General features: G+C 45.5%; 4 protein-coding genes across 9 annotated transcripts in view; 1 reads left to right on the top strand and 3 right to left on the bottom strand.

Moving 5' to 3' along the window:
- Window positions 1–18,025: 18,025 nt before the first annotated feature.
- Window positions 18,026–22,860, bottom strand: HMGB3 (high mobility group box 3). The gene is made up of 5 exons (XM_082609687.1): window positions 22,680–22,860; window positions 20,538–20,692; window positions 20,120–20,259; window positions 19,468–19,642; window positions 18,026–19,032 (listed from the first exon to the last, which is right to left on the bottom strand). Exons 2-5 carry the CDS (start codon window positions 20,685–20,687, stop codon window positions 18,898–18,900), a joined length of 600 nt encoding a protein of 199 aa, XP_082465813.1. The 5' UTR covers window positions 20,688–20,692; window positions 22,680–22,860; the 3' UTR covers window positions 18,026–18,897.
- Window positions 22,861–72,311: 49,451 nt separating this feature from the next.
- On the top strand, window positions 72,312–181,975 carry CD99L2 (CD99 molecule like 2). Of its 2 annotated transcripts, XM_082609186.1 has the most exons (11): window positions 72,315–72,484; window positions 125,800–125,859; window positions 135,631–135,699; window positions 136,771–136,845; window positions 155,767–155,835; window positions 155,955–156,050; window positions 158,147–158,212; window positions 172,365–172,403; window positions 172,888–173,007; window positions 178,205–178,270; window positions 179,393–181,975. In XM_082609186.1, exons 1-11 carry the CDS (start codon window positions 72,418–72,420, stop codon window positions 179,455–179,457), a joined length of 792 nt encoding a protein of 263 aa, XP_082465312.1. In that variant the 5' UTR covers window positions 72,315–72,417; the 3' UTR covers window positions 179,458–181,975. The 2 variants fall into 2 exon arrangements, with proteins under 2 accessions (XP_082465313.1, XP_082465312.1); XM_082609187.1 differs by lacking the exon at window positions 178,205–178,270 and having other exon boundaries at window positions 72,312–72,484.
- A 1,150-nt stretch (window positions 181,976–183,125) lies between these two features.
- Window positions 183,126–255,563, bottom strand: MTMR1 (myotubularin related protein 1). 3 transcript variants are annotated; one of them, XM_082609183.1, is made up of 16 exons: window positions 255,270–255,563; window positions 249,460–249,565; window positions 237,116–237,139; window positions 231,087–231,162; window positions 228,650–228,744; window positions 228,149–228,256; window positions 222,280–222,381; window positions 221,879–221,962; window positions 220,727–220,876; window positions 219,728–219,916; window positions 210,421–210,606; window positions 209,751–209,957; window positions 198,973–199,065; window positions 194,191–194,304; window positions 190,327–190,503; window positions 183,126–185,229 (listed from the first exon to the last, which is right to left on the bottom strand). In XM_082609183.1, exons 1-16 carry the CDS (start codon window positions 255,419–255,421, stop codon window positions 185,068–185,070), a joined length of 2,025 nt encoding a protein of 674 aa, XP_082465309.1. In that variant the 5' UTR covers window positions 255,422–255,563; the 3' UTR covers window positions 183,126–185,067. The 3 variants fall into 3 exon arrangements, with proteins under 3 accessions (XP_082465309.1, XP_082465310.1, XP_082465311.1); XM_082609184.1 differs by lacking the exon at window positions 237,116–237,139; XM_082609185.1 differs by lacking the exons at window positions 237,116–237,139; window positions 249,460–249,565 and having other exon boundaries at window positions 255,270–255,363.
- Window positions 255,564–261,349: 5,786 nt separating this feature from the next.
- MTM1 (myotubularin 1) overlaps window positions 261,350–273,146 on the bottom strand; it is a 98,848-nt gene continuing 87,051 nt past the window's right edge. For 2 of the 3 annotated variants that reach the window (XM_082609684.1, XM_082609686.1), the window contains exons 14-15: window positions 270,453–270,629; window positions 261,350–262,411 (exon numbers count right to left, since the gene is read on the bottom strand). In XM_082609684.1, the coding sequence (XP_082465810.1) occupies window positions 262,244–262,411; window positions 270,453–270,629 (345 nt within the window). In that variant the 3' untranslated portion in view covers window positions 261,350–262,243. The remainder of the gene's footprint in view (window positions 262,412–270,452; window positions 270,630–273,146) is intronic. The other variant, XM_082609685.1, reaches the window with a different exon arrangement.

Below are 273,146 nucleotides of genomic sequence, written 5' to 3'. Positions count from 1 at the left end.
ACTGGGTTCCCCCTTTACTGCACAACTCTAATCTTCCGGTACTGGAGGATACCACGGTGGTCTGAGGATTCCAAGGGTGAAAATGGAAACTGCAAGGCTTCTTAAGACCTAGCCTTGGAAGTCACGCAGTACCACTTCTGGTGTACTGTATTGTCCGGAGCAAGTCACAAGTCTAGCCCAGAGCCAAATGGGTGGGAAAATCCACTCTTCCTCTTGATGGAAGGAGTAGTGGGGTTACATTGCAAAGGAGGATGGACACGGGGAGGTGTAGTTCACAGAGGGCATTATTATAACCACATACTAAGTAAAAATTCTTCTACATTTTTTACCATTATAAGCAAGGCCATGGCAATCAACCTTATTCGATAATTTTTCGTTGATGATGCGTTTTCTTTTTTTAAATGTACTGTGAAGTATTCCATACATACGATAAGTATGAAAATAACATAAAAAGCAGTAGGGGTACCAGGTTTAAGAATGTGTAGTCTTAAACCTGTGTAGACTTCTCCTTTGCAATCGTAGGTTTTACATCTGTAGGACATCGGGCACATGCGTCCACTTCCAAATGGGGTGTCAGTTTCTGCCACTTAAATATATTTAATATGTAATTTGGGAATTTGGGGATTCTACAATAAAGGAATACAAATGAAAAATCTGTCCGTTTTCTGAAATTTTTAACTTAGATAAGTAGTTGGAAGAGAAATTAGAATGAAAATGTTTTTTACCTTAATACAAATATGCTTGTGAATGGGCTATATATATATTTTTGAATGGGCTATATTTTTAAAGTACTCTAGAAGTTTGCTTTCAATAAAAATTTGAATTATTCAAAAAATTTTAAAAGAATAATATGATGGTATGTACTTACGTTTTTGATGTATCTGAGTTGTTCTTAGGGTACCCCAAGAGTAAAGCATGTGCACTTTTCAAATATGTTATACATGTTGCTAAATTCTTTTCATAACTTTTTTCCAGTTTCAAATGTGGGATTAGTCTTTTATCTCTGGCTATTAGTGGCTCTTTTTAGATAAAGGGTATTAACTGGTTATCTGTTCATTCAGGGCTTAAAAAGTATGTCAACATGCACGGTCTGATTTTATCTTCATAAGGCTCCTGCAAGGAAGGTATGATAGGGTGGTTCTTAACTCCATTGTATAGATGAGGAAACTGAGGCTCAGAAAAGTGTGTGCCTGTTGTGACACAGTGAGCTCCTGGAGTGGCTGAGGGTGGAATCCGGGCTTCTGTCTCCCAGGCCAGGGCACTTTCTCAAGACCCTGGGGTTCTTCAGCACTGACATTCCAGAAGGAAAGATGACCTCCATGGGACTTTGACCTGAAGCTTGAATCTTAGCCCCAGTAGCCCACTCCTCTAAGGAGACCGTGAACAACACCACTGGCGGACTGGGGACTCGTGTCCCAACAGACACAAGGCTTTCCACTCCCAGTGGCCACAGTGAGACTGCAGGTTTGAGGAAACAAGTGAACTGGCTAAAGGTCAAAGCTTGTAAAACTGAAAAAGAAAAGACCTATTATTCCCTCCCTCCCCCTGGAAGTTAAGCTCCGCTGGGGCTAAGCATACTTTGCACCTGGTTTGCAGAGGTCAGAGGGTTTGGAGGAGAAATCCATTTATCTTTACTTTTCTCAAGTGACTGTGGTTAACCTGTCACCAGGACAGAAGACCTTGCTCTACCAGATCAGGGCACCCGCTAGTGCAGGTCAAATCCAGCTTTCGGCGGCTGCCCCGTTTGTCCATCAACACGAAGCTCTGGCTTCGTTTCTAGGCTGAGAGGCAACCAGCAGGCGCGTGCCCTTCCCCCTCCAGACAGCCCTGCTGCGTGCTCCCTTGCTGGAGAAGAGGGTAAAGGGAAGAATGTTCTTCTAATTCTTCCATCATGTGCACATCAGAAAGAGTTCTGCCCTGTCCACAGCTCCACCACCTGCATTCTGTGAGACCTCAGACAGTTCCCCACCTTCTCAGCCCCTCGGTCTCCCCCTCTGAATGATAACGGTTTGAACTTGATGCCCTCGCAGGGTCCTGCCAGCCCTGGCTTCCTGGAACTCTCTGTTTGCTAAGCTGGGATGCTTGAGTACCTGATTCTGGCAAAGCCACCATTCCCTCTGTAGGAAAGTCCTGGGCAACAAGGGGACCCAGTAAGATTTCAGGGGGTTGGTGGCAGCAGCAGAAACTGACCCAGACAAACCAAAGGTCCCAGCGTGGGGCTGACCTGCTGAGAGAACCCTGCCTTCCATGGACATGGCAGGGGTGTGTACTGGAAGGAAAAAGGAGCCTTGGACTGCATGATGTGGGATGATTCACTTAACCGCTCTGGGTCTCGATTTCCTCATCAGGGAAGATGGAGTTAACAGTCCCTGCCAGTAAGTACATGAAAAGAAGTTCAATATCATTAGTCATTAGGGAAATGCAAAACAAAACCACAAAGAGGGACTTCCCTGGTGGTCCAGTGGTTAAGACTCCGTGCTTCCAAAGGCAGGGGGCACAGGTTCCATCCCTGGTGGGGGAACTTAAGATCCCACATGCGGAGTGGCGTGGCCAAAAAAAAAAAAATTGTTTATAAAACCACAAAGTGATGCCACTTCCCACCTACTAGGATGAATTGGAACTCTCATACACTGCTGATGGGGACGTAAAATGGTGCAGCGTCTGGGGAAAACAGTTTGGTGGTTCCTCAGCAAGTTAAACATAGAATCACCATATGACTCAGCAATTCACTCCTAGGTATATACCCAAGAGAATTGAAAACATATATCTGCACAAAAACTTGTATACAAATATTCATAGTAGTGTTATTGATAATAGCCAAAAAGTGGAAACAGCCCAAATATCCACCAACTGATGAGTGGATAAACATGATGTGGTCTATCTATACAGTCATAAAAAGGAATGAAGTGCTGATACTCATTACAACGTGGATGAACCCTGAAAACTAAGTGAAAGAAGCCAGACAGGAAGACCACATACTACACGATTCAATTTGTATGAAATGTCCAGAATAGGCCTGTAGAGACAGAAAGTTGATTAGTGGTTGTCAGGGGCTGGTATGGATGGGGAATGATAGCTAAAAGGTCCAGGGTTTATTTTTGAGATGATGTAGATATTCCAAAATTGACTATGGTGATGGCTGCTAACACTGTACGTATACTAAAAACCACTGAATTATTAAATTTAAATAAATGAATTGTGTAGTATGTGAATTATATCTCAATAAAGCTCTTTACTAAATAGAGTCTTTTCCAAGTCTTTCGGATAGGATTGGTGTGAAGATCCAATGAGATCTTTTTTCCCTGTCCAGGCCAAGCCATTCTTTTTTGGTTTACTCTTTTATCGCGAAATATAACACATGTACAAAGAAGCAAATAAAGCTTAAATATACAACCTAACAATCTATGGTCAAGCAAATGCCTGTGCAATTATCACCCTAGTCCAGAAATAGAAATTTGGAAGTATCCAGAAGTCCTCCCAGATGTCCCCTTGTATTAGTCTGCTCAGGCTGCCATAACAAAGTACTACAGACTGAGAGGCTTAAACAATAGAAATTGATCCCTCCCAGTTCTGGAGGCCAGAAGTCAAAGATCAAGGTGTCAGTGGGGTTGATTTCTTCTGAGAACTCTCTCCTTGGCTTGGAGATGGCCATCTTCTCCCTGTGTCCTCATATGGTCTTCCATCTACATGTCTGTGTCCTCATCTCCTCTTCTCATAAGGACACCAGTCACATTGGGTTAGAGCTCATCCTAAGGACCTCACTTTAACTTAATCACCTCCTAAAGACCCTAGCTCCAACTATGGTCACATTCTGAGGTCCTGGGGCTAAGGACTGCAACATGTGAACTTGGGGGACACAACTCGGCCCCTGACACCCCTCTTGGTAACAATCGTCTTCATCCCCCACCAGGGGTAAACACCATTATGACTTTTAGATTATCCACTACTTGCTTTTCTTTATAATTGAGCCATCTCTGTGTACGTCTCTAAACAACAGGGTTTCATTTTGCCTGCTATGAATATGAATATGAATTTTGAATACAATATGAATTTTGCCTGCTATGAATATGAATACAATATGAATTTTGTATAAGTGGAATCATCTGGCTTCTTTTCCTCAGGCACAATGCCTGTGAGATTCATCCACGTTGCTGAGGGTATCTGAAGTTCATTCATTTCCATTGTGGGAATATACCACGGATTATTGATCCAACATGCTGTAGATGGACATTAGGGTTGTTTCCACTTCGTGCACGTTACAGACTGTGCTGCTGTGAATGCATCTCCCAGCCCTCGCAGGCCTGCCCTTCTGTCAAGTGCACACCTAATTTGTTAAATGAAGCTAAACCATGCTTCAAAGTGGTGGTACCAACATAAAGTCCCATGAGCAGTGCAAGAGTTCCCCTTGTTCCACATCTTCCTCAATACTTAGAATTGTAAGACTTGTCCACTTTAGCCAGTCTGATGAGTATCTGAAGGTACCTCATTGTGATCTAAACATTTCATTTTCGTTATTACTAACAAGATTGAGCACCTTTTCATATGCTTGTTGGCCGATAAATAGCTCCTTTTGTGAAGTAACTGTTCAAATCTTTTGCCCATTTTTCTACAGGGTTGTCTGACTTTTCTGTATTAACTTGTAAGTGTTCTTCGTATATTCTGGAGGCAAGCCTTTTGCAGTTATATGTACTGCAAATATCCTCTCCCCCTCTGTGGCTTGCCTATTCATGCCTTTTGATGCTGATGTCTTTTGATGAACAGAAGTTCTGGGACACATGAAAATTACATTAAATTCAAATTTTAATGCCCATCAATAAAGTTTTATTGGGACACACACACACACACACAAAAAGAAGTTCTGGATTTTATTGTAGTGCAACTGATCAGTCTTCTATGGTTAATGTTTGTTTTGTGAGTGTTGATTACAATGTCTTTCCCTACCTTATTTTATGAAGACATTCTCCCAATGTTACCTTCTAAAATTGTTATTGTTTCACCTTTTAGCCGTAGGTCTACAACCCACCCAGGATTTGCTTTTGTGTGTGGTGCCAGGCAGGGCTTTAATTTCATCTTTTCGTATGGATATCTCATTGTCTTAGCACTGTTTCACATTTGCCCTAGCACAGTGACACATTTGTCACGGGTCAAGTGTCCATGTATGCTCTTGGTGGAGTCTGGACTGTGACTCTTTGTCCTAAGCCCCCAGCTGCTTCTTCTAGGTCAGCAAACCCCAAACATCTCAGGGTAAAAACAGTTCTAAGTGCCAGGCTCACCTCTCTCCAGTCCCTGGTCTCCTGGATCTTGGCTCAGTCATTTTTTACACTCTGTAGTTAGCTCACTGATGCTTTTAAAGTGATGTTTTCAAAGATTTTGTCCAGTTTTTTCAACAGGAGGGTTGGTTCACATTACCTCGTCTTCCATGATCAGAAATGAAAATCCAGAATATGTACATCATTTTTCCTTTAAAAAATGTGTGTAACTTTTTTATTAAGGGATAATGAATATACAGTAAAGTGTATAAAGTCTACTAATCTTAACTGTACATCCAGATACATTTATATATACATACACACACACACACACCCATATATCTATCATTCAGATCAAGACACAGAGTGTTTCTAGCACCCCAAAAGGTTTCTTCTTTCCCTTTCCCAGTGAGTACCCTGCTCCCAGGAATATCCACTGCCACTATCCATTACTTTTGCTTGTTCTGAGCTTCATACAACTGGAATCACTCAATAAGTACTCTTTTTTTCATTCATCATTATGTCTGCAAGATTCACTCATGTTGTTGTATGTACATATATTTCATTACCTTGCATTATTGCACAGTATTCCACTGCATGAGTATTCCACAGTTGATTTTTCCTTTCTACTGTTGCTGAGCATTTGTGTTGTTTCCGGTTTCACCTACTACACATAGTGCCCTAACGAACATCTTGCTCATGGCTTCTGATATGGAGCCATTTCTATTGGTATACACACCTAGAAATGGAATTTCTGCTTTGTAAGATATGCAAATGTGTATACGATTTTTGTATAAGAAGGTCAGTTGCTCTACATCCTCACCAACACCTGGTCGTATCTTTTTTTTTTTTTTTTTGATTTTAGCCACTCTGGTGGGTGTGCAGTAATACTTCATTGTAGGGTTTTTTTTCTTTTCCATTATGGTTTACCACAGGATATTGAATAGAGTTCCCCAGGCTACACAGTAGGACCTTGTTGCTTATCCATCTTATATATACTAGTTTGCATCTGCTTATCCCAGACTCCCAATCCAGCCCTCCCCCACCTCCCCTCCCCCTTGGCGACCACAAGGCTGTTCTCTGTGCCTGTGAGTCTGTTTCTGTTTTGTAGACAAGTTCATTTGTGTCATATTTTAGATTTCTCATTGTAGTTCTAACTTGCATTTCCCTATTAGGTGATGAGCATCTTTTCATGTGCTGGTTGGCCACTCTGATTTTTTTATGGTAGACCTTTAATTTCCTTTCAGTTTGTGAATGATTATTTATATCTTTAATTTTTCCAGTTTTTCTTGGGTCAATGTTGGTATTTTATATTCTGCTAGGAAATCATCAGTTTTTTTCCTCTACATTTTCAAATTCATGGCCATAGAGTTTTAACAACAGCTTTACTGAGATATAATGCACATGCCATGCAATTCACCCATTTAAAGTGCACAATTTGATGGGTTTTAGCATGCAAAGTTGTGCAACCATTACTGCCATGTAATTGTAGAACATTTTAATTACCCTTCCCCCCAAAAAAACCCTTAGCAGTAACTCCCCATTTTCCCCCAACTCGCCTTCCTCAGCCCCAGGCAACTCAAATGTCCATCATGGGAGAAAACGAATAATCTATTTTTATATATATACACACACACACACACACACACACACACACACACACACACACACAGTGGAATACATATATATAGATATACAATGGAATACATGTATATATGTATATATATACACACAGTGGAATACAGCCGTCGAAATGAATGAACTAAAGCAACAAAACAATATGCAAGAATCCTTGTTGTAATTTTATGTGAAAAACAAGCCTTAAAAGAGTGCATATAGAATGGTACCTTTTTGTAAAGTTAAATACAACTGAAATTTTCTGATTTGGTTTCCAATGAGCCCCACCACCTGGTATCCATGCCCTCATGTAATTTGCTCCCCTTGAGTGGGGACTGGGTCTAGTCACTTGTTTCTAATAGATAGAATATGGCAAAGGTGATGGGATTTCCCTTCTGAGATTAGGTTCCAAAGAAACGGACTTCCGTCTTGCTCCTGCACTCTGTCTGACTCTTCTCACTTGTTTTCCCTGAATGAATCAAGCTGCCACGTTGTGAGCTGCCCTATGGGGAGGCCCAAGTGACAAGGGACTGAGGTCAGCTTCTAACCACCAGGCAATGAGAAACTAAACACTCCCTAGTACCATGTGAGTGAGCTTGGAAGCAATCCTCCTCCAGACAAGACTGGAGATGTCTGTAACCCTGGCCAAGACCTTGAACCACAGGATCCAGCTAAGTGGTCTGGATTTCTGACCCAAAGAGCTGTGAGCTAATAAATTTTGTTATATTTTAAGCCACTAGAGTTTAGGGTGATTTGTTCTGCAGCCACAAATAACTAAGACAGTTCTCACTAAAGGAAACTGCTTGCAAATTCCCAGGACTCACCAGGCTGCTTCTCCCCCTATGATTTTGTGTGTGCTATCCCCTCGGCCCATCCCTCTTCATTTAGCTAACTCCTCTGCCTTTAACAAATAGCCCAAGCATCTCTTCCTCCAGGAAGACCTCCCTAATTGAGCACCATATAAATGGCTCCTCCTCCTTATTCCCTAGGAACTCCCTGCTGACTTCTATTAGCACAGTTACTGTATTTTAATTACCAGTTTACTTAACTCTGCAACCGTCTATGAGCAACTCGAGGACCAGGATCATGCTCTAGTGCCACGATGTCCATATTCCCAGCTTTTAGTGGGATACTTGGCACAGAGTATGTGTTCCCTATAGGCAGGGTGGGTAATAGCACAGACTTTGAAGTCCATGGACATTAATTTGAATCCTGGCTCCACCACCCACTATCTGTGTAACCTAAGATGAGTCACTTAGACTCTCTAGAACCCAGACCTCCTCCTTCCTGGAGTGGGGATGGGAGTGAGCAGCATCAGGGAGGGAAATTCATATTTGTACTCTTCCTGCATCCAGACACCGAGCTAGGTATTTGATGTTCCCTCTACAATCCCGTGTGGCCTCTTAGTCTTAGGATGATCTTCCCTGTCTAAGTCAAGGTAGAAATTTGGGGAATTATGCTCCTCAATCAGCTGCTTTCATTTGATCAATTACATATATGCAGAAGAGTGTTTCTTGATAGAGGAGTTAAAAGCAGCTCCAGCACAAGAGGATTAAAAAAAAAAAATCACGGCTAACCCAATATTTTTAAGTGACATATTTCAGCCTTCTGTGAATGTTTCATCACAGAAATAGGAGCCCTTTTTCATGTAAATGACTGAGGGTTTGGACAGAGGACAGAAGCATCATATGTTCTACACATCTTGCAATGGGAGCTGTCAAATGTCGCAAACAACATTGCCACAGTATCAGAGCTGACATGCATGCAAAAAGCCACCACAAACCCGGAACAAAATACACAGCCTAGGAAAGTGTGCATCTCATATTTCCTATGCAGATTGAAAAAAACCAACTGTGGCCTGAGGCTAACAGCAGGAAGGTTCTGTGAGCTTTTCCTCAAATACTCCCGGTTTAGAAACAGATTGAGAAGTGTGAGTATGGAAAGGGGGAAGCCCTCTTCTAGCCCAAGGGATTTTGTTTCCCTCCAGGGACATTTCCAGCTCTGACATTCTGGTAAGATCCTACCAGAGCAGACAGATCCTACCAGGGGTTGGAGCTAGAGATCTCCCTAGAGGGAAACTTATGAAAAAAAAGCCTGAAAAATGCAACTTCCAGACTAGTCCTAAGAGGGAAAGAGTGAGGCTGACAGCATGAATGGTCTGTGATTCTAAGTTCCAAATTCTCCCTAGTCTGGAAACATGAGCTTGGACCTGTTACCCTTTTTGAACACTGCTAATCCTGGAGATGATTCACTCTCAAACCTGCTTCTCCTCAGGGACTCTATCTTGCTGAAAGACTCTGCCACCCCTCCAGAGGCTCACCCTCAATACCTCCTTCTTCCTCATCCCCCACATCCAACCCCCCACCAAGTCCTAGGGATCCTAAGTATCTCTTGAATCCAACTACTCTTTTCTACCCCCATCAGCACCATTCTGTACAAGCCCCCAGTATCCCTCACCTAGATAGACTCCCACAACCACCCCTACTCCATCTCCCTGAATAGAATGGAAAATGCTATATGTTCACGAATCCATTTCATATTCTCCGTGGGCACACAGAGTGACCACATCTCCCAGCTGCCCTTGCAGTTCATTTGGGAGCCCTGGAATGTGGGTGAAAGTTAAGTAATGTCACTTCCGGGACTCATTCTAAAGCCTATTCTGTCCAGCTCCTAGCGTAATGAAAATGAAAATAAAAACAAAATTAAACAAATGGGACCTAATGAAACTTAAAAGCTTTTGCACAGCAAAGGAAACCATGAACAAAGTGAAAAGACAACCCAGAGAATGGGATAAAATATTTGCAAAAGAAGCAACCGACAAGGAATTAATCTCCAAAATATACAAACAGTTCACGCAGATCAATATCAAAAAAACCCAAACAATCCAATCAGAAAATGGGCAGAAGATCTAAATAGACATTTCTCCAAAGATGACATACAGATGGCCAACAGGCACATGAAAAGATGCTCAACATCACTAATTATTGGAGAAATGCAAATCAAAACTACAATGAGGTATCACCTCACACCGGTCGGAATGGCCATCATCAAAAAGTCTACAAACAATAAATGCTGGAGAGGGTGCGGAGAAAAGGGAACCCTCTTACACTGTTGGTGGGAATGTAAATTGGTGTACCCACTGTGGAGAACAGTATGGAGGGTCCTCAAAAAACTAAAAATAGAGTTGCCATATGAGCCAGCAATCCCACTCCCGGGCGTATATCCAGAAAAAACCTCAAATTCGAAAAGATACGTGCACCCCAATGTTCATTGCAGCACTATTTACAATAGCCAAGACATGGAAGCAACTTAAATGTCCATCAACAGACGAACGGATAAAGAAGATGTGGTATATATCTACAATGAATATTACTCAGCCATAAAAAAGAATGAAATAATACCATTTGCAGCAACATGGATGGACCTAGAGATTATCATACTAAGTGAAGTTAAGTCAGACAGAGAAAGACAAATATCATATGATACCACTTATATGTGAAATCTAAAAAATGACACAAATGATCTACAAAACAGAAACAGACTCACAGACATAGAAAACAAACCTATGGTTACCAAAGGGGAAAGGTGTTCTGCAGTGACACAGAGGCCGTGGATTGAAGATGGTCCCACCACCAAATGGAAGGAGATGTGATCCCTAAATCACAGTATGGAGGGCTACCCACCAAATATTTGACTGGACTGTAATGTCAGTGAGATGTAACTCTTCTGTTGTGTTAAGTCACTAAGAGTTGAGGGTTGCTTTCACTCTTGCCCTTCCCTGTGTCTTCTAATCCATCCTCCTCACAGATGCCATCGTAATTTAACTACAATACCTATCTGATCATGTCATCATCCACCACACCCCAAACACCAACAGATGAAAATTCTTCAACGCTCACCCTTGACCTTAGGAAAGCTCAGATTTTTAAGATGGCCTATGAGGTCCAGCTCTGCTGAATTTTCCCCTTATCTGTCCCTCTTCATTCATTTATTTAGGCAATGAATACATATTTAGCACCAAGTATGCATCAGTGGCTCTACTAGGTCTGGGGATGTAGGAGGGGTAAGAGGGGATGCACGGAAATCATTTGGGAAGCTGTTACATTCATCCAGACAAAAGATAGTAAGGGCCCGAGCTACAGCTTGTCTCCGGCTCTGACGGTACCATACCAGACAGATACAACCAGGGCATCAGAGTTGGAGATTTCCCTGGTGGGAAACTGGTGAGCAAAAGCCTGAAAAATTTAAGTTCTAGGCTAGCTCTACGAGGGTATGAGAGAATTTGGAGACAAGAGATTTACCTACACCGACAGCATGAATGAGAGGAGGGGTGAGAAAAGGAGCCCAGGATAACTGCTTAGATTTTATTGGTGACATTAAATTAGTGGTTGCATTAAATAACTAAGTTCCCATTGTGATTACTATTATTGTTTTTTTTTTTTTTTGCGGTACGCGGGCCTCTCACTGCTGTGGCCTCTCCGGTCGTGGAGCACAGGCTCACGATGCGCAGGCTCAGCGGCCATGTCTTACGAGCCCAGCCGCTCCACGGCATGTGGGATCTTCCCGGACCGGGGCACGAACCCGTGTCCCCTGCATCGGCAGGCAGATTCTCAACCACTGCGCCACCAGGGAAGCCCCCCATTGTGATTATTAATTGAAATTTCTCTTTAAGTGAATAGTTATTTGTAAATATAAGCTGGGATGGAGTTCCAGATTGCAGGCTGAGATGAAGAACAGATTTGGGAGAAGATGAGGAGCTTAAGTTTGAACATGTGGAGTTCAAGGTGCCTGTGGGTCATCCAAGTGGCTTGTCAAAGAGACGATTTGATCTAGAGGTCTGGAGCTTGGGGGAGAGGCTTTGCCTGGCGATATACAGGTAGTGTCATCATGGATCACAACCTCTCATGTCTATCTTATCTCAAAAATAAGAACAGCAACAAACAAAACCACCTACCCTGGTTCTGCTCCCCACCCCACACCCCCCACTGTCTCCACTCTGTCCTTAAGGACCACCCAGTTCCCCACACTGTCAAGTGCAAAAAACACCTTTCTGCCACTGCATCGCCCATTTAGAGTATACACTTTTTACTATATGCACAGTTGTACAACTATCACTGCTATCTAATTTTAGAACATTTTCATTTTCCCAAAAAGAATCCCCCTACCTATTAGCAGTCAGTCCTCATTTCCCACCAGAAACCCAGAGCCCCGGGCAACCACTAATCTACTTTCCAACTCTATGCATTTGCCTTATTCTGGGCATTTCATATAAATGGAATCATACAATATGTGGCCTTTTGTGACTGGTTTCTTTCCCTTTGCACAGTGTTTCCAAGGTCCATCTATGTGGCCTCTGTGTCAGTACTTCCTTCCTTTTTATGGCTCAATGATATTGCATTGTATGGATAGACCACATTTTGTTTATCCATTCATTACTTGATGGACATTTGGATTGCTTCCATTTTTTAACTATTATGAATGATGCTGCTACAAATATTCACGTACAAGTATTTGTTTGACGATCTGGTTTCAATTCATTGGGTGTATACCTAGGAATGGAATTGCTGGGTCAAAGTCTATGTTCATATTCTATGTATAACTCTGATTCAGGGACCAAACTATTTTCCACAGTGACTGCACCATTTTACATTCCCACCAGCAATGTACAAGGGTTCCAATTTCTCCACATCCTCACCAATTCTAGTTATTTTCTTTTTTATATTATTATTAAATGCATGCTAGTAAGAGTGAAGTGGGATCTCATCATGGTTCTGATTTGCATTTTCCTGATGGCTAATGATGCTGAGCAGCTTTTCATGGGCATATTGTCATTTGTACATCTGATTTGCAGAAATGTCTATTCAGATCTTTTGCCCACATTTTAATTTGGTTGTCCTTTTATTATTGAGTTATAATGGTCCTTTATATGTTTTGGATACTAGATTCTTATCAGATATATGATTTGTAAATATTTTCTCCTATTCTGTAGATTGTTTTTTCACTTTCCTGATGATATTGTTTGAAGCATGGAAGTTTTTTTTTTTTGATGTTCAATTTATCTGTTTTCTTTAGTTGCTTTGTGCTTTCAGTGTCCTAGGAAACCAAAGATTGCCAAAGATTTACACCTATGTCTCCTAGGAAGAGTTTTATAGTTTAGCTCTTACATTTAGATCTTTGATCCATTTTTAATTTTTTGTATGTGGCGTTGAGTTATGGGTCGAAATTTATTTCTTTGCATGTGAATACCCAGTTGGCCCAACACCATTTGCTTAAAAGAATACCCTCAGGGCTTCCCTGGTGGTGCAGTGGTTGAGGGTCCGCCTGCAGATGCAGGGGACGCTGGTTTGTGCCCTGGTCTGGGAGGATCCCACGTGCCGCAGAGCAGCTGGGCCCTTGGGCCATGGCCACTGGGCCTGCGCGTCCGGAGCCTGTGCTCCGCAACGGGAGAGGCCACAACAGTGAGAGGCCCGTGTACCGCAAAAAAAAAAAAAAAAAGACTATCCTCTTCCCCATAAAATTGTATTGGTACCCTCGTTGAAAGTCTATTGGCTATATATATATGGGTATATTTCTGGACTCTCAATTTTAATCTATTGGTATATATGTCTGTCTTTATGCCATTACCACACTGTCTTGATTACTGCAGCTTTGTAGTAAGTCTTGAAATTGGGAAGTCCGAGTCCTCCAACTTTGTTCTTTTTCAAGATTCTTCTGGCTATCCTGGGTCCCTTGAATTTCCATATGAAATTCAGGATCACCTCGTCAATTTCTACAAAGGAGCCAGCTGGGATTCTGATAGGGATTTCATTGAATCTATAGATCAGTTTCAGGAGTATTGCCATCTTAACAATCTTTTCTGCCTACCCATGAACATGGCATGTCTTTCCATTTCTTTAGGTACTTAAGGTCTTTCAGTAATGTTTTGTAGTTCTCCCCATATACATTTTACACTTATTTTGTTCAGTTTGTTACTAAGTTTTGTTTTGTTTTGTTTTTTGTTTTTTTTTGTGGTACGCGGGCCTCTCACTGTTGTGGCCTCTCCCATTGCAGAGCACAGGCTCTGGACACGCAGGCTCAGTGGCCACGACTCATGGGCCCAGCCGCTCCGTGGCATGTGGGATCTTCCGGGACCGGGGCACGAACCCGTGTCCCCTGCATCGGCAGGCAGACTCTCAACCACTGCGCCACCAGGGAAGCCCATGGTTATCCATTTTAAATATAGTGGTGTGTACATGTCAATCCCAAACTCCCTAACTATCCCTCCCCCACACCCGGCCCTAAGGACTTCTTTTTGATGCTATTATAAATGGAATTGTTTACTTAGTTTCATTTTCAAATTGTTCATTGCTAATATATAGAAATATAACAATTTTTATATATTGACCTTGTGTCCTGCAATTTTGCTGAACTCATTTGTTCTGACAGTTTTATTTGGGAATTCCTTAGGATTGTCTATATACAAGATTATCTCACCTGCAGATAAACATAGCTTTATTCCTTCATTTCCAGGCTGGACGCTTTTGCTTTGTCTTGCCTAATTGCTCTGGCTAGAACTTCCAGTACAAAGATGAAGAGAAGTGGCACAAGTGGGCATCCCTGTCTTCTTGTTCCTAAACCTAGGGGGAAAGTTTTCAGTCTTTCATTGAGTAGGATATTAGCTGTGGTTTTCCTAAGTGTTCAATCTGAGGAAGTTCCATTCTATTCCCAGCTTTCAGAGTGTTTGTTTGTTTGTTTTTATCACAGAAGGGTGTTGGATTTTATCAAACCCTTTTAATGTATCTACTGAGATGATGTTTCCCTTATTTTATCAATATGGTGTCCCAGCTTCTTTTTTTAAAAATAAATTTATTTATTTATTTAATTTTTGGCTGCGTTGGGTCTTCGTTGGTGGGTGCATGGGCTTTCTCTAGTTGCGGCGAGTGGGGGCTACTCTCCGTTGCGGTGTGCGGGCTTCTCATTGCGGTGGCTTCTCTTTGTTGTGGAGCACGGGCTCTAGGCACGCGGGCTGCAGTAGTTGTGGCTCGCAGGCTCTAGAGTGCAGGCTCGGTCGTTGTGGCGCACGGGCTCAGTTGCTCCGCAGTATGTGGGATCTTCCCGGATCAGGGCTCAAACCCGTGTCGCCTGCATTGGCAGGCAGATTCTTAACCACTGCGCCACCATGGAAGTCCCCCAGTTTATTTTTTAAGCTAACATCTTAGGAGGATGCTCAAGATACAAAACAAGGAGGGGGTTGCTCTGTTTGAAGCAGGAAGGGAAGGCTGGGGCTGCAGAGTTGGCCCACAGATCACCTCCTCCTAAATAGCTTTGGGCTCCACATGAAACTAAGCCAGGGGCCAAGTACAGCAAGTGGCCCTGTGGCTCTCATCCAAAACTCCTTGTTGGGCCTGGCTCTGCCAGCCAACTGAGCCCGGACCCTCGGCTTCAGGGAGTCCTCGTTGGCAGGGCTGGCCGATTACAAGTACTCAGACACTTTATCAACAGCAGCTCCTCTAAATTGCATATTTGCCCTGGCATAGGGCTCCAGAGCCAACGCTCCCCCTACCCCTCTGGCTGAAGGGTTGATCTAGTTAGGGGCTTTGGAGTCCTTAACACTTGCTCTTTTTGATGGCATCTTTCCATTAAACGTTAGTTTAGATCTATAGTTACAGTGAAGCTTGTACTTTTAAAACCTTGATTATAGTCAACCCAAAATACAGAGGCTCAGTATCTCAAACAGATTGCAAACAGCCTACTGATTACTTTTGGTGAAGACTGATTAAGAAACTTTATTACAGAAAATGAATGTATTCAACGTCCCCCCTTGTCACAAGATACATTTGTGACAAGAACACATACACAGGAGACACAGACAATAGTTGGTACATCACAGCCTTGTTCTTTCAAGGATAAAACATCATTCGAGAATGGGGTGAGGGTGTTAGAAGATAAAGAAAGCACATACTGTCCTTTTGATTAAAAAATAATAACATGTTGGCACTGTAGGGACACATACCTGGGCCCAGAAATCAGGCTAAGCTGAAGCCTTAGGTGGTGACACCATGCCACTTGTAGCATCACAGAGAAGCCACGAGGCATCATTCCATCAAGAGGAGCAATGATAATGGGTGAAAATCTTACAGTAGTCCTCTTGTTGCAAGCAGCTAATGGGCCAAGCTGCCCTGAGTCTCTTTAGAAGTAAATGTCTGCTTAATCAAAGACCACTGGGCTTCCCTGGTGGCGCAGTGGTTGAGAGTCTGCCTGACGATGCAGGGGACAGGGGACGCGGGTTCGTGCCCCGGTCCGGGAAGATCCCACCTGCTGCGGAGCGGCTGGGCCCGTGAGCCATGGCCGCTGAGCCTGCGCGTCCGGAGCCTGTGCTCCGCAACGGGAGAGGCCACAACAGTGAGAGGCCTGCGTACCGCAAAAACAACAACAGGAACAACAAACGACCACTTGACAGGTCCCCCACTTAGGTTTAACTACTGTAGGAACACAAAAGAAAGTCACCCCTTTCCCTTCCATAGTTGACTTGCCTAGTTTCCACCAGATAGAGGGGCACCTCTTAGCGAGAAATCTGTCCTTCGTGACTACCAGTTGAGCTTCTCTCCCGTATTTGACAAGGTTGGTCACAGCTCCCACGTCTTAGGCTGGTCGGTTGTGTGTCAGGTGACAGAGGCTTTACCCAACAATGCCAAACAATGGCTGGAGGGAAGTGACCAGGCAGAGCTGAGGCACGGAGGGGCGATCTTGGACAAGTACCTCTGGGCAAACCTTAGGACCAAGGGTTTTTTAATTAGTGGTCATTTTCTAGAACTAGAAAAACACATTTAGGACAAACAGTTGTGATGTGAGAAGGAATGGCTATGAATACAGATTAGATATCGGGCCGGTGACCATGACCATGTCCCTGACAGCATGTGGAGGATGCTGCCTGCAGACATGCAAGCTTCTAAATAGTGAATTTTAAATAAACTGCTTTATCCTCAGTGTCATTAAAACACCCGAGCGCTTCAGTCTCCAATACACACATCCGCAGACTAACGCTGGGCAATACCAACACTCACCTACAATATAGTCCCCTTCATTACGGCCAACAGTTACAATGTACGTACACAGCAGCGCTCAAAATAATATTTAAGATCACCATCTGCCACTATGGCCATCACCCCTCAGCCCAATTTGGGACAAAATGCTACATCTTCCAACAGGAAATAACCACTTACACCAGGCTTCTTCCAGCTTAACAATTTAACATTTTAACAATCTACGTTCCAGAGGTCAAATCACTGGTAGATGGGTCTTTTCTTCTGATGCATTTAGTGCTTGGAAGCAGTTGATTCCATCAGCCTGCCCTGCAGGTACCCCCTGATGGAAACTGCAACAGGAGCCCAGCCATCTTCCTTGGAGTGTTTGGTTTCTTGAAGTCAGGGGACAAAAAGGACACTGCTCCCTCCTCCACACATCCCTCACTAGGGTCCAGGAGAGGTTGCTACAGCTCAAGACCACCTTGATTGTTGAGCAGAACAAATAATGTTCTACTCTGAGTACTGGGGAGTACCGGCGGGGGTGAAAGGAAAAATACAAGCCCAAAACGTTTTTTTAAATATTTCCTGTTTAGCAATGAATTTCACGCCCACAACGTGGGGGGTAGAGTGGGAGACCAAAAACAAAAAAACAAAAACACCCTACACAGTAGCCAGCCTTAATCCTAACCACCCACCTTCCCGAACCTCTGAAGCGTGCTGAATCTTGCCTGTGCCATCTTAGGTCCTATATTCAACAGCTCAGACTTTTTTTTTTTTTTTGCAGTACACGGGCCTCTCACTGTTGTGGCCCCTCCCGTCGTGGAGCACAGGCTCAGCGGCCATGGCTCACGGGTCCAGCCACTCCACGGCATGTGGGATCTTCCCGGACCGGGGCATCCCCTGCCATCAGCAGGCGGACTCTCAACCACTGCGCCACCAGGGAAGCCCCAGACTTCATCTTAATGCCTCTCAGACACACACAAAATCATGCAGCAGCTTCAAGTAGCCCTCTTCCATCTCTGTCCTCAGGAGGCTGGCCACAGCAAGTCAGTCATTTACCAGATTCACCAGGAGGCTAGTCACCAGATACCATGGAGTAGTTTGTCCTCCTGCTAAGACTGCTGTGAGTCAGACATTTAGACTATCAGAGCACGATTTTACAAATGTAATACTGTTTATTTAACTTCAAAAACATTTCAACGTTTTAAACATACAAAAAAAATAACAGAACATTGCAGATCGTGTTTAGTACAGAAGGTTCTTGAACTTTTATCAATACAGTGGCTCTTGGCTTTGCTGACAATGAAGACTCCTATGGTTTGTTTAAAAAACAGTTAAAACTACCACTTCAACTAAAAAGGATCAAAACACTTCTCATGCCAGGTGACCCCCCCCTTTTCCACAGCTAAGAATGGCAGCGGGATGCTATGTCTCTATATACAGAAACAAGACAACCTGAAGCTAAATGGATGCCCACTGCAGTGTCCACAGGTCCAGCCCCACAGTGCACGCCCTGAGCTACGGCCCCTCCGGAAGGCATTGCTCCCTACAGCCTCCACACCAAGCAAGGAGCGTCAAGAGTGTGTCTCGGTTGCTTTGTTCTTTTTACAAACTATAGATATGTACAGCTGAGAACTCGGGATTCCTAGCCAATGACCATAGAGTTAACACACCACCTCACAAATTAAAAAAAGAAAGAAAAGCCAGAAACATCTTTAAATGCTTTGTCACACCAACAGCAAAGTGCACAGAGTGAGGAGAACACGAGAGCCTTTTCATTTTAAAAATGTTTGGAAATATGTACAACTTTGATACAGTTTCCGGGTGCTCCAGACACCCATGGCCACTCTATGTAAACCACTGACAATTAATTGCTAGAGCACTTTGAGAGACTACAATATGATCATGATCCAACTGGGTAATTAAACCTAACAAGGGCAACAGACACGTCCCGTGTGAGACGTGTGTCAATCACGGTGCCTCCCTACTCTAAGGTATTCACAAGGAGACACATCAACAGGTTTTCTTTATTCATCCTCCTCCTCCTCCTCCTCTTCTTCGTCCTCGTCTTCTTCCTCTTCCTCTTCCACCTTTTTCCCGGCAACTTTAGCAGGACCCTTGGCGCCATCAAACTTCCCTTTAGACTTATACTCTGCGACATCCTGGAAGGAACAGGGACACATTCCAAATGAACCAAGGGTAGAAGCAAGCCATCCACGCCCCAGAATAAGAAAACAAGGGAGGAAGACAGGGCTGCTCTTTCAAGTATTTGTTTCCAGATTCAAGTTGGGTTCTCAGCCATTCCAAATGCAGAGTGAATGGGTGTTCAAGTGCTCTCAAAGGCCCGTGAATAGCACTATCAGACCCTCTACCTGGGGCACCCCACATGATCCAAGTTCGAAGCCTGCCTGAAAAGTTGCCCCAGATACAAACATCTGTCAGAAGCCAGACCACCAGCACACCAGGCTGATCTGGAGTGGAGACGGGTCCTGCAGCCTTCCACCCCCAGCCCAGCCGCAGCCAGGGCAGCTGACTGCTCACCCATCCAGGCTCCCAGGGGCCCCAGCCCGTGCAAGGCACACCCTGATCCCTGTCACCTTCTCGTATTTCTCCTTCAGCTTTGCTGCCTTGTTGATGTATGGCTGCTTCTCGCTGTCACTCAGGTTATTCCACATCTCGCCCAGCTTCTTTGCCACATCTCCAATAGAGATGCCAGGGTTTGTAGATTTGATCTTGGGGCGGAATTCAGAACAGAACAGGAAAAATCCAGACCTTGGAGGAGAGAATGGTATACATTAGATGAGAACCCACCAAAATGGGAGCTGAAGTCGAAACCCCGTGTTCCTGATACACAAATTCCTACCACTATGACTCCTGCCACGTGAAGAAATGTGTGATGCCATGCACAATGTTACAAAGTTGTAGGCACCAGAATGCTTAAGACGCTTTAGAAATATATGGTGCTTCCTCAGTTCCTGGGAAGAGGGGAGAGAACACGCCTACGGACCCTGACACCCAGAACTGGGCTGTCTGCCTCCTTCCCAGTGGAAAGGCCGACAGCCAACCAGGCGCACAGCTCACAAGCACAGCTGTAACTCCAGACTTCGCTGGCCCTGCATTTTAAAGCTCAAAGTACAGAATGTTTTGCAGAAGTATCTCAACATTTTTTTAGGTAAAGTTATCTTTTAAAAAATCTTTCAAGCAGAAGGAAAGCTCTTAACTGTTATCCTGAATCCTATCGTCACTTACGGTGGCCTCTTGGGGGCATTCGGGTCCTTCTTCTTCTTGCCTCCCTTAGCTGGTCCGTAATCCTTCATTTCCCGATCATAGCGCACTTTATCTGCCTTTGCCATTTCATCAAATTTAGACTTCTCTTTCCCAGACATTGTCTGCAAAGAATAGGACCTGTTAAATTCCTCAATGCAGTGAGCACATACCTGTTCAGCTGTCCTGTAATTAAAGTGGCAGCTGCTATAATTACTTGCAAAAGGGGACTTAAACCCTGGTAGAGTCTTTGAAAATAAAAGCACACATGCAAAGTTCTAAAGACAGGCAAGATGAGTCTAAGAGGAAGAAAACAGCCACCTGGGGCTACACTGAAGGTACAAGTAAGCACAAAGTGTGAAATCCAACTAGGACTGGCTTGAAAGACACAAAAGAGAAATACCTTCCACCTCTCAGAGCATTTCTTGGAAAATTCTGCAAAATTGACAGGGACCTCGGGGTTTTTCTTCTTATGTTCCTCTCTGCACGTCTGCACAAAGAAGGCATAAGCAGACATCTTGCCCTTTGGTTTCTTGGGATCACCTTTAGCCATCTTGACTGATGAAAGGAAGAGAGACAAAGAAAAACAAATACAATGAATATATACAAGATATACCAAAGGTGGCCATTTAGGAAGAACCCTCCTCCCCCCAGCTGCCACTAGCAGCTGAAGGCAGAGTGGGGGAGGAAATCAGTTTCACTGTCACATGTCATTTAACTTTTGACCAGCATGAAGTGCGCTGGTTTGCGAGTTACTTCTCTGAGAGAGATCAAGTTCTCCAAATGGAACCAATCCAAGTGGGGTGGCTCAGAGGTATTTTCCGACTCAGAACTACTATGTTTTGAAAACTACAATCACATAATGGGAAGGACACTGGGGAGGACACATTTGTAGAGGGCGCAGGTGGATGGCTGAAGCTTGAAACCAACGACTTAAGGCTAGCTGGTCATCTGTTTTACTATGTTGGAGATGAAAATACTGTCACCACTGCCAAACACAAGATCCAAGCAGGAGAACTGCAAACAGGTAACATTTGAAATTTCACTATTTTTGAAGTGTTCTGGCTTATAAAAATGGCTTTTACGAGAAGGGTGAGCTGGCAAGTGAGCAGATATCCCTTGTACTACTAGTTCAAGTCTGTCACTTCATCGTTACCTAAAGGGGGAGGGGAGACCAAAAGGGGTAGTGTTGCTCGTCGGTAAAGCGGAACGCATGTCCAGCCAGGAACACTTTCTCCAAAGTTTCCAAATAAAAATGCAGCTGTGGCGTGTCATCGTCCCTGTCCCACCCCCCCTGCTTCCCGCCATCTTTTCCTTTTCCCACACCCAAGGTCATCACGCAAAACTGAAGCGCTCCCCTTCGCAGGGACAGACCGAAGGGCTGAATTAGGGCCCCGCGGCGGCGGCATGGGTGCGGCGGGATGGGTCGCGGGGGAGCCCCGGGCCGGCCACGGGCAGCCGGGCTCGGCCCCGCGCTGGGTCACCGGGACACACATAATTCACCTTCCATTTTGTCAAAAGCTTCCTGATGAAAGAAACTGCCCCTGAAATCCGCCGCTGCCACCCCCGGGGTGCGCACGGGGCCGGGGGCGGCGGCGGCGGCAGCGCGCCGGGGGCGCGGAGCCGGGCGAGCAACGGCGGCGGCGACGGTGGCGCCAGCCGTGCCTCCGAGCCCCGTTCGCTAAAATGGCTGATCCGCGCGCGGCCGGCGCAGGCGGCGGCGAACAAAGCGGTCCGGGCCCCGCCGCCGCCGCCGCCGCCGCCTGCTCGCCAGCCCCCACCGCGCCCCGCCCCGCCCGGGGCTGCGGGGGCCGCGGGCCGGAGCCGCCCCCTCGCCGGCGCGGGGCGCACTGCTCCGGATAACAAAGGCGCCCGTGCGGCCATGACGCTCGGCCGCGCCAGGGCCCGCGGCGGCGACCCCGGCTCTCCACGCCTCCGGCCGCAGGCCGCGAGCACCGCGGCCGAGCCCGGAGCCCGCCCGGGAGCCGCCGCCGCCCACCCCGCCCACCCGCCCGCCTGTCCTCCGCTCGCCCGAGCCCAGCGCCGTGCCAGCCATGTTCGCGGCGCCGGCGGTGCCCGGCGGGCAGGAGAGGAGCGGGGGGCGGCTGGCCCGCGCCCCCCCACCATGGGCCGCCGGGCGCTCCCACGACGGCCATGTTAATGCAGAAGCAGCAGTGCAGCCCGCGGGTCTGCGCGGCGCCCGCCGAGCCCGGGAGTGAAGTTTGCCTGCGCCATAGCCCCCGGCGGGCAGCGGTCGCCCGCCCCCCGCGGAGTCCGTCCCGGGCCGGGGAGCACCGGCCCCCTTCCCCGGGCCGCCGCCCCGCGCCGGGACGCGCGCCGCCCGAACCCGCAGCCGCCCCTCGGCTCGCGCCGCCGCAGCTGCCCGAACATCTGGCTTCAGGGGGCCTCGGTCCTTGGGCCGCTGCCCCGGGGGCGTCGGCCGAGGGTGACTCCGCGGAGGGAGCCCAGCCCCGACAGCGGGGAGCTCAGCTTGAAGCACTGAAAAGTTGAAACACCTGAATTGCTCCTTCCTCCCCGCACCTACCAAGAAAGGAGGCGAAGGGGGAGGGAAGGACGCAGGGAGGAGAGGCAGGGGACGGCGACGGAGAGCGCTCGCAGCGCGGGCCGGAAAGTTGTGCGGGCGCTGCTTCTGCGGCGGCAGCGGCGACAGCGGCGACAGCGACGGCGGCAGCAGCGTCGGGCGGTGCAAAACGTACCTGTATTGTTCGCTAGTCTGGGCAGCGCAGGGCACGACGCGCGGCTTAGCTCTCCACAACCTCGCGCTAGCTGCCTCCACGAGAGCTGCCTGATTGGCCAGCGGGCTCCGCCGTTTAAAACAGCCTCCTCGCCTGGCCATTGGCTGCGGGCCTCATGAATATTAAACAGGCGCGGGCGCCCATTGGGCGCGGCCGCTGGGATCATTCATTCAAACAGAACAACCCGCCGGCGCTATCTGCGGAGGCAAAACAGAGGAATAATAATAATCTCGCTTTCCCCCCCCGCACCCCCATCTTCGAACAGAGCTGGGATCTCAAAGGACTTTGGAGAGGTGGCCCCGCCATTCCCAGCGGCCTCGGCCTCTGGTGTCTGGAGGGCGAGGTCGAGCCCTGCTGCGCTGCTCTCTTCTCCCTTTGCGCCGCGGCCTGTGAGCCCCCAGCCCCGACCCCTGGCCCCCAGACAGTCCCCCCCCCCACGCCCCGGGACACCTCCAGGGATCAACCGCTAGGGTCGACGGTCCTCCACCTCCACCGAGTTCCGGCATGACTCTGCCGCAGGTGCCTGGCGGCAGCTCACTCTCGAATGCCCGGCGGAAGGCGGCTGCTCGCTCCGGAGACCTCTGGGTTTCGGCACTCGCACTCCCCTGCCCTGCCTGAAAAGCACCCGATTCTCCTCCCGCGGATCGCGCTCGACTAGACTCTTTCCGCTAATTGCCAGAAAGTCAATTTGTGCTGCAGTTGCGGAAACGGCGAGCTAGGTGGGCTAGAGGAGGAAACCGGAGTTTGGCAAAAGGAGAGAAATCGTGGGAAGTAGTGGTTTTGTGGGCGGGGAGTCCCCTCTTCACTGCCTCAGTTAGGCCCGCGTTCCCTTTGCTCTTCTGACACACACCCTGTTGAAGAATAAAAGTTCTTGGAATAAATGAATGAGAGTTGACTTGGTCTTGGTTTTGTCACTGAGTGGTATGGCCTTGAGCCAGTCAATTGTTTTGGGGGGATTCAGGCAATGGTTTTCAAAATGCGTGTGTTGTTGGGGGGACAGTGTCACCTCTAAGGGATGTTGGGAAATGCTCCATGACTGGGATTTGCTGCTGAAATTTAATATGAGGACGGGATGGCCAGGGATGCCAAATGTCCTGCCTTGTGCAGGAGAGTCACACAGGAGGAAGAAATGTCCCTTTCCAGATGCTAGTATCAGCCCTGTTGAAAAATATCTGAGAGCCCCCTTCCCTCTTGGAGATACCATGAGCATCCTGGAAAGAATGGAAGAAAAAAGGAAGGGGGAGGAAAAGGAGCACATTTCAAAGGTTGAAATTTAGAGAAAATAGTAGAAGAGGCATCATGAGTTTCTATCGAAGTTCCCTTTCTAAAGCACTTTGGAAGGCCAAGATAGCCAGCTATTTATAATTCCCATAGTTAGAGATGAGACCCACCAGAAGATGAGTTTTCCAAATGCTCTTTCCAGAAACTGTAGCTGAGTTTGAGGTATGCGTGGGAGCTGACCTCACAAGACACCTACCTCCCCACCCCCACCCAGCTCTTGCCAACTCCTCTGAATGTCCTGGGCAAGCCTGAGCCCCTGAAGCTGGCACTGCTGGGCTTCCAACATTAGGGATCCAATTGAGACCAAAAGGCAAAGATAGTGCTCTTTTGACAAGAGCCACAGGTAACAAGTCAGTTTCCTAGGTCTCCAATTTACAGACTCTCAGGAATGCAGACATATTAAGGCTCCCTCATCTAATCCCCTGCCCTGTTAGAGCTAGCTGAGTGGTTACCTACCTTCTGCTTGCCTACCTCCATTCACGGTGAGCTTACCACCTCCCTTCTGGGGTCACCATCCTACACACAGTCCAATCCCTTAACCTTCAGAGATTTCACAGCAGGCCAAGTCTCCTCCAGGCGGACAGCTCCAGCTTCTTCCACGATCAGGTTCTCAGGGTCTGATCTGCCCAAGCCACTGCCCCCTCTTCTGTTTCTACCCTTCCCAGAGGGGAGCAGGGCCTCCACTTATGGTCTAACCAGTCTACAGAGTGCCCTAGCCTCTCAATGTTGTCAGGCCTTTCTAGGCCAGAGGTGGGAGTCAGGGTCTCAGGCAGGACAGGGGCCTCCTTCTGGTCCAGCCACCTCCCAGTCTCCTGGCCACAGTGGGAAGCTGCCCTTAGAAGTTGGCAAGCACCAAGCTGGGGGAACCGGAGTGGTCAGCCTCAGAGCCCACGGGCACTACTTGGCAAGCCCTCGAGTGGTTGGTGAGGGTCACACTTACAAGCACAGGAAAGTCACAAGCAGCACGTGTGTACACACTCACACCCAGGGCATTCCCAGGGGCAGGAATTTGAAAGCCAAGCCAGAGAAATAAGAGCCTCTCCCAGCCAGAAGAGAGCTTACAGTAAGTGGTGTCCAGACATCAACGTCAAGACCCCCTCTTCCCTACCCGCCGCCTCCGATGATTTCTGTGTATGTACTTTGAATGACGAAAGGCTTCCTCCCATTCTTCAAAGGAAGAATTTTCACATCTGCTCCCGAGAAAGCCGCTCCTCTTATCAAGTTGAAGCACTTGGCCTGAAGCTTCGACCTGTGGTCACCGACATCAGAACTTCACAGAAAGTGTCAATGACACCGCTGACCCGTGCCAGAGATCTGAAGGCTGTTGCCATGGTTCCCTGACCTGCCCCCAACAAACACACATATCACCCCAAGTCTCCATGTCTCCTTCAGGCCCAGTCTCCCCAGTTCCTCCGTCTATTCCACATGAGCCTCAGTTGGGAGGCCCCTCGCAGCCTAGGTTTCTCCTCTGCACGGCCTGTCTGTGGCAGCAGCTGGAGCACAGACGGTGCCCGGCAGGTCCCTGCCTCAGCAGAAACTCTGTCATAATTCAATCCCAGGTACACATCTTGAATGTCTACTAATAAATAAATAACAGAAGGGAGATGGGGTGAAGCAGGGGTGGGACTGGAGGGCAGGGGCGAGGCAGTGGCTTTGGACTCTGTCACTGACTTCATGGTGGGCCTTCTGCCATGTCACCTCAGCTCTGCCAGCCTCAGTGTCATGTGTCAAAGGTGATTCGACCTGCCTTATCCACCCCAGCCACTGTCCAGTCTGCTTGTGAGGGTGTGTGTGAAAGTGATCTGATTGTCACCTGTAAAAGGCCACCCAGGGCATGGCTAAGAAACAGCCTGGAAGGTGAAAAAAGTGACAGAAAGTCAGGGATGCCCAGGCATGGCCTGGACTCAGGGCTTCCAAGGCAAGTTGCCTCTTCTGTCTGCAGCAAAGTTCGGTGCCCAGTGGCTTGGGGTCGCTCCAGCTGGTCAAGGCGCTGGAAAGCGCTTTAGCCATATCAGTCCCCTTTGAGGTCAGGCCCATCCACGCAGGGGAATCTCAAACCAGAATCCTGTAAGCCACTTCGCTGCCTGGAGACGTTAGGAAAATATTCAAAGGCAATAGGAAATATGACAGAGTGTGGTAAAGAGGTTTTCGATGCCTGTCAGTTCAAGACCTCCTTCCCCCAAAACTAAGGGGAATCTTCATCATTCAACAGAAATGAAACCCTGGTTCCTTAGACCTCACCCTCCCCCAACTCCACCGGAGGTCTCCATCTGAGCACCCAGGGCTTAAAGGTGACATCCCCAAAGCCCAACCAGGCCAGCCTCCTTTGAAGAATCAACGGAAACGTGCCAGGGTGGATTTCGGGGGCAGAGGTGGGGTCAGATTGTTGAATCACTTAAAATATGTCAAGGGCACTTGCTGTGAAGATTCCACAATGAGCACAGCCTTTCACTAGCGATCTGGGAGCCTTTGTAAATTCCAGTCTTCACAGGTAGGGAGTCTTTAACTGCTGGCTTCTAGGCCTTCCCAGGGCCCTTGCCCCACTCTGCTCACTCCCAGGGGATCTGGGGCCTCCCCTGGCGCCTCTACCTTACCTTCCCTCTGCTCTTGGGGGGGAGTTGCATTCCAACTGGACTCTTTTCCCAAAGGGAGGAAAGTGTTTTCCTAGCGAAGCTCTCCGGCTCTCTTCTAATAGGATTGTAGAGCAGTGGAGGCACTGGCATCTCGGAAGCCCACCAGCCCAGCCTCCTCCTGCCACAGAGGGCCCCCCAGGAGTCAGTGGCTGAGCAGGGGCTGGAAGACTGGTCTCTTGACCCTTAGTGTCATGCTTGTGTTACTCTTTTTTTTTTGGCCGCGCCGTGGGGCTTGTGGGATCTCAGTTCCCTGATCAGGGAGCAGAGATTGAACCTGGGCCCTTGGCAGTGGGAGCGTGGAATCCTAACCACTGGACCACCAGGGAAGTCCCACGCTTGTCTTACTCTTAATAGCTCAGCTCCACTGTGGATGCAATAGCCATTGGCGAGGTGGCAGGGGCAGCCAGCGCCCTCGAGAGGAAGAGGTTCCAGGTGGGGAACAGATGGGAGGGCGGGGCCGGCCTGCGCCACCTCGCCTGCTCCCAAGGCCATGGGTGAGGCCACCGGGAAGGGAGTGCGGAGCCAGTGCTCATAAACATGACGCCGCCATGCCAGCGCCTCCAGGCCGGCGGGCCCCCCATTCACATTGACAGAAGGTGAGCAGTGGGGCAACGACCAAAGGATTTCCTCCACGATACCGCCCACACTGCTGCCCTGGGGGCACACAGTCCTCATCCATGCAAGCCCGTCCCGAGTCAAGGATGTGCCAGGCAGGCCAGAGTTCCTGGGGAAGATGAAGATGAAATGAAGGGTCCCTGCTCTCCCAGGCACCCAGTCCTGGGAGAGCTGTGATGGGGGAAGGGTGGGGAGGGGAGGAGACACTCAGTGGGGTCACCTCTGCTGACCCAGACCTTTCCGGGAACAGCCCTGCCCTGTCAGGCCTTGAAAACTTTACCCACTGCTGGGTGCCTGGGTCTAGACCGCCTCACCCCAGACCCCCTCCCACCTAGAGCGCAGCGCCAGATTCTCAGAGCGGCCCTGGGTTTCTGACCACCTGATACTGCAGGCCTTTCTGTGACCACCCAAGTGATGCAAAGGCCCAGCCATGACTCACTGAGCAGCCAATGGGCCAGCATCCCCCTATCTGGGAAACGGTGCAACGTGTTTCTCCTCACTTGAAACAAAGGGATTCCTGCAGTGGGGCGGGGGAGAGCTGAAGATTGCCACTTTCGAAAACGGGATAGGAGTTGCTGCTTTTAAAATGCTCCCCGTGCCCTCTTTCTGGGCCTAAGTTTCCTGTCATGAGGAGGAGGGGCAGCGGCTGGTCCCTGGCATCTCTTTGGGCATCATCGTTCTTAGGATGGCTGATGGGGCTTCACAAAGAGAATGATTCTCCTATCTTCACCCACCCTGCCCCTCCCCCAAAACCAAAACGAACCTGAAATGTGGCCTTGCAAAGGCCCTCCACGTGCCCAGTCCTCTGGGGAAAGGGCTTTAGAAACAGGCCAAGTGGCCAGTGATAGAACCTGACTCTGCCAAGGATGACACTTGTCATCAGCATACATGTCATCTGCCCCAGCAGCTTCAGTCTGTCTCTGCACAGTGGCCGGAGGCAACTTGCTAAGTCAAACCCTGTCCTTCCACTGTTCAGGATCCTCAGACCTTTACCCTGTCCCCTCAGGGTACAGCCCAAGTCACTGCCCCTCACCGCACTCACCTCTGATTCTATCTCTCAAGTCTCTCCTCACCCTGCCCCCACCTCACTCGGGAATAGCCACCCCAGGCCCTTGGCACATGCTCTTCCCCCAACCTGGGACGATCTTCCCCCCTATATCTGCGAGGCTCTTGCCCTCACCTCCTTTAGATCTTTGCTCCAATGTCACCTTCCCTGACTACCCTATTGAAAACTGAAAGCCGCAATTCTGCATCCCCTGCCTTCCTTCCCCCTGCTTTATTTATCCACATACACTTAACACGAGCTCATGAGCTCACTCACTATACCTTTACATTTGTCTTGCTGATTGTCAGTCTCCCCACTGGACAGTGAGCCCCATGAGAGCAGAGACTTCTGTCCGCTCTGTTCTCTGCCATCTCCCCAGCGCGTAGCACAGAGCAGGGACTCCATTCAGATTTGTTAACAATGAGTTTTCCACAGACCTTGAGCACTTACATTCTCAAGGCAGAGTCCCCACTCTCAGGCAACTTGCAGTCTCCAGAGAGCAGACACAGCAACAGCAGTAAACGGGTCGAGGATGAAATAAATGCCAGCAAAATAGAACAAGCAAAGGCCAGAGGAAGGTGGAGCGGGTCTGGGAAGGCTTTCTGAGTACAGGAGGTCACTCTGAGCCTGGCATCCACGGTTAGTGAGGGTTCCAAGGGCTGAGAAGAAGCAAATTACCGCAGGCCGTGGGGAAAGCAAGACCCGTGAACGGAGGTGAGAAAGTGTGCCCTGAACTGGCGTGAGGACTCGAAAGCTACAGTGGCCAGGGAACGGGGCAGTAAGAGCTGCTCTGGAGACACAGAGGTTGTCCTGGCAGACACAGTAGGTTTTCAGAGGCTCCGGAAAATGGGCAGCCATGGCAGAATTCTGAGCAGGTGGTGACCCAATCAGAGCTCCATCTGAGAAAGCTGCAGGGGGATGGGCCAGAGGGGGCCAGAGGCTGGTGTGGGCCTGGATTTGGGACCTTGGCAGTGAGGGTGGGGAAAGTAGCTGGATTTGTGACCTGCCCACCTCCCGGCCAGAGCCAGCGTGATCTTCTTTCAAATTGTAAATCTGGCTGTCACGTCAGCCCTCCATGGCCTCTCCTCCCCACTTCTGCAGACCAGAGCACACCCTGCGTGCTTCTGCAACCTCTTCCCCACCTTCTGCCCCCTAACCCCAACTCCCCTTCACTCTTTTTAAAAAAATATTTATTGATTTGGCTGCAGGATCTCCGTTGTGGCCCGCAGGCTCTCTACTGCGCAGGCTCTGGAGCACACGGGCCGCGGGATCTTAGTTCCCCGACCAGGAATTGGACCTGCGTCCCCTGCACTGGAAGGTGGATTCTTAACCACTGGACCACCGGGGAAGGCCGCCTTCACTCTTAATGCCGGTTCCCTGCACAGGCCATCCTCTCTCCCATCCCTGGGAGTGTGTGCTTCCTTGCTGTTCCTGCTGCCTTGGACCCACTCCCCCTCCTGCTCCTAAGCAAGTGCTGCCACCCTTGAGACCTCAGCCCAGTCCCCAGCCAGTGAGGGGACATCCCCTGCCCACACTTTCCTTGCTTCCCTCTGGTCTCCTTTGTGGCATGCCTCACAAATGTCATTTGGCCACTCTTTAGGCGATTGCTTGTTGAATGTCTGTCTCAATTGGGCTTCTGCCCAACGAGCACATGGCTGGGGACCCAGGAGACACTCAGAGAAATACTAGATGAATGAGCAAAGGCCTGAGAAAGCAAAGGCATGCCTGCGTTATCTGATGCTGGTGTGGAGGGCACACCCTCTCAGAAGGAGGCGGCGGCCCTCTCTGACTGGGGGGACAGGTGATGAGAAAACTAGAGGACCAGTGCCAATTCCACAAAGGACTTCACTCAGCCAAGCAGGGGAGTTGCATGTATCTACCCCACTCATAGAAGACAGCGCAAGGCAGGCCCCTTTGGCTGCCTGGTACCCAGGGCAGTGCTGTGGGACCGCAGGGAGGGTGGGGACTCCCATTCTTTGTTTCTCAGCCCTGGAGTCCTGCGGTGGATTTGCAGCATTCACTAGGGCTCTGGCTCACAAAGGGAGCTCCCAAGTCCCAGTAGCACCGCGGAGCATTTAGGTCAGGTGTGCGGGAAAGAGCAGGGGCCACATGCCAGCCGTGCAGCTCGGGCCAGCAACCTCGGCTCTCCGGCCCTCAGTGTCTCCATTTGCAAAATTGAGAGTAGTAATAGTACCCACATCATAAGTTGTTGTGGGATCCTATGAAACACTCAGTGCAATGTCTCACTCGAGAAGTGTCCACAGTTCTAATGGTCACCTTGGATCTCACTCTGAGCTCTTCAGACAATGCAGAGGAGTAGCAGTCAGAGGACAACCCAAACATAGGCGGCACAAGCCTGAACCATATTTGTCCACAGCCAAGAAACAGTTGTCTATGCTGGGAATTGCATCTTCCTTAGCAAATCAACTCTCTCTGTTCTGTCTGCGACCTGAACTATAGGATCAAGACAAGCTGGACCGGTGCATCTGAATGCACGCCCTCACGCCTACACCAGTCCTACACAATGACATTTGTACTCTAAATACCTAGCGGGTTCCTGGTCCTGAGTTCCTGGCACCTGAGCAGGAAGTGGGGAGGGGCCAGAACCCTAGCAAGGGGGCAGGTAGGACATGGTACTGTAATCGCCAGGTTCAGAGCAAGGACTGAGCTCTTCATCTCCCAATGGCACCGCCTCCACGGCCTGCAACAGAGTCTAGGCTCAGCCCGCCAGTGTTTGCTGTGAGGGGGTGTTTTGTCCAAGGTAGAACTAATGTGCATTTGTGAAATGGACATTCTGAGTATTTGACAAGGGCCAACCTCACTGTTGCATTCTGAGGCGACAAGGAATATCGCTTGATGAAGTACTGGGCAAATAACTCTGCATTTCCAAATCCAAACGCACAGAGGTATCTTAGAAGGACTATCAACCTAAGATCACAGGCAGGGGCTCTGCCCTCTGCTCCTCCACAGCTGCAAGAGGCCTTGGAAAATCCCTAGACAAACCCCTGACCCTCACTGGTGCTCAGTCTCCCCTTCTAGACAGTCCGGGAATTGCACTAGATACTAGATGATCTCCAGGGCGCTGGAGCGTAAACTCCTCATGGGCAGCCATCCTCCCACCCGCTTTCTCAAATGCCTAGAAGAAAGCACGCTGTAAATGCCCAGTGAATATTGGTCGAATGAATAAATGGGTGGAGATGCTCGGATTCCATGGTCTTGCAGTGAGGTGGATGTTTATCTTCATACAAAAGTATGTTTATATTCATAAACGGATCTCCTTTGCTTGGTAATCTTTGCAAATGATTCTAGACATATTTTTCAATATGATGTGACTCTCAGATCAGCCTGCCTTGAGACGTTTCAAGTAAAAGCCTTCTTTTTTAACACCATATATGTAGATTATCATCTTAACTTTCCACTTACTTTTGGATATGCTCGTACCTGACCTGCACATTCACTGGTTATCAGAGAAAAGGACAACCAGGTAAAATGATAAGGGTAAGGAACTGTAAACATAAACTACAAATGGCCCAAGTCAGATCAGAGAACATGATAATGATGATGGTCTAATGCTACCTTGTATTTTGTCTCTTAACAGTTTACAAAGTGCTTGCATATCTACTGTCTAACTGCACCCCACAAAGTTCCTGTGCGATATGTAGGCATATTTTGAAAAACAATTGAAACGATTGAAAGCAAGTGTTTTGCCAAGGGCACCAGGCCATCAGGAGAAGAATCAGGTGTCAATCACTGTCTCCCGCCTCCCTGTCTTTTTAACAGGCTTCAATGTTGGAATGTTTCCCAGTGGGCAAACAATGACCACCCAGGAGACTTCTGCCTGCCTACAGCCCCAGAAAGAAGGGCAGCAAAAGTCAAAGGAACTGAGGGCAATTGTTGCAGAGTCATCAGATGAGTGACCTCCCAGGACCTCAGTCCAGTGTGTCCCAAACCAAGCTCCCCAGTCTCAGCCCTTCCCCCAACCCCGTCCTGCCTGGCTCCCATCACTGCTTCATCTTCTGCATGCATGCTGTGCCCAAACCCTGGCAATTCACTCTTCGAAATATCTCCCAAATCCAGCAGCTTCTCCGCATCCCACTACTGAGCCGTGATCACCTCTCCCTTGGGCCGCCACGACGGACCCCTAACTGGTCTTCCTGCTCAGCCTCACATATGATTCGGTCTCCACGCCAGCGACCCAAGGGATGTTTTATAAATGTACATTTGTCTTGTTACTGCTTAGTTTAAAATCCTTTCGTGAGTCCCTGGAACCTTGAGATAAAGCCACAGAAAGACTCCCTCAAGATCTGCTTCCAGGGAGATCAGCTCGGTACTTTGTGACCGCCTGGAGGGGTGGGATAGGGAGGGTGGGAGGGAGACGCAAAAGGGAGGGGATATGGAAACATATGTATATGTATAACTGATTAAATTTGTTATAAAGCAAAAAAAAAAAAAAAAAGATCTGCTTCCAGCCAGGTTCCTGCCGCCCTACCCCCAATCACATGCGGAGGTCCTGCGATCATCCTCAGCACTGCTCACACTTCCCACCAGGGAAGTCCCAAGAACACAGGCTTTGGAATCAGGAGTACCTGGGTTCAAGTCTCACCTCCATCCCTTGCTCATGCCCTTGGGCTGGTTGTTGAATCTCCCTGTGCCTCAGTTTCCTCATAGATAAAATGGGTCTGATAAGACCCACCTCACGGGGTAGTTGTGAGGATGGCAGAGGATAAAGGATGGAGTTTGCTTAGCCTGTGTCTGGGCAGATAAGAAGCATTCAGTACATGTGGTTGTCTTGGAAAGGTGAAATTCTGGGCCATCTTTTATGCTGTTTCTTTATACTTTTTGACCCTAAGCAGGGATTACTTTATGACGAGAAAAAAAATAGAAGGGGGAGAAAACTATCCTTGCAAAAAATTTTTTTTCAAACAGATTCTAGAAGGTACCGCTGCAAGGCCTTGCAGGTGTTCTCCCTATTGTCAGAGGGCAGACAGACGCTGCCGGGTCGCAGGGCAGAGGAAAGAGGCCAAGCTGGGAGACAGGTGCCGGGACTGTGGTCTCGAGCCCTGGGACTGGCACCGGTGCTTCCCTTTATGCTGCCCGGTGGCCATGCGTGGAGCACAGCATCTTCCGGCAGCCAGGCCTACCGATGGAAAACCAGCTCATAATTCCCATGAGACTTTCATAGAAATAAAAGCACCCAGGTTGGGTGGGGCACTCAAATCTACATGCATTCATGATGAAAGAATGAAGTCTGAGTTCCCTACTTCTGAGCTGAATGAAAAAATAATGCTGTATTTTTAGGTCCTTTAAGGCATGGGAATATAGAGAAGGCTACTAAAATGGGAATTTGGGGGAGAGGAGATGATTCTTAGAGTCTTATTGTTGGAAAGGTCTGTGGTCGGCTGCAAAATGGCCCCTCAATAGATATCCTTGCCCTAACCATCAGAACCTCTGAATGTTAACTTATATGGGGGGGGGAGAAGCTTATGGAGATGCAGATTTGAAGTTGAGGATACTGAGATCGGGAGATTATCTTGGATTACCTTGATGGGCCCTAATGCAATCGCATGTTGCCTTATAAGAAGAGGCAGAGGGAGACTAGACCTACAGAGGAGAAGGAGCTGTAAAGACAGAGAAGAGAGAGATTTGAAGACACAGGTCTTGATGATTGGATAGATTCAGCCACAAGACAAGGAATGCCAGCAGCCACCAGAGGCTGGAAGAGATGAGGAATGAATTCTCCCTGAGGCACCTTGACTTCAGTCCCATGATACTGATTTTGGACTTCTGGCCTTCAGAACCAGAACAGAGTAAATTTCTGTTTTTTCAAACCACTCAATTTATGATCATTTGTTATGGCGTCCACAGGAGACAAGTACAGGGCCCTTAGAGTTTATCTAGTCCAGTGGTTTCCATACCTTTTCAGCAGCAAAGTCAAGGACTTTTGGAATGAAATCATATGCCGCAGGCTTTTGAGATAACAGATGAAAGTACAGGGGCAGTGGTTGACAAAGGGGGCAAGATCCCTACCTGCCAGGTCTCCTTCCTCCATGGTGGCTCCTGAAGCACCTCCCAGAACTTTCCACCAACAGACTGTAAAAACGCATACCTAGTTCCAAGCACCTCATTTACAGATGGGAGCCTGAGGTTCTGGGGGGCTGGGTGATTGGCCGAAGGCCTCTGTCTGCTCTTTGTCTTCCCTTTCCTGTTGGACTACAACCGTGTCTCCCAGGCAAATAGCTAAGGATACATTGGCGTCTCTAGATGAGTTTCTGTTTTGAACAAGGACTGCCAACTGTGTGAAACGTGGCAAGGCTCAAATGAAATATTTGTTCACGGAGAGCACAGACCTTCAGCAGGCTGTTAAGGCATCTACAGAGGTGAAAAACCACTGCTTGATTCCTCACCTGTGTTTGGAAATTTAGTCTTCCGGGTATGTCTGTAACAGGAGGGATGTAACAGGAGGTGGACAGGAATGAATAGCAAAATTAAGCAGCTGTTAGTGTATCCGAAAATATGAATCCTTAACTGGATCAAAGACAGCCCAGACAAGAACGCTGCTGAATGTCACAATGAGATTATTCTTGTTGCTACATTCAGAAACACTGAAGGTCAGTTCTGCTAAAAGGCCTTTGTAGGGGATAAAGTAAAGATTACAGTAAAATGTAACCCGCCCCCCTTTCCCGCTGGCCTTGGTACTAACAGATAAAACATTCTCTTTTCTTCCCAAGCATAGCCAAGAAGGATGGCGTTTTCAAAGGGAACCTTACAGGGAACTAAGAGAAACCCAATGGGAAAGAAGCAAACACGATCCACCACCCCATCCCCACAGGTTAAAACGGCAGACCAAGTACCAAACTGATTCGGAATCCATGGTGATTTATATGACTGTTTCCAGGGCCACTGGCCTTGTTCTATTTTGCACTCCTGCTTCTTTTTTTTTTGTTTGTTTGTTTTTTTTTTGCACTCCTGCTTCTTGATCAAATGGCATTGGGAGGAGTATTGTATCTGGAAAAAGGGAGGCAGGGTGTGTTCTGCGTGTTCCAAGAACGAACAAAACCATGGGAGGGCTGAACCAAGACCAGTGGGTGAGCCAACGACGATGTCGGGCAATGGCACATGGCACTCGTGTGGCTTTCTTTGTTCCTTGGAGTTGCTGGGGGCGGTCCTCCCTCCACTCTGGAGGCCACGTGGTTCCTCCCTTCCCAAAAGGAAAGGAAAGGTAAAGCTCACTGGCATAAAGATACCTTTATGCAAAACAAGCCAAGGCGCTTCCAGAGTGGGACAGCCTTCATGAAATGACTCATCTGGGACTTTCCTCGGTTTATTTTGGCCTTCAGGTAATGACGGTCCTCAATTCGTGGCATCACCATCACTGGTGTGTGAGGTCCCACTCTGGCTGGATCAATCCATCCACCCATCTGGTCCCTGTAATTCCTGTTTGCCACCCCAATTTCCCTCCCCTCAGCAGCGAACACTTGAGTGTGTGCTCTGGCAAACGTGTAGGGTAGTGTGTCCATGTGTTTTCAATAAACACAAGTGAGCGTGTCCTGGAGAACTTGTTCAGTGCCTTCCTGGGGCCCTTTTCCACTCAGCCCTGTGTATGTTACCACTCCACATTACTGCGTGTTTCAGTCTATTGCTTGTAACTGCTCGTTTACTTCTCCTTTTCCCCAGTGGCAAACACCTAGGTTGCCTCTGACCCTCTGTTAGCACAGCAATGCATGATGATCTCCTTCCTTGTGTGGGTCCGTGGAGACTGCACACTGCGTAATGGCCTCTGAAGATATCAGGTCCTCATCCCTGGAACCTGTGATGTGACCTTAGATAGAAAAAGGGACTATGCAGATGTGATTAAATCAAGACTCGGGGGCTATAGAGGTGTTCCACCTACCAGGGTGGGCCTGAAGGGCAATTGCAGAAACCAGGGGGCTTAAAACAACAGACATTTACTCTTCCATGGTTCTGGAGGCTAGAAGTCCAAAATCAAGCTGTCAGCAGGACAAACGGCCTCTAAAGGCTCTAGGGCAGGATCCTTCCTGCTTCTTCCAGCTTCTGATGGCCCCAGGCCTTCGTTGCTGGGCTTGTGGCAGCATCCCTTCTGTATCTGTCTCCGTCTTCACAGGGCCTTCCTTATGTCTCCATGTGTCTTTTCCTCCTTTTATAAGGGCACCAGTCATTGGATGAAGGGTCCGTCCTGATCCAGGATGACCTCACCTTAACTAATTACATCTGTAAAGACCTGATTTCCTAAGGTCACTTTCTGAGGTTCTGGGGGAACATGAATTTTGGGGAGACACTATTCGACCGGTACACATGTATTCTTATAAAAGGGAGGGCAGGTAGATACCAAACACACACACACACACACACACACACACACAGAGGAGGAGGCGATGTGAAGACGGAACAGAGACAGATGTGAAGATGCTGGCCTTGAAGACTGAAGTGATGTGGCCACAAGCCAACGAATGCCTGCAGGCACCAGAAACTGGAAGAGGCAAGGAAGCATCCTGTCCTAGAGTGTTTCGAGGGAGTGTGATCCTGCTGACAGCTTGATTTCAGCCCAGTGATACCGACTTTGGACTTCTGGCCTTCAGAACTATACATTTCTATTGTTTCAAGCCACTAAGTTTATGATAATTTGTTACAGCAACCATGGGGAACTAATAGCCCCTTTGTGGGCCCACAGGAGAATTTCTTGGGGTTGTACCCAGAAGGCGGATTGCTGGGTCAGTGTGGACATGTCCACTTGACCTGAGTAGGTGCCACCAGGTGGCTTTCCAAAGCAGCTGCACCAATCTAGCTGGACTCCCTCTAGGAGCACACAGTGGTTCCCCTTTCTCCTTATCCTAGCCAACGCTTGGCATCGTATAGCTGCTTTTTGCCAATCCGACATGTGTGTATCCTGTCTCATTGTTTTAATTTGCATTTCTCTGATTACTAATGAATCCAAGCATCTCTTCACAGACTTACTTTCTAGCCTTTTGGGTCTCTTTTTCTGGGAATTGCCTATTCATATGCTTTGCTCATTTTCCTGTTGGGTCTTTTTCTTGTTAGTTTGCAGAATTTTCATGTATGTTTTACCCATTAATCCCTTGTCAGCTCTAAACAGCAAATATCTTCTCCCCATCTGTTGCCTGTCTGTTAACGACCTGTGCTGTCCTTCATGGAAAGAAATCCTGAAATTTGCTGTAATCAAATCTATCTAAAGCAAACCTGTCAACAGAGTGGGGGGCAGAGCTTGGCAGGGACTGTTGTGCAAACAAAGTAAGTGCATGTGTGTGCGTGCATGTGTGCACACGTGCACACACATACATGTACAACATGGGCCATGCATGAGCAAGCATCTCCAACTGCATGTCAACCCCCAGGGTTCAGTGCCTCACCCACTGTTTGCGATGAACTGCTCCCCTGCTCTTTCTGCTGAGACTAACTGTCCGGCACCATGCTTCTCGGACTTGGGTGTACATTAGAATCACCCAGAGGGCTTGCTAAAACCCAGATTCCTGGGCCCACCCCCAGAGTTGCTGAGTCAACGAGTCTGGAGGAGGGCCTGTGGTTTTGCCTTTCTGATCAGCTTCCAGGGGACACTGCTGCTGGCCCAGGGACCACACTTGGAGAGCCGCTTGGGAGAGTCCCCAAAAGGTCAGTGACTTGCCCACGGTCACACTGGTGGCCAAGTCCAGACGGCCTGCTCAGTGCTCTCTTTTAGGACACACGCGTGCCCCTCCACAGCGTGGGGACTTGCTGGCGAATGGTCAAAGGGCCTCCTGGCAGCCACCCTGTAGCGTATTCCACTAGCACCGCTGTCATCACGGCTGGTCCAGCGGAAAGAAGCCAAGAGGTGCCCGGAAAGCATCCAGGGGACACAGCAGCCCTGCCTTCAGTCATCAGTTCCTTCCCGACCGGGGCCACCGGCTGTGTGCGGGAGGAGAGCACCCAGGAGGAGGTGTAGATAGGACTCACCTGTCCCACCCCACAGCCCGCACCAGGCTCGTCCCTGCCCTACCTCCCCCCATCCTTCCTCTCCTGTCCCCCCTGCCCCTGGAGAAGGCATGGAGACTGGGTCCAGCCTCCTGCTCCACCTGGTATGTTCCCCGAGCAGGGGGCAAAGATTGGGGAAGGCGGGGGAGAGAGTGCTGGATGGGGGGAAGGCACTGGGGGAGAGGGGGAGGGGAAGAAAGGGAAATAGAGGAGGGAGAGGAAAGGTGGGAAAGGAGAACAAAAGAGAAGGAGAAGGGGGGAGGTTAGGAGGGAAACGGACAGAGAGGGAGGAGTACAGAGGTGGGAGGGGAAAGGGGAGGGAAAATGGGGAGGGGGGCGAGGAAAGGGAAAAGAGGAGGATGAAGGGACAGGAAAAGGGAACAGCCTTGGCAAGGCGTCTGCAGCGAGGCCGCTGGATGGGGGGAAAGGCCCCTGGTGTCCCAGCCAGAATGGGCGCTAGGAGGCTGGCCTAGCCTCCGGAGTAGGGGGAAGGCTTTGGAAAGGGTGACATGCTGTCTGGAAAACAAGCAGCACACCAGGATGGTCCCCACCCCCTTGCTGGCCCTCCCCCGCCAGTCCTTGCCAGCTCTCCCCATCTTGCATTCCAGGTCTTACTTTCAGTTCTAAAAGTCCAGCCTGCCCAGGTTCCAGTAAAAAAGCTGACCAGCCTGGGGAGATGGGCAGGCCATTCAGAGAGTCCAGGGCCCTGGGATTCCCCCACCAGGCCAGTCCAAGCCTCCACCACTCACTGGGCCCCCGCCTGCACCAGGCGCCACAGAATGAGGTCAGGCGCAGGCCCTGCCAGCTGGGCTCAGGACTGGGTGCCCTTACATCAGGTGGTGGGGAGCAGGCCAAGGAAAAGAGAGCAGGGGGACGTGGCCTGGAATGACCCTTAGGCTGCTTGGCCTGCCAGCCTCTTGTCTCCTGAGCCCCCAGCTGCCCCCAGCTGCAGCAGCTGTCACCACCGCCTGCCCCCTGAGCCCTGCGGGTCACCCCAGGAACCTCACAGGATCTCATGCAAATGGACTCCTGGGAAGACTCTCTCCTCTCTCTCTCTCTCCCTGTCTCTCTCTCTCTCTCTCTCTCTCTGTCTCTCTCCTCATTCACCCAAACACATGATTGAGTTCCACCATTTCCCAGGCCCTGAGCCAGGCCCTGGGGCTTTCTCCCCTCGGAGAGAGGGACCTGTCGTTTCAATGGTGGGGATGGTTCCAGCAGGGCCCCAACTTTCCAGACTTTCCCCAGATCCTGTCTTCCCTGGCTCCCTTAGTACCGCTTCGGCCAGATTTCCTGGCTGCTGGGTCCTGACAGTCTCTCTTCCAACAAACTGTCAAGCCAGCCGGGCCTCGGCTTCAGCACTTGCTCCAGCTGGGGAGCCAGATCAAAAGATACTGTGCAAGTCCCACGGCCCTGACCAAAGCGCTCCCGTGAACCCCATTCCTCCTCTGCACGCCCCACCCCACTCTCCGCACCATGTTGACCATGCACGTTTACACACACACACTCTCTCCTCTTCCTCATCTCCTGCCAGACCTCAAGCCCCTGCCCCAGCTTTATCTTCCTCCCTTCCCAGCTGCTCCTCCGGGCTCATTCAGATTCCTCCTCCTTCACCTGTCCCTTACAATTCAGCGTCTCGATAACAAGTGTTGGTGAAGATGTGGAGAAATCGGACCCCTCATTCACTGCTGGTGGGAATGTATCAATAAACTAGTGCAACCACTTTGGAAACAGCCTGTTAGTTCCTCAGCAAGTGAAACAGAGAGCTCCTATATGACCCAGCAATTCCACTCCTAGGTATAGACCCCAAAGATCTCAAACAGGAACCAGGATCGTCCACCCAAACAGGGATTATACATGAACATTCATAGCAGCATTATTCATCGTAGCCCCAAAGTGGAAATAACTCAAATGTCCAGCAATGATGAATGATAAACAAACTGTGGTCTCTCTATACAATGGAATATTTTTCAGCCATACAAAGGCACAAAGTACTGACACAGCTGCAACATGGATGAACCCTGAAAACATTACACTGAGTGAAAGGAGCCAGACACAAAAGCCCACATATTGTATGATTCCATTTATAAAAAGTGTCCAAAAAAAAAAAAAAGTGTCCAGAGTAGGCGAATCCACAGAGACAGAAAGCAGAGGAGTGTTCACCAGGGGCTGGGGGTAGGGAGGAATGGGTTTCTTTTTGGCATATGATGAAAAAGTTTTGGAATTCGATAGCAGTAATGTTTACATGACACTGTGAATGAATGAAATATTGCTGAATTGTACACTTTAAAATGGTACGTTGTATGTTTTGTGTATTTTGCCACTGAAGAAACATGTCGACATCCAGCTCCTTCTGTCCTTGGCCCTTTTCTCTCACTCCACACCCTTACTCTGCCTGCAGCATTCAGCTCAGGTGCTGGATCCTTGGGACGCTGTGCAAACTTGCCTCCCCATCCACCTGTCCAACGATAAAATTCTCTTTCTTCTCTGCTCCCCCAGCATCCTCTGCTCCAAGAGCCTAGAATAAGCCCGGAATACAAGAGGTGCTCAAGGCATATCTGGCCAACCAGTCAATAAGCCACTGAATCCAGTCCCACCCCCTCGTTGACAGATGGGGAAACTGAGGACCAGCGAGGGGAAGTGATTTGCCCAAGGTCCCAGGGCCCGTCAGTGACCGAGTGGAGACCACAAACCTTGGCTCCAGCCCCTGAGGTGGGTGCCTCTTCTGTCCTAGACCCTCCCTTCCCACTTCTTAGCGTCTTTTCTGGCCCACCTGCCCTCACTGGTTCCTGTTTCTCATCCGTGGCTGCTCCTGGGGGCTTGAATTAGATGGCCTCTGGGGTCTTTGCAGCCCTGAGGCTCTGGAGTTGGCGCCAGAGGTGACGAGCCCTCCCTCTCACTCACTGCAGGACCCAAAGGCCACTGATAAATGGCCCCTGGCAGCACAATAGCCAAGCCACGCCTGAGTCAGCGCTTCCTGGATGAAAAACCCGCTGTGTACAGGTGGGACAGGAAGACTGAGGGTGGCTCTTAATGACTCAGTTGCTTCTCCGGCGTGCTTCTGCCCTGGTTTGCAGAAGGGGCCCACGTGTTGGGGCTCACAGAGAAGCCTCAGGAGTGAAACTATCTGACTTAACTTCACTGCTGTGTTTCTTCTTCTCCAGGGCCCAGTCCACTCAGGTGTCCTCAGTCCCCAAGGAAAGCGCCCTGGCCTGGGAGCTGGGTTCCTGGGCTCCTGGGGCAGCCCTTCCCCATCTCTGGGCCACAAGGGGTGGCGTGGCTTTCTGAGCTTCAGCTCATACACTGGGGGAAGCAGAGGGAAGGCTAGCAACAGATCAGCCCTCAGGGCAGCCTTCCACTCCAGCCCTGTACCCAGGGCAGCAGAATAGCATGAAAAGGCTGTAGCTGAACAACTGGGACCACTTTAATGGTAGCTAGAGGAGGCCACAGGGTTTGGAATGCTCCTACAGGCCTCCCACAGACCTAAATTCCACAATTAGAGATGCAATCCTTTGAGTGGAACGTTGACCTCTTCCCTCTACCCCCTTTTAAACTCTATAACAATATTTCTAACAAGCTTGAAATTCATATAACACACAACATTCCTACTTCACATAGCCATTGCGCTAATGCCTGGAAGCATTAGTGTAAGACAGGACAAGAACTGCAAATCTGATTTTACCACTGCAGAAACCAAGGCTCAGAGAGGGTGATCAGCCTGGACTCCTCTGTCTCTATTCCCTACAGCCCATAACTAACTATAACAGCTTCTTCCTCCAGTACAGGGCCAAGTAAACAATTAACTCCAAAATAAACCTTTGCTTGGGGGCCCAGAATCCACATCGAAGCCACTGGGTTTAGAGTTTAGAGTTCAAACTACAATTCATTCAGCCAGCCCGCAAACATCTTTCTGTGAGCCGGGCTCCAGGCTAGGGACTTGCGGGCTGTGGGAGAGTAAATAATGCCCCCAAAGATATCCAGGTCCTAATCCCTGGAACCTGTTAATGCTACTTTATATAGCAAGTGGGATTTTGCATATGTGATTAGGTGAAGGATCTGGAGATGGGGAGCTTGGCCTATGTTATTCAGGTGGGCTCTAAATGCCATCCCATGTAGCTTTATAAGAGGGAGATTTTATGACACACATGCAGAAGAAGAGGAGGCCGTGTGAAGATGAAGGCAGGCACTGGAGTGATGGGGCCACAAGCCAAGGAATTCTGGCAGCTACCAGAAGCTGCAGGAGGGCAAGGAACAGATTCTCCCATAGAACCTCCAGAGGAACTGTGACTCTGCAACAACTTGATTTCGGCTCAGTGAGACCCATTTTGGACTTCTAGCCTCCAAAACTGAGAGAGACTCCATTTCTGTAATTTTAAGCCACTAACTTTGTGATAATTTCTTATGACAGCTACAAGAACAAGGTTCAAGCTCTGCCCTGGAGGCACACCTGTAGGGTTAAACTGATAAATTCTGCAAGACAGGGATAAGTACCCAGATGCAGATGCCTCTCCCATGATCTTAGGATGCTGTCCTGGGACTAGGGGGCTTCTGGGAGGTCACCATCCACTTTTAACACATAATAAACCTAAAGCTGACCATTTCCCCTTGCTGGGTCCCAGGTTGAGATCTGGATTTCCTGTAACAGCTTCCTGGTCCTCCCCCCACACCAACCACATGGGTTTCAAGATCACTTCACCTCTCTAAGTTTAGTTCCTCAGCCATAAAACGGGGGTCCCATTGGATCTACTTTATGGGGCTGCAGTGAAAATTCAAGATGGCGGGTGTGAAACCATTAGGGCAGCGCCTGTCCTGTAGTAGGTGCTCTCTTAGGATTAGCTGTCATTACTCTTTGGTTCTAACCTCCATTGCTGTAGTCGACTGAATAGTGCCCCCGCCCCCGATACGTTCATGCCCTAATACCTATGAATATGTCACCATACAAGGCAAAAGGGACTTTGCTGATGTGATTCAAATAAGGATGCTGAAATGGGGAGATTGTCCTGGATTATCCAGGTGTGCCCAATCTAATCACAAGAGTCCTATATAGGGAATAGGGAGGCAGGAGGGTCAGAGAGAAGATGTGATGATCCAAGCAAAGGTTGGGGTGATACGGTCATGACCCAAGGAACTCAGGTGGCCTCTACAAGCTGGAAAGGGGGAGGAATGGATTCCCCCCTAGAGCCTCCAGAAGGAACATGGCTCTACTGACACCTTGATCTTAGCCCAGTGAGACCCTTGTCAGGCTTCCAACATCCAGAATGATAAGGCAATATATCTGTATTATTTAAAGCCACTCAGTTTGTCGTGATCTGTTCCAGTAGCACTAGGAAACAAATATAGTTGTCTTTGTATAACGATGAACCTTTCCTGGCGGAGCCCATTGCTCCCCTAAGCTAGATGTGCTCCTGCTCCTCCCCACACAGACGGCCACGGCAGGGCCTGAGCTGGTGCAGTTGTTCTCCAGTGTGATCCCCAGACCAGTGGCATCAGCGTCACCGGGGAACGTGTAAGAAATGCACGTGCTCAGGCCCCACCCCAGACCTACAGACTCTGAAACTCTAGGCTGGGGCCCAGGAATCTGTGTTGTAACAAGCCCTCCAGGGGATGCTGATGTGCCCCCCAGTTTGCCGACCACAGAGCTCGTTTATTTGCACGTATGCCTCCCCCATCTCCCAAGCACAGAGCAAGCAGGGACTTCTGTTACGCAGTCACCCTGGTCAGGGAGGGCCCTTTCCTTGATGTGCCCAAAGAGCAGCCCTTGGGCCACACTGCCATCCACTTTGCACCAGAAAGTGGAATGTGGATGTATGCCTTTCCACTAGACCGTGAGCTCTGCCAGCCTGGGACTGTGTCTTCTTCTTCAAGGTTGCACGTATTCTTGACATCTGGGTTCTCAGTAGACACGTGTGTCTAGCCCCTGTGTTTCCTGTCACCTGGCAAGGGGCTCTCGAGGCTTGGTCAAAGCAGTGTGTTTCTGCACTGTGTACTGTATTGTCTATCATGCTCTGCATTGTCAACTGCCACAAATGACAGTGCAGAGACCGACCTGGAAGGAGGGAGTGGGAAGGTGGATGGGTGTGTGCTTGTGTGACAGTGTGTGAGCCTGAGGGTGTGGCTGTGTGAAGGGACATGGATGTGTATGTGTGTAAGTGCAGACATGTATGTGAGTGAGAGTTTGCATGAGCCTGTGTGAGCGTGTGTGTGTGAGCGTGTGTGTGTGTGTGGCAGATCCGGGGTGTGTGACAGGGTATATGTGTATGAGCGTGTGAGTGTGTGTGTACGTGAGGGCATCTGTGTGTGAGTGAGAAGGTGTGAGCATGGCTCTGGGAGGGCTGGTGTTGGCCACGTGTGGTGTGAGAGTGTCTGGGTGTGAGTGCGGGAAAGGGTAGGGGGAGGGAGGGAGGCGCCGGAGTTATGGAGCCCCCGGCCCCCAGCAGAGCGCCCCAGTCCCAGCAGGCCTGTGGGCTTTGGGTCCCTGGTCGCGTGCCCCCTGGCCCGGCCCCAGCAGTGCTGAGCAGGTCAGCACCGGAGCTGCCACCTCACCTTGGATTCCCGTAGAACCTGCCCTGGGTCTGTCACCAGGGGGAGCGGCGGAACCGTGGCTGGAATTGAAGGGATGTTAATTACCACCGGCTTCGGGGCAGGCTCCGTGAGCCGGCCTGGCCGCCTGCTGGGCCCTTCCCTGCTCCTCTCTCCTGGCCTGCGATCGCCCTGAGCTCCGTGCCTGCCCATCAATGAATCGACCTCCGCAAGTCGCTAAGTGAGATATGACATGGCTTTGGAAGTCAGCAACAAATAATCACTGACAGATGACAGTCTATAAAGCATACGCTTGTGAGAAGCTGGATGCCTCCAACACGGCCTAAGGCGGCTTGTGGCTTACAAGAAGCCACCTGCAAGCCGGCCTGTGAGCTCTGTGGAGGTGGGTCCCCCGCTGCGGGCTGGGGGGCTGGCACCTGCTTGTGGCAGCACGGGCTTGGTGCTCCTGGAAAGGATGGGGAGCAGCTCTGCGCAGGCAGCAGAGGGAGAACCGGGCCCTGGGGGCCTTGCCCTCCACTCTGGCTCCAGCCCCTGCTGTCATGATCCCCTGGGAACGTGACCTCTTAGAGAGTTTTGGACCTTCCCAGGAGGGTGGAGGCAGCAGAGGAGTTAGAGGTGGGCTGGTGGCTTTACACAGGACAAGGAGTGGGTGAGAAGAGAAGTCTTGGTGCCACTTTCTGCTCAACAAAGGGACAGGAGATAGACAGAAAGCGAAGGCGCTGAGCAGCCCTGGGGCCGAGCGAGTGATGCCGAAGCAGGATAACCCCTCTGAAACTGACCACGGGGAATACAAGGTTTGAGACTGGATTTACATGTGACTCTTCAAGATCATCTGAATCCTCAGAGCCTCCTGCAAATCGTGGTCACCTGCAGGGAGGAGAGGGCGCTTAAAGACTGCAGAATCCATGGGGTTGAATGGGGCCCATATGGATGAGCCTTCCTTCAGGTGGGAGAGGGTTGGGATCTTCCTGCTGGATGATCTCCCGGTGGGGAGGGGGGGATTGGAATGTTCACTGGACTTAAAGGACAAGGGCCACTCTAGAGGCCCAGGATGGCTGAGACAGCCTCCTCTCTCGGGGATGGTGGGTCAAGGCTCCAAATGGGGAGCTCAGCCTGGGCGAGTTGCTGTTCAGGGCATGTCACACTCTCTCCTGTCCCCCCTCCTTCCCTCCCCAGGCTCTTCTTTTCATGTCTGCCCCATGCTCCAACCACCCCAAAGTGCAGGCGTTGACCTTGGGCCTCACACTACCTGGTCCTCAAAGAGCTCACCCCTTCCCATAGCCTTGATGAGCTAACCCGGTAGAGTGCCTCTTCTGCGTTCTGTATCCTCATCTGCCTGGTGCAGAGGCTTTACTTTGAAGTCCTGCTGTTGTCTCCAAATCAAAAGAGTCCTTCCTTTTCCCTCCCTCTGCCCTTCCCCTCCCCATAGCACTCCCTCCCAGTCCCAGTCTCTGACTGAGGCCTCACCGTTCAGGTTGGCCTCTAAGAGCCACAGAAAGGAAAGGGTTTCCCTGAACTTGGCCATCCCTCTTGTTTGCTCCTCTTCTGCCATGCCACTACCTTAGTTTCTATTTCCGTGCCCTCTCCCTGGCCTCTTGCAGCAAACTTCTAACCGGTCTCTCTGCCTTCTGTCTTATCCCTCTCTCCCATCCGCTTGCCCCTTCCCCTCCGGCCTTCCCAGGACTGCCAGAGCCTCCAAAGAAAATACACATTTGACCTCCTCCCTCCAGCGCACACTTTTCCTTACTCCTCCAGAGCTGTCCAGCCCTCCCTTGCAGTCAGCAGCCGCCCTGGGGACTCTGTGAGGCCCACTTTGAGAAGCGTTAACTCACATCTCTCATGCCCCAGGCTTTCCCTAAGTTCTAGCCCCACACATTGCTTGGAAGAGGCACAGATTTCTACCTGCCACACCTGTTGCCTGGGTGAGAGGAAGAGAGCGAAGAGAGGGGGCTAAGGTTCCACAGCACGTTGGTGTCAGGTCCAGCGGCATTGGGCAGGGCCAGGGCAGGGCCTCAGCAGGTCCAGCTGGCAGGCCCAGTGGACCACAGCTGAGATGGCCTTTGTGACCAGGAGATTAGTGTCATATGGGGGAACTGAGTGAACAAGTTAATATGCTGAGAATAATAAGAACGAGCTTTTTCATTATTGGAAAAGGGAAATGCAAATATGGAAAAGTAGAGGGCAAGAATAAACTCTGGGTTGTTGGATTCGAAAGGCAGGAATTGGCGTGTATTCCCGGTTTGAGATACAGAGATATGGGTGTAGATGTGTGTGTGTGTGTACACGTGTGCAATTATAGACACATATAAATATAAATTCCTTGCTCTGTCCGTTGACAGGGCCTAGACACCATGACATCCCAGTAACAATGAGCACACCTAGCCCCTAGATCTTGGCTTCTAAATAATTTTAAATGAACCAGAGTTAGAGAAATTGTTGACTCCCTGGTGGCAGTAAAGTTGCCAGATGAGCCTAGAACATCTTGTATTGCCAAGAGTGTAAGGATGGACTCAAAGAATGATGGGGGCAGGTTAAAAGGATGCAGAAGCCAGTTTGAAGGGGCTCCAATGGACCAAGTCTGGGACAATATGAGTGTCAAAATGATAGTAATACATGATATATTACCTGTTGAATAAAATAGGAATTGCTGAGCCCATACTGATATAAACAAACAAACAAACAAGTGGGAGAGGAGGGAAAGCCTTTTCTAGAGTAGAATGCCAATTAGTAAATGGAGAAAGAATGATGGGATTGGGAAAACCTCGCTTGGCAACCATGAAAGTAATAATTGATTCTTCAGGCAAGAATTATGAATGGATGCTAAAACCAGTGGGTGAAAGTTTAATGAGGAAAAGATATCTAATAATCTCAAAGTATTTCCCCCAATACTTATTAATTACTTATAAATTAATAACTAGAAAATCCTTGCTAATTCAGCTTACAGGGGAAAAACCGGGCAAACAACACGTTCATCAAGTGATCAAAGTTAATTTTTTCAGTGATGTTACAAACCAAGATCCTATACCTCCTGATATGATGTCCTGACGACACATCATTCCTCAGATGTTCCTGAGGAGACATCAGCCAAACCCAAATGGACAGACAATCTACAAACTAACTGGTCTGTGCTCTTCAAAAGTGGTCAAGGTCATGAAAAACAAGGAAAGACTGAGAAAGTATTCCAGATTGAAGGAGACTAAAGAGAAATGTCAACTAAATACAACATATGGTTGAGGATTGGATCTTAGACCAGAAAGGAAAGGGGAAAAACGAAAGGGTTTTTTGTCGGGGGTTGTTATTGTTGGTGGCCAAGGTGGGGTTTTGTTGTTGTTGTTGTTGGAAGACCCATTTAATGTGGACACTCAAGGCCTGGGGAGCGTGGGGAGTGTCCAGGAGTTGGGCGGGCAGGCAAGGTGGGTGGGTCGCTGGCCTACACCTGGCCCCAGGAGAGGATGCCCGGAGGAGGGGTGGGCCCAGGCACGCCAAGGGAAGTAGCAGAAGGGTGGCCTAGGCAGGCAGACCCCCCAGGAGATCTGTAGGCCAGCCCCTGTGAAGGTATCTAAGCCAGGTGATGAGCACTCAGGCCAGAGCCTGGCCCAGCGAGGCAGGGTTGGGGCTTGGCTGCGGGCTCCCAGAGCCGAGGGGATTGCATCGCGGGGGGCCTCCCCAAGCTGCTGCTGGAACTGAAGGTGCGTCTGCCTGTTGGATTCAAGCAGATCCTGGAGGCGGGCGTGGAGGTGCTTGTCCTTCTCCTCTAGGTCGTCCAGACAAGAGTTGATCAGGTCCAACATGGAGTTGATGGCAGCGTATCCTGCTTTCCCCAAGCCGTCGTCCTCGCCTTCTGTGCCCGCCTCGCCTCCACCGCCATGGCCAAGTCCCCGGGGGGGCCCGTGCGGGCTCAGGCACCGCCGCAAGGCCCGCGCGACGATGGAAGGTGGCGACAGTCGTGCTGACAACCGGCGCGGGGCAGAAGGTGGAGGCGGTGGATGGAACTCGGGGCTGGAAGGGTGGACCGCCGCGGCGGAATGCGCCCGGGAAGCCAGGACCCAAGTAGGTTTTTATTTGTTCGTTTGTTCTTTTGCTACAAAAAACATTGATGACTGGACAATCAGAGAAATTTCAATGGGGTCTATGGATCAGGTAGTAGTGTTAAATGTTAATTACCCACTTCGGATGTGTATACTGTGATTATATAGGAGAGTGTCCTGGGTTTTAGAAAATACACATGGAAGTGTTTAGGGGTAATGGAGCATCACATCAGCAACTTACTTTCCAATGGTTTGGGAAAAAATGACAACGAGCATGTGTGTGTGTGTGTGTGTGTGTGTGTGTGTGTGTGTGAACATGTCCTGTAAGGCTGGGTCTCCCTGTCTGGAGGGTTCTCACCTGGCCTACTTGGGTGGCACCCAAAGGGGCTGCTCAATTGAAGCCTTGTAGGGTGGACAGAATAATGACTCTCAAAGATGTCCACATACTAACTCTGGGAACGTTTGGATATCATACCTTACCCGGCAAAAGAAACTTAGCAGAGATGATAAGGATCTTGAGATATCCTGAATTATTTGCGTGAGCCCAATGTCCTTATAAGAGGGAGGCAGGAGGCTCAGAGTCAGAGAAGGAGATGTGACGACAGAAATGGAGGTCGAGCAATGCGGTCCCAAGACAAAAAATGGGAGCAGCCTCTAGAAGCCGGAAAAGGCAAGGAATTTGACCCTCCCCTAGAGAGAAGGACTCTCTCTTCTGGAAAGAAGGAGCATAGCCCTGCCAACACCTTGCCTTTACTCCAGGGAGACCCATTTCGGATTTTTGCCCTCCAGAACTGTAAGGTTGTAAATCTGTGTTGTCTTAAGCCACTAAATTGTGACAGTTGGTTACAGCAGCAATAGGAATCTTATATACCCCGCTTCCTTTGCTGTGCAGAACGTGGGGCTCTCCAAGGCCTGAAATGTCTTGCTCACGTCCACATCCCTTGCGGGGCCTCCCTACCTGAGCCCTGGCCCTTAGTAGATGTTCAGGAAACATTTATTTGAATTCACTCAGCCAGGGGAGGCAGTGAGGGCCACAGGGGCAGGACAAATGTGTAAGGCCGCCCAGGGGCTCCTCTGAAGGAATCAGGGTTCCTAAAGATGCTTACATTCTGCTCTGCTTGCCCAAGATGGGCCACACCTCCAGCTGCAGGGACGGTAAGTGTGCCTGCGGTTGGGGGGGATCATTTTACTGCCTGGGGAAGGAGTTCCACACCCAAGCACTGTGCCCAGGAAGCCTCTGGAGCCTTCCATGCCCCCACTCTGACCTGTGCAGGTGCCAGCTGGGCCCAGGTGATAGGCTCTAGACCTGCAGGGTTCTTCAGCTCCCTCATGCCAGGGCAGAGATCCTCACATGGTGCCGGAGCTGGAAAGCCCTCCGAGAAACAGCCATGTCCCCTCCCCAGTGCCATCTTTGCCACTTTCCAGGAGGGAAAACTGGCCGGAAAGGGGAACGGCTTCTCCATGGTCACACAACCACTCAGTAGCAGAGCTGTGGGGAAGACCCGGGGGGCTGGGCCCCAGGTCACCGAGCATTCACTTCCAAGAGCTGAGAAGGGGAAGAAAGGGGACATTTTGCACCTCTGGGTTTATCAGAATACGGGGGCAACGTGGACTTTAAAAGATATATTCAGTGATGGAAATGTTCTAAGAAGTGATTGTAGTGATGGTTGGACAACTATACAAACTTCCTAAAAAATCACTGAATTGTACACCTCAGTTTACATTATCTATATTAAACCTCAATGAATCTGGGAAAAAAAACAAAGACATTATAACACCTTTTTGGAAAACCTGTAAAGAAACCTATTATTTTCCCAGCACAGACGACTGGAAGTAAAGGCTTGTGTTAGTACTTTTGTCTAGTGTGGGGTGGGCTTAAAAAAATTGGGCCCCTCGGCAGCCCTCCAGGGCCTCTCTGGGAAAGACACAAGTGATCATCTGTCTGCAGCTGCCCCTCTCTGCCCTCCAGGAGCTCACGGTGGGCAGGGAGATAAGGTGCAAACAGCAGCATCAGGAATGCCAGGGAGAGCCGGGGCGACAGGGATCAGTGTGGCCTGGGGGAAGGGACCAGGTGCCAGGGCCTCCAGAGTGGGAGTGCGGGGAGCCAGACGTCCCGGACTTAGGCCCCAGTCTAGCACAGAGCGTGCCAGTCACCACATCAGCGCCCCACCCCCCAGCCCCCAGCTAGCTGCCTTGGGGGCTGTGTTTCAGGGCCTCCCACGCTGCCTTCCTGCTAGCCCTCCTTCAACTCAATCCATTACCTTCTGTTTACAACCTCTTCAGACAGTTTTCCTTGGCCCGTTGCCAAGCCAATTTGAATTCATTTTCCAAGCATGACCCTGTGAGTAACTATATTAAATGCCTTCCAGAGAGTTCTCACCCCTGCCTGCACACAGTGCACTTGGCCAGCCATCTGCAATCAGAGTGCAGCCCCCGGCCCCGTGGTGCAGCCCCTAGCGCCAGCGACAACAGGCCCAAGAACGATGCCCATGCAGGCCAGGCACAGACATACAGAACCACGGCATGCATTCCTCTGACAGTTCTTGGAAATTTCAAGAGAGGTAAGTCAGCTAACAAAGGACTGCCTTTAAAAAAGGCTTTCTTTAAAAGAAACACCCCAGCTTTACTGACATATGCCACATACCATACAATTCACCCACTCAAGGTGGACAATTCAATGATTTTTAGTAAATTCACAGATATGTGTAACCATCACCAGAGTCAATTTTGGAACATTCCTCTAACCCCTAAAGGTACCTCATACCCTCTTCATCCTGCCAGCCCCCGGCAGCCACTCATCCACTTTCTGTCTCTATAGACTCCCCTAGTCTGGACTTTCCTATGAATCTAATATGTGAACTTTATATTTTTTAACATCTTTATTGGAGTATAATTGCTTTACAATGGTGTGTTAGCTGCTGCTGTATAACAAAGTGAACCAGCTATACATATACATATATCCCCATATCCCCACCCTCTTGCGTCTCCCTCCCACCCTCCCTATCCCACCCCTCTAGGTGGTCACAAAGCACCGAGCTGATCTCCCTGTGCAATGCGGCTGCTTCCCCCTAACTATCTATTTTACGTTTGGTAGGGTATATACGTCCATGCCACTCTCTCACTTTGTCACAGCTTACCCTTCCCCCTCCCCATGTCCTCAAGTCCATTCTCTATGTCTGTGTCTATATCCCTGTCCTACCCCTAGGTTCATCAGAACCATTTTATTTTCTTTTAGATTCCATATATATGTGGTAGCATACAGTATTTGTTTTTCTCTTTCTGACTTACTTCACTCTGTATGACAGACTCTAGGTCCATCCACATCTCTACAAATGACCCAATTTTGTTCCTTTTTATGGCTGAGTAATATTCTATTGTACATATGTGCCACATCTTTATCCGTTTGTATGTCGTTGGACACTTAGGTTGCTTCCATGTCCTGGCTATTGTAATTGGAGCTGCAATGAACATTGTGGTACATGACTCTTTTTGAATTATGGTTTTCTCAGGGTATATGCCCAGTAGTGGGATTGCTGCGTCTTATGGTAGTTCTATGCCTTAGGTTTTTAAGGAACCTCCATACTGTTCTCCACAGTGGCTGTATCAATTTACATTCCCACCAACAGTGCAAGAGGGTTCCCTTTTCTCCACACCCTCTCCAGCATTTATTGTTTGTAGATTTTTTGATGATGGCCATTCTGACCATGTGAGCTGATACCTCATTGTAGTTTTGACTTGCATTTCTCTAATGATTAGTGATGTTGAGCATCTTTTCATGTGTTTGTTGGCAACCTGTATATCTTCTTTGGAGAAATGTCTGTTTAGGTCTTCCGCCCATTATTGGATTGGGTTGTTTTTGTCTTTGTTTTTCTGCATCTTGGTGGTCACATTTATCGAAAGGGTTGGAGAAAAATAAAATTGTTTTTTTGATATTGAGCTGCATGAGCTGCTTGTATAGGCAGAACACTCTATGACACAAATCACAGCAACATCTTTTGTGACCCACCTCCTAGAGTAATGGAAATAAAATCAAAAATGAACAAACAGGACCTAATGAAACTTAAAAGCTTTTGCACAGCAAAGGAAACCATGAACAAGATGAAAAGACAACCCTCAGAATGGGAGAAAATATTTGTTAATGAAGCAACTAATGTGTGAACTTTAATAGTCAACTTTTCAAAAGGAAAATTGCCCAAGGATTGAGGTGCAGGATTTGGGGAATGGGGCTGGGTTCCTTGGTACTGAGGCGAGAACATAACTCCATCATTGGAGGTGCATTCAAAGGTAAGGCGTGAAGGCGACCCACCTTCACTCGGCGGCGTGGACCAGCCCCACTCCGCCCCAGCCTCTCCCCCGGGGGAGGGGCCTATCCCCGCAGAGACCTACCCTTCCCTGAGTCTTCACCTGGCACCCCCCGGGCTGGCCTTCCCTGGAGCTGCCTCCCAAGAGAAGAGGAGAAGGAGGGCTACCTGTTTAATTCTCAGGAGGAGGCTGGAGCGAGCAGGGTTTTCTTTGTACCCCAGGAGGAGGGCCACACACACGCACGCATGCAGGCAGCCACCTCCTTACAGAGTCTGTTTCCTGATCGGGGCCTGTCACTGCATTATTTACTGTCATTCTCCTCCAGTTCACTAGACAGCACCATCCCCTGACTCACTGCAGAATCCCTAACATTGAGCTGCCCAAGGATGTCTGGCTCAGACCGGCCCAGGACCCGTCCAGGCTCTGCTTGCACACCTCCAGCAACCCGCTCCTCACTACCTCTCAAGGCAGCCCATTGCCTCCTGGGTAAATCCCTGTAGAAAATTCTCCCCAACATCTTTCAATGAATAGTTCCTCGTTTTACTGGTCAGGTCTTAGGGAGCAGAGACTGAAAGCAGTCCTTTCAGCAAGCAGCTCAAGGGCACTGGCTGGGAAGGGAGGGAGTTGAGATTTGAATCCATGTCCCTCTGACTCTGAAGCCCATGCTCTTGACCCATGTATCCACCGCACGCCCTCAGTGCGGCCCGTGCAGCTTATTTTTATTGAGCTAGAATTCACATACCATGACATTCACCCTTTTAAAGTGGTTTTAAGTGGATTTACAGGGTTGTGCAACCATTACTGCTATGTAATTCCAGAACATTTTCATCACCCCCAAATGAACCCTCATACCCGTTAAGCGGTCACTCCCCGTTCTTCCCTCCCCCAGGTGCTGGCAACCACTAATCTATTGCTGTCTCTTATGGATTTGCCTATTTTGGACATTGTGTATGCACGGAATCATACAATCTGTGGCCTTTTGGGTCTGGCTTCTTTCACTTAGCATGATGTCCTTTTCATGGCTGAATAATATTCCACTGAATGGTTACACCACAATTTGTTTATCCATTCATCTAGAGGTGGATACTTATGTTGTTTCCACCTTTTGACTCTTGTGAATAGTGCTGTAATGAACATTTGTTTACAAAGTACTTGTCTGACCACCGGTTTGCAATTCTCTTAGATATATACTTAGAAGTAGAATTGCTGAGTCATACGTTCTATGTCTATTTTTATAAGGAACTGCCAACCTGTTTTCCACCATGGCTGAACCATTTTACAATTCCACCAGCAATAGAGGAGGGTTCCAATCTTTCAATTTCTAGATAGTGTCCTTTGAAGCACAAAAGTTTTAAATTTTGATGAAGTCCAATTTAACTACTTTTTCTCTGGTCACTTGTGCTTTGGGTGTCATATCTAAGAAACCACTGCCCACCTAATCCAAGGTCATACAGATTGGCACCTATGTTTTCTTCTAAGAGTTTTACAGTTTTAGCTCTTATATTTGGGTCTTTGATCCCTTTTGAGTTAATTTTCATATATGGTGACAAGTAGGGGATCCAAATTCACTCTTTTGAATGTGAATATCCAGTTTTCCCTGCACCATTTGTTGAAAAGACTATTCCTTACCCCATTGAATTTTTGTGGCACAATTGTAGAAAATCAACCGGCCATAAATGTGAGAGTTTATTTTTGGACTCTCAATTCTATTCCATTGATCTCTATGTCCATTCTTATGCCAGTATCATACCTATGCAATTTTTAATTCAGGGCTATTGAAACAATATAATGGCAAAGAAGTACCCTCGCCAGGATATATCCTTGCCAGGATGTATCCTTGAAACAGAAAAGATTTTAATTTTCAAGAAGTCCAATCTATCTATTTTTTTTTTGGTAGCTTGTGCTTTTGGTGTTGTATCTAGGAAACCAATGCCAAGGTCGTGATAATTTGCCTCTGTGTTTTCTTTTAAGAATTTTATACTTTTATAGCTGTAGCTCTCATATTTAAGCCTCAATCCATTTTGAGTTGATGGCAAGGATGGCTGGCTTGATTTACATTCTGTCTGGCTCAAAGTCTTACTCGCTAAGGCTGTTGTTTCATTTTGAGTTTCTAAAGGTGATGTTCAACCAGTGCTAAGTTCTGCTAGAAGTTGATCAGGAGGCTTGAGGAACAACGCAAGACTTGTCAACAGGGCCGAAGGAGCCTCTCACCCTTTTGGAGGGAGGGGCTGAGCCCTGGAATCTTCATCCACCTCCCACTCCCAGCCCCAGCCCGCTTTCAAATGAAGAGGTAAGGCTCTGGAGGGGAGGTGGCTGGCTGAAGGTCACAGCCAACAGGTTCACAGCTAAACTCCAATTCATGTTTTCTGACTCTGAATCCCACGTTATTTCTATTCTGCTGTGATGCCTGCCTTCAGTGAAACAAATAGGAACCTGCAGGGGACAGAAACCCAGTAGGGAGAGATGGAAGGAAGGGGAGTTCACAGCAGACCACTCAGTGGGTGTCTGCTAGCAGTGAGAGATTGGACATAGGAGAACTTCTGGGTCTTCTAGGAAAACTGGAGTAAAGTTTTTTTGCAGTGTGGGTAATTCCTAAGAAAGAAGGTCCTGCACAGAAAGCAGAAAGGAGCTGAAATGATTTCACCTGCTCAAATGGCCTAAGTAAATTAGTGGTGCTTCGCCAGCCTGTGCACGCTCTGTTCGGCAGCGATCGTACACTTGCCCTAAGAACTACACAAGAGCAAAGCAAACTGGCTTCCATCGTGGTAGGAGAGATTTAAAATAGCTCCAGCGAAGAGCTTCCATGAGGGGAGTTGTTAACTGAAGATTCCTTAGTGATGACCTTGAAACAGCCCATCAACCGGGACGCAGTCAGCCTTGAGCCAGTGGTTACCAAGTACCTAGTGTGTGCGAAGCGGTGCGGTCAGGACTGAAGGCAGCAATCCTTCAGTTGGTGGCGAGCCTGCACACAGGAAAGTAGATTTACCTCATGGCATTTCCAAATGGGAGAGGCATCTACAGAAGACGCAGAAGGACTTCACTGTGGTCAGCTGAATAGTGGCCTCACAAGATGTCCATTCCTAAGCCCCAGAATCTGTGACTATCTTATTATATGGCAAAAGGGACTTTGCAGATGTGATTAAGTCATGGCCCTTGGGGTGTGGAGATTATTTTGGATTATTCAGGTGGGCCCAATGTAATCATAAGAGTTCTTGTAAAAAGGAGGCAGGAGGGTCAGAGTTAGAGAGAGACAGATTGGAAGATGCTATGTTTCTAGCTTTGAAGGTAGAGGAAGGGGCCATGAGCCAAGGAATGCAGCTGGCCTCTAAATGCTGGAAAAGGCCAGGGAACGGATTCTCCCCGAGAGCTTTCAGAAGGAATGCAGCCTTGTTGACACCTTGATTTTAAGACTTCTGATATCCGGAACGCCAAGATAATAAATTTGTGTCATTTGAAGTCACTATGTTTGTGGGAATTTGCTACAGCAGCAATAAGAAACTAAAGCATTCACTAAGCTAAAGGCCAGCCTTAATACTATAGAACAGAACATAATGCAGGTAAATACCAATTATCTTAAAAAACTAAGTGCAGGTGATTTAGTAAAATTAGATTTCTTTGTTGCATGTCGACTGAATCCAAGTGATAATTTTTAAATAAACCCAAGTTAATTAAAGAAAACAACCATGTAATGACAAGAAAGTTGAGTCTGAGACCTTCATGTAAGCATAACTGAATGGGAACAATGTAATATATATATAGTACATACTATGTACAGATAGCAAGAATTTGTAATGTATGTTTTAAAGCAGCTTTATTGAGATATAATTCACATATCATACAATCCACCTACTTAAAGTGTTCAATTCAATGGTTTTTACTATATTCACAGAGTTGTGCAACAAACACCACAGTCAATTTTCGAGCTTTTTCTTTTTTTTTTTTTTTTGGCCATGCCCAGTGGCTTGCGGGATCTTAGCTGCCTGACCAGGGATTGAACCCAGGACCTCGGCAGTAAAAGTGCCGAGCCCTAACCACTGGACCGCCAAGGAATTCCTTGATTTTACAGCATTTTCATCACCTTAAAAAAGAAACCCTGTACCCTTCAGCTATCACTGTCTTTTACTTCCAGCCCATCCCCCCACCCAACCCTAAGCACCTACTACTCTACTTTCTGTCCCTATAGATTTCCAGTTCTGGACTTTCCTATGAATGGAATCATACAATATGTATGTGGTCTTCTGTGTCTGGCTTCTTTCCCTTAGCATGAAATTTTCAACGTTCATTCATGTTATAGCACGTATTAGTACTTCATTCCTTTTGATGGCTGAATAACATTCCATTGTATGGAGAGACCATAGTTTCTTTACCCAGTCATCTGTTCATGGGTATTTGGGTTGCTTCTACCCTTTGGCTATTATGAATTGTGCTGCTGTGAATATCAGTATACAGGTTTCACCTGATCTAAATTTGGGGCAGGGGAATACACACCACTGCTGACAGCCCCTCCTAGCTAGGCCTGCTTGATTGAAGCCAGCCAGGAGATTAATTATTCCATGGTGTCTGGAGCTATACACATTTCTTCATGTGTTCTCAGCCAGTCTTGAAGGTCCATTGAGCCCACTGGCCAGTCTTGAATATCCAGACCCTAGAGAGGGCTGCTTCCTATCCCAGTATTGTAGCTAGCAGGAAGAAGAGAAACACAGCAGATACTGAATGGGAGGAACAGTCAGCTCTGCCTCAAAGCAGCAAGACATTGCCGAGACTGTTTAGAAGGTATCGTGAGTTGAATCATATCCCCCCAAAAGATAGGTTGGTGTCCTAATCCCTGGTGCCTGTCAATGTGACCTTATTTGGAAATAGGATCTTTGCAGATGTTATCAAATTAAGATGAGTTCATACTGGATTAGGGTGGGCCCTAAAGCCAGTGACTGGTGTCCTTGTAAGAAGGGCAAATGAAGGGACTTCCTTGATGGTCCAGTGGTTAAGACTCAGCCCTTCCAAGGCAGGGGGCCTGGGTTCGATCCCTGGTTGGGGAACTAAGATTGCACATGTGGCGTGGTGTGGCATGGCCAAAAAATAAAAAATAAAGAAGGCCATATGAAGACAGAAACAGAGATTGGAGTGATGCAACTATAAGCCAAGGAACACCAAGGATTGATGGCAGGCACCAGAACCTAAGAGAGGGGCCTGCAACAGACCCTTACCTAGAGCCTTTAGAGGGAGCGTGGCCCTTGGTGAATGAATAAACAAAGTTCAGACTGTAACCCAAGCATAGTTGAGGGCACAGTGTAGAAACTCATAAAAGCCTGATGGTTACTAGACAAGCCAAGAGATACTTAGGAAAAAGCCACTGGATCAGGAGTTCATTTCTCTACCCTGCAGAGTAGATTTGTTAAGACAATGAAAGGATAATACTCTTTTTGACCATATTCTGCCCTGACAGGCAGGGCAGATGGCAGAGCTGGGCAGGACGGGCTCTACCCACAACCCCAGGCTAAGGGAGCAGCATTCTGTACACTGGGAAGCTGGTCTGCTAGGACTGAAGAGTATGGTCCTTTACTATGCCTCCCATTATTCCACGGAATATCCCAGCAAGTTCCAGAGCAGCCAGGGCATTGTACATAAAGGAACACAGGCAGGCCAGTGTAGACTGTATTTGGCAAGGAGCAAATGGACACTGAATGCCCTACTCCTGAGCCCAAACTTCTGTGATCACAGCACCTTCTTGAAGCATATCACATCATGGGAGTTGTATTCATTTCCTTCAGCTGCTGTAACAAATTACCACCACCTCAGTGGCTTCAAACAACATACATTTATTCTCGTACATTTCCATAAGTCAGAAGTCCAGAATCAATTTCACTGGGCCAAAGCCAATGTGTCGGCTGGACCACCCTCCCTCAGGAGGTTTTCGGGGAGAATCTGTTTGCTTGCCCCTTCCGGCATCTGGAGCTGCACCTTCAAAGCCAGCAGTGGAGCATCTTGCTTCAGTGGTGATATTGCCTCTGTGGGCAATGTCCCCCTGCTTCTCTTACGAGGACGCTTGTGATTATATTTAGAGCCCAGCTGGATAATCCAGGATAATCTCCCCATCCCAGGGCCCTTAGTTAAATCACAGTCTGCAAAGTTTCTTTTGCCATATAAGGTAATGTTCACAGGTTCTCAGGATTAGGATTCAGATATTTTTGTGGGCCATTATTCAGCCTCCCACAGAAATGGAGGTGAAAATGTCTGCCTGTGGGTTTAGAATCTACATTGACCAACCCAAACCTTCTCCGCTAAGTAGCAATGGTAGAGACTCCAGGATCCCTCAGGAGGCTCCCATTCTGCTGGTCTTAGTTACAGTGACACCAGTTGTAACTCCCATGTGGAGAGGGGGCAGCCACCTGGTGGGCCTCGAGTTGACTGTAGTTCTGCTCCACTCCTGGGGCCAACAGTGACCACCAGTCCCAGGCCCTGTGGATCCCTGAACAGTGAGTCAGCCCCACGTCCCCTGATTATTGTTTGTAAGCTGGTGCTTCTCGTAAGAAGGTCACCTGCTTTTCTTGTCGATGTATCATTGCACTTTCCAGCCTTCGTATATGTAACAGAGCCGTTACAGACACAGCAGAGCTGGGCACATCTATTCCCCCGAGAAAAGTCCTACTCTCAACACCTAAACTTCTTGCAAGGGCATAATGGCATGCCAGCCTGCCAACCGGTCTCTCTGATGAACACCCTGTCCCCTCACTGCCCCAGCGTGAACTTGCTCATGCCCATGTCTCCCCACATCACACCTGATAAGTCCTTCAGCGGCTCCCCATTGCTGACTGTGAGACCAAAATCGACATCCCCACTTGGCTTCAAGGCATTCCATGATCAAGCCCTGCAAATGGGTCAGCCCCGTGTCTACTAACACCTCCCTTTACTACCTGCAGCCTTTACACCTGCCTCCCTGGACTACTTTTGTCTCCCATCAGGACTCAATGTTTTTTACTGAGATAAAATTCACATAAGATAAAATTTAGCAGTTTAGGGCTTCCCTGGTGGCACAGTGGTTGAGAGTCCGCCTCCCGATGCAGGGGATCCTGGTTTGTGCCTTGGTCTGGGAAGATCCCACATGCCGTGGAGCGGCTGGACCCGTGAGCCACGGCCACTGAGCCTGCGCGTCCGGAGCCTGTGCTCCGCAACGGGAGAGGCCACAACAGTGAGAGGCCTGCATACCGCAAAAAAAAAAAAAATTACCAGTTTAGAACTTTTGACACACGCTACAACATGGATGTACTCATCCATGACATGGATGAACCCTGAAAACATTATGCTCATTGAAAGAAGCCAGACACAAAAGGAAAAATAGTCTGTGATTTCATTTCTATGAGGGACCTAAAACATTGAAACCCATAGAGACAGAAAGTAGAGTGGAGATGACCAAGGGCTGGAGGGAGGAGGTCATAGGGAGTTATTATTTGATGGGTATGGGGTTTCAATGTCAAAGAAATTCCGGAGGTGACTAGTGGTGAATGTATTAACACCATTGAATCGTACACTTAAAAGGCTACATTTTTAAAATTAGTTTCTGCTTTATAACAAAGTGAATCAGTTATACATATACATCTGTTCCCATATCCCTTCCCTCTTGCATCTACATTTTATGTTATGTGTATTTTGCCTCAATAAAACAAAAGTTTAAAGACAAAATCACCACTTTAGCCATTTTAGAGTGTACTCTATCATTGGTTTTCAGTACATTTGCAGAGTTGTGAAACCACCATCATAATCAATTTTAGAACATTTTCATCACTCCAAAAAGAAATCCCACCCTTATTATGCAGTCCTTGTTCATCCCTCCCCTTCCCTCTACTTTTTGTCTCTATGGGTTTGCCCATTTTGGACACTTCATAGAAACAGTTTCATGCAATATGTGACCTTCTGTGATTGGCTTATTTCTCTTGGCATAATGTTTTCAAGGTTCATCCATGTTGCAGCATGTATCAGTACTTCATTCTTTTTTATGGCTGAATAATATTACATTCTCTGGATAGACCACATTTCGTTTATCTATTCATCAATTGACATTTGATTTGTTTCTACTTTGGCTATTATGAATAATGCTGCTGTGAACAACCGTGTACAGGTCTTTGTGTGGACAGATGTTTTCATTCCTCTTGCACTGATACGCAGGAATGGAATTTCTGGGTCAGATGGTAACTCTAGGTTTATCAAGATGCACCTTGCAGTAGAATCCAGTGCCTCAACTCTGGATCTCTGTGCTGATGGAGGATATAGACAGCCTAGAAAACAGAAAAACAAAGGTAATTGCAAGACTTTCGTTTTTTAGCTCCTACTTCCTTTCCTTCCCCTTGGCAACCTGCTAGGGGGGCTGTTATTGCATTACAAAATTGCCTAGTTTGCATTTTAGCTTCCTTCCTGAGCCATCAAATGACCCCCAAATCAGATTTCAGGTGTGGGGAAGGACAGGGGAGGGGCATCAACTGGTAAATCTGGAGTTGACTATTATCTTTTTATTTTTATTTTTATTTTTTTGAAGAGTCAGCTCCAACTACCTGGAACACTGAGGCTCGTTCCCTTTTGTGAACCTAGTTCTTTTTTTTTTAAGAAGATGTTGGGGGTAGGAGTGTTTTAGTAATTTATTTATTTATTTTTGCTGTGTTGGGTCTTTGTTTGCGTGCCAGGGCTTTCTCTGGTTGTGGCAAGCGGGGGCCCCTCTTCATCGCGGTGTGCAGGCCTCTCACTATCGCGGCCTCTCTCGTTGCGGAGCACAGGCTCCAGACGCACAGGCTCAGCAGTTGTGGCTCATGGGCCTAGTCGCTCTGCGGCATGTGGGACCCTCCCAGACCAGGGCTCGAACCTGTGTCCCCTGCATTAGCAGGCAGACTCTCAACCACTGCGCCACCAGGGAAGCCCCTATTATCTTTTTAAATCATTGCTTTAGACTAGAAAAACTTTACCTGCAGACCTCCTAGACCATAATCTAAGATCAACCTGTGAAAGGGCTGCCCCACAAACTCCCTATGTGGTGAGAATGTGTCCACATTGAATGCAGGAATAACTCTTTTGTTATTGACTGTTCCTCAACCTAAATCCATTCAAGTGAATCTCCCTGACGACATACCACCTACAGGTCAGGGTAGTTCAACATCAGCTGAACTCTTTCCAAGTACAACCTGTGACAATTTCTTCGTGTTTACAAAATTTACCCTTTGAAACAGACCTTGGCCTTGTGCATTGAAAGTGGGGAGTGGGATTTAACGGATGGCTAGCAAGCTAAATGGTTTGGCTTGGTTCATTCTGTTCAGTGCCCATGAATAGCACTTGATTCATGGAGTGCAAGTAGAACGCTGCACATGGGCTCATCATAGGGCACAGCAGAATTAGACTCTGCACACTCTCCACATTTCTCTCTCTCTCTGAGCAGATGGGCAAGCCAAACCCAAAATAGGCAGAAATCCTCTGATAAAGGGTAGTATCGTTTGCACTTCCAAACTGTCCACAAGAAACAGCACTAAGAGAAACAGCATCACTTGTAAATTACAAGTGTTAACTTACTAACATTTAAATCAACGATGATCACCCCTTCAAACGCTGGGCCCCACTCGAGAGAGTCCAGTTGTTCCTCTGTCGGGTCAGTAGCTGGTCTCTTCTGTGGTTTATTTACAAGTGAAAACCCTGCTGCTGGTTAGCAATGATTCTGCTTGAGCTAAACTTGGCAGAAGGAGCTGGTACAAATGAAAGGCCTTAGAGCTGGGAGATCGGGGAGGCTGGTGTGGCCCCCAGGGTGCTGCTGAGCCGCCACAAGCCACAGCGCAGGAAGCCATGCCACCCACAATTCCACATGAAGGCAGGAGGCCTGGTTTACATTGCCGATGCCTCACCGTGTGACCGTGGACAAGTCGCTTCCCCTCTCTAGGCCTCTGTCTCTTCATCTGTAAATGAGGAGCTCCTGAACTAGATGCCACTGAAGGAAGGCACCTTCTGCACTATTGGGCTGCGTTTGGAAAGCATCCCATGTACCTTTCAACACCAATCTGAATGAAGAACTTTGTAAAAGACATGGATCACATTTAAACGCCAGGATTTCATTTTCAAGAGATGAAGGGGTGCATTGAGAAATGCACTTTAGAGTGGAGTTCTCTGGAAAGGATGGACTGGGCTAGCAGCTAGACACTAGCCTTGATCTAGATAGGATCCCAGGAATTATTTCCGTACATATGCTCTCCCCTTCACCCACTCATCCTGTATCTAAAGACAAGATGACAAGTAAAAGCTCCTGGCAGAAGCTCCCTCCCAGCCTAGCTCCCTCAGCTTGGGCTCACAGGGCAAGAGCAGAAAGGCGGCGGGGGGATGGGTGGCAGGAAAAGCAGTGTATGTTCAGCTTGGCCACAGGCGGCACGTGGCAGAGTCTCAAAGGTGTGTCTCAAATTCGGGCTTAGACTAAACAAAGGACCTGCCAAACCCTCTCTTTGCTTTGCTCTAGGGGTTCTGGAAACCAGCCCTTCACTTTTGTCCTGGCCCAAACCTGGTGGGGGAGGGGAGTGATTCACAGGGTCTCCAGGTTAGAAGAGGCATCCAAGGGGGACCAGAGAACCAGACCTAAGCATCCCCAAGAGGCCAGCCGGCTCTTCCATCTTGAGGTTGTTCTGCCCTCTTAGAAGGTTCCAGAATCCATCATCCCATAGCTTGTCCCCTTTATCCTTGTTTCCAAAAGTAGAGGCCACACAGAACAGATCAAATCCCTCATGAACCTCCCCGCCCCCCAGAGTTCTCCCTCATCACTTTTCTCCCGTTCATCCCTTAAAGTCATCTTTTTCTCTTGCTTAAGCACTCCCCAAGATGATTCCTTGGATGAGCATCCTGAGTTCCCTTTGACATCCTGATCACTGGTTCCTGAGGTAAACCCAGCTTGCTAACATCTCTCAGCGACGTTACTGGGAGCCAGAACAGGGCAGGCAGCCAGGCACTGTGAGCTGACCAGGAGACCATCAGACTGTCACCTGCCTCCCTCTAGACTAGAATGAGGCTCGTCAAGAGGATATATGGAAAAAAGATGTCAAACTATTTCTGTTGTGATTCAGGAAGCATCTATAACCTAGATGTTTCTCTTACTGTGTCTCCTTCCCTTCCCATCTGATTAGCCAAAATAATACTAGTTAAAACAAGACGAAACAAAAAGCTACTACTGTTGGGAGCGTACGATGTGCCAGGCACTGTTCTGTGCACTTTCCATGCGTGTGAATGTGTTTCCTCTCTATTTCATATATCCTGACACTGAGGTCCAAAAAGGCAAGGTGACTTGCCCCCAGGTCACACAGTAAGTGCTAGTAAGTGGAGAACCACAGTTGGAAGCCAGAGTTGGCTGGCTGCAGGGTCCACGCTTTCTACCTTTACCCCTCCGGCTGAATGCCATCCTCTATACACTGAGTGACCCCGTGCCTTTCATCTCCCACTAGCAACAAGCTGTGCCAGGCCACAATATCGGCTTCAGGACCCCCTTTCCTTATGCCTCTGGTCCGCGATGCAAGGTCCAGCAATACAGAGGCCGAGGCCCAGCCCTTGACATCAGGAAAGCCGAAGGCCAGTGATACTCACCCTGGCTCTCTCCTGGCCCTCCAGAACCTGTCCCCTGGGATGACAAGCACCCCTGCTGGCTTGGCTTGATCTGCTGGCTCAAATTTCAAGGCTGAGGATGGATGGAGGGCAGCAGGAGCAGATCTCTTTGTAAACAGGATCTGGGGGCTTATTCTGCCAGAACCCCCTGGGACAAGCAACTTTTAAGGGTTGGGAACCCCTTGAATCCCTCTTCTGGAGTGCAAAGGAGGAACCAATTCTTCCTTTTCTGACCATGAACCCCTATAGCACATATTTGTCTACCTGAGAGGCAGTCAAGTGCAGTAGTCTGAAAGGCAGGCTGCCTGGGTTCACATCCTGGTGCTGCCCCTTATGGGCTGAGTGACCCTGGGCAAGCTACTTTACTGTGCCTCAGTTTCTTCAGCAGTAAAATGGCTATAAACATAGTACCTACCTGTCTTTAGCTTGAGCTGCTATAACAAAATACCATAGACTTTGTGGCTTAAACAACACATATTTATTTCTCACATATCTGGAGGCAGGAAAGTCCAAGATCAAGCTTCTGGCAATGTTCATTTTCTGGTGAGAGCTCTCTTCCTGGTTTGCAGACGGCTGGCTTATTGCTGTGCCCTCACATGGAAGACAGAGAGAGAGCTGCAGTGTCTCTTCTCAAAAGGGAACTAATCACACCATGGGGCTCCACCCTTATACCCCCTTTAAATCTAATTACCACCCAAAGGTCCCAAGTCCTAATACCATGACATTGGGGATTAGGGTTTCAACATATGAAGTTAGCAGTGATTCATTCACTCTATGACACTATCTCATAGGATTTTCTTTTTTTAAAGAATTTATTTATTTATTTATATTTTGGCTGCCTGGGGTCTTCATTGTGGTGCGCAGGCCTCTTATTGTGGTGGCTTCTCTTGTTGCAGAGCACGGGCTCTAGGTGTGTGGGCTTCAGTAGTTGTGGCACGTGGGCCCTAGAGCGCAGGCTCAGTAGTTGTGGCACACGGACCTAGTTGCTCTGCAGCATATGGGATCTTCCCAGACCAGGGCTTGAACCTGTGTCCCCGGCATTGGCAGGAGGATTCTTAACCACTGCGCCACCAGGGAAGTCCGACAAGAGGTATTTTTGAACACAATGTTATTACTATTAATCGGAGGCTGTTTCCACACTTGCGTTCTGTAACTTTTTCCAGGAGGTTTCTTCAGCTGCTTCGATGACATGCAAAGACATAAAGAGGCCAAACACTGGTTTATGTGGTTTGAGTCTCCCGAGTGCTTCAGGGAGACTTCACCGGATGCGTTAAATAAGGTCCATGTTTGGAAGGCAAACGTTAAGTCCTAGTCCTTCAGAGGTCAGGGTTCAGAGTGGGAAATGCTCCCTCACAAATATTACAGAGAGATAAGTTATTTTTTGCCAAGGGCTTATGCAAATTCCATATTAACTCGACTGAGCACTAGAAAGAAATTTACAGAAGTCTCTTGAATTAGGAAAATATGCAGGTATGAGGCTTTGCCCTGCTTGACTTGGCACGCAGGCTTCCAGAAGACGGGTTGGTGTTCTGCATTTAGATTTCCAGAGCAGAGGACTCCTTCTCATGGTAATGAGCCTTGAAACTAGGTGGTGACCCACTGGCATTTTGCACCTGTCTTCTTTTCCTTCTGGATTCTTGTCACCATGACCATCATTGACATGATCATCACTGTAGTACGGTCCTTGATGTGTTAAGAAAACACTTCAAACACGCAATGGGAATTCTAACAGGGGTCAAAAAGGATGAGATGATTTGTGTCTCCTGGGAAGTTGTTGCACTGGATTACAAAATGCTCCGGTCAAAGGGTCCCTTCCAGGGGTGAGCAACTGTCGCATGCAGTAGCCATAGGAATGAATGAGGGAGGGGGGTTCTGTGGAAACATGGGATGCAAATCTGCCCGCTGTCTGTGCACCTGAAGCTCCTGACCAGCCAAACTGCCTTGTCTCCAGGCGACAGAGCTGGAGAGCGGAATCCCAGCCCGCCCCGAGGCAGACACTGGGTTCTGTACAGCAGAGTCCTGAGTCTCCTGAAAGAAATGGAACCATGAAACACCAATCTGATCTCGTCACCCTGCAGCCTCACCCCAGCCCCACTTAAAACTCTTTGGGGCTCCCAGTTGCGTTTGGATAAGAGTCCAAACTTCACCTGCTCTAGGAACCCTGCATGACCTGGCTCCAGGTAGTTCAAATTCAAAGGCTCATTTCCCAGCTTTTGCTTCAGCGGTTCTCTTGGAACCCACACGCCCTGCCATCTGCACGGTGAACTATTCCTTTTCCTTTAAGTCAGCTCTTCGACGCTCCCACAGTGCCCTGTGCTCCCCTCTCTAACTGCCTCTATCACCTGACTGCTTGTTGTCTGTTTCCTCCCCACAGGGTACCCTGGACATCCTTTTTTCCCTGAGAACAGGGCCAGATGGACACAGCCATCCTCTCCTTTCTATGGCCACTGTTGCCTCTGCCACATACATAGCCTGAATCCAGACACTTCTCTTCAGCCCCAGGCTCCCAGCTTCTCCACCGAGATGATGCCAGTAGCCACTCCTGTGGACCCCACTTTCCCTGCCCCTCACTTTCCCTGTCTTTCTGCTGATTAATGCTTACAACCCTTCAGTGGCTTCCCTCTGTTCTCAGGATCAAAGCACTGCTCATTAACATGGCATTCAAGGCTCTGCCTGACCTTGCCTTACTAGAAAATCCAAGAGAGGAGTGAATACGAACATTGTGGAGAGGAGGAGGCGACTGAGGGATAATTTGCTTACAACTCAAAAAATATGAGAGGGAACATTGTTTTAGAATCCATTTTCAAGGCTTCTGTTTACATATGGGGTGTGTTCCAAAAAATCCCCATGTATCAGGGCCCTTGATGGGCTAAAATTGCTGGCATAGCCAGGGCTTCGCAGACTTGTGAATTTCACTGGTGAGTAGATTTCTTTATTTTAAATTTGGGGACGGGCAGGGTTGCCAACTTTTTATTTTGCAAAGCAGGCACATTGAACAAAACAATGTTATCTTTTCGTGAAATAAAGGACTTCTGTGTACCCAGAAAAGTCCACGATTTCAGGATAAAGGTCAGCACTCGCGCTTTAAGGGTGGGAATTACGGCAAGAGTATCACTTTCTTGTTTTGCCTGAGACTGGCAAAGACTCGCCCCTGCTATCAGGCATCTGGGAAACTGTTGTAGCCCCTGGTGCACCGGCTCCCACAGCTGGCTTTCTGCATTGCAGTGCTTTGCAGGGAGGCTATGTCTCTTAATTGGCCCGCATGGTGGGGAGCTGGGTGGGTGGGGAGAGTGCTGGTCCCTTTCCCACCTACTCTGGAGCCCATCCCGGCCCCTCAAACTACTTTGGTTAAAGGGATTAGGACCCAAGGCTTTGGGAGGAGAGGAAGCAGACAGAAGGACTGCTTAAGCCCTGAGCACAAGCTGAGCTGCCTTGGGTCCCGGGGCCAAAGGGTGACCCTGAGTCAGGGCAAGTCCTTTGTCCTCGCCCCTGCTCTGACGTGGACTCCCTCTCCACTCTGGTGCCCCAAGGACCAGGAATTGGCACTGCTGACATGGACAGTGGTGCTCTCCAGATGGGCACCTTCAACAGTGATGGGGCTGATGGCAAGGCCATTCCAGAGCCCTGGTGGGCAGATGCTACCAGGTGGGTCTAATTTTGGCCACAGGTGAGGGTGGCCCCCTTGGGGGACTTTGCAAGGAGTGATTTGTGGCACTTGGGAGCAAGAACAGGAACTCTGTGCTAATAGTGAGAGAACAGGTGTTTTGGAATTTAGAACACATCTTCCTAAGGATATGGTGGGGTGTGACGGAAGACCAGGCTTTCCCTCAGAAGCCTACGTAACTCAGAGTAGTGTAAGCCCTCCCAGCACCATCTGTGCCTCTCCTGTACTCCCAGACTACCCTGGTGGCCATTTGTCCATGTCACACTTCTCTGCCTAGGTCAGTGCTGAGGAAAGGTGGGTGTTTTAGGAGAGAAGCTCATCAGGCCAAATGGTTTTCCAGGTGGTGAACATCTGCAGGATATGAGAAGTTCAGGAAGGGCTGAGGAGTAGCAAGAGGGTGAGGACAAGGAGGGTGGTGTGGAGAAAAGGCAGGCTTGGCCAGGAGTCAGTCCGAGCACCCACATGCAGTGGCAATGGGGAGTGTGTGTATTCAGGGGGCACAGAATCATGGTTTCTAAGTGTAGAATTTCCTGTATGTAAATCAGCTCCACAATCAATTGCAGTTCAGCAGGGTAGCAGCTACTTGAGAGGCTCACCAAGTTCCAGGGAGGTCCTTAGCCTGATAGGCTCAGGGCCTGATGTCATCGATTCCCTCAGACTTACATTAACCTGACTTATAAGAGACTGAGAGACAAACCAGGTCTCAGATGAGTCATTTTACATAGGGAGAGTTATCTGGCAGGATAACTGACCTCGGACATTTGCAATATTTTGAAGGCCTGTTTTTTTTTTTTGCGGTACGTGGGCTTCTCACCATTGCAGCCCCTCCCGTTGCGGAGCACAGGCTCCAGACGCGCAGGCTCAGCGGCCATGGCTCACGGGCCCAGCCGCTCCGCGGCATGTGGGATCTTCCTGGACTGGGGCATGAACCCGTGTCCCCTGCATCGGCAGGCGGACTCTCAACCACTGCGCCACCAGGGAAGCCCAAAGGCCTGTTTTTTTGTTCTTTGGGTTTTTTTGAGTGGGTGTCTTTTGGCACACGATAAACACGATCCTTTCCTGTTGCTTCTTGTTCCCGTGCCAGCTCCTGTGCTCATCCCGTTCTACTATTTAGGCCCCGCACCATCGCCTGTCACTATTCATCCTTGCCATAGTTCAATTTGCTAGAATGGAGGCCAACACACTTTTCTTGTAAAGAGCTAGGTAGTAGATATTTTAGGCTGTGTGGGCTCCATGGTCTCTGTTGCAACTACTCAATTCTGCTGTGGTAGCAGAAAAACAGCCATAGACAATACAGAAACGAATGCACGTGGCTGTGTTCCCACCAGCTTCATGGATCCTGACACGTGAATTTCGTCTAAACATTCCCTGTCACAAAATAACCTTCTTTTGATTTTTTCAACCATTTAAAGGTACAAATACCATTCCTAGTTTGCAGGTCATACAAACGGGCGGGTGGGCTGTATTTGACCTGCAGGCCGGTGTGCCAACCACCCCTGAGCTAGAAAACAGTCTTCCTGCATGTTACACCGTGGCCAGTGTCTTGCTGCTGGGATTGAGGTATCTCTGCTACACATTGACCAGTTAGAGCCCCAGCTGCGAGTGACCGAGATGCCTCACTTAGAGGCTGCATTTTCCTCACCTCCTCAAGCCTCCTCAGTGTAGCTGAGTGTGTAGGTGCTGAGGTTCACCCATCAGAGCCTGAAGGGCTTTAAAAGAGCATGATGTCTAGTGCCCTCCTTACAGGTGGGACTCCTGAAGCCCCAGGGCACCCGGAGTTAGTGGGAAAATTGCGGGCATATTCGCATCCTGGAATACACAGCAACTGCCCAACCTCACAGTAGCCAGTATTTCTTTAGCTGTTATAAGAGTAACAAGTAATGCATCTCTGCTCACCGTGTCCGAGGCCACTTGCTTTCCAGTATCTCATTTAATCCTTAGGATGAACTTATTGCGTCCAGCCAGGATCGCCACTCTGTCTGGCTCGGAAGCACATATTCTTAGCCATTCACCTGCTGGGGTTCCTGGTGATCCCCCTGACCCCTTTGACACTATGGGACCGGACCCGGTTAACTCCGCAACCTCAAGGCATCTCCATTTTTGCTCCTTTTCCCTCATTAATTGTTGAGGTGATACATGAAGTTGTTGTGGGCATAAAAAATAAGAATAAAATGCCTGAAATATGCCATGTATATAGTGTGTGTTCAATAACCACTAGCTATTTCTGTTAATTCTCCTGCTAGTGTCATAGAATAAGCACTGCCCTGAAAATCAGAATATCAACTCACTCCTTGTATGTTTTGTTTTTGCAGCCCCAAGATTCAGAGCAATGGAAAGAAGTCACAGAGGGAAAGATTTTGGCTCCATCTCAGGGAGACCCCAGCCCCCTACTATGGCTCAGAGGGTGGCGGAAGCCTCTAGGGGGGTATGGAGGTGCGGCCCTGTGGGAGACACAGGCAGCCTACTGAAGGGACACTGTGGGGGAGATGGTAGTAGCCACCCTCAAGGAGGATGTGGCCCAGGGCAGCCTGTGTCGAATAATGGCAGGGACAGGCTCGACGACTTAGGGGAGCAGCGGTGCCTTCTCTTTGTCTTTGAAAGCCGGCTGCAGCCGGAGCCCTTCTTGAGAGCGTTCACGTCAAAGGCTGCAGCGGGCATTTTGCTGTTACAGTCAGTGTCGGAATCTGATTTCACCCAGTCCCGGAGATGGACTCAGTTGGAGGGGTTCATGGGAAGGGGCTGCAGCACGTGTGTCGATCACTGAGCACGTTTACAGATCGACTCTGCAGATGTGAACTCGCGCTTTCAGCGCATTCATCAAAGCCTCGGGGGAGCTGACCCTGTCCCTCCTCCTTCCTCCCCCGGGCCCACGGCGCTCGGCTCCAGGTCACCCCGCAACTTCCCTCTCGCCTGCCCCCCGCGCCCACGGCCTCAGGCTCGTTTCCTCCAGACGTGCCGCTGTTTGCCAACCGCGGCCAGCCACGAAAATGGCCCTTTTCTTTCATCTCTGGGCAGGGCTCCATTGCAGGATCAGCTAAGTGGGAGGGCAGCCGGCGGTTCCGACAAACAAGTTCCGCCAAGGCGACGGGGGCCGGAGCGCGGGTGCCGGGTCCTGGAGCCGCAGCTAGAGGGACCCCTAGGGAACAGCCCTTTACCGGGAGGACACCAAGGCCAGAAGGGGAAGAGCCCTGTCCAAGGTCACCCGGCTGGCGGAACGCACCAGGCTTGTGCACCGCCTTGGGTCCTGCTCCGGGCCCTAGAGGAGTCTGGCGCGCCGGGTGGAAATCACCGCATACCCTTGCTGCCGGCGCCTCCGGCTCCCCAACCACTGTTGACTCACTGCTCCGGGCCCGCAGGGCCCACCTCTGAGACTTCCCCTTCGAGAGAGGGGTGTGAAGAGGCCCGCGAGCCGCGGGCCGGCGCTGGCCGGGACCCAGACAGCCTAGCCTGCTGGGTGTCTGGCTCCGCCCCTCAAGCTCCAGCCCCGCTCGCAGGCTGCCGGCCCACCCCTCGTGCATAGGCCCCGCCCCCGAGACTGCAGGCTCGCCCCGCCCCCGAGACTGCAGGCTCGCCCCGCCCCTCGCACCACAGTCGCAGTCCCACCCCACCTCACCTCGTCTCCGTCGGGCACGCCCCGACGTCAGAGCTCGCACGCGCCTCTCCTCCTCCCTCTCGGCGCCGCGCGCGCGCCAGTCCTGGGCGAGGCCCTGCAGTAGCGGCAGGGTTCCTCCCTCTTCTGCTCCTCCTCCTCCTTCCCGGCTCCTCCCCGACCACCCCCTCGGGTGCTCTCGCGCTAACTGTGCGCCTCTGGGCCCCGTCTGCCCGCTCCCAGCCATGGTGGCCTGGCACTCGGCGTTCCTCATCTACCTCGCTTTCTCCTTGGCCACTCTGGTCCAGAGAGGTAAGGCGGGCGGGGGGCACGCGGGGACCCCGCCCTCTGGGCCCGTGGGGCGGGGACCCTGTGCCCCGTGGGCCCGGTGGTGCGCATGAGCGGCTCGGCCCCCGCCCGAGGGCCTGCTGCGGAGGCTGCCGGCGGGCAGGTGGGGCCGTGTGGGAAGATGGGGCGGGGGTGCCAGCCCCGAGCCCGCGGGGGCTGACCCTGCCGCAGCCCATGTGGCCGGTGGGGAGGGACCGGGACCCCTCCTGGTGCTGGGCTAGAAACAGCGGGATACTCCCCCCTTAAAATCCTGAACAAGGTGTCTCCGCCGGTGACAACACCTGTCCCCGCGAGATTGCCGTTGGAAAAACCTTGAAGAGAGCACTCATTCCCTGAGCAGGGCTTCTCAAAATGTGTTTCCAGGCCACCTGCAGCAGAAGCACCTGGCGAGCTTCCTGTGTTCACTCTTGCTTTGTCAGCATCTCGGCGGGGATGGGGGGTAGATGGGGAACGGCGGTGTGTAAGTCTAACCAGCTCCCCAGGAGCTTCTGGTACCCGCCCCAGTTTTCGAGCCATTGGTGATATTGTGCCGAGGAGGAGAGAGAAATTCTACCAAATCAAGGAAGCAAGTTTCTTAGACCCTCGCTACTCAAAGTGTGGTCCAAGGCCCGCCACGACATCTCTTGGGACTTGTTAGGAAAGCAGCATCTCAGGCCCCGCCCCTGACCTACTGAGTCAGATTCTGCATTAACTAGATCCCCGGGTAATTTGCAGGCACATTTTAAGTTTGAGAAGCATCTTCTTAGAATAAATGCAGTCTGTGGTTAAAAATAGGGTCACCAAGGAGTCCCAGCAGAATCTTCTTACACTCAACTTACCTCATCTCCACATCAGAAAAAGAGATTGAGGAAAACACTGCAGTTGAGCCCAGAATTGTGCTCTGAGCTTCCTGACACGAAGGCAGATTCAGCTAGTTAAAAACACATGAGCTCAGCAAAAACAAAACCGTGTCCTATAAGTGCGTTCTAGTGAGGGTTATGTTACTTATAAGGAACACTGGAAAACAGTAGACAGTCCAAGGCAGTTTTGCAAAAGATGTAGAAATGTTTCTCATGCGGGCAGCCCTCCTGGAGTCTGTACAAGAAGAGCCATTCAGCATTCTACAAAGGTGTCAGGCTCTGTTCTAGACACTGATGCTGCAGCAGTGAACAAAATTCAGGCTCTGTCCTCATGGAGCTGACATCCTGATGCGGGAGAAAATAAGTGCAAACATCACAGTCTATATACTATTAGTGCAGAAAAGAATAATAAAGCAAGTTACAGGGTTGTTGAATTTTGTTTCATTTTTCCCTTTGGGGTTAAGATTTTTATTTTGTTTATGATGCATTTGTGGGGAAAAGTATGATCACTTGGTTAACTTGCATCTAATGATATGGGACGTTTGAAAGTGGAAGCGCAAAAAAGTTCGAAAAATGATGCTCCCTTCGAGGCTGTCTTCTGCGAGTCTTCAACATAGTAGGCACATTGAGAAGGTGAGGAATTTAAATGATGAGGTGTCAGGTTTTCATCATCACGGGTTACACTAGGTGATTTACAAAGTGGTGGGGGAAACTGCAAATGGGTGCAGCCGTTTTACAGATGAGAAAACGGAGGCACACAGAGGCGAAGTAACTTGCCTCAGGTGGCAAAGTTAAGATTTGATTCCAGGCTTCTCTGATTCCACTATCCTTGCTTTTAAGTACTAGGCATAATGCCTGGAGGCTTCCCTCTTCCTATGCCTTACTGGCCAAGTGGCCTTGGGAAAGTGCTCTGGACTTGGTTCGGTTTGCTCATCTGTGTAATGCCTAACAACTCATAAAGGTATCTCGAGGGAACCAGGCGTGTGTCACCCTCAGATTTGCAGCCCTGCCACCAGCTACCATCTCCTGAGTTCTTGCTGTGTACCACTTCACATATATATATTTTTAATTGCCCCAGGAGTTTGGCTTGTTAGGTATAATCCCCGCCTTCCAGATGAGGGGCCCTCATAACTTGGAAGGATAGAGCCAGGATCCCACCCATTTAAGATTGCTAGCCAGTGATCTTTTTAAACTTTAATTAACGCTGAACCAGAAGAAGCTTTTGCTTCAAGGTAGGGCCCCAGTTTCCTGGATCTTTTGTGCAGAACAACATGACAAATACGCGTTTTGCATTGGTCCCCTCTGGGGATCCGGGAAGTTACAGTTTTCAGAGCCACTGTGTCAAAATGAACAAACACAAAGCAGGTCTCGGGTACCCACTGGCTTTCCGGGAGCCCCCAGGTGGTGGATCAGGTGGGTCTGCCCAAGAGCCACTTTCTTCTTGGTCCTGGTCCTCAGTAATGAGGTGTGACCTAGAAAGCCTGGCAGGCCTCAGGAGACACTCAGAACCTCGAAGCACGATTGTGAAATCCACACGGACTCGGGCAAGTTGAGACAGATTTTAGGCTCCCAGGAGTTTAAAAGGTGGTGAACAAGTCATTCCTGTTCTAATTACAGATGGGCTTTTAGCTCATTGTGTATTTTACTAGTTCTGAAAAATCGTCTGAGGACAGGTATGTCACCTGTCTGCGCCTACAGAAATGGAAAGCTGTGCTTTTGACTTCCGGGGAGAAGAATCTCAGTGGTACGGGTGGGTAACAGTCATACGAGGGCTGCACTTCCCCAGTGTATTCCACGCGCCAGGCCGTCAGTGCCTCGCACACACTTACACCTCCTAACTACCCTGAAAGCTTGGCACTGTGACCCATCTTGTCTCCTGATGTTCATAATGGCTGTTTGCATACAGCCTTGAAAAGTAACTGAGTGGTAACCCATAACTCAGGTGAAAAACGTGGTCCAGTGAGGTTTTGGACTTGAACCCAGGTTTATCTGAGTAACCAAAGGAGGGGTCGTAAATGTAGATATATCCAGGGATGGGGCAGGTGACAGAAATGTGAGCCGTGGCCAAGAATGTGTGATGAGCCTGTTGGCAGATCTCCAAGTGCCTGCTCCTTTAAAAGAGAGGTAGCCCGGCCAAGAGAGGGAGAGTGCCAGCTGCGGAGCAAGCCTGCCCAGAGCTACCACGGTGCAGGGCAGGTCACTTAACTGCTTGGTGCCTCAGTTTCCTCATCTGGAAAATGGGGATAATACCACCGTCCGCCTCATGGTGTTGTTACTAGGATTAAATGAGTGCAAATGGATAAAGTACTTAGCACAACATCTGGCTCCGAGTGAGCTCTGTGCTAGTAACTATTATTCCAAGCCACATTTAAAAAATACACAGTGCAAACCTTGAAAATATTATGCTAAGTGAAGGGAGCCAGACACAAAAGCCCACATATTGCATGATTCCGTTTATATGTAATGTCCAGAGTTGGCAAATCCATAGAGACAAAAAGTAGATTAGTGGTTGCCAGGGTCTAAGGGGAATGAAGAGTGACTGCTTAATAGGTACCAGGTTTCCTTTTAGGGTGATGGAAATGTTCTGGAACTGGATAGAGGTGGCGGTTGTACAACCTTGTAAATGTACCAAGAACCACTAAATTGTACGCTTTGAAAGGGTGAGTTGTATGGTATGTGGATTCTATCTCCGTTTAAAATAAATTCACTGCGGTCCAAGCAGAACAAATGAGGGAGGTGGCAGCGTGTGACCCCTGGGTTGGGGTTGGTCTTCAGGGCCCCTGAGTTTGGTCGGGCCAGGGAGAGCAAGAGCAGAGGGGGCCCCGAGTGCTGGTGGCGCTGGGATCCAGGCAGAAGCCCTGTGGGCTGACTTGGGCTATTGGGTTTGAGCCAGACAGACCCCTGGGGCCCCTGCAGGATTGGCCCAGAGCTACTTAACCCTGCTTGCCTGAGTGCAGCAGTGGCCCCTGCAAAGGTGCATCCTGGGCAGGGGGGACCTTCCCTGTCCTGCATGGCTCAGGGTTGCCCTTATGCACCCGTCATTGCAGTGGACGGACAGGGTCTAGGGACTGTTTGCCTTTTAGTCTCACCTGTTTTGACTGGTTTGCAGCCCCTTCCTCACTGTCAAAGGTTACATCCCATCCCCTCCATCATTTTGGATACCAGATAACAAGAATGTGTGTGTTTCTTAAACACGCACACACACAGAGAAATCACCCAAGAGTCAGTGTCAGCAGGCACTGGGGAGGGGCCTCCAGCAGAGGTGGTGATGATGAGGGTGATGAGGCTGTTTGGCAGCTCGCAGGGGAGCGTGGGGAGCAGCTGATTTTGGTTTCTGTGAGTTCAGGAAAGATCCTTTCCAGGTGCACTGACTTTCCCCTTCTGGGTTCTTCCCCCGCCTGGTGCTGGTGCTTTCCCTGCTGTGTGTCCACTCCTTCCCTTTGCACTTGCTGTGTATTCCTCTGCTGCTCTTGGTGTGTGTGGGGAGGCCCGGCTCTGGAGGTTCCTGTTCCCCAGCCCAGGCTGGGCCCTGCCTGAGGCTGGCTCACAGGTCCACTCACTGGCCAATCTTGGTTTGCATGTAAAAGCCTAAAGTCATCCTAAACGTGTAATAGAAACCGGGGAGAAATCTTTCACGCAGGTCAGTGTTGCAAATGGCCCACAAAGATGTCCATGCCCTAATCTCTGGAACCTGTGACTATGGGAGGTTACATAGTGATTTTGGCCGGGAAGAGGACCTCAGTCTTTGTCTTCTTTGAGGAGAGAATTCAGCAAAGAGACTAAGACTGCAAAGCAGGTACAGACTTTATTAGAAGCACAGTACATGTGGGAGAGCACACAGGCAAACTCACGGAGTAGGGGTAGCAATGCCTTGCGCCCTGGGGTAGCTTAGGTAGTTAATATGGGGTTAGTCTTCTGGGGTTTAGATGAGGGTGACCCTCCTTTTTTCTCCCCTATGATCATGTCATCTGCAATTCCTTATTTAGGCTTCCACCAAGCACTATTTTCTTCTTTAATAAATTTATGTATTTTTAGCTGCGTTGGGTCTTCGTTGCTGCGTGCGGGCTTTCTCTAGTTGTGGCGAGCAGGGGCTACTCTTCCTTGCGGTGTGAGGGCTTCTCATTACGGTGGCTTCTCGTTGCGGAGCACGGGCTCCAGGCATGTGGGCTTCAGTGGTTGTGTCACGTGGGCTCAGTAGTTGTGGCTCGTGGGCTCTGGAGCACAGGGTCAGTAGCTGTGGCACACGGGCTTAGTTGCTCTGCAGCACGTGGGATCTTCCCGGACCAGGGCTCGAACCCGTGTCCCCTGCATTGGCAGGTGGATTCTCAACCACTGCACCACCAGGGAAGCCCCTCAAGCACTATTTTGACTCTTTCTCGTGAGCACCTAAGCAAAACCCAGGGGGAGAGGGGGAAGGGTCAAAACCGCAATGCTAGTGATATTACAGTGTGGCCAAGATTACTAGAGGATGACCTGGGACCCCTTCTGCACATGTGTCGGGCTGGGAAATCTTGACCACAAAAATGAGGAAGCTGTGGTGGGCTGCTTTGTCTTTCAGCCAATCACGGTGCTTAATTCTTATTGGTAGTTTATCTCAAAGGGTCAGCATGAAACCAGTTGAAACCAGTTGCAGCAGGTTAACCCAGGGTCTATCTATCTCCTTCCTCAACAGTAGAGGGAAATTAAGGTAGCAGATGGAATTAGGTTGCCAATCAGCTGGCCTGAAAATAAGATTCTCCTGGGTTATGCTGGCTAATTAAAGGATGAGATTCCTTTAAATATCAAAGAGGAAGGTAGCAGAGTGAGGATCAGAGTGATGCCACCTGAGAAAGATTCCACCGCCTTTGCTGGCTCTGAAGATGGAAGGGGCCAGGAGCCAAGGAATACACAGATTCTGCCCTAGAGCTTCCAGAAGTAATGCAGCCCTGGCGATACCTTGATTTCAGCCCAGTGAGACCGCGTTGGACTTCTGACCTCCCAAACTGTAAGATAAAAGTGTGCGTTGTAGGGCAGTACGTTGGCCATCATTTATTACAGCAGCAAGAGGAAGCTAGGAGAAGCTAAGGGGTGGATATTAGCGTCCTCTTCATTCTTTGAAAAAACTAGCTTGTGGTGTTTCTTTACATCGTTTCAATTTTGCCATTTTAAATCAATCCCCAATCTGCTCTCAGTTCAGGATTTTAAAAAAAAATGTGCAGAAAATTGGATTATGGTGGTGGCCTTGGTGCGGCAATGAATGCTTTGAAGCACCTCTGAGGGCCCTGGAAGGCAGCTGGATTTCTTTGGCCTGTGTTTGATTTTAAACGACTCCTCAAGGAGATTGCAGAGTGCGCCCTGTGCAGTGGGCCACCTGTATCGGGGGCCCCTGGCTGTGTCCCGAAAGGCCTTTCCTCCGTCCCGCCCCCCCACCCCAGTCCTGATGGCTGAGTTTGAAGCAGGTGCAGTCTGGGTACAGCAGACAGGCTTTCTTCTTTGTCTGGGCTGTACCTGCCCCTTTGCTGAGGAGGAGGAGTGGTCTGCCGGCTCACCTTTGTCCCCAGGTGGCTTGGGGGAAAGGACCAAGCAGAAATGGGTGGGCCTAGACTGCCACTCCACCTTCAACTAGTTTTTTTTAAAATAAATTTATTTTATTTATTTTTGGCTGCGTTGGGTCTTTGTTGCTGCACGCGGGCTTTCTCTAGTTGTGGCGAGCAGGGGCTTACTCTTCTTTGCGGTGCATGGGCTTCTCACTGCGCTGGCTTCTCTCGTTGCGGAGCATGGGCTCTAGGTGCGTGGGCTTCAGTAGTTGCAGCACACGGGCTCAGTAGTTGTGGCACACGGGCTTTGTTTCTCTGCGGCACGTGGGATCTTCCCGGACCAGGGCTCGAACCCGTGTCCCCTGCATTGGCAGGTGGATTCTTAACCGCTGTGTCACCAAGTAAGCCCTCAAGTGGTTTTGAGCTCTGTTTTTGTTTGTTTTCTACATGGGGCTGCTCATCAGATGTCAGAGGGTTCTGCAACTTTAAAACAAAAACACTTTGAAAACTGTCTGGAATCCCACAGAGAGGAGTGCCACAGCTCAGTGAACATCTGTTTCAAGGAGCGGCCAGGCAGCCTCTGGCTGGCATTGCAAGGTGGTTGTTTGGGCCTGTTTTCCAACGTAGAGGCGGTACCAAGAAACATTGTTGCAGTGCGGAATTCATTACCCCCAAAATAGTGCCAAGGCACTCGGGTCATTTTGACCTTCTCTTTATTTTTATTGCTGCTTCAGCTAGCCTGGGATGATGGAATTAACACGGGCCTGCATTCCAGTGTGGCCCCACCATTTGCTGGCCACAGTTGCCTTATCTGCACCAAGAGGCTGCTGACCTCTGCTTTGTTGGCCTCACAGAATTGTTGGAGTAGCCAATTAACTGCTAGTGCAAATAGGCTGTGTTGTCAAGATATTAGCCAAGCTAGGCTCCCCAGAGGGGAGGAGAATGGGAAAGAGGCCACCTGCCTAAGGGCTGCCTTCCTTGCTTGCTTGCATTGGTTCTAATGAGCATTCAGGGGCTTTCGTTTACAAAAGCCTTTATTGACCAGAACCAAAGTGCCCAGGGAATTACTGAGCTGGGCTCAGGGTCCCAATGAGCTCAGAGGAAGAACCGTCCCAGGAGCAATTCTAATGTAGTTGCTCTTCATAGCCCGTTGGCCTCCTGCAGATTTCTGGGCTATCTTTCGGGAGCAATCCCTTTTACTTTCTCACCATTCATTCATTTGGCTCTGTCGTCCAGCTTAAAAAAAAAAAAAAAGCAAAAATCCAAAGTAGTGCCTAAAAAGAAACAAACAAGAACTATATTTTAATCTTTCGTTCATAAAATACAACATACCATGTGGACTTGTGGTAGTTTGGGGCTCCCGTTAATTTCCTCCCAACACGTGGCTTCCCACCCCTCCCTCGCAGCTGCTTGTGGCCAAAGTTAGTGATGACTTCAGTGTGGCTAGGTCCAAGGATCATCTGACACCCTCCCCTGGAAGCACTTTGTCCCCTTGGCTTCTGGGAAGCCACACTGGTCGTTCCTTGCCATTCTTCCTCACCTCTGACCTTAGGGCTTGTGGGGATGCCTTGGGCCTAGTCCACCTGCTTTACTTGCACTCGCTTCCCAGGTGCTTTCACCAGCCTCATGGCGTTAAATGAAATCCCATCTGCAAGCTTTTGACTCTTCAGTTTCTATCCCCAGCTCTGATCTCTCTTGACTTCCAGGCTCCTGCATTCAACATCCCCGCGTGCTTGTCTGATGTCTTGCTGGTGTTACTGAAATTCTTCGGGTTCATCTGTTTTCCCCTCCCACCAAGTCCTCGCCCTTCCCTCAGGATTCCTGGACCTCCCCATAATCCAGCAACCAAAGGGTCCATGCCCTGTGCAGCCATGTTAAGTCCTTTTGATTATTACCCTTGCTCATACGTGTCACAGAAGACCCAGTGCAAACCTGAGCTGCTGCTGGCTGCCTCCAAACCTGCTCCCCCCACCTGAGTAACTGGAAGCCCCATTCTGCTAGGGGCTCTGGCCACTCCTCCATGGCTTTCTTTCCTTCATGGCCCCCATCTGATCTGTCAGCAGACCATGCCTGTGACCACCCGGAATCATCCAGACTCCCACCTGTTTCACCTCCTCTCTGGCTACCTCCCTTGGCTGGGCCACTGTCCCCTCTCATTGGAGCCCTGACAGAGACCTCCCAACAGGTGTCTCAGAGTTCACTTCTGCCCCCTACAGTCCAGTCTCTACACAGCAGCCAGACCATCTTTAGAGACCTAAATCGCATTGCATCCCTCTGCCCAGAACCCTCCAGTAGCTTCCAGTTGTAATGAAAATAAAATCTAAACCCCTCTGTGGCCTACAAGTTCCAACAGAATGGGGCCTACGCATGCTCTGACCTTGGCTCCCACCCCTGCCCGGGGCTGGCTTGCTGCTCCTCCAGTATGCTAAGCAGTCCATCGCCTTGGCATCTTCTTGTTTGCCCTCTCCTCTGGCTAGAAGTTCCTCCCCAGGCAGTTGCATGGTGGGTCTCAAGGGCTTTGGAGTACCCCCATCGAGGTGGGACAGCTTGGGGATTTGACTGTTGCTACTTGGAGAAGGGTCACAAAAGGTGGAGCGGTTTTACCCCAGATAGAGGCTATTGAGCAGGGTTTCTCAACAATGGCACTGTTGACATTTGGGGTGGGAGAATTCATCAGGAGGGCTGTCCTGTGCATCATAAGATATTTAGCAGCATTCTTGGCTTCTCCCCACTAGATGCCAGTAGTACCCCCTCCTAAGTCAGCCAACCCCAAATGAGTGCAGACATTGCTCAATGGCCCCTGGGAGCAGAAGCGCCCAGGTTGAGACCCGCTGCTGTACAGACAGACGTATTCTTTGTGATTCCACTCTCCATTTTCAGTTCCTCATGAGCCACTGGAGTTTTCTGTCATTGTCACATTGCCTCAGGATACACATGTGAGAGTAAATCAGATCACAGCCAACCAGGAAAACACCGTAGGCTCCTTGGTGAGCTTTGAGCTCATCCTAGTTAGATCAGACACATCACCAATCTCCTTAGGTAGTTATTTTCTGCATAGATTCCCACAGATGGCTTGTCCCACCTAGTTTGTGTTGATCCTTATTAGCTTCAGTTTTAGCTGATGACCTTGTTTTTTTAAATATGTTTCTCAGTTTTCTGAGAACCGGTGAAAAAGAATAAACAGAAAAATGAGCCAAAGACTTGACCAGGCAATTCGTAAAAGAAGAAATCAAATTGGGCAACAAACATATAAAAAGATGCTCAACCTCATTAGTAATTGGAGAGATGCAAATTAACCTGTAATAAGATAAAATTACATACCCTCCAGTAAGCTAAAAACTATAATGAAGTCTGATAATACCAGGTGTTTACATGGTTACGTGAGTAATATGTGCTCTTTGTAGTAAACTTTGAAAACGTAGAAAGGTGTCGAGAAAATGCAAACCCCATACCAGGGTTAACTACTGTTAACATGTTGGAATACAGTATTTCTTTTTTTTAACTTTTTTTTTTTTTTGCCACACTGCATGGCTTGCAGGATCTTAGTTCCCCTACCAGGGATTGAACCCGGGTCCTGGCAGTGACAGCGCTGAGTCCTAACCACTGGACCGCCAGGGAATTCCCTGGAATACCATATTTCAGTAGTAGTTTTTTTCTCTGTAGAAATATATATTTCACATTATTAGTATTGACCTGTGTATATAGCTTTTCCCCTTATTGTGAAATATGACATAGATATAGAAAAGTGTGCAAGGCCTTTAACAAGTAAGTATAAAGTGAAGATCTGTGTCATCACCAATCAGGCCAAGAAATAGAATGTTGACAGCACCCAGGTGGACCTCTGTGTGCCTCTCCTGATCACAGACCCACCCTCCCTCCAGAGGTGACACTAGCCTGCCTTTTGTGCAGTCATTTTTTTTGCTTGATACTTCTACCACCTATGCATGCGGCCCTAAATAGTTTAGTTTGGCCTGTCCTGTAGCTTTGTAGAATTGGAATTACACTCTATGTAGGCTTTTGTGCTTCTCATTGCCATGTCTTCTCTCGTTGTGGAGCACAGGCTTCAGTAGTTGTGGCACGTAGGCTCAGTAGTTGTGGCGCACAGGCTTAGTTGCCCCGTGGCATGTGGGATCTTCCCAGACCAGGGCTCGAACCCATGTCCCCTGCATTGGCAGGAGGATTATTAACCACTGTGCCACCAGGGAAGTCCCTTGTTCTCTTACTGATGGATGTTTGGGTTGTTTCCAGTTTTTGAATGTTTCAAGCAGTTCAGTCATAACCATTCTTATGTAGATATGTACAAGTTTCTCTAGGGTACTGGTTCTTTTTTGTTTTTAACTTACTGAAGTATACTTGGTTTAGAATGTTGTTAATTTCTGCTGTACAGCAAAGTAATTCAGCTATACATATATATACATTCTTTTTCATATTCTTTTCCATTATGGTTTATCACAGGATACTGAATAGAATTCCCTGTGCCCTACAGTAGGACCTTGTTGTTTATCCGTTCTGTATATAACAGTTTGCATCTGTTAATCTCAAACTCCCAATCCAGCCCTCCCCCACCCCCCTCCCCCTTGGCAATCACATGTCTGTTCTCTATGTTTGTGAGTCTGTTTCTATTTTGTAGGTAAGTTTATTTGTGTCATATTTTAAATTCCACATATAAGTGATATGATATTTGTCTTTCTCTGACTTATTTCACCTATGATAATCTCTAGGTTCATCCATGTTGCTGCAAGTGGCATTTCATTCTTTTTTAAGGCTGAGTAGAGTTCCATTGTATATATGTATCTAGGGTGCTGGTTCTTAAACTGTGGTCTGGGGACCCTTGGAGGGCCTCCACAGTGTTTTCAGGAGTCCACAAGGTCAGGCTATTTTCATAATAACACTAAGATATTAAATGCATTTTGCATTATTTTCTCATGAGTGTATGGTGTTTCCAGAGTTGATGTGATGTGTAACATCATTACTGTGATGGCCAATGGAACGTGGGCTTGCGTCTTCTTGTGTTTTACATTTTTCTCAGTTTTAATTTCTAATATGATAAATGTCAATGGATATAACCCACATAAACAAAAGCTTTTTGAGATTCTCAAGTTTTGAGTGTGTAAGACTAAAAAGTTTGAACATTGGCTGTCCTTGGATTCTACCTAGGAGTGGAGTTTCTGAGTTATGTAGTATTGGTAACTTCAGTCTTAGCAGGTGACGCCACACTGTCTTCCAAAGTGGTTGTGCCAACACTTGGCACTCTCAGACTTCAGTATAATTTTAGCTACTAGTGGGTGTGTAGTTTTATATTTTTATGGTTTCGTTTGCATCTCTCTGGTTACTAATGAAGTTGGGTATCTTTCCATATGTTTATTGTCCAATTTGATTTCTTTATGAATTGCCTGGTCAAGTCTTGGCTCATTGATCTATTCTTTTTCTATGGTTCTCACACACGATGCTTTATTTCCTCATGTGCTTGGTTATTTTTGGCTGTGTACTACTCATTGCCCTTGAAATATATATGTGGGGATGCTTTGAAGTCTAGGATAAATGTACCTTCTTCCAGAGAAGATTTGTATTTGACTTTGTCAGGTGCCCTTAGGACATTATTAGCCTGGGACTACTTAAAACAAGTGCCTGATTTTTTCCCTTTGTTTCCACAGCACCAAGGCAGCCTTCCTTGCAGTCCTCTGGAGGCTGAATTGGGAAGGGGCAAGTTTGTTTCTGAGTCATCCTTACCCCAAGGGTATAGTCCTCTGGTGTCCCAGTTTAATGTGGGAGGAATTTTTCTATTAAATAGATTCCTCAATTTAGGTGGTCATGGTCCCAAATTACAGTCCCCTTTGCCTGTCTTGGAAAGTTGCCAAAATCAAAGGCAAAGTTGGTCCAGCTGGGTGTGCATGGGTTCCCGCATCTCTGGATTTCCTTCTGTCTCTTAGGTTTTGCATGTTTGTTGTTGTTTTTACCATTTTGTCAGTTCTTCAGTGTTTTTAAGGGTATGTTTTTAAAAATCACCCATTTTAGTTGTTCTTAATTGGAAGGTTCCTCCAAATAATCTATCCTGCCATTACTAGAAACACAAATTGATATATCTTTATCCTGTTTATGTAACCTTAAATTTTCTTGTGTAATTAAAATTGTTTTCAATACATGATTTCTGATGGATATTAAGGTGGACTCCAGGTCTTTGCTATTATAAATTACATTTCAGTAAACATTTGTACATAATATTTGGCTGAGGATAATGGTACCTAATGACAGGGTGGCTGGGAGAGGGTGGAGAGAGAGGGTGTGAACCTTAGTGCTCCATTCACGTCAACTGTTGTTCCTTTTCTTATCACATACACACATGAGGTGGCCAAGGGGGCCTGCGGACAAGGAGACAGTCTCGTGCCGAGCGTGTGGGGAGCCAGCTAGACAGTTAAAGGTTGGAGGAGTAATGTCAGGTGACAAAAGGAGCCGATTAAGGAACGTGGATTGCCAAGGTACCCCGAGGGCCTGGCTCGAGTCACAAACCCTGAACTGGCAGCTGTGCCAATGCCAGTCAGCACAGGGATGTGAGACCTGCTACTGCAGGCAGGCACCGCCCCACAGCATGGCCAGGCTGGTGGTTGCTGGGCATATGGTCGGTCCCATCCAGGAGGTGTTGATTAAGTGCCTCCAGGCACCCTGCTCGGTGCTGGGCCAACGGAGGTGACTCGGGCACTGGCCTTGCTTCCAGAAGGTCCCAGTGTCGTGGGGTGTCGTGGGGCTAGAGAGTGGGTTCTCCTCTCAAGGTTGGGGATTTGTAGGGTGAGAGCAGAACGTTGTGACAGGAATTGCTGATGCTCGGGTCTCTGCCGTGACCACGCTGTGGCTGTACCCTAAGGGGAGCAGGAGGGGCCGCCAAAGGGGGCTGCCTGGCAGGCTCTGCAGGTCAGCTGGGGCAGGAGGTTCGGCCAGGATTGGGAAGATGGGGCCAAGACCAGAGAGTGGGATTTCCAAGGTGGTGCAGTTTCTTGTGCAGAGTGGGGATGCAGTTGCCTTTAGCAGAGTGAGGTAGATGAAGGGTTTTGGAGATGCAGAAGGTGGTGAAGGGGCCAAGGGCAGGATCTGGAGGATACCCAGGCCGCAGTTAGCATACTAGGTTGACTTGGGCTAGAGAGAGAACCCAGCCACTGCCGGGCGGCTCCACTTGCTCCATGACTCGGAGGGAATATGCTGGAAGTCAGGAGAGGATGGCCTTAAGGAAAGGGGCAGCAGCTAGGTAGCTGCAGTCTCAGAGGAGGGAGGGCTGACTGAGGGTGAGAGTGGGTTTCTTGGAGGGCCTGATCTTCCCTAGAGAGGAGGAAACAGGCAAAATATCATAAAGGTACTTGCCCAAGGTCACAGATGGTAACCTTTATAACCACTGCCTCTGAAGTGCAGAAGCCTTTGTGTAGCAGGTTGATTTCCCTTCTTCTCCCACAAGTTGAAATAGTTCCATTTTCACATACCATACAATTCACCGACTGAAAGTGTACAATTCGGTGGGTTTTAGTATATTCAGAGTGGGGCAACCATCACATTGCATTCTGGAACATTTCTGTCAGCCCCAAAAGAAGCCCCATGCCCTTCAGCAGCCCCTCGCCCAATCCACCCCCCTTCCTCCCTGGCAGCCACTAGTCTGCTTTGTTTCTGTGTATTTGCCTATTTTAGAGACTTCATAGGAGTGGAATCGTACAATGTGTAGCCTTTTGTATCTGGTTTCTTTCAATCAGCATAATGTTGACAAGGTTCATCCCTATTGTAGCACGTGTCAGTACTTGATGCCTTTTTATGGCTCAGTAGTATTCCATTGTATGGGTACAACACATTTTATTTACCCATTCATCAGATGATGGGCACTTGGGTTGTTTCTACTCTTTGCCTACTATGAATACTGCTGTAAACATTCACGTACAGACTTTTGTGTGGATGTAAGTTTTCAATTATCTTGGGTAGAATTGCTAGGTCATATGGTAATGCTGTGTTTTACTTCTTTAGGAACTGTCAGGCGGGTTTACAAAGCTGCTGCATCATTTTACAATCCCAACAGCAGCGGGTGAGGGTTCTAGTTTCTCCACATTCTCACCAATGCTTATTTTCTGTTGTTGTAGTATCTCATTGTGGATTTGCTAATGAAGTTGAGCGTCCTTTCCCGTGCTTATTGGGTTATGTTCTTGAGTGAATGTCTCTCCAATGCCGAGGGCACTAAAGTGGGAACCAGGAGGCCTGGAGCTAACTCTAGCTGTCCTCTGTTTCACAGTGGGCGCTTCTAACATTGCTTGTTAGATTGATTGATTCACAGGTCCTTTATGGTATATTGTTCCCGTTATAAATATATCGTACCATCCCCATGCCTTCTTGAGAGCAGGGACCTTGTTAATCAAATCCATCAGTTACTGCCTGTGTTTCAGTCAGCACCCTCTCCCTTTCCTTGGTTCTTTTCACTCACCTAAGAACATGCTTAAGTTTTCCTTCATCCTGCAAAATCTCTCCTTTCCTTGCCTCCCTTTTAAGCTAATACCCTATCCCCTCCTCCTCCAGATCTCCAGTCCCTGCCGTTCCTCTTCATCTCCCTTTATTTTCTCAATCAAACTGGAGTGCGGCTTCTGTCATTTGCCCCACTGGTCTACTCAGAAGTTTCACTGAGGCCATCAGGGCAAATGTATTTTTTAAGTAGATATTGAAGTAGCAGGTCCCAGATCATTGATACTGGTGACCTCACTGGGGTATGGAACTGGAAGGAATGGGGTGATTCTCCCTTGTTACTGTAGGGTTATTTAGGAAGATGCATACAGGGAGCTTCTTGAATTAGTTTAGTAGAGAGCAGGCAGGGGAAGTAGGAGTGCATAGAACTGGTGGCAGGAAATGTCTAGACTAGTGATATTCAAATAGTGGGCCCCTGAGGCCTTTGAACTAACATTGGGGTCGAGTGTTGTCTGTAAACACAATCAGTGATACAGTTGGGTCATTCATGTACTGGAGTTAAAAATGTATTTAGATGTTACTCTGATGAAACAAATAGCAGAAATTTTAGAATCTGATAAGACAGTCTTTTCTTCTTTTAACATCTTTATTGGAGTATAACTGCTTTACAATGGTGAGTTAGTTTCTGCTTTATAACAAAGTGAATCATATACATATGTTCCCATATCCCCTCCCTCTTGCGTCTCCCTCCCACCCTCCCTATCCCGCCCCTCTAGGTGGTCACAAAGCACAGAGCTGATCTCCCTGTGCTATGCGGCTGCTTCCCACTAGCTATCTATTTTACGTTTGGTAGTGTATATATGTCCATGCCACTCTCTCACTTTGTCCCAGCTTACCCTTCCCCCTCCCCGTATCCTCAAGTCCATTCTGTAGTAGGTCTGTGTCTTTATTCCCGTCTTGCCCCTAGGTTCTTCATGACCATTTTCTTGTTTTAGATTCCATATATATATGAGTTAGCATACGGTATTTGTCTTTCTCTTTCTGACTTACTTAACTTACTTAACTCTGTATGACAGACTCTAGGTCCATCCACCTCACTACAAATAACTCAATTTCGTTTCCTTTTAGGGCTGAGTAATATTCCATTGTATATACGTGCCACATCTTCTTTATCCATTCATCTGATGATGGACCCTTAGGTTCCTCCCATGTCCTGGCTATTGTAAATAGAGCTGCAATGAACATTGTGGTACATGACTCATTTTGAATTATGGTTTTCTCAGGGTATATGCCCAGTAGTGGGATTGCTGGGTTGTATGGTAGTTCTATTTTGAGTTTTTTAAGGAACCTCCATACTGTTCTCCATAGTGGCTGTATCAATTTACATTCCCACCAACAGTGCAAGAGCGTTCCCTTTTCTCCACACCCTCTCCAGCATTTATTGTTTCTAGATTTTTTGATGATGGCTATTCTGACCGGTGTGAGATGATATCTCATTGTAGTTTTCATTTGCATTTCTCTAATGATTAGTGATGTTGAGCATCTTTTCATGTGTTTGTTGGCAACCTGTATATCTTCTTTGGAGAAATGTCTGTTTAGGTCTTCTGCCCATTTTTTGGATTGGGTTGTTTGTTTGTTTTGTTATTGAGTGCATGAGCTGCTTATAAATTTTAGAGATTAATTCTTTGTCAGTTGCTTCATTTACAAATACTTTTTCCCATTCTGAGGGTTGTCTTTTGGTCTTGTGTATGGTTTCCTTTGCTGTGCAAAAGCTTTTAACTTTCATTAGGTCCCATTTGTTTATTTTTGTTTTTATTTCCATTTCTCTAGGAGGTTGGTCAAAAAGGATCTTGCTGCGATTTATGTCATAGACTGTTCTGCCTAAGTTTTCCTCTAAGAGTTTGATAGTGTCTGGCCTTACATTTAGGTCTTCAATCCATTTTGAGTTTATTTTTGTGTATGGTGTTAGGGAGTGTTCTAATTTCATTCTTTTACATGTAGCTGTCCAGTTTTCCCAGCACCACTTACTGAAGAGGCTGTCTTTACTCCACTGTATACTCTTGCCTCCTTTATCAAAGATAAGGTGACCATATGTGCGTGGGTTTATCTCTGGGCTTTCTATCCTGTTCCATTGATCTATATTTCTCTTTTTGTGCCAGTACCATACTGTCTTGATTACTGTAGCTTTGTAGTATATTCTGAAGTCAGGGAGCCTGATTCCTCCAGCTCCGTTTTTCGTTCTCAAGATTGCTTTGGCTATTCGGGGTCTTTTGTGTTTCCATACAAATTGTGAAAGTTTTTGTTCTAGTTCTGTGAAAAATGCCAGTGGTGGTTTGATAGGGATTGCATGGAATCTGTAGATTGCTTTGGGTAGTAGAGTCATTTTCACAATGTTGATTCTTCCAATCCAAGAACATGGTATATCTCTCCATCTGTTTGTATCATCTTTAATTTCTTTCATCAGTGTGTTATAATTTTCTGCATACAGGTCTTTTGTCTCCTTAGATAGGTTTATTCCTAGATATTTTATTCTTTTTGTTGCAATGGTAAATGTGAGTGTTTTCTTAATTTCACTTTCAGATTTCTCATCATTAGTGTATAGGAATGCTAGAGATTTCTGTGCATTAATTTTGTATCCTGCTACTTTACCAAATTCCTTGATTAGCTCTAGTAGTTTTCTGGTAGCATCTTTAGGATTCTGTATGTATAGTATCATGTCATCTGCAAACAGTGACAGCTTTACTTCTTCCTTTCCGTTTTGGATTCCTTTTATTTCTTTTTCTTCTCTGATTGCTGTGACTAAAACTTCCAAAACTATGTTGAATAATAGTAGTGAGAGTGTGCAACCTTGTCTTGTTCCTGATCTTAGTGGAAATGGTTTCAGTTTTTCACCATTGAGGATGATGTTGGCTGTGGGTTTGTCATATATGGCCTTTATTATGTTGAGGAAACTTCCCTCTATGCCTACTTTCTGCAGGTTTTTTATCATAAATGGGTGTTGAATTTTGTCGAAAGTTTTCTCTGCATCTATTGAGATGATCATATGGTTTTTCTTCTTCAGTTTGTTAATATGGTTTATCACGTTGATTGATTTGAGTTTATTGGAGAATCCTTGCATTCCTGGAATAAACCCCACTTGATCATGGTGTATGATCCTTTTAACGTGCTGTTGCATTCTTTTTGCTAGTATTTTGTTGAGAATTTTTGCATCTATGTTCATCAGCGATATTGGCCTTTAGTTTTCTTTCTTTGTGACATCTTAGTCTGGTTTTGGTATCAGGGTGATGGTGGCCTTGTAGAATGAGTTTGGGGCTCTAGGCGTGTGGGCTTCAGTAGTTGCAGCACGTGAGCTCAGTAGTTGTGGCACACGGGCTTAGTTGCTCTGCAGCATGTGTAATCCTCCCGGACCAGGGCTCGAACCCGTGTCCCCTGCATTGGCAGGCGGATTTTTAACCACTCTGCCACCAGAGAAGTCCCAATGCACACTTTATTTTTATATCAATATTCAAAAGTGAGATTGGGGCTTCCCTGGTGGCGCAGTGGTTGAGCGTCCGCCTGCCGATGCAGGGGACATGAGTTCGTGCCCCAGTCCAGGAAGATCCCACATGCCGCGGAACGGCTGGGCCCGTGAGCCATGGCTGCTGAGCCTGCTCATCCGGACCCTGTGCTCCGCAATGGGAGAAGCCACAAAAGTGAGAGGCCTGTGTACCGCAAAAAAAAAAAAAATTGAGATTGGTCTATAGTGTGCTTTTTCTATGCTTCCTTTTCCTGGTGTCACTAAAAGGTGGGAAGTTTTTCTCATTTCTCTGCTCTAGAAAATTGAACAGTAGAGAAATCATCTGTCTTTTGAGGATTGAAATAATTCTCATGTGGATTGAGCCTGGTTGATTCTTCTAGAGCAGTATTCATACACAGCTTTCACAGTTTTTTCCTCATGGTGCTCTATTTAGGTTTTCTCTATTATATATATTTATTCTGTCTATTTGTTAGGTTTTCTTTCTTCTTGACTAATTTTTGAAAATTTATGAAGTTCTAGAATAATATCCATTTAATCTAGTTGAATATAAGCCCCATAAAGGCAGGATTCTTTTGTCTGTTCACTGGTGTATCCTTAGGACCTAGAACAAGGCAGGGCACATAGTAGGTATTTATAGATATTTATATTATTATTTTGATTTCCTTTGTATTTTTTCTCCTAATTTGGGTATCAGTTCTTTTTTTTTCATGGTTAGTTTGGTGAGTGATTTAGCACTTTTGGTGATGATTTTTTAATGAAACCTAGGCAGAAGGAGCAAGTTGCCTATTAGAGGAAAAAAAAATAAGTCTGGTTCACTTCACCCTGCTTCGTGACACTATTGATGCTGGAAGACGTCGGGTTAATACCTCTACACAGTTTTGAGGGTAAAAGTTTGGATCAAGTTGTCATTCTCATGGAGAGGCAATACAAAGGCATTCTGAAAAATGTAAGGCTTCCTATACCCCAGTGTTGATAGCTTTATTTGTAATTACCAAATACTGGAATCAGCCCAAATGCCCTTTGATGGGTGAATGGATAAACTGTGGTACACCCACCCTGTGGAATACTACTCAGCAATGAAAAAGGAACAAACTGTTGATACACACAACAACCTGGATGAATCTCAGATGTAGTATGCTGTGTGAAAGAAGCCAGTCTCAAAAGAATACATACTGCATTTTTCCATTTCTATGACATTCTTGAAGTAACATCAATATAGAGATGGAGAACAGATTAGTGGTGGTCACAGGTAGGGGAGGGGTCAAGAGGAAAGGTGGGAGAGAAGTGGGTATGCTTATAAAAAGGCAGCATAAGGGATACTTGTGCCAATGGAACTATTCTTTATCTTGACTGTGGTGGTCACATTAATCTACACATGTGATAAAACTGTATGGTACTTAATAAATGCACAAATGAGTGCAAGTAAAACGGGGGAAATTTGAATAAGATGTGTGGGTTGTATCGATGTCAGTATCCTGATTGTGATAGTATACTATTTTGCATAATATGACTTTTGGGGAAACTAGGCAAAGTATACGAGGGATACAAGGGATCTCTTTATATTATTTCTCTTTTTTAACATTTTATTTTTTGTAGTTAAATATACAATATTTATTAATGTAATACTAACATAGAATTAGGTTAATAGGTGTGGATAACAGTATTTTTATCCTTTTGACTATTTAAATTAATTTTTTTAATTGAAATATAGTTGATTTACAGTGGTATGTTTGTTTCAGGTGTACAGCAAAGTGAATCAGTTATACATACATACATACATAGATTCTTTTTCCGATTTTTTTTCCCTTATAGGTTATTATGGGATATTGAGTAGAGTTTCCTGTGCTATACAGTAGGTCCTTGTTGGTTATCTATATTATATATAGTAGTGTATATATGTTAATCGCAAACTCCTAATTTATCCCTCCCCCTGTATTATTTCTGATAATTGTATGGGAATCTATAATTATCTCAATAAAAATTTCAGTTAAAAAATGGAATGCTTTGGAAGCTATATGCCACTCAGCAACCCTCCTGGAGACATCTACTTAATAATACAAAACAGCTAAGCAAGAGGTGATTCAAAATAATGATTCTGAAAAGGGGACACGCAGGGAGAGAGAAGTGTCTGGCAGGAAACCCTGGGCTCAGAGCCACTTTGCCCGTGGGGATTTCTATTTGGTGTGGTGGGCATTAAGAGCTTCAGTCACAGGAGGAGGTGGGATCTGGTTGGGAGACTGGGTGAACGTGAGCGGTAGCTATCTGGGGAGCCCCAGAATTGAAGAGGTGGACAGGGTAGGACCAGCGGAGGAGAATGAGCAGCAAGAGAGGACAAGAGCTGGAGGAGGAGCATGCCGTGCAGTTTCGGGACCCAGATTTCAAGGAAGGTCGCTCAGTGGTGTCAGAGTTGGTGGAGGGTCAGGCCGAGCCCTGAAGTCCACCACATGTCAACCTGGCCATGGTGTTTCTCCCCCAGGCTGACCTCTCCCCCTGTGCTCCCCAGCTGGGTGGATGGTGTCGCCATTCTAGTCCATATGCCAAGGATACATGTAGGTCATTCTTGCACTCCTCTCACCCCCAAAACCCCTCCTTAAGTCTCCCCACTGCCCTTCCCCAACCTGGCCTTCCTCATCTGTTGCTGCCTTCTCTGACCACTCCCTGCCGCATATTCGGTTCCAGCCCTCCTGACTTCCCCCTGCTGTCTGCAAATGGCCGGCTCCTGCACCCCTGAGGCTTGACTCGGGAAGTGGCCTATGCCCCAAGGCCCTCTCCCTCTGCTCCCCTTTCCAATCTGAACTCAGCTGCCGCCCACTCCCTGAAGCCTGCCAGGCAGAGCTGGTGACGGCTGCTGTGATTGTAGGGCACCTGGCACACGCAGCTGTCATAACCCCGTTTGTTTAAATATCTCCACCCCTGGACTGAGGTCAAGAACTCTGCTTTTCTCATCTTTCTCTCCCAGTCCCTGGTCCCTGGTGTTTGGTGACTGAATAGTCCTGCGGTAACTTTTTGGTTCTATAATCCTATGAGAAGCATTCACTGAAGGATTGCCTTCAAAGGAAAACTCCTTAGGTCATTGACAATATGATTTGGATTTGCAGAAATCTGAATCAGACTTGTGTTATGTCTGAGCAAACCCTAGCAGCCCCTGGAAGTACGCCCTGTTTCGTGTTTGGGCAGTCAGGCTCTGAGCCTGGTTAGGGGCCAGGTGTATTTATAGAGGGCAAGATGTCTGCCCCCTCCTCCTCCTCATGCCCGTCCTCCCACTCCCCCTCCTGTGGGCTGTCTCCGCCTGGTTCCCTGTAGTCTCTGACTCAAGTCATCTTTCCACTGGCTTCCCTGTGAATGTCATCCTGAAATGAAGGTTTCCTTTTTTTTTAATGGCTTAAGAAATTGTTATATAATTCATATAACATAAAATTCACCCCTTTAAAGCATACAACTCAGTGGCATGTAGGACATTCACAAAGTTGTATGACCGTCACCTCTGTCTAGCTCCAAGACGTTTTCATCACCCAAAGAGGAAACCTCATACCCATTAAGCAGTCAGTCTACATTCTCCCCTCCTGCAACCCCTGGCAACTACTCATCAGCTTTCTGTCTCTGTGGATTTACCTATTCTGGATGTTTCATATAAATGGAATCATGCACTATGTGGCCTTTTGTGTCTGGCTTCTTTCACTTCGTATAAGGTTTTCAAGGCTCATGCAGGTTGTAGCCTGGCTCAGTCCTTCTTTTCCTTTTTATCACCAAATAATGTCATGGCACGGATAGACCACTCCCAGTAGAATTCTGTGCTGTGAGGCCACCGTTTGTAGCTGCCTTTTTCGTGGACGTTTCCCAGGGCCGGGATCAGAGCTGAGCACCCGTCCTGCCCATCAGGAACTATTTGTTGGATGAGTGAATGGAGCTTCCTGTTTAGTGATTCTGGGGGTCTGCTTGTATTTGTCAGTGGGGATGCAGCCGGGATCTCCTCGCCCGGGGCTCGGAGGTGGGCTGCAGCCCGGTGGATGGGAGCTCACGGTGTGGAGAGGGGAAGACTGTGGGTAGGGAAGGGACCAGTGAGCAGCCTGGGGCTAGACTGAACAGGACCCTCTTCCAGGTCCCAGGCCCATTTGGGCCGCCGGCTCCTCCTCGCCAGCTTGCTCAGTTTCTTTGGAGGGAAGATGTCCAGCTCCTCTTGTCGTGAGTGGGCTGCACAGGAGGCCGAGGGCAGCAGCAGGTCTGAACATGGTTCCCTAAGCTCCTCCCCGCCCCTCCCCTCTCCCGCTGTCTTCCTCCCTGACACTGACTTGAGGAGGGGGAGAGGGAGGGGGTCTTCCCCCCAGCTTCCACATCTCCTTCTGGACAGGGGATGTGCTCCTGAGCTTGGCTCCTTCCCACATTTGTTGTCATTACCATTTTCATTGGAAACATGTCACAGTTAGAAATTTGGGAGAATTAGCACCTGTATGATATCGCATCTTCCTATCCACAACCTAGTCTTTTCATTTGTTCAAGTCTTTTGTGTTTTTCAGTACAGTTGACCCTTGAACGATACGGGTTTGAACTGCACAGGTCCAGTTCTACATGGATATTTTTCAACAGTAAATGCTACAGTACCAGACAGTCTGTGGCTGATTGAATCCGTGGATGCACAGGGCTGACCATAAGTTGTATGCGAATTAACCCCTGCGTTGTTTGAGGGTCAGCTATACTGGTTTCATTTTTTTCTTTCACTTAGTTCTGGTATACTTCTTAAGTATCTTTTTAAATTGAGGTGTAATTTACATACCTCAGATGTTAAGATTTTCAGGAATGTTCTTCAGTAGCATTTAAAAAATTTGTGTGCACTTGGTTCTAGTAAGGTTCTTAAGTATTTTTTATTGAGGTATGATTTACATATAGTTAAATGCTAAGGTATTAAGATCCTTAAGTTCAATCAGTTTTGACGAATGCATGTCAAGACAGAACTAGTTCATCATCCCAGAAAGTTCCTTCATATCACTTCCCAGCATCCCTCACCCAAGCAACCACTGAGCTGATTTTTACGTTGTAGGTTAGTTTTGTCTCTTCTAGAATTTCATAGAAATAAACCATATCATATTTACCCTTTTGTGTCAGGCTTTTCTCATGCAATATAATATTTTCAAGGTTCATCCATGTTATAATATGCGTCAGCTGTTCCTTTTCCACATCTTCTCCAACATTTGGTGCTCTTCAGCTCCTCTGACTTTGATTTATCTGTTGCTCTGATCTCATCCACCTTTGCTCTTCTGGAAGTTCGTCTTCATCTTTGGATTGCCCATTTTCTCCCCATCCCCTTGTTCCTAGTGCTTGTCTGAATGTACTCACTTGTGTGCTCCTTTCCTGATATTCCCCAGTGGTTTTGAGAGACGGGGTATAAATGTGCTTGGTGTCCACCATCCGGAACGGAAAATCTGGGCAGATTTTTCGTTATCCGAGTAGTCTCTAGTGTGGCATTCTATCTTGAAGGTCTCTGTGAGAAAGGACCAACTGTTCTCCTGTTTTGTATTCTTCCTCTTTTCCACATTTGTTTTCAAAGCAGCAAAGAACAAAAGTGATGATGTCTGTTTCCTCCAAGCCTTCTGATAAAGGAGTATTAACCTTTCAGCTTAAACTTTACTGCAGGTCCAAGAATAACTTATTTAAGAGGAAATGGGACTGTTGACATTTTACGTGATTTTAAATGTTAAAGATCTTTTCGTGGGTAGGATTGAATGGAAAATCTCTGTATGAGACGGAGGTCGAACCCAAGGGGTAGGAATTGTTTTGCTAGGTTCTGGGAATACTCAGCCCCCAGCCTGCTTGTCTCATGGGCGACTGGTACCACCTTCTGGCTTTTCTCCCCCTTCTTAGGAGTAGAAGTGCGCATGGTCCTGCTTGTAATGTCTTCAGAAAAGTAACTGATGCTCTTCCTTCCTTCCCCGGGTAATGCAAGCTCTCCCCAGAGGGTTAGGGACTCTAGGGCTGGTAGGGAGGGGATGCAGTGGAGTGAGGCAGTGGCTCTGGCTGTCACAGCCCCTGTAAAACAGTGGTAGGAGGTGGGGCCTTGTGGTAGCAATGTCTGGGCCTGGGCTGGCAGGAGCCTGTGACCAGACATTAAAACGTGTCATCAACAAAACTCTAAGTTTGGGGTTTGAGGTATTGCTGAGGTTGTTATGGTTTCAAGAATAGAGTATGATGGACATATATACACTACCAAATGTAAAATAGCTAGCTAGTGGGAAGCAGCCACATAGCACAGGGAGATCAGCTCGGTGCTTCGTGTCCACCTACAGGGGTGGGATAGGGAGGGTGGGAGGGAGATGCAAGAGGGAGGGGATATGGGGATATATGCATACGTATAGCTGATTCACTTTGTTATACAGCAGAAACTAACACACCACTGTAAAGCAATTATACTCCAATAAAGATGTTAAAAAAAAAGAAGCAGAATAGAGTATGCTGCATCTTCAGAGCGGGATGAACAAGTTTGCACGGGGCTAAACTGCCAGGAAGCAGCAGTTCCATAAGTTGGAGGTGTTGCTACTTTTTTTGCCTCCATCTCTGCAAGGGCGGCTCAAAATCTCTGCCCTCTGTCATTTGTCCGCCTGTCTTTGGCTGTCTATTAGTCCATCAGGGATGTGTTGGAGAAACATGAACATGCTCTTGGAAAGGAGTATTCCAGCCCGGGAGGGAAGCACAGGGTGCCAGCCCAGTCCATACACTTCCCTTCAATAGAAACTCTCACAGCCCCAGAGGCTGTGGATGGGGGTGGAGAGCAGGGAAGAAACCTAATTATGCAAATTTTGATCTTAAAGCTTTATTCATATGTTTCCTGGCAGGCTGTTCTTTAATCTCAAGAGCAGGATTGCTCAGAATTACCATATATTCCAGTTAATTGCATTAAAATTATAGCAAAGGTTGTTTTTGCTATAATCAAGAGTGATTTTGATTAATACCAGTGAAATCAAATGCCTCGCCAGCGGTGGGGAAGAGAACACCCTTCTCAGTCTGCCGGGCCTTCTCTTCCTTTCCACCCGTTTTTCCAGAGGCCAGAGATGGAAACATATCTGAAAGGTTTTTCTCTTTTAAACCAAGTTGCTTACACGGACAGTCATTTTTAAAGACAGTCCCTCAAAGAGGGGGTCTGATTATTTGCCTCTGTCCTTACTGCAAAGGTTATAAAATAGCTCTTTATTGAGGGAGGCAAGGAGAGGGCCCGAGCAGAGGTCTCAGCTGGTGACAGTGACAAGAGCACATGCCATCTTATGGTGGGCTCTGTGTGACCTGGCAGAGATTCAGACCGTCTAAAGAGTGTCTTCTGTTGGGTCATTGAGCATCTCGGGAAGATGTGCAAGAAGCCAGACCCCACGTACGGACAAGGCATTAGACTCACAGATGAGACAGACACAAAATGCAACTTAACTCTAGAGCATGGTGGTGACGGTGGGCATGGAAGAAATGGCTAGATTCCAGAGAGTTTTTTTTTCAGGTGAATTGACTGAACTCACTGATGGGTGGGAGGGGGAAGGGGAGGGGTCAAGGGCAAAATAACACCCACATTTCCGGCTTGGGCAGCAGTAACTGGTGGTTCCGGTTACTCAGTTGGTGGTCATTTGGGGAGCCTGGTCTGGGGAAGGAAAAGAGAATGTCTGCTTTTAGCCCCACACAGAGGCAGCTAGGAGAACCAGCAAGAGACTCTGGAGTCATGCCAGCCTGTGCACTTTCATCCCAGGGCTATGACTGTGCCTCTCTTAGCCCTGTCACTCCCAAGTAAGGGCTGGGGTAAGACCCACTTGGCAGGGGTAGTCACGAGAGCATTTTGGGACATTATGGATGATGTAGAGCACCTCGCACGGTGCCTGGTATGGGGGAGGCCCTCAAACACCAATGAGAAGCCTCTTCCAGAGCCTTATGTCTGCAGTAACAACCCTCAGAGGGAAGACAGCCCGTCTTCCCCATTGGCAGAGAGGTTTAGAGTTGGAGTTGGCAAGGAAGCCCAGAAAGTGTTAGCCCAGTGGAACGATTTGCCAATACTGACAGACTGATAACCTCAAGATGCTTTGTGTTTCAGAGCCCTTTTACTTCCTAAGTATTTTAGCACGTGCTGTCTGAGTTTTGCACCTAGGGCTACTGTCCTGAGTACCATGTCCTTGAGACGTGGCGAACTTGAGGGAGAAAGAGGTTGAGAGCCTGCAGAGGGTCACACGGCACATTAGGTCAGAGCTTTGGAGTCAGCGCCTGCTGTGTGCCAGGTACAACAGCAGCTCTGGGATTACCATTGCCAGGGTATTGAGGAGGAGACCAAGTCTCAGGAATGACTGCATGTGGGAGAGGTGATGGTGGCCTGGGCTAGGGCTGGAAACAGGAGTCTGGAGGTCTCAACATGAGGTGGAAACCAAGTCATGGGCCTGGACCACATCACCCAGGGAGTGAGTGGAGAAAGAAGGAAGGGTGGATGGAGAGGGGGACGGCACAGGTTAAAGCTGAGGAAGAGTTGCCAGTCACGAACCAGGGAAGGGATGGCCACAGAGGCGGAAAGAAAATCAGAAGAAAAAGAAGCCATGTCCCAGTTCCAGCTCACGTTCCTGAGAACGGTTTCCAGGAGCGGTGGGCAAAGCCAGCCTGCAGGGGGTGATGGAGTGAGGCCACCCTAGGGAAGGAGGCCCAGAGTCCCTACTCCTCCCGCCTGTGAGGGGCAGGATGGAGAGGGTAGCAGCCAAGGGGCAGGAGGGGCTGCAGAGAAGGAGCTGGTGGAGCTGGAGGTTGGGGAGGGTAACGTCACCGGACGGGGTGCCCCTGCATGCCAGGCACACTCACATCCCTGTCCACGATCTCATTTTGTCTTCCCAGTAGCCTCAGGGAACTACAGTGATGAGCCTCAAAGGAGGAAACGGAGGTTCTGGGAGACGCATGAAACCCGCCCAAAGTCACGTAGCTAGTGAGTGACAGAGCTGGCTTTGGATGCACTTGGCCTAGCACTTTCACCTTTGACCAGGCTGCCAGCAGGCACTTGGACAGGGCCCCCAGTCTGTGTTTCCTGCACAGGGGAAGTGTGATATTTGGACACACTCCCCATCCCCTTGGTTGGGTTGCTTCCCCCTTCCTGATGGATTGGGTGTGGTAGCTGTGGGATTAGTTATCCCTCTGTCGTTCGTTCGTTCGTTCGTGTTAGTTACAAAGATGAGGGAACCACAGGGCTGGGCTCTGGGACTGGGTGATCACTGTTGGGGGTGGGGACTGTGTGTCAAAGACAGTTCAGCTCCAAAAATGGGTCCTGAGCCTAGCAGGTCCCTGTGCCTCTTCTGCTGGTCACCCCAACCAAAGCCCCTAAAGCTAGCTACTAGATTCATGTCAGGCCTACTGGTAATGACCTGATGTACACAGAGAAACCCAGATGCTACTCAGATCCCCAGGGGTCCAGTGAAATGTATTACAGGGGAGCTCTGTAAGTGAGCTAGAAACTTCCACATCCTCTCCTGTCACCCTGCCCCTTCACTCTCTCATCCTTGTCCCCAAATAACCTTCCCAGTTTCATTGCTCAAGTTCGCCCATGCATCTTTTGTTTTTCTTTGAGTTATAATTCACATACCGTACAGTTGACCCTTTAAAGTATACAGTTCCGTGGATCTTTTTTTAGTACGTTCACAATTGTGTAATCATCGCCACTGCTAATTGCACAACATTTTCATCACCCCAACCTGAAACCTGTACCCATTAAGCAGTCACTCCGCATTTCTCCCCTCTTCCTCCCAGCCCCTGTTACCCACTAATCTGACTTCTGTCTCTATGGACTTGCCCATTCTAGACATCTCACATCAATGGAATCATACGAGATGTGAACTTTGGGGTTTGGCTTCTTTAATTTAGCATCATGTTTCCAAGGGCCATCCACGTTGTAGCATGAATCAGTACATCATCCCTTTGTATGGTAGAATAATACCCTGTTGTAGGGATGTACCACTTTTTTTTTATCCATCATCTGTTGATGGATGGGTTTTTTAAAATTGTTTATTGGAGTATAGTTGATTTTATATTAATGCCATTATACTCTGTGCATCACTGCTCCACTCAGTTGTATGTCTTGAGGATCTTTCCATGTAGATCTTTGTCATTCATATAAACTGCTGGCTCATATCCACACTGTTGCTGTACCTGATTAGATGGAGGTACTTCTCCGTTGATACTCAGCTGGGCTGTTGCCAGCGCTTCTGTGTAGCGGTGCTGCAGCAGGCTTCCCTGTAGAAACCTCCCTGTGCACTTTTGCAGAGTGGATGCTGAGAAGGATTTGGGTTTGAGATTTGCCAAGTACTGCAAAGACAGTGTCTCCCCTGGAGTTGATGTTTTCGGTAACTGCTCTTAGTTAGGATTTTTTTTCCTGTATGTTTTTCCTGTTTTGACCTGACTTCTGAGGGCAGGGCAGCCCTCTCTGAGTGAAATCAGAGCCGCTGATCACCACAACTGAGGCTGGCAATGAGTCTGGGTGAATTGTCTGTGTAGTGGAGGCAGAGTCTAAAATATCTGCAAGAGCTTAGACCATGCCTGAGACAAACAAAAGAACATTTCAAGGAGGTTTCTTAGGCTGGACACGGAACCCAATTCAAGGCCTCCAGGCATTCCTGCTTGTGATAGCCTCCTCGAGGACCCAAGGAGAAGCACAGGGACCATCAGGACCCACATCAGGACAAGCTCATTCCCAGAACCTTTCAACTGATCATCCAGGAAAGTCCCATTCATTTGTCTTGACCGTGAGAGAGCCTATAGAAGAACGGAAAAGCCAGCAGACTACAAAAGAAATCATAGAAGTCCAACCACTTACTGATTCGGTTTTAATTATCTTCTGTAATGAGACCTTTGCAAATATGCTTCCATGGGCTCTATTCAAAAGAATGAAGTCTCCATAGGAGGCCACGTACGTCCTTGAGCTTCTGTCCTCTTTTAAAGTTGGGGTGAGAAGTGGGATGAAGTAAGTCTAGGTCCCTGCCTGGACTTTTTTTTTTTTTTAATACTTTTTAGACCAGTTTTAGATTTACAGAAAAACTTCAAAGATAGCATGGAGAGTTCCCATATGCCCCACACCCAGTTTCCCCTATTATTGACATCTTACATTAGTATGGTACATTGGTCACCATTAATGAGTCAATATTGATACATTATTATTAAAGTCCAAGCTTTTATTCAGATTTCCTTAGTTTTTCCCTTATGTCTCTTTTTTGTTCCAGGATCTAATCCCCTACCTGGCATTTTACCTCTGAGAATTACTGGGCCAAATAGTCAAGAATTCCAAGATTGGAGTTCCCAATGTCTTTGGGTCCTCCACAGCCCGAATGGTTGAAGGTTTCCTAAATTGGGTTTTTAAAAACACTACTACCCAAACTTCAATGTAGGTTTCATCTTCTTTTTCTTGTTGCTGTTACAGTTGATGGAGTTCAAGGTTACTCAGTGATTCTGCTTCCAAGTATGCATGTGGAAAAGTGCATTACTGCTGGGGACGGGGGGAGAGTTGCCATTTCCGGAGGCCTCCTGTGCACCAGTCACTGAGATGGGTCAAGGTCATCTTTGCCTCGTTAGTCTTTCTCTCTCGGCTCTCTAGTGAGGAGAATGGAGTTCATCTCGCTCCAGGGTCCTGACCCCCTGTCACCATGGTGGCCTTGCGAGGCCCCTCTTTCAGTTCATAGTTTCTATTCCCCTTCATCTCCCATCCCCATTTTCTTTCTCCTCCCCTCATTAAGCACTTGTTCTTGATGTGTGTCATTAAATCTGCACATATCCCTTTGTCATATGTAGAGAGAGTGTGGGATTTGCATAAATTGTACCCTGCCCTTCTGTTTCCTGTTTGCATTCAGTGTGGTGTTCTCAAGACCTCTTCATGTTGCTACATTGGGTTTGTTGCTTCCAGCTGCCCTAGGGTATGGATTTTTTTTTTTGTAAGCATCACCATGTTGTACCTCCGTGCTCTCCCAGTCATGGACCCCCACCCAAGTTGTACCCAGTTTCCCACCTTGCACTCAGCACTGCAGCGAGCATCCTCCTCTGTGTCTGTGGGCCCTGTGCACAAGACCCTCCCTGGGATTCGTGCCCAAGAGTAGGGCTGTGGGTCATGGGGTGCACACATGTGGCTTCGCCCAAGTGCTGCCAGCTTGTTTCTACGATGGCTATGCTGGTTCATACCCCTACCAGCAGGACCCAGAGGTTCCCGTGTTCCCACATTCTTTCCAGATCTCAGCTTTATCCGTCTTTCTCCCTCTTGCTTTCACCATAGGTATAAAGTGGTATCTTGTCGTGCTGAGCATGTCTGATAAAGATTTCACCTCTGTGGTGCTACCCATAGTGCTTCATGCACGCCCGTGCAGATGTCTTGTTATCTTCTGGCTGGGGAGGGATTCTGTATTCTGGTTGAATGTCCTTTGTCCCCTGTGCTTCTGCTTCCCAAGCTATGTTCTTCCTACTGTTAGAAGCTTCTCTTAAGGTTACAGCTTCCAGGAAGTCTTACCAGATTAACCCTACCTTTTCTACTCCTGACTCTGAATTATTCTAGAATGCTTAGGTAATGTGTGCTTATATTGCTTTCCTAAGGCTGCTCTAACAAAGTACCACAAACTGGATGACTTAAAACACCAACGGTTTATTTTCTCAGAATTCTGGAGGTCTGAATCAAGGTGTTGGCAAGACTGTGCTCCGTTGCTCCACCTCAGACTCTGGGTAGAATCATGTCTCTTCCTAGCTTTTCTTGGTGGCTGGCAATCCTTGGCATTCCTTGGCTTGCAGCTGCACCACTCCAGTCTCTCCCTCCATCTTCATACAGAGTTCTCCCCCGTGTCTGTGTCCAAATTTCTCTCTTCTTATAAGAATACCAGTCATTGGATTAAGGGCCACTCTAATCTAGTATAACGTCATTTTAACTTGATTACATCTGCAAAGACCCTGTTTCCAAACAAGGTCACATTCACGTGAATTTTGAAGGGACACTATTCAACCCAGTACAGTGTTATAGGTAGATTTCACTACAGCAAATAGAAGTACAGTTGACCCTTGAACAACATGGGGGTTAGGGACACCGACCTCCCTCACAGTTGAATATCAAAGTATAACTTAGAGTCAGCCCTCGGTATCCGTGGTTCCTCCACACCTGTGGATCATGTAGTCCTTTACTATTTACTACTGGAAAATATTCACATATAAGTGGACCCACAGAGCTCAAACCAGTGTTGTTCAAGGGTCAACTGTATAGGAAAACCACCAAAAGAAGACTGTTCATGTCCTGATGGAAAGGAAGTCCATGTGGCTGCTCATCTTGAGCCCATACTGCAAGATCTACATGGAAATGTGACAGGTACCCATTGAATTCTCATTTCTTAACTTGCTGCCTTTGACTGGTTTGTGCTTTGACCTTCTCACCTGAAAATAGGAATATAGTCAGCCTGCCTTTACATGAGTATTGTGATAATTCACAAGATTAGCAAATCAAGTTCCTTGTGGATAGTGGATCCCCATTGAAAGCCTGTATGTTTTGGGTTAGAGTCACCAAAAGATGTTTTTCTCAGGTAAATGAAAGGCTCTGGTAGTTGGACCACTGTCCATTGTTTTTCACCTTGAATTGCACTAATGCCCTGCAAGTACAATAATTGGAGAAAGCTGCACAAATGACAGAACAATGGTGTAATGCTCACAAATGCCAACTTGTAGCAAAGGTCTAATAATATACTAAGTGTGAATTATGGACCATAATTAAGGCCTTTGTCAGTCATATTACCCAATTAGAATATACATAATTGTAAGTAGGACTTTTTTTTTAAAGAATAATTGCCTGTTGAAATAACGACATTACAGGGTTAGCAGAATAGGATCTGGAAAGATTTCCAAGTGAATACTGCATGATGGTTACGAACAAAGGTGGACACTTGGCTTCTTTTGAACAGATGCCGGCTGTTCTGGTGACTTCTCTGGGCAGGTAATGTACTGTTCTTGCTATTCCCCAGGCCTAGGATGATATCTGACACCAAGTAGAAGCTCAGCAAAGGTGTGTTGGCAGAAGAGATAAACCTGTATTTAGAAGAAAGGAAGGGACTGTTAGTCTCCTGTAGCTGCTGGAACAGCTTACCACCAACTTGGAGGCTTAAAGCAGCACAAATATATTCTCTTACATTCTGGTGGTTGGAAGACTGACTTGGGTCTTGCTGGGCTAAAATGAATGTATTGACAGGGCTGTGTCCTTTCTGGAAGCTCTAGGGGAGAATCTGGTTCTTTGGCTTTTCCCGCATCGGGAGGTCACTTGCATTCCTTCTCTCATGGCCTCCTTCCCCCCATCACATTGACTTTGACCCTCCCTCATCCCTCTTCTTACTTATAGGGGCCTATGTGATTACCTTGGGCCAACCCAGATACTCCAGGATAATCTCCTCATCTCAGTATCCTTCATCCCTTTTGCCACATAAGGTGACATATACATGTTCCAGGGGTTAGGATGTGGACATCCTTGAGGGGACCTGCCTGCCACAAAGGGTATTGGTTGTTATAACATTAACTTTGCATTATGTTACATTGCTTTTAAAAAAATAGTTCTGTTTTTGAATGTAGAATTAATAGATTAATAGATTCTCAGAAAATAGGCATCACCTGTGGATAACTACAGTTAACATTTTGGTATATATTATTCCAGACTTTATGAAAACAAGAAATGAAAAAACCTAGAAGAAGAGGTTCATAACAGAGGCCTATTGCGAGGACTTAGGCATATACATTTTTCCTCACAAGGGACGTATATCTCATTGTTTTTAACATTTAAAGTGTACAGTTTGATCAGTTCTGGCATATGTATACACCTGTGAAACCATCAGTACAGTCGAGATCATGACTGTGTGCATCAGCTCCAGAAGTTTCCTTCTCTGCCCTTATCCCCATCCCCAAGTATTGCTTTCTGTCACCTCAGGTTTCCATTTCCTAGCATTTTATAGAAATGGGGTCATACAGCACTTACTCTTTCTTTTTGGTCTGGCTTCTGTCACTTAGCATAATTATCTTGTAATTTATCCATGTTGGTGTGTATATCATTCATTCCTTTTCCTCCCTCAAATGAGGCAAGTCTCCTTTTTGAAGGTTTGGTGTTACTAAAAATATATATATATATTATATATATATTATATATATATATTATATATATATATAATATATATATTATATATATATAATATATATATATAATATATATATATAATATATATAATATATATATACAGGCTAGGTGACCTCATATAAAAAATGTGCTGAGTACCCAGTGGACCTGTGCCACGCCCAGCCTCGCCTCAGACCTTCCAGACCCCCTTTCTGTGGGGAACATGGCCGTGAACAAAGTTAGAATTCAACTTGCTGAATCTGTTCCTTTGTTTGACAAAGCTGCCAAGACAGTTCAAGCAGTAGCACTGTGTTGCAACATTGGTTGCTACATAGATGTCTGATGTCTGCTGGTTGCTTGCCTGTACTGGTTGGGGATGCAAAGTACATTTCTAACTGTGGGCGGATCCATGTCAGGTGCAGCTAAGTCTAAGTTGCTGAGGTTCTTAAAGGTGAGCATGCCTGTTGCTGAGCCTGCGTGGTTCATGTTTCAAGGGACGCACTTGGGCTGGAAAGAAGCTTAGAAAGTGGATAAGTTGGATTCTGCTCCATGGTGCACATCTATATTCCTAGCGCCCGCCACCAGCTTGTGTGCAGAGGCACAAGCACAGAGTGGTAAAAACGGAAAAGGTCAGCTGAACAGCTGTGATTTTATTTTGCATAGTATTAATCCACTTATTTGATTTATACTCCCCCATAGAACTGGCTGGTTTAGGGATTTGGTTGGCCAAATCAAGCAAACACAGGCTTGGATAAGTTCTTTGGAGTTGCTGCGTAACCCAGGACAGCAATCTCTCTGTTTCCACAGATGTGAAAAATGGCAGCCATGGGGGTGGGGGCCCTCACTCCTTCTGAGGATTTGTGTTGAAGGGTGAGCCAGATTGATTGCCTGCTCCAGTGGTGAGCTCACCCCACAGGAGGTTACGGAGCGGGATGTATTTATACCCACAGGCTGACTCGCTCTGTGTTTTGACACTGCTCCTCGGATTGCTTAGTCAGTTTTTACAGAGCACCACACACAAGTGCCAAGGGCTGTTGATAGAAGCAGCAATCTGCTGTTGGGTATATCAGGGAAAGAATTAGAGCAAGGCGTTTCCTGCAAATATGATGCACGTGGACAGGTTCATGGAGAAAAGTCGTACAAGTCAAAGGGGGAAGGTGTTGAGGAAGAAGTGAGGAGTACAGCAGGATTCAGATGTCTGAAGGACTGTCCTGGGCAACAGGGCGTGGGCTTATTCTTTATAATGCCAGGGGATCAGGGCCAGTTTTGGGGTGAACACAAAAAAGAAGTTTCCAACAACCTGACTCTTCCAATGAATGACCTTCAAAAGCACCTGCCTGGTCCCCTAACACAGGCGATTTTGGGAGGGAAGAGGTCACCTGCCTGGTCCCCCAACCCAGGCGATTCTGGGAGGGAAGAGGTTCATAAACTTAGTCAGCCTGTCCCTCCTGGCTGAGAACCTCGGAGTTATACAGGGAGATGAGTTTGCTGCATTTTAAGGGACAGTTGATTAGATGACATTACAGATTCTGCCCAAAGTTAATATGCCCGAGGTGGTTGTCTTTGTCTTTGTGAAGTTTCTTTTTAAGAAGCCATCACTTGCTGTTGTTTATTTTTAAGCGGGGTAAAAAACCCCATATAACCTGAAGTTCCCATCGTAATCACTTCTGAGGGTACAGCTCAGCGGTGTTAAGCATGTTCACGTTTTTCATCTTGTAAAACTAACACTAATGTTGTTCCCATTAAACAACAACTCCACCTCCCCCACCCCAGCCCCTGGCAACCATCAGTTTACTTTCTGTCTGTATGAATCTGACTACTCTAAAGTACCTCGTGTAAGTGGAATCCTACAGTATCTGTCCTTTTGTGATTGGCTTCTTTCACTTAGCATAATGTCCTCAAGATTCATCTGTGTTATAATCACTTGCTTGTATTTTATTTCTTTTCTACATTTTCTAATGTTTGCACAGTGGACATACCTTACTTGAAAACAAGTAACAAAAATTACATAACAGTGAGAGGCATAGTACAGGAGAGGCTTACAGAGAGAGTTAGGCAGGGGCCACATTGGGCTGGGCCTCGCAGGCTGTAATCAGGCATGTGGAGTGTATCCTCCTTGGAGTGAGGAGGTCTTGGAGAATTTTGAGCAAGGAAATGATGTGCTATGATATTTGTTTAAAAAAACAAAAAAGGTGGTCTCCCTGGCTGCTGTGCGGAGAATGGGTTGGGATGGGGAGCAGACCTGGGAGGACCAGGTACGTGGCTCTTGTGATTGTCTAGGTAAGAGATGATGACTGCAGTGGAGATGTGGAGAAGTGGATGCAGATGGCCGAGGGCATGCGGTAGAATTGACTGTGCTTCATGGTGTGGCTGTGGAACATGAGAAGGAAGCTGTCCAGGATGATGTGCAGGTTTCTGGCAGGGACAGTGGAGCGTGTAGCTGTACCATTCAGTGAAACAGGTGAACCCAGAAAAGGGTCTAGGTTGGAGGGGCAAGGGCAGGCGTTTGGTTTTGCACCTGCTGAGTGTGAGGTGGCTGTGAGACATTGAGGAGTGATCGAAAGGAGAGGGGGCTGGAAGCATCGAGTATAAACAGCCATTTTATAAGTTTGGTTATGAACAGGAGGAGAGAGAAGGCAGTATCGGGCTAGGGATGTACAGTCAAAAGAGAGATTTGAGCATGTTTAAAAATAGATGGGATAATACTTCCCAAGTTGATTTACAGATTCAAGGCAATTCCAGTCAAAATCCCAGCTGCCTCTTTTGCAGAAAATGACAAATAGATCGTAAAATTCATATGGAAATTCAAGGGGCCCAGAATAGCTAGACGGTCTTGAAAAGCAGGAATGAAGTTGGTGGATTCACACTTATTGATTTTGAAACTTATTACAACACAGCAGAATTCAAGACTGGATGGTACTGGCCCAAGAATAACCATATAGGTCAATGGAATAGAATTGAGAGTTGGAATATAAACCCTCAAATTTACGATCAGTAGAACTTCGACAAACGTGCGAAAACAATTCAGTGGGAGAAAGAATCTTTTCAATAAATGATTCAGGGACAACTGGATTTCCATATGCCAAAAAAAAAAAAAGTGAAGTTAGACCTCTACCTCACACCATACACAAAATTAACTCAAAATGAATCATAGGTCTAAATGTAACAACTAAAACTATAAAACTCTTAGAAGAAAATATAAGAGTAAATCTTCATTACCTTGGTTAGGCAAGGCCTTTTTAGATATGGCACAAAAGCACATGTGATAAAAGAAAAAAGATTAATTGGACTTCAAAATAAAAAACGTTTGTGCTTCACCAGAAACCATCCAAAAAGTGAAAAGACAAACCACACAATGGGAGATAACTTTTGCAAATCACGTATTTGGTAAGAGACTTGTATCCAGATTTATATAAAAGAAGTCTTACAACTCAACAAGAAAATACAACACGATTGAAAAATGAGCAAATAATCTACACATTCCTCTTCATGGACCTTTTTCTCTTTTCTTCTCACTAGCCCTATGGCATAGAGGACTCTTTGGTAAGAGAAGTTTTCACATCTTTTAGGCCACTAATCGGGAGTATTTTCCCTGAAAGTGACTTCTGTTTTCTGACTGATCCAAAAGGTTGCCATTTGATTCAAAGACTTATTATCAGAAACAGATGGATTAGTAAGGAAGCATTTCAGAATTGAGGTTTGACAAAAGATAAGCCAAGCCTGAAGTTCAAAAGTGTTCCCAGGATCCTGTCAAATATTTTCATTTAAAATAAGAAATCTGAATAAATGTTTTAAATTGTTGAACTTTAATAATAAAGAATGTTTTCAGCAACCAAGAAGGGGTAGATAACGTTTAAAGAAACACCCCCCCAAAAAAGATTGAAGTTTGAGGCCTATACGTTCATTGTCTTCCTAAGTTGCAGACACCAGCTTGTTATAAAGTTATTTATCAAAACTTCAGTGCTTACAGGAGAAACTATGGATTTCCTTGGCAGAAGATCTGTCTGTTCACTAATTTAAAGAATAAGTTGTAAGTGTTGGTTCCCTGAACGTAGATGGTCTTGGGTTTCCCATCTAAGCGTCTGCTAGAAGAGTAGGAGTTGATTTGGGGCAGTGAACTGAGTGATATTATAGGACAAGTCCTTGTGCTATTCTCCTGTCTTCAAAGAGTTTACAGTCAAATGTGAGGGTGACAGGCCCAGATGTATCTGATAGAGTAAAAGATGGATGACCCATGTGACAAGTTTTACTTGGCAAAGGGGGCGGGCATCAATGGGCTCCATGGAACGGGCACCTGTGAGGATGCTGATGGCATCTATAGGAAGAGAAGGGGGTTTGGGAAAAGAGAGCAGTGGGCAGGGAGGTAGAAAACTACAGAGAATGGTTGGGTTTTGAATGATACGCAAGGAGTTTGGACTTGTTCTTTAGGCAAGAATGGAGAGAAATTGGTAATTTTTGAGTAACAAGGGTTACCCAACTAGATCTTTTGATATAGCGTATTTTTCTGGCAGCAGAATAGAAGGCTCAAGCTAAGGAGGGCACTTAGAGGTCTGTTGTGATAATTGAGGTGAGAAGTTAAGGGAGTGACCACAAAAGTGGAGGTGATGGAATGGGTATGAGAAATATTTGGTGGTAAAATAGATAAAATTTGGTCTTGGATGAATCATAAATGAGGAAGGAAGAGCCAAGAATATATATACACTAATATGTATAAAATGGATAACTAATAAGAACCTGCTGTATAAAAAAATAAATAAAATTCTAAAAAAAAAAAAGAATAATGACCATGCTTCTGACTTGGTGCCTAGGTAGGTGGTGATGCGTTCACTTGAGCTCTTCTGTGCAAAAGGGGGAAGCCAGGCTGGGAAGACAAGGGAAGACAGAGGCCAGTTTGGGAACGTTTCTTTGGAGCTGTGGAAATCTCCCCTGGGTGGCGTGACCTGCAGGATTGGATTTTGGGAGAAAGACCTGGGCTGTGGATGTACAGGAGCTGCCTTGGGCTGGCAGCGCCTCTCTCCCTTTGCGCTGGCCTGGCCAGGTGGTAAGGCCGAAATCTTGATGGGCCTCTTAAGCGTAGACTCAGATTCTACCACCGATCCTACTCATGAACATGGATGGGAAGCCCCTAGCTTAGTGCTGTACCTCAGTGCTGTACCTCATGACATGATTGCTTGGCTTTGCCCTTGAAGTTGACTGGGTAGATCAGGCTCTCGGTCCAGGCGGGCTCTTTGAGGGCCCATGATGCAACCCGGGCTTCATCAGAACATATGTGTACTGCATAATGAACTGTATTATAATGAGATTCTCCTGTTTTTGTTTAACCAACTTGAAACAACCCACCCCCTCAAGTCTATCAACCTTTTAATGGATTCTGTTTATCTCAGAAATAAGTGGGCTGGACTAGATGATCCCCGAGGTCTTATTCAGTGCTGCCTGGCTCTGATTGGGAAATTTCCATCTATGCAACATCAACCAGAGACAGCTTCCTCGCTTAAGGAATTACACAGGATTAAAAAAAAATTTAATTACACCAATATCTGCTTATGTTTACGTTGGCTAAAGGGGAAGGAAATGCCTTGCACATTAATGATTATTAGTCAAGAGCCTGTGGCTCAGAAGTGTTTCGGGATGGCCTTGTGACGTTCTTGTGCCTCGATTTTATATCACATCAGTAGGATCTAGAGGTTCATCAGACACTGGGTAAGTTCAGATCAGAATGTGACTTTGTTCTGTCTGCATCTATTAAGCTTTTGAACATTTTAATACTCTCCTGTAAGCTATTTACTCATACATATTTTTTGAGGGCCTTCTACTTGTAGATCTACCAGGCGATTCTACTTTACTTAGTACCAAATATAATAATAGTAGCTGATAATTGAGAGATTCCTATGTGTCAGATAGTGGGCTAATCACTTTATATATAATGACCAATTTATTCCTCGCCTCAACCCACTGCAGTAGAATCTCTTGTTATCTCCATTTTACAGATGAGGAAACTGAGGCACAGAGCTGTCGAGGCTCTTGTCCAAGGTGTCTCTGCTGGTGAGTGGCAGAAGGGGACCTGACCCCAGGCTCTTTAATGCCAAAGCTGGTCATCAGCGCTGATATCCTCATGTGTTGTCTTGAAATGGCCTTGGACCAGAGTCGGGAAGCCTTAGGCTCCAGTTTTTGATGTGACACCAGCAGGGTTGCTTTTGGCAAGGCACTTAGTATCTCGCATTGCTTCTCAGAAACTGTGACCTCAAGAGCAGTACGCTTCTTGTCGTAGGGCTATCCTGAGACCCCTAGCCTCCTGGTACATCATCTTGGCACTTTATTTATTTGTCCGTGGTGGCTTTGTTTCCATCATGCCATCCACAGTATTGCTGTGGGGGTTGAGCAACCAGATGTAGTAGCTTCAGTTTACATACGGGAAGCAGGTCCCTTCTACGAGGTCAAGTGAACACTGCAGGACCCCTAGTCGGTGAGTGGCAGAGCTGTGACGAGACATCATATCTGCTGGCTCCAAGACCATTTGTGTTTCTGCTGCCGAATGATTAACTGCTGTGGTCCTCAGCTCCCCACCCTGATCTCTAAGGTCCCAGGGTACCCCCTTGCAGAGCTGAATGCTGGGGATGATGCCTGGTGACAGCTACTGCATTTTTAAATTGAGATATAATTTGCATAACAAAATTCACCAACTGAAAGTCTACAGTTCAGTGGTTTGTAGTATATTCACTAGGTTGTACAACCATCACTACTATCTACCTCTAGAATATTCCCATCACCCCAGAAAGAAACCCTATATTTATTAGCAGTCAGTCCTCTTTCCCCCAGCCCCTGGTATCCAGTGCAGTTTCCTTTAGCTGAGGAGTCCCCTAGCTGTGAGCTCCGACTTCTGTGGAAAAGGTTATCCTTGCAGGCTTTCCAAGAACCTTTGGAATTTCCTCTGAGCAGCCATCATAGGCATGTACCTTTCTTTGTGGAAAGGAAGAAACTGTCCTTTCTTTTTTCTTAATTATTTTTTTTTGAAACCGTCCTTTCAGTCAGCAAAGTGACTTACGCAATTTGTAAAACAAACAAACAAAAATCCTCCCCCGACATTGAAAATCAAGCTACCTGCCATGTATGGAGGACACTTAGATGCTTCCTGGAAATATGTAAAAAGACTTTTAGCCATGTCGCCCGCGTCTACATCCTTTCCTGCATTACCAAGTTCCCTTTTACATGGCAGGTGCCAGGTGAGAGGTGTGCCCTGTGAATATGGGCAGCCAGCTGCCTGGGTTGGACACTGCAGATGTGTTGATGGTGGTGGCTGTTTGGGACTGAAATGCTGATCCCTGCCTTCTGGTGAACTGCTGCCTTTGCGTTGTTATTGCCCTCTCCGGGAGTGCTTTAAATTTATTCATGAAACTGGTGGGAGCTCAGGTGGCAGTAGCTAAATCCGTTTAGTAATCGGAATCAGAGGAAAGCCATTTCCATGTTCCCTTGCAAGGCTGCAGCGTCTAGCTAACCCAGAGGATATTAATTACTCAGCATGCTTGGAGGTGTAAAAGCATAAATTTATCAAGACACATGCGTTTGAATCTAGGTTGAGGCTACAAGAGTTAAAACGGTGCAGAAATTTGGGGAAATCAGGGACGAGCCTAACAGCGTTTTCAGTTTGCTCCCACCCTCTCTAGCACGAGGCGGGAGACAGAGAAAGTGTGTTCAAAGAGACGCTTATAAAATTGACCATGCGTGCCGATGACTTTGTTGTGGAGGTTCCCCACAGGCACTTTTCAGGAGCATCTCCGTGGTCGGCAGGGAGCCCCTGCAGCAGAGGGGTGGGAAGTTGTTTTTCTGACCTGCAGGTTTGCTTTTTATTACTCGCGGCCCAGTGGTCCCCGGCCAGAGGGCTGGGGAAATGCATGGCTTTACAAGCAGCCGTGTCAGCCAAGGTCTTTATCATATTAAAGTAGAACATCCTTATTCCATGGTTCATTTCAGGTTCAATCAAGCTGTCCCCCACCCCTAAGTCAGTAGGTTCAGTCTTCTGGGGCTGATTTTAGTCTTATTCCCCGAACTCAGATGATCAAGGGGCTTGTGCCGCAGTTATATTTACTGGGTTATGATTTGACCCCTCCAGCGTGAATTTCATTTTGGCCCATCTTCTGGTGTGGATCTTCTCTGTACTTGTTCACAGCCTCGCTGTTGACCGAGTCAGTTACCTCTTGGATAAATAACTCCATTCCTTTGCAGTTGTGGCATAGATGCAGGCACTACCCCCGATGCCAGGCAGGTGGGTGTTGTCCTGGCTTTCTCGGACAAACTTAAATGTAGTTTCAGTATTTATGGAAGCTTCACTCAGACAGACAAATGGGAAATCCTAAGATGAGGCATCTACAATTTACTAGTCTCAGATGTCCCTTGGGTTCTTTTTTTTTTTAAACATCTTTATTGGAGTATAATTGCTTTACAATGGTGTGTTAGTTTGTGCTTTATAACAAAGTGAATCAGTTATACATATATCCCCATATCTCTTCCCTCTTGTGTCTCCCTCCCTCCCACCCTCCCTATCCCACCCCTCTAGGTGGTCACAAGGCACCGAGCTGATCTCCCTGTGCTATGTGGCTGCTTCCCACTTTGGTAGTGTCTATATGTCCATGTCACTCTCTCCCTTGGCTTCTTATTCAGTCACAGAAAAGGGACAAGATTTGAAAATTTGAGAACCAAAGTAGTTTGGGTGAATATTTATTCATTTAGGATTTGTACCGGACCCATTCCCCAAAAATTGAAAACTAAGCACTTATACGTACAAAAGAAAAAGGTGGAAAAGAAACCATCCTTAGAGAGCAGGGTGATGGATGTGACTGGGCACTTGAGAGGCACCCATCTCCCTGGCTGGGTTGCGACTTTGCCTCTGAAATCTTCATGAAGCAGAGATTCCGGCTGCCCCTGCAGTTCTGAATCCAGCAGCAGGGAGCAGACTTTCCCTCTGCAGAGATGAGTTTGCTCTTGGCATGAAACCCAAATGGATCTGTTACAAAGTAACATCAGGTACGATCTACTGGTAGCACTGTCACAGCCCGGGGACAGAGTTTGGATGATCACGGTGAACACACCTTGAGGGAGGGCCTTCTCGCTGCCAGGCCTCATCCCTGCTTCCAGCAGCTCACCGTCTAGAGTGGCGCTGATGGGTGGTTCTCTGTCGGCCTGTCCAACACAGTCGCCAGCAGCCACTCGTGGCTGTTGAGCACTTGAAGGTGGCTAGTGTGACTAAGGAACTCAATTTTTAAAATTTTTATTGAATTTTATAACTAATTTAAATAGCAGCATGTGGCTAGGAGCTACCATGTTGGATGGAGCAGGTCTAGAGAGGATGAACATAACACCTGACGGGTGGGTGTGCTTTCAGGATAAGCTCAGTAGAAGGGTGGGAGGACGACAGGGGAGGGAGGGAGGGAGGGAGTGATCAAATCCACATGAAAGGTACTTAAGGGGCACATCAGATGGGGTCTCTCGTGGATCAGATGTTTCAGTCAAGGCTTGGGCAGGTGCTGGATCTCAGCCACTTCATGGCAGAAACCTCTAACAAGGGCCTGCTGTGCCTGGTTTTATAGCCCTCATTAAATGTGCCCTCAGCTTCAGACACCAATCACCCAGGCACGGTGGGTCAGGTTGCAATATAAGGTCAAGTTTGTGTTCCCTCCCAAAGGGACACAATCCACTTCAGGACGGACTCAGGCTGCTGGGGCATCTGTGGATAGAACCGGCACTTTCCTTATTAGATGTATCTTCTCAAGGACACACACAGGCCCATGGGTACGATTTCCAAAGTTCTGCCGTATGTTTTCAGGTAGTTGTAACCAGCTCACTACATGCTTTTTCCATTAAAAGAAATTTGTAGCCCTCCGCAGTGGAACGAAATAACTTTTCTGCTGGATGCTGGAACACTGGCCTCCCACGTACAGTGATTTGGGCCTTGTAAATTGAGCCTACGATGAGTCAGCTGCTTTCTAGGGTGTGCCTTGTGCCAGAGGGTGAATCAGTGTCCCTAATGCATAGGATTCCTGTCCGCCTGTACCCAAACTGAGTCGTTGAGTTATAGGTTACATAGAAGAGCTGTGGGATACAACTCTTTTTTATTTCTTTTTTTCTGATATGGAGCTATCTCCCTGGTACAGTTTTATTTTTTTTATTGAAGTATAACTGACCTACAACTCTGTTAGTTCCAGGTGCACAACACAGCAATTTGATATTTCTGTACTTTACAAAATGATCACCACAATGCAACCCTATTTTAGACCATTTGAGGTGTGGTATCTCTCATGAGAATATTTGTTCCCATCTTGATTTTAGCAGCTGTGCTTGGTTATAGACTCTGAAGTCTTAATAGCTCAGGATATAATTGAGATTTTGAGTGGTTTTGTCCACAGATGGTTTGGGTCCATTGAATCCAAGGTCAACGAGGGATTAATAAATACTGCAAAATTGTGTTATTGCTCTTTTTTTAAAATTCAGGTATAGTTGATGTACAGCATTATAAGTTTCAGGTGTGCAACATAGTAATTCACAATTTTTAAATGTTATATTCTTTTTATAGGCACTACGAAATATTGGCTATATTCTTGGTGTTGTACAATATATCCTTGTAGCTTATTTATTTTATGCATACTAGTTCATACCTCTCAATCCCCTACCCCTATCTGGCCCCTCCCCTGTTTCCTTTTTCCCCCACTGGTAACGAGGATTTTGTTCTCTATATCAACGAGTCTATTTCTTTTTTGTTATATTCACTAGTTTGTTGTATTTTTTAGATTCTACATATAAGTGGCATCATACGGTATTTGTCTTTCTCTGTCTGACTTATTTCAGTAAGCATAATACCCTCCAAGTCCTTCCATGTTGTTGCAAATGGCAAAATATCGTTCTTTTTTATGGTTGAGTAGTATTCCATTGTGTGTGTGTGCGTGTGTGTGTACACCACATCTTCTATCTTCTTTATCCATTCATCTGTTGATGGACGCTTAGGTTGCTTCCATATCTTGGCAACTGTAAATAATGCTGCTCTGAACATTGGGGGGTGCCTGTATCTTTTTGAGTTAGTGTTTTCATTTTGGGGGGATATGTACCCAGGAGTGGAATTGCTGGGTCATATGGTAGCTCTATTTTTAGTTTTTTAAGAAACCTCCATTCTGTTCTCCACAGTGGCTGGATCAATTTACATTCCCATCAACAGTGTAGGAGGGTTCCCTTTTCTCCACATCCTCGCCAATGTTTGTTATTTGTGTTCTTGTTGGTGGTAGTCATTCTGACAGGTGTGAGGTGATCTCATCGTGGATTTAATTTGCATTTTCCTGTGATTAACGATGTTGAGTGTCTTTTTATGTGCCCACCGGCTATCTGCGTGTCTTCTTTGGAAAAATGTGTGTTGTATTGCTCTTAACTCTTAGTGACATGTAGCAGGATATATCAGCAAACAGTAGGGGAATGGCTGAGGCTAAAAACGTTATTACTTGTACAAGGTGTTATTTGGAAGAACCTACTCTCTCACTTCTTGGGTGAAAAAGTAGGGATAGAGTTTTGTAGGATGATTGGCTTATGATTTTGGAGGGCTTGATACAGAACTTTAAAAATTATTTATAATAATATAAGTACTTATACATGATTAAAAACAAAAAGAAGTGTTTTAATTAATAGTACAATGCACATCCCTGACCACTTTTCTCATTCCCTAAGCATAATCATTGTTACCAATTACTGTGTGTAAGCTACCTTCCAGAAGATTTTTACAGCTATAGATGTAGATACACACTCATGGAAAAATACTTCTCTGCACTTTGCTTTCTTTATTTAATACTGCATCTTGGAGCTTTCTCCCATGTCAGTATATAGGCTTATGCCATTCTTTTTTTCAAAATAGACTTAATTTTTTAATATCGGTTTTAGGTTCACAGCAATATAGAGCAGAAGGTATAGAGTTTTCTCATATACCTCCTGCCCCCACACATGCACAGCCTCCCTCATTACCAACACCCCCCCCCCACGAGAATGCTACCTTCGTTACAATTGATTAACCTATATTGACAATATTATTATCACCTGAAGTCCATAGTTTACATTACGGTTCACTTTTGGTGGTGTACGTTCTGTGGGTTTAGACAAACGTATAATGACATACATCCACCATCAGAGTATCATACAGAGTAGTTTCACTGCCCTAAAAATCCTCTGTGCTCCACCTAGTCATTCCACTCCATACAGCCCGTGGCAACCACTGATCCTTTTACTGTCTTAATGTTTGTCTTTCTAGAATGTCAGATAGTTGGAATCATACACTGTGCTACTTTTACAATTGGCTTCTTTCACTGAGTATGGGCATTGAAGGTTCCTCTGTGTCTTTTCATGGCTTGATTGCTTATTTATTTTTAACACTGAATAATATTCTATTGTCTTGGATGTAACACAGTTTATTTATCCACTCACTTACTGAAGGACATCTTGGTTGCTTCCAAGCTTTGGCAATTATGAATGAAGAAATTATAAACATCCTTGTGTAAGTTTTTGTTTGGACATAAGGTTTTAACTCGTTTGGGTAAACACGAAGGAGCAGAATTGCTGGATCATATGGTATGTATGTTTTGTTAGAAACCACCAAACTGTCTTCCAAAGTGACTGTACCATTTTGCATTCCTAGCAGTAATGTGATTTCCTTTTGCTCCACATCCTTGTCAGTGCTTGCTGTTGTCTGTGTTCTGGATTTTTGGCCATTTGGATGTTTTAATTCGATTTTCCCTAATGATAGAATGTGTAACATATTTTCATATGCTTATTTGCCAGCTGTCTATCTTTGGTGATGTGTATGTTAAGGTCTTTGGCCCGTTGTTGTTTTTTTCTTGGTCAGCTTTTGTTTGTGTGTATAGTTTTAGAGAAACATTCCAACAAGGCATACACCAACCCTGACTCACATGGTTGGTATCTTTATTTTTTCTTTATCTCAGCATTTTGACATATAATTGACAATGTGATGATTTGGTACATGTATATATTGTGAAATGATTACCATGATAACATTAGTTAACAGCTCCTCACCTAATTACCATTTTGTGTGTGTGTGTCTGGTGAGAACATTTAAGATCTACCCTCTTAGCAATAGTGTATTATATACCTGAAAATTGCTAATTATTGTCACCTATATTACTGTCTAATAATACTATATTAGATCCCTAGAACTGATTCATCTTATAACTGGAAGTTTATACCCTATGACCAACATCTCCCCATTTCCCCCACCCCTGCAGCCCCTGGCAACCACCATTCTACTCTGTTTCTATGAGTTTGGCTTTTTTAGACTCCACATGAAGGTGAGATCATACAGTATTTGTCTTTCTCTGTCTGACTTATTTCACTTAGCATAATACCTTCTTAGATATATCCATGTTGTTGAAAAGGCAGAATCTCCTTCTTTTTAATGGCAAATAAGATTCTATGGTGTGTATATACCACATTTTCTTTATCCATTCATCTGTCAATGGTAGTTTCCATGTCTTGGCTATTGCAAATAATGCTGCAATGAGCATGGTGTGTGTGGGGGGGTGCAGATATCTCTTTGAGATAGTGATTTCATTTCCTTTGGCTATATACCCAGAAGTGGGATTTGCTGGATCATAATTCTCTTTTTCATTTTTTGAAGACCCACTGTTTTCCATAGTGGCTGAACCAATTTACCTCCCACCAGCGGTGTGTAAGGATTCCTTTTTCTCCACATCCTCACCAACACTTAGCTCTTGTTTTGTTCAATCTAGCCATTCTGACAGGTGTGAGGTGATAACACATTGTGGTTTCAATATGCATTCCCCTGATGATTAGTGTTGTTGAGCATCTTTTCATATACCTGTTGGCCACTTGTATATCTTCTTTGGAAAACATCTTTTCATATACCTGGGCCTGGATCCCAGGTCTGCAGGAGAAGACTAGTCACCAGGGACCCTTGGGATGTGGCACATTTTTAATGGGGTTCTTTGTTTTCTTATTGTTAAGTTTTAAATGTTCTTTGTATATTTTGGATAACAGTCCTTTATTAGATGTGCCTTTGGTAAATATTTTCTCCCAGTCTGTGGCTTGTCTTTTCATTTTTTGGCAGTATCTTTTGCAGAGCAGAATTTTTTAATTTAAATGAAATCCAGCTTATCAATTTTTTCTTTCATGGATCGTGCCTTTGGTTGTATCTAACAAGTCATCACCAAACCCAAGTCATCTATATTTTCTGCTGTGTTAATCTTCTAGGAGTTTTATCACTTTGTGTTTTATATTTAGGTCTGTGATCCATTTTGACACTGATGCAAGAAATAGAAGACTACACAAAGAGATGGAAAGATACACCATGTTCTGGGTATCAGTATTCTGTTTAACAGTATTATTAAAATGATGATACTACCCAAGGCAGTCTACCAATTCAGTGCAATCCCTATCAAAATACCAATGGCATTTTTCACAGAACTAGAACAAATAATTTGAAAATTTGTATGGAAACACAAAAGACCCCAAATAGCCAAAGCAATCTTGAGAAAGAAGAACAGAGCTGGAGGAATCATGCTTCCTGACCTCAGACTATACTACAAAGCTACAGTAATCAAAACAGTATGGTGCTGGCAGAAAAGCAGACACATAGATCAATGGAAGAGAATAGAGAGTCCAGAAGTAAACCCATACACTTATGGTCAATTAATCTATGGCAAAGGAAACATGAATATATGATGAAGAAAAGACATTCTCTTCAATAAGTGGTGCTGGGAAAACTGGACATCTGCATGTAAAAGAATGAAAATAGAACATTGTCTAATGCTATATACAAAAATAAACTCAAAATGGATTAAAGACTTAAATGGAAGACCATATACTGTAAAACTCCTAGAGGAAAACATAGGCAGAACACTCCTTCTCATAAATCGCAGGAATATTTTTTTGGATCTGTCTACTAAAGTAAAGGAAATAAAAGCAAAAATAAATGGAACCTAATTCAACTTAGTTCCCTTTGCTGTGCAAAAGCTTTTATCAACAAAACAAAAAGACAATGTATTATGATCCATTTTGAGTTAATGTTTGTGAAGGTCTGTGTCTAGATTTTTTTTCCCATGTGGTTGTCCAGTTGTTCTAGCATCATTTGTTGAAAAGACTATCTTTTCTCCATTGTATTGCCTTTGCTCCTTTGTCAAAAATCAGTTGACTGTATTTATGTTGGTCTATTTCTGGGCTCTGTATTCTGTTCTATTGATCTGTCTGTTGCTAATACCACACTATCTTGATTACTATAACTTTATAGTAAGTCTTGAGGTTGTGTAGCTGTCAGTCCTCCAACTTTGTTCTTTTCATTCAGTATTGTATTGGCTATTCTGGTTTTTTTCCTCTCCATATAAACTTGATTAGTTTGTCAATCACAAGATCATTTGCTGACATTTTGATTGTGATTGCACTGAATCTATAAATCAAATGAGGAAGAACTGAAATCTTGACAGTATTGAGTCTTCCTATCCATGGAATATCTCTCCATTTATTTAGTTCTCTTCTGATTTCTTTCATCAGAGTTCTGTAGTTTTCTTTATATAGATCTTGTGCAAATTTTGTTAGATTTATATCAGGCGTTTATTTGGGGGGGACCGCTAATGTAAATGGTGTGTTTTTATTTGAAATTCCATTTGTTCATTGCTGGTACATAGGAAATTGATTGACTTTTGTATTAACCTTATATCCTGCACCCTTGCTGTAGTTCCAGGAGTTTTTTGTTTTGGGTTTTTTCTGGGGGGGGGTTGGATTATTTTGTATGATCATGTCCTCTGCAAACAAAGACAGTTTTATTTCTTCCTTCCCAATCTTTATACCTTTTTTTCCTTTTCTTATTGAAGTAGCTGGGACTGCCAGTATGATGTTGAAAAGCAGTTGTGAGAAGGGACATCATTGCCTTGATCCCGATCTTCTAAAGCTTTGGTTTCTCACCCTTAAATATCATGTTAGCTGTAGGTTTTTTGTAGATACTCATTATCAAGTTGAGGAAATTGCCTTCTAGTCCTAGTTTACTGAGAGTATCCCATTCTTTTAAACAGCTACAGAACATTTTATTGTATTGAAGAACCATATTTACCATATTTAATTCAACTATTCTTTGAACACTTGGTCTGTTTCCATTTCTTTTTGCTGTTGTAAGCAGTACTGCTATGAACATCCTGTACATAACTCTTTGGGCACACGTATAAGTATTTTTCTGTAACACATACCTGGAAATACAATTGTTGGAATAAGATATATGTGTATTTAAATTATTTTAATTCTTTAAATGTTTAAACAGTTACAGACCTGCAGGAAACTTGCAAGTACAGTACACGGAACATTTTTCCCCCCAATAATTTAAGAATATGTTACCATGCCCTATCATCCCTTCTCCCACAGCATACTTCAGAGTCCATTTCCTACAAACATCCTTTTGTATATCATCAATGTAACCATCTGAATCAGAAAATTAACACTGATCCGTTAATACTACCTAATCCTAAGACTTCATTCAAGTTTCACCAGTTGTTCCAGTAATATCTAATACAAGGAATTCCCATTTACTATTCACCTAGATTTCCCAGTTTTACCACATTTGCTCTGGTGTGTATATGTATCTCCAAATACTTTTCTTCTGAATAATCTCAGAATCAGTCCCAAACATGATGCCCATTACCTCTTGATACGTCAGTGTGCATTTCTTAAAAACAAGGACACCCTCCTCCACAACCAGGGTACGTCCATCAAGATCAGGAAGTTGACAGTGATCCAGTATTACCATCTAGTCCACAGACCTCATTCAGATTTCACTGATTGTCCCAATGATGGTCTTTATAGATTCAGGATCCAATCCAGGAACACCTGTTAGATTTAGCTGTCATGATTTCCCTGATCTCAGGGACTGCGGTCTCTCAGTGCTTATTCAATGCTGAAAGCTGTTGCTTTGTGTTTTGTCTATTTTATTGTCATTTATGATGGGAAAGCTAATCTGATATCAATTATTTCATCATAGCAAGAAGCAAAAGTCTACTTTAGAATTTTAGAAGCTAGGTTATTAAGTGTAAGACTTTTATTTTATTGGTGGATTATATGCTTTATTCCCATAAAATATTGCTCTTTTCCTGTTTAGAGGTTTAGGTCTTAAATTTTATCTTTGTCTTATATTAATATTGTTTCCTTCCTGTTATTATTTGCCTGATATATTTCTCTATTTTATATACACATATATGTTTATATATATATGTTTATATGTTTATATGTGTTTATATATATGTTTATATATGTTTATATATATGTTTGTTTATATATATATGTTTTGTTTTAGGTGTATATTTTGTCAACAGCATATAGTAATTTTTTATCCCATTTATCTTTTTTTAAAAAATTTATTTGGCCGCGTTGGGTCTTCTTTGCCCCGCGCAGGCTTTCTCTAGTTGTGGCGAGCAGGGGCTACTTGTCATTGTGGTGTGCAGGCTACCCTTCATCGAGGTGCACGGGCTTCTCATTGCGGGGCTTCTCTTGTTGCAGAACATGGGCTCTAGGCGCGCAGGCTTCAGTAGTTGTGGCACACGGGCTCAGTAGTTGTGGCACACGAGCTTAGTTGCTCCGCGGCATGTGGGATCTTCCTGGACCAGGGCTTGAACCGTGTCCCCTGCATTGGCAGGCAGATTCTTAACCGCTGTGCCACCAGGGAAGTCCCCATTTATCTTTTGATAGGAGATTTATTCTATTTACACTCACTTTTTACTGATATGATTGTACATATTCTTATGTTAAAGTCCATGTTTTCTATTTAACATGTTTTTGTTTCTTTTTTCCGTTTGGTGACTTTTGTTGGATTGAATTTTAGTTGTTGGTGTTGACCTTTCTTTTTTTTTCTTGAATAAGTTAGAGGTTATATATCCTATAACTCTTCTTTTAGTGATTACCTTTTTTTTGCTATATAAAATGCATTTTTAAAAATAAACTTTTTAAGAACAGTTTTAGATTTACAATGCAAAACTTGTGCAAAGAGTTCTAATGTGCTCTACACCCAGTTTCCCTCATTATTAACATTTTATATTAGCATGGTATGTTTGTCACAATTAATGAACCAACATTGATACACTATTATTAACTAAAGTCCATACTCTATTCATACTTCCTTAGTTTTTACTTAAAGTCATTTTTTTTGTTCTAGGATCCAATCAAGGGTACCACATGACTTTCCATTATTACATCTCCTTAGGCTCTTCAGGCTATGCCAGTTTCTCAAACTTTGTTTTTGACAACCTTGACAGTTTTGAGGAGTATTAGTCAGGTATTTTGTAGGATGCCCCTCAACTGGAATTTCTCTGATGTTTTCCTTATGAGTATACTGGGGTTACAGAGTTACACTTCCTTGAGAGGAAGACCACACAGGTATAGTGCCCTTCTCATCACATCATATCAAGGGAATATAGTATCAATATGACTCATCACTGTTAAAGTTAACCTTGATCGCCTGGCTGATGTAGTGTTTGTCAGGTTTCTCCACTGTAAAGTTACTATCTCTTCCCCCCACCTTCTCATACTGTAATCTTGGAAGGAAGTCAACATTTATGGAGAGGATAAATATCTACATAAATTAATTTGAATTCTTCTATTCTCTCCTTTTTATGTTTTTGTTCAATTATTTATATCAGCCTGGACTCATGGAAATTTATTTTATACTTAGGGTCATAATCCAATACCACTTTATTTTGCTGCTTAAAATTGTTCCACCTTTAGCCATTGAGAACTCTTTCAGTCAGTCCTGTGGTCCTTTGACATATACCAACCAATATCAGTATATTTTAAAGTACTTCCTAGCACTGTAATGTGCTCCAAATTCATCTAGATATTTCCTGCCCCAATTCTAGAATCAGCCATTTCTCCAAGGAGCTCTGGTTCCATTTATTGGAGAATGGTATTTAGAAACCAAGATCTGGGTGCTTGGTGTGTTCATTGCTACTGGGGTGTTGATGCTTCTAGGTCTTTTCACCTGACAGAGCAAGGGAATATATATCTGCATACTAACCCATGTATATATACATGTTTATGAATATTTCTATATGTAACCATCTGTATATATATTAAGCTAAATGTGGTTCATACTGAGGTCTCCAACTCTGATCCACTATCACATGGATCATTCTAGCCTTCTCTTCTTATCTGTAACCTCCCTCTCCAACAGTGAGAAACCTGGTTTCTATAATCCACTGTCCATTTACTTATTTGTTCAACTTCAGTATACGTGCATAGTAGTTTGCTTGAGAGTTAATGTATATACATTAACTACATGCCCATCTAGAGGGAATGAAAGCTGTCAAGTTCAATAGCAGTCAGGGTTGGGCAGATGGGTCCACTTCTGAGGACAAATTCTCTTGTGAAAAACTCTTCCCCAGTGCCTTTTTAGTTATGTGTAATTAGTCAGAGATACTAGTCTAGGTGTAGTTGCTGGGATCGGGGTGGGAAGGTGCTCTGGGTTGCCAAAATGCAGAGCAGCCTTTGTGTGAGAGCCGGGATGGGGTGAAAGAACTTGCCCATTATCAATGGAGTTTTTGGGCTCTGATACTCCCTGTTGCAAAAGTCATACTATCAAGTTTTTTAAAAATAAGATTGTACTTCATGTTTCATACAGTTGAGCCTTCAGCCTTCAGGTAGACTGAAGACTGTTTGTTTTGTTGTTTTTTGGTAGCAATAGGTTGCTTGTCGAAGGATATCAATTCAATATATCTTTGGGTGGTTTCAACTGATTTCCTTTTGTGGCATTATCTTCATGACACTGTCTAAAGGGAAGTGACCGTTATAGGAGTATTTCAGTATTATTTTGTGTCTTGCAAAGATAGTTACATTCAAAAATCTTTTTTGTTTTTTTAAATTTTTAGGATCTGGGGACGTTGGTTTCAGTCTGGAGGATGCATTGGAAGAAACTTCCTCAGTGAAGCGTGAGTAGTAAATCAAACTATTAAAAGCAAATAATAATGCTTAATATGCACTACCCATTCAGAATACACATTCAGGGAAAACAATAGGTGGCCTATATTCCACTTGATCCGATATAACATGTTTATCATAAATTGCGTTATTTAAAGAAAATCTGAATATTTAAAATCCTTTGTTTCCTTTGTGGAGAATATCAAAAATGTGCAATAACTGATACAGGATTTTCTCTGGCTCAAGTCATAGCCTTTACTGGTGTGACACCTCAGCAGTGGCCTCCAAGGACTATCTTTTTCTAGCTCAGAAAAAGATACTTGGAAATGAATAAAGGATTTGTTTCTCCTTTTAGATCTTTTTATAACAGGTATTCTTAGAACCGTATCTACAGGTAATCTCTCAAATGCTGAACTTTGTCATCAGTTTCTCTTTACATTTTTTTGGAGAAAAAAATTTAAACCATTCTTTTAAAAAAATGCATGAATGCTTAGAAAGTAAAGTTGATATTTCCATTGATCGCTCCCCATCCTACAACAGCCACTCCCATCCCAAGAGGGAGCTAGCTGCCTAAGTCAGTTTGAGATATGCTGGTCCCAACTAGTTTTCTCTGCTGTTGTGAACATCTGCACTCATAGATTATTCAGTGATTTTGTTTTACATAACATGTGTAGGGCTTTTTTTCATTTCAGTTATATGTATTTCACAACTTTTAAAAAAACTGAATATGTATTGAAGACCTGAGTGAATATAGCTCTCTATGTTAGTTTCCTTTCTTACAGGCAGCTGTAACAAAGTACCACAGACTGGGTGGCCTAAAACCACAGAAATTTATTCACTCACAGTGCTTGAGGCCAGAAGTCCAAAATCAAGGTGTCGGTAGGACCATACGCCTGCTTGGAGGCTCTAGGGGAAGAATGCTTCCTTGCCTAGCCTAGCTTCTGGCGGCTCCAGGTGGTCCTCGGCTTGCAGCTGCATGGCTCCAGTCTCTGCCTCCGTCTTCGCTTGGCCTTCTCCTTGTGTGTGTGTCTTCTCCTCTTCAGTCTCTTATAAGGACACTTTTTGTTGGTTTTAGAGCCCATCTGGATAATCTTGATTGACCTCATCTCAAGATCTTTACTTAATTACCTCTGCAAACACCCTTTTTCCAAATAAGGTCGCATTCATAAGTTCTGGAGCTCAGGACTTGGCTATATATTTTGGGGGCCATGATTCAACACACTATATTATCTATATATCTATATTTTTATACCTAGATCTCATTCACAAACGTATGCTTCATGGAGCTGGCATTCCAGTGGTGTGGCTTTGGCCATGGCCAGTGATGCCACTTTTTACTGACAGGCACGTGGTTTGTTTCTGTTTTGCACAATTACAAATGGAACTTCAGTGGACATTCTTGTCTATTTCCTTTGTGTCCAAGTATAATGAAACTATCAGGCCAAAGGGTATATGTATTTTATATTTTAATAGATTTTGACACATTGTTTCCAAAATGCATGTGCCATCGTGTACTCCCACTGATGCTGTTACAAGAGTACGTTTTTCCCCCAGACCCGTACCATCGCCAGATTTTACCAATCAAAAACATTTTACCAGTATGATGGACAAAAAAATCATATATTTTTTTGCCATTTGCATTTTCCTCTTGGTGAATTGTCTGTTCATATCCTTTTCCCATTTTTCTGCCAGGTTGCTTGTCTTTTTTTTTTTAATGAGTTTGAGAGGTCTCTTTGTATATTCAGGACTGAGAAAGGCACGGGCTCTGGAGTTAGACTGCCTGTGTCTGAACCCTGCCTCTGCCACTTATTAACTGTTACCTTGGGTGAGTTATCTGACTTCTTTGCACCTCAGTTTCCTCATCTGTTGCATGAGATTAATAATAATAAATTAATAATAATTGTAAGGGTTAGATAAGATGGCCCCTACGAAGTGTTCAGCAGAGGACTCGGTACAAGGTGAGTGCTCAGTGTCAGCCATTATTATTGTTCTTTAACTGATTCCATTGGAAGGACTTACTGCGGCTGGGTCTCTGGTGTAAGAGTCAGGCATACATGAGGAACGCTCACCTGCTTAAATTGCTCAACAAATTCAACATAATTCCCGTCAAACTTCCAGATAGAATTTTTGCAGACAAGCTGATCCTAAAATACATATGGAAATTCATGGAACCCAGAATAGTCAAAACAATCTTGAAAGAGAAGAAAAAATTGGAGGACTCACACTTCTAAATTTCAGAACTTACTACAAACGTGCAGTAATCAAGATAGTGTGGTACTTATCATAAAGATAGACATAGAGCTCAATGGAATAAAATTGAGAGTCTAGAAATGAACCATTACATCTATGGCCAGTTGACTTTTGACCAAGATGTCAAGACTATTCAATGGGGAAAGAATGGTGTCTTCAATAAATGGTGCTGAGACAATTGGATATCCACATGCAAAAAATGAATTTGGATCCCTGCCTTATACATTATACAAAAATTAACTCAAAATGGATCATATACCTAAAAGTGAACTTCTAAGAGCTTTATAGTTTTGTGTGTGGTGTGAGGTGAGAGCCTTGAGCATTCTCAGGTGTTTCCTGAACATGTTCACAGTCCTATACATGCATGTGGCCTTTTAGATTCCCAGGAAAATAAATATACTTAATTTATTAGCAGTGATGGTTTTAATGAAATTGTTTAACATTTCCAAAACCAAACATGACCAGACAACAAAACAAACACAGTAAGTATAAACAGACCCCTAACTAGTAAATTTGTTAATTTCCTGATGGAGGACTTTTTAATACTTATATCCCTTTGTCAGTTGTGCACCGGCTCCTCTGATCTTCATCAGCACCCATCAGCCAATGTGTCTGGGACCTGTAGGACCACCAGCACATGGTGTCTTCTGTTGAATGACATCCTTCAAGACCACATCACTCTGTCATCCTTTTTTTCTATCTTGGCTTGCATTTCATGCAACTGAGGTTTCAAAGAGATAGGCCCGTCCATCTCTCCTTGGCTCAGTTGTTTTTCTGGTTGGAGAACATTCTACTTTGTACATTGTACATTTCTTGTTGAAAACGTCCCTGACACCTTGGTCAGGGTATTTGTACATGACATTCATTCATCCATTCAACAGTGTTTATTGAGTGCTTGCTTGTTGCCATGCACTTCTCCAGTTGCTGGGCATACCATGTGCAGTAGGTCATTGCCCTCATGGAGCTATTCTCTCCAGAAGGACACAGACAGTACATAAAATAATTTCAGATATTATAGAGTACTCTGGAGCAGATACATTAGGGTGATGGGGCAGGGAGGGCCCCAAAAAGGGTTGGCTACTTCAGATCAAGCAGTAGAGACCTCTCTGAGGAAAGGTGACATGCAAGAGCAGGGGAAAAGCCTTCAAGGCCAAGGGATCAAGTGTAAGAGCCCTGAGGCAGAAAAGAACTGGAAGGTGGCCTGTGTGGCCAGAGTGTGGAGAATGTTGGAGAAAAGGAGAAGTTGGCAGGGTCTGGATCATATAGGGTGTTATTGGGCATATTCTAAGTACAAGGGGAAGCTCCTGCAATATTTTTTAAAAGCTTTATTTAGAGATAATTCCCATACCATACAACTCACCTATTTAAAATGTACAATTCAGTGGCTTTTAGTATATTCACACGGTTGTGCAACCATCACTATAGCCAATTTTAGAACATTTCTATCACCTTAAAAGAAACATTGTACCCTTCACTTATTACCCTCTGATCCCCTGATTCTTCACCTCCCCCTCCAGCCCCTGGCAACCACTCATCTCCTTTCTGTCTCGCTGGATTTCCCTGTTCTGGGACATTACAGTGCAGTCGTATAATATGTGGACTTACTTTGGGCTGCTTTCACTTAGCATAACACTTTCAAGGTTCACCATGTTGCTTTCAGAATTTTGCCCCTCCCTCTCCCCTGCCTTCACTCCCCACTTCCCTCCATCTCTCCCCGCATCCCTCCCTTTTTCTCTCTGTGTGCAATCATCTCACAGGGGAACCCACTTCTGCTTTCACCGAATCAAGCTTCTTATGAGTGCCCCAATTTTCTCCAAATGCCATGGCACTGTCGTTAAGCCACACCCAGGGCTGCGGCACACCTTACAAAGAGGTGCTCCGGGCAGGAGTGCAGTGTTGCTGGCAGCATTTGCTGAGCATCAGAGAATCCTTTCTAAGTTTGTCATTTTGAGCAAGGCTCCACAGGAACAGATGTCTTTATTTTAGGAGCTCTTTGCTTTGATGACGGTGACCTACTATTCTCATTCCTTGATAAGTAGCTAGACTTGGCTCATCTCAATTATGGATGATAATAAATCCCATTTAAAGGCTCACAACAAGAAAATCTGTAGTTAATGGTATCTTAAAAGTACACAAGTCCAAGGTCATGCTCTGTATCACTGCAGGCTCAGGCTGTGGCAGAACATCGGGTTCCCTAGACATGTAAGGAGCACATTCTCTTGAACTGGCACCTGCAGATCTTCCAAGAAACCAGGCTCCTCAGAAACTGTGAGTAGTAGGGCAGAGCTCCACAAAGCTATCGTGGGCAAGACAGTGTGGCACAGTGTAAGGATAGAACAGAAATCAGAGTCCCCCAAGTAAACCCTTCACATCTACGTTCAGTTGATTTTTTTTAAGCTGGAAAAAAATATTTTTACACAAGCACTGCATGAAGCATACGGATTTTAAGGGAATATTATATAAGTGGCAATTGCTTTTCTGAAAGTTGCACAAATAATGGTTTCAGTAATGTCATTTCTCTTTCCTAACTATACATATCACCATAATATAAGGTATACATAAGGAGCCTCATTTAGACAGGTAAGCTGTACTTCTTCATATTATAGGTGCAAAGTCAAATGGAAATTATAGATATAAAACTATCTCTAAACTGATGATCTAGATTTTAAAAATACATAATGACAACAGATTATCACTTGTGGTTCCCTTACCAGTAAAAATCCATCCACTGGTGCAGCCTCTACATTGAAGTACGCATTCGTGTACCCAAAGCCTTCGCAAAGAGTGAAGGAAGTATGATCATTTTAAGAGGAAGACTTTCCATATTCTCAACTTCCCTATATACTTTTACTAAAACTGAATTGTGGTAGAATGCACATGCAGTTGGGATGATACTCTCCTTTCCCACCCTTCCCTCTTTGTAAATAATCTATTGAAGTAAAATTCACGTAACATAAAATTAGCCATTTTAAAGTAAACAATTCAGTAGCATTTTAAGACATTCACCGTGGTGCAACCACCACCCCTATCCAGTCCTAAAACATTTCCATTACTCCAGAGTAAGAACCCTTACCCATTAAGCAGTTTCTTCTCATTTCTCCCTCCCCCTAGCCCCAGACAATCATCAGTCTACTTTCTGTATCACTTGACTTATCTCTCCAAGATATTTCATATAAATAGTATCATATAATGTGGGACCTTTTGTCTTTGGCTTCTCTCACATAGCATAATGTTTTGGAGGTTCATCCACCTTATAGCATGTATCAGTGTTTCATTCCTTTTTATGTCTGAGTAATATTCCATTGTATGGATAGACCACAGTTTTATCTATTCATCAGCTGATGGACGTTTGACTGTTTCCATCTTTTGGCTATTATGAAGAATGCTGCTATGAACATGCACGTACATGTTTTTGTTTGCATGTACGTGTTCTTGTTTGAATACCTGCTTTTAATTCTTTAGGGTATATACCCTGGGAGTAGAATCACAAGGTCATATGGTCATTCTGTGTTTAACTTTTGGAGGAATTGCCAAATTTTTTCCACAGTCGTACCATTTTACATTCCTACCAGCAGTGTATGAGGATTCCAATTTTTCCACATCCTCACCAGCTTATTTTCCTTTTTCCCCCCAGACTTTTGTACCCTTTGACTGACACCTCCTCCATTTCCCTCTCCCCCAAGCCTCTGGTGACCACCATTCTACTCTCTATGAATTTGACTACTTTAGATTCCTCATAAAAGTAGAGTCATGTAGTATTTGTTCTTTTGTGTCTGACTTACTTCTTTTAGCATGATGTCCTCCAAGTCCATGCATGTTGTCCCAAAGGGCAGGATTTTCTTATTTTTTAAGGATGGATAATATTCCATTGCATGTATATTCCATGTTTCATTATCCAGTCATCCATCAATGGACACTTGAATTGTTTCCATATTGTGGCTATTGAGATTAATGCTCCAGTGAACTTGGACATGTTGATACCTCTTTGAGATCCTTATTTCATTTCTTTTGGATATATACCCAAAAGTAGGATTGCTGGATCAAATGATAGGGTTTTTTAAAAAAATAAAGTTACTTATTTTTTATTTATTTATTTTTGGCTGCATTGGGTCTTCATTGCTGCACGGGTTTTCTCTAGTTGCAGAGAGCAAGGGCTACTCTTCGTTGTGGTGTGCATGCTTCTCATTGCTGTGGCTTCTCTTGCAGAGCACGGGCTCTAGGCACGTGTACTTCAGTAGTTGTGGCTCACGGGCTCCAGTAGTTGTGGTTCGTGGGCTCCAGTAGTTGTGGCTCATGGGCTCTAGAGCATAGGCTCAGTAGTTGTGGCGCACGGGCTTAGTTGCTCCGCAGCATGTGGGATCTTCCCAGACTAGGGCTCGAACCCATGTCCCCTGCATTGGCAGGCAGATTCTTAACTACTGCACCACCAGGGAAGTCCCCAAGTGATAGTTCTGGTTTTCATTTTTTTGAGGAACCTCCATACTGTCTTCCATCGTGGGTGTACCATTTTACATTCCCACCGACAGTGTAGGAGGGGCTCCTTTTTCTCCACAACCTCATCAACACATTATCTTTTGTTTTTTTGATAGTAGTCATCCCAACAGGTATGAGATGATGTCTCATTGTGGTTTTGATTTGCATATCCCTGATGATTAGTGATGTTGAGCATCTTTTCATGTACCTGATGGCCATTTGTATGTTTTCTTTGGAGAAATGTCTAAGCCCTTTGCCCATTTTAAAAAATTGAAGTATAGTAGTTGATGTACAATATTATGTAAGTTACAGGTGTACAGTTTAGTGCTTCAAAAATTTTAAAGGTTATACTCCACTTATAGTTATTATAGAATAGTGGCTGTACTCCCTGTGTTGTACAATATACCCTTGTAGCACATTTTATATATAATAGTTTGCACCTCTTAGTCACCTAACCCTATCTTGCCCCTCCCCCCTTCCTTCTCCCCACTGGTAACTACTAGTTTATTTTCTATATCTGTGAGTCTGTTTCTTTTTTAAGTATTCACTAGTTTGTTGTATTTTTTAGATTCCACATATAAGTGCTATGATACAGTATTTGTCATTCAGTTAGCATAATACCCTCCAAGTCTTTCCATGTTGTTGCAGGTGGCAAAACTTCATTCTTTTTTATGGCTGAGTAGTATTCCGTTGTGTGTGTGTGTGTGTGTGTGTGTGTGTGTATGTGTATACACATCACTTCGTTTTCCATTCATCTGTTGATGGACACTTATATTGCTTCCATATCTTGGCAATTGTAAATAATGCTGCTGCAAATATTGTGGTGCATGTATCTTTTTGAATTAGTGTTTTGGGGTTTTTTTTGGATATATACCAGGAGTGCAATTGTTGGGCCATATGGAAGTTCCATTTTTAGTTTTTTAAGAAACCTCCATACTGTTTTCCACAGTGGCTGCACCAATTTACATCCCTACCAACAGTGTGGGAGGGTTCCCTTTTCTCCACATTGTTGCCAACATTTTTTTTGTGTGGTCTTTTTGATGATAACCATTCTGACAGGTGTGAGGTAATATCTCATTGTGGTTTTAATTGGCATTTCCCTGATGATAAGTGATGTTGAGCCTCTTTTCATGTGTCTGTTGGCCACCTGCATTTCCTCTTTGGAAAAAGCCTATTTACTTCTTCCCATTTTTTTTTTGCGGTACGCGGGCCTCTCACTGTTGTGGCCTCTCCCGTTGTGGAGCACAGGCTCCGGACGCACAGGCCCAGCGGCCATGGCTCACGGGCCCAGCCGCTCTGCGGCATGCGGGATCCTTCCGGACCGGGGCACGAACCCGCGTCCCCTGCATCGGTAGGCGGACTCTCAACCACTGCACCACCAGGGGAGCCCTCTTCCCATTTTTTAATCGGGTTGTTTGGTTTTCTTGATGTTGAGTTGTATGAGCTGTTTGTATGTGTTGGATGTTAATGCCTTATCGATCAATCATTTGCAAATATTTTCTCCCATTCAGTAGGTTGTCTTTTCGTTTTGTCAATGGTTTCCTGTGCTGTGACAGAAGTTTTAATATGTTGTGTTCCTCTTTTCATTCATCTCAAGTGTATTTTATGATTTCCCTTGTGATTTCTTCCTTGAACCATTGGTTATTAGGAGTGTGTTGTGTTAATTGCCATATAGCTGGAAATTTTTCAAATGCCCTTCTGTTAATGATTTCTATTTTCATTCCTTGGTGGTTGGAGAACACAATTTGTATGATTTCAGACTTTTAAAATATATTGAGATATGTTTTGTAGCCTAGCATGTGGTCTATCTTGGAGAATGTTCCATGTGTAATTGAGTAGAATGTGTTTCCTGTTTTGAGGGCATATGTTCTATAGATGTCTGGTAGATCTAGTTGGTTTATAGTGTCGTTCAAATCTTGTATTTCCCTTTTGTTCTATTTATGATTGAAAGGATTGTATTGAGATATCCAACTATTGTTGAATTGTCTGTCCTTCCCTTCAGTTTTGTTACATTTTGCTTCATATATTTTGGGGGTTCTATTGTTAGGTGCACATGTTTAAAATTTTATATCTTACTGCTGGGTTTATCCTTTTATCATTATAAAATGCCACTCTTTGACTCCTATGACAATTTTTGTCTTAAAGACTATTTTATCTGATAATAGTGTAGCTCCCCCAGCTCTCTTATGGTTGCTATTTGCATACTATACCTTTATCCATCCTTTTACTTTCAACCAATTTCTATTTTTGCTGTTTTTTTCTGAGTAGTTGATTAATTATTGAATGGTTGCTGTGCATAAAGCCAAACCTGTTTCATCTCTGCCTCTCCCATTACTTAAATTTCATTTCCCTCTTCTACCTCTAATTGTAGGAACAGTTACAGCATAGTCTTTTTTGGGGGGCTTCATTATTTTTATTTTTATTTTTTTTAACAACATAGTCTTGATGTTTAAGGAAAGAATCTATTGGAAAACTCATGGCATGCTACGTAATTGATGTGCAAGAAGTCCACCATTTTAAAGGAATATGGTTGAGCTGAAAGACGTAGTATTAACAGCAGTAACCACACTTATATAAAATATTTTGTTGGTGTTGTAACCACTTTCAGTTGATGAGACACTCCCATACTCTACTGGGAACATAACGTCACTTCATCCCTGGGCAGTATTATGTGTGATTACGGTGCCAGGTCGAGAGTGGTGACAGACAAGGCTTGGAGCTCTCAGGGGTTGTGCTCAAGCTCTGGGACCCCCTGAAGCGTGTGGTCATCTCCTGGAGATCTGGGCTCAAGTCATAACTCTACTAATCACCAGATCAAATGTGGGATCATTTCCACCTCACCACCCATCCTGTGAAGAAAAGCAAGCAGAACTCGTCTCATGTAAACCTTCTTACATCTCTTCTGTCATCCTCAGAATGATTCTTCAGAGGCATTAGAGGGACCTCAAGGACCAGGACAGGAGTGCTGTGCTCATGCTGTGACTTCCCTGAGCTGTGCAGTGGCTGCTATGTGTTGTTACTAATTGTGCTCCCCTTGCTGTCCCCCTTCCCCCTTTTAGAGAGATGGGACCATGTCACCACCACAACCAGGAGACCGGGAGCGACCAGAGCTCCAGCAAAGCCTGCAGGTGACACGGCCGTTCTGAGGAGGGCACTAAGGAGGGCCCCCATGGAGCTCCCTCTGGGATAGTATCCAGTTGAACTACGCGTAGTTTTAAGTCCTATGTGTGCAATGCCAACCAAGACCTTCATCTGAACACTGGGTTTAACTTAATAGAGTATGACCAGTCACTATGATTTCTGTGTGTTTTATGAAAAGTCCTGCTTGGGAGAATTTCAAGAGAAAAATGCATTTGGACTTCCTCCCCTTTTCAACCATTTTACACTCTAAAATCAGGGAAGATATAATTGTTTAGGTTTTATGAAGCCCATCAAACATTTTCTTTAGGCAGATGGAGCATTTTGAAATGGCATTTGCTTTACAGTGTCATCTTTCACTGAAGGATTTTGGAACTTGTTGCTTCTTTGTGACTCTTTCCTGGAGCTGTTTTAACTTTTCTCCAGATGGGCCATTTTACTATTCAGATATCTTCACTGATATAAAGAGAAACGTAGCCTTGGAGCTCTTGGGTGGGGAGCGCAGTCATTGCTCCCATCTGGCAACTTGTTACTAGTCCTTAAGGAGCGTGCCACCGTGTTCCTTGAAGTGGATAGCTACCTTTCTTTTGAAGAGACAGTCATGACCCAAAAGAGTGAGTGCTGCTTTACAGTTTGCCCTCACGTCTTCACATCTGCACCCTCAAAGAGGTGCATTGTGACCACGTAGCCTCCCTCTTGATTGTCCAGTTTCTGACTCTATGCAGCTGGTTTTGAATCTTGGGTTAATACTTATAATCAGTGAGTTTACTGTTAAAATGGTATGACTGCTGGCCTAAGCAAAGCATGTGTGCGAATATAAAGTAGTGGAAAATTGGTAATATATTGCAAAGGCAGAAAGCAGTAACTTGCTCCATCCTGTTGGTATTTTCATTATCAGTGTCTGTAGAGGGAGTCAGACCCCAATTTAAGTTTCTTTGTCTTAACTCATTGATTTCACTGATCAGCAGATCCCATGAATGTTGACTTGTTTTTTTGGAATCTTGTACCCAGTTGTTAATCAGTTGGCTGTTTTTTCTTTTATGTTTTGGGGCTCACTGAAGGTAGTCAATTTGACTTGGCTGATGCTTTGGATGATCAAGATCATGGCCACAGGAAGCCGAGTGCAGGAGGAGGAGGTAAGTCATAGCTGGTTGAAGGCACAGGCCAGTGCTATAGCTCCCTGGTCAGGGTGTAGCTCATTAACTACAACAGCCCACAGAGCCACTCCTGGCCTGGCAGAGCTGGGGGCACTTCAAGGCCCAGGAGAACCCTACAACAGTGGTTCTCAAACGTTTTGGTCTCAGGACTCCTCAAATTATGGAAGATCTCTATTGAGGTGTTGGTCACGTCTATCAATATTTATCATCTTTGAACTTAAAACTGAAAAAAAAATTGTTAATACTTTTATTAATTTTAAATGAACAATAATACAGCCATATCTGTTAAGATAAATAGCATATTTTTACGGTAAATGACTATGCTTTGCAAGACAAAAACAGAATTTAGTGGGAAGAATTTTTTGTATATTTTTGAAAATTTCTGTGATCTCTATCCTAGTGGAAGAGCTGGACTCTCACATCTGCTTCTAGATTCAATTGTTGTGATATATTGTTATGGTTGAAGTATATGAAGGAAATCTGGCTTCCTATAAATATGCAGCTGGAAAAAGGAGGAATATTTCAATTGACTATTCATGTAATTATGGACATTCTTCTTTGATACGAGACAAAAATTCAGCCATTGGTTGTTTCTTACAGGTTAAGTGCAGTGTGGAGTATGAAACTGTATTAATGAATCTTCCATCCTTGACCCCAGTGAACCCCCTCTCTTATCCTTTGAATGGATCTTTTACTGGTCGTGGTTTGGGAGCATCGTGCACTGGTCCCTGGGAAAATGTTGGTGCCCTGCCTTATGCAGACCTTCCCTGTGTTGACGCATTTCATTCTATATCAGAACATCACATGTGTTACTACCACCACCCATCTCATTGGAAAAAGTCTTTAAGTGTCGGGAAGCTGTCAAGCTCACAGTAGTAGTTTTTCAAAATTCTTAACGTTGCTTGAAATCTTAAATTTTACCATTGGCAAAAAATACTGTTAGTTGTTTCCCTTGAAGTGATGGGCTCACTTCATTCATTTTCAAGAAAATGTCTGTCAGATATTCAAGTCAGTATAACTGTAGTCGTACTACTGAATCCTTGAAGGAAGAATCTTGTATGAGATAAGTGGCTAGCACTGCTTAGAACTGATACAGTCACGCAAATGCTTTTCCTGTGTTAACCTCTGTATTTTGAGGTGCCACAGAAAGGCTTTAAACATGCTTGCTGTTTTATCAGAATATTAAAAGGGCACACTTTCATAAATGTAGTAATTTTTCTGCTCATATTCGTTTTCCAGTGCTGCCTAACATATTACCACAAACTTGCTGGTTTAAAACAATTTTCAATTATTGGGTTGGCCAAAAAGTTCGTTCGGGGTTTTTGGTTTTTGTTTTGTTTTGTTTCGTTTCGTTTTTTGCCAATCCTATATTTTCTTTTTTTTTTAGCATCTTTATTGGAGTATAATTGCTTTACAGTGTTGTGTTAGTTTCTGCTTTATAACAAAGTGAATTAGGAATATGTATACATATATCCCCATATCCCCTCCCTCTTGCATCTCCCTCCCACCCTCCTTATCCCACCCCTCTAGGTGGTCACAAAGCACCAAGCTGATCTCCCTGATCTCCCTGTGCTATGCAGCTGCTCCCCACTAGCTATCTATTTTACATTTGGTAGTATTTATAAGTCCATGCCACTCTCTCACTTTGTCCCAGCTTACCCTTCCCCCTTTCCTTGTCCTCAAGTCCAATCTCTACATCTGTATCTTTATTCCTGTCCTGCCCCTAGGTTCTTCAGAACCTTTTTTTTTTAGATCCCGTATATATGTGTTAGCATACTGTATTTGTTTTTCCCTTTCTGACTTACTGCACTCTGTATGACAGACTCTAGGTCCATCCACCTCACTACAAATAACTCAATTTCGTTTCTTTTTATGGCTGAGTAATATTCCATTGTATATATGTGCCACATCTTCTTTATCCATTCGTTGTCGATGGACACTTAGGTTGGTTCTGTGTCCTAGCTATTGTAAATAGTGCTGCAATGAACATTGGGATACACGTCTCTTTTTGAATTATGGTTTTCTCAGGGTATATGCCCAGTAGTGGGATTGCTGGGTCATATGGTAGTTCTATTTTCTGTTTTTTAAGGAACCACTCCGTACTGTTCTCCATAGTGGCTGTATCAGTTTACATTCCCACCAACAGTGGAAGAGTCCAACTCTATATTTTCTAAGTTTCTCTGTGCTGCTGATGTCCAGATGTTTAACTGTCAAAGCTTTTTTGACAAAATAACCTTGATTCTCAACTTTCCCTTTGCCTACTTTTATTTTTTGTACTTTATTTATTTTTATTTATTTATTTTTGGATGTGTTGGGTCTTCGTTGCTGCGTGTGGGCTTTCTCTAGTTGTGGTGAGTGGGGGCTACTCTTCATGGCAGTGCGTGGGCTTCTCACTGCGGTGGCTTCTCTTGTTCCGGAGCACAGGCTCTAGGCACACGGGCTTCAGTAGTTGTGGCACGTGGGCTCAGTAGTTGTGGCTCGCGGGCTCTAGAGCGCAGGCTCAGTACTTGTGGCACACGGGCTTAGTTGCTCTGCAGCATGTGAGATCTTCCTAGACCAGGGCTCAAACCCATGTCCCCTGCACTGGCAGGTGGATTCTTAACCACTGCGCCACCAGGGACGTCCCCTTTGCCTACTTTTAACAAATTTATTTTTAGATAATTACAGATTTACATGTAGTTGTAGGAAATACTACAGAAAGAGCCGTTATTCCCTTCACCTAGTTTTCCCCAGTGGTAACATGTTGCAAATTGTACTATAATATCACAAACATTTTTTGTTTGTTTTTTAAAAAAACTCGTATTTTTTAAAATTTGGTTTTTATTGAGGCAGCATTGGCTTATAACATTATATAAGTTTCATGTGTACAACCTTATATTTCTACTTCTGTATACACTACAGGGTGCTCACCACCAAAAATTTAGTTTCCTCCATCACCATATAGTTGATCCCCTTTACCCATTTCATACCCCGCCCCCACTCTGGTAATGACTATTCTGTTCTTTGTATCTTTGTGTTTGTTTTTGTTTGTCACAACCATTTTATTCACATTTCCCAGTTTTTACTTGTACTCACTTCTGTGTGTGTGTGTGCTTAGTTTTTTGCAGTTTTATCACATGTGCAGTTTTGTGTATTTGCCATGATAGGCAGGCACAGAACAGTTCCATCATTATAACTATTGTTGTTGGGTGAACTGTTCTCTATATGTCACTTAGATGTTGATGGTTGGTTGTGTTTACTGGTTCTTCAACATCCTTGATGATTTTTTGTCTAGTAGTTCTGTCAGTTGCTGTGAGTAGGGTGTTGAATTCCCCAACTGTAGTTGTGGATTTGTATCTCCTCTTAGCTCTCTGTTTCCACCTCATGTATTTTGAGTCTGATTTTTTGGTGCATCCAAATTTAGGATCATGATGTCTTCCTGATAGGTTTATCCTCTTATCGTTATGTCCCTTTTTTCTTCTCTAGCACTTTCCTTGCTCTGAAGTATCCCTTATCCACTATTAATATAGCCACTCCTGCTTATTCTTTTTTTTTTTTAGTATTTATCTGCTCTACTTTATTTTATTTTATTTTTTTAACATCTTTATTGGAGTATAATTGCTTTACAATGGTGTGTTAGTTTCTGCTTTACAACAAAGTGAATCAGTTATACGTATGTATATGTTCCCATATCTCTTCCCTCTTGCGTCTCCCTCCCTCCCACACTCCCTATCCCACCCCTCTAGGTGGGCACAAAGCACCGAGCTGATCTCCCTGTGCTATGCGGCTACTTCCCACTAGCTATCTATTTTACGTTTGGTAGTGTATATGTGTCCATGCCACTCTCTCACTTTGTCACAGCTTACCCTTCCCCCTCCCCATATCCTCAAGTCCATTCTCTAGTAGGTCTGTGTCTTTATTCCCGTCTAACCCCTAGGTTCTTCATGACCTTTTTTTCCCCTTAGATTCCATATATATGTGTTAGCATATGGTATTTGTTCTTCTCTTTCTGACTTACTTCACTCTGTATGACAGACTCTAGGTCCATCCACCTCACTACAAATAACTCAATTTCCTTTCTTTTTATGGCTGAGTAATATTCCATTGTATATATGTGCCACATCTTCTTTATCCATTCATCGGATGATGGACATTTAGGTTGTTTCCATCTCCGGGCTATTGTAAATAGAGCTGCAATGAACATTTTGGTACATGACTCTTTTTGAATTATGGTTTTCTCAGGGTATATGCCCAGTAGTGGGATTGCTGGGTCACATGGTAGTTCTATTTTTAGTTTTTTAAGGAACCTCCATACTGTTCTCCATAGTGGCTGTACCAATTCACATTCCCACCAGCAGTGCAAGAGTGTTCCCTTTTATCCACACCGTCTCCAGCATTTACTGTTTCTAGATTTTTTGATGATGGCCATTCTGACTGGTGTGAGATGATATATCATTGTTGTTTTGATTTGCATTTCTCTAATGATTAATGATGTTGAGCATTCTTTCATGTGTTTGTTGGCAGTCTGCATATCTTTGGAGAAATGTCTATTTAGGTCTTCTGCCCATTTTTGGATTGGGTTGTTTGTTTTTTTGCTGTTGAGCTGCATGAGCTGCTTGTAAATTTTGTAGATTAATCCTTTGTCAGTTGCTTCATTTGCAAATATTTTCTCCCATTCTGAGGGTTGTCTTTTGGTTTTGTGTACGGTTTCCTTTGCTGTGCAAAAGCTTTGAAGTTTCATCAGGTCCCATTTGTTTATTTTTGTTTCTATTTCCATTTCTCTAAGAGGTGGGTCAAAAAGGATCTTGCTGTGATTTATGTCATAGAGTGTTCTGCCTATGTTTTCCTCTAAGAGTTTGATAATTTCTGGCCTTACATTTAGGTCTTTAATCCATTTTGAGCTTATTTTTGTGTATGGTGTTAGGGAGTGATCTAATCTCATAGTTTTACATGTACCTGTCCAGTTTTCCCAGCACCACTTATTGAAGAGGCTGTCCTTTCTCCACTGTACATTCCTGCCTCCTTTATCAAAGATAAGTTGACCATATGTGCGTGGGTTTATCTCTGGGCTTTCTATCCTGTTCCATTGATCTATATTTCTCTTTTTGTGCCAGTACCATACTGTCTTGATTACTGTAGCTTTGTAGTATAGTCTGAAGTCAGGGAGCCTGATTCCTCCAGCTCCATTTTTCTTTCTCAAGATTGCTTTGGCTATTCAGGGTCTTTTGTGTTTCCATACAAATTGTGAAATTTTTTGTTCTAGTTCTGTGAAAAATGCTAGTGATAGTTTGATAGGGATTGCACTGAATCTGTAGATTGCTTTGGGTAGTAAAATCATTTCCACAATGTTGATTCTTCCAATCCAAGAACATGGTACATCTCTCCATCTGTTTCTCTCATCTTTAATTTCTTTCATCAGTGTCTTATAGTTTTCTGCATACAGGTCTTTTGTCTCCCTAGGTAGGTTTATTCCTAGATATTTTATTCTATTTGTTGCTATGGTAAATGGGAGTGTTTCCTTGATTTCACTTTCAGATTTTTCATCATTAGTGTACAGGAATGCCAGAGACTTCTGTGCATTAATTTTGTATCCTGCTCCTTTACCAAATTCCTTGATTAGCTAGTAGTTTTCTGGTAGCATCTTTAGGATTCTGTATGTATAGTATCATGTCATCTGCAAACAGTGACAGCTTTACTTCTATTCCGATTTGGATTCCTTTTATTTCCTTTTCTTCTCTGATTTCTGTGGCTAAAACTTCCAAAACTGTGTTGAATAAGAGTGGTGAGAGTGGGCAACCTTGTCTTTTTCCTGATCTTAGTGGAAATGGTTTCAGTTTTCCACCATGAGGACGATGTTGGCCATGGGTTTGTCATATATGGCCTTTATTACATTGAGAAAAGTTCCCTCTATGCCTACTTTCTGCAGGTTTTTTATCCTAAATGGGTGTTTTTTTTTTCTTTTTTATCAGTGTTCACATGCACATTTAGACACCAGGACTGGAGAAGCTGTGGTTTCTTCAGGCTAAGTGTCATATCAGTGAACTTTCCTTATTTGTTTTCATTGGACCTCATTGGACTTTCTTACCCTTTGAATGAATGTTTTGCCCATTCATGCTTTTGTAATGTCCTACATAAGTTATCTGGAAAACGTTAGTGTCCTGAGTTATGTTGAGCTTTTAAATGATGACACCTTTCCTTATGCAGTATTCAAAAGTCATATTTGTTAGTATCACCAGTGATCTGATAGGAAAAGTCTTTATTGGGAAGCTGACAGGCTCATGGTGCCAGTTACACGTTTTCCAAAGTTGTGTATATTTTTTGAAAGCTAAATTTTCTTATTGTCAGCTAATACTGTCGGTTGATTTCCTTGAATTGACAGGCTCATTTAATTCATTTTCAAAAAAAATTTTTGGCAAATGTTCAAATATGAATAGACACAGTTTGCTATAATTTACTCTTTGAAATAAATTTGTTCTCCCATGAGCAAAGCAGCTAATTCAGCCGAAAAGTGAAACAATCACACAGGTGACCTTCCTCAAGTCACCTGTGATGCTTTGGTGTGCACCTAGAATGCTTTAACAATCCTTCCCAATTCATAACACAGAATGTTAAAAAGTTGATATACTCAAGGTTGAGCGCTAATGTAATATTTTTGCTACTTCCTCCTATTAATTTTATATTGCCTCATAATCAGTTACCATAAATTATTGAGTTAACACAATTTCCATTCGTTCTCTTATTTCCCTGGGTCAGGAGTTTGGGTTCTATTTAGCTGGGTCCTCTGCTCTCTATCTCCTACGAGGCTGCCATGCAGGTGTCATCTGAGGCTAGAGTCTCATCTGAAGTTTGAGGTTGTGTTAGTTTCCTGTTGTTGCTCTAACGAGTTACCGGCAACTTGGTGGCTTAAAAAACACACATTTATTATCTTATAATTATTGAGGTCAGAAATCCAAAATGGATCACAGTGAGCTAAAATCCATGTGTCAGCAGGGCTGTTTCTTTTTCTGGAGACTCTACAGAATTAGTAGAGTCTGTAGAGTCTCTTGTTTCCTTGCCTTTTCCAGCTTCTTCAGGATGCCTGTATTCTTTGGCTCATGGCCCTGTCTCCCTATCTTCAGAGCCAGCAGTGTAGGGTAGCATCTTCAGATCTTTCTCTCTCTCACCCCTACTTTTGTCATCACATCTTTACTTTGACTGTGACCCTCCTGCTTCTCTATTTCTCTTTTAAGGACTGTTGTGATTACACCAGACCCACCCAGATAATCCAGGATAGTCTCCCCATCTCAGTGTCCTTGATTTAAAAACACCTGCAAAACCTTTTGCCATATAAGGTAACATATTCATAGGTTCTGGGAATTAGGACATTGACATCTTGGGGGCGACATTTTAATGCTAAGACATCTGTCATCTGGCTCACAAATCTTCATGTCCCTTCCACCGGCAAAATACATTGTCCATTCCAACTTCTTTAAAAGTTTCATCCCATTACATCGTCAACTCAAATTGCAAAATTTCATCATAATTTCATAAGCAGAAACGTCCCAAATCTCATCATCTAAATTATATAAGTCAGGCATGGGTGAAGCTTTGGCTATAACACTTCTCCATCTACAAACCTATGAAAGTCAAGAAACAAGTTATCTGCTCCCCAAAATACAATGGACAGGCATAAAATAACGGTTATAGGCATTCCATTTACAAAAGTGAGAAAACATCAGGCAAAAAGATTTCAAGCTTTAAGTGAAAAAGAAAAAGAAAAAAAAAGACATCACCAGTCTCAAGAAATTCCCAAATCCAAGTCCTTTAGGTTCCAGGCCTAGGGATGATGCACTCTGTTTCACAGCTCTGTGTTCTGAGTTTGCAGCTCTGCCCTCAGAATCAGCCTTCCTTTTTCAGGAAAAATAGCACATGTTTGCAGCTGAGTAGTTATATCAGCCTATTTTCTGCCTGTAGAATTTGGGGAGTCTAACATCCTTCTTACATATTTTTTCTCTTTCTGCCCCTTTTAATTCCAGGCCGGCAGTGTTCCTGCTCTTCTAAAATTCTCAAGAACTCTGTGGGTTTCCCATGTATATAGTGGTGATCACCCCACTGGGAAAGAGGCTCCTCCACAGATCTTTCTTGGATAATGCCATCTATACTTCTGGCTTCTGCTGAGATGGCAAAGGGGATCCATGAATAATCTTATGTTTAATCTGACCTTTTGACCCTTCCAAGGTACTCGTATAATGTTTTCCAGCCACACCATTGACTTTCTCCCCAGAGCATGCTTTCTTGACAGTGAGTCCCCTCATTTTAGCATTTTTTGGCAATTGGGATAGGTTGAAAATTTTCCAAATCATCAAGTCCTGGTTCCTTTTTGCTCAAGAGTTTTTCCTTCAATCTCTTCCTTTCCTCTTGCATTTTACTATGAACAGCAAAAAGAAAATAGGCCATACCCCTAACACTTTACTTGAAAATCTCCTCAGCTAAAACAGCCAAGTTCATTGTTTAGGAGTTCTGCTTTCCACGTAACTACAGGATGCACAATTCAGCCAAGTTTTCTGCCACTACATGGTAAAGATCTTCTTTCCTCTAGCATCCAATAACATTTTCTTTGGTCCCATCTGAGACCTCACTGGCAAAGCCTTTAACATCCACATTTCAGTCAACAGTCTGTGCATGATGATTTAGGTGTTCCCTAGTATGATACAGGTTTCCTCTACTATGTTCCTGACCTCCTTCTGAATCCTCACTAGCTGTTACTAGTTGTTAACTCCGTATTTCTACTAAATTGGCTCAAGGCAGTCAGGCTTTTTCGATCATGCTTCTCAAAATTCTTCCAGCTTTTTGTCTATTACTCGATTCCAAAGTTGCTTCCACAGTTTTAGGTATTTATTTAGGTATTTCCTATTGCTGTTGTAATAAATTACAAGAATGTGCTGGCTTAAAACAGCACAAATTGATTATCTTATAGTTCCAGAGGTGGGAAATATGATTTGGGTTTCACTGGGCTACAGTGAAGGTACGGGCAGGGCTGTCTTCCTTTTGGAAGCTCTAGCCTGTTTTCCTTGCCTTTGCCTGCAGTTTTGCCTTGTTGGATACCTCCTCCATCTTCAAAGCCAACAGAATAGCAACCTCAGATTTCTCTCTCACTCTCACCCCTGCTTCCATCATCACATCTCCTTCCTTGACTCTCCTGCTGGTTTCGTTCTCTTACTAGTATTCCTGTGATCACATTGGGCCAGCCTAGATGATCCAGAACAGTCTCCCCATCTCAAGGTGCTTAGCTTACTCACATCTGCCAAGTCCCTTTTCCCACATAAGGTGACATATCCACAGGTTGGGATTGTTGGCAGAATTCCATTCTGTGCAGCTGTAGAACTCATGGCCACTTGCTTCTTCAAGGTCAGCAAAAGAATGAGAGTCTGCTACCTCTAATGTTAGCTCAGGGAAGGCCTACAGCCCTCTTTTCAAGGGCTCACTTGATTATGTCCAAATCACCCAGAATATTCTACCTTTTGAGTAATTCAGTCATACGGATTGGGCATCTTAATTGTATCTGCAAAATCCCTTCACCTCTGCCATGTCATAACCTGGTCATGGAAGTAACTCAGTCCCTCCCGCACTCAGCAGGCTGGGATTATACATGGTGTGTACACCAGGGGGCGGAGTCTCGACAGCTATTTTCAAGTAGCGAAGGATCTAACGACTTCTCATAGTGTTTGGTGCTCCTTACTTCCTTGGTTCAGGCAAAGGGCCGGGAGGTTTATTCACCATTGCCATTTGTATCACAGTGCAAATGTCAACCCTGTAAAAAGGGCAAAGGACATTTGAGGATGATTATGAAAATAGTTATGACCTGACAGACCCCTGCGGTCCATGGAACACTCTTTGTGAACTACTGACTGAGAAGATGCCCTTACATATTTATGTGGCATCAGTGTGTTTTCGTTCGAATCCATGATTTCGTCAATGTTAATGTGCAGTGAACATGTATTTGTGGAGTTGGGGCGAGCAGGAAGATCATTTTATATGTCTTCTGTTGTATTGAGCCATACCTTTACAGTTTCACTTCTCTAGACAGTTGTATAAATTAGTTCAACCTTTTGAGAGGGCAGTTTGATAAAATCTTTGAGCAGTTCTACTTCAAAGCATTTTCCGTCTGGGTACAGTCATGCATGTGTGCAGAGGTACATTTGAAATGGTGTTTGCAGCTTTCTTGTGTTTTGTATCAGCCAAAAATTAAAACACTCTTAAATAACACAGTTGAATACATAAATTCTAAACCATTCATAGTCTGCAGCCATTTCAAAGAATAAGGTAGATCTCTGGAACTGGCATGAGAAAAGCAAGTTACAGAACAGGATATATATAGTATGAATTGATTTCTATCAAATTTAAGTGTATGTGAACACAGACACACAGACATGCATGCAGAAAGACACGGACATGCAGAGAGACATATGGGCAGAGAGAGACACAGAAAGAGAGACATGCAGAGAGAGACACACAGAGAGAGATGCGAACAGAGACACGGACACACACACACACAGACGGGGAGAGAGACACAGGGAGAGAAAGACAGGGAGACACAGACAGACACGGAGAGAGACATGGAAGAGAGAGAGACACAGAGAGAGGGGCACACACACACAGAGACATGGAGAGAGAGCGAGACAGACACATGCAGATCTGAAAAGATTGAGAATAGCTACCTGTGGGGATAGATTTGGCTGCCTTTTATATTTTCTTTCTTAGGATTCTACACCATTGGATTTGTTTTTCTACTGAGCATATATTAATGTTTATAATAAGCCAGCAGTGTAGCTGGCCCGGGCCCAGGCATTCTGGCTTCACCCCAAGGGCCTCTTCCTCTGTGTGTGTGGCTCTTAGAAGTGTTTGCCCAGGAAGGTGGTGATGACCTGAAGGTGAGTGTAGGGTCAGTTCGTGCACCTGGCTGTAGAGGTGCTGGCACAGGCCTCCTCATCCGCAGGTCGGCCTGCCCCCGAGGCCTGTCACGGTCCCTCAGAACCAGAAGTCCAAGCTTCAGCTTGTTGTGCATGCTGGTCTGCTGGGCAGTTTCCTAGTCCATGGAAGATTCGCTCTAGTGATCTAGAAAGCTGAAAAGGGGACTGGTCTTTAAGAGGTAGGCACAGTGTGATAACAGAAAAGCAGTGACCCGTTCCCTCTAGGAAGTGTGTACATTGTATCTTCATTTCAAAGAGAAAAACAGCTGTGCTGTTTGCTCTGTAAAGATATTCTCTCTGGAAGATTTTCAGTGTTGTATGAACCATTGGGATCAGGAAGGAATCGGCTTCATTTGTCTGGAAAACGTCCTTGTACGTACCACCTCCCTTCTAGATGTTCTTCCCTACTGCTCTTTTCGCCTAAGGTGAGGTCTACACGATTTGCTCGTTAGTTTTTAAGGTCGATAATAGACATTTGTGCACCCCTGAAGACCAGCCATTTACGTGTCAGACCTTTTTCTTCTTCCCTATCAGAAATGACTGTGATGCTCAAATCAATCTTTAACTATTTTTTGATTGACATTTTCTTCAGAGCTAACTGTAAAATTCACATGAAGGTGTAAGAAATACTCCAGAGAGATCCCATCGCACTATACCAGTTCCCAATGGTAACACCTGAAAAATTATAGTACAATGTCACAACCAGGATATTGACGTTGATATAATCTAGTGATCTTATTCAGATGTTCCGTTTACTTGTACTCGTGTCTGTCTTCACGTCTATGCAGTTTTATCACCTGTGTAGGTTCATATATCCACCATGATAGTCCAGACAGAGAACAATTCCATGCTCACAAAGACCCTCTTGCTGTGCTTTATAAAAACAACTATCTCCCTTCTGCTGTGCCCACCCCCATTTCCTGTCCCTAAGCACTAATCTTTTCTCCATCTATAGCATTTGGCAATTTAGAAAATGTTATGTAAATGAAATCATGTAGTATGTAATGTTTGGGGATTGGCTTTTTTTCACTCAGCATAATTCCCTTGAGGTCCATCCAAGGCATTGCATGTATCAATAGTTGGTTGCTTTTCCTTGCTGAATAGTATTCCATGATGTAGATGTACTATAGTTTATTTATGAAGGTCATCTGGGTTGTTTCCAGTTTTGGGCTCTAGGTTTTTGTATGAGCATGAGTTTTCATTTCTCTGGGATAAATGCCCAGGTTGGTAATTGCTGGGTTCTATGGTAGTCGTAGGGTTACTTTTTTAAGAATATTGCCAACCTGTGTCCCAGACTAGCTGTACCATTTTATATTCCCACCAGCAATAAATGAGTGATCCACTTTCTCTGCATCCTTGTCAGCACTTAGTGTTATCACTATTTTTTTTTAGTCATTCTGATTGGTGGGTAGTGATACCTCATTGTGGTTTTAGTTTGCATTTCCCTGATTGCATGTGCTTATTGGCCATTCGTGTAAACCCTTCAGTGAAACGTCTCTTCATGTCTTTTGCCCATTTTAATCAGATTGTTTGATTTTACTGTTCAATTTTGAGAGCTCTTCATATATTCTAGACACTAGTCCTTAGATGGGTATGTGTTTTGCAAATATTTTCTTTTACTCTATAGCTTGTCTTTTCATCTTCTTAATAGAGTCTTTCACAAAAGGAAATTTTTAATTTTGATGACGTCTGATTTATTCATTTTTTTCTTTTGTGGATCATGGTTTTATGGTCAAGTCTATGAATTCTTCACCAAGCCCTTAGTCCTGAAGATTTTTCTCATATCATTCCTTCTGAAAGTTCTATAGATTTACATTTAAGACCCAAAAAAGTCATCAATTTTGAGTTAGGGTTTGTATGAGGTGTGTGAGAATTAGATCAAGGTTCATTATTTTTGCCTATAGATGCCTGGTTGCTCCAGCACCTTTTGTTGGAAAGGCTGTCCTTCCTCCATTGAGTGGCTTTTGCACCTTTAACAGAAGTCTCTTGAGCATATTTGGGCAGGTCTTTCTAGGTAGTTCATTCTGTTGTACTGCTCTGTGTGTCTATCCTTCTGCCACTGTCTTGATTACTGTAACCATGAAGTAAGCCTTAATACTGGGTAGGCTGATTTCCCCCCACTTTATTCTTCTTTCTCAAGGTTGTTTTAGCTATTCTAGGGCCTGTGCTTTTCTATACAAGTTTTAGAATAAGTTTATTTATGTCTAGAGAAAGCTGGCTGGGATTTTGATAGGACTTGTGTTAAATATGTAGATGAATTTGGGGAGAGTTGATGTCTTTAAGGGAGTCTTCAAATCCATGAACACAGTATGTCTCTCCATTTATTTATGTCTTCTTTGATTTCGCTCATAAGCATATTGTAATTTTCAGCCTGCAGGTCCTGTACGTGTTTTTCAAGTGTACAGCTAAGTATTTCATTTTCTTTGGAACAATTTAAAATGGTTATGTGTTTTAATTTTAGATTCTGTATGTTCATTGCTATTATATGATTGATTTTGATATTTGTTGCTCCTATATCATGAGACCTTGCTGAAGTCACTTTCTGATTCTAGGAATCGTTTTTTGTAGGTTTCTTGGAATTTTCTATGTAGATGATCATGTCATCGGCAAATAGGGATAGGTTTATTTCTTCCTTCCCAATCTGTATGTCTTTTATTTCTCGTTGCAATGTTGAACCTCCCATGCTATGTTAAATAAGAGTGGTGAGAACAATGTCCTTGGCCTGTTCCTGATCTTTAGGAGAGAGTGTTCAGTCTTTCACCATTAAGTCTGACAAGAGCTATGGGTGTTTTCTAGATGCTCTCTATGAAGTTGAGGTACTTCCCTCTATTCCTAATTTGCTGAATTTTTTTCATAAATGGGTATTGGATTTTCCATGTTGATAAGATTACAGGCAGACCTCGTTTTATTGCACTTCACTTTATTGCACTTTGCAGATATTGTGTTTTTACAAATTGAAGTTTTGTGGTGACCCTGCGTTGAGCCAGTCTATCGGTGCCATTTTTCCAACAGCATTTGCTTACTTCGTGTCTCTGTGTCACATGTTGGTAATTCAAAACTATTTGAAACTTTTTCATTATTATTATATTTGCTGTGGTCTGTGATAAGTGATATTTGATGTTCCTGTTGCAAAAAGATTACTACTCCCTGAAAGCTCAGATTATGGATAGCATTTTTTAGTAATAAAATATATTTTTTAAATTAATTAATTAATTTATTTTGGCTGCGTTGGTTCTTCGTTGCTGTGCACAGGCTTCTCTTGTTGCGGAGCACAGGCTCTAGTCACGCAGGCTTCAGTAGTTGTGGCGCACGGGCTTAGTTGCTCCGTGGCATGTGGGATCTTCCCGGACCAGGGCTTGAACCCTGAAGGCTCAGATTATGGATAGCATTTTTTAGTAATAAAATATTTTTTAATTAAGGTACATACATTTTTTTGGGACATAATGCTGTTGCACTTTAATAGACTACAGTATAGTGTAAACATAATTTTATGTGCACTGGGAAACCAAAAAAAAATCATGTGACTTGCTTTATTAATATTCGCTTTATTGCAGTGGTCTGGAACCATCCGCACAGTATCTCCGAGGTATGCCTGTATATGATTTTTTTCTTCTTTAGGCTGCTGATACTGTAGGGCACATTGTTTTTCAAATGTTGATCCAGCCTTGCATAACTAGAACAAGTCCCATTTGTTCATGATGTATAATTCTTTCTATACATTCTGTTTAGTTTGCTAATATTTTGTTGAGGATTTTATATATTAGTTCATGAGAGAGACTGGGCTGTAGTTTTTTTCTTAATACAGTCTTTTTCTGTGTTTATTATCAGGTTAATGCTGGCCTCATAAAATAAGTTGGGAAATATCCCTCCTCTTTATTTTCTGGAAGAGGTTTTATAAAATTGGTGTTAATTCCTCTTTAAATGCTTGGTAAAATTTACCAGTGAAACCATCAAAAAGCCTGGAAATTTCTTTTTTAGGAGCTTTTAAATTAAAAATTCTGTTTCATTAATGGTTATAGAAATATTCAGAATGTGTTTTCATCTAGGTTGAATTATTTTTTTATTGTGGTAAACATACTAACATAGAATTTACCATTTTAACCATTTTAAATGTACAGTTCGTTGGCATTAAGTACATTCCCAATGTTGTACAACCATCACCACTATCCATTTCCAGAACTTTCTCCTCATCCCAAACAGAAACTCTGTACCCAGTAAACAGTAACTCCTCATTTTCCTCTACCCTGAACCCCTGCTAACCTCTGTTCTACTTTCTGTCTCTAAGAATTTTCCCATTCTAGGTACCTGAAATAAGTGGAATCAGACAAGATATGTCCTTTTATGTCTGGCTTATTTCACTTAGCATAATGTTTTCAAAGTTTATCCATGTTGTTGCATGTATCAGAATTTCATTCCTTTATAAGGCTGAGTAATATTCCATTGTGTGTATATACCATATTTTATCTGTTTATAAATTGGCAGACGTTTGAGTTGTTTCTACCTTTTGTCTGTTGTGAATAGTGCTGTATTGAACATTGTGCAGCTATCTGTTTGAGTCCCTGCCTTCAGTCCTTTTGGGCTTATACCTAGAGGTGGAATCAAAGGATCATATAGTAATTCTACGTTTAAATTTTTGAGTAATCACCAAAGTGTTTTCCACTGCAGCTGCACCATTTTATACATTCCCACCAGCAACATACCAGGGTTCCAATTTCTCCACATCCTCACCAACATTTGTTATTTTTCATTTTTCTTTTGATAATAGCCATCCTAATGAGTGTGAAGTGGTATCTCCTCATGGATTTGATTTGTATTTCCCTAATGACCAATGACTTTGAGCATTTTTCATGTGCTTATTGACCACTTGTATATCTTCTTTGAAGATATGTCTATTCAAGTTCTTTGCCCATCTTTAAATCTCATTTTTCTAATTGTTGTAGGAGTCCTTTATATAGTCTGGATTTTAATCTCTTACTGGATATATGATTTATAAATATATTCTCTTATTCTGGGATTGTTTTTTTAGTCTCTTGATAGTGTCCTTTGCACAAAAGGCTTTACTTTTGATGAGGGCCACTTTATCTATTATTCCTTTTGTTGCCTATGCTTTTGGTGTCATATCCAAGAAGTGATTACCAAATCGAATATCATGAAGATTTTCCCCTATGTTTTTTCCTAAGAGTTTTATAGTTTTAGCTCTTAATGTTTAGGACTTTGATCCATTTTGAATTAATTTTTATATATGGTGTAAGGTAAGGGCCCAGCTTCATTCTTTGGCATGTGGATATTCAGTTTCTTGGTACCCTTGTCAAGAACCTATTGACCATAGAGTTATGTCTGGGCTTTCTGTTCTGTTCCATTAGTCTATATGTCTGTTCGTATGCCAGTACCACACTGTTTTGATTACTGTAGGTTTGTAGTAAGTTTTGAAATCAGGAAAGTGAGTTCTTCTTTTTCAAGATTCTTTTGTCTATTTGGGGTCTCTCTCTTTTTTTTTTTACAGTGTTTATTTTTACTTGTTGACAGTTTGCTTTATTTATTTATTTATTTATTTATTTATGGCTGTGTTGGGTCTTCGTTTCCGTGTGAGGGCTTTCTCTAGTTGTGGCAAGCGGGGGCCACTCTTCATTGCAGTGCGCGGGCCTCTCACTATCGCAGCCTCTCTTGTTGCAGAGCACAGGCTCCAGATGCACAGGCTCAGTAATTGTGGCTCACAGGCCCAGTTGCTCTGCGGCATGTGGGATCTTCCCAGACCAGGGCTCGAACCCATGTCCCCTGCATTGGCAGGCAGATTCTCAACCACTGCGCCACCAGGGAAGCCCTATTTGGGGTCTCTTGAGACTCCATATGAATTTTAGGATGGGGTTTTCTAAGTCTGCCCAAAAAACTGTTTTGGATTTTGGTAGAGATTGCACTGAATCTGTAGATCACTTTGGGTAGTATTGTCATCTTAACAATATTAGTCTTACAGTACGTGAACACGGGATTGAGTTGAGTTGTGATAGTTTGTGGATTTCGAGGAATTGGTCCATTTCTTCTAAGTTGTCAAATACATAAAGTTGTTCATAGCATTTTCTTATTATCCTTTTAATAGTGCAGAATCTATAATGATATCTGCTGTTTCACTCCTTATATTAGTATTTTGGGGTTTTTTTCTTCAATTATATTTGTTAGTAAGGTTAGAGGTATATCAATTTTACTGACTTTTTCAAAGAACAAACCGTTTGGTTGATCTATTTTACTTTTCTATTTTCAATTTCATTGATTTCTGCTCTTATATTTTTTCCTTCTGTCTTCTTGCTTTGGGTTTGTTTTTCTAGTATCTAGCTCTTCATTTTCTAGTATCTTGGGTTAGGAGCTTGGATTATTGATTTGAGACCTTTCTTTGTTTCTAATTTAAGCATTTAGTGCTATAAACTTCTCTCTCAGCATTACTTTAGCTACATCTCCCATATTTTGATATGCTGTATTTTCATTTTCATTAGGGCTATTTATTCTTAAAATTTCATTTTGAGACTTTCTCATTGACCCTTGTTTTATTTAGAAGTGTCTTGTTTATTTCCAAGTGTTTAGAGATTTTCTTGTTTTCTCTTATTTGTTTTTGGTTTGGTTGTTTCTAGTTTGATTCTATTATAGTCAGAGATACCACTCTCTATCACTTCAATACTTTTAAATTTGTTGAGGTTTGCTTTCTGGTTCAGGGTGTGATCTGTTGGTGAATATTCCATGGGTGCTTAAACAGTTACTTACTCTGCTGCGACTGGGTAGTGTCCATTATGCCAGTTACATCCTGTTAGTTGATTGTGTTGTTTAGTTCTTCTATATCCTTGCTGGTTTTCATTCTAGTAGTTCTGTCAGTTGCTGAGAGTAGAGTATTGATGTCCCCAACTATACTTGTGGATTTGTTTATTTCTTTTCTCAGCTCTGTGAGTTTTAGCTTCATGTGTTTTGAGACTCTGTTGTTTGGTGCATACACATTTACGATTGTTATGTGTTCTTGGTGGATTGATCCTTTATCATTATGTGACATCCCCCTTTATTGCTAATGAGAACTGGCAGGTCATGTCTTACTGTGTTTTTAACACTCTTTCCAGAAGATTCAGACTTATAATTCTTTGATCCATAGACAACCCCAAGGTTCTATCCAAAAAAGATAGGTAACGAGTTGTAAATTACCTGGGCAGTTTGAGGATTACGTTATTGATCTGTAAAAGTCATTGAGGTTTTTTTTCCCTGCAAACATTGATGTTTCTATTCTAAGTGCTTACTGTATACAGCACTGTCTATGCCTTTCCTTTCCCTTAAATTTCCTGTCCCTCTGCTACCTCCAATTATAGGAACAGTTATGGGAGTCTTGAAGTTCAAGAAAAACTATTGGAAAACTCATGTGTGGCATGCTACGTAATTGATGTGCAAGAAGTCCACCATTTTAAAGGAATATGGTTGAGCTGAAAGACGTAGTATTAACAGCAGTAACCACACTTATATAAAATATTTTGTTGGTGTTGTAACCACTTTCAGTTGATGAGACACTCCCATACTCTACTGGGAACATAACGTCACTTCATCCCTGGGCAGTATTATGTGTGATTACGGTGCCAGGTCGAGAGTGGTGACAGACAAGGCTTGGAGCTCTCAGGGGTTGTGCTCAAGCTCTGGGACCCCCTGAAGCGTGTGGTCATCTCCTGGAGATCTGGGCTCAAGTCCCAGCTCCACTAACCACCAGATCAAATGTGGGATCATGTCCACCTCACCACCCATCCTGTGAAGAAAAGCAAGCAGAACTCGTCTCGTGTAAACCTTCTTACATCTCTTTTGTCATCCTCAGAGTGATTCTTCAGAGGCATTAGAGGGACCTCAAGGACCAGGACAGGAGTGCTGTGCTCATGCTGTGACTTCCCTGAGCCGTGCAGTGGCTGCTGTGTGTTGTTACTAATTGTGCTCCCCTTGCTGTCCACCTTCCCCCTTTTAGAGAGATGGGACCATGTCACCACCACAACCAGGAGACCGGGAGCGACCAGAGCTCCAGCAAAGCCTGCAGGTAACACGACTGTTCTGAGGAGGGCACTAAGGAGGGACCCCGTGGAGCTCTCTGGGGCCATGTGTCCAAATGAGCTATACCTGTAATTTAACCAACTGACTTTGTCTTTTATGTTTTAGGGTCCCCTGGAGAAAAAGAATTTGACTTGGCCGATGCCTTGGATGATCGAAATGATCAAGATCATGGCCACAGGAAGCCAAGTGCAGGAGGAGGAGGTAAGTCATAGCTGGTTGAAGGCACAGGCCAGTGCTGTAGCTCCCTGGTCAGGGTGTAGCTCATTAACTACAACAGCCCACAGAGCCACTCCTGGCCTGGCAGAGCTGTGAGCACTTCAAGGCCCAGGAGAACCCTACAACAGTGGTTCTCAAACGTTTTGGTCTCAGGACTCCCCAAATTATTGAGAATCTCTATTGAGATGTGGGTCACATCTGTTGATATTTATCATCTTTGAATCTAAAACTGGAAAAAAATTAAAATGAACGACAGTAAACACACATAGTAACATAAATAGCATATTTTATGAGAAGTAACTATGGCAAGATAAAGACAATTTAGTGAGAAAAGTGGTATCGTTGTACATTTTTCTATAATGTCTATCTTAGTAGGAAAGCTAGGGTACTTCCCTGACGGTCCAGTGGTTAAGACTCCGCACTTCCTGGTTGGGGAACTAAGATCCCTCACGCTGTGGTGTGGCCAAAAAAAGAAGAGCTAGACTCTCACATCTCCATCCCCTTCTGGGCTCAAGTTGATATGTTGTTACAGTTGATGTATATGAAGGAGATCTGGCCTTATAAGATATATGCCATTGGAAAGGGGAATAATATTTTAATAGACTTTTCAGATCATTGATCCACATCATTTTTCTTTGGTAAGACAGCCAAACTCGACCACTGGTTGTTTCTTATAGGTTAAGTGCAGTGTAGAATGTGAAACCATATCAACGAATTTTCCATAGTTGATTTCATTAAACTCCCCATGGATTCTCATGTACTTATTAGTGGAACTTTTACCCATTCATGGTTTTGTGCATTACGCATTGGTCATTTGGAAAATATTGATGTTCTTAAGTCTTTTGACCTTCCAAATAATGCCATATTTCATTATGCAGTGCCCCAAATTCACATTGGTTAATATCACCACCATCTCATTAGAAAAAGTCTTTAAGTACTGGAAGGTTGTTAAGCTCACAGTGGTAGATATAGATTTTTCAAAATTCTCTTTTTTGTTTGAAATATTATCACTGGCAACAAGTACTGCCAGTGGTTTTCTTTAAAGTAACAGCCCCATTTCATTCATTTTCAAGAAAACACCTGCCAAATACTCAAGCTGCCATAACCATAGTTAGCCCATCATTCTTTCTTTCTAGTAAAAGTAGTCTTTCATGACAGAAAGCAGCTAATACAAAGCAGAATTGAAACAGTCACACATGTGCTTTTTTGAGTCAACTATAGGACTTTGGAGTGGAACAGACATGCTGTAAGCATGCTTCCCATTTCATCACAGAATATTAAAAGATGTGTGCTCAATGGTTGAGCTATAATAAAATTAATTTTTCGGTTTCCTTGTATTAGTTTTCTGTTGCCACCATAACAAATGATCACAAGCTGTTTCTTTTGGTGAGGAGTTCAGGAACAGCTCAGCTGAGTTTTTCTCTTCAGAACCTCATACACCTTCAGTCACAGTGTCCTCCAGGTCTGGGGTCTCAGCTGAGGTTGGGTTGTCTTCCAAGCTCGTGTGCTCGTTGGCAGAGAACCGTTTCCTTGCAGTTCTAGGACAAGTGGCTGCTTGCTTCTTTAAGACCACCAGGAGAAAAACAGAGACTAGACAGAAGGGGAGAGAAGGGGGGAGGGGGAGGGGGGAGTAGAGAAGAGCAGGGAGGGGGAGAGGAAGGCTAAGTCTGTTGCTTCTAGTGTTTGAGCTCAGGAGGCCCTCAACCCTGTTTTAAAGGGCTCACTTGATTAAGTTCAGGCTCACCCAGGAAAATCTGCCTTTTGATTAATGCCAAGTCAAACTGATGTGGTAACTTAATTACATCTGCAAAGTCCGTTCACCTCGGCATGTAATATAACCTAATCACGGGTTGATAGCCATCCTATGCATGGTTCTGCTCGCACCCAGTCATGGGATACTGGGGTGTGTACACTGGTGGGAGGGAATCTTGGGGGGCCCCTTTAGAGTTTTGCCTACGCATTCATCAAGGATCCTCTTAAGTGGCAATCACTTTCTGGGGATGTTGGGCAACATTAAGTAACAAATTTCTTGTCTCTGAGAACTGTTTTTGGCATTGAGATGTGTGTTTTGTTTTCTCTAGGTTTTTCAGACAAGGATCTTGAAGACATATTAGGAGGTGGTGAATACAAACCTGACAAGGGTAAAGGTAGGAGCACTGATTTGTCCAAATGCCTTATTCTCGTTAAAGACCGGATTATACAGCAACCAGGTTGATTGGAGCTGTTCTTACTCAGACTCTGGGAAATCAAAGGTTGTTAGTTCCTAGACATCCCTGCTTGCAGTTTGGGGTTGACTTGGAATGATACAGAGACTGTGCAGCTCAAGGCGGGGATTTATGAGCCAGTTTGGAAAAGCCACACATTTTCCCTGACGTTCCGGAAAGCCAAGGTGCTGCATGGGTTAATGTGTCCATACTAGCAGAAGCTGTTTGCCAAGGCAGCACCAGTTACAGTGACTCAAGGTCAGAGGACTCATTGGGAACAGCCTTCCCAACCTGGGGAGCCTGTCACTCTTGGGATGGAGGGAGCAAAACTCATCATGACAAGAACTTTTTTAAGACACCCATAGCAAGTCAGATATCTTTTAAAATATCTTTTTATTTTGCAGTAGTTTGAGTCACAAGAAGTTGTAAAAATAAACAAATTGTTCAGGAAAATTCCTAGGTACCCTTTACCCAGCTTCCCCTGATACCTTAATAAAACTATAGTTACATTGTCAAAACCAGGAAGCTGACACTGGTACAATATTGTTATTAAGTCACATACAGACCTTATTCAGATTTCATCAGATTTTGCATGCACTTTGTGTGTGTGTGTGTGTGTGTGTGTGTGTACACATGGACACATGCACTTGTGGGTCTGGGTCGATGAAATTGTATCCGATGTGTCAGCCCTTCATAGTCACACCCTCCCCCAAGGCAGGTAGTTTTAGTTCCCCCCGCAAATCACACAAAGATTTAAACTTTTTGTCTTAATACGTTGGCAAGATCGGATCCTAGTATGGAGACAATGTTAGCCAGACTTGATGTGGCAAAATAAGTTAGGGTTGTAATTTGCGGTTGGTACTTGTGCTTGTAACCTGTTCTGATTTTATGTTGTGATTGTAACTTGTAGTTCTGGTGGTAAGTTTTTATGATTGTAACTATTGTGATGGTAACCTGTTGTGATGCTAAGTTGTGGGTACAGCATTTTTTGGTCATTCCCTGTTGTGGTTGTGATTTGTGGTTCTGAGTGTAACATGTCGTGATTGTATCCAGTGTCAGCCTGCTCTGCTCCCCACAATCTAGGCTGTGGCACTAGCATCTGCTTCTTTCTTGTAGGAATTGTGTGCCTTTCGTATGGGAACAGTGTTGTCTTCTGATTAAAGGATACTGTAGTCAAATCTGTCCTTCAAACCACCTTTCCAAACAGTGTCATTTTGAGTAAAAACTCTGAAAACCTCTAAATGAAACTCACAGGTGTCAGGAGAGCATGGAACATTTAAAGGGCAAACCCAGCAAATTAGCCAATTACTCCCGGGTGACAAATGGTATTTCCAGATGGTGAGAAGAGAGGGGTTTCCTTATTAAAAGTACATGTTTTAACAAGGAAGAAGTGTTAGGAAATTCTTTAATTAGGCTCATATTTGAATTTCTGTTGTAAAGAATAATCAATTATTAGCGTAAGATATACTCTCTGTCATTATAGGTGTCAGTAAAAGAAAGTAGAGAGTCCCGGCAAAAAATACGAGTGTGAAACTGAAACTTAGGTTATGATAAGTACACCATGAAGTTCTCAGTCTTCTCTATGCAAACGTGCTAATGCCATGTATGAAGATAAAACACCACATTTAAATAAATGATGATCTTCAGCATAAAAACAGTCCTAATTAATGCATTTTCTAACTGGGTTTTAGGCGCACAGACTCAACTATAGTTTCGGAGTGTATTTCTGAGATAGTGTGTTATCTGTTGTATATGTTTTCTCAAGAAAACATTTCTCATGGCCCTGTAAGTGCCCCATATTTTGTCTGTAGGTAGTAGTGACTGTCTCTCATCAACAGGTCCCATCAGCCTCCTCCATTCCCTAGCATTTTCACTGACTGAGAAGCTTGAGCTAATGAGTTTCATCTCCTCATTGTCCCCTCTGTGGTCTACACCTTAGTGTATGCAAGCCTCTCCTCCCATTCCCCTGGAGTTGCTCTTTGGTCCCCAGTCATTTCTTGGTGGTCACAACCCTCTGTCCCATGTGACCTCTGCAGCATTTCACTTTGATGACCACCTCCTCCTTCACATTCTTTCCTCCTGGGCCCTACCTGGCACTCTCCCACTTTCTTGTTCTCATTCACTTCTTCTTCCTAAACACTGTTGCCTGGTGGGTCTCCTTCCTTGAGCGTCCAGTGGTATGTCATTCTCTTGCCCACTGAAAGGGAAGGGTGTTGAGTATATCCATTAGTGGGATGTTGCTACTTCTAAACCCTTTAAGTGGGCAGAACTAGGAAACAGGAAGTGCATGGATGTATTTTATGTATTTTATTAATAAACTGTATATATATGTATCTATAATTATTTCTGTATCTATTCATCAGCATCTGTATTAACCTAAACATGAGTTCATACTTAAGCCTTCTAGCAGTAGATTACAGTTGGAGACATATTTTAGTATTCCTTTCTTGCTGATCTTTAACTTCTCTCTCTGACAATGAGAAACCCACCATCCATCAACTGTTTGCTTACTTGCTCAATTCTGGTATTACACGTGTATAGCGCAATCATAATTGTTAACCCATACCCCTATGAGACGCAGCTTTACCAACTACAGTCCAGTGTTTGTTTTTCTTCTTTTGTCTTTACCTTACAGTTTCAGTCAAAATACCATTTTTTTAAAAGTTACTTGCATAGCTCCTTTATTACCCCTCCATTCAGTGCAGTTCTGACATACATTTATAATGCAGATACATTCATTTGTCACAGTCTACATTCCATCCTGGGATCCCCCACCAACCTGGTTGATGTTTTGCTTGCATACATTAAAGGTCACTCCTTGTGATACACATCTGTATGGGTTTTTACAAATGCATATAGTCATGTGTCCAGCACCCAAGTACCATACAGAACAGTGTCACCATAGAAGTTCTTCTGTATACCCCTTTGGTACTCAGCCACTCTCTCTTTCCTCAACCACAGTCCATTTTCTCTTAGTGCAACCACTGATCTGTTTATCATCTCCATAGCTTTTGCCTTTTGCAGAATGTCATATGGTTAGAATCATACAGTATGGAGCGTTTCCAGACTGGCTTCTTTCATTTAGCAATGTGCATTAAAGGTTCCTATATGTTTTTTCATGGCTTGGTAAGTCATTTCTTTATAATATTATTTCATTGTCTAGATGTACCACAGTTTGTCCATTCACCTATTGAAGGACATCTTGGTTGCATTTAGCTTTTGGTGATTATAAATAAAGCTGCTATAAATATTTACATACAGGTTTTTGTACAGACATAAGTTTTCAGTCCACATGGGTAAATACCTAGGTATATAATTTCTGGGTCATATGGTAAATCTATGTTTAGCTTTACAATAAACTTCCCAGCTGTCTTCTGAAGTGGCTGTACCATTATATTGGGTTGGCCAAAAAGTTCGTTTGAGAAAACCCGACCTCTTACATCTTATGGGAATAGCCGAACGAACTTTTTGGCCAGCCCAATACTTTTCCATGAGCAATGAATGAGAGTTCCAGTTGCTCTACATCCTTATCAGCAATTGATATTGTCAGGGTTTAAAAAAATTTTTTTTGAAGTATATTTGATTTACAATGTTGTATTAATTTCTGCTGTATAGCAAAGTAACTCAGTTATACACACACACACACACACATATATATATATATGTACTTTTCCATTATGGTTTATCTCAGGATATTGAATATAGTTCCCCATGCTACAACAGTAGGACCTTGTTGTTTATCCATCCTATATATACTAGTTTGCATCTGCTAATATCCAACTCCCAATCCTTCCTTCCCTCACCCCCTCCCCCTTGGCAACCACAAGTCTATTCTCTGTGTCTGTGAGTCTGTTTCGTAGATATGTTCATTTGTGTCATATTTTAGATTCCACATGTAAGTGTTATCATATATGGTATTTTTCTTTCTCTGTCTGACTTACTTTGCTTAGTATGATAGTCTCTAGGTCCATCCATGTAGCTGCAGATGGCATTATTTCATTCTTTTTTTTATGGCTGAGTAATACTCCATTGTATATATGTACCACAACTTCTTCATCCATTCATCTTCCAGTGAACACTTCCAAGTCTTGGCTTTTGTAAATAGTGCTGCAGTGACCATTGGGGTGCATGTATATTTTTGAATTGTAGTTTTGTCTGGATATATGCCCAGGAGCGGGATTGCTGGATCATGTATCTCTATTTTTAGTTTTCTGAGGAACCTCCATACTGTTTTCCATAATGGCTGCACCAATTTACATTCCCACCAGCAGTGTAAGAGGGTTCTGTCAGGGTATGTTTTTTGTTTTGTTTTTTTTTTTCATTTTAGGCATTCTAATACTTGTGTAGGGGTATCTAATTGTTTTTTCATTGTATTTTTCTAATGGGAACTGATGTTGAGCATCTTTTTATATTCTTATTTTATACTGTTCTTTGAAGTCTGTTCAGATTTTTTGCCCATGTGAAAAATTCAGTTTGCTTTTATTAGTTCTATTTTTAACCTGGATACAAATCCTTTTCCAGGTATATGATTTTAAAAATATTTTTTTCCCAGTCTGTGGCTTGTCTCTTCCTTTTCTTCATAGTGTTGTTTATCAAATAATAAAATTTATTTTTTTATAAAGTTCGATTTATCAATTTTTTTTCTTTTACGGATCATGCTTTGGTGTTTTAAGAACAACTAAGTTCATGAAGATTTTTTCTTATGTCCTCTTCTAAGAGTTTTATTGTTTTTGCTTTTACATTTATGCCTTTGTTCCATCTTTTAGTTCATCTGTATATGGTGTGAAATAGGAGTCCAACTTTATTCTTTTGCATGTGGATATCCAATTGTCCTGGCACCACTTGTTGACAAGATTTTCCTTTCCCTACTAAACTGTCTTGGCTCCTATGGAAAATCAATTGACCATAGATGTAAGAGTTCGTTTCTGGACTCTCAATTCTGCTCCATTGTTGTCTGTAGCTGGCCTTCAGCCAATACCAATACTGTCTCTGCTGGGCATGTCCTCAGCTTCAGGGCAACCAAGGCTATGTGGAGAATGTATCAAGCCCCCTATGGTTGTCTCACGTCTCTGTTAAATCCCTGGCTAGTTGACTGGTTAACTTGCTCAGGCTAAAGGAGCTGCTGGCTCTCCAAGTCCTGTGGGTCCCGTTTGGCAGCGGTAGTGCAGTTGCTGATTTCCATGGCCTATCCACCTCTCCCCAGTTAAACTAGCTGCTGAAAGACCTGGGAGAAGGGGAAATGAGAGCAACCCTGGGGGAAAAGGCCTCAGATTCCAGGTGTTCTCACAGGAACTAAATCTGTTTCCTGAAATGGCTGTCTTTGATTGTCCAGGGTTATAGTTGCTTTTTGAGAAGAGGATTTGTTGACCTCCTCAACCCCTCATGCCAGACATCCTCTCTGCTAGTATCTTTTGAATTTGGAATATTCTTTCTCTTTGCCTCCCCTCAAGCCCAGGCCCATATCACCTACCCTTGGGTCATTACCTTAATCTCTTAACTGGTCTCCTGGCTCCAGCCTGTCCTCCATGCAGCTGCCAGAGAGAATCACCAGGAACGTGATCTTGTCAGTCCTCTGTTTAAAACTATTGTGTAATAATGAAAAGACAAACAGCCCAATTAAAAACTGAGCCTAAGAGACACTTCATAAAAGAAGTTATATGAAGATGCTCAAAATCTTTATTGGGGAAATGCGAATGAAAACCATGATGAGTTATCACAACACAGCCACCAGAATGGCTAAAGTCAGAAAGACTGACAGATACCGAATGTTAGTATGTAAGTGGAGCAACTGGAACACTCGTACGTTGTTGGTGTGAATGTAAAGTTTCTTATAAAACTGAACATAGACCTCCCCAATAACCCAGCAATTTCACTTATTTTTAAGAAAAATGAGAGCTTATGTCCAAAAAAGACTTATAACAGAATTCTAAAAGTGACTTTATTTATAATAGCAAAACAACAACAAAAGAAACTGTAAACAGCCTAATTATCAATAGGAGAATGGATAGACAAATTGTGATATATACTCATACAATGGAATGACTTACTGAAACACAGAATAACATGAATAGATGTCAAAAATATTATGCTGAGTGAAAGAAGCCAGTGAAAAAAACAGTACATGCTATATGAGCCCAGTCACGTGAAGTTCTAATATTTGTAAAAATAATTTCTAATGTTACAAATGAGATCCACAGCTGCTGTGGATTGGGGTGAGAATGGGGATTAATTGGACAGGGACATGAGAGAACTTTCTGGACTGATGTTAATTCTGTATCTCAGTGGGGGTATGGGTTTCACAGGTGTATGCATCTGTGAAAACTTACGAAATGGTACATGTAAGATTAGTATTTTATTATATGTAAATTTTACCTTAAAAAAGGAATCACAAGCAAACATGGAAATCTAGGTTATAATATGTGTATGGGTGAAGCGTACAGATGTCTGAGACTTACTTTGAAATGCATCACAAAAATAAGATTGGATGGATAGAGGGATGGATGGACATATGATAAAGTGAATAATGTAAACTGTTAATTATAGAATCCAGATGGTGGGTGTATGAGTGTTCACTGTACAGTGTTTTCAACTTTTTTGAACGTTTGAACTTTTTCTTAATTGTTGGGGAAAAATTTTTAAGCCAAAACAACAACAACAAAGTCTCTTTAATGGCTCCCTAATGCCTGTAAGATAAGTTCAAGCCCCTTATCCTGCTGACATATCTTTCTGCCCTAGACCGTCAACTTCATTTCGACTCCAGACATGTGAACGAGCTGGTCCATGCCTATCTTTGTGCCTTCACATGCTGTTCCTCTGTTTAAATGCCTTTCTTCCACCAGATGAATTCCCACTCATGTCCAGCAAATGCTCAGCCACTGATCCCTTAAGGGACACCTCAAAGACCCCCTCCTCTCTGGAGGCCCCTCCCCTCTGTGGCCCTGTGGCACTGCGCCCATCTTGTGCCTTTGGTTCTCATAGAACTTCTGTCATCCTGCTGGTACAGCATAGCCCCTGGCATTACTGAGTCACACCAAGTCACGTGTAGCTTTTTCACTCCTGCTATATTGGGCTTCCTGAAGGCAGGCACCTTTTTCCTTGTGTATCCCTGGCACCCCCAATAAAAGTTTCCTGAAATCAAGGGGATCAGGATAGACCAAACACCTGGCTTTGCTCTCTCCCCTCCCGCCCACGCTTTCCCATGAAGAGTGACACATTTGATTGGCTAGGCTGACGACCCTGTGGGCCACTCGAGTGATGGCATCATGGCATGAAATGCTTTCTTTTGGACCCCAAAGGGGGCGATGAGGGAGGCTGTGCCCCTCATGTAACTGGTGGGTAAGTGTGCACTCTTACGGGCGGTGAACTCTATAAATCTGATCTGTGAACCCAGCTCTCCCCCAGGTGGTTTTGTGAGGGGTGGGGGGGGGGTAGCGGAGAAGTACTTGGAAGCCCCGTTCATGAAGCGAACGCCTTACCTGATCTTCCTCTGGCTCCTGGTGTCTGTCCTCAGTTGGGAAAGAGCGTGGAGGGGAGCAGGGATGTCATTAGCAGAAAATACTGCATCATTGTTTTTAGCCAAAAAAGAAAATTTCATATTAGAACCAGGTTGAGCACTCTTCACTCCCAGATGGTAGTTTCTAAGGCCAAAGCATGTAGTTCTTAAAACCAGAGGCAAGAGTCAAAACCCGTACCTCTAAAGAGATGTAGACGTTCCCCTCCAGGTGTGTGAAGGTGTCCCCACGTGTGAAGCGGGAACCCATCGCCTTTACTTCCCAGGGTTCAATGAGAAGCTGTGTCTGGCTGCGGTCAGTGAATTGACTGTAGTTCCAGTGCTCTTTCCCTGCAGCTGTAGCCTTCTGGTGCCCAGGAGCCTCGGTCTTAGAGTGCCTTCCAGGGCTTTGCACAGACAGCTTCCTCTGCTCTCCCCTCTTGTCTCGCAGGTGCCTGGACAGACTCAGCAGAATGCTTCCTGCCTTTGAATTTTCATTCCATTTGTTTCTCTTCTCAGCTCCCCACCTGGAACCTCCAGTCTTCTAGAGTCTTCCAGGCCCCCAGGGTTCCTCACTGAGTTAAATTTGTTTTATTGTAGTAAGATATACATAACATTTACCATTTTAATCATTGAAAGTGTACAACCATCACCACCATCCATCTCCAGAACCTTCCCAAAGGGAAACTGTACCTATTAAGCAGTTACGCCCCATTCTCCCCTCCCCGCAGCCCCTAATAGCCAGTAGTCTACCTTCTGCCTCTGTGAATTTCACTACTTTAGGTACCTCATTTAAGTGGAATTGTATAGCATTTGCCCTTTTGTGTCTGGCTTCTTTTACTTGGCATGTGTTCAAGGTTCATCCACATTATAGCGTGGCTCAGTACTTCATTTCCTCTTACGGCTGAATAATATTCCCTTGTATAGATATACCACATTGTGTTTATCTACTTTCCCTCCTGAGTTTAAAGAAATCATTCCTCTTCCATTTTTACTGTATTTACAGTCACTATCTTGAAATATATAGGCGCTGTCATGGTCCCTTCCAAGCCGTTAAGTTGATCTCATGCAACAGGGCATTGGGTCTCGATGGGAACATAATCATGGCAAAAGAGCTTAAGTGGAAGGGCTTTTACCCCAGAAACATTGCCTTCTATTGGGAGCTGAAAAAAGTTAGGGACTTGCCGCCACACAGCCCTTTCCATGTCTCTCTATGGACCCATTTCTGGTTTTTTTTAGCTTTCATAACATGAAGAAATAGGATGTTTCAGATGTGAAGAACAGCTCTCTGGTTCTAGTGTTCTAGAATGTGAAAAAACCCACATGCTCCCTCAGAGCCCCTGCCCCCAACACACATGCACATACACACACGCACGCACACATGCACACACGAGGGCAGCGTGAACACAGGGCTTTTCTCTGAGATGACTTCTGGTGTCTTGCGAGCTTGCCATAGGTAGGTGGGGTGTACAGCTCAGTGCTGGGTTGGGGCACCTGTCACGTTATCTAGAGGGTAGGGTGACCGTTCTCTTCCCTGAGGTGGGGGGTGGAGGAGATCTGGGCCTTGGAGACTTTCTGGAACAGTGAGGAATGGCATCCCCAGCGGTTAGCCTAGGGAGCCAGGTTCTGGCTGACTCTTTTCAATTCGATTTGACTTTGTAACCATGGGTCATTTGAAGCAAGTGTTTGTCCCTCTTTGTTTATTCATTTTTCAGTTTTTTTTAATTTTACTTTGCATTTCTGCTGCCACTTTTTTAATAATGAAGATAATTTTTAAAAAAATCTAAAACTCCTAGCTGTGGCTGCTAGAAGTCTAGCACACTTACAGAGGTCCTGAACCACTTGAACGCCCCCCCTCGGCCGTTCTAGCTGTTATCTACCACTGTCACGTGGCTCTGCATGCCCGTGGCAAATCAGACGTGTCAGGCACTGGCAGTGAGCCTGGAATTGCACTGTTGTCAGTGAGGGACACGTCGGTGCATTGCATCCCTGTCTGACAGGCATGCGGCTGTTGTGACTCAAGATTGATATGTCTGTATGTATCAATGTGTGTGCAATGTTGTCTTTTATGTTGGAAGATGCTGAGGTAACATTTCTGTTGACAACAGGGTAATGCCTAATGTTCTCTGTAGCTACAGTGGTCACTATAGCTATGGGAGCCCTTATAGTTATGGTGGGCACTATAGCTATGGGGTCTCTTGAGCTATGGTGGCAGTCCCTACAGCTATGGCAGTCACTATCGCTATAACAGTGGTCCCTAGAGCTCTGGCATTCCATAACTATCTACACGTATAGGTGTCTATACTCAAAGCAAATTGTAATCTGAGATATGCTGTACCGGGGAATGTCTAGTACAATAGAAGGCGACTCTAGACTCTTTGGTATGTAGTTGTGTTGTATAATTGTGAACTCAGAAGGCAGGTGAGGATACAAAACATATTGTCCATGAAAATGAAGGTCCTGCCAGTGACCTGTGAAATAACCTCTTTGAACTATTTCTCCAGTTCTGGGAAAGTAGATGTAGATAGATTTGCGTGAGGCTTGCATATTTTAAACATTCTTTGAAAAATTCTATGAAAAATAGTTGTTTATTGTTTTACCATCTAGGGAGAATCACTAGTAATAATTGGGAGTGTATGCTCACAGCATAAAGTATATATTTGGAAATATTTTTACAAAAATGGGATCATGTTACCTTTTTACAACCAGTTTTTTAAATTCAATAACACCCTGAATATCTTTTTCTGTATTAGGGAGTCCTTTAAAAAATCATGTCAACCACTGCATAAGATTATGTTTCACTGTGACTTCTTTAACCAGGGCCTATATTTGTACAGAGAGGGTTTTTCCTCCAGCCTTTTACTGCTGTGCACAGTGCTGGGATGAACTTCCTCATCGCCAAATGTATAAGACCTTAATTGTCTGTCAGACAAATTCCTAGAACTTGAACTGCTGAGTCACAGGAGGTGTAAATTTTTAAAGATGCAGCTCTTCGAGTGTACCGCCACATGGCATTCCATTACAATTGTACCAGCTGCCGTTGCCACCACTGGGAAGGAAACAGCTGCCTGTTTGCTCATATACTCACTTTCACTGGGTATTTTAGTTTTGTAATCTTCGCAGATTTGATCAGTACAAAATGCCATCCTGTTTAAATTTCCCATTTCTCTGCATCCAAGAAGTGAAACACTTTTCACCTCTGTCTTATTAGACACTCTTAATATATTGTGTGAATTGCCTATTCATGCCCATTGTCCCATTTTCTACTCATTTATGTGTAAGGGCTCCTTTTACATTAGGGATTATTAATCTCTTTTCATACCTTCCAAAGACATTTTATTTACCCATTCATCAATTGATGAACCTTTAGGTGGTTTCCACATTTTGGCTTTTACGACTAATGCTGCAATGAAATCAGTGTACCAATTTTTGTGTGGTCAGGCGTTTTCAATTCTCTTGGGTATATATATCTAGAAGTGGAATTGTTCAGTCTTGTGGTAACTCTGTGTGTTTACCTTTGGGAGTAACCACCAACCTGTTTTCCACAGCAGCTGTAGCATTTTACATTCTCATCAGCATTGTCTGAAAGATCCAATTTCTTCACATCCTCACCAACACCTATTTACCTTTTTTGGATTGTAGCCATCCTAATGCGTGTGAAGTGGTATCTCATCGTGGGTTTGATTTGCATTTCCCTGGTGACTAATGATGCTGAGCTCTTTTCGTGTGCTTATTGGCCATTTGTATATCTCTCTGGAGAAATGTCTTCCTATCCTTTGTCCATTTTAAAATTGAATTATTTGCCTTTTTATTGAGTAGTAGAAGTTCTTTATTCTCAATACTCATCCCTTGTCAGATATAGAATTTGCCAATGTTTTCTTCCACTCTGTGGGCTGTCTTTCCACTTCCTTGATGATGTCCTATGAAGCACAAAGGTTTTTAATTTTGACAGACTCCAATTTATCCATTTTTCCCTTTCGTTTCTTGTGCTTTTAGTATGGAAGTTTTGACTTTTGATATAATCTTTTCCGTTTCAGGCTCCTGGCTTGAGGGCCAGGTTTAGGAAGTCATTCGTTACCCCAAGACAATATAAATGTTGTCCTACATTTTCTCGTAGTGCTTTTATGGCTTCATCCATTTTATATTTATTGGAAACTTACTTCCTTGGTGGTGTTGGTTTGGATAAATTTGTTATGCCACTGGGTCACCAGTTGTCCCTGTACCACCTTTTGCATGGCATGCATTTCGTAAAGGAACTGGGTTCAGCCCGTGCTGAGAGGAAGTGAATGGAGCTCAGTAGCCAAATAGGGATCAAAACCGTGACATTGGCTTGGCTAACTCCAGTGGCAAGCCTTGGTGGCCGACTTTACTTCAGGTTCATGCCACTAGAAGGGATGGAAGGATCTAGAATGACTGGGGTCTTACTTTCCAATTGTTCTTTCCTTAACCTCTTAGTATCTCAGCCCACGTGCCCATCTGAGCAGTGAGTGACCCACAGGATGGGATCACATTTATTCTTGAGGAGGGAGTAACATTTATTTGTCATCTTCTTAGAAAAACGCTTGTGTCCAATCACAGATGGTCAGATAGTCAGGGATTCCTAGAGACTGAAGAATTGAGCATTTGAATATTTTTGACAACCAGGGGCAGCCAGAGCTCTCCAGATGCCCCTGGAGATCAGGGGGCCTTCCTGTTTACATTTCATGTAACACCCTCATAGCTCCTGGCCATACAGATGGTGAGGTTCAAGTTGTTGTGAATCCTCATGATCAAGAATTAATCAGGAAAGGGAGACTTGGGAACACTCAGCTTCATTCCAGCTCAAGGTGAACCAAAGAGTGGGTTGAGTTGCTCATTCCTATCTGGAAATCTAGTGACATGAACACGTCAGCAGAGGACGCCTGTGAGGGGTGGCCGCTACCCTTGCGACAGCCGCCTCCGGCGCAGCAGAAGGGACCAGTGATGGGCCAGTGCAGCCGGACTCCAAGTCCTCACAGGTGACCTCGCTGCTCACACATTAACGCACAGGGTGACTCATGTCCTCCTCTCTGCTCTGCTTCCTCCAACAGCAGTGATTGTGTTTTTGAAAATGCCAGTGCTCCTTGTTTTGTAAATAACCATTCATTTCCAATCAGGGATGTCTGTAAAATGCGTTTAACTCAAGGATTCAGTCCCAGGTGGGAACATAGCAAACCTCATTTTCTCCCCCAAGACTCTTATTTTTAAAAAAAGACTTTATTTTTTAGAGCAATTTTAGGTCCACAGCAAAATTGAGCACATTGTACGGAGAGTTCCCTGCGCCCCCAGCCTACCCATGAGCAGCATGCCCAACCGGAGGGGGGACATTGGTTACAATTCATGCCCCTGCATCCCCCCAGCGTACTAGAGCAGTTTCCCCCAAGAACCCTGGGCTCTGGGAACACGGCCTCCCTCCATTAATGAGCATCATGTCCTGAGAAGAAGAGGGCACCGTGAAGGGAGTGCTCAAGGCTAATTAATGTCCTAAATGGCACTGGTTGCTTGTTAGGGAGCTGCTGTCTGGGCAGCATGTGTGTGTGTGTGTGTGTGTGTGTGTGTGTGTGTGTGTGTGAGAGAGAGAGAGAGAGAGAGAGTGTCTGTTTCGTTCTACGAAATGTTATCACATGTAGGTTTGTGTGACCACCACTGCAGTCAAGAAAAGAACACTTCTGTCACCACAAGGATCCTTCCCGTTTTCCTCTTTTCATCACAGCCACCTCCCTCCGTCTTCACCCTCTCTAACCCCTGTCAACCACTAATCTGTTCCCCATCTCTGTGATATTTCAGAGCCTTTTGAATTTCAAAATCCTAGATAGGCGATTGTCAGCCTGCATTGGTTTATGTTCCAAGAACAACTCAAACTCTAGGCCAAGCCAGAAGTGGATGGCCCTTAAAAAGCTCCTGATTACCACTTAATCCTATAGCATATCATAAGGGCACCGTATGTGCACCTAAGTTACATGAGCAGAAGCATCTGGATTTGAAGAAAACCAGGTAAAGGGCAAAGGACAGGAGGAAAAGAAATTGAAATATTAACTATAAATCTCTTTGGGTAGTAGGATGATGAAATATTTTTATGCTAGTCTTTCGTCCCTGTTTAAAACAAAGTTTTACATAACCGTGTTTCTATAATTAGGTAAACGATAAATATATTTTTACAGGGGACACTAGATGCATGGGACCCACGCCATGTTGTCCTTCAGAGGCAGGCTCGCCTGGCGTGGGCTGAGCTCCGCCCCCTGCCGGCAAGTCCCCCACCTGCGCACCTCTGCTCCCTGCACTATCGTTGGGGATGGTTGCTGGGCGCACCTGCCCTAGCGGACTGCGTGTGAAGAGCCAGGATGTAACACGTTGTCAGTGAACAGTCGCTGTCACTTCAAAAATAAAGCGTCCCACCTGGGCTTTGGCAGGTGACAGGCATAAGGAAGCAGGTCTTGCTACAGTCAGGGCAGAGCCCACAGGGGCTGTGCTGGCGGGGCCTGGGGCAGAGGTGGACCCGGAAGGCTCAGCCAGTCGGGAAGGGGCTGTCCCTCCCGACCCCGAGCTGGTGGTCACGGAGGACACTGACGGCTTTTGTCCTTTCTGCAGGTGATGGCCAGTATGGCAGCGGGGACGACTCAGGATCCGGTGAGTTTGAGTCCCGAGGTTTCTGCTGGAAACCACAAACTGGCCCGCTTTTGTCTCAGAGCTGGGCTTCCTGACCCTCCCGTGACAGTTCCTGGTAGAGACCCGTCCGTGAGGCCACCAGCACAGGAGTGCAGCCATTTAAAGGAATTAAGCGTGAAGCTCTGGATCCCGGGGAAGTGGCTCCAGGGGCAGCCCGCTGGCCTATCTGGGCCTCAGCTGGTGGGGTGGAGGCTGCAGTGCCTCCACAGCCACCTTTCAAGCTGCTCAAAATGGAAATCCTTACAGAAAACGGGCAGTACTTGGTAGACCCGTGGGCACACTGTGTCATTTTCCACCCTTCGGTATAAGTGGCACAGCCCCACACACTGGCTTGGGGGTCACGGGCCCTAGAACAAGCTTTAGCTCACTGGCTAGAGGAGAGCCAGGTGCCTGAGCCGATCCCTGTGGTGTCGTGGGCTTGACCCCGCCTCTCTCCATTCCCCAGGCATGTCGGCAGAGACCGGCACCATTGCCGGCGTGGCCAGTGCTCTGGCCATGGCCCTGATCGGCGCTGTCTCCAGCTATATCTCCTACCAGCAGAAGAAGTTCTGCTTCAGTATTCAGCGTAAGTGGACCTGCCCTGCGGCCGCCTGTGGCTGCACCCTCCCGCTGCTTGATGTGAACAGAGGGGCCAGGGCTTTGGAGGGGAAGGGGCAGAACCCCGAGCAAGTTAAGATTCAGGAACCTTCCACAGCCTGCCCAAGACACCTCCTCAGCAGATCTCCCCAGGCTGAGGTGGAGGTGGTGCTGCACTTTTTAAAACCCTTGGGGACAGACCTCGGCCAAACTGAAGTGTAAAGCGGCCTGGAAGAGAGGACTGGGCTGGGCCCAATGACCTTGATCTTCCAAGGGTGAGCCCTGGGTTTCTCGTAGAACAGGAGAGCCCCTGGATATCCATGTGGCTTCGGACCTCACCCAAGGGGACGTGGGCCCTTTGGAGGCAGAAGGCAGGCGTCCCCAGGACCTCGGAGGTCCTGGCAGCCCTCCCCTCCCTCTCAGATCCCAAGGAGCCACTGCCCGCTGCCTGGGTGCCCCTGCTCCTCCCCGTGAGCCCGAGAATCATGAACTGTTTAAAACAAAGAGGAGAGTGTGGTTCCTCCCTTACACACCAGCTTCGTAACATAGGTGGCTTTCATTTTAGGCTGTAGCTGTAACTCTATCCAAGGTGTGTGAACTGAACAGTTACAGATGGAATGTGTCTGAGAAGCCCACCCACAGGAGCCCTGTGTTGGGGGAGCCCTGCGTCGGGGGGAGCCCCGTGTCAGGGGGAGCCCCGTGTTGGGGGAGCCCCGTGTCGGGGGAGCCCCATGTCGGGGGAGCCCCACGTCGGGGGGAGCCCCGTGGGGATGCCATTGTCATGGTTTCATATGCACAGTGTCGATGTGTCGCTGTTTGCCGAGAGTGTCTCTGGTTGAAGACAGGCGATTTTTAGTTCAAGTGAGAGGCCCTGACTCAGCCATAGTTTTCCTCTTTCCTGCAGCTCAGGACCATCCCCTGTGAGGCTTCCCCTTCCCTTGCTCTGGGCCTCTGCGCTTAATTCTAGCCTGGACCTGAGCTTCGCAGGAAACGACTTGGGTCCCAGAATGCTTTGTGTGCGGATATTGCTGCCGTCTCCATTGTGTTTGGTGCTCCACAGGCTGTGCATAGCAGTGCTCCAGGGACAGGGTTCACATTCTCAGTGCACAACCTGCACAGCTGTTCATGGCTGCCCTGCTTGAGTTCCCACCCACTTGCTATCCTGCCAATAGCTTGGCTGTAGAGTGGTGTGAACAGGAAGAGTGAGAGGGAGTGCAGAGCTGGAGGCTGGGTTGGCCTTAGAGCTATCACTTTTCCCAGCTCAGAAGACTTAAAACAACAGATCTATTGTCTCATGGTTCTGGAGGCCAGAAATCCAAGATCAAGGTGGCAGCAGTGCTGGTTCCTTCTGGAGGCTCTAGGGGATGATCCTTCTTTCCTCTTCCAGCTTTTGGTGGCCCCGAGCATCCCTTGGCTTATGGCTGCATCACTCCAGTCTCTGCGTCTGTCTTCAGGTGGCCTTTTCCTCTGTGTCTGTGTCATCTTCTGTCTCTTAAAGGGCACTTGTCATTTAGGTGTGGGCCCCACCCTAAATCCAGGATGATCCCATCTTGAGATCCTTAACTTTGTCACATCTGCAAAGACCCTTTTTCCAAATAAGGTCATATCCACAGGTTGGTGAGGACATGAACATAGCCTTTAGGGGCCACCATTCACCCCAGTTCAGCGTTGTAACCCTAACAGTGAGATGAGTGCAATCCACGGCTGTCAAATACCTGCCCACTGCAGAGCTGGGCCAGGTGGCTCGTGTGCCATGGGATGGCTTTTGAGACTTTAAAATGCATGTTGGGTAAACGAGAAACTAAAAGCTGGGCCTAAACTTACAGTAAGCATGGCTTCCCAGGCGCTCCACGCTCGCCAGCGACTGACACTGCCCAGCACTGAGTGTGAGTCACCACTCTGAGCACTCCCACAGCCCGATGGGGCAGCCGTGCCGGGCACCCTCATTTTATAGCTGAGGAGACAGAGGCTGAGGGGATTGTTGAAGGAAGGAACTCAAGACGGGAAGCGGTGAATCTAGAAGGGAACGGGTGCCAGTAGATAGGAACAAGGAGTGAGAAAGAGGTTGATGTCCAAAGCCAAGAATAGATGTCTGTCCCGGTGGGGGCACTCAAGTGAAAGTACATTATTTTCACACTTGTTTCCTGAAACAAACAGATGTGAGGTTTTGCAAACTGGATTAGCGGGCAAAACCCAATAAAATGTGAGAACACGAAGGCCTTGGTACATAGAGTTGAGCGATTGGTGTGGTGTTTGGGAGAGAACAAACCAAAAAGAAGGGGCGTAGCTGACAGTGAAAAGCCCTGTGGCAGCAAGGCTGGAGGATGTGGATGTGACCTCTCTCTCTGGGGGCTGGCCTGGAGGTGAGGGTGTTATGTTGCTGGGCTGGGCGCCGGGGGGCCCGGGCCAGGGGTTCCGGCGTGCTTGCAGAGCTGACAGGGGCTCCCACGGGCTCCCAGGAAGCTCACGGAAACTGCGGGCCTCTCCCGGCCCCCCCCCGTTCCATCTGAGGGTGGGTGGCCCTCCCCCCGGTCCTTTCCCCTTAGTCGGTGATGTCCTTGTCATCGCTAAACCCACACTGTCCTGAGCCCCTCAGCTGGACACTTGTGCGAGTACCACCATCACGCCCAGTTTCCTTAGAAGGGAACTGAGTGCAGCGTATCCCCACATTTGAAAAAGCCCCCCATTGCTTCTGTGTCCGCCCGCTGTGCTACTGACATTTTCTTCCAAGTGTGTAAGTTGTATCCGCTACCGCGCCTCCCCTTATGAATCCCACCAGCCCTCCTGGGTCCTCCATCCCCTGATGTGACATCAGTGGGGTCCCCGTTCCTGGGGCTCGTGCGCAGCTCTGCTCTGGGGCCGCACCTCTCCACCGCCACCGCCCTGGTCCTCCATCTGGATGGTTCCATCAGCCCCCCGCCTGCTCCGGTCTCTCCCCCACCCTTCTCCCTGCTCTGAGCAGCCGGCGGGATCCATTTCAAATGCACACTTCCTCCCGGCCCAGCCCCTGGGCTTCACATTCACAGCCTTTCAGGGTTTGGCTCCAACTGCATCCCTTCTCTTCCCCGCCCGTGGCCCCGTCCCCAGAAGCCTCTCCACAGCCGCACTGACTTCCCCGAGTGGTCGCCGCTTGCTCCAGCATCCCGCCCGGCGTCCCGTTTACTCCTCTAGCAGCCCTCTTCCTTCAGGCCTGGGACATCCTCCCAGGCAGCCTTCCCGCCCTCCCAGCCTGTGGGCCAGCGGAGATGTCTGCCGTGCACGCCGCCACAGCGCCCCCTGCTGCCCCGCCGGGGTGGGACGGGGCTTGTGGGCTTGTGTCTGCGGCTGCTCCCCCACCCCCCAGCCCATCGCTCTCCGTGGGGGACTGTGTGTGTTTCAGCCACTGATGTGTCCCTGGCACCTAGGCTGGGCTGCCATCAGGAGGAGCCCCATGGATGGCCGTTGGGTGGTAAATCCCCTGAGAAGCTGGGGGACAGGACCTCCCATGCCCACGCTTTCTGTTAAGCGTCTGCCCAGAGTCGCCTCGGCCATCTCCTCGGGGAAGTAAGTCAGGGAAGGCAGAGCAGAAGCTGCTCTGCACCGGGTGCACGGGGACGCCCTGGGGGATGGCATGTGACTGCTAGGAGGGCCTGACCCCGCAGTGGTGCTCAGGGGCTTGCAGTATCGACTGCCACCAAAGGGGTCCCGGCCTTGGGGACCTTCTGCTCCCCATGTCTCTGCCCTCAGTGCCAAGGGTCGGCGTGTTGCATGGAAAGCCCACGTGGCTTGTTGCCAGGGGCTGAGTTCTTGCTCCAGGGTCCTAAGCTTTGTGTCTTGCCTTCAGATGCAGCAGAAGGTCAAGGTAACGACGTGCATTGACTTACTCATCTTCCTCTTCTGCTTTGGCCTCTACATTTCATCGTCCACCCCACCCCTCCCCTCCCCTCCCCACCCCACCCCACCCCACCCCACTGCTCTCGTTCCTTGTCGCCATGCTCCACCCCGCACCCGTCCCCTTCCCTGGTGCTCACCGACTTGGCTGAAACCATGACCATCTTTAGTTTTCCACGTGCATTTCGGGGTGCTGGGGCGGGCATGGAGGTCCTGTTCAGGACTCAGATGCCCACTGGCGGTCATCCCTGTGAAGCAACCAGAGGCCTGCCCGCGGGCAGAAGACAGTCTGGCGCATGCCAGCTTGGCAGCTGCACAGAGATCAGGAGGCTCAGGGCGCACCTCCTGGCCCTGGCCCACCCGCTGGGAACAGCTTCCACTGGCTCTGTCACCCATCCCGCCCCACACCTTCCGCCAAGCAACACCCGCATTTTTCCTGGGCCCATCTGGTGCCCGCCTTGAGCCCAGCGAGCACCAGGGCAGGCAGGCGTCCCTTCTACATGAGGAGCCTGAATGCAGCCCGGGATGGCGGAGTGACTTATGCTGGTGCCTGCTCAGTCGGTTGGTTAGAACTGTGGCCCGAGTTTCCCACAGGCCCAGGGCTCTGATGAGGCTTCCAGTCCCTGGCTTATCCAGGGATAAGACATGGCCTCTTGAGTCTCCCCAAGCAGCGGCTGGGGTGGAGTCCACTCAGTGGCCTGAGTGCTGGCCTGCAGAGGATGCTTTGTAGAGTCCCCAGGTCCCTCTTGGACACAGGTGGGGAGGAAGCCCAAATAACTCACTAGACCAGAGCAGCCGTCCGTGGGTCCTGGACCCTCCACTCTGGGGCCGGGACAGACTTCTTCCTGCTGCCCTGCGGAGGCCATCCAGCCACCTGCCCCGCCCCCTCTCCATCAGTCACTCATGCAGTGCCGGGCTCCCTCTTTGCCTCCCTGGCTTCTGGGCCAGCACATGGACCCAGGGGTGGCGCTGAGCCCTGCCATCGGGTGCCCCTCTGCTGGGTGGAGCTGCTGTGTGGCCCACAGTCTCACAACGTGGTGGCACCTGCCAAAGGGGAAGGGTGTCAGGGCCTTTGCCGCACGTCACATCTGAGGAGGAGGATGAGAAGTCCAGGGCAGGGTAACACATTCCCCGGCCGCTCTCCGCCCAGATACGGGGACAGAGATGTTTGGGTGGCCCAGGCTGCAGGGGTCTGAGTTCGTGAAGGGGGTTGGGCTTTCTCACCATAACGGAGGGCCTGGTCAGGCATTCTGCCTCATGGCCGGGGACCCTTTGCTTCCACGTCAGTCACCAACTCCGCCCTTTGCCTTTTGCAGAGGGTCTCAGTGCGGACTACGTGAAGGGGGAGAACCCGGAGGCCGTTGTGTGTGAGGACCCCCAAGGTGAGGACCTCCAGGTCACTGTCTCGCTGAAGGCCCCCTAGCGGCCGGGTCCGGCACCGAGCAGAACTGGACTAGGAAAGCAGGGACGCTCAGAGGTGGCCATTTCTAGAACTTCCAGCCAGAACGATGGGCTGATGCCAGGGACACGGGGAGCACAGCGCTGGCCAGATGCCAACGGAAGCTGTGGGGATCCTTTAGACCTAGACCCGGGCCCTTTCCATCTGAAAACTGCCACAGGCAAGAGGGAGGCCCACCCCCACCGTCCTGTGGTCGTCAGGCACTTGCCGGCTGCGGTGAGCCTCCAGCGATTACAGGCTGTGTGACCTCAGGCTGCCAGCCTGGAGTGGCCAACCTCTCAAGGCAGATGCAGCCTGTGGCCCCAGAATGCCAACGAGGCGACCAGGAAAGGCTTCATGGAGAAGGGGAGCAGGCTGCTTGTCATCAGCCAAGGCCGGGGAAGGGCTTCCAGGCCGGGGTGGGCAGGAGAGACAGGAGCCCAGGCGTGCCTTTGCTGGGCTGGGCGCTGAGGCTGCGGCCGGAGGGACCGCCCGGGGCTGCGATGGGCATGGGCCGTTGGGGGGGAGGTGCGGGGCATCGGGTCACTTAGGATAGGATGCCGGGTGGATTCGCTAGCCCTGGATTTCAAACGTGGGAAAAGGGACTCTACAGCTGCAGTCACTGTACTCATGTTTTCAACTCTTGGCCACCATGGTGTTGGTACCTACCATGGGCCAGGTGCTGTGTTACGTGCTTTATTTAAAGTACACCTCCCTTGGGAATTCCCTGGTGGTCCAGTGTTTAGGATTCGGTGCTTTCACTGCCGGGGCCCGGGTTCAATCCCTGGTCAGGAAACGGAGATCCCACAAGCCACGCGGTGTGGCCAAAAAAAAGAAAAAAATCGAAAAAACTCCCAGCCACTGTGCCGGGACCATTCCCACTTTACAGATGCGGAAGTGGAGGCCAAGCTCGTCTCCAGGGCTACAGCGGGCACCAGGGCCCAGTTGTCTGGGACAGTCACACGGGGAAACGGATTTCTGTGCCCAGGGAAGGACATGATCGTGTCTCTGTGTCTTCGTGTGGGGTGGACATGACTCCTTCCTGACGGGTTTCTCTTGTCCCTAGTGAAATACTCAGCGCTGCAGACGCAGTCCGCAGAACCGGTGCCGCCAGAGCCGCCCCGGATCTAAGGGGCTGAGGACGTGAGGCCCTGCCCCGCCAGGCAGGCTGTGGGCACACAGGGCCGCTGCTTGGGACCCAGCTCCTTGTTTCGTTGGACCCATGGCTGCCACACTGCTCCTTTGATGTCATTGGCTTCTTGTCGTTCTCAGTTTTCTGGACGAGCTCTGGGTGTTCGTGAGTTTGCCTCGTGTGCCCGCCCTGCCGCAGGGCCTCCGGAGAGCCTTGCTGCGGAAATCCTTAGTGAGCTGGGGAGGGGGAGACCGAGCGGAGGGCGGCCAGAGGACACGCGTGCTGCAGGGCAAGAGTCTGAGCCCGGGGCCCTGCCATCCCCTCCACGCTGCACTGCCTCGCTGGGCGGCTTTCAGCCACAAGGAGCACATCGGTGAGCGCCGGGTGACACGGCTCACGTGCCAAACCCAGGGGTGTTTTTATTTCTGTCCTTCTTTCCAGCTCCAGCCCTTACGCCACTGGGCTTCCCAAGAGCTGGCACAAGTGGTGGCTTTTCATTTAAGTGAAAACATGCATGTCACAATATCCCTGCCTTGAGAGTTCAGGAATCTTCTGGATGTGCAGGAGGCTGTGGCTCTCAGGCCTAATTCCCGTATGATGCCGTGGGACTGGACGTGGTCTCCAGGCTGACACGATTAGTTTGAGTGATCATTTATGCTGTGGCAGTGAGTTTTCTACTGGGGCTGGGGGCGTGTGTGTGCTTATTTTGGTAGCAAAAGCTACAGATGTCAAGAATGAGCATCAGAGCCTGAAGCATGCCAGTTGGTTGCCTAAAGATGTACGTAGTGGGGAGGGGAGGGCAAAGGGACGTTGGCTTGGTGTGGGAGCTCACCTGCCTCGGTGAGTCTCTAGTCATCCTGCCCATCCTCTGACGGACAGCGCGTGGGGGCCCACGGGCACCCGGACCGGTGGCCGCCGTCATGTTTGGCTGGAGCAGAGCTGCCTTCCTGGAACATTTGTCAGGCCCGCGTGTGGTCCTGATCCTGGGAGCGCTGCTGTCGGGCTGAGCTAGAGTCTAGACCCACCGTCTATGCATAATGAGTTTGCGGTGTCAGAGAGCACTTCTGGAAGCATCGTGTGACTCAGCAGGAAGGCGGGGGCCTATTAATCCAGCTTCATGTGCTGCAGGACTGCTGTGTCAGCCCCTTCACGTCCGCTAGGTTGGGATGAGGCAACTCCGACTTCTTAGGGAGACAGTTGACATCTGAACAGACCCCGCAGCTTAGATGGCCTTGTGTGTTCGTGTTATACAGGGCATGCCGTGGGCCCCCCGATGCCCACGCCTGCAGGCTCACGCCAGGCACGCTGGATCGTGTGCGGCCCCTGAGCTCCGGGAAGTGAGCAGCCGAGGGGTCACTGGTGAGGTCTGCCTGTCTCCAGGACCTCCCTGCCCTGCCCTCGTGGGACAGGCTGTTGTCAGCTTTGCCAGGCTCGTCCCTTCCAGGCTGGCCAGGGCTGATGTCCCCACCCCGCTGCTGCTGGGCTGGAGGCGGCTCTGATGGACTTTAGGTGACAGCAAGCTATGAATGCAAAACAGGGTGACCTCAGGGCCCAGGGAGGGCCCGTGTCCTGAGTAACAGGAGTTGGGGAGGATCAGGGCGGTGCTCGGAAGCCCATCGCGTTAGGAGGGCTGCTCACCAATGTTCCCGGGCGTTTTAAAGAAGGAGACGAGGCAGCACTTGTGTGTGGCAAGATGCTTCTCTCCCAGCCACTGGGAAGTTTGGACATTTATAGAGAAGTCACAGGCACGGCAGTGACTAGGAAGTGACATGGCCCATGTGATTCTGGGCATGGCCAGGCACGGCGCCCCCGGTGGGCCACCTTAGCTCTGTGGCGAGGCTCATCTGATGGTGAAGACCCTGAAATCCTATCTGTGATGTGAAGTCAGCGCCCTCTGCAAATGCATTTTCGCAGTAGCACTGACTTTGGTTAAGAGAGACCCATCACGCTCTTCTTGTCTATCTCAGTGCCCTCTGTGGCAAGCCCAGAGCCTAGCACCCATCCCTGAGCCAGTGGCCGGAGAGGCCTTGAAAGTCACTCACCCACCCGTTTGCAGGGCTCACATCCTGTGGACGGGGTGTGGGGGACCGACGCTGGCTGATGCCCGGGGGCTCTTGTAGCTGTGTCTACCTGGAGGCTGCATCCACCGGCTTGGGCCCATCCCAGGTGGTAGTGGAGACAGTGAGTGAGCTAGAAAGGCCAGCTGACAGTATCTGATCACTGTCACCTTAACTGGGGGCACGGAGAGGGGGCTCAGTGTTTACAATAGCAACTCCGAACCCCTGGGGGAAGGAGGCAGGGCAGCCTAGCCGTCTTGGGCACCCTCCCCCTGTGGCACCCAGAGAGCAGCACCAGGCCCACCGCCTCGGCTGCTTGGGGTGGGGGTCAGTACCAGTTCTCTGAGGAAGAAGAGGTGGGCACTGACCTCAGGATCCCTGGTACTTCCTCTGTGCTCGTGTTTAATTGTGAATTGTAAGCTCTCTCGTGTTCGCATTAAACAAAACGGAACCTAACAGATCCCTGCCTCTATTCTGATAGTGTCAGGGCACCCCCTTTGTTAAGCAATGCTGTTTTCTCCTAATTAATTATATGGAGGTGACCTCCTTCCCCTCCCCGCCAGCCAAGGGCCTTTCTCAAGAGGGTTAGGGCTCTTGCACTTACCCTCTTGCTGTGCGGCTTCATGTCGGGCTTCCTGGGGGCGGTCCCCTGTGTGGCACAGGGAGCTAAGGTCGTGCCCCATGTCACGGGGGTGGGGAGGGGCAGAGGCAGGCCCCCAACTCGCGACTCCTAAGCCCACTGTTCTGCCTTCTTCAGAGAAAGCCAGTAGCCAGGGTCGACTCAGGTGACGTGTGGCTGTTTGAGCCCGAGAAAGCGGAGCGGGGCCGGGGCCGCGCATGCAGCGTGCTCTGCTGCGGACAAGGCGTGCGCTTGTCACACGGTGCGCCTTGCAAACTGAGAAGGGAACGTGAGGAAGATGCGGGGGCCGCTGGCAGGGCTTCACACTGCGGTGGGTGGCGCCTTCCTGCCATAGCAGCCTTGTAGTAAAGTAGAACTGAGTCCTCAAACCCAGCCCCCACGTGACTCTGCCGTGCAAAAGTTGTGGCCCTCCCGGCCTTGCCGCTCAGGCGTCGCTGCCGGGGCCCACGACTGCAGTGACTGCTGCGTGGAGAAGGAAAGGGACACCAGGCCTTAGAAGAAGGGTGGTCCCCAGAGGCTGCCATGGTTTCGTCCAGGCCTCTTATAGCCCCGTAAAGGCCAGCATTCCCTCCGGAGACTCTGGGGCGGGGGGAGGGGGACCTCAGGGCTTCTCAGAAGTCTGTCACACTTAAGATCTAGGACTCATGGGCTGGAAAGCTGGCCCTGCTTTCTCGGGGCCACACGTGCCTCTCAGGGGGTCCAGTCCTTTCCTCACATCTTCAGCATTTTCTCAAGGTTAAGGTGCAGGGGCGTTTCAGATTTTAAAATCAGAATAGTTATCCATTTCAGCCAAAACACTCAACTCAACAAATGATAATTGCACTTACAACTTAGTAAATGAATTAAATTATGTAAGGGTACCTTACATGTACTAACTGTGCTTGGCATGTAATAAAATGACGTGTATTGAATGTTTACTAATTTTCCACAAGGGAAAAATGACCAAAAAAAACTTAAAAGGACAACAAAAAATGAGACCACGGAGCAAACATTATTTTAATTACAGATTGAAATACAGTGCATCAGATGACGCAAATACAATACTGCACCAGTCTTTAAAAATCTGAACCAATACTGCACCAGTCTTTAAACATCTGAACTGTAAAGGTTTTACATTCTAGTACACTTAAATAAAACCGAAAAAAGAAGTGCCTAGGTAACAAAACTGTACTTCAAGTTGTTTTAGAAACAGTTCTGTGCTAAGAACACACAAAGGAAAATGATCTGTTGTGCTGCTTTCAAACGGAATGGGAGCTTCTAGGGGTCCTCCTAGGACCCAGGACGTTGACATTGGCAAGAATGACCCACTTAGCTTCTCTGGCTCTGTCAAAAGCATCCTCCAGTCCACACCAAGGTTGGCAGTCTTAGTGCAGCTGGGGATTATGTGATATTTCTGGGGAAAAAATGGGTCCCCATTTAAAAAAAATCAGTGTATCAATGTATAATCCAGTTTATCCCTTCATAAATAAGGTTTCAGCTATATGGGAAGCATGAATCAAAAGTTACGTCAATTAAAACACAGTTTAGAAGCAAATTCCCTAGATGATAAAAATGGAGAATTGATTTTAGGTTATCAAATTACCTCGAATAAATATTTGATACCTTATAGATACCAGATAATTTTCTATAAGAATCAGAAGGTTCCAAGTTGAAAAAACATCTACTCTTCTAAGTATTTGAGTGTAAAAAACCTTTAAGAATGATGTTTTCAAAAATCAGGTCACTGTGTAGGGCTTTGGGTAGCATCCAGGAATTTGAAACCAACCAGATACTATAAGGCAGTTGCATGCAGGTCTGATGCGATGAGCTCCCCCCACTCAAAGGCAAGCTTAATTCCTTCAGCGCTGGGGTCCCGGGCAGGGCTGGCAGGAATGGGTACGGCCCTGGGCACCACGAGGAGGAGGGCGGGGGGCAAATGTGCAAGATTCTGTGTGACGCGCCACGCGGAGCAGCTCAGAGCTCTAGCTCTAGTGGGTGGACCAGCTGATGGTCAATTAATTCCTGCCCAGACTGATGGAGTCCCAGAGCCCAGCCGGTGAGTGAAGGTGTGAGATGGGGACGAGAGGCCCGAGGGGCTCTGCAATGAGGAAATGGAGGGAGGCGAGCGCTCTGCTTTCGGCATCTGAAGTCACAGCGCAGTGGTTGCTTTAAAATACCAACATGCAGTGACGGGAAGAAACTGAGTTGAAGGGATCTCGATAAAACGAGGACCATTGTTTCAGACACAGCGGATAACAGGGGGGAGCAGAGCCGCCGTGACGGACAGCTGTCAGCAGGGGGAAGTGGCAGGTCCCAGAGTCGGGTGAGGACAGAACACGTGGCCTTAAGTGGCCACATTCAAATTGTGCTTCAAATGTACCACGTAAAAGTTAGCATGAGCTTGGTTTAAAAATTCCTCACCCAGTCCCGTCAAGCAGATGCCTCCTTGGGTGACTAGTCTAAACATAAAAAAAGGACGTAGGAAAATAAAGGCATGTTTCTCTTTTTTAAAAATACCTTATATGTACACAACAGGAAGTGGTACCGGAGGACCCCTGGCGTGAGGAGACCCTGGGGAAGACGGGAACAGCCTGTCTTCCCTGGCACAGAGTTAACTGAGAAACCCTGGAGGGCAGCAGAGGGCAGGAAGGAGCCGCGGGGCTGGCCAGAGCCTCTAGGGGAGCGGGGTGGCTTGTCACGAGGATTCCCCACCTTGAGCCTGAGCCCTGCGTTCTGCTCGCTTGAGTGTCCCCCACTCGGCCCTGGGAAAGCACTGGCAGGAGGGAAAAGGGTGTTGACGACACAACAGCACTTACGCCATCCCCTGGCACACGGTCGGTCACTGGTGGAAAGCGCCGTCAAGACACGGCGGGCACACGGGCCTTAACCGGACAAGTTGCAGGCACCCCGCCCGGGCCGCAGGGACAGCGGCGTCACACCGAGGTGTGCACGGGCGTGACTGAGTGTGATGGCGAGGAGCCCCGCTCAGACGAGGCTGAGGCTCGCGCGGCCACCTCCCGCTGCAGGTCCTCCACCCGCTTCTGCAGCTCCGCGCGGACGGCCAGCAGCTCCTTGAGGTTCTGGTGGATGGGCGTCTGCGGGCAGAGATGCGGGTCAGCGCTGCCGCCGCTCCCCAGCCCGGTCCCTGCCTCCCGCCCCTCGCCCTCACTGCCACAGGCACAGGGGCCCCTCCCTGCGAGCCGTGGCCTGGCCGTCCTCCCCAGCGGGTGCTCCTAACGCGCACCTCGGCTGAGGCCACCACCCAGCAGCATTGATGTCTGTGGCCCCGCACACCCCCTGCACCTCTGTTTCTGCATCTCCATACGTCGCGCTGCTGACTGAAAACCCTTCTGTTAAACCGGCACTTCCAGCACCTCGCAGCCACGTGTCTTCATCAGCCAGGATGGGCGCGGGCAGAAGGCCCTGGAGGGGGCAGTGCCAGGGGAGGGGCCCAGGCCACTGGCTCCTGTCCCTGTTCACAAAGCCTCTGCTGGCCATGCCAGCGCCGCCCCCTGCCTCAGCCGATTCCTGCACCCGTTGATGCGCGGAGCAGAAAGATGAGAAGGGTGCTCCCGGGCCGTGGGGCCTCCCAGCCTGACTCTTCTGGCCACAGCGCCCACTCCCTCCCGCGCTCAGCTCACAAGCTGCCCTGGGCACCTGCCGCAGCCCAGACAGCCCACACCTGGCATTGCCCTCGTGGAGCAAAGCAGACGGGGGAGGGAATTCGCCACCTGAGGGGTGAAGGGGGTATGGGGTGGGGTCTGGGGAGCTCCCCCTGCTTCCCCTTGGCCTCCGTCCAGCTTCTGCACAGCAGCCACCAGCCTGGGTCCTGAGCCCCAGCCAGGCTCCTGGACGCCACTGAACAGCCCCCAGTGGCCTTTTCCTGCCAGCCTGAAGGTAAGATCCTGACCTTGGCTTCAAGGCCCTGTGTGGTCTAACCCCTCACCAAGTCCTGTCTCTTCTCCCTTCCTGCATTCCCGAACCTTCCAGGTTTTGGAAGATGCCACATGTGTGCTGTCCCTTCTGCCTGGGGCACTATCCCCCGACCCTTTTCACTCACAGGCTGGGCTTCATCCTACAGGGACTGGCTGGAAGGGCACTTGCTCTGGGCAGGGGCCTTTTGGAGACTCTGCACTCCTGCCATGCCTGCGTATTTCATCATGACCTCCCCACGAAGTCTGGGAGCCGTCCCATCAGGGGTGCCCGTGATGGTCACCCCAGTGGACGAAGAGGGAAGGTAGGAGACAGGTGAGAGAGACCCGAGACCCGAGAGTGAGTGACCAGAGAGGTTAGCACATGCGAGGGATGAGGGACAGAGGGACAGGAACGACAGAGTCAGACAAGGCAGGGGCGGCGGGGGGAGGCAGCCAGGTGTCTGCAACACACGAGGGTGCTCGGTAACCCACACAGAAGCGGCTCCCAACACACTCCTGACTTTGGCCCCAGGAAGGAGAGGGGGGGCAGTGTGGGAGTCCGATGGCAAAGGCCCCAAAACAAGGAAAGCTGCCTTGTTTGTTGCTGATTCCAGAGGCCGCTGGGAGGTGGAGAACAGCTCCCCTCTTAGCCTTGGATCTACTGGGTATTTTCTTGTTTTGTGGGACTTGATTCCAGTCACTTTGCGATCAAGCTACCATTACTAACAGCCAGGCCCTTTGGTCAGAGAGAGGTGAGCCACGTGGGTAACACACGACTTCACACCTGCCCAGGCCTGAGACTCGCATCGTAGTCTCCACGCAGCCTTCGTTATCTTTTCTCACACTTTATCTTCATTTACAATAGACCAAAGGCATGCTTGTTTGAGAAAATGCCCATCTCGGGGCCAGTCGCCCAGCGCTAGCATGTGTGACACAGACCACCACAAGAGTCCCCACACAGCCATCCTCTGGTGGAGGCCCAGGCGGCCCCCTCCAGGCAGCTATCCTAGCCCCTCCTCCTCAAAGAGGCCAGCCACCTTGTGCCCCTGCCTTTCTTTTCTGCCCCCCACCTCTACTCTGCCCAGCCCGGCTCCCTGCCCCATCATTGGACACCAGCCTTCATGCTGATCCCCTGACCAGGCCCCGCTGCTGCCCTCTCCGTGCCTGTGCTGCGCTGCTACCGTGAGCTTCCTGCAAAGCTGCGGTGGCCCACAGACCCTGAGATCAAGGCGTCACCTGAAGATGCAGGGGGGGACGCACAAAGCTAGACCACACCCTGACCTCCCTACAAGCACTGTGCCGGGCTCTGTAGGGATCCTTTTGCCACTCGCACCTCTGCGAGGTCTCAGGAGGCTGGGGACCTTCCCTGCAGCGGGCACTGACTCACCTCCAGAGTCGGGGTCTGGCCCTGGCGCCCCCGACAGCCTCATCCCAGAGCAGCGATGCCTGAGCTTCTCATGATCATCCTGAGCTGAGTGTGCTCAGACGACTACGAATTCGAGTGCTTTCAAGAACAGAGGAGCGTGCAGCATGCAGGCTTGAAGAAGGAGTTGGGCCCTGTCCTCACCAAGTTCGTGACCAGGGCCAGGCTGGTAGCGCCAGCAGAGGGAGCCAGGTGGGTGAGGGGGGTGGGGCGGTAGGAGACCTCAGCCCTGGTGTATTTCTAACAACACAACACATAGGAAGAAGCTGCCAGAAGGCTTGGGTGCCTAAGTGACTCTCAAGACTGGAAAACAGCGCTCCAGGGGTCCTGAATTTGGCAGCCTAAGACCACGAGCCAGGTCAGGGCACCGGGTCAGGGCGGAGCACCGCTCCGGGAGCTCGCCTGGGGGTGATTCAATCTCATAACAGCACTTGTGTCAGGGGCCAGCCTTGCAGAATGCCAAATCTAAGAGGAGAGGGAAATGGCGATGAACACCACCTTGTCCCTGTGGCGTGGAGAAGGGAATCTGGGAGCTGAGATGACAGACCCAGAGGCCTGGGGGGGGGCGGGGCGGGTGACAGGAGGCTGCCAGGCGCCAAAGGGGCCGTCGCGGGACTGACTTTGGCTGCACGACTCCAGAGTCACAAGACAAGACACGTGGGTTACTCACAGGAGGGAAGGGGACAGGTTTGGGTACCATGCTTGTGAGGCGGCCTTTTGAAGGCTACAGCCGATTGTTAACTGTCCAGGTGCCATGGAACTAACAGGAGGGGTGCTCGTTGGTACAGCCGTGAGCACAAGACGCCTGAAGTTAGTGGCTGATGGCTTACTGACCACGAAACTGAAAACCTGTATTTTGACCAAACAAGTGGCCTGACTGTATACCGTTTGGTTTCATGGGAAAAGAGCTGAGACTGTGCCTCAACTTCAGATGTTGTTCAATAAAGGGAACATTTTACAACTCCTAAAAGTCGGCATTTTTGCGACTGAAAACACACATTACATCTAGAACCCTGGTGTTCGGTAGGTAGAAACGTGCTCTGGCCCTGCTGGCGCCCAGCAAGTCCGCACTGGTCTGGCCATGCCCACTGCCCTGGCCACTTCAACACGGGAAGCAACTAGTGGCCCCATGCCCGCGTTAGATATTTGCCTCGTATGCGGTGACAGAAGCTGGGCCCTCAGAGTAAGTGCAGGGGCGGGTCAGGTCAGGGAAGGTTTCCCAAGAAAAGGTTCTCTGAGCATCCCCTGTTGGCATGGTGTGAGGCCGAGGGCAGGGAAGGCATCCTGCGGTCAGAGGGTTTGAGGGGCCCCTGGCGGGATGCGGCATCCATCGCAGGCCAGGAGACGGGCATAGGTTGGGGGCGATGGGAGGCCTGGTTCAGGGGCTGCTGCAGGAGAAGGACAAGTACTGTGCTGAACAGGCCCTGATGGTGGCATTCTGGAGAACAGTCCTCAGGTCTCCAGGGCAGCACAGCCAACTCAGAGGGTTAGAGGACAAAAGGGCTTCCAAAGCTGAAGCTTCGCAGAACTGGTGCACGGAGCAAGGAAGCAGAGTAAGGGAAAGAGGAGGCGAGTGGTGAGGCGAGGAGAGGTGAGCGGTGAGCCGCGCACAAGCAGGAACTGGTGCCCCAGGTGGCAGGCTGCCCTTTCAGGACGGAGCCCAAAGCCAAGGCTACAGCAAGCGAATTTCTAGCATGTAGGGAAGGTCAGTGAAGTGACAGCCTTGTCAACGTTCACATGCCACGCAACTGAGAGGGACATGAACAGTTCAGTCCTCCCCATGGTTAGTGGGGCTTGGGGACTATTACACGTGTCCCCCCCTAAATTTATAAGATGAAATTCAAACCCTCAGTACCAAAGAATGTGACCTTATTTGCAGAGAGAGCCTTTACAGAGGTAATAAAGTTAAAATGAGGTCAGTAGGGTGGCTCTAATCCAGTATGACTGGTGTCCCTATGAAAAGGGGAAATCTGGACACAGATACACATAGAGGGAAGATGATGCGAAAAGGCACAGGGAGCAGATGGCCGTCTACAAGCCAAGGAAAGAGGCCTGGAACGGATCCTGCCCTCACGGCCCCCAGAAGGAACCAACCCTGAGACACCTTGATTTTGGACTTCCGGCCTCCAGAACTGGGGGACAATACATTTCTGTTGTTTGACCCACCCAGTCTGTGGGACTTTGTCACGGCTGCCCAAGCAGAAGGAGACAGATGAAACATGCCTGGAGAGACTCTGAAGGCACAGAGCAAGAGGGAGGGATCAAGCAGGAGGAGGGCAGAGAGGAAAGGCATATCTGCACATCTGGGGCCGACAGAAGTGATGAGGTCAAACTGGGCCCTGGAGACATGCTCCTGGCGCACGGCCAGTAAACCCAAAGATAATTCAACTTAAAAAAAAAAGAAAAGAAAAAAGCCCAGAACCCTCAGTAGAAAGCCATCTGCCCATGGAGGTGAGGGCTGGCTGCCTTGTTCTCCTCAACCACACCCACCATGTCCCGGCCACCCACCTGGAAGAGCTCAGCCACTGAACACCAAGGGCGACCATAGCTCGGCTGCCTGGCCCTGCTGTGCACTGTTCTGTAATATTTTTTCAATCTCAGGAGATGTTACAGTGAAAAGGGAGGGGGAAACGACCCCTTCCTCAAGGGGGTGCGTGCTCTGTGACTCGGCACGTGCCCTCTTTCTGTTGTGCTACCAGAGTCTATAAGCTGTGACTGAGCGAGTCATCTGAGGGACTGACAAATGCAGTAATTTACAACACTTCATCAGCTGTGTACCTTCACTTAATTCTATACCACCATCTTTCCTTGGGCAGAAAGATATGCTTTTTTTGAAAAGAAAAATAAAAAGATACCTGAGGCCTCATTCGTGGATTCCATCGCACGTAATAGTTTACCCATAATTCCAAATGACTCAGACTAGTAACAGGATATAGGACGTGGTTTTCATAATTCACAAAGAAGGGGTTAGAAAATTCATCCAGCTGGCTATTGATATAAGACCATAAAGATATAGTCTTTGTATATACATCCTGAAAAACAAAAAAGGAATACATTGAAATAAATTCAACTTTCCTTCATAACCTCAAGAATTTGTACCACGTGGAGAAAAGGACTTGAATAATGAAGTGGGTTCAACTGATAAAAATCAGGAACATTTACTAAGTCCCACCCCATCCCTCTGCATGCATGACCTAAAAACAAACTAGTTACTGTCCTAGAAAAACGTATTGCTGAGTTAGATGACATCTGGCGACTGTGTCTGTTTGAAGGCAGAATGAGAACTTTCTAACAATCCCAGGATGATGGGGCCCATATTTAACAAATACATTTTTTATTCTTTTTTGCACCTTGCTTGTGTGACCCTTAATATTAAGGACCATAGGTAGAATTTACAGATAAGATTCCTTTCACTGGAAAATCATGGCTATCTGGGGGAAAACCTGTGGGGTGGCAGGCTGAAGAAGCCTTATATAGAGAATATATCATTAAATTATAGATCCCCACCTCCCAATTTTACAGTACACTGTAACTTTGCATTGCTCATCAGAATGCAGGCACCCAAACCCACAGGCATGATGGGGCAGATAGACATGAAACATGGATCAAGTACAAAGCCAAAGTGAGAAAATGGTGAGGCCAGGAGTGTTTTCCATCATTCTGCTGCTCCCAAGCCAGCTGACTTCTCCCCAAGTTATCTAGACACAAGAGATTAGGATCTCTTCATATTTTATATTTCATATTTACAAGAGAAACACCAGCAATAATTCAAGGGACATCAAATAGCCAAAACAATCTTAGGAAAAAAGAACAAATTTGGAAGGCTCACACTTCCCAATTTCAAGACTTACTACAAAGTTGCAGTAATCAATACAGGTGGTACTGGCATAGGATGGACAGACATAGACATATACATCAGTGAAATAGAATAGAGAGTACAGAAATGAACCTTCACATTTATGGTCAACTGATTTTCAACAAGGATGCCAAGAAAATTCAATGGGAGAAAGACAATGTTTTCAACAAACAGTGCTGAGACAACTAGATAACCACGTGCAAAAAAACGAAGTTGAACCGTTACCTCACACCACATACAAAAAGTAACTCGAAATGGACAATAGGCCTAAACATAAGAGCTAAGCTTTTAGAAGAAAACATAGCCTTAAACTTTCATGACCTTGAGTTAGGCAATGGTTTCTTAGATATGACAACAAAAGCACAAGCAATAATAACAACATAAAAACCCCAGATAAGTTGGACTTCATCAAAATTAAAGACATGTGTTTCAAATGACACCATCAAAGAAGTGAAAACACAGTGCACAGAATGGAAGAAAATATTTGCAAATCGTATCTGATAAGGGACTTATATATGTAAAGAATACATAAGGAACTCTTTCACTCAATAATAACAAGATAACCCAAATAAAAATGGGCAAAGGATCTGAATGAACATTTGTCCACAGACATATACAGTTGGCCAATAAGCACCTGAAGAGATGCTCAGCATCATTAATCATCAGAGAAATGCACACGAAAATCACAATGAAATACCACTTCACACCCAACTTGGATGGCTAGAATCAAAAAGATAAACAATAACAAGTGTCTACAAAGATGTGAAGAAAATGGGACCCTAAGACATTGCTGGTAAAAATGTTAAATGTTGCAGCTGATTTGGAAAACAGTCTGGTGGTTCCTCAAAGGATTAAACAGAGAGCTACCATATGAACCCAGCAATTCGACTCCTAGGTGTCTCCCCAAGAGAAGTGAAAGCATATGTCCTCACAAAACCTTGAACATGAATGTTCATAGCAGCAGTATTCATAAGAGCCCAAAGTAGAAACAACCCAAATGTCCATCTGCTGATGACTGGATAAACAAATTGTGGTTTGTCCATACAATGGAATATTATTCAGTCATGAAAAAGGAATGACACACTGGTATATCCTAAACATGGATGAGCCTTGAAAACAGTATGCTTAGTGAAATAAGCCAGACACAGGAGGACAAATACTGTATGATTCTATTTATACAAAATGTCCAGAAGAGGTGAATTCATAAGAGACAGAAAGTAGATTAGTGGTTGCCGGGAGCTGGGTGGAGGGAGGAATCGGGAGTGACTGCTAACGGGTATGGGATTTCTTTTTGGGGTGATGAGAATTTTATGAAATTAGATGGTGGGGATGGTTGCACCCTGAATATACTAAAAACCACTGAACAGTCCACTTTAAAAGGGTTAATTGTATGGTATGTAAATTATATCTCAAGAGAGCTGATTTTTTAGAGTACATTTTGATTTTAAAAAAAAAAAGATAAGACCATAAGGATTTAAATTCTACATATGAACCATATTGTTCTGTTGACATTTTCTTTAAAAACAACTTTATTGAGATAAGTCACATACCATAAAATTCACTCATTTAAATTCTTTTTCTTCATTAGGAGGTTAACAGGGCCCCATCACACTGGGCCCTCAGGAATGTGGACTTGACCCTGATCACAGTGGGAGGCCACAGGGAGGTTTCAAGCAGTGGAGAGGCATGTGACCAGTCTGAAGTTTGGGAGCGCTGCCCTGGTCGCTATGCTTGGATTCACTGGAGGTCAGAAATGCTCGTTTCTGGGCAGCTGCCTTAGTTCCAGATGCAAGACTGCAGGCTGGGTAGGCTTCAACTAGGCTTGTCGTGGCGGAGTAGTGAGGGATGGCCAGATTACAAATCCATCCTGGGGACAGGGCTGGCATTACTCACTGAGGGACTGAACGTGGCAGCTGAGGTGAGGGCGAGGGAGGGATTGAAGATGACCCCTATGTATGTGACCTTAGCATCTAGATGGGCAGAGGTGCCACTGAGTGGGATGCAAAAGGGTGGGGGAGGAAGAGGAAAACAGCATTTGGATCCCCAAGACAGATGAAGTTACCTGGAGAGAGAACAAGAAGAGGACCTGGGCCCGGGCGACTCCAAGTTTAGAGATGGGTTAAAAGGAAAGAGACTGAGCAGGGAAGGCCAGCGAGGTTGGGGAGAACCAGAGAGGGCATGGGGTGAGGGAGTGGTCAGCTGTGCGCTGAGAGAGACGGAAGCGGGCTCTGGGGGCCTGCCATTTTCTCCTAAGTTCTCGAATGTTCTAGCACACTAAACCCGCTGGCAGAAGTCCTTTTCTATGAACCAGAGGACACTCTTTAAGCTGCCTTCTCCCAATGCTTCCTCACTTTTGATCTTTCTGTCTTTTATCCCAAAGTGAGGAGAAAAGGAAGAGGTAAATCTAACAGAGAAGCTTGGTAACTGCTCCTTTATCAGCTTGATGGAAACAAACTTGAGCTTGCTACCTCGGGAGAGGTTTGGGCTCATCTACAGACTTCCTTGTCCACGGTCTTCCAGTACCCTTCTGCCCAAGAGCACAGAGGAAGACGAGCAGGATCATGGCATTTTGGAGATTAGGGGGTACAGAGTCTAGTCCTGACCCTAGAGACCTCAAGGAGCTGTGGGCTCCCTGGGCCCCAGCACCCTTAAACGAAGGGGCTTTCGTCAACTCAGCTGGAAGATTAGACACATGCGCTGGGGCTGGTGAACCCTGGGAGGGCATTTCGTGCAACCCCTCCATTTACAGACAGCAGCAGGGCGAGACCCAAGTCCCCTCTCCATTCAGTCCCCCTTCTGCAGTGGCACTTAATGGGAAAGGCACTTGAGCAATCAGGAAAGCCAGAGGATATAATATACTTACCTCTTTCAGTCTCTGCTGTTCACAGTTGCACAAGAAAGTCCCAAAGAGACAGCTATAAAGGTGATCCAAAATTGTAATCAAGAATAGTTCATTAAACTCGAATGCTGAAGGAAACTTAAATGGAGAGAGAAATAAGGTTTAGATTTAAGTTCAATTTCTAAACAAACTGGTACTAATTTTTTGTGAAAGACAGCTAAGCTACAACTTGGAATATAGTCAAAGATTAAAAGGAAAACTGAGGCCATGTAGAACTTAATTGTCTCTAGTTTCCGGGCCAAGCTTATAGATCTGGCTGAGAAACAACCTAAAGCAACAAAAACTGTTGTACTTTTCAGTGCCTAAGAAAGCTTATGGAGCTTCCACTTCTTGCCACGATGGCAGAACAGCCTGCATTCATCCTTCTGCCAGAAACAACTAGAGAGCTGGACAAAATATATGACCCAGCTGTTTGTAGACACTGGCAACAGCCAGGAGCACAGGACTATGATAACCACACCCCGCCCCAGCTCAGAATGGAAACCAATGAGACAAGTCCTACTATTGTCCCAGCTTCCCTTGTGGAAGCACATTCTGAGTCACGGAGCAGGGAGGGGGATTCCCAGGTAAGTGACTGAAGAAGAAACAGAAAGTCCTTTTCTATTAAACGAACAACTCGAAATTAAAAACCTTCCCACAGAGACAACTCCATGGACATACATCCCCAGATTCTTACCAATATGTAAGCACACTGAACCTGGCAATATATAATGTAAAAAGGGTAACACCACATGACCAAGTGGGGTTTGTCTCAGGAATGCAAGGCTGGTTTAAGATTTGAAGATCAAGGTTACCAAAAACAAACAAACAAAAAACTATTATTGTAATTTGCTATATTAACAGAATAAGGAGGAAAACCACATGATCCTCTCAATTGCTGTTTCAGGTAATTCTTAATGGGGCTGGCAGAATTCCAGCAAAGAATTACCATTGCCGTGAGATTCTAGCCAGTAGCTGACATTTAGTAGCCATGATAGAGACGATCTGGAGACGATGATAATGATCCTAGCAGCAGGCATGTACTGGGAGCCTACATGTACCAGAATTCTAATGTAAAAACATAGTGAAATATTCATCACCTACTCAATGAAGCAAAGGCAATTAGAACAAAACCAAATAGAACTACCCAGCATATTTTTGTGCATCAGCGTACTTTAAAGATCTATTCCCTAATCAGAGATGTTTGCACACTGTCACAACTAATTCTGTCATTGCTAGAGTGACAAGCAGAGTCACTGATGGAAAGCTTATTTTTTAAGCTTATCTTTATTACTTTACTAGACCAGAGACAAGTTTCTCAATTCAAAACAATGGTCAATGCAGGACTGTCCAAACTCCATCTGAAATTGTTATTTTCCTCACCAGGCTATGACATTAGCCAACCTAAGGAATTCTGCTCAGCTGCCCTAGATTAAGATTTGCCTCTCTCTACCTTAAGGACTGCTCTCAGAGAAACACATAACTTTTTTTAAAAATCTTGTTCTTAGATGAACTAAATCAATGATGAACCAAATCAATGATGAACTAAATCAACTAAATCTGGCCAAGTACATTATGTCAATTTTTTCTAGTATTTTTCTATGCACCTTAGTCATGCTCTATTTATGTTATTGGCACCAAGAAATTTATGAATTTTAAGCAAAAATATAACAGTTACATATATACTGAAGCAATTAAATCAAGGATAGAAATGGAAGGTCTGTATTTCATTTTCAAACGTTTAAAAATATACATTTATCAACAGGACAGCAAAGCTTCTACTGACATAGTTTTGAAGTCATATAAGTCTTTAGTCCTAATCCTGAGCCCGCATTCTGGATCCGGGAGCTTGGTTAGGTGGGCCGTGGAGGGGGGCATCGCCACTGACTACAAGCCTTACTCCGGCCAAATGGGTAGCAGGTATGGGAGGTCAGGGTGGGCGGGGCTCAGCCCAAGCCGGTTGGCACCCGAAACACAGGGACACAAAGGCTACATCTATTCATGTTAGGTCAGGACTGCTATTCGCATCCGAAGGGCATTGTGGTGTTAAACTCAGTTCAGGAAACATTTCATCAGAGGAATTAGAAACCACTAGATACAAATAAAAGATTAAGCTTCTGTGATTCACAGTTTCTTTTATCCTTTTCTCCTAGAAACTATACCATATACTTTAAAAAGTGTGGTCTCAAAAACCCCATAGAAATCCACAATGAAATTCTGCACCTCTTGATGGACAAAAACATCAACTATTAAACCGATCCAAAAGGGTAAAAAGTCTGTTAAACTGGGGTTATTGCAGAATGTCTTTGAGACTCTTCTCTGGAGTCCTTCAATGACTTTTTCCCTCAGTTCCTTTGATATCAATTTGTGCACACAGACTAGTTCATTTCATTGAGATGTCTAACAACGTTACACTGACTTAGCTTATTTGATTTAGCAGTAGGAAACCTAAAAATAAGTTAATCTTGTCACATTAATGCATCTTTTCTGACAAGCTACATATCTCATTCACTTGTAACTTAATTCATAGTTAGACTATTACTGGTGTGTCTCCTTCTAATGCAATAACAATGGTATTTTAAAAGAAATTAATTATACACATTTCATGGACAGAATCTTAAAGCTTGTAAGAGGCATCTGAAACCTTCTAACCCAAACCCCTCATTGTCTTTCTTAAAAATCAAGTAAACATTAAAAAATTATATAAATCAGACATGAAAATAGACACTAAGCAATATGAAGAATGGAAGTCAGTTTGAAGATGTTCACACACACACACGCACACACACGCACACACACACTTTAGGCATTTGGGAGGAATAAGCTACTTCACATCCACAAAAATGGTGCTTATCCCTTCAGAAGCATCAGAATTATTTTCTGTGTTCAGCCTTTTTATGTAATTTTTCTGAAATGTATTTCATACCTTCTTGTCTTAACCTGAATGTAACCATCATTTAATTTTGTTACTGGCTTGGAATCAATACAAATTGCGAGTACATGGCACTACAAAACAGTAAGGCTTCAGGCTAGTGTCCATGCCTTTTGAGTATGTGTTTGCTGTTCCCTGTTACTCATACCATCGGGTGCCTGCGGCTGAGACCACCCCTCCTCTACCCCCCACCCCTCTACCTAACTGGCTGCTTTGAATCAGCCATGAACTAGCACTCAGATGATGCAGGAGCCCAGTCAGCTTGGGGAAGCTAGGTCTACAAGTACGAGGAAGTTCTAAGGGAGGGCCTGAGGACTTTGTGAAATCTACTTTGGCTGCTTAGAACCCCACGCCACCCCAATTTTTTTCTAATTTCTGAAGGTGTATCTATCTATTCTCTCATGATTCTTGCTACTCCAGTGTGATCTGTAGACCAGTAGCACAGCCTGGGAGCTTGTTAGAAATGCAGACTCTCAGGCTCTGCCCCAGACCCATGAATCAGAACTGCATTTTGACAAGATCCCCAAGGTATTTGTGTGCACTGTGAAGTTTAAGCAGCACCCCAGTAGAGCAGAATCCCTGGAGGGCTTGTGAAACAGAGTGCTGCCCCCCATCCAGGGTCAGCAGGTCTGGGGCAGGGCCTGAGAATCTGCATCTCTAGTTCCGGGGAGGCTGAGGCTACTGGCCCCAGGACTGCACTGGGAACCACTTGTCTGGATCACTTGTCCTGTAACTCATTTTCATATCAGAACCACCTGGGGAGCTTTTAAGAACTACATACACCTGGGCCTCTCCCCAGGCCCACAGGAAGAAGGGTATCCAGGGGCAGGGCCCAAGCAGGCGCATCTTTAATATGATATGGTCCCCTTCGTGTGCCTGAAGCAGTCAAGGCCAGACCTCCAGGTCAACAGGAAGGAGAGAGCCCAGGCCATGCTTTTCTATCCTCTCTTCCCCATAATCCCACCCAAGCAGGTACTTTGGAAAGGGCTCTGTATTTTGCTATAGCTCTTTCTGCCTCTCCCTCGCCTCTGTCCCTCTCACTGTATCTCTGCCTCTATTTTGGTTTCCCTCCTGTCTCTGGCCCTCTGGCTCTCTCCAGCACTCTGGGTTGTTCTCTGGCTCTGATTCTAGGTCCATTTGTATGGCACAGTGTCCTATCATGAGGGTAAGACCCCAAACTGGGTTTCGATGCTGGAGATGAGGGAAGAAACAGCACATGCCTTCTGGCCTGCTGACCATTGGGCCGACTGGCTTAGGGAAGGGAGACCCCTGCGTGGCCACCTGGCTTAACAGGACCCCGTGCACTGCCGGGTAAGAAATGACAAGACACTCAGCAGCTTCCTATCTTCCACTGGTCCTGGGACAGTCCTTTTCCTCCTCACCTTGGGGTGGGAGGGGCTGTGTCCTGGGGTGGGGCATAGAGGGTCCTGGATTCCCTGGTCTCCACCCCCTTTGTTCAGTCACATCCCCATTTCTAACACCTGGGAATCTTCCAGTACCTGCCCAGCAGCGGGCTGTGCTTACTTACCCTGACAGAGAGAGGGCAAGTGAAAGAAAGAGAAGGACTGAGGGGCAGGGTTTGCACAGCTGTTGGACAGCATGACGGACAAACACCACTTGCAGGAGAAAAGCACCTTTTGGTGTGAAGTTGGTTTCCAATTTTCTGCTTATATTTCTAAGTAATTAGAATCAAACTAAGTTAAATAACAGAAGGGGTCATATTTAACACACACACATCTTCACTTTAAATGAACCTGAAATTAAAGTTTGTCTTCAACTTTAAGATATGCTTGGATCAGACTATAAAGGTCAGAAATAGACTTGAAATCTCTCACCTGTCTCGTCATTTGCCAAACACAGTCAATAAACTGAAGAAATATAGGGGATCGGTCAGCATCTGCATGGTTGTCATTGCCATGGCCCACTCGCTGAAAACAATCAAGAGGTTAAACATTTTAATGTATGCCAGCCATGGTCCTCTCAAAAGTCACTTTAAATTGCCTGGTGGCAAGAAGCATGCCTCATTTATATGTCCCGAGGCCTAACAGAATTCCCGGCACATAAAAGGCACTCAAAACATTCATTGCGTTGAACCGACTGCCATTACTTAGGAAACAAAATTTCAGCGTCCTGTTTTTACACGTTGATTGCTTTATAAGTACCCTTTAGTGTAGTGGAGATGGAGAAGTCATAAGCAAAAGGCCAGCTGACCCTTCAGTCCACCCCAGCCACCACACCGAGTGCTCGGTGTCAATGTGGGACCAGCAATTAGCAGCTCACAAAGCACATGACGACTGCCTGTCTTCTCCACAAGTGTGTTTTTTTTCCCCCATTTTCCAGAAATGTCAGGAAGTCTGAGAATCAAAACAACAATTAACAGTCTACAAGTTTTAGCCAATTCTGCATGACTCAGAGAACCTCAAAGCCTCACTGTTGAAATGGTAATGGGGAGTCTTCAAGGCAGTCCAGGATTGTATCTCCAGGTTTTTTTCCAGTTTTAAGACATAACTGATATCCAGTATTGTATATCATACCTTTTGATATTTTACAAGATGTTAATAGATTCACATTAAAAGGTAAAAGATAATTTCAAACACATAAACAGCACTGACAAAAACACTGAAAATGTCCAGTTAAAAACAGCTCAGGAGTGAGCATTCTAACAAAAACTTCGAGTAATCTGATGACTAAGCAAAAGGACAAAAAAGAAAGTTATGAATATACAAGGCGATAACCACACAGGAAGATCGAGAAATACTGTGCCTATGAAATCATCACCAAGAAAGACAGAAAAAGAAAGAAATGACCAAGTCAACATAAACACCTCGAAGGAACAGTATACTGCCTTCTTTTTAAAAAAAACTTTTAATTGTAGTGAAATATACATATCAAATTTACCATCATAACCATTTTAAGTGTATAGTTCAGTGGCATTAAGTACATTCACACTGTTGTACAACCATCACCAACATCCGTCTCTAGAACCTCCCAATCTGAAAGAGTAACTCCCTATTCCCCTCCCCCAGCCCCCGGACCCCCTCATCCTCCTTTGTCTCTACAGATTCGACTGCTCTAGATACTTCATACACGTGGAATCATGCACTTTATTTGTCCTTTTGCAACTGGCTTCTTTCATTTAGCATAATGTCCTCTTAATTCATCCGTGTTGTAGCAGGTGTCAGAATTTTCTTCCCTTTGAAAGCTGAATACCGTTCCACTGTATGGATAGACCACAATCTATTTAACCATTCATCTGTTGATGGACACTGGGATACTTCCACCTTTGGGCTACTGTGAATCATGCTGCTATGAACATGGGTGTGCAAATAAGTGTTTGAGTCTCTGTTTTCACTTCTTTGGGGTATATACTCAGAAGCAGAATTGCTGGATCATATGGTAGTTCTATTTTTAATTTTTTGAGGCACTGCCATACTGTTTTCCAGAGTGGCTGCGTGCACTGCATTATTTCTGTACTCCTTTATAAAATAATTTGTGTAACCTACTCCTCAGTATTTAAGGCACCAGGGGAAGTTTTGCACTGACAGTTTACAACTTAAGATTCATTCTTTCTTTTAATAGACACGCATTGAACTCTTACAGTGCGTGCAAGGCACCCCCCACCCAGCCCTCAGGATTTCAGGTGGTTTCATGGGGTCCAGTGGAGGCCAGGCCCCTGGCTAGGAACCTGGGGTATCAAGACACATGAGACCCAGGATCTGTGCTCAATGAATAATTCACTTGTGGTTTAGTCGCAGGAGAAGACCTGTAAATAACAGAGGCGATAAAGTGCGCCGGGGCTTCCTAGTCTGAGACGCATATGGTGGGGCTGCAAAGGAACAAGCAGCCATCCCAGGATGGTCTAGAGGAGGAAGCTAGGCGGGAAAGTCATGAGTCACAGTCATGGAGGAGGTCTTACTTGAGATAGAACTTGAAGGACCAGGAGGAACTTGCTTCTGGCTGGTCAGGGATAGATTCTATGAGAAGCAGTGGGGAGGCTCAGGGGGTGGGGGGTTGGTGGTGGCCACCGGGGGTGCCATAAGTAGCAGGGCATGGTTGAGGCAAGGCGAGAGAGGTGAGACGAGGCTGGAAAGGTGGGCCAGGGCCAGATCACCAAGGGCCCCAAATGTGGTGCTGAGGAGTTTGCCCACAACCCAGTAGGCCATGGGCAGACTCGGAGGGGTTTGTGCTGGGGAGAGTCGGCACCAGATCTGCTTTACGTAATGCCCCATCTGCTACAGTGGGGACAGTGGGTTGGAAGGAGACAGGGAGACTGCCATAATAGTCCTGAGGGTGCTGGCCAGGCCTGAACTAAGGGGGATGGAGTGGCAATGGGGAGGAGATGACAGATTTGAAATACATGCATTTAAAATCATGGGACTGGCTGAGATCAGTGAGGGATGAAGCATACAGAAAGAAAAGAAAGGATGTGAGGACTGAGATCTAGGGCACCCCAACATTAAGAAGCTAGGGAGAGTGAAGCCTCAGGAGCAGTGGATTAAATCCCCACAGTCAACTTAATGTACCCTGCATCTGTGGAATACCTGAATAGATGACGAATCATCCCAAAATTGAGGCGGTGGACTTTGGGAGCAACTGTAGACTTGGGGTTTACTGTATGCAACTGACTTTTTCCTGATTTTTATGTTTATCTTAGTATAGTTTTTAGCACGATATCATTGGTGGATTTGTTTATTGGTTTGACTGCTCTCTTCTTTTTTTATTACTTAAAATTTTTAATTTTATTTTACTTATTTTTTTAATTTTTTTTTTCTTTCTTTTTTTCCCTCCCTTTTATTCTGAGCCGTGTGGCTGACAGGGTCTTGGTGCTCTGGCCGGCTGTCAGGACTGGGCCTCTGAGGTGGGAGAGCTGAGTTCAGGACACTGGACCACCAGAGACCTCCTGGCCCCATGTAATATCAATCGGCGAGAGGTCTCCCAGAGATCTCCGTCTCAATGCTAAGACCCAGCTCCACTCAACGGCCAGCAAGCTCCAGTGCAGGACACTCTATGTCAAACAACTAGCAAGACAGGAACATAACCCCACCCATTAGCAGAGAGGCAGCCTAAAATCACACTAACTTCACAGACACCCCAAAACACACTACAGGATATGGCCCTGCCCACCAGAAAGACAAGATCCAGCCCCAGCCACCAGAACACAGGCACAGTCCCCTCCACCAGGAAGCCTACACAAGCCCCTGAAGCAACCTTAGCCACTGGGGGCAGACACCAAAAACAACGGGAACTACAAACCTGTAGCCTGCAAAAAGGAGACCCCAAACACAGTAAGTTAAACAAAATGAGAAGACAGAGAAATACACAGCAGATGAAGGAGCAAGGTAAAAGCCCACCAGACCAAACAAATGGAGAGGAAATAGGCAGCCTACCTGAAAAAGAATTCAGAGTAATGATAGTAAAGATGATCCCAAATCTTGGAAATAGAATGGAGAAAATACAAGAAATGTTTAACAAGGACCTAAAAGAACTAAAGAGCAAAGAAACAATGATGAACAACACAATAAATGAAATTAAAAATCCTCTAGAAGGAATCAATAGCAGAATAAATGAGGCAGAAGAACAGATAAGTGACCTGGAAGATAAAATAGTGGAAATCACTACTGCAGAGCAGAATAAAGAAAAAAGAATGAAAAAACTTGAGGACAGTCTCAGACACCTCTAGGACAATATTTAATGTACCAACATTCGAAATATAGGGGTCCCAGAAGAAGAAGAGAAAAAGAAAGGGTCTGAAAAAATATTTGAAGAGATTATAGTTGAAAACTTCCCTAACATGGGCAAGGAAATAGTCAGTCAAGTCCAGGAAGTGCAGAGAGTCCCAAACAGGATAAATCGAAGGAGAAACACTCCAAGACACATATTAATCAAACTATCAAAAATTAAATACAAAGAAAAATTATTAAAAGCAGCAAGGGAAAGGCAACAAATAACATTCAAGGGAATCCCCATAAGGTTAAGAGCTGATCTTTCAGCAGAAACTCTACAAACCAGAAGGGAGTGGCAGGACATATTTAAAGTGATGAAAGGGAAAAACCTACAACCAAGATTACTCTACCCAGTAAGGATCTCATTCAGATTTGATGGAGAAATTAAAACCTTTACAGACAAGCAAAAGCTAGGAGAATTCAGCACCACCAAACCAGCTTTATAATGAATGCCAAAGGAATTTCTCTAGGCAGGAAACACAAGAGAAGGAAAAGACCTACAATAACAAACCCAAAACAATTAAGGAAATGGTAACAGGAACATACATATTGATAATTACCTTAAATGTAAATGGATTAATTGTTCCCACCAAAAGACATAGACTGGCTGAATGGATACAGAAACAAGACCCATATATATGCTGTCTAGAAAAGACCCACTTCAGACCTAGGGACACATACAGACTGAAAGTGAGGGAATGGAAAAAGATATTCCATGCAAATGGAAATCAAAAGAAAGCTGATGTAGCAATTCTCATATCAGACAAAATAGACTTTAAAATAAAGACTATTACAAGAGACAAAGAAGGATACTACATAATGATCAAGGGATCAATCCAAGAAGAAGGTATTACAATTGTAAATATTTACGCACCCAACATAGGGGTACCTCAATGCATAAGGCAAATGCTAACAGCCACAAAAGGGGAAATCAACAGTAACACAATAATAGTAGGGGGCTTTAACACCCCACTTTCACCAATGGACAGAACATCCAAAATGAAAACAAATAAGGAAACACAAGCTTTAAATGACACATTAAACAAAATGGACTTAATTGATATTTATAGGACATTCCATCCAAAAAACAACAGAATACACTTTCTTCTCAAGTGCTCATAGAACATTCTCCAGGATAGATCATATCTTGGTACACAAATCAAGCCTTGGTAAATTTAAGAAAACTGAAATTGTATCAAGTATCTTTTCCAACCACAACGCTATGAGACTAGATATCAATTACAGGAAAAAACTGTAAAAAATACAAACACATGGAGACTAAACAATACGCTACTAAATAACCAAGAGATCACTGAAGAAATCAAAGAGGAAATCAAAAAATAGCTAGAAACAAATGACAAAGAAAACACGACAACCGAAAACCTATGGGATGCAGCAAAAGCAGTTCTAAGAGGGAAGTTTATAGCTATACAATCCTACCTCAAGAAACAGGAAACATCTCAAATAAACAACCTAACCTTACACCTAAAGCAATTAGAGAAAGAAGAACAAAAAACCCCCAAAGTTAGCAGAAGGAAAGAAGTCATAAAGATCAGATCAGAAATAAATGAAAAAGAAATGAAGGAAATGATAGCAAAGATCAATAAAACTAAAAGCTGGTTCTTTGAGAAGATAAACAAAATTGATAAACCATTAGCCAGCCTCATCGAGAAAAAAAGGGAGAAGACTCAAATCAATAGAATTAGAAATGAAAAAGGAGACGTAACAACTGACACTGCAGAAATACAAAGGATCATGAGACATCACTACAAGCAACTATATGCCAATAAAATGGACAACTGGGAAGAAATGGACAAATTCTTAGAAAAGCACAACCTTTCGAGACTGAACCAGGAAGAAATAGAAAATATAAACAGACCAATCACAAGCACTGAAATTGAAACTGTGATTAAAAATATTCCAACAAACAAAAGCCTAGGACCAGATGGCTTCACAGGTGAATTCTATGAAACATTTAGAGAGGAGCTAATACTTATCCTTCTCAAACTCTTCCAAAATATAGCAGAGGGAGGAACACTTCCAAACTCATTCTACGGGGCCACCATCACCCTGATACCAAAACCAGACAAAGATATCACAAAAAAGAAGACTACAGGCCAATATCACTGATGAACATAGATGCAAAAATCCATAACAAAATACTAGCAAACAGAATCCAACAGCACATTAAAAGGATCATACGCCATGATCAACTGGGGTTTATCCCAGGAATTCAAGGATTCTTCAATATACACAAAATCAATATGAAACACTATATTAACAAATTGAAGGAGAAAAACCATATGATCATCTCAATACATGCAGAAAAAGCTTTCAACAAAATTCAACACCCACGTATGATAAAAAATCTCCAGAAAGTAGACACAGAAGAAACTTACCTCAACATAATAAAGGCCATATATGACAAACCCACAGCCAACATCATCCTCAGTGGTGAAAAACTGAAACCATTCCCACTAAGATCAGGAACAAGACAAGGTTGCCCACTCTCAGCACTATTATTCAACATAGTTTTGGAAGTTTTAGCCACAGCAATCAGAGAAGAAAAAGAAATAAATGGAATCAAAATCAGAAAAGAAAAGTAAAACTGTCACTGTTTGCAGATGACATGATACTATACATAGAGAATCCTAAAGATGCTACCAGAAAACTACTAGAGCTAATCAATGAATTTGGTAAAGTAGCAGGATACAAAATTAATGCACAGAAATCTCTTGCATTCCTATACACTAATGATGAATATCTGAGAGAGAAATTAAGGAAACACTCCCATTTACTACTGCAACAAAAAGAATAAAATACCTAGGAATAAACCTACCTAAGGAGACAAAAGACCTGTATGCAGAAAACTATAAGACACTGATGAAAGAAATTAAAGACGACACAAACAGATGGAGAGATATTCCATGTTCTTGGATTGGAAGAATCAACACTGTGAAAATGACTATACTCCCCAAAGCAATCTACTTTGATTGAGGTTCAATGCACTCCCTATCAAATTACCAATGGTGGGCTTCCCTGGTGGTACAGTCCTTAAGAATACGCCTGCCAATGCAGGGGACACGGGTTTGAGCCCTGGTCTGGGAAGATCCCACATGCCACGGAGCAACTAACCCTGTGCACCACAACTACTGAGCCTGCGTTCTAGAGCCCGTGAGCCAGACCTACTGAAGCCCGTGCATCTAAAGCCCATGCTCTGCAACAAGAGAAGTCACCGCAATGAGAAGCCTGCGAACCACAACGAACAGTACCCCTACTCACCGCAACTAGAGAAAGCCTGTGAGCAGCAACGAAGACCCAATGCAGCCAAATAAAATAAAATACATAAATTTGTTTTTTTAAAAAAAAACCTACCAACGGCATTTTTCACAGAACTAGAACAAAAAATTTCACAATCTCTATGGAAACACAAAAGACCCCAAATCGCCAAAGCAATCTTGAGAAAGAAAAATGGAGCTGGAGAAATCAGGCTCCCTGACTTCAGACTATACTACAAAGCTACAGTAATCAAGACAGTATGGTACTGGCACAAAAACAGAAATATAGATCAGTGGAACAGGATAGAAAGCCCAGAGATAAACCCACACACATATGGTTACCTTATCTTTGATAAAGGAAGCAAGAATATACAGTGGAGAAAAGACAGCCTCTTCCATAAATGGTGCTGGGAAAACTAGACAGCTACATGTAAAACAATGAAATTAGAACACTCCCTAACCCCATACACAAAAATAAACTCAAAATGGATTAAAGACCTAAATGTAAGGCCAGACACCATCAAACTCTTAGGGGAAAACACAGGCAGAACACTCTATGACATAAATCACAGCAAGATCCTTTTTGACCCACCTCCTAGAGAAATGGAAATAAAAACAAAAATAAACAAATGGGACCTAATGAAACTTAAAAGCTTTTGCACAGCAAAGGAAACCATAAACAAGACCAAAAGACAACCCTCAGAATGGGAGAATATATTTGCAAATGAAGCAACTGACAAAGGATTAATCTCCAAACTTTACAAGCAGCTCATGCAGCTCAATATCAAAAAAACAAACAACCCAATCCAAAAATGGGCAGAAGACCTAAATAGACATTTCTCCAAAGAAGGTATACAGATTGCCAACAAACAAATGAAAGAATGCTCAACATCATTAATCATTAGAGAAATGCAAATCAAAATTACAATGAGACATCATCTCACACCAGTCAGAATGGTCATCATCAAAAAATCTAGAAAAAAAATGCTGGAGAGGGTGTGGAGAAAAGGGAACCCTCTGGCACTGTTGGTGGGAATGTAAATTGTTACAGTCACTATGGAGAACATTATGGAGGTCATTAAGAAACTAAAAATAGAACTACCATACAATCCAGCAATCCCACTACTGGGCATATACTCTGAGAAAAACCATAATTCAAAAAGAGTCATGTACCACAATGTTCATTGCAGCTCTATTTACAATAGCCAGGACATGGAAGCAACCTAAGTGTCCATCGACAGATGAATGGATAAAGAAGATGTGGCACATATATTCAATGGAATATTACTCAGCCATAAAAGGAAGTGAAACTGAGTTATTTGTAGTGAGGTGGATGGACATAGAGTCTGTTGTACAGAGTGAAGTAAGTCAGAAAAACAAATACTGTATGCTAACACATATATATGGAATCTAAAAATAGTAATAATAATAATGCTTCTGAAGAACCTCAGGACAGAACAGGAATAAAGATGCAGATGTAGAGAATGGACTTGAGGACACGGGGAGGGGGAAGGGTAAGCTGGGACGAAGTGAGAGGGTGGCATTGACATATATACACTACCAAATGTAAAACAGATAGCTAGTGGGAAGCAGCTGCATAGCACAGGGAGAGCATCTCGGTGCTTTGGTGGGATAGGGAGGGTGAGAGGGAGGGAGACGCAAGAGGGAAGAGATATGGGAACATATGTATATGTATAGCTGATTCACTTTGTTATACAGCAGAAACTAACACACCATTGTAAAGCAATTATACTCCCATAAAGGTGTTAAGAAAACAAGAAGTTGGGGAGAGAGGGAGGACCAGAATGTAGAAGGAAATTCAGAAGGTTGTAGCCACCTAGAAGCCAAGGGAAGAAAGTGTTTGCAGAAGGGAGCAATGACCAGTATCAAATGCTCAGGCCAAATAGGAGAAGCAGAGTGGCAGCCATTGGTGACTGTGACAAGAGCAGTGGCAGGGCGAAGGTGTGGAGGAGTGAGGAGGAAGCCTGGCTGAAGCGGGTTCAAGAGAGACCAGAAGGAGAGAAACAGTGAGAGCCAGAACAGACTAGTTTTGTGCAGATTTGTTGTAGTGGGGAGCAGATGTTCAGGGTGACACCTGGAGGGGGAAGTACAGTCAAGAGGGTTGGGTTTTAGGGTGGGATAAGTAGCAGCACGTTTCTATCAATGGAAACAATCAAGGGGAGAGGGGAGATGGAGGCAGGAACCATCCATGAGCCGGATCATGGGACAGGTGGGCAAGGACAGAAATTGGCTTCAGATAGGAGCTCATCCACAGAAACTCGAGGGAAGGAACAGTAGACAGACCGAGCGGGTGAGTGACCACAGGCTTGAAACCCCTGCCTGAAGGTTGGCTGTACCCTCAATAGCTGGGTGACCTTGGCAGATAGCTCATACTCAGTTTCCCCATCTATCCATGGTAGCAGCTGCCTCGCAAGATCACTAGAAGATTAAAACTGGAGGATACACGTAACTGAGCACCACTGTGTGTCCAGCACTGTTGAAGTCCTAACCCTCAGTACCTCAGAATGTGACTGCATTGGGAGAGAATCACATCCTTAAAGGCCCTAAGTTGAAATGAGGCTGTTCCAGTCTGACTCATGTTCTTATAAGAAGAGGAAGTCTGGACACAGAGAGACACCAGGGATGTGTGTGCACAGAGGAAAGGCCATGTGAGGACACAACAAGAAGGCAGCTGTCTGCAAGCCAAGGAGAGAGCCATCAGGAGAAACCAACCCTGCCAGAACCTTGATCTTGGACTTCCAGCCTCCAGAATGATGAGACAACGAATTTCTGTTTAAGCCACCCAGTCTTATGGTACTTTGTATGGCAAAATCTGGTACACCAATGTTCACAGCAGCATTATTCACAATCACCAACAGATGGAAATAACCCAAGTGTCCACCAACAGGTGAACGGATAAACAAAATGCAGTATATCCACACAATGGAATACCACTCAGCCATGAAAAGGAATTACTGATAAAGTCTGATAGGTTCTATAACATGCATAAACCTTGAAAACATTGTGCTTAGTGAAATAAGCCTGTCACAGCAAGACAAATATTGTATGAGTCCACTTATGTCAGTTATCTAGAGTAAGCAAGTTCAGGGAAATGGAAAGCACATTAATGGTTGTCAGGGGCTGGTGGGAAGAGGAAAATGAGGCATGATTACTTAATGTGTACAAGGTGTCCTTTTGGGAGTGATGAAATGTTTTGGAACTAGACAGAGATGGTGGTTGCACAACACTGAATGCACTAAATGCCATGGAACTATATACTTTAAGATGGTTAATTCTATGTTATATGAATTTTACCTTAATTCTTTACGAAAATAAAGGGATACCTACATAGGAAAAAAAAAAAGATTGCCCTGCCAGGAACATACAATGCTGAGGTCCATGGCATTCTCTTATGGCAATTCAGGTCTCACACAGAGCACAAAGCCATCTCCTGTGTGTGTGTGTGTGTGTGTGTGTGTGTGTGTGTGTGTGTGTGTGTGTGTGTGTGTGTGTGTGTGTGTGTGTGTGTGTGAGTGTATGTGTAATGTGTGATACGAATATGCATATGATATAGCAAAATAATGAAGTGTGCACCTCACTGTCTCAACTTACCAGTGCAAACCTATGTCCAAAGCTTATCCACTCCTTTTCTATGAGAGCCTCGAATCCTTTAATGGTGCGGTAATAACTGTCCAACATCAGCATGGCCAGAGACGTCAGCTGGGATGTTCGGTCCCAACCGTCACTGCAGTGTACCACCACTGAGGTTTTCCCAGATTCTATTTTATCAGCAATTCTTACTGCCCCAGCAAGAAGCATCTTCAGAAAAGAAGGCACATTAAACCAGGCTACATTTAATTTCTATTACAGCAAAAAGAATTCTGTGGAGAACACTGGAAGTTCAGGTCAATGAACCAAACAAGAATGCAATCAATTTAAGAATCACTAGGAAACGTTAGTATCTGGAGGGAAAAAAGAGAAACTTACACTAAGAAAAAACTACAGTAGTAAATAGGGTCCTTTATCAAAGGGCCATAAAGTACTTTAAAAACCTGATCTGAGGCAAGCATTATTTCTATCTGTTATGTCACAAAAGCCCCCCCAACAAAGACCACAGTTTGGATGCTGCCCATGGAAACTATGAAAGCCCAAGTACGCAGCAAAGATGCACTCACTTGCAATGCTAAGAAACCACCCAGATAGAGACAGACAGATAGCTTTATGGCCCAGCTGCAGAGAAATCTTAAGCAGAAAGCACGTAAAGGACGGGCCCTCTCTGTACCCGAATGTACTCCAGCCAGTGTGTCCCGTCCACGTTGGACAGCCACCGCGCCTCGTCGATGGCCGGGTACGCGATCTCCTTCAGTTTTCGCAGCGACTCTCTCATCACGTGAATGTTGTGGATCTCCAGGAAGACGAGTTCTGCGTTTGGGTATGCACTTTCACTTTCATAGCCCCCACCCTTTGCCTGTGAAAACAAAAGATACATGTCAGTTCATCTGAGTTAACTTTTCTGTTCTTTCTAGTATTAACCAGATAGAGACCATTAACGAAGCAACAAACTCATCTGTTTATAATAAGCCTCCTACATCCTTGTATGAGTTTCCCATGGCTGTTGGAATGGAGTACCACAATCTGAGTGGCTTAAAGTGACAGAAATTTCTCCTCTCTCAGTTCTAGAGGCTGGAAGTCCAAAATCAAGGTACTGGCAGGGCCGTGTTCCCTCACAAGCCTCTTGGGGAGGATCCTTCTTTGCCTCTTCCAGCTTCTGGTGGCCCCAGGTGTTTCTGGTTTATAGATACGTTAATCTCTGCCCCATCTTCACATGGCCTTCTCCTTGTGTCTGTATCTCTTCTTATAAGGACACCAGTCAGACTGGATTAGGACCCATCCTAATTCCATACGACTTCGTCTTAACTTGATTACATTTGCAAAGACCCTATTTCAAATCAGGGCCACAGTCACAGGTTCCAGGAGTTAGGACTTCAACACATTTTTTTTTAATGGAAACAGAGTTCAACCCACAACAATCTTCCATTACCCATCATCAGTTTTAAAAACGATTAACAACTGGATCTTACACAAGGCGAATTGGGTTTTAAAATGTTCTACCATCTATCTGAATAAAAAAGTTGTATTGTGGACTTCCCTGCTGATGCAGTGGTTAAGAATCCGCCTGCCAATGCAGGGGACACGGGTTCGAGCCCTGGTCCAGGAGGATCCCACATGCCGCGGTGCAAGTAAGCCTGTTCGCCACAACTACTGAGCCTGCGCTCTAGAGCCCATGAGCCACAACTACTGAGCCATGTGCCACAGATACTGAAACCCACGCACCACAACTACTGAAGCACATGTGCTTAGAGCCCGTGCTCTGCAACAAGATCAGCCACCACAATGAGAAGCCCGCACACTGCAACAAAGAGTAGCCCCTGCTCACTGCAACTAGAGAAAGCCCGTGTGCTGCAACAAAGACCCAACGCAGCCGAAAATATAAATAAATAAATAAATATTAAAAAAATAAAGTTGTACTACCACAAAACTTCTGTATAAAACAATTTTTAAATCCCAGTGAGATTTATTTAAGTAATTTAAGTAAAATAAAGTGCAAATGTAACAAAAAAGGGGCATACGGCTCACCCCTTGGTAATCTCATAACAAAATCTGGTCTACAATTAGCTTATATTTTGCAGAGGTCAACATCCAAAACACATCTGTTATGAGAATATAGAGAAATTGAAACCCTAATACATTGCTGGTAGAAATTTAAATTGTACAGTCTCTGTGGAAAAAAGTCTGATGGTTCCTCAAAAAGTTAAACACGGAACTACCATCTGGTCCAGAAATTCCAATTCCCACACAACTAAAACCAGGTATTCACATGAAAACTTGTACACAACAAATCATAGCAGGAATATCCACAATGGGTATCAGGTGGAAGCAACCCAAATGTCCATCAATGAATGAGCAGATAAACTGTGCTGTGTCCATACAATGGACTGTTTTTCAGCCACACAAAGGCATGGAGTACTGATACATGCTACAACATGGAGGAACCGTAAAAACGTCAGGCCAAGTGAAAGCAGCCAGGCACACAGAACCACACAGTGTATGATTCTATTCGTATGAAGTGTCCAGAAGAAGGAAATCTACATGGAAAGTAAATTAGTGGTTGACAGGTGTTGGGGACAGGGGTTGGGGAGAGTGGAGGATGGGCGGCGACTGCCAGTGGGCACAGGGTTTCCATCTGGGGCTATGGAAGCGTTCTGGAATGAGATAGTGGTGACTGTCTCACAACGTTGTGAATAGACTAGAAGGCACTGAACTGTAAACTGTGGACTGGTTTCCGGAGGAGGAACAGAGCACTGGGCTTTGAGGGGTGGAGCTATCTCGGGAGCAGGACGCACAGCTCTGGAGCACAGAAGAGGGGCAGGGCGGCAGCTCTGGGGACGGCATCCAGGGCTCAGGGACAGCGTGTGTGGTGAGGAGAGCAGTCACGTCCAGAGCCTGCGGAAGGCCGACATTTAGGGAATGCAGAGCAAAAGAGACTGATGAGAGCAGCCAAAGACTGGAGGATCAAGAGAAAAGGGAAGAGAGTCTTTCAAAAAGGAGAGGCTACCCACTGTGTCAAAAGCTCGTGAGGTCGTGACAAGAAGGTACTCGGTGGCCTTACCGGGAAGAGTCCAGGTCAAGATGGGCACGGGGGTAGGGGAACGGTGGAGCCAGCTGTGAGGGGACGGGGACAGTGACTCCAGGGAGGGCTTATCTGCACAGCTGGGACAGACTTCACGGGAAGGAGTGGGCACAGGACCAGGGCGGGCTGAGCCGGCAGGGGGTTTGGGAAGGACGCAGCAGGGAGGCCACCCTAGTTTCCGGAGCGTGGAGGTAGGGACGGGGTGGGGGGCAGTTCCCGTCTGAGGCTGGGTGTGTTCTGTGCAGAAGGGTCGAAGACGAAGGGCGTGGGGCAGGGCCATCCAGGAGAGAAAGAGTTGTAAAGGGCTGACCCAGCCCCTGTAGGGCCCAGGGGAGGCAGGGAGCCCAGCAGGAGCCCGGGGCCTGGGGCCTGAGCCTGGGGTCCTGCTCAGGGGCCTGGGTGTGGGCCTGGGGCGGCCAGGCAGGGAGGCAGGGACAGGGGAGTGTGCCCCAAGCTCGTGCCACAGCCATGCCGGGGGACCGGAGCCCAGCCACTGGGGGCGGAGCAGGGGCCGAGGACCTGCTCGAGCTCAGGAGCCGCAAACACGACTGGCGGGGAAAGAAGATGTCGTCGTCGGGTCTGGAAGCGCCTGTCCTCTGGCCGGTACAGGATGACGTGAGGCGCTCTCACTCAACAGAACACTCTGAACACAAACTGTGGCCAAAGCAGCCTAGAGCTTGGTCCTGCCTGCGTGGCAGGATGTTTTCATAAAGGATATCCTCGGTGCCCACTGAAGACAGTGCTGGCCGAGGGGTTAAAGGCACAGGCTTTGGTGGCACGGAGTGTGGGTTCGTCATCCCAGGTCTGCCACTCAAGTAGCTATGGGTCCTCTCCATCTCTCTGCGCCCAGCTTTCTCACCGGAAAGCCTCCAGGGGCTCACTGTGGGGATTAAATACTAACTAAATAAACGATCTTAATGAACGCTAATCCGTGCAAGGCTCGGTGCGCGCCCCCCATACTCGGGCACTGATGTATTATGACCTCCCCCAGCACCTACCTCGAAAAGCCCCGAGCTGGGCAGGGACCCCTGAGGGAGACCTGAGGCTGGGGCAGCATGGAGGGCGTGCGTGCTCAGGGCTGGTGTTAACCAGGAGAATGTAGTTAAAGCCACTTTGTTGCCTGGAAACTGATTACTAAAGCTCCAAACAAGACAAATGACAATCATAAAATGGGGTCATGGGAGAAAAAGAGCATGAGTGCCTACTCCATGCTAGGACAGAGAGCAGGCACCCAGAGGTCTGGACACAGAAGAGGGGGAAGGACAGTGAGAAGGGGCCCCGCCTATACCCCAGCAGGAACAGGGGGAGGGGGCTCAGAAAGTTCTGAAAGACTCGAACCTTCTGGCCACACCTCTCTCTATGGGGGCAAAGCAGGGTTTCAGAGGGAAGCCAGCGATGTTTGGACACTGTTCCCCACTGGCCCCCAAGTCCCCAAGGATCAGCTCATAGCAGCAGTGGCGGCAGGGCCATCCTCGACCCTCAGGTAGAAGAAAGCCTAACACCCCTTGGGACGGAGGCAGCTGAAGGATGGACTCAGGGGTTTGTGATTTCAAGCCAGCTGCTCAGCGTCTGGTGAAGGCCCACCGGGATGCTGATCCTACGCAGCAGGGAGGATTCACAGGTGAGAAAAGCAAAGCCTCAGAGAGGGCTGGCAACTCTCAAAGGCCAAAGGCAGCAAATGTCAGGACAGGTTTCCCACGCCCTCAGACTCGGAAGTCCACACACCTCCCCCCGTTGCAGACTGAGCGTTTGAATCCCCAGAAATTCCCATGTTGAATCCTGAATTCCCGATGGGATGGTGTTAGAATGTGTGGCCTCTGGGAAAGATTAGGTGATGAAGGAGGAGGCCTCACAATGGGATTCGTGCCCTTCTTGGAAGAGACGGCACAGAGCTTGCCCTTTTCTGCTCTGGCAGTGTGAGGACACAGCAAGAACAGGGCTGTCTACAGCCAGGAAGTGGGCTCTCACCATGCACTGAATCTGCTGGTGCCTTGATCTTAGACTTCCAGCTTCCAGAGCTTTGAGAAATAAATATTGCTGTTTATAAGCAACCCAGCCTATGATACTTAGTTACAGCTGTCCAAGCTAAGACACCCCTCCCCCTAGTTCTCTCCTGGACATTCCTCCTCTCCTGGCATCTGGGACCTCTCCCTTCCTCTCTGCGGTCTCCTCCCGACCACCTGGAGCACCCTTTCCTTCACTGAGTTCCTCTCTCACCCTCCACAGACAGCATTTCCGGCGGTCTGGTGCCTGGCCCTGCTCACATGACCTAGGCTCCTTAGGTAACTTCATCCCCTCCCCTCCAAGGCTGCAACCTCCACTCGACCTCCAACCTGACCTTTTTCTGAGCTCCAGAGCTTTATCGTCCCCACACAGGCTCCTCAACTACAACAGGTTAAAATGAAATTCCTTGCCTGCATGTTCACTTTCTCAAGAAGAAAGCTGACTTGAAACCCTCCATAATGGAGTCTGGACTTTTGAATTAACATACAATGCCACTCACCCTCGGGTCCTCCATTGAGAGATGACCCTGCCCACCAGCCAGCAGCTCTTTGTTCCAGTCGGGGAGCAGCTACTGTTTGAGGGCCCAGTTCTGGGGATCCAGCTGTGCTCAAGATCCTCCAGTCCCTGCTATCATGTGGCCTATGGTCGAGGGGCAAGACGCACACTGAATGAGGAATCCGCCGTGTGCTGAGGGCCACAGAAAGGAAAGAGCAGAGTGCCACGGCACGGGAGACTTCCTCTCATCTGGAGAGACCGCCCTGGGGAAGTGCCATTCGAAGTGCCATCCGAAGGACGGGGTAGTGGTTAGCTACGTGGACTGGGATATGCTTAAGGAGCTGAAAGACACCTATCATAGCTGGGAGGTGGGCCTGGGAGGTGTGGCGAGGCCAAAAGGAAAGAGCCCGCTGCTTGGAGGGCTTCAGAGGCCCTGTTCAGGAACGGGATGTCACTGCCCCAAAGCACTAAAGGTGCACACAGAGCTGGACCTTCAGAAAATCACTCTGGCCATGGTGTGGAGACAGGATTGAAGGGAACCTCGACAAAGTACCAGCAAACTGAATCCAGCAGCATATCAAGGAAATTATACATCAAGACCAAGTGGGATTTATCCCAGAAACGTAAGGCGGTTATATGAGTTTCCGAGGCCTGCAGTAACAAAGTACCACAAAGCAGGTGACTTAAAACGACCGAGATTGATTCCCTCACAGCTCTGGAGGCAGGAAGTCCAAGATCAAGTTATTGGCAGGGTTAGTTCCTTCCAGAGGCTCTGGTTTCTGGTGGCTGCTGGCAATCCTGGGGGCTGCTTAGCATGTAGCTGCATCACTCCAATCTTGGCCTTCATCATCACATGGCCACTTTCCCTCTGTCTCTGTCTCTACATCACCTTCTTATTAGGACACAAATAATTGGATTTAGGGTCTACCCTAATCCAGTCTGACCTCATCTTAACTAATTACATCTTCAAAGAACCAATTTCCAAATAAGGTCACATTCTGAGGTCCCAGATGATCATGAATTTGGGGGAGATGCTATTCATTCCATTACAGTAGTCTACATACAAAAATCAGCCAATGTAATACACCACATTACCAGAATGAAGGGGGGAGAAAACACATGATCATCTCAATTGATACAGAAAAGGCCTCTGAAAATCCAATACACTTTCATGATAAAACCATTCAACAAACTAATGGAGGGGGATTTTCTTAACCTGATAAGGGCATGTATGAAAAACCCTCAGCTAATATACCCAGTGGTGAAAGACTGAAAGCTTTCCCCTTAAGATTAGGAACAAAACAAGGATTCCTGCTTTCACCACTTCTATTCAACATGGTCCTAGAGAGTAAGTACCCTGCTGGGTGCTAGATGGGATTCTGCCAGATTCATGAATTGCCTAATAAAGCCAATTAGATCTTCAAAAAAAAAAAAGCAAAACATGGTACTTGAGGTTCTTGCCAGGGCATTAGGCAAGAAGAAGAAATAAAACACATGCAGACTGGAAAGTAAGAAGCAAAACTCTCTCTACTTGCAGATGACATGATACATATAGAAGAGCTAATGGGAACTTGGACAGATAACTATCCTTGTCTGGTTCCTAGACACATACACCACTATAGTTAACATCATTCTAGACGTGCAGTTTGGTGTCCTGCTCCTGTCTCCTCTGCATGGGATAAAATATAATGTACTGCCCTTGCTCTATTGGATGTTTAGAGATTGCCTCTGTGAATGTAGCTTTTCTCATTTTTTTTCTTTTTTTATTTCCTGGGGACAGTACTACAGTGGTGACAGGAAGTACGCAGAGATGGAGAAAGACTGACAGGGGTCACTGATCCGCCAGGCGTGGGGAGCAAGGGGAGCTAATTAAGGGTGACTCCCCATGGTAGGCTGACAAATGCCGCCTTCCCCCCTCCCCTCAAAGATATCCACACCAAATCCCCAGCAACTGTGAATGTGACTTTTTTTTGGAAAAAAAATAGGACTTTACAGATGTGATGAAGGTTCTTGAGATGAAGTGAGAATACGTGGTTACCTTGGGTGGCCCTAAATGCCATCCCAAATGCCTCTGGAAGAGAGAGGAGGAGAAGAGCCAGAGATACAATGAGGGGGCGGCCATGGGAAGACAGGGGCAGGGACTGGAGGGCGGTTGCCATGTGCACAAAGGAGCCACCAGAAGCCCCAAAACACAGGGAATGGATCTCCCCAGAAGCCTTGAGAAGGAGCACAGTGCTGCCAGATCCCCAAACTGTGCGAGAATAAATGTGTGCTGTTTTAAGCCGCCAAGTTTGTGGTCATTGGTTCAGCAACTCAGGAAGCTCACGCGCTGCCCATCTTTCTCCCCACCCTGGTCCTCTCCCAGCTTCCCCGACCCAGTAGCTGACACCACCACTCACTGCCAGGCCAGACCCCGGAGCAGGGTGGGGCTAGCCTCTCAGCATCCTATACTGATACACCCGGCACTGTGCATTCTCCTCACCCAATTTCAATCCTTACGCAGCCCTCTACATGAGAGACTGTCACCTCCCCTGTTACAGAAGAGGCTTCTGGAGAGGTTAAGTAACTTGCTCAGGGTTCTATCGAGCACTAAGTGGCAGAGCAGGGAGGAAACCCCACATGTAACTGAACACAAAGCTGAGGGTTCTCACTACCCTGTCTCTTAGGCTGGTCTGGATACACTGAGGTTTTGTTACCTGGGAGACAGCCAAGAGGGGATGCCAACCAGGCGACGGGATGGAAATCCCATCTGGATCTCAGGAGGGATCAGAGTGGGATAGAAACTTGGGTGGCAAACTGAACACATATGGAGTGTTGAGAATCAGGGCACTGGAGGAGATAGCCCAGCGAGATTGGGCAAAGGAGAAAAGAGGACCCCAGACTGGGTTCCAGGCGTGCTGCCATCTGCCAGTTGGGAAGAGGGAGACGAAGCAGTGAAGGAGGCTGGGCCAGCCAGGGTGCAGAGAGGGAGTGGTCCAGGGCAGAGATGTCATGAGAGTCAAGAGAATGGGGCCGTCCACTCTGGGTCAGTAGCAGAGATGGCGAACTTGACCCGAAAGCTTTCTCTGGGACAGGCACCCACGCAACCTTCACATCCACTCCAGGAAGGAGGTGTGCTGCCACTCCCAGTTCAGATGAGGCGATCGTGGTCTAGAGAGATACAGTAACTGCCCACGGTCAGGTACAAACAACCACGCTGCCTCTACGCTCCTGCAGAGCACGCTGGACGCCCCCCGCCCATCCGCCTCACGGTGGGGGCTGCTTGGCAGTTTGTGCGCCTGGCCCATGGCAGGCACGTGCCTCAAGGGCCATGGGTGCAACTGACGGCTTGTTTGCTCTTTGAAGTAGGAGGGAAGGGATCCTCCCGAGAGTGGAACGGGGGACGCAAGACGTTGGCTCTCTGGAGGTTGTGGTCAACGATGGAATCATCAGTGAGCAAAGAAGGGGCACAAGCAGCCAAGAGAAACAAAGACCCCCAAGCACTGCTTAGGGGGACACTGCAGGGGAACCCTCAGACACCCCCCCTCTTGCCATTCTCGTGCATGACATGCTCTGGCACACCACTGAAGGGGTCCCGTGCTGTCTAGAATGCCGTGCCCGTCTCTTCCCGCTGATCATCCAGGGCCAGCTCAAATGTCACCTCTTCTGTGAAGCCTCGCCCAGCGGCACGAGCTCCCCTGGAACACTGAGCTGACACCTCCTACGTGTAGCCTTGTCTGTCCTGGTGTTTCCCCCAGCACCTTGTCCCTAGTACATGCTCACTGCATGTTTATTACCTGAGCGTCAGGTAGGCATGAGATGGTAAGGGCTGTCCCCACCATCCTCATACCTGAAATTCCTTGTGGAGGGGTCAGGACTCTGACTGCCAGAGGCCTGCCTGCAGGACCACACTCTCAGCAAGTCATTTGTGGGAAACAGAAATGACGCCGTTCAGAGCCCTTCCCATTGGAAAGAGGGTACTGGAGGCTTGACCACACAGTCTGGGCCTCTTCAGCTGGTGGGGATCAGATGGGAGCTGGGTGCAGATGGCAACTTTGTGTATCTGCCTTGTTTCACATAGCTGGCTCCAATCTAACAGAACTTCAGGCAGGTATGAATTAATCAAGTAATCACCATAGTTCACAGGTTAAAGGGACTTCCAAGGGCCTCAGGATCCTTTCATTAAAATACTTACTAGATTCTCTAGGCGATCATTCTCTTTCTGGGTCTTTACTTAATTAGTTCAGCAGACAGGATTGTGGAGGGGCAATGAGACGACAGGATTCCCGAGGGCTAGGGACCCAGGAGGCCCAGCTGTGGGCTACACCGCAAGAGTTCGCCTTCACTGGGCTATTTGAACGGCATGATGATTTACAAACAGTACAGAAGAAAAACTTCTGCAGCAGTATCGATAATGTACCTTGTTGGTGCTGGCGACCTTGTTTTGCCGGGCATCAAAGATGATGAGTTTGTGAGCCTGCGCATTAGCATCCATTATCGTTTGCAAGTACTTCTCATCTTCCTTGCAGCGTTTATCGTTGGGACCCACAAGTGGCTGGCTGCAACGGGTAATTGTTGCCTGACTTTCTGGATGAATCCAAGACAACACCTAGTGTTTGAAAGCCATAAATATTAGTATGGTCCTAAAATAATATGTGCTCTAGTAACCAGGTAGTGAAAACAAGTTCCCTTCTCAAGCACAGCTGCTGCTGCATATTTTCCTCAAAGGGGAGGAGTCAGCCTGAGGACAGCGTGATAGTGGCCCTGGGACTCAATGTTTGGGTCAGGCTGAAAGAAGTCTGACTAAATGAGCTCTAAGAATCCCCGTCTACCTTTAAAATTCTATGATTCTAAGAAAACCAGAGACTAAGTCAAACTATGACTGACATCAAGCCCCATTTCTATTTGATTGACTAGTTTTATTTTGTTTCCTAATTTAAAAACACCTTTGGATCTCAACAGTGGCATACGTGGCCATATGAGTACAAAGTAAATATACAGTCTCTTAATGAAATCTAAAGCTAAGCCCCCAAACCTCCCATTTTCCTCCAGCAGCCAAGTGACTCAGGGTTATACCAGAGCACAAACTCGGGTCTCAAAAAAGTTCGCTCCCTGCTTCACTGTGGTGATAGAATCCTGGGTGTACACATATATCCAAACTCATCAGATTGTATCCATTAAACACATAGAGTTTTTTTTATATATCAACAAAGCTGTTTAAAAAACTTCACCCCCTGCTGGCTGCTGTCTACTTTTGCAATGGTGCCCCTTCCAGTATAGGTAGAGCCTTGCACTCAGTATCTAAGAAAGAATGCATTTTCTCGAGGATGATTCACTAATTTTTTTCTGTCTTGCTTTTTTCCATATTAGATCGAATACAGTATACATTTATATCTAAATGACAATGTTTATTACTTACCGGGATTCTGCCTTTTGCTCGAAATGCTGCCACTTTTGAAAGGTCGTCATCTTTTACACTAGTTGGCACGACAATGATGGTGGGGTAGGTGTCACAGAGCTCATAATTACTGTTTACTTTGGATATTTTCCAACTCTCATTTGGCAAGCCCTGCAGGGTGTCAGAGGAAAGTCGGGGGTGGAGAGGAGCACACTTTTACACTTTCAAAAAGTACTAAGCATGAACCACATCCATTTCTTCTTTTCTTTTCTTTTCAAAAATTTACTTATTTATTAATTTTTTTGGCCATGGCATGTGGGATCTTAGTTCCCCGACCAGGGATCAAACCCGAGCCCCCTGCAGTGGAAGCGCGGAGTCTTAACCACTTGACCGCTAGGGAAGTCCCCATTTCTTATTTTCTACTAAAATCCATTTGTAATTCATTGTTCATTGCTACTTAAAAGTTTAAATATACATTTATTTAATATAACCCATTTCCTACCTAACTCATTAAAAAAACCTAATGAAGCATAATTTCCAAACATACTAAAACATGAAAATTGTATACTTGAATCCCAGTCATATGCAATTCTTGTCACGTTTTCTATAACAAATGAGCATAGTGCTGTTCTTAAAAATACTCATGGAAGTCATTTAGAGAAGCAGAAAGTTCTTAAAAATGTCTAAAATAAGGAATATAAAATAACCATACCAAATATAAGGTGCAGGCAAGGAGTAAATGTCATGAAAATAATGTCTTATTGGAATATCTTCAAACTAACAATGCACTAAAGAGCTTCTAGGTATAGGAACACCTCATCAGACTGATGTAGCCATGCCATATACTTAAAATCTAACTTAAACCATTGGTTTTGATCCTTACTCATCAATTTGCTACCAAAATATCTAATAAAAACCATCTGGCTGGTTTGGTTTGTCAACCCCCGTCCCTGTACTCCACTTGCACTCTGGAAAAAGGAAGAACAAACAGTGCCATAACCAAAGGTTTGGTATGGGGAGAACGGACATCCAGAGCTGAAGAACCCACAAGCTAGGTGAGTTACACCCATGGACAACTTGTTTCAAAAGGTTTTTTTCTCCACTACATTTCTACCCTTTTAGGAAAAAGATGCTCAACCTATTATTTTCCGATTGATAAGCAACACACTTTACCTGTCTTTTATATTCAGATACTGGATCATAAACTTTCCATCCATTCACTGGAAATTTTTCTTTATAGTTGAATGCAAAGAGTGTCTGGATACAAAACCACAAAATATATATGTCAGCATTTCTTTGCTATGTCATATGCCCACTATTAAAGCTTTTCATTCAGTTATGAGATGAATGTATTAAGATTCCTACTTTAATCTGTAAATTTTGAAGCAACAAGTTGGCAGTTTTCTTCATCCTACACAGAACTTACATATTTTAAATATTCTAATATTAGTTACCAAAGAGAGAAAAGAGATAAAGGAAACCTCTGGAAGAAAGAATAGTTAAACATGAAATTTTTAGACCTCCACAAAGGCATTCAGACCCACACATAAAAAGATTTATTTTGGTGTACTTACCTGCCCATTGGAAAGAGGAAATGCATGTTTGTTGAGGTTTTCAAATATCCCTAGTTTACTCTGTTCTTCTTGTTTATAAGCAAGTCGCAAGTTCCTCATATCCTGTTAAACAATTAGCAAAACTCGTTTATTCAACATGTATTGAGTACCTATGAAGTAGACACCACGCTATGAAGAGATAAATAAAATATTTTTATTCATTTCTCATGAAATATAGTCGGCCCTCCTTATCTGCAGGCTCCACATCCACAGATTCAACCAAGAACAGATCGAAAACACAGGGGGAAAATGTTCCAGAAAGTTCCAAAACACAAAACATGAATTAGCAGACTGCCAACAACTACCTACATAGCATTGACATTGTATTAGGTATTATAAATAATCTAGAGATAATTTAAAGTACACAGGAGGATGTGCGTAGGCTCTATACAAATACTAATGCCATTTTATATAAGGGGACTTAAGCGCCCAAGATTTTGGTATTTGCTGGGGGGAGGGGGGTGTCCTGTAACCAATCACCAGTGGATACCGAGGCAATTCGCAAAGCACCTCCAACAAGATAATAAAAGATTAAGTGAGGAAATTGGAACAAAGGGGATGTGTTGGGGAAAAACCTCATCAGATGGAACCAAGAATAAGGTTAGTACATAAAAGACATGCCATCAAGTCCTGTGCACTTACTTGCTAAAGGCGTGCCATAGAATCAATCAGTTGTGGGCTTTAAGCTGCTAAAAGAGTCAATTACGGAATTCACACCATCCATCAAATAGAAACGCGACAGAGGTTTCTCCTCTGAACTCAAAGCAAGGACTCTGTGTCATGTATGGCCCTCAGTGACTTCCTTACAGAAAGTATAATGCTATTTCTCAAGATCAGTTTCTGAAAGCACCCTGCCATGCGAGCTGCCAGGCCAAAGCTCAAGTGGAAGTTGTCAGGAGCAATGCCAACAAGGTGGCTCTGACAATGCAGTTTCTTCCTGGGACTGATCTGAGCACTACCCCCTGACCTTTCTAAACCTACGTTGTTAGCTAAACACAAAAATCTCATTCTTATTTAACCTTACATCAAATTTGAAAATAAATATGACCACAAACAAATTAAACCAAGAGCAACTGGGGAAGTGAGGAAGTTACTGTTGTGATATTATTTCTAACAGTGAAAGAATGGAAATACTAACCTAAATGTCCAATCAATAAACAGGATCTGGCTAGAGATTACTACAGGCAACTCTATGCCAATAAAATGGACAACCTGGAAGAAATGGACAAATTCTTAGAAATGTACAACCTTCTGAGACTGAACCAGGAAGAAATAGAAAATATTAACAGACCAATCAGAAGCACTGAAATTGAAACCGTGATTAAAACTCTTCCAACAAACAGAAGCCCAGGACCAGGGGGCTTCCCAGGCGAATTCTATCAAACATTTAGAGAAGAGCTAACACCTATCCTTCTCAAGCTCTTCCAAATATAGCAGAGGGAGGAACGCTCCCAAACTCATTCTACGAGGCCACCATCACCCTGATACCAAAACCAGACAAAGACGTCATAAAGAAAGAAAACTACAGGCCAATATCACTGATGAACATAGATGCAAAAATCCTCAACAAAATACCAGCAAACAGAATCCAACAGCACATTAAAAGGATCATACGCCATGATCAAGTGGGGTTTATTCCAGGAATGCAAGGATTCTTCAATGTACACAAATCAATCAATGTGATACACCATATTAACAAATTGAAGGAGAAAAACCATATGATCATCTCAATAGGTGCAGAGAAAGCTTTCAACAAAATTCAACACCCATGTATGATAAAAATTCTCCAAAAGTAGACACAGGAGAAACTTACCTCAACATAATAAAGGCCATATATGACAAACCCACAGCCAACATCATCCTCAGTGGTGAAAAACTGAAACCATTCCCACTAAGATCAGGAACAAGACAAGGTTGCCCTCTCTCACCACTATTATTCAACTTAGTTTTGGAAGTTTTAGCCACAGCAATCAGAGAAGAAAAAGAAATAAATGGAATCAAAATCAGAAAAGAAGAAGTAAAGCTGTCACTGTTTGCAGATGACATGATACTATACATAGAGAATCCTAAAGATGCTACCAGAAAACTACTAGAGCTAATCAATGAATTTGGTAAAGTAGCAGGATACAAAATTAATGCACAGAAATCTCTAGCATTCCTATACACTAATGATGAAAAATCTGAAAGAGAAATTAAGAAAACACTCCCATTTACCACTGCAACAAAAAGAATAAAGTATCTAGGAATAAACCTACCTAAGGAGACAAAAGACCTGTATGCAGAAAATTATAAGACACTGATGAAAGAAATTAAAGATGATACAAATAGATGGAGAGATATACCATGGTCTTGGATCAGAAGAATCAACATTGTGAAAATGACTATACTACCCAAAGCAATCTACAGGTTCAATGCAATCCCTATCAAACTACCACTGGCATTTTTCACAGAACTAGAACAAAAATTTTCACAATTTGTATGGAAACACAAAAGACCCCGAATAGCCAAAGCAATCTTGAGAATGAAAAACGTAGCTGGAGGAATGAGGCTCCCTGACTTCAGACTATACTACAAAGCTACAGTAATCAAGACAGTGTGGTACTGGCACAAAAACAGAAAGATAGATCAATGGAACAGGATAGAAAGCCCAGAGATAAACCCACACACATATGGTCACCTTATCTTTGATAAAGGAGGCAAGAATATACAGTGGAGAAAAGACAGCCTCTTCAATAAGTGGTGCTGGGAAAACTGGACAGTTACATGTAAAAGAATGAAATTAGAACACTCCCTAACCCCATACACAAAAATAAACTCAAAATGGATTAAAGACCTAAATGTAAGGCCAGACACCATCAAACTCTTAGGGGAAAACACAGGCAGAACACTCTATGACATAAATCACAGGAAGATCCTTTTTGACCCACCTCCTAGAGAAATGGAAATGAAAACAAAAATAAACAAATGGGACCTAATGAAACTTAAAAGCTTTTGCACAGCAAAGGAAACCATAAACAAGACCAAAAGACAACCCTCAGAATGGGAGAATATATTTGCAAATGAAGCAACTGACAAAGGATTAATCTCCAAACTTTACAAGCAGCTCATGCAGCTCAATATCAAAAAAACAAACAACCCAATCCAAAAATGGGCAGAAGACCTAAATAGACATTTCTCCAAAGAAGGTATACAGATTGCCAACAAACACATGAAAGAATGCTCAACATCATTAATCATTAGAGAAATGCAAATCAAAACTACAATGAGATATCATCTCACACCAGTTAGAATGGCCATCATCAAAAAATCTACAAACAATAAATGCTGGAGAGGATGTGGAGAAAAGGGAACCCTCTTGTACTGTTGGTGGGAATGTAAATTGGTACAGCCACTATGGAGAACAGTATGGAGGTTCCTTAAAAATCTAAAAATAGAACTACCATATGACCCAGCAATCCCACTACTGGGTATATACCCTGAGAAAACCAGAATTCAAAAAGAGTCATGTACCACAATGTTCACTGCAGCTCTATTTACAATAGCCAGGACATGGAAGCAACCTAAGTGTCCATCAACAGATGAATGGATAAAGAAGATGTGGCACGTATATACAATGGAATATTACTCAGCCATAAAAAGAAACGAAATTGAATTATTTGTAGTGAGGTGGATGGACCTAGAGTCTGTCATACAGAGTGAAGTAAGTCAGAAAGAGAAAAACAAATACTGTATGCTAACACATATATATAGAATCTGAAAAAAAAAATGGTCATGAAGAACCTAGGGGCAAGATGGAAATAAAGACACAGACCTAATAGAGAATGGACTTGAGGATACGGGGAGGGGGAAGGGTAGGCTGGGACAAAGTGAGAGAGTGGTATGGATGTATATACACTACCACACGTAAAATAGATAGCTAGTGGGAAGCAGCCGCATAGCACAGGGAGATCAGCTCGGTGCTTTGTGACCACCTAGAGGGGTGGGATAGGGCGGGTGGGAGGGAGGGAGACGCAAGAGGGAAGAGATATAGGGATATATGTATATGTATAACTGATTCATTTTGTTATAAAGCGGAAACTAACCCACCATTGTAAAGCAATTATACTCCAGTAAAGATGTTAAAATAAATAAACAAACAAATAAATAAATAAACAGGGTCTGGCTAAATGTACTATGTAGTACCACTAATGGAATACTACAGAGCTGTTAAAAACAAGAAGCAGCTTGTTATATACTGCTCTTAAGGGGACACAAGATACATGGTTAAGTGGGGGAAAAAGGGGGCAGGACAGTGTATATAATATACAACCATTCACATTTTCAAATACATACTTGTGTGCATAGACCATCTGTGGAAACTTGTAATGGTGGGTGCCTGCAAGAAGCAGATCAGGGTGGCTGGGTGTTGGGTGGAGGGAAACTTACTTTTTACTACACACAGTTTTTGTACTTTTTGAATTGCATATCACCTGTTTAAGCATGGCCCTGGTAATTCTAGGCCGGAAAACATTTTAAAGCAGCTATTAGCAAAAACTCACCCCAGCCACAAGAAATACCATAGGGAAACAGCCACAGGACATCTGCCTAAGTAACATTAAGTTCCTGCTGTGCCCTCCCTCCAAGCTACTGTGGCTACACACGTGCCAGCTCACTGACTGAGCTGACTTGCTATTTAGGATTGCTCAGAGGGAAAGGCATTACAAGCAAAGGAAACAGCATGTGTGAAACCCCAGGAGTTTGTGTGGGGTGGAGATTGGGGGGTACAAGGCAAGTGTGCACAACTCTAGGAACGTGGATTGCAAGAACAAGGGGAGGGAGCTGCCGAGGGAAGGAAGTCCAGCTCACGCCACGGGGTCTCTGTAAGTTTTTCCTCCAGCCCGAGGGTAATGGGCAGCTAGGTAGGGAAATGACCTGTTCCAGAATTGCAGAATTGATCAAACCCCCCCTCTGGTTTCAGTTCTGCAACGGCTTTGCACTGCTCTGCGTGCGGCACCCTGGACTAAGAATCAGGACAGCAGTGATTGGTCCTAGGGGAGGACTGCCGTGTGGTGCCCAAGGTGAGCCTAGTCAGCCAGCAGATTCCCGACCTGGCACAGTAAAGGGTTATTTGAAAAAGTGGATTCAACTGCAGTCTAGGGCCAACCAGAGGAAGGTCTCCTCAGAGATTTGATCAAAGCAAACAGACTGGCAGGAATCTAATCCAAACCCCAAGTTGGGAAGGGACCTTGATGATGCTGTAGGCAGGATCTCTTGCCTGGTATTTCAGGTGGGTTTGTTAATACACTGTATTCCATGAGGCAAAGTCATTGGGAATAAAACATCAGTTAAGGTGTTTCTTAAGCTACTAGTCCTCATCAAAGCTGTCACACAAATTTTACTTAACCCCTTGGAGGAAGGGGCGAAAACCAAAAATAAGCATGGCTCAGGTGCAAATTCCAACATAGCCAAGAAACTTAACTGTGTTTTTAATCACAGAATTTATGAATATTGTTGTCCCTTTAGGAAGTCTATGACTGAAGACTAGTCTTATCACTACAAACTGGAAAAAATATTGATCTCTGCTTTCCACTTGACTTCTCTGAAATGTAACAAATATCGTCACCACCTAGGTTACAGGTCCATGTTAATTAGAACACTTCAATGGAAAAGAAGCGGTTTACTTCAACGGCTTATATAATGGTCTGAATTGGCTGATGAAAGGTTGAAGAGGTCTGGGTCCTGAAAACATCTGAGTCACTAATGTCCGAATTACTCTTACTCTTACTCAAAGGCTGTGAAAAAGTTCCAAGCTAGCCGCCCCCTCTAAGTTTCCCTGGTGTCTGGACCGTACCTTGCACATGATCTCTATGCCACAAGAGTTGTCTCCATGGCTCTGCGCTCCAATCTTCTCAACTCTGCTGATCACTCCAAGGGGGACATCGAGGACGAAATGCGGGTCCTGGGTTCACAAATGAACATGAATGCCAATCAGTGTCGGCTAACACAGGTTTCCCATTTTAAGTCTTCGCTGGCTTAAAACACCTTTGCTTACTTCACATTTCCTCTTGGTCCTGGCTAAGACACCGAAGTCTGATTTATAACCTGCTTTGTGAAGTAGACGTTGAGACTACAGTTAAACAACCCCCTCACCCCCAGTGCAGGTGAAAGTGCTACTTTAACAGCCTTTTTTTTTTTTAAGATACAAAATCTGCTTGCAAATGTGCACATCTTAAAACTGACCCTCTGTTTCTCTCAGGGTGATGGGATTTCAGGCTACTATTTACTGTCTTCTTTATTGTTTACTTTCTTCTGCAGTTTTTAAAAAAAATAAAACACACTTTTAAATACTCACTCTCTCTACATTCTTGAAGTACATCTTAAAGTCTGTCACTGTCAGGGTGCCACTCACTGCTCCCACAAATGGGCAGATATACATGACATCTTTCACTGAAAGAAAAACCCCAAAATATCATCTACTGCCATTGACTTGTGTCAATAAATCTTAACATGAGTTTCCAAATATATAAATTTGTGATTCCAGTTTTCTAGGAATTTAAATTCTTTCATTACTTTAAATAAAGGCATAGATGGATAGTCTTTTAATAAAATTCCATTTTTTAAAACAAAATTTTGATTTGCTACTTGAGGTTTTAAGTAAAAGGCCTCATAATAAGTTACATTTTGTAATTTTTTTCCAAGTGGTTCACATTTTCCGTGAGTGATAAATTAATCACATTCAAAAACACATTAATTAAACTCTGAAGAACCTGGGCTACCATTTCATAACTCACTGCTAATGAAAACTAACTAAAGCTAAACACTGTTCCCTGATGCACCTCCAAAGAAACTGCTTTACAGATGACAAAAAACAAAACCACATCAATGAAGTGGGAAAAGACTGCTTCAAATTCTTCATCAGCTTCCATATCAATTTTATTTTCGTAATGTTAATAGCAATATCTTTCACATCAAAATCAACAACATATATGACTCCTATGAATGTTAAGAAGCTCACGCCTATCACAAAGATACCACATCTTCCCAATCTTCCCAAAGTGCTGTTCCATTGAAATGGCAGGAATGGACACAGCTACAGATGAGTCTGACGGGATGAATAATGGTACTAAAGATGTCATTCAGCCAAATTCTCAAAATGCTTGCATAAACTTTTCTGTAACTCATTATATACCGAGCAGCTCCTATTGTTGGGGTTCTGGGTATAACTGGACAAGGTTCCTACCCACCAGGTGACCCGTGAGAGACACTACACAGAAAATTACCATATAGCCTAATAAATGCTATCAGAACCATGTGGACTCAATGTGATAAGAGCTCAGAAAAGGAATGACTTAACTCAGCAGGGAAGCGGGGGAGGGGAAGGGAGGAGAGATCAGTGAGTTGCCAGAGGTTAGTGTGGCTGGGTCAATGGGTGCACGAGGATGATGGGACACGAAGCCAGAGAAGACTTGTTCATGAGTGTTCATAGCAGTTTTATTTGTAATAGTCAAACAGCAGAAACAACGTAAGAGTCCATCAATGGATGAATGGATAAGCACACTGCGGTGTATCCACACAGTGGAGTACTACACAGCGATGAAAAGGCATGACTGCTGACCCATGGCACTGACAATATGGAAGACTATCACAATAATTATGCAGAATGGGATAAGTAGACAGAAGAACATACTCAATGATTCCATTTCTATAAAACTCTAGAAAATATCAACTAGCCTACAGTGCCTGGGGAAGGGGGAGAAGGCACGGGAGAGAGGGATATAAAGGGGCCTAAGGAAACTTCTGGGGGCTGATGGGTATGTTCATTATCTTGACGGTGATGATCATTTCCCAGGTGTATAAATGTGTCAAAACTATTCACGTTCACTTTAAATCTGTGCAGTCTGTTGTCCGGAGAAGAAGAGGCATGACATAATTAGCTCTGCATTGTAGTCACATTGTTCCCAGAGCAGCACGGAGGCAGGGCTAGAAACGCTCGCAGAGGAGGAAAGCCCAGAGAGGCCAGAGGAGCACCAGAATGAAGTTCCAGAAGCCAAAGATAAAAACAGTTTCAAAATTCAGGTCGGGCTGAACAGAGTCCATCAGGAGTAGTTGTTTGGAGGTCCTGATAGGAGAGCCCAGCTTCTCCAACACAAGATGACCGTGTTCTGAGACCTGGCACGTGCCTTTGGGAGAGAGCCATGAGGGAAGAAGGCAACACTCGGCCTCACAAACCAGGCCGTCCAACCTAACCCTGGCGATCACGAGGTGAAGAGGCCATAGCCGGCTGCCCACCCCTCCAGCCCCGGCAGTCCGCCTCAGGCCGTTGCCCTTACAATCCAGGGTGGTGACACATGCCCTTTTCCTGCACTAAAATTGTACTTTCTGGACTCTTATAAGCCACCAAAATGTCTTTGCCAAGTTCTCAAAACTGTCATTAAAAGTATGATATGGATCGCCTGTCAATACGTTTTCCTTATAGTGAAGCCTTCCAACAAAGCAGCAAACTGACATTACTGTGAGAGTCTCATCAGCCTTCAGTTCATGGGGAAAAGCTGGACCCCTCTTCTGTTGGTACTGCCACCTAAGACTCGCTCGGAGCTTAAACGGATCCTCTACAGTCCCTTATCTCTTAAGGCCATGATGACATTAATAAGAATGACTAGGTCTAGTCCATCTGTCCCCTAATTAAATTGGTCTGGCTGATCTCCAGCACATATATCATCTGTGCTTGCGAGTAAAGTGCCATTTCATTTTATGGATCTCTATAAGCAAAGTGTACTTGTGAAACTTACCAATGGCCTTGATTGATTCTCCTGGGAAAAGGGGCGCCTCTTCCATCTGTGCCAGCTTATTTCCATCCCTTAGAGCCTGGCAAGAAACCAAACAGGAGTAAATCTCACTTTCCAACTGTAGACCTGGGAAGAATGGTACTGTTCTGCGCTCTTGCTACGAGGCTACAGAAGCGTGCAAGATGTATGCCCCCCTCCCCGTACAAGACAGTTTCAAAGCTCAGCATCACAGGACACCATGCTGCATAGTCTAGCAAATTGTTACACATATTTAAAGTTCACAGTTAGAAAGCATTAATACAGAAATGGCTTGACGTGACAGATAGATACTGTGATCAGACAGCTATTACAAGGTGCCTCCAGAATTTGGAAATAAGGTCAAAAAAGGTTACCTTCTGAGCGTGAAACTAATACAAATAAAATCAACATTAGATGCAGATGCTTAGTTAGCTGTAGAAATGGCCCAGCTATGAGACTGCGTGGGAAACCCCAAAGTCTAAATAACAAGAAACCAGGGAGGGGTCTCTTACTAAGGAAAGCCCTAGGCTTCTGCACTGCAGCCCAGCTACCTGCTTCTGCACAAAGCGTACAGGTGGGACGGGCGAGTGGGCCTGTCAGTGTGTATCCCATTCAGGCCAAAAGAATGCGCCCTCATCTGGCAGACAAGAGTATTTCACCCACTCCTGTGGAGCAGGGTGTGTTCATCAGGCTTCTCCGAAGTCAGTTCACTCTGTGCTGATTCCACGCTCACCAAACAAATTGCTAATGAGGTATCAGGGTTCCTGCTACAATGCCACTAGGAAAAGGATGTCTTGGATGGCTGGAAAGATACATGCCCACATTTCTAAATGTCCAGATCTGCACTGTGGCCCAGTAGCTAGTCTCTTGCAAGCTTGGTTGGATAGTACCAGATAACTCAGGGGAGCTGAGAAAATGGTGATCTTGAACTACAATGCTGGGGACCAGAGCCTGAACTCGGTGCCTATTCCAAGGTACTGCCACCCTGTGAGATGCTGCCAAGGAAACTGGTCACTTTCTCCTGGGCATCTCTGACATAACGTGTCACGAATAAGAATAAGGTGTTCAAAACCCCAGCAATTCCCAAGCTGTGTTTCATAGAGCATTAAATTCCCAAGAGATGTGAACAGGACTTTTGGGGAAAAGTTTGGGAAATGCTGGGTTAAAGGAAACAAGTTTAGCTAGGTTTTTTTTGCTTTTTTTTTTGTGAGGCAAGGCTTTAGCATGTTAATGCATGCCAAATTGGCCAGAGGGCGCTGGAGTATGCTGCATTTCCCCTACCTAGTCCATCAGGGGCTTTCTCCAAAAAATACCTGTTAACATCAGGAGGTCTCTAGTGTTCAGCGGAAAACAGATTAGACAGTACTAAGTTTTCAGCATAATTTTGTGAAGCAAAATATTAAAAATTGATATCTTTTATAATTCTAATCAAAATTATTGAAAATTCAAAATAATTATTTTTCAGTTATAAGCATATTTCAATATATTTTATAAAGGGACTTAAAGGTCCATTTAAAAACACTATATATAGTAGGCTCATCCAATTTTATAAAATAAAGAAGGGAAAATGTCAAAATATAAAGAGCAAACTCAATGCTAAATGTTGGTCAAGGTATGTCCATTCGGGGAGGGCACAAAATGACACAGTCCACCCTCCTCCTCAAGATACACGGTTAAAATCATACAGATTAGTGTTCATGGTTCCCCTAAGCAATTTTATTCAGTTTAAATTTTTAGCCCAGATTGGTTTTTATTTTTCAATTTTTTTAAACATCTTTATTAGAGTATAGTTGCTTTACAATGGTGTGTTAGTTTTCAGATTGGTTTTTAAGACACTTCTCAATCAACATTTTTAGGGACACAGAGAACTGTTAAAGGGGACACGGAGAAGTGTTTGTGGATGCATTCATACTCACACCTGATTTGGAAATACATCTCTGACACAATAAAGCATAAACCAATATTTATACTTTTAAATGTCCAGTTTTAGAAACACTAAAAAAATCACCAATCTTAATAGAAGCCTTTTTTTGAAAGTCTGCTTTCTTTAATTTATTGCCTAAACTAGTGACTATTTTTATAATATAGTTACAAAGTCAGAAAGCTATTTTAATCAATATTCAAGTTTTAAATAACTTCAAATATTACACTGTTAAAGCTTATTTTAATGGGTAAATATTATCATGTAGACTTAAATTCCTTAGCTGATATTTAAAAATAAATGGGAATAGCTTATTTTGAAATATATTTACTAAAGCAAGCTGTTCTAATCAACTGAATCTGGAAGAGGTGAGGGGAAGTCTGATTCACTTTAAGCTTTATAGCAAGTCATGTCAAACACTTTAAAGTCCTCAACCCGGGACTAACTAATAAAATGTCGTTGATGGGAGGCGCAGTGATTGGGACCATTTTGAGAAGGTACAAGGCTCTCAAGATAGAGGCTGGAGATCAAAGGTTTCTCTTCTCTTCTGATAATCATGTTAAATCTGGCTTGAAATACTTGTGCAATTATATGAAGCATGAACGTGTTGGTGAGACAGAGTGAGACAAACCTCTCACTAATAATTAAATCTGGGACATGTTTTAAGTGATGAAAAAGCAACTATCAGAATAAAACAAATCAATTGATCCTACTGCTTCAGATATCCCCATAAAAGGTTCGCTGTGTACAGGAAAGACATTCAGCTTTAGCATAGGAATTTGAGAGGAGAATGGCTATTAAAGGCTCACTGTTTTGCGAGTACAGTAGATTCCCTCTATAAAGCTGGTGTTAGGAGATAGCACTCACACTTGTGCTATATTAAGCTTTAACTGCAACTTCCAAGTTGCACAGGACATGATTTGACCCTTGATTTATCCAACCCATGTACAGCAAATCAAAGAAGGAATGTCCTTATGGATAAAATGTGTCTCGTGAACACACCCAGCCCTCTTGGTGCCTTTGCTCAAGGTGTTGCCCAGTTGAGGAATTCTCTCTGATGATCTCATCCCAACCCTGTGCCGGCAACCCGGAAGGAAGGTCCAGCTGAAGGCCCATCAACTCCCTGGCCTCTCCACTACTCTCTCCTCCTCCTGAACCTAAGGCTGCTGGGTGGATAGTTTCTGTAACAGCCGCCTGCAGAAAGCAGTGCTTTTCAAACTGGCTCTTCAGGGTGCTCCCAGGGTCACCAAAGGAGGGTGGGCTGGGCAAAGGCACAACTGAGTACAGGGAATTTACCATGCTTCCCTAGAGCAGCTCTTCTAGAGGTTTCATACATAAGCTTTGGGGAAAATTCTGCTGCTTTAAAAAACTCCTGAGAGTCCAGAGGTACTGAGCAAAGAGTAAGCACTCAAGAAACCTAGATGAATGATTTTTTTTCTTCTATAAAATACATGGACTCATTCCACAAACACCTACAGTGTGCCAGGCGCTGTGCTGGGTACAGACCTTGCAAATTTGAATAAAGCAAAGTTTGCACCCTCGAGGAGCACCCTTGGCGTATGCATCTGTCCCCTCTAAGTCTTTGTGGAGGCACTTCAGAATCCTGTCATGACTGAGGCTCATTAACCTCATCAGTAAATCTACCTGGGAAAACCAAGAAGCAGAGATGAACAAATTTCTGGTTGACAAAATGTTGGATAAACCAATTTTTGCAAATAATGTCATAATGGAATCTACCAAACTTAGACAGGAGAGTACTACTATAGTGGAAAAAGCATTTGCTGATTGTCTAGAGATCTAGTATGAAATGGCTTCTAAATACACGATCTGTAACTACAAACAGATGAACACGTAGAACTTGCCACCTGATCAGCTTCAGCTTCAGAAGGGTAGCCCTTGTGTTCTTCCTGAATCTCCTGCACAGCACCAGGTGCATGGACAAGAAAAGGCAAAGAGGGGAAAGAGAAACACGTGCAAACAGACAGGTGAAAGGACGGAAGTTCTTTTTTAAAGAGACAGTAAGCATGTAAAGTCGACACACCTTTCACGGCTTTGCATATCCCAACATTTTCCCCCTTGGGAGTTAAAGAAAGAATGTGTAGGCCATCTATAGCATCCTCAGCCTAAAATGGAGTATCTATTCTGTGTTTGTGTTGGGGTAGAAAAATGAAAAGCAAACAAACATCATGGGTTTCAAAGAATGTACTGTCTTTTTAAAATCAAGCAATACTGCAGCATACAGCCAAGAAACAAAATAACAGACACATAAATAACATGCTCATAGAAAATAAAACATACCACAGAGGGCAAAGAACAAAATCAAGCCAAAATACAAAGGCAGTTCATAGACATGTGTTTTAAAAAGGAACTATTATGCTGTCCAGGGGTCAACACCACTGGAATTAACAACATTTCCACACACGTGCATGCGCATATCACATGCTGGGGTCATACATATGCAGATACATACATATACTCTGTTACTTATTGCTAATTAAATATTGTGATTTATGACTCAAAACCATATTAAATCTTTCTAATTACAGTATCAACGTGCTTCAAAGAAAAGCATCACATATCTTTATCTAAATTTTTTCCAATCCCTTTACATGTATACTCTTCTTAATTTAATTTCTTTATGGAATCAGTTTTTGAAACTCTAAAAACTTGGACTTTTAGTTTAGCAGGTGGTATAATGAGCATGAATATTGAAGATGACAAGATTATAACACCTTTTAAAAGTTGTATCAAGTCTCTGAGGCTGAAAATATTAAAATTTAGCATCAATATATTTTTCCTTCAAGAAACTTTGGTTCTAATGACTACATTTCTTTAAGAGGCAATCAGTGAAGAAGTAGCAAAGCTTTAAAAGAATTTACTCTCTCCCACCTTTCATTTTTGTCAATACAATAAAATAGCTACTTAAAATATTTTTATACCTTATCATCAGATTGAATTTAGTACACAGTTGGTACTGCTACCCTTCAGAGCAGGACAATTTTTAAATGCAGCCAGGTTTTTAAAATTTTACATTCTTTTTTTAAATACAAAGAAAACGGAATCATTCTTTGATAAAAATTTTAAAAACAGAAGAATGAATGACTAAACAACAACAACAACAAAAACCCCACAGCATTTCAAAGTCCATGCAAGTGTAAAGCCAAACACTAATATTTAACAATGTGAATCAGTGAAAAAAAATGATTCCCATGAGCAAAAGAAAACATGATAAAAACAAAATTAAACAAAGAAAACCCAACTAGCATAACAAGAATTTGATTTAACCTGCTTATTTTTGTACTACTTCATTGGCTTCAATAAGATTAAAACTTTAAAACTGAAGTCATGAAATGATTCTGTCAAAATCCACATTGTTTTCATTTAATGGAAATAGGTTAATTTTCAACATCTGATACTCAGGTTTAAATGCATGCACATTACCAATCTTTGTCTTGCTTTATGAATATTCTGAAATAAAGGGAAGGAAAGTCATGAGGAAACTATAAACTATAATCTACTAGCTGTAACAGCTACCTCTATATTTTAAGAAATACTAAATGGGGCTGATTTTGCTAAATTTATCTTCAAGATTAGCACTTCTGCTTTTGGGATCCAGCATGCAAACAGGAAATCTTACTTGATCTTGTAATCAAGACTTGAAATCTTACTTAGATCTCCTACTCAGGAAGGAGGACAACTGACCACTTTGTTGTTGTTCTTGTTGTTGTTATTAAATACTTCATGACAAACGAGGTTAAATTAAGAAGACTCTGTAGGCCTAGCCTTATAAACCCGGTGCCATGAATACCCACTTGGTCAGAATTCATGTAACACAACAGAAGTCAGTATTGCACAGTGGTAACAATTTTAGCATCCTGCCCTCACACACATTGGCTTTTTCTGCACATAGAAACATTGTAACAAATAAAGCATTTCTAGTGAACACTGAAAGCTATGACACAGCAGAGCAAACTGATCTGAGTGACTCATAAAATCAGTGAGAAGGCAAAGAATGCTAAATAGACTAAGTGTTCGATAAAGCACAGAAACACACAAGGAGGAGGCCCATGTGCCGAAAGCCAAATATCCTTACCCTTATATCAGGCCTCCTGAAAACCTGTCAGTTAAAACACAGAACATCATCATCAAGGACACGTCACTATTGACCTGTGAAAGATGCCATTAAGTTCGCCAGCCCATGCCCTAAGAAACATCATAATACTCCAAATAAAACCGAGCAGATCGATCCTAACACATTTGCCCTCTAAGTTCCATTCGATATCCAATCAATCCTAACACGTTTGTCCTATAATTTGCAGGCAAGTCTATGACTTGGAGAAACTTATAGCCCTTAGGCTACAACAAACGACATTATTTTAAACACAAACCCCTTCTGTCAAGGGCTATTACAAGACAGTGTGAACAGGCCGTGTGTGAAAAATTCATTTGTGTGTCTGTTTGGAATACTGAACGCATTTTCCGCATAGAAACAATGATATAAAAAGGCGGTTCTGCTCCCAAACCAGCCCACAGAAACAAAACAAAACCGAACCAAGAAACCACAAAAGCGCCCACAGCTGGCGCAGAGCACAGCTCAGCCACAGCGTTAATGGGACCATAAAGCCTAGTTAAGCACAAATCTTAATCTGGTTTCTATAGGAATTCTATTTCCAATTCGCACTTGGGACTCCAGAATTAAACTCCCCGATGCGGCCGCCCCACAGGGAGAAGGTGCCCGTCCCTTACACCAGCCCAGCCCCGCTGCATGGGGAAGGGGTGGCCTCAGCTGGGAAAGGGTAGCTGGTGGGGAGGGGAGGGGAGGGTAGGGGGGGCAGCCTCTGTGCAAGGAAAGCCAAGCTTTACTAAATCGGGACACTGATTTTAGAGAGGTCATTCCTGTGACTCCTATTTGAACGTGCAGCTTGAGCGTTCGGGGAAACAGCCCAGAGAACGGATGGAACTTTTGAAAAGTGAATAGTGCTAAAAGTCTGAGGAAGACATGAATCATCTGTTCCCCACTCTCGAGTCTGAAATCTGATCATTGTTACATATGATAAACACTGTAGTTTCTATGGAAAACAGATCACTTAAAAAAATCACTGTAGGTTCTTATTAGCTTTATAGGTTTTACTCAGAAAAGAAGACCACATGAATACGAGAATATAGAGTTCATCATTGTTACCATTAAAAGAAAATACTCGGGCTTCCCTGGTGGCGCAGTGGTTGAGAGTCCGCCTGCGGATGCAGGGGACATGGGCTCGTGCCCCGGTCCGGGAGGATCCCACATGCCGCGGAGCGGCTGGGCCCGTGAGCCATGGCCGCTGAGCCTGCGCATCCGGAGCCTGTGCTCCACAACGGGAGAGGCCACAGCAGTGAGAGGCCCGCGTACCGCAAAAAGAAAAAAAAAATACTCTTTGAAGTAAAAAAGGTATCTGAATTAAGGGATGCTGTAGCTCAAAGGGAATTAAAGCCCAGAAGTTCCTAATATAGAGTACTTAGACTAAGAAGCTTAAACCTAGCTCTTTTTTTTTGAGGGGGTGGTGGTGATGCATATGTTTATCATCTTAATTGTGGTGCTTGTTTCACACATGGGCACCGATCAGAACTTATCAATCTGTACACTTTAAATATGTGCAGTTTATCATTTGTTAATTACAACAGGATAGTACAAAATAAATAAAGTGCATGCTTATGTTAATACAAAACTCAAAATGGGACATACGTGGTAATAAAGTCAAAATAGTCTCCCCTGCCAAGCTTCATCTGTCAGTGCTAACCACGTTTAGCGAGACTTTGTTTAGTTCTGAGGGTTGTGCCTCCGTAACCAGGAGTACGCCCACACCACTACTTCTTGATTTGTCAGCTTTAAACAGTACCTAGTGACCTAGCTACATGAGAAAACATGCTTTCTCAAACTACTCCCTCCCTCTTCCCAATCTCTGCTGATTGAAATTGTAATTTTTAGTTTTTTATCATTGTCCTTCTGCAGCAGCTGCATCATTTTTAAAAAAGCTCATGAAATAATGTTTCGGTGGCAGGCACTCTTCTAAGAACCTTGTATATACTAACTCATTTCATTCTCAGAACAACCTTGTGAGATAAAAATTATTATTGGCCCCATTTTTTGATGAGAAAACCAAGGCACAGTTAAGTAATCTGGCCAAGTTCAAGGTTTCAGAGCAAGTACTTATACCCAGAGAGTCTACTACACCGCCTCAGCCTAGCACCGCTGTAATTAACCCACATTAACTAAAGCCTTCAAATGTTCATCTGCTTTCTCTTAACTCCCTCAAGGGTGGACGAAGAAAGCAACACCACGACCTCTTCCCTCGCATCTCCTTGCTCCCTCCAAACCTCTGCTCCAACGGGGTATTATTTTCACTTTTGTTCTGTAACTGCAATTAACTTTGTAATGTTTTGTCTATAAAGTGACAGTAACAATTGACAACTAGAAAGCAGCATTCACAAGCAGCATAATTGGGCCTTAGATGTAGGAGATATACCGCTGTCAACATGCATTTTGCTACTGGAAGGGGAAACTAAATCAAAAGGAAAGGGGCAGGATGATCATCTGCTTTGCCACTCACACAATTCTTCACCTGCTGTATGTAAGTCCTCGCTACTCTTGGTCGGAGGCCGGAAAGGTCAATGGAGGTCACCTGAGTTGATACCCATGTGTTTCTGCTTTATAGTTTTCCTCTCTCCTGAAATAAGCCATTTCCGGCGCACAGAGAGGTTCGTTTCCTTTTTCTTGAATCTGAATCTGCTCGAAGCCAGAGAGCGGTGGTTTGAAGTCAGGCGGCCTGGGGCCAGCTCTCACTGGCAGACTTGGGGCCTCCATGTGCCTGCACTTGGCCTCAGCTTCTACACGTACAAAAGGAAACGAGTCTACGAATGGCTGCGAGGTCCTGACCAGCCCTCAAACCCTAGGAGTCATTTAAACTTCATTGGAAGACTTCAGAAAACATCTCCCCAACCTAAACTTGGTGGGGGGCAAATAGGCCTCCAGTGCTGACAGCCCTCGAGAACTCAGACAGCCGCACAGGCTGTATCATTCTTTATATTCTTTATTATACAATGAACTGGTAAACCTCAGTGTGTACCTGAGTTCTGTCAGTTTTCCTAGCAAATGATCGGACTCAAGGAGGGACTTGTGGGAACCCCCGATTTGTAGCCAAGCTAAGCAGAAGTTGTGGGTAACCTGGGTACCCACTACTTGAAACTGGCATCTGAAGTGAGAACTTCTGTGGGACTGAGCCCTTAACCTGTGGGGTGTGCACTAACTCTGGTAGTATCAGAATCGAATTGAATTGGAGAACACTTAGCTGGTTGTGGAGACTTCATCAGTGTGGGGGAAAACTCACACATGTGGTGTCACAAGTGCTCTAAGAGGGTGGGGATTCAAACCCAAGCTGACTTGGTTTTAGTGCCCACGCTCTTAATCTCCATACAGCCCCACCTAAACCTGTTCCCTTTCTGAGGAGGCTGACAAATGCCCTCAAGGCTTAATGCCCAGAATGCCCTGTACTGTATTTTTTGGAGTCTCTTTTCTATGAATTCCACGCAGCCCAACCCAGCCCCGCTCCTGCACGTTAGGTGCTCACATCACATTTATGGAAGTGGACCGGCATTCAGCAATTACAATACACTCCTATTGTAGTCATTTTTACATATCATATACATTTTCATAGAGTAATAGCATACAGTAAATGAGCACTGTATGCATTTCATACACATGCTGCCCTTTTAAATACATTAAACCTCTGCTGTAACACCCACTATGCAGATGAGGACACTTGAGGCTCAGCAAGGTAAAGTAACTTGTTGGGCAGCTAGTCAGTCAGGTACAGGGCTGGACTCAAGGCAAAGTGCCCCGACTCCAAATTTTATGATCTTTTTGATAAACCATATGATTCTAAGTGAAATAAATATCAGTTTTTTTTTTAATAAATGAGTTATCTTTGGGCTTACGCCTCTAAGAGGCTTCTTTTCATGAAAAGATTGTAATAGTGGAGTAAAAACACCACTGTTCTCTGTTTTAGGCATAAAGTCTATAAAGTAATTCTGCTTTAGCAATCAGACCACTACAAAATGAGTTAAAGGGTTTGACTTGTTGGGTCAGGAGATCGCTCCGCTTGCTGCAGGAGCCTCAGTAAGGAGGAGTCTGCGCAACTTATTCCTCACCACCAGCTGCAGCCAGAGGCCAAGGACAGGCCAATACAAATCTCAACCAGTCATCCAAATACAACCCTGGTCTTTCGGAAAAAAGCCACACCTGAACCTGGCCTGACTCTTTTGTCAAACCCTAGCCTGAAACAATCATTCTCCACTCTCTAAAGCCCTCCAGGAAATGTGACCAATGAGCCGTCCAATGAAGCATGCTGGCCCTAACTGCCATGTACAAAAGGGATGAGCATACTTGCAATTGAACTACTACAGGATAATTGCTGATACCCTTTTCAGTAACCAGATTCTAACATCTTTATTCACATAACTATATGCTCCATTTAAATAATACTTCTGATATATCATGAGTTGTTAGAAATATTAATCAAAATTTATTCTACATGCAATATAAAGTCGTTGAGCAGTCTGTAAAAATCTTGACTTTTTAAAAATTAAATTTCTAATTTTGAGATAACTGTTGATTCACAAGTGGTTGTGGGAATAAGAGATTCCATGTACAGTGTACCATGTCACCAAATTTCCCCAATGGTGGCATATTATAAAACTATAGAACAATACCAGAACAAGGACCCTGACACTGACACAGCCAAGATGCAGAACAATTTCCTCACCACCTAATGTTGCCCTTTTATAGCCACATCCACTTCCCTCCCAGCCCCTCCCCTTCTTAGCCCCTGGCAATCACTAATCTGTTCTCTATTTCTCTAATTTTGTCATTTGAAGACTGTTACACAAATGAAATCATACAGTATGTGATCTCTTGGGAGTGGCATTTTCTACTCAGTGTAATTCCCTTAAGATTTAGCCAATTCTTTTCTCTGTCCTCTCTATTCTGCTGTTGAACCCATCCATGAGGGTTTGGTGGTTTGTTTGGTTTCGTTTTTTGTTTCTTTATCATATTTTTCAGTTTTTAAATTTCCATTTGGTTCTTATCTCATATTTTCTTGCTGAAACTTTCCTGTTTCTTGTCTCTCACTTTCTACGTCTTCATTGTTTCAAGCATATCTGTAATTGTTTATTGAAGCAGTTTTATGATGGCTTCTTTAAAATCTTTTTCACGTAATTCTAACATCTGTCATCTCGGTTTTGGCATCTACTGATTCTCTTTTTTCATTCAGTTTGAGATCTTTCTGGCTCTTGGTATGATGAGTGATTTTCAGTGGAAATCTGGTCATTTTGAATACTATAAGAGTGTGGGTCTTATGTAACCCTTCTGTTGTAGCTGCTTTCTCTGCCGCTGCTCCAGGAGAAGAGGGGCAGTGAGCACTGCCTCATTACAGCCAGGTGTGGGTACAAGTCCAGGTTCCCCTCTTGGCCAACGCTGCCATCCAAGAACAGGGGTCTCCTAGTTACTTCTGGGTCGGGGTGAGAGCTCTAGCTCCCAGTTAGGCTTCTGCCCATACCTGCCCAGCTGGCAGTGGCAGGAGCACTCATGACTGATACCACTGTAACCACAGTGGAGGTGTGGCCTCCTTGCCAGTGGGCGGCAGTGAAAGTCCTGACTCTCCACCAGGCCTCTGACACCACAGCTGCAGGGGTCACTGTGCCTTGCTACAGCCTGGCAACAGTGGAATCTAGGCTCCCCGCTTGGCTTTGCTGGCGGGGTGGGTGTGGGGCCAGAGTACAGTGGTTAGTGTCTAAAAGTTTTCTTTCTACTCGGGTGCCCCCTTCCTGTCCTTTGGCTAGAGAGACTAGGCTTTTCTTGTCTGTACCCGTTGGCATTTCTGGGTTGCTGGCTTCTTCAGCAACAAGTCTGGGTTATATATGGCAAAAACATAACCCAGGGATAGCACCACCCTGTCATTCCTTAGGTCCCTAACTAGTCCGCCTTCTTCTCTCTACCTTTCAAGGCATTCTTACGTCTATTTTATAGATAATGTCCAGGGTTTTTATTTGTACTGAGAGTGAAAAATAAGAAAAAAGTACATCTGCTCCATCTTTCCAGAAGCAGAAGCCCAAATCTTGATATTTTTAAGAAATAATTCTACTCCACAAGTAATCCTGAGAGATAGGATAGTACTTTGACATTACAGTGGTTACAAACTGGAGGCCTACTGCTCCAACAGGCAGTAGCAGGGTTGTTTTTGTAATTTAATTGTTTTTAGGGGGACATGCTGCAGTCTCCAGTTCTCCACAGCCATGTCTGTTTAGCTTGTTAGCTATACCCTGTAGACATCTGTGTTTGCAAACTCTGATTTAATAAACAGATCACGAGGCCAAGCTATTAACAGTGGACTATGGTCATGGATTTGAAAAGATCGTGCTCAAGCTTCCCTCCTTCTAGACTAGTACTAAATTTAAGAAGTATTGGGCTTCCCTGGTGGCACAGTGGTTGAGAGTCCGCCTGCCGATGCAGGGGACACGGGTTCGTGCCCTGGTCCAGGAAGATCCCAGATGCCGCAGAGCGGCTGGGCCCGTGAGCCATGGCCACTGGGCCTGCGCGTCCGGAGCCTGTGCTCCACAATGGGAGACGCCACAACAGTGAGAGGCCCACGTACCGCAAAAAAAAAAAAAAAAAAGAAGCATTAGCTAAGACCGAGCTCAAGCATAATGAAGCCTTTCCCACACACTGCATCCCACTTCCCTCCAAAGCCCTTCTGGAAACTTTTGTTTAGGATCCAGAGTTTAATCACTGTACTAACCTATTAAATGATTAAATTTAGTATAGGACTCTCTCCATTTTCTCCTTTTTCTTCAGAATGTTTATGGAAGAGATCTAGCTAATGTGCGTGCAGGGATGACAGTAGGAGAAACAGGAAGAGAGGGACAGAGGGGTGGTGGTGGTGGTGATGATGATGATTGATGACGACGACGTTGGAGCCAGAGGAAAGAGTATGATCACATTAAAACTATAGTGTCCTAATTTCCTGAAGGCTGGCCAGAATCAAATCCTTTTGGACAAAACGGAATTGAAGAATGTTCTAGAAAGAAAGGAATTTAGAGACTTCAAATCTAAACCAAATTCTCTTAACCTTACACAAAAGGAAACAGGCACTCAGAGGTTATACAAGGTCACAAAGCTAACCAGTACCGTCTGTACTACTCCACCATGTTCCCTCTTCTTGGCCTAGTTCTGCTTTGCAAACAATGGAAGCTGATCAACTGTGTCACTTCTGCTAATAGTTCCTAAAAATATTTCATTACAAGTTATAACTGTATTTTTTCATCTAATCTTTGGAACATTACATTCAGATCTTGTTCTTAAATGTTTTGACAAATTCAAGAGAGAGATCTGTACTCTTTCTTAGCCTGTTATAAATGGAAGCAACTGAGTTAGTAGTAAGGGGGTGGGCAAACAAAACATTTTATTACATTTCTTCTAGTAGTCTTAATTATCAGGTAAATCTTCAGGATGACTTGGCATTGAGGCATACATTTATTAATTTAGTTAATCCATAATCCACATAATAGCTATCTACTCTTTCAACAGGGACCATGTTTTCCAAACTTCTGTCATCTTATATAACACCTCTACAAGTCTGGTTTGCTATATGCATATCACCTGTAGTAATATTAGTATTTATCTTTATGTTGACTTTATTTATTTATTTATTTAAAATTTATTTTTGGCTGCGTTGGGTCTTTGTTACTGCGCGCAGGCTTTTCTCTGGTTGTGGCGAGTGGGTGCTACTCTTCTCTGTGGTGTGTGGTCTTAGTTGCTCCGTGGCATGTGGGATCTTCCCGGACCAGGGCTCGAAACCCGTGTCCCCTGCACTGGCAGGCGGATTTTCAACCACTGCACCACCAGGGAAACCCTTTATGCTGACTTTAAATCCACTCTTTTTTCATATTTCGCCTGGCTTTAAGCAATAATACCCATTAAATCACAAGTCTGATGTGCCAGGTTTCCTACTACACATTAAAATAATTACATAACTGTTAAAACATGTCCATGGGCATATCATCTAAACTCATCTCGTGATTCCAGTGATATTCTTACCACACCTTGGGTGATCTGACCCTAAACTAACTGTCAATTTATGACATGGGTAAATAATAAAACAATTGTACTCTAAAATCTAACTTGAGTTGCTAATTATTCAGGTTTGTGGGAATGTACCAGAAATGTATGGTCTCATCACCAATTTCAACAGATATAAACCTAGGGAAGCTGAACTTTTTACAATTTATTGTACGAAATAAATAGGGACTTCCCTGGTGGTCCAGTGGTTAAGAGTCTGCCTTCCAATGCAGGGGACGCAGGTTTGATCCCTGGTTGGGGAACTAAGATCCCACATGCTGTGGGGCAACTAAGCCCGCCCGCCGCAACAACTGAGCACGCATGCCACAACTAGAGAGTCCGCATGCCACAACTACAGAGCCCATGGGCTCTGGAACCCGCACGCTGCAAAGAGGAGCCTGTGCACCACAGCGGAGGATCCCACATGCTGCAACAAAGATCCTGTGGGCTGCAAGTAAGACCCGACACAGCCAAAAATGAAATAAAATTAAATTAAATAAATGAATGAATGAATGAATGAATGAAATACATGAGGATGGAAGACCTAAAGAGACATTTCTCCAAAGAAGACATACAGATGGCCAAGAAGCACATGAAAGGATGCTCAACATCACTAATTATTAGAGAAATGCAAATCAAAACTACAATGAGGTATCTACCTCACACCAGTCAGAATGGCCATCATCAAAAAATCTACAAACAATAAATGCTGGAGAGGGTGTGGAAAAAAGGGAACCCTCTTACACTGTTGGTAGGAATGTAAAGTGATACAGCCACTGTGGAGAACAGTATGGAGGTTCCTTAAAAAACTAAAAATAGAACTACCATACGACCAGCAATCCCACTACTGGGCATATACCCTGAGAAAACCATAATTCAAAAAGAGTCAGGTACCAAAATGTTCATTGCAGCTCTATTTACAATAGCCCAGAGATGGAAGCAACCTAAGTGTCCATCAACAGATGAATGGATAAAGAAGATGTGGCACATATGTACAATGGAATATTACTCAGCCATAAAAAGAAACGAAATTGAGTTATTTCTAGTGAGGTGGATGGACCTAGAGTCTGTCATACAGAGTGAAGTAAGTCAGAAAGAGAAAAACCAATATCGTATATTAACGCATATATGTGGAATCTAGAAAAAAGGTACAGATGAACCTTTTTCCAGGGCAGGAATAGAGACGCAGATGTAGAGAACGGACGTGTGGACACAGGAGTGGAAGGGGATGAATTGGGAGATTAGGTTTAACATAAATACACTATCACGTGTAAAATAGGTAGCTAGTGGAAATCTGTGGTATAGCACAGGGAGCTCCGCTCAGTGCTCTGTGATGACCTAGATGGGCAGGATGGGGTGGGGGGTGGGAGGGAGATCCAATAGGGAGGGAATATATGTATACACATAGCTGATTCACTTCATTGTACAGCAGAAACCAACACAACATTGTAAAACAATAACACTCCAATTTTAAAAAAGCAAATTTAACAATAATGTGTAGGATATAATCCCAATCTTGTAAAAATAAGTAACAATACACCATCAAAAAAAAAGAAAGAAAGAAATGCATGAGACACACTGTTCCCCACCTTCAGAGATTCTGATTCACTGAGGGGACGGGGACCATGGAAGCTGCATTTCTGCAGGCACCCCAGGGAGTGCTGGTGCGGGAACACCCAAGGGCCACATTTTGAAAAACAGTGAACAGGAAGGCAGTACGAACTTTTAAAAATCACTCTAGCTTTTCAATAGGATGACTTGGGTTCAAACCCCAAGTCTAACTGCATGATACTAAGCAAGTCACTTAACCTCTCTGAGCCTTGCTTTCCTCATCTGTTAAATGATGATTATAATAAAAGCCATCTCACTGGGTTGTTCTAAGAAGTAAACGGATGATATGTCAAAAGAGTATTACAAAACCATAGAGTGCTGCACGTGCTAAAGGGCTGATGAGGATGCTGCTGCAGCCTACAACTGAGAACACAGTCAGCGCTCCAAATCGAGGTGCAAGGGCTCTGCTCCACAGAAACATCTGCTCCCATTTCATTACTGACACTGAGTTTAACCTATAATAAATTAACCCCCAAGTTGAGTGCGTATTTCAAATAAGATATTTGCACAATATATAATTTCAAATATTATCAATGGATGACTGCACATTAAATCCTCAAGGAATTGTATCTGGACCTTCTTCAGGGCCAACCCCATGCGTGGCTCCCATGCCAGAGGTGTCCCAAAGGCCCACGCTGGTTACCCTCATTCTAAGAACTACTTTACACATAGCATGTAAAATTATCTGTGGTTTAGAAATATTTTATGCTTTTATTATTTAAAAAAACTCTCTCCTTGAAGAAAACATAACAACTCCTGAATTATAAATTTAACACCAAATTTGCAGACTTGGTTACAGGGCGAATCTAACAAAGACAATGATTAAAAAATGCTCTCTTACAATAATTCATCTAAAGCTTTAGCAATGATCTGATGTAGGTACTTAAAATTCAATTTACAAAATATAGAAAAGCCTTCTTTTTCTCTGAATACCATCTGTTAAACCATTCCAACACGAGCTAATTCTGCTATACAAAATTCGTAAATAAACTAAAAAAATTTTTTAAAAACCTTAGTTGCTTCATGTTAAAGTATAGATTCAGTCTTATCTATTAATGTAGAGGTTAGACACCTATGCACACAGTCACCACCCTTTTCTAGAACCCACACAGCATTAACAACTATTCAACCATAATGAAAACCTTACAGTTAACACATAATTGTCCATAAAGAAAATCAATCCGAGGTCTAAGAGCTATTCTCTGCCAATATGGGTCCTTGAGCCTCTCCACTCAGTAGGGCAGTTTCTCCGCTAACGTGGGGTAAGAGGGCGCCTGGGACCAGTGGGGTCAGCAGCTGCCCAGTGACCAGCCACTGAGGCATAGGTGATGCAGCAAATGCTTCTCCCACCTGGAAACAGCAGTCACGTTTTGCCCAGTCAGGTTCTGAGGAACAGGAGCCCCAGCTCCTCCTACGTGGGCAAACATGGAAACCAGATAGCGGAGAAACCTATCAAGAACTATACTGCCACCCTTCTGGCTGGCCATATTATCCAATTTCTGTTCATCTCCAGCCATGCTTTCCTCTGGGAGGCATAAGCAACAGCATCCAATGGTTTGGACGAAGCAAGTCCAGCACCATAGCCAAATCTCAATTACACAGCCCCTGGAGTCAGTTTCTGCACTTGTTACAGGATGGGCTAAAGAGAAAGTGAGGCTAGAGCCCTTCAACACGGACAGCTATTAAGAATGACTTAAGATCGTTATCGTAGCTCTTGAACTCTTTGTAAGATTTGATGCATGGCAAGGACTGATTTTGAGAGCTGTTGACCTAGGGTAGGACAGGATACTAAAATGTAATTCATACATACTTGTGAAAATCTATTCTCTCTTACTAGTGGGCAAAAATGACTATAATAAACTGAATCCTCAATTCAAGCAAACTGTACTACTGAAATGTAAACATGGTTTCACTTAATGTACCTGTTAATAGTTTCTTGACATTAAAACAAAGTTAGTCTTTAGCCTTAACAAAGATGGAGCACGCAAGCGTTTTATTTGTTAATTGATTCAACAAGAATTTATTGAGCACCTGTTATGTTCCAGGATCGTGCTGGGGGAGCAGTGGTGACAAAAAGAGCCCCAGTCTCTGCTGACAAGGAGCTTATCACTCTTAACTTTAGAATAAGCAGGGAATCCAACTTTTAAAATAAACAAGAAGAGATTTCTCAATTCAATAAGGACTAAAAAATGAGGCTGCCCATACAACATTCCTGAGATTTTGCAAGTTTTTTGCATTCTAGTATCACATATTAATGCTGAAAACCCATAGGTAGTACATAAATACAGAAACAAATTGTGAAGTTAGGGAAATACTATCTATCAGACATTTTCTGAAATTCAGAATACTAATAAAGAAAATATAGGCATTTATTATAATCAAATCTAAAAATACAATATATAATAAAATAATAAAATGGATCTGGATTTTTAAAAGAATGATCATAATCTAAAGTCAGCTTTTCCTCTCAATTATAAAACTATGATCACATATACTAGATACTGGTAAAAATGTCTCTTCTAAAGTTCAGATCTCTAACAACAGAGAACCTTTCACCCTTGTTCCCAAGGAAATGGCCGGTGAGCATCAAGGGGCCAAAGTCTCACTCGAATTAAAACTGCAATGCTTCTTGGCTACTTAGCATATTGAAAATGAATTAAGGACTCAATTCCGCTTACCTTGTAATCTCTGGATACATTTTCTGATGTCACTGAACCTGAAATCTGACTAGAAATTGTAGCAGCTATAAGCTGTTTACACCATTCAACATGTGATCCTGTAGGACTAAAAGAAATAGTGCAATTAAAATATTTTAAGACATAGCCTCTGAGTGAGAAAAATGAGCACTGACTAGGGATATATTTACATTTCTTTTTTTAGAGAATGAACTTTAATTAGACTATTTGGTTACCTTTACATTTAATGTAAGAACTGAAATATCGACTGACCACTAGGAAGTAAGATTAGGTTCCAGGTTGACTTGAAATGAATCAACCAATTTATTTTAAGGTTAAGATTCTAGGCCTCAGACAGTTAAGCATGTTATTTTCTAGCATTTAATAAAATATCTCTCAATTACAATTATATAGAGTGAATATTCTTAATGTAAGTAGAAAATTAATTCTAAAGTGAAATATTTATCTTACAGCATATGCTTTTCAAAAATGCAATCACTTTCATGCTGGTGGTTTTAAATCTAGAAGACGATGTAATTTCAAGTGAATCAAAGTGACTCTTAATGGAGCAAAGCTGATTGTATGATTTTAAAAAGAACAGACTAGAAAAGTTATGTCCTGTGTGTAGTAATAATGAGACCTTACATTTCTGTAAGTGCTCTGACAACTTACAAAAGGCTCTTCCAGTCCATTATGATATCAGAGCCTGACAACCACATGTGATAAGAAGGCAGAACGGGGACGAGCCAACAGGTTTCTGGGATGAGAAAATTGAGGTGCAGTGGTGACGTGGCCCGTCAGAAAGTGGTGGGGCTGTCCTTCCAGGATATGGTACCACCAACGGTGACCAACTCACCGAACCACAGGGCGAAACAGAGGCCAGCGCCACAGACGCTCGCCACTGCCTTAAACGAGAACACAAGGACGCAGAGAAAATGGCATCTCGCGCTTGTGTGCTGCTCTCAAATGTTCAACACATTTCTGCACACAGCCTCACCCGAGCCTCACGGTGACCCACCTTACAGAGGAGAAAACTAAGGCCCTAGCGTTTGACTAAGGTCACACAGCTGGTAAGTGGTCGGGTTGTGCTCACCTGACTTAAAGGACCACGTAAGCAAGGTAAGCACTGAGGGAATTGAAAATTGCCTCCAGAGGCCAGGCTCCTCTCTCAACTCATGAAAGCGCTGAAGAAATCAAGTAAAAGGGCAAAAGATACTTATGAAAGTTTACCTTGCAGGTAGCTTTCACTGTAAACAGTGTTCCAGACCTTTGAAAATCTCATCACTAATTAAATCCACACTTGTGTATTGGAAGGATAAAAAAAACCTGGAATCCCCAGGCAGTGTGTAAAATAACGTAACTAGTGAAATAAAGACATTTCATGTGCTCTACGAGCGATCTAAATTGCATTCTCTGACCAGGGCAGCCTAGTAGTTATCTGTGGGGCCGAAAATATAAGTCAAAACATTCGCTAAATGGGCAGACATTCCCGTCATACACCAAGACTCTATTTACCACAATTAATAACTAAGAGGAAGAAGGAGGGGAAAGGGAGGGATATCAGTTTCCTCTTAAAGGCTAAGGCACCTTTATTGTCCGGTTCTCCCATACTTTTCTTGCCAAGCTGCCTTTTCCTCTGCCAGCACCTGGGCCTGAGCGCAAATCTAACAGCAGGAACCCACCTGTTCACCCACCGCAGAGGGGGTGGGTTGGAGGGGGCTGCTGTTATCCTCTAGCTTCCATTCCCCTTCCTTCTAATGAGGACCCTTCTCTCCACGGTAGGGAGCTGCCCCTCTGCATTTCATAGGATTCTGCTCCACTTGGAGGGGAGTAACCCCAAGCTTTCCTCTTGGACCTGGAGCTGTGTAGACCCGCCCCCAGCACTGGCGGAGGCCACTCCCCACGTCCACCACCTCGAGGCACCCACAGAGATAGAGAGTAAGACATGAAGAAAACAGAGATGGGAGGCCTCATCCACACTGTTTGCAACTCTGGCTCTGAATGTGCCTGCGGCCATCTTTCGCCCTGGCTGCAGCAGTGATGGGAGCCAACACACTTCCTTTTTGGCTGCAGCTAGAATGATTTGTGTTTTTGGTACCTGCAACCAGAAGCATCCTGGTCAACAGAGTTATAAACAGTGTGGCATGGTGGGCTGGTAGACAGGAGGCCTGGCTCCGGGTCCTATTTCTGGCACCAGCTAGCTCCGTGACCTTGAGTGAGCCACATCCTCTCGCAGGCCCACAGCTCCGTCAGCATTAAGAGAAGTACGGTATTCAGAAGAGAGGGGAGGGCCCACGGTCCACGGCTGAGCCACAGCTGCAGAGCCAAGGTCTACTCTGGGGGTCTCTTAAAAGAAGAACGTGAACCAGAGCCGGTCACAACGACGGGACTGAGGAGGAAGGCCACGTCTCCTCTCCCCTCTCTGCTCTTTGGTCAGTGCAGTCTCCCTCCACACTCCTGGTGGCAACAGTCACTTGCAGTCTGGGAGCTCCCAGCTTTGTTTCTGCAGCCTGGACTCCCCGATCTGGACGCCGAGGAACCCATGAGACAGCTCCACTAGTCGGTCCCAGAGACCCTGCCGGCTCCACGTGTCTAGACCAGCATCAGCCGCCCAGCCTGCAAACTGCTCCTCCAGCCCTCACGTTTCCTAAGTCAGGGCAAGGCACAGCCTCATCCAGGGGCCCCAGGCCCCATAGCTGGGGTTTACCTTGGAGCCCAGGCCCCACTTCGCTCTCACATCTGAATGCTCGCCGAGTCTCGTCACTCTTACCTGCTAAGTATCATAAGAACGCACCTTGCCCATCCCTATCCCAACTAGCTTTTCCACACGCCAATCATCTGTTGGTGTTCTCCCACCTTGTGAATTTAAGCCTCACCTCTATGCTGGTGACTCCAGCCCAGACACCAGCCCTGAACTCCAGGCTTAAATAAACCAACTGCCTCTTTGACATGTGCTCTGGGAAATCCAACTGACATCTCATTACTGTTAAATCCAGGGCTGAGAGCCTGCTAACTTCCTAACCCCACTCCACGTGGAAGCTTCTCCATCTCAGCAACATTGTTTTCCACAAGCCGAAGACATTGGGATTGTCCTTGATTTTTCTTCTCTCCTACCCGACAACCAATCTTTGCAAACCCTACTGGCTCTACCCTGCAGATTTTCTTCAAATGATATCTTGAATTGGATCACTTCTCCCCTCCTCCAGCCCACGGCTCCGGTCGCAGCCACCATCCTCTCTCGCCTTGATAACTGCGACAGCCTCCCACCTGCTAGACTCTGACTCTACTCCTTCCCCTTCCGGTGCGTTGTCCACACAGCAGCCATGGAGAGCGTCCTGAAATCCACAGCATCTGCCCCTGTGACCTCTCTGAGCTTGTCCTCTACTGCTGTCTCCCTAGCTCCCTCCCTGCTGGTGACACTGGTCTCCTGGCTGACCCCTGAACCCTTGGCTCACCCTCCCGCCTCAGGGAGCGCAGGCCTGTGCTGCCACCTGGATATGTGCATGACTAGGCCCCTCACCTCTTCTGGGGTGTGACTCAAAGGCCACCTTTCTCAACTAGGCTCTTCCTGACCACCCGGCACAAAATTCCAACCACTGCCCAGAGTGCTCAGCCCCACAACTTCCTACCCGCTCCCAGCTGACTTTTCTCCCCCAGCACCTAACATAGAACACGTGTAACGTGTTCTTTTGTCTCTCTCTTTCACACTAAAAAGATGCTCCACGAGGGCGGGGATTTGTGCGTGTGTGCTCCCTGCTGTATCCTCAGGCCGGCCTAACATAGTGCCGGCCACAGAGCAGGCACTCATATTTGCAGAATAAATGACTGAGAGATTAGCATTTCCAGAACCAACTTAACCCAACTCAGTGAGATGGCCCACCTGCAGTCCATTCACAACACTACTGCACAGCAATTGTTCTCAAATGCCTACCCCATCCTGTAGCTCCCCTGATGGAAATCCTTTTGTGTCCCCCCATAACTAGGGTGACCATATAATTTCTCATCCGAACCAAGACACTATTGTGAGTTGCAGAAGGATGCTACTGATAATTACACTGGCTCGACCAGTACCCTGTACCATCTGGTGCCAAAGAGGCCACAAAGTCCACTCTACTTGTAGCTAAGGTGGTTATTAAAAATGCAGAATTTCAGGCTCTACCCAGGAGATGGTGGATTAGATTTAGGGTGGGATCCAAGAGTCTGCGTTTCAATCAAGCACTGGAGGTGATCCTGACTCAGGTTATACAGAACTGAGCAGAGAAGCATCGGCCCAGAAGACAAAGGCACAATTCCTTGGAAGGAACACAGGCCCCTTCAGGATCTAGCTCCTGCCTTCCCACAAGTCTTCTCTATTATCAGTTCCCCACATCCAGCATCCAGCCCACATGGCTGCACGTTCCACTCCTGTGGCCAAAAAGCATCCCCTGCCCCCGTCCCGCCACTAAAAACTGAAGTGAATATCCCACCTCCGTGTACCACAGTGCAGTGGATCACAACTGAGGCAGCGGATCACGATTGAAAAATTCTAACACCTGGGCCTCACACCCAACCCTCCTAAATCAGAAGCCTCAGGACTGGGGTCTGGCCACCTGGAGTTCTTAAAAAGCTTCTCAGATGATTCCCACGCACACCACATCCAGAGCACTTCCAAGTGTACCTCCACCCTGGCACTTATCACACTTGATTTCAATGGCTGGTTTGTTTGTATTCTCCACTAGATGGTAAGCCAGAGAGCAAAAGCCGTCGGGCATTATTCTCTGACTCTCCAAGCCCTCATACATTGCAGAGTATCTGCAGATGAGTGAAACCCTGACCATTCCACGTACTGTCACTGTGATTAGTTTTCAGTGAAGCTGACCACTTGGGTAATTACTTTATTAAAATACATTGTAATTACACTGAGGTAGAAACAAAGGGAATGTTTATAGCTGTTCCTCTGCCTTTGGAAATTCCCAAAAGTTCAGCTCAGGGGTGTGACTAAGACAGGCAGGAACCAGCATCTGAAACTGACCCAGTGGCGTTACAACAGTATGTCTCGCCTAATTGCACTTTAGCGCCAGCGAAATGGCCAAGATGTGGAAAAGCTGCATGTTCCAGGCTATGGGATCACCCACCCCTTGTCCAGAGTGTCAGGGTGGCCCTCCCAGTTGGATCTGGTCGGTTTGTGCTTCTAACTGATTCATCTTAGTTCTCAGACTGCCTAAGAAGCAGTAGCCTTACGTGTTTGTGAAAACAATGAACCGGTTCCTTCAAAGTGTGAAGAACTGAAAGTAAACGATGATGTGTTCTCGAATCGGGAGCAGTTTGGAAGTTTTCCATCCCAGCTTTTCAAATGAGGGTATCTTTGCCTCTATCTGCGCCAGCCCAACACCCACGGGGTTCCGTCCCCCAACTGCCCCCTACCAACCCCAGCATCAAAAACCCCAAGCAGCGGCGGCGGGATTTGGGTCTTCAGACCACACGAGGCAAGGTCACGCTAAAAAAGGGGAGCCGGGGTGAAATTTCCTCCCAAACGATTCGTGGCCGGGACAAGGGCTGCCGAGGTGGCTCCAAGGTGCAGTAGGAGGCGGCCTGGGACACGGTTAGACAGCTGTGAAGCCCCTCAGGGTGCGGGGAGCTCCGGCGCGAGGCGGAAGTGAGCCAGGTGCGGGCCCCAGGGACCAGGCGGGGGTTCCCGGGGCTCCAGAGGGGACGCGGGAGGGGGACGCCCCAGCTTGGCCTCGGCCCGGCGCGCGAGGAAGGGGCAGCCGGGCCTCGCGCGGGGCCCTCGGGAATCGGGGACCGGGAGGCCGCGGCGGCCGGGCCCCGCTTACCTGTCCAGGGTCTCCATGCTGGGCTGCCGGGAGCCGGCGGCGGGGGCCCCCGCGACCCGAGGGGGCCTCCTGCCGCCCGCCAGCCCCGGGCCCAGGCCCCCGCCGCCCTCGCCGACCCCCGCCGCCGCCGCCGCCGCCGCCGGCCTGTCCATGGCGCGTCGAGCCCGCCGACACGGGGAAGCCGCCGTCGGGAGGGGAGCGGCGCCCCGGAAGGTCCAGCCGCGCGCCTCTGGCGGCCCCGGTCTGCCGCCCGCCCGGCTCAGGCGGCCGCCGCCATTAGCTGTCACCTGGCGCCCCGCGTTACCCACAAGGCCTCGCGCATGGGGTGGGGGGCGGGGAGGGCGGCGCGCCTCCAGGAGCCGGGTCCCCCCCCCGCCCCGCCCGAACCCCACCTGGGCGCCCGGGCCGCCAGCCGGCGAGGTAGGGACAGGGCGACCGGGCACGTCCCCAGCCACTTGGGGTCGAAATCCACCAATGGATTATGCAGAAAGAACGTGCTCTGCTCAGGAAACTACCATACTGACATTAGAGATGCAGGGTAAAAAAAAAAAAAAGTTTAGGGAAATTCAACGACTCAGCGTGATTTGTTTTCCCTCAGTTTTCCTTCCCAGAAAAGTTTGGTGGTGGGAGAAGCCCAGGCCCCCTGGGCCTCCCTGGTCTTGACGTCTCCAACCCCGAGCAATCCCACACATTTTAGCAACCCCTCCTCACTCCGTTCTTACCCAGCCGTCTGTAGGGCAACCAAGTGTTCTGATACCGCCCTTGGAACTTCCGCCCTTGCTTTATATTAACAGTAACATTTAACTTCTCTCAGCTAAATCACCGCTTGTGAAAATCAAGGCAGTAGCTGATGATAAAGGCATTTAGGACATTTGATTCCTGTTCAATATTTATTTTCCTGCTCATTTTGTTAGGGTTTGCATATCCAACGGGCTCATCCCCTCTCAACCCACCCCTGATTTAGTTGGGGACGGGGATGGGAATCATGGCTAAGCCCCTTTGCCTGTGATTGCCCTGGGTATGACCTATGACTCAAGTCTAGCCAGTGAAATATAAAGGGAATACTTCCCATCCTGATAAAAGGCAGACCTGTAGACAAGGAGTTACTAGTTCCCATCCCAAACCCATCCTGCCCTCCCAGCTTAATAACTTCCAACTGAACTGTGAGCATGTGATGCCTGAAACCCCAGCAGCCATCCTAACACCCACGAGGGGATGAGCCTGGGGTGAAAGGGTGACAGGGTGAGGAGAGCTGGGAGGAAGGAAGGGAAGATCTCCAAATACACTGGAAACCCACCTCTTGCAGGCTTCTGGTTTTCCAAATTACTAAATCAAATGTTTAACCCACTATTATAGACTGAATGTTTGTGTCTCTCCCCCCACCTCCACCATTTATATTGAAGCCCTAACCCTCAAATTGGTATTGAGGTATTTGGAGATGAGGCCTTTGGGAGGTGATTAGGTCATAAGGTCATAAGGCTAGGGCCCTGAAATGATGGGATTAGTGCCTTTTTTTTTTTTGGTCTGCGTTGGGTCTTCGTTACTGCGCGTGGGTTTTCTCTAGTTGCGGTGAGCCAGGTCTACTCTTCATTGTGGTGGCTTCTCTTGTTGCAGAGCATAGGGCTCTAGGCACACAGTCTCAGTAGTTGTGGTGCATGGGCTTAGTTGCTCTGCGACAGGTGGGATCTTCCTGGACCAGGGCTCGAACCCATGTACCCCGCATTGGCAGGCGGATTCTTAACCACTGCACCACCAGGGAAGCCCTGCCAGACTTTTAAAAGGTTTGCCAATATGTTGGTGTGGGGAGGTATCCCACTGTGGTTCGAATGTACATTCCTCTGATATCACCGAACTCCTATTTAACTAAGAAAACTCAGTTCTGACTGCATACCCAAGAAGTTCCTCCTTGACCCCCTATCTTGGCCCCAAAGCCCCCCAATCTGCCTCTATTAGAGCAGGGTGCACCCTGCATGGGAATTACCAGTTAACTGAACTGTCTTCCTACTAGGCCAGACACTCAAAGGAGGCCACTGTTTTACTCAGTTTTGTTTCCCAACAAAGATCAGCTGACACAGGTCTGGGTCACAGTAGACAGTATTTGTTGATAAATACTGTCTAAAAAAATACTATCGAAAATATTGTCTAAAAAAAAACACTTCTGGTTCTTAGTCTCATCTATAAAATGACCCCCCCAAAAAAACCCCCAAAACAAACAAAAAAACCCTAAAAAACCAAGCCTAGCAATTTTATAAGGTTGTGGGGAGGCTAAATAGTACAGAGTTTGGCACATATGCCCCCAATAAATATCTCCCTTTCTTCCATTCAGGGACCAAGGGGGTTGAAAGTACATGGTCTGGCTTTAGATAGATGCGAGGATAGAAATAGGGAATAAAGTCAGAGGCAACTCTAAGTCTCAATATCTCCTGAGATGTAACGAAATGAATTGAGCTAGTTGTTTCACTAATTGTGAGTCACTTTATAGCTGGTAACAGGAGAGTGTGTCTGACCTCTCAGCTTGCAGGCCCACCATCATCTGCCAACACAGACTGAGGTGTGGTAGCAGCATCATAGCCTCCCCAGATGTCCACATCCTAATGCCTGGAACCTGTTCTGTGTTACCTTACACAGCAAGGGGGCATTAAGTTTGCTGATTCTCTGACTCTGAGGTGGGGAGAGCAGCCTAGGTTATCCAGAGGGGCCCAATATAATCACCAAGTTCCTTTTTTCCTTTTTCTTTTTTTGGCCACGCGGGGAATCTTATTTCCCCAACCAGGGATCTAACCTGTGCCCCCTGCAGTGGAAGCGTGGAGTCATAACCACTGGACCGCCAGGGGAGTCTGCTAGGGTCCTTTAAATGTCAACAAGGGAGGCGGAAGAGTCAGAGTTGAGAGATTTGAAGGTGCTGTGCTGCTGGCTTTAGACACAGAGGAAGCGGCCATGACTCCGGGAAAGCAGGCGGCCACTAGAGGCTGGAAAAGGCAAGGATAGGATTCTCCCCTAGAGCTGCCAGAAGGAACGCAGCCCTGTTGACACCTTGACTTTAGGCCAGGGAGGCTAATTTCAGACTTCAGACCTCCAGAACTGTAAGAGAATAAATGTGTGGGGAAGATAATAAATCACCGCTAAGTTTGTGGTGATTTCTCACAGCAGAAACAGGAAACTAATACACAGGGCCAATGCCATCTTCTACCATAAATATTGTATGTGCATAAGTGATGAAAATGTGTTTCTGACAAGGGCTGTTTGACTTGTAAGGAATCTTCGAGAATGTGCAGTCCATACCCTCACTGAGCAGGTGGACACTAAAGCCTCCTCCCGGGCCTCTCAAGGGGGTGCTGGGAGGGCCTCACATCTTCCATCCAAGAAGCAGGTCCAGGGCCCAGACAGGAACCCAGGTCCCCACACGTCCCGACCAGGGTTCTTTCTAATACAGGTTTGTGACATAAAGCTCCCGAAATGAGATGAACAATTTTCTTTTGTAATTTATGTGGACTGCACTGAGGAACAGTCCATTTCAGAAGCACATACGTATTACCCACTATAAATGCATAAGCCGTGTTCTCCGTAACTACTAGAAAAACAAACTAAATCTTAATGGTCATGTCTAAACATTTTAGCTACCTTACATGTTTTAAATACTAAGCATTTAGCTACCCTACATGGTTTAAATACATTATCGCCTTTGCTTTTAAATGACAAATTATTGCAAATAAGGAATAAACCATAGCTGAATCTGAGCCTCATAAGGAAATGAGAATACTTTGTTTTGCTGATCTTTCATCTTCCAGATATGTTTAATACAAAAGACTTTACTAATAATTCCTTAACTACGTTATAAATCTACCAATAGATGCCAGAGTATTAGACTCATTTCAAAAATTGGTATTCCGGCAGCATGCTTTAGTGATTCTGTGAACCTAAAAGAATTCAACTGCAATCTATTTCAACCATTAGGTTTTCCTGCAGATGTGCTAATCCTCGTTCTTGTTTGTGCTGCATGCTGCATATATTTATTTCCTTTGGGTGTCCCCAGATTTTACTTTAATGGCCACCAATGGCTATGTCCTCCAGTCAGAGGTATATATACTCTGTAATAAATTCCTGTATTTTAAGAGCATTCCCTTTATGTACTCCTGCCTTTGCCTAATGCTCCCAAATGCCACATGAGCTGTCCACATGACTGACAGCTGCATTCCGTATAGAGAGGGCTGCAAGTGACGAGATACTGGTCAACAGATTTTCAAACTTTTGAGTATTATTCCTTCCCCAAAACTGTAAGGAGGAGCTTTGCTGCATTATCAAAAATAGATCAGAAAGTACTATGACTATAGTTAGGAAAAACCTATTATCAAAAATAGATATGATTCCAATTGACTTGAAGGGCTGTCCTAGGAAGAGATTATTCTATTTCATTCCAGAAGGCAAAGCTAAGGCTATTCAGTGGGAATGCAAGAGAGGCAGAATTCAGTTCGATGCCTGCATACATTTGTTTCAATGCTCTGGGACTTTGGGCAAGTCAGTGAACCCCTGCAGCAACAATGCTCTCCACAGTTGAAAAACAGGGATAACAGAATACCACGTGGCCATGAGGGCACAGTGAGGGTGAAACACAGCCGTGTGTGAAGAAGAACCTTGGAGAGCATTTCAAATACTCAGTTTTAAAAGAGATACTTACTCTTTTAAGAGTCCTATTTGGATTTTTAAAAAATGGTAAGTTTACTAGTATAACTATTTAGTGTTCTTAGGACACGCGTAGATAATTTCCAGTTGGCTGCATTTGAAGAATTTTAATAATTCTTACCTAAAGAGACATCGAGTATGACTTGTTTCAACCAGTCCCTTAATCTCCCTTAATGTCAACTGCTGTGTTCTCCATCCAGAGTCTGAAAGTCTTGCGTCTCTGCAGCCCAGCACTTTTGTGAAAGCTATCCTTACTTTAATAAAGACAGCTGTGGCCTGACATAGAGAACAGGCTTGTGGTTGCCAAGGGGGAGAGGGGGTGGGGGAGGGATGGATTGGGAGTTTGGGATTAGCAGATGCAAACTAGTACATATAGAGGATGGATAAACAACAAGGCCCTATTGTAAAGCACAGGGAACTATATTCAATATCCTATGATAAACCATAATGGAAAAGAATATGAAAAAGAATATATATATATATATATATATATATATATATATATATATATAACTGAATCACTTTGCTGTACAGCAGAAATTAACACATGGTAAATCAACTATACTTCAATAAAATACATTTAAAAAAATAAAGGTAGCTGTGGCTTAAAATCTGCATTGTTAATGTACTTAAATTTCCAATATTGCTGGGATTTGGGGAGAGCCCTATACAAGGTTGCTAGTAAGATAAAGGGCATGTGAAGTAGATCCAGGAAAAGCAAGTAAGATGGGCAACATGCACATTTAAGACACATACACAGTTACAGCCCTGGAAATAGAGTGCAATGTTTAGTTAATATATTTATTACAGCAGGTCTTTAGTCATTATTGCCATGAAACATTTGTCATGAAATTTCACAGAATCCTTTCAGCTATTAGTATTAGCTTTTTTTCTTTTCATGGAGTGACACTTTGTTAATTTATGAAATATTTACAGCGTTTACAAAAAGCAAGAGACTGTCTAAAAAATTTCTTATACATACAAAATTTATACATTTATACTACTGCATTTGAGATGTCTTATTTGGTAGACCATTAAGCTATGACATAAAATAATTTACAAAGATATATTTAATCTCTCTTAATTCACTGAAAACAAAACCATATTAGCTATAAATAGTCCTTTACAAATCATTGTAGAACGCATTAATTGTTTTTTAACTGTAGCCTTAACTTTTACAAATATACTGACTAAATGAATTAGTTCAGATATCAAATAGAACTGCATTTGAAATTGCATTTAATACTACAAAAAAAAACCTGAAAAAGCAAACCGCTGGGTACTTCAAGTAAAAATTTGTAGAACCAGTTTTTATGCACGCCTGGGTGGGGAGGGGTGTCGAACACCACTGAAATTGAAATGCATAAACACCATACTTTCAAGAATACGCTCAACAAATGTACATCTGCGGCTTTTATTTCAAAGGATGCTGCTCTAGCGACAGCTCACACATCCAAGATGGTCAACCCGACACTTTGGCAGATCAGCTAGTTTGACTAGAGCAACGTTTGCGAAAACATTCACGTAAGCAGCATAATGCATCTGATATCTTCAAACAGTGCTATAGAAGGGGTTTCTACCACCTGAAAATAGGTCAGAATTCTAGGCAAGCTCATGAAAGAACTTAGGAAACCGAACTGGCAATGTTAAAAACAATCAAATCATATTTAACTGGGCTCTATCAGTTTTCTTAAATATAAAAATATGCTTCTCTTGGGGAAAATACTTCATTCCAAAATTTCAAAATAATGGAAAGCTCATCTACACAGCTATTTGTCCTTAAGTCATCACACTTACGATGGTATGAAATTTGGCAATTATTTAAACACCTTGCTTGTGGATTATGCCTTGGAAGCTGAGCTCGATTTGGTTTTGGCAGGAACACACATCTCTCACATTTGGGTTCCTTTTAGATCACCCTAAGCAACTACTATAAGCAGTTCGAGGTAAATCCATTTCACAAACATATATTTTTTCCCCTTTAGTTAAAAATGTTGTTGTTCCAATGAGGCCCACAAAATACATATTGTACACATAGTATTTCTGAAGAGGTAAATATAATTTAAATATTATCTTTCAAAAACTGCTTTTGGAAGGTATCAGCATTTTCCAAAACCCCATCTGGGCTCCTTTCTTCCAATTGCCGTGTAGACACTGTAGTTTTCTTGCAATATGTATTCTAGAAGGCACATGTTCAAGAGTTTAAGATTATGTTAGTTCAAGTTCTACATGGAGGCAAATATTTTAACCTACTCTGTACAGAGGCCCCGAATGAAAGTCAGCTATTTCCTTTATTAGAAGTGAGTCTGCACGTGGGGCATCATTTGCGAAGGACTAGAAGGTGAGGTCGAGGGATCGGAAAGCTTGGGAGAGTTGGCGAGCTGCAGCTCCTCAAGTCGCTTTATGTACTCATCGCGCAAGGCCAAGAGCTCCATGTAACGCTGCTCCACCGGATTTGGCTGCTGGAAAGAAGCACAGATGTGAGTTCCTGCTTTCCACCACCATGACACGCCTGTGCCCCACATCTGCTGCGGCTGCCACTTTCTGAACAAATCCGCTCGTTGTGGGTTAACATACATCACTTCCTTCAATACTGCGTAATTTACAAATACAGAAAAGCACAAAGAAAAAACACCCAGCTATTTGCCACCAAGAAATAACTCACGTACACATATCCACATACATGTGTCAGCATCTTTTTAAAATGCATCAACCCAGGCACAGCTCCAGGCTCCTGTGTCACCTGTCCCTGCTGCCTGCTTTCACTCCCAGAGGCAACAACTCTTCTCAGGTTGGCATGCAGCCTTCCTTCCCGAGCCGATTTGTGACACTTTTCCTCTCAATGAATATCCAGAAACAAAATACACCATGCTTCTCTATTTGGTGAAAATTTACATCAATAGTGGTATTCTGTACTTATCAACCGACATTGTGATCCGACTATTTTTCTCAAGCAGATCCCAGTTGAATTCGCTGAATGAATAAACCGCAGCTGATCTATCCATTCCCAATAGTGGGATATTCCCCACTATTATAAGCGACGCTGGGCCATCTTTGGACACATCTCCTCAGACTTGTATGTGAATGTTTCTCGAAGGAATTTTCCTGGTGGGTAGGGAAGGAACTGCTGGAGAGGACAGTATGGTCTTTTCAACTTTACTAGATGCTGCCCAATTGTTCTCTGAGGTGGGGAGATGACCTTATGCTCCCACTAGTGGCATCTGGTGATTCCTGTAGCTCTACATCCTCATTAGAACGTAGCAACGTAAGAGAAAGAGTTTTTGCCAATTTGATGAGTATAACATGGTATCTCATGGTAGCTTTAGTTTGCACCACTCTGCCTTAGCACATCTTCTCACATGCATGGCTGAAAGCAGTGGCTCTGATGGGCAGCCTAGTGTGAATCTCCAGTCTGCCTCTTTTTTTTTTTTTTTTTTTTTTGCGGTATGCGGGCCTCTCACTGCTGCGGCCTCCCCCGCTGCGGAGCACAGGCTCCGGATGCGCAGGCCCAGCGGCCACGGCTCACGGGCCCAGCCGCTCCGCGGCATATGGGATCCTCCCAGACCGGGGCACGAACCCGTATCCCCTGCATCGGCAGGCGGACTCTCAACCACTGCGCCACCAGGGAGGCCCTCCAGTCTGCCTCTTAACAGCTGTGTAACAACTCTCTGGGTGCCTCCATTTCCCTATCTGTCAAATGGGAATAAAACCAGCCCAGACCACAGGGTTGTTGTGAGACTGAAGTTAGTCAATACAGTCTGTTCTGGTACAACACTGATGTCTTTGATTGATAAATAGGGGACTGATGGCAGTACAAAGGTAGAAGTTACACCAAAACACAATGAGATTCTCCCTGGTACCAATTTAATACTTGCTCCTTTTTTTTTTTCGGTATGCGGGCCTCTCACTGTTGTGGCCTCTCCCGTTGCGGAGCACAGGCTCCGGACGCGCAGGCTCAGCGGCCATGGCTCACGGGCCCAGCCGCTCCGCGGCATGTGGGATCTTCCCAGACTGGGGCACGAACCCGTGTACCCTGCATCGGCAGGCGGACTCTCAACCACTGCGCCACCAGGGAAGCCCAATATTTGGTACTTTTATTTAACATCCCTGGGATGTTAATTGTTTAAACTTTTGTACTGAGATACAAATTACATACAGTAATGCACACAAATCTTTAAAAAATGTTCAGCTCAATGAATCTTTGCATACATATACACTAATGTAATCACCACCCAGGTCAAAATATACAACAGAACAGACCCTAGACTCCCTTGCCAACATGTTAAGGTTCGGAAGTGATCAAGGGAAAGCGTCTAGAAAGCTTGAGCAATATATGAGGACATTAAGAAAAAAGCTGAAAGTCTACAGAAGTGCCTTCCTTTATGGCTAGTGGCTTCTAGAACTGTCCTGCTTTCCACTGCATTAAGCTATCTGCTGAAGCTGCGAGTACCAACAAGGAAGTTGCAAAGACGCTACGCTGATGAAGAAGGCTATACCCTGGATCTGACTTGTACTGGTCAGGAGAATGGTCTGTATCAGAAGCAGATGCTCTCCAGGACCTGCATCTCACAGAAGGGGGCAGGAGCCCTGGGGTTTAAGACTGTGTATGAGTTTCCTGTGGCTGCCATAACAAACGAACATCAACTTGATGGTTTAAAACAACAGAAATTTATTTTCTCACAGTTCTGCAGGGCAGAAAGCCCCAAATCAGGCTGTCAGCAGGGCCACACTCCCTTTGCAGGCTCTAGGGGAGGAGCCTTCCTTGCCTCTTCTAGCTTCTGGCAGCTCTAGGTTTCCTTGGCTTGTGGCCACATCACTCCAATCATTCTCTGTTTTTACATGGCCTCATCCTGTCTGTCTCTCAAATCTTCCTCTCTTCTCTTATGAGGACACGCATCATTGGATTTAGGGCCTGACTAAATCCAGGAGGATCTCATTTTGAGATCCTGAACTTAATTATATCTGTAAAGACCCTTTTTCCAAATAAGGTCACATTGACAGGTTCCAAGTGGATGTGTCTTTTGGAGGCCACCATTCAACCCACTACGGGCTGCCAAGGCCTGATTGCTGCTTTCATCAGCGCTCTGGTTACAGAGGTGCACGGGTTTGGAGGGGTCTCCTCCTACCTTCTAGCCCCATCCCTCCTGTAAGTCCCTGTTCTTTTTACTGCATGACTTTGCAGAATGTAAGGTTTTTTCCAAAATGCGTATTGGCATCAGAGCAGGAATGCTTGGTAGAGCACCTGACACCCAGTAAGTGCTGTGCACTGCCCGTGAATACCCTTTGCCCATTTTTCTCTGCATGTGCTCCACTGAGGGCCGGCCACTGCTCTAGGTGCTCAGGATCCATCAGTGAACAAAGGAGGCCCAAATGCCTACTTTTATGGCGTTTCTCTTCCAGCAGGGGGAGACAGACAGACAACGAAGACAACCCCGTGAGGTACACAGGACATGGAAGGTGATGAGGACTACGGAAAAGCAGAGCAGGGTGAGTGGGACGGGGACACGCTGGTTACACGCTCAACAGGGAGGTGACCAAGCAGATGCCTGAGTGTCTTGAGGCTGAGCAAGGAGCCCCGTGTGGCCAAATCAGGGTGTGTGAGCAGGAGTCTTCGGTGAGCAGGCCAGGAGGTCAGAGAGGTCAGGCATGGGCCGGGGGCCACACAAGGCCTCAGAGGTCTGAGGCTTTGGGCCTTGGGCTTTGGCCTTGGGCTCTGACCCCGGGGGAGGCGAGCGGCTGCCTGGACAGTGCTGAGGAGAGGAGTGCTGGCATCTGGGGGGTATATTTCACAAGGAGCACTTTGGCTGCCGTGCTGAGAACAGACTAGAAGGAAGCAAGCTCAGAATCTGAGAGTCCAGCTGGAAGGCTCTGCAGCCACACACGGCCCCAGGCTCGGAGGCCGGACGGGTTTCTGAAGGCCGAGCCCAGCAAGCTCTCCTGACAGCCTGGGATGAGAGAGCAGGGAGACAAGGATGACTGGAAAACGGAAGCTCACCTGTAGTGACAAGGGTGTTTGCTGGGGATGCGTATGTTCACAACCTCGACTGTGCTCCTGGTGTCACAGGTGGAGACACATGTGAAAACCCACTGCACTGCACACTTGCAACGTGTACAGATTACTATATGTCAGTTAGGCCTCAAGGAAGCTGTTGTTTTAAAGTGGGCGGGCGGGAGGATGACTGTAAGGTTTCTGGGCAGGGCGTGTAGGATGGAGCTGCCGAGTGCTGCGATGAGGAGGCCGGCGGCAGGAGCAGGTACGGGGAATAGGAGGTCTTTGTGGACGTGTGACATCTGCTGTGCCAGGACCACTTACCAGTAAACATTTACCATCCACAGTCCATTCTTTCCCCTCCGCCACTTTCTCACCCTCCCCAGTCTCCGAACCTGCATGCTCTGTTTCTGGTCTTGGCTATTTTGAAAACCTCTCTTTCCCATATGACTGTTAGAATCTGTTTGTTATTGTACCAGCAAGTACAATTAAGACAAGACAAAGAAATGAGAAGTAAAAAAATCATTTTTGCCGATGACGAGGCTATAGAGTTAGAAAACTATTAGAAATAAAAAGACAATTCGATCTAGTAATGGGTACAAAATATGTAGAAGTCATTAGTCTGTAAACAAACAAAACCAATTTAGAGGATGTAATAGGAAAGAGGGCATTTGTGACAGTGTAGCAAAGGACACAATGATGACAAATGAAATGCGTAGTCAAGTGACTATAAATCCCACACCTCGACGTCTCCCTTGGGGAATGAAGCATGAAGTTCTAACTTTTCTATCGGAAATGACTTAAACCCCACCCAGGTAAGCCTGTGAATGTCTGTCCTTGTTGTCATCCTAAGCAAAACGGGAACTGCCCGGGGCAACTCTGGTTCACAGCCACGTGGAGTGCAGAGGTCCCCAAAGGACAATACGCGACTCACCAGCAGCCGAAGGTCCCACTCAGGTTTATGTGACTAAATTATCCTTTGGCTTTCAGCATGAGCAACTTCCTCATATTACATAAAACTACCAAGCCTGCTTATTCATAGCTTGTCAAATGTAAGCATCGGTCTGGTAGTTTACCACAGTAACTGCTTGTATACCAACTGGGCCACACAACTGAGTAATGATTTCAGTGGTTAAGGATATTCTTTTAGGTCTACGTTATATAATTTGCAAAGTCCTATGTGATTGGACTGTAATCTATTTCTGTATGAAATAATGTCCTGCATAAGATCTTTCGGGAAACCTGATGCACTTCATTCACACTTCCGTTTCCACATTTCTCCTCGAGTGTTTATCATCATCGGCTTATGTCCCTGTGGGCAGAGACCACCTCTTCTTAATTTCTGGGTCCCCTCAGTGCCTGACGCATGGGAATGTTCAGTATTTGGTAGATGAAAACGCAAGATGCCGAGAGCGACAATAAAGACGCGTGTAGGACCCTTGATGTTCAGAAAATCTATATAGAAAGGGTAAGTTATTTTCTTCGGGTAAATGTCACAGATCCTAAAACACACCAATCAGTGTCTCAAAATAAAAACCTCAATCAAACAAATATGCATTCCTACCTGGCCCAGTTCCATTTTGCTAAGCTCTGGGAGAATAAGGGGGAGAAACACATCACAGTAAGTTCTGCCAGTGATGTCCCTGCAAACTTGACTTGTCACACAATTGTCATTACCTTTGTATATCATAAATGAATTGCTCTAAATGCCTGCAATTTCAAGAATTTCTCCAAGTACAAATGGGTGACGGGAGATTACAGAATCTGTACAGAAATTGTCAACATTTTCTAAAAAACAATAGTTTTTTAAAAAGCCATGATAAATATGGAAAAGGTGAAATTTATAGGACAAACAGTGCTCATCTATATGTTTTATTCAGAAAAGGAACACACCCCATGTAACACTGCTTAGAACCATGTAAAAATTCCCATTTACTCTTTACTTGATATTCCAAATGCTGGAGCTATGCTAAAGGCATTCCCTCTGTGTGCTTCTCAAATCCCAAACTAAACAAGTGAATGTTCTCAAGCCCTGGAATCTGTCACTTTCCAAAAGACTACACATTTCAACCATTACGAAATTGCAAAAGGCTTTCATGCAAGCAAGCAGAGACCTTGAAACAAGAGGGCGAGCTTAAATGTGCATTTCCCCAGTGGGAAGAGAGAGCACACACACACTGGCGTGTGGCCAGCTGCCAGAGTGGAATAAACAAACTGAGGGACAGACTGAGCACCGGGCCCTGCTGTTGCCCGACTATTTGTAGTGGGATTAAAGCTGCTGCTTACGCAAGACTGGCCTGGGACTGCAGGAAAACATGCAAACCTTTACAGAGAGCAATCGCAAATATTGACTATTTAGAGCACTTAGAACAAATGGCTCAGTGGACATACTTCTGAGCCCTCACAAACAGGCTGGACTTTCCTTCTGATCTTGGATGCAGTGAGGCTGGGAGAAGGGAAAGCCTGACTGTGCCTTTAATAAAATGTGCAGTCTTTCGCTTCAAAAATCACCATTGCCATGTTGGACCGAGAAATGGCCAAATGACTGTACTATCCTTTGACAGATCAATTATCTTTACTTTAGAAGTAAAGACCTTCAGTAAAGAGCACTCTGATATTAGCTGACAAGTACATACACCTGAACAGAGAGTAGAAAATGTTCCTTTTCCTTAAAGGATCATCTCAGTCTAGTCGCTGGAAAAAACCTTCTTATGATGTCTAACAACTTATAATGATTAAAGAAAATCCTTGACAATCAAAACTCAGAAATTTTCCAGAGCTTTAAATTAGTTTACATCTTAGTAAAAAAAAATTGTATTATTCATGTTGTCAGGAAAAATGTAAGTTTAACACCAATCAAAATAAATGGTTTAGTGGGGCTTCCCTAGCGGCACAGTGGTTGAGAGTCCGCCTGCCGATGCAGGGGACACGGGTTCGAGCCCTGGTCTGGGAAGATCCCACACGCCGCGGAGTAACTATGCCTGTGTACCACAACTACTGAGCCTGCGCTCTAGAGCCAGCGAGCCACAACTACTAAGCCCGTGAGCCACAACTACTGAAGCCCACGCTCCTAGAGCCCATGCTCCACAACAAGAGAAACCACAATGAGAAGCCTGTGCACCACAACAAAAGAGTAGCCTCCACTCGCTGCAACTAGAGAAAGCCCGCATGCAGCAACGAAGACCCAACGCAGCCAAAAATCATAAATAAATAAATTAAATTAATTTTAAAAATAAATGGTTTAGTAATTAAAAACAATATATAACTAAAGTTGTGTTTAAAAGCAAGTGTCATAGATGAATGGATAAAGAAGATGTGGCACATATATACAATGGAATATTACTCAGCCATAAAAAGAAACGAAATTGGGTTATTTCTAGTGAGGTGGATGGACCTAGAGTCTGTCATACAGAGTGAAGTAAGTCAGAAAGAGAAAAACAAATACCATATGCTAACACATATATATGGAATCTAAGAAAAAAAAAAGGTTCTGAAGAACCTAGGGGCAGGACGGGAATAATGATGCAGAGCTACTAGAGAATGGACTTGAGGACATGGGGAGGGGGAAGGGTAAGCTGGGACGAAGTGAGAGAGTGGCATGGACATATATACACTACGAAACATAAAACAGATAGCTAGTGGGAAGCAGCCGCATAGCACAGGGAGATCAGCTTGGTGCTTTGTGACCACCTAGAGGGGTGGGATAGGGAGGGTGGGAGGGAGGGAGATGTAAGAGGGAAGAGATAGGGGAACATATGTATATGTATAACTGATTCACTTTTTTATAAAGCAGAAACTAACACACCATTGTAAAGCAATTATACTCCAATAAAGATGTTAAAAAAAACCCATTAAAAACAGATGCTTAGTCAATAAAATAGTTGAACCAAGTGGACTCAAAAAATAAAAAAAATAAAAGCAAGTATCATTTTTTTAGTCTGCTCTTTTTCCTTTCATAATATTTTTGAAAAGCCATAAAAAAGAACAAAATAATGCCATTTGCAGCAACATGGATGAACCCAGAGATTGTCCATACTGAGTGAAGTAAGACACAGAAAGACAAATATCATATGATATTGCTTGTAAGTGGAATCTTAAAAAAGGGTATAAACAAACTTAGTTACAAAACAGAAGTAGGGTCACAGATGTAGAAAATAAACTTATTGTTACCAAAGGGGAAAGGTGGGGGGAGGGATAAATTGGGAGACTGGGATTGACATATACACACTACTATATATAAAATAGATAACTAATAAGGACCTACTGTATAGCACAGGGGACTCTACTCAATACTCTGTGATGGCCTATATGGGAAAAGAATCTAAAAAAGAGTGGATATAGGTATATGTATAACAGATTCACTTTGCTGTTCACCTGAAAGTAACACTACATTGTAGATCAACTATACCCCAATAAAAATTTAAAATAAAATAAAAATTAAAAAAAATATACTACATAACATTATTTAAGTCCAGAAGTAGTAGTCAGTCGACATCACTTGCTACTTCACTTACTTGTTGCTTGATTCTGGGGTTCCATCTAATGTAGTAATTCACCCAAAGTTCCAAGTGACGCATACTGGCAACTGGATATAAAACTCGATTGATTTCTTTAGTGTAGAAGGGATTTTTGAATTTGTCTTTATTACTGTTTATCAGCGACCATAAAGAAACAGTTCTTTCTGTAACTTTCTAGAGGAAAGAGAAAGTGGAAAGCCTAAGTAAAAACACAGCCCGGTACACAAACCATTTTGCAGGCTGCAGCGATACAGCTGAGCATCAACTTGAATCACACATGTACATTATCCCCATAATAGCTCAAAAAGCCTTCTGCGTCTGGGAGTGCTGAGCACCACTTCCCAATATTTGCATAGATAATGGCTTGAGAGCCACTGTTTCTGCCTGAAGAGAGAGGGAAAGGATGCTCTAACATTAAATGCAACTCACTGACCTAAGAAGACTATTCCTGGCTAGGGAAAACATTTACGAACAGATGGGCAGTACGCTCTTTTGAATTCAGCAGCAAGAAAAATTATCATAAGATCTCGCTGACTTTTTCCATTTTTGTGTTTGTTAGAACTACAAAATCTCAACCTGTATCTACTTGACAGTAGGCATCCAGACAAAGCGTTATGTTAATCAAACATCCAGATGTTTAATGCATCATGCCAGTATCCAGATATTTGAAACACGTGGATAACTGACTTCATTGAATCTTCAATTTTCAGTCTGGTATCCATCATCTCATACAGATATTCACATCTTCATTGTTTTTTAATTATAGGTTTTTACCCATTTTGATCATAAGTAGAGGAAAATCAAAACTTGGGAAATAAAAGTACAAATATTAAAATTACTGAAGGCAGAATTGGAAACTCTTCCTAGTAATGACGTCAAGAAGAAAGGACCAGTAAGCTAAAACTGGAAGTTGAAAAGAACAGCTTGAAATAGTGACTGAAGAAATTTTTTGAACATACACATTTTGTGAATGTGAACGGTAATAACAGCAGCATAATTTTGCCTTCCTTGGGATCCACCTAAAACTTCATTTGTCCCTTTCTGATTCCACAGTCTACACTGCCTTGTGTTTATTGGCATGCTTGTTTTTATTTTTATACATACACACAGTTGATATAAAGTCAAACAGCTTGACAAGGTTTGTTATGAAAAAAGTAGTCTCTCACCTTTCTCCCTTTCTCACAAGCAACTGTGTTTGATTTTAAAAATTGATTTGGTTATTTGGTACTTACCTCCGCCCCTGTGAGAAACACCCTTTTCTTGCTACTTGTTGACTTTAAAGTTACAGGCATTAACTGCTGACACTGCCACAGCGAGAACGTTCCTCCCCATCCTGCTGCGCTCACACCTTCTACCCTGCCTCAGACCCTCAGTTTACAGCGTTGCTCTGGTTAGATCCATGTTTAGGGTTTAGATTGCTATGACTCAGCAAATGCTATTCCCAGGTAAGTCATGTCTTTTCTACTCTGATTTCTTATCCTGTACAATTTTTGGTTTTGTTTTCCTTTAATTTAACAGCTGTCTATTCTGCTTGCTTACTTCTCTTGGCATCTATCACTCATTCAACCCCAAACTCTTCCTCCAATGTCTTTAAAACTCTGATCAGGACACTCAGCACATCTGGAGTCCCCAGGTGCATCCTGGGAGGAAGGAGCTGCCTCGGCCGCCCCCGCGCCATGCACCCAGCTCTCATTCAGGAAGTCTCTTCTGTTTCGCCCTCTGAGGCTTCCCTTTGGCCTCTCTGTGCTGGAGCTCCTGGCTTCCTGAACTCCATGCAGTCTTCTTTCTTGATGCCACGTGTGTCTGAGGATACGTTTGGTCTACTTCACATCTGGTTGACAGTTGGGTGGCGAGAGGATTCTAGGTTGAAACCATTTTCCTTTAAAATTCGGAAGGCAATGCTCCGCTGACTTATACTTTCCAATATTGCTGCTGAATAATTCAAAGTCTTCCTTACTTCTGTTTCTTTGCACATAACCCACTCTTCTTCTCTTTGGAAGCCTGAAGGGCCTTTCCTTTCTCCCTGGTGTTCTGAGACTTCACAAAGATGTGCTTTACTGTGGGTCTCTTCTTGTCCACTGTGCCTGGGCACTTGGTAGGCCTTTCAATGTGGAAACTCACACACCTCAATTCTGGGAAATATTCTCACATTATTCCGGTGATTTCCTGCTCTTCTTTGCCTATTTTCCCTTTCTAGAACTCCTATGATTTGGATATTGGACTCCAGAACTGATCTTCTAGTTTTCTTATCTCCATTTCCTACCTGTCTCTATGCCCTACTTTTTGGGAGACTTCAACCTAATCTTACAACTCTTCTGCTGAATTTTAAATTTCTATTGATAGTACATTTTTTAAAATTAATTAATTAATTTTTGGTTGCGTTGGGTCTTCGCTGCTGTGCGCAGGCTTTCTCTAGTTGTGGCGAGTGGGGACTACTCTTTGTTGCAGCGCACCAGCTTCTCGTTGCGGTGGCTTCTCTTGTTGCAGAGCATGGGCTCTAGGCACAAGGGCTTCAGTAGTTGTGGCACACGGGCTTAGTTGCTCCGTGGCATGTGGGATCTTCCCCGACCAGGGCTCTTCCCCAGGGCTCAAACCCATGTCCCCTGCATTGGCAGGTGGATTCTTAACCACTGTGCCACCAGGGAAGTCCCTGATAGCATGTTTTTAATTTCAAGTTTTCTTATCTCTAAA

The sequence above is a fragment of the Mesoplodon mirus genome (genome assembly GCF_964341445.2).
Source record: "Mesoplodon mirus genome assembly, chromosome: X".
Classification (NCBI taxonomy): Eukaryota; Metazoa; Chordata; class Mammalia; order Artiodactyla; family Ziphiidae; genus Mesoplodon; species Mesoplodon mirus.
This window is presented reverse-complemented; position numbering and strand designations above follow the sequence as displayed.

What these genes read in the sequence shown, in the direction of transcription:
- HMGB3 (XM_082609687.1), bottom strand. Translation starts at nt 20,687, where the DNA reads ATGGCTAAAGGTGATCCCAAGAAACCAAAGGGCAAGATGTCTGCTTAT. An exon ending in AATGCTCTGAGAGGTGGAAG is followed by an intron (nt 20,260 to 20,537) that starts GTATTTCTCTTT and finishes TATTCTTTGCAG; the next exon opens with ACAATGTCTGGGAAAGAGAA. An exon ending in AATGCCCCCAAGAGGCCACC is followed by an intron (nt 19,643 to 20,119) that starts GTAAGTGACGAT and finishes CTCTCCTCCAAG; the next exon opens with GTCTGGATTTTTCCTGTTCT.
- CD99L2 (XM_082609186.1), top strand. Translation starts at nt 72,418, where the DNA reads ATGGTGGCCTGGCACTCGGCGTTCCTCATCTACCTCGCTTTCTCCTTG. An exon ending in GGCCACTCTGGTCCAGAGAG is followed by an intron (nt 72,485 to 125,799) that starts GTAAGGCGGGCG and finishes TTAAATTTTTAG; the next exon opens with GATCTGGGGACGTTGGTTTC. An exon ending in AGCTCCAGCAAAGCCTGCAG is followed by an intron (nt 135,700 to 136,770) that starts GTGACACGGCCG and finishes GGCTCACTGAAG; the next exon opens with GTAGTCAATTTGACTTGGCT.
- MTMR1 (XM_082609183.1), bottom strand. Translation starts at nt 255,421, where the DNA reads ATGGACAGGCCGGCGGCGGCGGCGGCGGCGGCGGGGGTCGGCGAGGGC. An exon ending in AGCATGGAGACCCTGGACAG is followed by an intron (nt 249,566 to 255,269) that starts GTAAGCGGGGCC and finishes TATTTCTTTTAG; the next exon opens with TCCTACAGGATCACATGTTG. An exon ending in TCAGGAGGCCTGATATAAGG is followed by an intron (nt 231,163 to 237,115) that starts GTAAGGATATTT and finishes GTTTCTTGCCAG; the next exon opens with GCTCTAAGGGATGGAAATAA.